This window comes from Pygocentrus nattereri, chromosome 11 (assembly GCF_015220715.1).
Source record: "Pygocentrus nattereri isolate fPygNat1 chromosome 11, fPygNat1.pri, whole genome shotgun sequence".
NCBI classification, from domain to species: domain Eukaryota; kingdom Metazoa; phylum Chordata; class Actinopteri; order Characiformes; family Serrasalmidae; genus Pygocentrus; species Pygocentrus nattereri.
Window position 1 is genome coordinate 19,426,235 of NC_051221.1, and position 288,358 is coordinate 19,714,592.

The 288,358-nt window shown below is 39.2% G+C and overlaps 11 protein-coding genes across 25 annotated transcripts in view; 6 read left to right on the forward strand and 5 right to left on the reverse strand.

Moving 5' to 3' along the window:
* The first annotated feature begins 48,984 nt into the window (after nucleotides 1-48,984).
* On the forward strand, nucleotides 48,985-55,930 carry smu1a (SMU1 DNA replication regulator and spliceosomal factor a). Its single transcript, XM_017722505.2, has 12 exons — nucleotides 48,985-49,124; nucleotides 50,607-50,817; nucleotides 51,074-51,226; nucleotides 52,184-52,294; nucleotides 52,518-52,646; nucleotides 53,247-53,366; nucleotides 53,530-53,646; nucleotides 53,776-53,903; nucleotides 54,353-54,479; nucleotides 54,837-55,004; nucleotides 55,215-55,367; nucleotides 55,529-55,930. Exons 1-12 carry the CDS (start codon nucleotides 49,099-49,101, stop codon nucleotides 55,625-55,627), a joined length of 1,542 nt encoding a protein of 513 aa, XP_017577994.1. The 5' UTR covers nucleotides 48,985-49,098; the 3' UTR covers nucleotides 55,628-55,930.
* Nucleotides 55,931-57,794: 1,864 nt separating this feature from the next.
* Nucleotides 57,795-78,641, reverse strand: elp1 (elongator acetyltransferase complex subunit 1). 2 transcript variants are annotated; one of them, XM_017722529.2, is made up of 37 exons: nucleotides 78,538-78,641; nucleotides 77,268-77,432; nucleotides 76,208-76,360; nucleotides 75,501-75,582; nucleotides 75,291-75,371; nucleotides 75,085-75,170; nucleotides 74,205-74,304; nucleotides 72,508-72,598; nucleotides 72,212-72,335; nucleotides 71,811-71,904; nucleotides 71,456-71,686; nucleotides 70,680-70,850; nucleotides 70,433-70,508; nucleotides 70,140-70,301; nucleotides 69,230-69,336; nucleotides 68,893-68,996; nucleotides 68,753-68,806; nucleotides 68,323-68,428; nucleotides 67,436-67,551; nucleotides 66,638-66,711; nucleotides 66,444-66,522; nucleotides 66,270-66,349; nucleotides 66,035-66,181; nucleotides 65,565-65,650; nucleotides 65,279-65,427; nucleotides 65,030-65,153; nucleotides 64,845-64,942; nucleotides 64,386-64,587; nucleotides 62,686-62,747; nucleotides 62,250-62,312; nucleotides 62,077-62,137; nucleotides 61,870-61,983; nucleotides 61,551-61,662; nucleotides 60,120-60,247; nucleotides 59,354-59,505; nucleotides 58,003-58,081; nucleotides 57,795-57,916 (listed from the first exon to the last, which is right to left on the reverse strand). In XM_017722529.2, exons 2-37 carry the CDS (start codon nucleotides 77,415-77,417, stop codon nucleotides 57,849-57,851), a joined length of 3,966 nt encoding a protein of 1,321 aa, XP_017578018.1. In that variant the 5' UTR covers nucleotides 77,418-77,432; nucleotides 78,538-78,641; the 3' UTR covers nucleotides 57,795-57,848. The 2 variants fall into 2 exon arrangements, with proteins under 2 accessions (XP_017578018.1, XP_017578017.1); XM_017722528.2 differs by lacking the exon at nucleotides 78,538-78,641 and adding an exon at nucleotides 77,664-77,785.
* Nucleotides 78,578-104,322, forward strand: tbc1d2 (TBC1 domain family, member 2). The gene is made up of 14 exons (XM_017722530.2): nucleotides 78,578-78,716; nucleotides 81,063-81,525; nucleotides 85,500-85,647; nucleotides 91,682-91,799; nucleotides 93,350-93,480; nucleotides 93,814-94,058; nucleotides 94,417-94,809; nucleotides 96,230-96,340; nucleotides 96,880-97,052; nucleotides 97,918-98,418; nucleotides 100,146-100,266; nucleotides 100,338-100,523; nucleotides 100,815-100,936; nucleotides 103,663-104,322. Exons 2-14 carry the CDS (start codon nucleotides 81,067-81,069, stop codon nucleotides 103,862-103,864), a joined length of 2,910 nt encoding a protein of 969 aa, XP_017578019.1. The 5' UTR covers nucleotides 78,578-78,716; nucleotides 81,063-81,066; the 3' UTR covers nucleotides 103,865-104,322.
* A 1,470-nt stretch (nucleotides 104,323-105,792) lies between these two features.
* On the reverse strand, nucleotides 105,793-135,810 carry slc44a1b (solute carrier family 44 member 1b). Of its 7 annotated transcripts, XR_005130948.1 has the most exons (18): nucleotides 134,201-134,931; nucleotides 133,333-133,422; nucleotides 132,126-132,268; nucleotides 126,409-126,545; nucleotides 122,770-122,863; nucleotides 122,509-122,678; nucleotides 121,163-121,252; nucleotides 120,705-120,871; nucleotides 120,176-120,362; nucleotides 118,425-118,599; nucleotides 117,917-118,073; nucleotides 116,641-116,724; nucleotides 116,182-116,319; nucleotides 115,676-115,912; nucleotides 112,658-112,762; nucleotides 107,966-110,494; nucleotides 107,633-107,762; nucleotides 105,793-106,368 (listed from the first exon to the last, which is right to left on the reverse strand). XR_005130948.1 is itself a non-coding variant. In XM_017722533.2 (16 exons), exons 1-16 carry the CDS (start codon nucleotides 134,288-134,290, stop codon nucleotides 106,357-106,359), a joined length of 2,076 nt encoding a protein of 691 aa, XP_017578022.1. In that variant the 5' UTR covers nucleotides 134,291-134,932; the 3' UTR covers nucleotides 105,796-106,356. The 7 variants fall into 7 exon arrangements, 5 of the variants coding, with proteins under 5 accessions (XP_017578022.1, XP_017578021.1, XP_037398560.1 ...); XR_001859039.2 differs by having other exon boundaries at nucleotides 105,793-107,762; XM_017722533.2 differs by lacking the exons at nucleotides 107,633-107,762; nucleotides 107,966-110,494 and having other exon boundaries at nucleotides 105,796-106,368; nucleotides 134,201-134,932.
* Nucleotides 135,811-141,978: 6,168 nt separating this feature from the next.
* abca1b (ATP-binding cassette, sub-family A (ABC1), member 1B) lies at nucleotides 141,979-185,118 on the forward strand. 2 transcript variants are annotated; one of them, XM_017722523.2, is made up of 47 exons: nucleotides 141,979-142,130; nucleotides 144,165-144,274; nucleotides 145,598-145,691; nucleotides 151,008-151,149; nucleotides 151,283-151,401; nucleotides 155,467-155,588; nucleotides 159,146-159,337; nucleotides 161,578-161,667; nucleotides 165,989-166,229; nucleotides 166,447-166,586; nucleotides 166,834-166,950; nucleotides 167,088-167,282; nucleotides 167,964-168,169; nucleotides 168,472-168,648; nucleotides 168,790-169,012; nucleotides 169,903-170,124; nucleotides 171,022-171,340; nucleotides 171,477-171,651; nucleotides 171,842-171,973; nucleotides 172,241-172,380; nucleotides 172,467-172,604; nucleotides 172,898-173,118; nucleotides 173,234-173,309; nucleotides 173,591-173,829; nucleotides 173,956-174,007; nucleotides 174,125-174,244; nucleotides 174,384-174,532; nucleotides 174,782-174,906; nucleotides 175,043-175,141; nucleotides 175,247-175,531; nucleotides 175,642-175,780; nucleotides 175,869-175,949; nucleotides 176,095-176,264; nucleotides 176,424-176,601; nucleotides 176,718-176,833; nucleotides 176,966-177,110; nucleotides 177,500-177,623; nucleotides 177,999-178,128; nucleotides 178,233-178,353; nucleotides 178,793-178,855; nucleotides 178,945-179,051; nucleotides 179,298-179,439; nucleotides 179,827-179,961; nucleotides 180,560-180,663; nucleotides 181,601-181,693; nucleotides 181,929-182,172; nucleotides 183,579-185,118. In XM_017722523.2, exons 2-47 carry the CDS (start codon nucleotides 144,209-144,211, stop codon nucleotides 183,729-183,731), a joined length of 6,861 nt encoding a protein of 2,286 aa, XP_017578012.1. In that variant the 5' UTR covers nucleotides 141,979-142,130; nucleotides 144,165-144,208; the 3' UTR covers nucleotides 183,732-185,118. The 2 variants fall into 2 exon arrangements, with proteins under 2 accessions (XP_017578012.1, XP_017578015.1); XM_017722526.2 differs by having other exon boundaries at nucleotides 173,627-173,829.
* A 560-nt stretch (nucleotides 185,119-185,678) lies between these two features.
* Nucleotides 185,679-195,629, reverse strand: nipsnap3a (nipsnap homolog 3A (C. elegans)). The gene is made up of 6 exons (XM_017722527.2): nucleotides 195,422-195,629; nucleotides 193,784-193,994; nucleotides 190,524-190,685; nucleotides 187,390-187,539; nucleotides 186,944-187,030; nucleotides 185,679-186,293 (listed from the first exon to the last, which is right to left on the reverse strand). The coding sequence occupies exons 1-6, from the start codon at nucleotides 195,497-195,499 to the stop codon at nucleotides 186,217-186,219; spliced, it is 765 nt and encodes a 254-aa protein (XP_017578016.1). The 5' UTR covers nucleotides 195,500-195,629; the 3' UTR covers nucleotides 185,679-186,216.
* Nucleotides 195,630-198,603: 2,974 nt separating this feature from the next.
* LOC108442465 (probable pancreatic secretory proteinase inhibitor) lies at nucleotides 198,604-200,435 on the forward strand. Its single transcript, XM_017722506.1, has 4 exons — nucleotides 198,604-198,802; nucleotides 199,063-199,094; nucleotides 200,011-200,123; nucleotides 200,256-200,435. The coding sequence occupies exons 1-4, from the start codon at nucleotides 198,754-198,756 to the stop codon at nucleotides 200,299-200,301; spliced, it is 240 nt and encodes a 79-aa protein (XP_017577995.1). The 5' UTR covers nucleotides 198,604-198,753; the 3' UTR covers nucleotides 200,302-200,435.
* Nucleotides 200,436-201,869: 1,434 nt separating this feature from the next.
* On the forward strand, nucleotides 201,870-205,780 carry thg1l (tRNA-histidine guanylyltransferase 1-like). Its single transcript, XM_017722504.1, has 6 exons — nucleotides 201,870-202,372; nucleotides 203,025-203,201; nucleotides 204,094-204,263; nucleotides 205,108-205,196; nucleotides 205,323-205,430; nucleotides 205,516-205,780. Exons 1-6 carry the CDS (start codon nucleotides 202,182-202,184, stop codon nucleotides 205,672-205,674), a joined length of 894 nt encoding a protein of 297 aa, XP_017577993.1. The 5' UTR covers nucleotides 201,870-202,181; the 3' UTR covers nucleotides 205,675-205,780.
* Nucleotides 205,781-266,016: 60,236 nt separating this feature from the next.
* Nucleotides 266,017-268,070, reverse strand: LOC108442462 (achaete-scute homolog 1b-like). The gene has a single exon (XM_017722503.2). It carries the CDS (start codon nucleotides 267,897-267,899, stop codon nucleotides 267,324-267,326), a length of 576 nt encoding a protein of 191 aa, XP_017577992.1. The 5' UTR covers nucleotides 267,900-268,070; the 3' UTR covers nucleotides 266,017-267,323.
* A 7,396-nt stretch (nucleotides 268,071-275,466) lies between these two features.
* On the forward strand, nucleotides 275,467-283,221 carry irf7 (interferon regulatory factor 7). Of its 4 annotated transcripts, none has more exons than XM_017722522.2 (9): nucleotides 275,467-275,573; nucleotides 276,859-277,012; nucleotides 277,278-277,446; nucleotides 277,573-277,643; nucleotides 279,436-279,487; nucleotides 279,664-279,813; nucleotides 281,114-281,512; nucleotides 282,180-282,295; nucleotides 282,389-283,221. In XM_017722522.2, the coding sequence occupies exons 1-9, from the start codon at nucleotides 275,557-275,559 to the stop codon at nucleotides 282,533-282,535; spliced, it is 1,275 nt and encodes a 424-aa protein (XP_017578011.1). In that variant the 5' UTR covers nucleotides 275,467-275,556; the 3' UTR covers nucleotides 282,536-283,221. The 4 variants fall into 4 exon arrangements, 3 of the variants coding, with proteins under 3 accessions (XP_017578011.1, XP_037398339.1, XP_017578010.1); XR_005130913.1 differs by having other exon boundaries at nucleotides 275,469-275,573; nucleotides 276,856-277,012; nucleotides 281,886-282,295; nucleotides 282,389-282,423; XM_037542442.1 differs by lacking the exon at nucleotides 282,389-283,221 and adding an exon at nucleotides 281,886-281,930 and having other exon boundaries at nucleotides 275,469-275,573; nucleotides 276,856-277,012; nucleotides 282,180-282,226.
* The window catches only part of phrf1 (PHD and ring finger domains 1), an 18,727-nt gene continuing 13,587 nt past the window's right edge, over nucleotides 283,219-288,358 (reverse strand). For all 4 annotated transcript variants that reach the window (XM_017722519.2, XM_017722516.2, XM_017722518.2 and 1 more), the window contains exons 14-18: nucleotides 288,263-288,358; nucleotides 287,181-287,263; nucleotides 286,243-286,386; nucleotides 285,351-285,479; nucleotides 283,219-285,165 (exon numbers count right to left, since the gene is read on the reverse strand). The exon at nucleotides 288,263-288,358 is cut by the window's right edge and continues 3,333 nt beyond it. In XM_017722519.2, the coding sequence (XP_017578008.2) occupies nucleotides 285,004-285,165; nucleotides 285,351-285,479; nucleotides 286,243-286,386; nucleotides 287,181-287,263; nucleotides 288,263-288,358 (614 nt within the window). In that variant the 3' untranslated portion in view covers nucleotides 283,219-285,003. The remainder of the gene's footprint in view (nucleotides 285,166-285,350; nucleotides 285,480-286,242; nucleotides 286,387-287,180; nucleotides 287,264-288,262) is intronic.

Below are 288,358 nucleotides of genomic sequence, written 5' to 3' on the forward strand. Positions count from 1 at the left end.
CCATGGCAACACCAGCTCATAAGCCCCCTTAGGCCACTAAAAGACATTTTTTTACACATTTTGAGTTATTACACAAAAACTGATTATTGAATCTTTCTGTTAAATGGCTTGAATCACCTTTTCGTACAAGACATTCTCCTGCACCCAGGATTAAACTGTTCAACTGGCCCATTGACTCACAGTAGAGGATATTGCCCATGAATTGGATACAGTGAATGCATTTTTTTGTTGCATAACCAGGCTAACATGATGAAAAACACTTGGCAATGTAGCGTTTTAAACTAGAAAAAAGAACTTCATGCAACAAAGCTGCATTTCTTAGCCATATATCAGGGCTGTGCTATTTTATAGGATCCATAGCATGGTAGCAAATTTATTGTTGTCATTCTCTGTCTATTTTTGAGTGGCTACATAGTCCAGGTCCATAGGTTAACATTGTTTTGGATTGAATTGTATGTTGTTTGTTTGTTGTTGTATTTTTTTTTTCTTCCCCAATTAACTCATTGCCAATGTCCTAGCCTGGTCTCCCCCACTGTACAATGCCACCAACATGGGAGAGTGAAACTAACACGTTCAAGTTATGCACCACATCTTTGGAAAATACAAATATAATAATAAATCTAGTAATAATTAAGAAAAAATGGAATGAATATTAATATCTATTATTGCAGAACTCAAGAAACAATCATAGTACAGTGAGTACAGTAAGTGCTAAAAAGAATTCAGGGCAGGTTAGCTTTGTATTTTTGTCATTATGTACTATCAATTTGGCTTTAATTAAACTGTAATTGACAGCTATCTAATAATTATTATCTGACAGCTCTTTTGCAACACAGCTATTTACGTTTTTTGACAAATTGCATAACCCTCTAAATTAATCTTGAACAATTTAAAAATGTTTTGTGGTAGTGCAAGTTGCACCATCACTGGACAACTCAACGTGCTAACCGCCCACCTGCTATGGTAGCTAATGGATGTGCACATTAGCTGGCATCAAACTGAATTGTTTAGGAAGAAATAAATGTGGCCCTCCTTCCAACCCAGAGAGCAGGATTATAGCACAGCAGTTCAGAAAGAAGAATAGATCAGTTAGGGTGAGTGTGATCTTTATTGTAGCGCTGTTGTCCAATCTGGCAGCAGGTGAGAGTAGAACATGCATAGGTAAATTAATAGTGACCAAATGTAACTTGCTCAACTGGAATGCAGTGCAGCATGTGATTAGCTTAGGTTGCAAGACATAGTTGCAATTTTTTGCATTTGAGCTGTGAGCCAAGGTTTAATTCTCTGGGCTCTCATTTTATCAATTATACTTAAACTGTGAAAAAATGTCAAGGACTAGGCAATTTTCCTAAAACAAGAAAGCTTAGATTTATGTTTTTAATTATAGTTTCGACACAAATGCTATTGCTTTACAATTCCCTCCTCAAAAAGGCCCTTCTGAGCTTCAAATATTCTTCTCCCATGTATATTTGATGAGTTTCATTGCAGCAACAGGATGGAGTAGTCAGACTGGACCATCATTTCCCAGCCCTCCTGCCTGTAGAGCTCCCTGAGATTACTTATTCAAATCACCAGAAATTTCTCATTTGAAGTTCCATTGTAATCTTATGAAATTATTGTGCGACAATGAATCTTTTTTCTTTTGTGTGTGGCTCTGGATGATTTGAGGAAGTGTCATGGTGGAACCATCAATGAGATTTATTTCATGCATTCCTCTGTGTTTGCCAGTGTGTGTGTGTGTGTGTGTGTGTGTGTGCGCGCATGTGTGTGTGTGCCACACACATAAAAGATCATCATTGTGAGGTGAAAGGTGTTTTCACAGACGAGAGGGGAAAAAAAAAACCTGTTTCCTCTCATCAGCATTAACTTGAGGTGACACACAATCCACAAATGGATGAAGGCACGAGCATGCAAGAAAATGGGATTTAAATTATGCAGAGACTTCTCAAGGTGCTGCGTTCTTTGGTATGCTAACATTCACTAGCAACTATCGCTAAGTCACAGTTATCATCAGCATGGTGGAATTTTGATATTAATTATTTCTCCTTCTGAGTTTAATGAGACAAGTAGAAAAATTCAGCTTAAAGCTCAATTTCTAAGCTTCACACCAGAGGCGTATTTGGGCAGGGCCTGGGGTGTCACTGGCCACCACCACACGCCCCCTCTACATGATGCAGACCAGCCCATTCCAAACTCTACACATTGTTATCTTCTTAATTTCTTACTTTTATTGCTTGAATGCTGCACTAAGATAACTGAGATGGCCAGCTAGTGATACAATGAAAACGAAAGCTTTTATCTTAAATTTGATGAAATCATGACAGTATGCTACAAAGTAATGCTAGTTAAGTAAGTTAAGGTCAGCACTTCTCACCAGTTTAGATATTTTCCTTAAGTAGTGTCTTCTCTGTGACATCAGAATTGCTACATCAGTGATGCAAAAATGTAAAGAACTGACTGTGTACAGTGCAGCCTGTTGAGTCAGCAAGTGCCAGATTCATAATGTTACACTTAATTTGTCAAGATTATCTCTTAAGGCTGATGCTAGCTGGTTATTCAATTTATTGTTCCACCTTTAATAATGCAGCAGTTACATGCGAGCACCTGCGCAGGCACTTGAATGTAACTGCTTTATCATTTGAGGTTGGCTGAGAAATGAGAATCAGAAGCTAACTTCAGCTTCATCTAATCTCTATCCACTGTATGAGATTCAAACAAACCGGGGGTGTACCACTTGAGGTGTGGAATGTTGGATTAACCCCTAAATTATACATTTGCTCAAAGTAACTGGCCCAAAATGCTACCAGCCTACTGGGAATTTTCCCCCACTCTCATGATTACCCACTTCACTCTTGGGTTCAAGTCCACTGAAGTGGTCTTTGTCATTCCTCAGTATAACTCATTCATATTGGAATGAGATATTCTTCAGGTTCATGGTGCAACACAAAACAGCATCACATTACACAGCACTACATAAATGCAGATACATGCAATGTAAATGTATCCTCAAATGTACAACAGTCCTAAGGTCCAGTTGTGTACCCTAGATACGTTCAACCCAAGGTAAAAAGTACATATTTGTATCTTTTCATAACCTAATGTCTTAAAACAGAACAATAAAATAAAAAGCCTGGAGACGAGATGGGGTGCGTGGATTTAATACAACGTAGAAAATATCATTTCAATGGATTTTGGTGCAATTATGTTCCCTGACTAAGGTACTGAGATGTACCCTTGAGGGGACCACCCCGGTGACATTGTTGTACATTCATTTCTGAGAGTGTAGGACAAGAAATACACATGACACTGATGAGACAGGACAACAAAAGATTGATATGTACAAATTAGCATCATATCTCCATTTTTTTATTTTCTACATAATTGGAGTTCAGCAGCTGCCTTTTGCATTGCGGGAAAATTACCTGATAATTGGAAAAATAGAAATGGCCAAAGAAAAGAAAATGATTTGGAATAAAGTCATGTTATGTTATGTTAGTTAGGAATGTTTTTGCCCTCTCCTTGGAGTTTGGTTTTTCTTTGGACATTTCTTTTCTATAAACTGAACAGAATGGGCACAGATTGGGGTAAACAGTTATTAGGCTCTCACCAGTGGATCACTGAATATTGCCCCCACTTCTTTTTCAGTGGCTGTATTCTATTTCTATTTCTTGTTTCCATTCTCTGCACATGTAGCTTCAATCTGCATATCTTTTAACTCTCCCAGAAGACAAAACCAGAATGTGCTCATGACAAATGGCAAAAAACGGACTCAGATGGAATAAAAGACTTCACTCACTGCAATCAGACCAAAGCCCAGTCCCAAATGGTGCACTCACAACTCTTCAGTCCACAACTCTGTGTGCATGCAAGGACCACAAGACTATAGAACACGTGTCACACTCCAGTCCTTGTGGGCCAAAACACTGCAGGCTTCACCATGCTGCCTCAATAAATCAGCTAATTAGCAAGGACTTCATTAACTGAATTTATAGCATTAGATGAGAGTAAATCTCCACAACACTTTGGCCTGAAAAGTCCTGAGTTTGACATGCATGCTGTAGAGTGTCCCATTTCTCATTTTGGCATGTAAAGGGGTGCTTACCAGCACCCTCTATTTTCCCTACAGCTTTAGGCATGGACTACTACAGCGCAGTCTACTGACCAAAATTCCTTCAAATGCAAGTGAGGTCCAATGACTATGATATATTGATGTGTGTACAAACTGCATTTGTTCACTGAATTATTTTGCCATTGAGCTTCATTACATTTGCAGTCTGAATTGAGCATTGAAGATAAGCAATTTAGTTCATTTAAAAAACCTGTCCAGAAAAAAGAAAAAGAAAAAAGTATGTTCCAAATGCACGTTTAGACCCTTGAGGTCTCTTAAGGTCTCTTGAGGTCTCTCTTAGCCAATACAGCCAGTAACTTTTTAAGACTTTTAGACAAATGAAAACTTTCAGACAAATTTCACCCAGCCGCTCCTCTGTGTCCCACAAGGCCCACCATTTAAATTTGTCCTGGACACACTGTAAGATACCAGACTTCAGGGCATTAGCAGAAGAGGATATTTTATCATGAATTTTATTATATTTGAAATAGATTAAGAATAAGTTGGTAGATTAAGAATTTTAGATTAAGATTTAGATTAAGAAAGTTGTTGTATATACAATTTTGTTTTGCAGAAAGAAAAAAATTCCGTCATATCCGTCTTTTTGTCTTTCATTGGCATAGAAACAACAAAATGCAGACTGCTGTTGATACAGAAAGTAAATAGAATGCAAATGTAATTTGTTGAGTAACTATGCAATTAATTATATAACGGCATAATTATATTTAAAACACATAGCAAACCAGCAATAACAACTCTAGAGTTCAGAGTGTTAACAACTATAAAGTGAAATATGATGACATCTGGCCAGAAGTGTTAGAAATACAAAGTAGGCCTGGGATCAGCCTAAAGTAGGAGTAGACCCACAAAGCGCTTTACTAAGCTCGGAAAAGACAGATACAGTCCGCCAAAACCTCTCCTCCTCCTGCACACCATCTTCGCCTCTGAGAGCACGGTTCATGTGTGTGCTCTCATCTGCCTCAGTTTCAGCATATGCTGGAGATGAACGCTGCTTGCATTCATGTTTCATACTGCACAGGGCCTCCCACATGCACGGCTCTTTATTTCTGTTCTCTTTTTGCATGGTAGCAATTTTGGTGATGCTAGCTACCCAGTCTGTTAGCAAAATGATGCATGTCTGTTTCCCAAAGGAGCCAAAGTGCACCTGTTTACCAAAAAAAATCCCACCACTCAGTCCCTCCTCTACAAATCCAGCCCAGACTGCAGCGTCTGCTCCACATTTGAAAACCTGCTCTGCTAGCATATACACCAAGTGTATGTATTCAAAAATAGCAGCTGAGAATGTTCAGTGAGCAGGTACAGTGTGCTGCTTACCCACCACTGAAAGCTGCCTTCCTTTCATTACAGCACATTAATTATTAGTGGGTGTGAACTGGACAGAATGCTCCAAACCCATTCTCTTTACTCAGAGCTCATGCGACTGCTGCTGCATTAACAATAGATTTTTCCTCCCTCATCGCTTAAGCCACATTGACTTTAATCCCTTCCAGTGTGTCTATCTTTAAGAGTTAGACTCTTAAAGGACTAGTTTGGTGCAAAATCTAATGTTCACAATGTTCCACTCACCCCAAATGTAGTCAGTTAGCTTAGATACTGTATGCTTGGTGTCCAAATTTTGCTTCTTTAGTTTAGCACCGGGGTTACTAATGCTGCTAACAGATACTAGAAGTCAACAGTCACCCAAATCTTTGCTGTATTAACATTCCCAAAACGTCTTTTAACCCAGTCAAACCACATCCAGGTCTTCAATAAGATTGCATAGACTTGTTAATCTGGTTTAGGACACAGTATGACTTACTGTGAACTGTAAAAATTAAGAAAACCTTTTTAAAAAGCTGAATCAAAACTTGACTGAGATGTGTCTTCTGAGGATGTAAGTGAATTATTTACTATTTTCATCGTATCTTCATCAGTATAACACTGATTTCACATTTGAGACCTATACATTGAGATAGATATTCTTTAGGAGCCTGTGCTTGTGATGTTAATGTGTGGTCAAAAAATGACAGCAAAATCTGACCCAATATTGTAGTCTTAGCAGAAATGCTGATTATGTCTTGGCTGATTGACTGTGGCAAGTAGAAAATTGTGTAAATTAGATTTTGTGTCCAATCATTCTTAAAAAGAATTTTGTCTTGCATACTGAATATGTGTATGTGTGGTGTGGTTTGTCTTCCATGCTGAGTGTATGTATGTGTGGCTTGCTTGATGCCAGTGGGAATAAAACCCACATGCTTTTCTCTGTCTATGAATTATGTGGAAGCTCTATGTCTCACATGCTCTGTGTGTGTGTGTGTGTGTGTGTGTGTGTGTGCGCACTGGTTTGTCTTGCATACTGAGTGAATGTCTTGCAGCGCTTATCCGAGCACTGCAGTCCCAGCTGAAACCACTTTCTGAAGAACAGCTCTCTCTCTCTCTCTCTCTCTCTCTCTCTCTCTCTCTCTCTCTCTCTCTCTCTGAATTCATGTTCTCATCCATCTCTCTTTTTTTCTCTAAAGAGAATTAAGCACAGAGTGCGGCTGTTCTGAATGGGCCTGTGGGTGTGCCCATTTGGGCCAAGTCGGGCTAAAGTGAATGCTTTCTTCCTAGGCCATTCTCCTTCCACATTATTGTCCTTTTCTTACAGATAGAGGCAGACTAATTACCATGTAAATTGTATGCTAATTTAACAAGTGCGATGCATTAATCATTCATTGTTAACTTTTCTCATTGGAGGGCTGCTTCGTTTAAAAAAGGAAAGGCCTTTTTATGACACTGCATTTAATGTGTCATTCCTTAACAGCTGAAGATGCTTCACAAAGACAGACAGAGCCCCGACTCCTAGCTGTGAGGCTACACTCACAGTGAAGGCTGCTATTTTAGTTTCAAAGAAAAGATCAGATGCATATCAGTTAAAAAGAATTAAAAAAAGATTGCCTGACTAAACATAGCCTAAGTGCGCAGACACGTCTGCTCTAAGGGAGTTGCTTTATTCTAAATATAATGCAAAAAATAGGACGTGCCATTCAGTGTGTTGTTTACAAACAACAGCAAAAACAAGACACAGGAATAACATCACACAACACTAAGATGTGTGGAAAAAAGATGTTTTTCAGGGGGGTGGTGATTGCCCAGCGGTCAGACAAATGCCACTGTCTTCTTAAGCAAGGCACTTGACCCTTTGATCTCTGCAGTTGGTCAGTATAAGTTGATCTTGACAAAGCTTTTCTTTATGCCCCTTGCTTATAATGCAGAGCAATGCTGATAATAAAAGTATACCATTGCTGGCATTGTAAAAAAACCCAGACAGTAGCTACCCTTTACAGTGGTAAGTGGTAACATGATGAATTCACCAATAAAATAACAAACATTTCTAAGAAGAAAGGATCATTGTGTTTTGTGTTTAAGGATGTTTTCTGCTAGAAACAATATAGTAGTTATCTCAATACAGAACTTTTTTTTTTTATCAAGCTGCATTCCTATAGACCTGTTTTGCTTATGGAAAAATGCCCCCCGCCACTCCAAATCCCACAGATGCAGAACATCAAACGCATCAGCAGTCTGAACCTTCTCTGGTGGCATTTGCGTTAAATAACCCATCTTACCCATTTTGACATGTTTCTTCAGAGGCAGAGAGCTGAGCGGAGAGGGCAGGAAGGAGGTGATGTGCTATGCTTATATATAGGTCTAACAGTAAATTATTCAGCCTCTACATCATTGTTGACATTTGTGTTAATGGCCACGCACACAGGTCCAGGAAAGAGAGAAAGAGTGAGATACAGAACGAGAGAGAGAGAGAGAGAGAGAGAGAGGAAGGGAGCTTTGTTACAACCGCATTTTCCTCTTGTAACCAAGACACCAAAACCATGTTTGGTGTCTAAAGTTTGCTTCTTTAGTTTTTCACTGGAGTTACACGGCTAAGCTTGCAAACATGATGCTTGCTTAAATCAAAGCATGTCAAGTTGTTTAAGGCCTAGTATGGTGCTATCCCTTCTAACTCATCAGCAAGCCTTACAGAAAAGTCACATATATTTCACGTGAAGTGTGCAAAAAGCATGTTTTTACAAGTGACCACAAGTTATCACATGATCACATACATGTTCACGTTATTTCACGTAACCAGATGACTGGAATTAGTAACACTTTATGCGTGGTCCTTTTTAAATGAATAACATGTTATAAAAGGGAATCACAGTCTAATTGTAATTGGGGGCAGTCATGGGCTGGAGGTTAGGGAACCAACCCTGTGACCAGAAGGTCGCTGGTTTGATCACCAGTCACATACTTTCAGCCCAGAATTGCCCTTGAGCAAGGCACCTAACCCCCAACAGCTCACTGGGCGCCGTGGATAGGGCTGCCCACTGCTCCGGGCAAGTGTGCTCAATGTCCTCTAGTGTGTGTGTACTCACTAGTGTGTATGGGGTGTGGGATGGGTTAAATGCAGAGGTGAAATTCCCTCTTTGTGGGACTAATAAGGGTCACTTATCTTAATAATACATATTCATAGCTTTTGAAATCAGCTCATTTCAGTGTCATTTTAACATCAAGCAATTTGATAGTATTTATTTATTTTCCCTATCACTTTTCAATATCACTTTTATTTTATATCACATTCTTAAAGCAGCTGTACACTGATATTTGAAGCTTGTAAGACATGGAACATATTTTTACATTGCAGTTTGCACATGTAAAGCCAAGCTGAATATTGTTGGAGGAGCCAGTTAGCTGGTGAGAACTGCAATATGATGCAAGAGTTATATGAGGTCAAGTATTCGTATATTCAAATAAACAAGCCCATCCCTACTTTGTGTTCAGTTTTAATGTTCTTTTTATGTGTGTAAATTTGTGCTAGTTTGATGTTCCATCCAGTGCTGTACTTTAAAAAAAAGTATAAAACAGATGCTTTTTAATGATATTTGGGGGAAAAGATTGGAAAATAACTGAAATGGGTAAAATTTTATTCTTTCACTGACAGACAAAAATTCCCTTGTTCTAACGTTACTATGATTCTTACTTGTAACCAGTGAGATAAAAGCCTAAGCTACTATCAAAAATTTTGCCAAAGTGTCTGCACACAGGCTTTACATTGGGGCCAATGTAACTGAGTTTTCATAAATGCATACTTGCATAGTGTATGTAAACAAAATATCAGTCATGTGTTCCTCAAATAGAATTGTAAGATTTGTTGAACTTCATTTATATAACAAGCAGATGTTCTTATCCAGAGAAACAAACAATTAAATCCTGCTGCAGGAGTAGGTCAACATAGTGTTAGGAGTCTTGCCCAAGGATCTCTTATCAGCATTGCATGGTGTGTTTGCACAGGCAGTGAAATGAAACCCAGTCTACCATATGGAGGGTAGCAGTATGACTTGCTACATAACACCAACCAACGATCCATCGATTATGTGCCAATGGATACAGCAATGTCCTATTGAACTTCATGGCACTTAACCGTATGAATTAGTAGTGATCTAAACCTGAAAAACATAGACATAAATAAAAGGAAATGTTACAAGTACCACATCTTACACTCAAATGAGTCTCTGTTCAGCTATCTGGTTCCCTCTCATCCCCTTCTCTCACCCCTGCTGCGTTTGGCCAGAGAGTAGTCTGAGTCATGAAGCAGCTCCAGGTCAGCATCAGAGATGAGAGGGTGATAAGTAGGCCTGCTGGTGTCCTTGCCTGCTTTTCGGAACTATTTGAGAATTGATTTGAACACATCGTCTGAGGACCTGAAAGCTTTATCCTCAGTGATGTTGCTCTCTTCTGATTGTATCCCATTTTCACCCAGCCAGTCCTTGTAAACTTCAAGTGCCCGTACTGAAGCTTTTTGCATATTTATGTTTGTTTGCTTCTGTTACATTAGGTTCTGAGTCATTAAGAATATTGTGATATTAGGTTTGTTGTTCTCTTACCCTTTTTATATTATTGTCTATTAGATTTGCCTCATCCTATTCCTCAAAGTCTGGAAACTGGGGGAAGTGATCTGTTTTGTCCCCGTATTTTGCAATTATATTCTCTCCATCTTGTAGGCAGTGCTGAACAGTTCTTGAAGTCTTAATAAGTAATATATTCTAGATTAGTGAGAGCATTGATTTATGTCTGTTATTGCATCCTTCACTACTCCTCAACAGCAGCACTTCTAGAGAATTTTACCAGGGGTGGCAAAGTTCTTCCAGCCAGTGACCTGGCAGAAATTCTGGGGTGGCATCTGTAGTCAGATTTCAGGCATGGCCTTTGCCACTCTGGCCACCCCTTTAGAACTGTACATGCTTCTCAATGCTGTGTACTTGGGGAGATTTAATCAACACCTTTTGGCCAATAGGGAAGGAAAGTGGTCAGATCGCCCCCTACTGTGTGCATTCAAAACCTCCCATATTTACTTAGGTCTGACACTATGGCAATGTTCTAAACATTCAACAGTAAATAAATGGCAGTAAAAGATAAAAATTTGATGTATTTCTCCAAAATGAACAACAACAAATGCTGTCCTCACTATCACACACCAGACTCACCCAATATCTGCTATTGTACTATATTCTTAGCAACTGTCCTTGTACAGTCCCAAAATGAGTTTATCCAAGTTCCAGCCTTAAGTGATTTTTAGTTCATTATTAATAATTCCTATGGTGAAGTGAATGGTCATTCAAATGCAACCAGCAGATGCTGTAGGTCTGCACTTTCCCTCCCCATCATAATCAAGAATTCAACAACGCTATAGTATAATTGCATTTTTAGGCTATAGGTTCAAAACAGGTTATGGTATATATTTGGGGTGCATAATACATCAGCACATAATATATGTTATTCACTAATAAAGAGAATATGTAATTGTTATTATGATCAATCAATTTTTGCAATTATTATGGATAACTATCAATGGATAACTTGGTTCCCTATTTTTGCCCAAACATGAACTGACGTCTGTAAAATCACTAGTGGTGGAAATTTCCAGTGAAATTACTGAGATGGTGCATGGTGGATAACACTACAGACCCACACATATAACATCAGAGGTTTAATTCCCTGTCCAGGCAGACATGCTATAATACTACATAACCATATTTAGATGCCATGTCATGTACAGCCATAATAAGATCAGTCTGGTCATTACTATTTTGAGCTTTTGCCTCATTCTACATGGGAGTTTACCTCTCAAAATGCAAAGCAGTGAAGATATTATATAGGCTGATAATAATGAGTGTATGTGCACTGTTTAACACCTGTGAAAAGCTTGACTTATTTTTGGAGCTAACATGACTGCCATTGTTGGTTAGAGAGATTAGAGAGGTCCACGATCATGGATGATTGTTTTTTCTGGTAACAGTGCATTAAAGTTTAGCTTATGCCTGGCATTGTGAAATGTCATTATAATGATGACATAATGATTTATCTTCCCAATATTTTGACCTAAGAAATTATTTTCCCAAAATACACATTTATGATCTCAAATTATTATACTTCCTCAAGCAGTAATACCACAAGCACACTAGACTTAGTAAGTCAAAATATTGGGTAAATAACTTATTTTGAGATGGACAGATAAACCTCTGACATAAAATGTAATAATTTGGGCATACTGCTACCAGAAAGGGGGAAAATTATTACAATTAAACCATAACTTTCCATACAGAGTTCCATATAAATAGGAAACAAGTGAAAAGGGGGTTTATATTGCAGGGGGTTATATTCTACCATATAGTTGCATAAACTTTCTTAGTAGATAACCCACTAAACTGGCCACCACCAGTGTAAATTTTCTTTAATTTATTCTGATCAGTGTCTGTTTTAGTAAATCTGTCCTTAAGTGTTTACTATAACTGTGATTTCTGATTGAGCTACTTCAGTTAATTGACAGTTAATCTTGACCTGTCTTACTGTCACTGCACGTCATACATGGATTACAGTGATTGCTGTCAATGGCCCACAAATTTCATATCAGTACATCCCCAGTAAATATAGCAGGCTTTCCTTCTGAGCAGCAGGGAGAGATACGCGAAGACGAGTGTGTGAATGACATGGTTAAAGCGTGAAAGGATTAGATTTCCTGAGGTGTCTTCAGCAGCATATACTGACATGTCCTCGGGACCTATCCGTTACTCTTAAGCCCCACATGCGTCTCTGGGTTCTGTATAGCTCTCCTCTTACACACACTGCAGTGACCGGGCTGTCAGTGGTGCACTCACTCCTGACACCTGATCCTCTGTAGACTCTCCCTGTGACACGACCCATAAACCTGAGCGGCAGAGACACACACACCCACCCACAGTCCGTCTGTACGTGATGGAGTGATCCTGCTGACGAGTGTGAGAGACTGTGGCTTTGTGTGTGACAGAAGGTTTCTGGATATCAGCACTGATCAAAGCCTCAAAGCCCAGCTGGAACAATATAAGACCCCAGAGAGAGAGATAGAGAGAGAAAGACAGAGAGAGATAGATAGATAGATAGATAGATAGATAGATAGATAGATAGATAGATAGATAGATAGATAGAGAGAGAGAGAGATAGATAGATAGATAGATAGATAGATAGATAGATAGATAGATAGATAGATAGATAGAAAGATAGATAGATAGATAGATAGATAGATAGATAGATAGATAGATAGATAGATAGAGAGAGAGAGAGAGAGAGAGAGAGAGAGAGAGAGAGGAGGGGAGAAACAGGAACAGAGAGGGGGGAAGTGAGATGGAGCAAAATAAAGAAGGGAAAAGTGGAAGAGAGAGAGAGAGTAAAAAAGAGAGAGAAAGATAAAGATAGAGATAAAGAAAGGCAGAGAGAGAATGAGGAAGAGTGAGGGAGAGAAAAAAGAGGGAGAGCTAGAGAGGGGAAGAGAAAGAGGGAGAGATAAAGACAGTGAGGGAGATAAAGAGCAAGAGAGAGGGAGAGAAAAAGAGTGATGGAAAAAGAAAGAGGATTATAGGATGGGAAGAAATAAGAAGAGAGAAAGTGGCAAAATGAGAGAGAAAGGAAGACAGTGGGGGGAAAAGAGAAAGATGGAGAGATAAAGAGGGAGAGGGAGAAAGGAAGAGAGAGATAGTGTGGAATAGAGAGCAAGAGAAAGGGGAAATTAGACAGCAGAGAGATAGAGCTAGTGAGAGGGAGAAGGAGAGTGACAGAGAGGGAGAGGGAGAAAGAGAGCAAGAAAGAAAAAAGAGGGAGACAAAGAGAGTGACAGATAGGGAAAGAGAGATAAGTAAGAAAGGCTTAAGAAGGAAGAGACAGAAACAGAGATGAGGGAGAGGAAGAAAGAAGAGAGAGAGAGAGAGAGAGAGAGAGAGAGAGAGAGAGAGAGAGAGAGAATTAAGGGTGGTACATGCTCTCTCTCACAGAAACACACACACACATGAATACAGAAATGTTAAGAGTGTGATGGCGCTTTGTTTTTCAACTTAAGCTTCAATAAACTACTGCATCCTCATTTAAATGTAATACAGTAATGTGGAACTGAAGTACAAAGTGTACAAGAAATTTCCCTTAGTGCAGGTGTCAACACAAATTCTAATAGAAACAAACATATAAAAGGTACACAATACAAAAAAATAATATGACATCCATGCAGAATTGAATTGACAGGTTTCGTTACAATGAACCATCTCACATCAAACCACTCCGAAGGACTTAGTTTACATTGCTATGATTGATTTATGCATTTTCATTTGCCATGATGCACTTCATGCATTACTTGGCCTAACATGTGCAGTGCATATTTTATGTAATATATTATGCATTTGCAGTATGTGTGTTACAGTGCATATGAGTAGCTGATTACACATAAAGGAAGTGAGAGGACACCTTATTTAGGAGGATTATAGCCTGGGATATACAGTGGAAATATTATGTATATTTGCAATGTGTGCACTAAAGTGCATATGTCGAACTGATAACAGCAGAGGGAATATAGGGAAAGGTCCTTATTAAGGATGATTATGGCCTCAGCCTGAGGAAAGGAGATGTAATCCAGACAGTTACAGCAGATCAGATGTACTTTAACCTATAACAAGTGTTTCTTGCACTGAAGCAGTGCGCAGTCTCTTCTCTTATATTTATAATCCACAAGCTCCCACATGAAGGCAGGACTTTTTGCAGTGGGAGTGAAGCAAACTCATTCGAACTGAAGTTCCAGCCTGGAGCCTCAGAACTCTGTATCCAAGGAGATTCATCATTAATTGATGTTAAATTATGCAAATCTGCTCTCTAATGGAATCTTCCACGTTCTACAACGTTCATCACAAAATATGTCCAACATTCACTATAATAACCTGACAGGTCAGAATTTCCATAATTCAGATTTATGAGGGTTTTATTTTTAGAGAGCAGGGCAGGATTATACATTTGAGACAATGGAGGTGCTCAGGACTGCACACATCCCCACATCATGCCTCTCTATAAAATTTGGTCTGTTCTTTATTTATTTATGGTAGCACAGTATGTACTCTTCTGCTTCAGTATCTGCTGTTTGTGTTAATATCATGGAATACCTGCTACAGACAAAAGCATGTAGCACAGTTTAACATGACTGACTGAAAACGATTAAAACATTGCAAATATCTACAAAACAGAAATAATTTCTCATAATTTTAAGAAAATATTGTTAGTGTATGATGAATAATACTTTTGTTTTAATGACAGTCATTTAGCCCACTGAACTTAGAAATATGATTTGATGGCTATATCATAAAGAACGTTATTATCCAGTGTAATCAGGGCTGCTCAGCAATGCAGCTTTTACTGCTACGGAACTAACACACAGGATGCTTTGCTAACACAGAGGATGCTTTTTTTAACACAACAGCAGTAGTGTCAATAAAGCATGATAAAGCTTAATCTTATTCTAACTACAGGTGTCCATCCATTTACTGCACACCAAAACGTTCTGAAACATTATTTTCCTGGAAAGCTGCAAGCCAGCTGCTACAGCACATATACTACCAAATGTACGTGACATTTAATACTAAAAAAAAATAATAGATCTTGAAGTCAGCGTGAATCACACTGAATCACTAAAACACAGTGCCATTTGTTTTAGAATTCCACCAGTTTTAAAATAAATAAATATTAAATAAAATAAAATGGCTATATTTGTGTTGTAGACATCGCAGCCCCTATTTCCTATCACCACCACTGTAAAGAAATCTAAGCCTGAAACAGACCATTTCATATCAAATCACTGTGTTGCAATGACAGAATCAGGCCAAAATTTAGGAAAATTGGTGGAATTGGTGGAATAAATAAGATTTATTGCTTTTGTCTTTAGTCCAATTTAGTTAAAAGAAACTAGTGAGGCTTTATGAAACTATAGCTGGAGAGAGTTATTAGACTAAGCATGCAGCCTTTAGCAATGTGAGCATGACCTGGTGATTCCCATCCATCACTAAAATAATGGTGAACAACTTAAGCAGTTATTGTAGTAATAATGTTTCATATTCATATTCTTTATTTCTAGGTATTCAAATTTTTATCATACACGTTCAATGCTACAATTGAGTTTGAGCGTCCATTTCTCCTTCAGGCCTGAACTGAGAGCTCTGTGTTGATTTCTGTCCCTTGGCTCTGTTGTCATCCACAAGGATCCACAATCGAGCTATAGAATTCTGTTGGGGTCTAAAGGGTTTTTAGCAGCATTGCAGGATAAGCGGGTGCGAAGGCAGCGCAGGAGCCCATGCAGGAATGACCATGACATGCCTGCAGTATGACCTGAGGCCTGCCATGCTGTCAGTCTAATGATGTCCACTGCATAGAATGTGTAGACCGGTTCCACCACAGAACCATGACTGTTTTTCTTTCGCATATATTCAAATAAACCGTATTATATCACATATTACTATATTACCTTTTCCTTTATATCACTCTGCATGCTGTAACTGCACAAATGTTCTGAATTAACCTTTTATATTATTCTTTAAAGAGTACTCATCCTTTAGAAGTAGAGAGTTTTTCCATTGTTTTGCTACATAATTCAAACGTAAATACTTAATTACATATTTCATTACACAGTAAGTTAAATAATGAATTACATTTCCATTAAATTTCCATTCTGCACCATCAGATTGAAGTCTACACTTGTCCTATTTTGATGTCAAGAAAGGACATGAAACAAGGCAAAACGCAGCAAAAAATGTAAATATAATTTTTTTTTTCTTTTTAAAAAACATGATGACACTCTTTAACCCCCTAAATACTCGCTCTTATTACATACTTAAGGGTTATTATTCAGTAGGTCATAAAAGTATGTAATAAAACTTTAAGTAAAAGTGTGGACAGGCCCTGGTTATGTAAAGGGTTAAACAAAGCTTGCAAACAGAAGTAATGGTTCCCTAAGAATGTTTGAAAGGATGGTTCTTAAAGGAACCAATTCTGTAAATGAGATGTGAGAGTGTGAAGAACCTTTTTCAGGTTTCAAGAACCTCCTCTTAATGTAAACGTTCTATTCCAAATAAAAGTTTTCTCTTGAACTATGTGTTAAGACCAAGAAACCTTTTAAAAATAAAAGAACCAGAATAAATTAGAAATTTTTAGTCTGTTTTTTCCACAAAAATAAACTGCTGTGTCATATAATAACTACTTGGCTTGTTTTAAAGAACTGAGTGACAAATTCATATCAAATTATATCATGACTTTGTCATCACCAGCAGTAACTGGGACTCCTAAAGTTTAAAGGGCAATTCCAACAATTCTTTCAAAATTTCTGCGTAATTCTGTTTTTGAAATGTAAACAAAGTGATTCAGAGTGGTTTGATGTGAAATGGTTCATTGTAGAGAAACTTAAACTTCTTTACAGTGGCGGTGATAGGAGCCAGGGGTCACTGTGTTTACAAAGCAGTTTTGATTTTTTTGATTTATTTATTTTTTGTATAGTCATTCTATTTACTTTACAAAATGATCAGTGAATCCACATGTCCTCAGAAATGTTATACATAATGCTGATCATGATAAAATGGTAAATCTGGAAAAAAAAAACCCGTTGGGGACAATTTTCCCTTACAACACCCTGCATGTACCTCTTCACCATGAATGATGTCATCTCAGGCACCAGGCAGTGTATTCACATCCATTTCATGTAGTACATTTCTATGGTGCAGTTTTAGAGGCTTGAAACACTTTGGAAATTTAGTTCCTATGTAAGGTTTTGTAGGGTAAATAGTAGCCAAACAGTACTTTAAAAAAAACAATTACATACTATTACTTTAACACTATTTTACCATTAGCAACATTATATATAACATCATAAATATAAAGACACAGGTAGGTTCAGAGGTCATTTTGGATAGTGAATAAACTGACTATATTTGAGTTGTAGACACTGGAACCCATGGTTCCTATTACCACCACTGTAAAGAAATCTATTATATCTGACTCTTAACAGTTTAATTATGCAGACATTTTGAAAAATCTGTAATTCTTCTTTACTAACAATATTTCAGCTCATTTTACCCATGATATCAAGATTGTTAGTGTTTCTTTCTATGTTTGACATTCTGTTACCCTATTGCTTTGTTAATGTCTCTGTTTTATCATTCTACATGTGACCTGGATGGCTATGGAGATTAATTCCAGTACACAGTCACCAATGGTGGGTAATTAAAACATGAATCTGCTTGAGGTTATTTGGTTTAGTCATAACCTTGCATATTAATGATTAAAGGTCAACAGGTATCAATATTGGCTACAGCTATTCTGAGTAACTCACTGGATTTTCATTAACTAGACTTTTTTTTTTTTTCGAAAGCCAATATTGTGTGAGAGAGTGAGTCAGTGGAGCCATCACCCTTAGAAGATTTTTCAGAGCTTTCATCTTCGCTGTGCTTCAGAGCCAGCTGAACAGAGATTCGCTTCAGATGTTTGATGGCTACATGGAAGTGCACTCACTAGCAGAGCTAGCACACTTCTGCAAAAGCTCGGCTCACATTAGAGGTGAAGTGTGTGTGCCAGTGCAAATTGCGCTAGATATCCTCAGAAATCTGGGCCTGCATTTATAAAGGAGGTTACAGTAAGAATGTGAACCTAGTGTCACACAGTCTATCACCACTATTACGACTACTTTTCTCAATTTTTTCATTATTTAAAAGCACCAGATGCTATTTCTATTTAGACAATTTCATTATTTTTGGGCTAATAGAAATGGTCTCACAATGGTCTTACAAAGCTGTGCTAAAGATGGTTGGATTGTCTGCTTCTTGCAATCCAAGTAATTCCAAACATACACTATATTTCCAAAAATATTCACTCACCCAACTAAATCATTGAATTCAGGTGTTCCATTCACTTCCATGACCACAGGTGTATAAATACAAGCACCAAGGCCTGCAGACTGCTTCTGCAAACATTTGTGAAAGAATGGGTCTCTCTCAGGAGCTCAGTGAATTCCAGCGTGGTGCTGTGATAGGATGTCACCTGTGCAAGTCAAGTCATGAGAATTCCTCGCTACTAAATATTCCACAGTCAACTGTCAGTGGTATTACAACAAAGTGGAATTGGGAACAACAGCAACTCAGCCACCAAGTGGTAGGCCAGTAAAATGACAGAGCAGGGTCAGCAGGTGCTGAGGTGCATAGTGCTCAGAGGTCGCCAACTTTCTGCAGAGTCAATCGCTACAGACCTCCAAACTTCATGTGGCCTTCAGATTAGCTCAAGAACAGCATAGAGAGATTCATGGAATGGGTTTCCATGGCTGAGCAGCTGCATCCAAGCCTGACATCACTAAGTGCAACACAAAATACATTGTTCTGAGAACAGCAGCAGCTTCTTTGTTTGATTTTCTTTGTTTCTTTTCTCTCTTTTTTGTCTGTTGTCAGCTACACATCCTTTCAGACTCACAGGGGGTTGAGATGTCATCTCACAGTGGAAGGATGGACTGAGATTTTTCAGCTATAAGGGAAGAGTTAAGTTTTCTTTACTGCTTATCAGATGGGGACATTTTGGGTCTTGCATGGTTATTAGCCCAATTTTCTTTGTATTTTTCAATAATTCTCCACTTATTTTCCTTTCCCTCCAAGTGAATTACCTTATCTCTACTCACAGGCAGAGCTCCTCAGAGATACCTCATGAAAAATGAATAACTTAGTGGTAGCTTAGACTTTAGTTAAAATAAATGAAGGGTGGTCTCCAATTTTTGCACAGTACTGTGGAATAAAATCCCCAATTAATTACATTAGATACATTAAAGTCAATATTTCTTTTTCCTTCTCCTGTAGGAAATGTTCCCAAACTGCAGACACAATATTTTATAATGACATTGATAATTTGCAGATTTAACCATCTCAAATTGCAAGGCATTGTCTTTCCACACATTTGGCATCATAATGTACACTTTTAAAAACAAAGGTGCCAAACAGTGTTCTTTGGAGTAATGTGATTGAAGAAAACATGTTTCCTAAATAATCTTTCAATTGATGCCTCTTAAAAACATTTGTAAATATATATATATATATATATATATATATATATATATATATATATATATATATATATATATATATATATATATATATATATATATATATATATATATATGTGTATAAGCATGTAGAACCCTTTTAAAGTAAGAACTTTAACATAATATAACAGATCTATTAAAAGTTTGTAGCCTAAAACTGTCCGTCCAGGCCGAGAACCATTCAGGACCCTTCATTACTATGTGTGTAGGCCTATTATATCCTTACATATTTCACTCTCCTTCACTGATCTTTGACTGAATAACAGATTTGCTGCATTTTTGCATTTTTCACAAAGCCTCATTCAGATAAGTGCATTAATAAAATTAGTCTGCCTCAGATGTTTGGATATTGGAATCTTTCCATTTCAGAGACGTTAAATTTTGATATGACAGCAGAGCTATACTGATGTCAGTTACAGGGACATAGATCTTAGAAGGAGAGACTAAAAGGCAGCTCATGTATATTTCAAAGCACACACTAGATGCAGCTGCAGTGATGTAAAACGTTGAAGTACTATGTTCTTAAACAGCCACTACACCACCATGAACGGTTCATGTGGCGGTGAGGGGGGGGGGTGTTTCCACTGTGAGAACTTATCACTCCAGCTGTAAAAGCCTTGTTTAGTGCCATGCTGACTGGTTTTCCTGGCCGAGCAAAAGGCAGCCACGGTTAATGATGTTGTATGTTTTGTCACGCTCCACCTAGGGAAAGTCGGTCATGTTCCGCTATGCAATAAAAGAGCATAGATTTGTTTGGCAAGCACAGCAATACATAAGCTTTTTAATCAAGCGCCTACATTATGACTTGGTTTTTGATTTGTTTGTACACTGCGTAAAAAACCTGCCACAAAGGGTTCTTTGAGGAATTCCACAGAAGAACCACTTTTGGTTCCCTAAAGAGCCATATTAAAAAAATATATATTTGTGAGTGTGAAGAACCTTGTCAAGATTTTAAAACAACTTTCACATAATGAAAAGCTTCTGCAGCAAGGGAGAACCCTTATATGGAGGTTCGTTCAATTTTCAAAAGGTTCTTCATACTGACACACTTCATTTATGAAACTAGCTCTCTCAACAAATATCTGTTGAAAAATTCTTTAAGGGAACCAAAAGGAGTTTGACTATGGCATCACGCAAAGAAAGTGTGTGCATTTCTAGGATAATGTAGGACTCGTACATTACAAGAAGGTTCTTTAACCTTTCAAAAGGTTCTTTATATTTGTACATCTCATTTACAAAACTGGTTCTTGAAAAAACTTTAAAGGGCTCTCAAACTAGTCATCAGAGACCTGCACATGGTCAAAATTTTTGCTCCAACACAACTCACAACACATAGGGATAGAGCAAAAATGTACACTATTGCTTTAAAGAGATCCAAAGAACCCTTTTTGGCACCTTTATTTCTAAGAATTTATGGCATGAAACTGCTTCCTTAATGACCTTTCCTTCTCTTGTTCTTTTACTACATTGTTTCCCTGGAACCGAGGAGAAAAACACACAACTTCTTTAAGAACTTTTTTTTTTATCCTTGCCAAAGTGGAATTTTCCAAACGAGGCCAGCCTCGCTAGCAGTAAGGTCTTTCAGTTTCTCAAGCAGATGACCGTTTTTCAAGTGCACAGCCTTGCTATTGATTTTCCCCAGGGTGCCAGAGATCATTTGAATTTCAGAGCCTTCTAAGTATACTGAGTGCTGCTCCCAGTGTGATAAATGTTTCTATCAATAGACGCAGCCCAGTGTCAGAAAGGAAAAACAATTCTGACCGAGTCTACCTCATACTGCTTATAGCAATGGTGCAGAACTGGACGTATCTCTGCCATCATCCTGTGAGGAGGAAAGAGAACATGTGATTAGCGACCTGCAGTGCTTCTCTGAAAGCTCCTTCTGTTTTTCACAGCAAGGCCTGGTGTAAGTCTCTACCAGCAACATAGCCTATAATTACTAATCCCTGTCTACCAGTGAAAGAAAAGTCTAAAACAAATCTGGTTCTGACACAGAAAGTGATGGTGGAGGAAAAGACCCTGTCTGTGTCTAACTGCTGTCAGATGCTCAGAGGCACCCACTCTGAATTGAGCCTCTATTGCTTTGAGTGTTAGAAACAGGTTGGGACAATAATCGGAGAGAGATTGGATGGCCTTTAATATCTGCAGTATTGTGTCCTGAAATTCCCCCGTGTCACTTAAATTCTGTTTGTCATCTTCTTGCAGCCCGGTGGGAAATAGACCGACTCGACAGAGCAAAGCAAAGAGCATTGTGACTGATTGTGCAGAGAGAGAGAGTCAAATACTCAGTGTTTCACATAATAGTTGTGTGAAAGTGCGATCCTGGAGATACAATGATTCTGTTTGAAGGTCTGTTGCAGACTGTTGCTTTCGTACATTCTAAATTGCTTTGTTTTTGGATTGCATTCACCTTTCTCCATCAAAGACAGCTGAGAGTGGGCTCCTTCAGTGAGTCCCAGGATGACAGACACAAATACATATAGACAAACAGAGAGACAGGTCGATAGATCACTTATACATACACACATACATACATACATACATACATACATATATATATATATATATATACATATATATATATATATATATATATATATATATATATATATATATATATAAACACACACACACACGTTTGTAGTAAGGCATGAGAATGAAGATAATTAAACCTTGACCACAGCTTAATAAGACATGGTCTTGTTCCCACACCTTACTAAGTTGCAACTTGACTGGGGGCAGTCGTGGGCTGGAGGTTAGGGACCGGAAGGTTCGATCCCCAGTGCTGACAGTTCACAGAGGTGACTGAGGTGTCCTTGAGCAAGACACCTATCCCCCAATTGCTCCCCGGGTGCCATGGATAGGGCTGCCCACCGCTCCAGGCAAGTGTGCTCACTGCCCCCTAGTGTGTGTGTGTATTCACTAGTGTGTATGTGGTGTTTCACTTCACGGATGGGTTAAATGCAGAGGTGGAATTTCCCCGTTTGTGGGATGTAAAAAGTATCATTTAACTTAAATTGTCATCAACAGCAAAAAGCTACTTTATACAAATAGTGACTAATGATACAAAAAATGTTTACAATACATGCTATACAGTTTAGGCTACTGTGTAAATGTAAATTCCTCAATCAACAAGCAGAACACTAAATATTCTTCATATTCCCTTCACAGAAAGCTTCTTGCCCCTAGCTGAAGCCTGTGTTTTTCTGGTGTCAGATGGTGTCTATTCTCAGAAATTAAAATGAATGTTTGCTTACATGAGGATGAAGGTCATGGAATCATGCCTTCGCCTTTTATAATCGCAGCAGTGAATTATTCTCACACTGTGATTTCCTGAACATACCAATTAAAGCATCTATGTGTTAGTTCAGCCAGTGGTTAGCCCAGCACGCCCCTGCCCAGAAAACTAAATTAATGAACTGTAAACCATGCATTTACCCTCCTGTGCTACATGCAGACAACATACTATGTAAGCACAAAGGAAAGAAAGCAAAAATTGAGAATCTTATAGAGGCAAATGTCATGAAACATCATATCTCTGAAATGGTAACTTTATAGGACAAGAAAAAAATTCTTAATTTTAATGTATACTAATACAACATTTTATTCTAGGAAATTTTGGTCCATAATGAAGTGTTCACACAATGTAAAGGTCAGCTGTTAAACAGTGCTAAATACAAAAAGAATTAAGGTATTGATTTGACAACAATAATATTTTACCCTGAGTCAGGCCTTCTTGTCCAACATCAGTCTCTGACCTCACAAATGAGCTTCTGGAAGAATGGTCAAAAATTCCCATAAACACACTCCTAAACCTTGTAGAAAGCCCTCCCAGAAGAGATGAAGCTGTTAAAGCTGCAAAGGGTGGGCCAACAGCATATTAAACCCTATGGATTAAGAATGGGATCTCACTCAATTTCATATGCATGTGAAGGCAGACGAGCCAATACTTTTGGAAATATAGTGTTCTATATTTCATATTCCAGTTCTATAATCTGACCAATTATATAAACTATTATAAAATACTGTATACAAACATACATGTGAAGGTCCAGTAAAATTATGAGCATGTCATTACATGATCACAATTATTGCAGAACTATTTCGAGTTGCTTCATTAAAGCCTGTATTTATCCAATTTCTACCACGGCACTAATGCTAATTTCTGTTAGTGCGGTTATGGGATATGCAGCATTTTGTTAGTGCTATGTCAACAACAGTGCTATGCTAACTTGGATATCTACCTGTACACATATAGATTCGGGTAAGACATGTTTTACTTTATATGTTATTGTTTTTACAGACACCTTCTGTAATTGATAATGTAGTCTAGTTAAAAAAAACGAGTGACTGTTTTGTTAGCTTGCCATAGCTGTTAGGCAGGGATGCACTGGCTATCGGGTGCACCTGGAGAATTCCCGATGGTCCCTGTGTCTGTGCCACTGAGAGAGTGGAAAAATAGTGAGAAATACATGGTCAATGTTGTCCTATCTAAAATGAATGTTGATCATCTCCATGCTGGGACAAATGGCATCTGCCAAGTAAATACTGGAGTGCTCATAGTGAGACACGTTATTATTATTACTATGTATTCAAATTCTTGCCTCTGCATTTATCTTTATAAAACACCATTTTTTTGTATATGCATACATAACATATTATGTATTTTATCATTGTTCCATATAATGTATGATATTTTTAATTTACATTTAATTATTTGCTCTTTGTCCAAAATAATTAGCTTGCCATTATTTGCCTTCTTGTCATTGATGTCTCTGGATTTAATGAATGTGTTGAGGCAAGCTGCATTTGCATTTTTTTATCTGTCCAACAATCTATCCAACAGTCATAACAGGTAGGGGTCAGAGAACCACCAACAGGCAGAAACAACACAGGAAAATCCATTTGGCCAAAAACCAGGAAACAAGTTGAGGGTTAAACAAAAATTTCCAAAAACACAAGAAATATGGCTTAGCACTCAATTAAAGGTAACGGAGACTTTGTGAGCAGTAAAGCTAAATAACAAAGTAAGGAAGTGCAAAAGTCCAACTAGCTGCAAGTGTGGGTAATAGAGCCAGGGAAGAGTAGGACCTGGGATGAGCTGATCCAGACTGGGCAGATCCAAATGGGGTCTCCCCAGAAAGAGAGATATTGTGACACTGGAGGTTGATAGCTGTAGTACTTTGTGCTCATCTGCAATGCATGACGTGATGTCATGTAACGATTAACAGAGCAATACATTTGCTTATTGAGCACCTAAAAATAAAATGTTTGCTTTTTTCTTTGTTTAAAACATGTTTTCAATACCTATCTACACAACCCACAGATCTAGAGGACCCCATCATCATTGCAGGAACTGCAATACCAATAATCTTATCTATTCCCCATGGTCGACACAATTTCAAACCATGGTGGCAGGTGGGCTCTGGAATTGCCAATCTGCAGTCCAGAAGGCAGACATCATTTCAGCCTTAGCATCCCTCCATTTGCTAAATTTCCTGGATTTGACGGAGACTTGGATCATCCCCCAGAAAACTGAGCAACTCCAGCAGCCCCATTCTCTGAGAGAGACTGGAAGGGGTGGTGGCACAGGTTTGCTTCTGTTAGAAAGTGACATTCCACTCCACTCTCATTTTGTCATCTTTCAATTTCCTTGAATTTGAACTGTACTAAAAAGCACTGTTACTAAACTTTATATCACCATCATTTATCACCCTCCTTGTCCTCTAGGCCAGTGTTTCTGAACCCTGGTCCTGGAGGCCCACTGTTTTGCATATTTGAGTGCTTTTCCTGCTTTAATACACCCACCTCAGCTTAGTAAGGAGTTGTTAATGAGCTGAAAAGTTGGATCAGATGTGTTCTAAGTAAAGAAAAAAAAATAAGGATGAGCAACACTGCTCTAGGCATCTTCATAGATGAGTTAGACATTCTTCTCGATCGATGTGGAACTCATTCTCCGAGGTGATTTCAAATGACAGTATTCCTGTCTCCCACCACTCTTAGCATCCTTTGACCTCATCCCCTTCATGTTCTTTCTTCACTTAGTGCAACCTGCACTCATTACTTCCTCCTCTCTTGCTTCAACTATCCAAACTACCCTTGACTCATTTACCTCTCACTCCTTGGATACAGTCACAGCTGCTTTCCTTTCTTCATTCTTCTGTGTCCTCTCTCCTCCAGGCCAGCAAGATCTTCCCCATTTGCCCCCCTGACTGACAGGTGTCCTGTACAGAAACCATAGAGAACTAAGAAAGGCTTAGAGAACATGGAAGAAATCAAAGCTTGACTCAAATCTTCACACCTATCAATCATTCCTTTTTAAGTTTTCACTTGAAGTAGCCTAACTACTGCTAAGTCATCTTCCTACAGAGGAAAACTGGAAGCATCAGCACTTGATCCATGCAAACTCTTTCCCATTTTCTCTTCTCTTCTCTCCTCAAGTCTCCTATTCTTTTACCACCCTCTTCTCTTACCTCAGAGGATTTTTTCAACTTCTTTGAGGAGAAGGTTCTTTTCCTCTGTCTCCATGTCTTCCTTCACTCATCACCCACTTGCTCTTTATTCCTTAACCTGTTTTTTCTTCTCTTTTAACAGATGATGTTTTTCAGCTGCTCATATCAAGCATTCCAACCACCTACTGGCTGGATACCATCCACAGTACTCCAGTAAATCTCTAGGGACCTGCTGCTCTTCATCACTTCCATCATAAACAGTTTCAGGTTATGATCCATTGGCTCTCAAGACTGAGAAAGTGGTTCCCATCCTAAAAAAGACCTTGACAGTTGATGTTAACAGCTACTGATCACTATCACTCCTATCTTTCTTCTCAAAACTTTGTGAACATGCAGCCTATAATCAATTGTCTTCCTTTCTCACTTAGAACCAGTTCCAGGACCATAACCAGTATGACTTCAAACCAGTGCACTCAACAGAAACTTTCTTCATGGCAGTGACTGAGAAGCTTCAGGCAGCAAGGTCACCCAATCTGTCATCGGTTCTGATTGTCCTTGACCTCTCTGCAGCCTTTGACATGGTCAATCACAAGATCCTCCTGTCTGTCCTCACCATCCTTGGAATTATTGGTTCTTCATGGAAGTAGTGTGGAGAGGGTCCACATCCTCTCCATGCAGGCTCCCCACAGGTGTCTCACAAGGCACAGTGCTGGGTTCTCTCCTCTTTTGCTCTACTCTCATTCTTTTGGTGATGTAATATCCTCTTACGGCTACACTTACCACTGCTATGCTGATGACACCCAAGTAATGCCTTTCTTCCCACCTTCTGATATTCAAATCTCCAGTCACATTTCATCATATCTGGTTGTTACCTCTTCACCACACCACCATGGTGTGATTGTGGATGGCCAGTTATTGTTCTCAGTTCATATTGCAAACCTAACCCAGTCATGCAGGTTTCTCATCTACAAAATGTGACTCTTTCTCTCTTGGCAGGCCACACAGGCACTTGTATAGTCTCTTGTAATCTCAAGACTTGACTACTGCAACTTGCTCCTGGCTGGTCTTCTTATGAGGGCCATTAAGCCCTTGCAACTGAAAGAGAATGCAGCAGCATGGCTTGTCTTCAATCTCCCCAAGTTCACTCATGTCACTACATTGCTGCGTTCCCTTCACTGGCCTCCTGTAATTGCCTCCATCCAATTTAAACCTTGATACTTGCCTACAAAGCCAAAATGGACCAATGATCAAAACTCAGTCTGTACCTTGAGCCCTTCAAGCTTCAAGTACAGCTTGGCTTGACCCACCATCTTTCAAGACACTTGGAAAAACAATCATCAAGACTTTTCCCTGTCCTGACCTACAGATTCCACTGGCTGTGCAGTAGAGCCCCTTGTGGTCTTCAAATGTAAACTGAAGACTGATCTCTTTGTGAAGCACTTAAGTGAGCTCTAATGTAGTTCTTCTTGAAAAGCATTGTACTGTACTTATGCTTTATTTAATACTGTATCTTTCTTTCTAGGTGTCAGCACTGGCTTTTTTTCTAGTAGTGTCTGAGCTCATGGGTAGTTTAGACTCATACTTGTACTAGCTAAAACAAGTAGACAACAAAGCACTTTTGAGCGGACAACAAAGTAGAGAACAAAGCATTTCTGAGTGGGCAACAAAGCACTTTTGTAAGTCACTCTGGATCAATGTGTCAAGAGCAGAGGATGAAGTATCCATGGTATAGGCATAGATGTGTCAAAAGTGACCACAAAGAAAGAAATATATTAGTAGCATGACCTCAGAAGGTTTAACTATTTTTCACAGCAGCCTACACCTGTTTTTTTCAGCAACACTGATGTAATACTTTGATGTAAATGTATATTGAAGCAAAACTGGAAGCAGATCTGTATTTCCATTTTTGTAGACGAGCAAGCAAGCTAACATTTATCATTTTATTTTATTGTGTTTACATACTATTTTATTGTGTGGTTGGTACACAATTTTGTAACAAAAGCTGCATTGTGCTGTCTGATTGAACTCGTGACTCTCTTTGTGGAATTTTTTTCACAACAGAAGGTTCTCATACCTTCCATTATCAGTTCTCATTGCTCACTAGCAGCTCAATGCTACATTACAATATTACACACATAGAGAGTCAACAGAGTCCTAGTTAATCTGATAACTGAGCAATGAGCAAAAGGTCATTTCATTTCAAATTATGAAAGTCCAGAGTTTATGTCCATTCCACCTACAGAATGGACACTAAGGGGACTGCAAAAAGAGGATACCACATGATGCAAACCAATGGGAAACCTCATGAACAGAGAGGCCAGGATACAGTTGGGGTAGAAGTTCATAAAAAGCCTAAAGTGTAGCTCAGTTTGCCAAGAAGTTCATAAAAAGTACAGCTCAGGTTACCACATCCACCCAAATAACACAGATTTGATTCCAGCTGCCACAGTAAATGCACCACTTAGTCACAGATCACGTACCAGGCTCTCCTCTTCATTCTATCAACCCCAAATGGTGTCTTCAAAGAGGAGATAAAAAGACATTTTATGTCTTTGAATGATTTTCAGTGCAAAGCTTCCGACATTTCCGCTGCTCTCTCAGCTGTCCTCTTATGTGTACAACCCCGCCACACATATATGCTTTTGCAAAAGTAGAATGTTACATCATGAACTCTTTCTCTACCTTTCTCTCTCTCTCTCTCTCTCTCTCTCTCAGATCCTGTTTCTTCCCACAGTGAGATGCTGAACGTTATTCCTCGTGAAGAAACAACAGGATTGCTGATACTGGGGCTAAAGTGGAATGGGATATTAGGTTGCACAGGCTGGATTGATGGTTGTAGACTAGGCCAAGGTGTGGTTGAGGGATACTGTGTCTGGAGCGTTGTTATACTATCTGTGTGGTGCTGAGCGCCCTACATTAACAGAACACAACAGAGTCAGTGAATAATTTATGCAGCCGTGGATACATTATGGATTAACTCATATCACACCATCGAGCTTAAAGATGGTAGGTTTATCCAATAAAAGAAGATTCTTTACTGCACATCCATTCCGCTCAGTAGCACATGAAAGGAAATCTCAGGACCTTTTTAACTACTGTTTTTTTTTTTGTTCTAAAAAAGAGTTCTTTCTGTCCTTTTGCCTCTTTTGAGAGTGCAGAAAGCCTGACTGATGAAAAAGGTAGATTGCATAGGATTTTGTCAGCTTCATAATGTATAATTCTTTCATGTAGATTAAGTTATGTAATAGTTAGACAATGTGTAATTATGCTAATTACTCAAATAATTGCTCAGAAACTGAGGAGCGACTTGCTGTAGGATTACAAAGCCAGTGGTTTGGAATTCTTTGCAGGATATCGGGCCATATATTGTATTAATGCAAACACATTTAACCACTGTCCTTGATTATTTGAAAGACCATAAATCTTTTATGACATGATTCATAGTTTGAGGCTATGAATATTCACTTATTCTTGTAGTTCAACAGTTTTAAGGCAAATGCAAAATACCCAAATTAATATCTCAAACAAGCAGTTAGTGATTTATTTGGAGAGAAATGGTCCTGTAGCCTTTTTTCAGTAGGAAAAACACATTGAATTTTTACACTGCAGCTGCGTGACCTTTTCAGGATGAATTTATACTGTTCCTTCAGTCATCACAGACAGCTAGACATGTTCCCCTGGCCATAAATGTCACTCGCAGTTCTCCAAACTTTCTGTATTTGTAAAATATGTGGAAACTTCAACACAATGACAGAGGTGGTGGAGGCAGCCTGACATTTCTGCCTTTTTCTGTTCAGCACCGATTCAGGAGAGAGAGAGAGAGAGAGAGAGAGAGAGAGAGAGAGAGAGAGAGAGAGAGAACAATGAGAAAATAGAGAGAATTAATGTAAATAGAAAGAGATGAAAAAATGTACAGCCAACAGCGTCCTGTGGTCAGTGTCTTGTGACCACTGATGAAGGACTAGAGGATGACCTGACGAACAAGTGCCATAGGTGTGTCTAATAAAGTGGAGAGTTGGTGGACACTGTTTACAAACTCCAGCAACACTGCTTTGTCTAATCTACTCGTCATTGTCACTGCAGTGCTGAGAATGATATCCACCACCCAAATAATATCTGCTCTGTGGGGGGTCTTGACCATTGAAGAACAGGGTGAAAGGGGACTAAGAAGTATGCAGAGAAGCAGATGGACTACAGTCTGTAACTGTAGAACTACAAAGTGCACCAATATGGTAACTGGAGCTAATAAAATAGGCAATGTAAAAATATGGATTTTAATGTTATGGCTGATCGGTGCATATATATGTTTGTGTGAGTGTTTGTGTGTGTGTGTGTGTGTGTGTGTGTGTGTGTGTGTGTGTGTGTGTGTGTGTGTGTGTGTGTGTGTGGAGAGAAAGTGAAAAGAGACTAAAAAGAAAGAAAGGACAAAAGAGAAAGAGGGGAAAAGAGACTGGGGAGAAAGAGAGGGAGGAAAAACAGAGGGGGAGTAGCGGTAGAGGAAACAGTGGACAAATATTTGAAGAGGTCTCTTGCCCATATGAGCGAGTTTGGTGGGTTTGCAGTAAGCTCAGCTGTGTCGGTCAGAGGTGCCCCTGCTGCTGACTTGTGCCACAACAGCTATGTGGAGATTTCATATGGCAGAAACTAATCCCAGTTCAGTCCACAGAACCAAGCACTATCAATCCCAAACAAAGCTGTGAGAAGGAATACTTTTATGCTGTTTTTCTCTATGATAGTATTATCTTACTCTGATTCCATTGTAAAGGTAACATTAATCCTTTTTTCCATTTTTACTTTTCACACAAACTGTGGCCAAACTGTAATATCAACACATAAGACAGATTCAGTTTAAAAACTAGCACCTTATAGTGGTTGTTATGACCGTCGGCCTGCAGGCTTGCAGGTGCAGGCACTGTATTCATCACCATATCCTAGTCCTATTACTGTAGATCAGCCAAGTTTGGTGTTGCCTCTTTAGTTTTGCACTGAAGCAGTGAGGCTTATGTGACTAGCAAGCTTCAAAATGACTTTTTTAGCTTTGTGACATTCATATATGTGTATGTGTGTGTGTGTATATATTATAATATATATATATATATATATATATATATATATATATATATATATATATATTATAAATATCACATATAACACTACTCAGTCAATAAGATCTGTGTATTATGCTGAGCACTGAGACTGGATTGAGTGATGCACACACGGGGATGAGACGAGACACAGCAGTCAGAGAAGAAAGTGAGTCAGAAGAAGGTTATTTCACATAACATGCTCTAAAAAGAGAGAGAGGAAAAAACAGAGGGGGAGTAGCGGTAGAGGAAACAGTGGACAAATATTTGAAGAGGTCTCTTGCCCATATGAGCGAGTTTGGTGGGTTTGCAGTAAACTCATATATATATATATATATATATATATATATATATATATATATATATATATATATATATATATATATATACACACACACACACACTATTCCTTCAAAGCGGGGGACTTTGATTAAAATTCAATAAGGTCCAGTTAGAGAAAATTTCCTCAAGCCAAGATCCAGAACATCATAATGTTTAACTTGCATCATAATTCAGTGCCATGTACTGTTTATGGGAGAAGCCTAGTAGGTTTATCAACATCTTATGTAGTTAACTGAATGTCAAATCAAATAAAGTGCAATTCAGTCATATTTCACCAACATTTCTTGTCAGTTTTCTCTTTTTAGAGCATGTTATGTGAAATAACCTTCCTCTGACTCACTTTCTTCTCTGACTGCTGTGTCTCGTCTCATCCCCGTGTGTGCATCACTCAATCCAGTCTCAGTGCTCAGCATAATACACAGATCTGATTGACTGAGTAGTGTTATATGTGATATTTACAATGCATGCGATTGGTCTTTGAGTTTACCGGCTGCTAAAGTTACCGTAAAGCTAGAAAAGCTATGCCAGATTAGAATAGGACCTCCCCGTCAACATTAAATAATTATCCACGGTTTATCGGTTATAGGTTCAGGTCTGCATAGGAAACCGTCTGGGTCCAGACTCCCAGACTCCTGGGTCCGCCTATTAGTGGCCTCTGCTTTAAAGAATACTAAACATGCTACCGGTCCTCTGTATGTAAAGCTATTGTAAGATTATAAAGGTGGCAATGCATGCTAGGGCTTACATATATAAACTGAATCTAGAACACTGATTTTGTTGAGCACTCAGAAGATCTTTTAAAGATATTCATGCTAACCTGAGATCAATGTCAGGTGCTGGTTAAGACATCCTAGATCAGTGGAAGTCCTAGATCAGTGCAAACAGTTAACCTCAACAAAGAGCCATTCCCAACAACATCGTATTGCATCAGCCCTGCACCTGGCTGCTGACTGGCCACAATGCTATGTGTACAGGATCATTAGGAGGAGGTCCTTCTCAACTGGGACTAACACAAGATGGATTTAGTTATTATATCCTCTCTGCTTTGGCCACGTGGAAGGCACAGGGAAATCAATATGCTCTCCAGAATGGAGGGGAGAATGCCTTCCTCTTACATGTACAATCACACCAGCACACCCTGGCTGAGTAAAAGCCATGTGAGAGGATTCCCTAGCTGCTGCCTCCACCAGTAATCATGCCCATCTGCTATCACTCCTTACATACCGCTCTTTTCTGCATGCATTCAAATTCCAAACAGCAGATCAAGGTTTTTAGGACACATGCTTATTTCGCTGTTTTCTCAGAGTCAATAACCAGTGATAGATACAGGGCTGCCGAGTAAACAAGACAGTGGAACAGAGCTAGACTGAATGTTTATGGTGAAGGAAACTTGAATGTACTCATACATGGTTTAATTAAGCAGCAGAATATATTCAAACTGCGTATCATCCCAGTTGTATTATTGGAATCAGGACAAAAACTCAAGTGTTCTACTGCAACTTTTCAAAAGCTATGCAAAGTAATGAGAAAAAGTGAAACAAAAAAGCCCCAAGCATTGTGTGAAATGTGTGTTTTTTAACATTTCTTCCCCCAAAGGTGGTTCCAGATCCAGTATAAGGGGGGCCTGGACACTTGCTATTTCTCTCTTATCTCAAAAACATGACTGCAAAATGCTAGAAGGCACCCCTAAGCAAAGCTGCAGAGAATGGGGTGAATGGAGCTCAATGGCTAAAAACAAAACAAAACAAAAAAACATGTTTTTATACATTTTTGTGGGAATTTGCTTTGATTAACATAATATGTTTCATTACGGTACAGAAGGATATGTTATGATAAAATACAAAATAATGCATTAAGATACATTTTGATTTAATATGTTGCAATGCAATATGATGTGATACAACGGTGTAATATGACATTACAATGCAATACAATACAATACAATGTTATACGGTACAATATGATGTTATATTGGTGAACCTGTACACCAAACTGAATAAAGCAATAAAGGACTTTCCGATCAACCCGCTATGTGCTACGCAGTGAAGTAGAAACTATATTAGACTTTCATTTCTAAATTCACTCTTCAAGAGAGAAGTGTTGTTTTTAAAGTTCTGATGTAAGCAACAACTGGCTGGTGCATTACCACCTCAGCCTCACTATGAACTTGGAGGAAATAAAACATCATGGGTTGCAAATCATCACAGACCGCTAAGCCCTACAAGAGAGAAGCCACAGTAAAAGCCACACTATCATGAATGCTGTTACCCACCACAGTCACAAAATGCTTACCCCTCTGCATCTAACCACCAATCTTAAAGCAGATTTTCCCATTGAGCAGTACACAGTATTAACAAGCTAAAGTCACAAATCCTCCTCTTACTGACAGGCCTCTGCTATTATTCTCATTCAACCTGCCTAGCTATCATTAAATTCCTCAAACAACCTACACCACTGGACACTTTTTTGTCACACTGCTTGTCTTTGTAGAGCTGTGCAGTGAATCTATGGTCTGTACTGTACTGCTGTTTATTATACACTCACCAACCACTGTATTAGAAACCTTACCTTGTCAGTGTTGAGAATGGCCCACTACCTATATAATATCTAAGTAACAGCAGTCCAGTGGTCATAAATTGACCAGTGAAAAATGAGATAGAGGATGAGTAATAAATTATACATGACAAGAGATGGGCTACAGTCTGTAATTGTACACCTATGAAGTGGACCTTTAAGTGGTCAGTGAGTGGAAGTACAAGATAGGAATAGTAAGTAAAAGGATTATATTCAATACACTTTATCCTGTCTGTATCATATATGCTGTAAATGTAGACTGTATGTATGTACATATTGTCTGGATGGAAAATATAATTTATTGTAATTTATTATCACTGTCATAAGAAAACCTTTTTACTCTCTAACACTGTTTACACATGACAGTTGCCCTTTACATTGCTTTTCATAATGAATAGAATACAAAAGGTCCAAAATTACTTAAAAGCAATGATAAAGAGGGGCTCCCAAATGAGACAACCATCTAAGCATTGGCCTTACTTTAATGAGATTGCAAACTCTGGCGATGACTGGCCTTGCTCTCTCTTGGTGGGTGAGATGGCCCTCTGCTTCCCCATCACTCTAGCCAGTGTGGGAGTCTGTAAGCTGATGTAACAAATTTGGCAATTAGTGTTCTCCTTCGAGCATGTGGAGCTGTCCAAGGATGGTACGACATTTCATGTGTCTTGGAGAAAGAATGTGCAAGCCTTTATGCTTCTTAGCATTGTGTGATGGGAATGGAAATTGGCCATGACTAAATAAAAACAACAAACAAATGATTACTATTACTACTACTACTACTACTACTACTACTACTACTACTACTACTACTACTACTACTACTACTACTAATAATAATAATAATAATAATAATAATAATAATAATAATAAGAAGAAGAAGAAGAAGAAGAAGAAGAAGAAGAAGAAAACTATTAGTAATGTATTATTAGCGTTTTTTAATTCATGGTTTCTGATATAAGCAGTTATATAATGACTACATACTACTGCCCTCTATCAACCACTTGCTGATGAGGGGATCTCCAGCAAGCAAGGATTCCTCTTTACTTGCACTGGCTACACAGTGCAAATAAAGCTTGAAACCCAGTCCCATTGCAGACTGCCCTGTGTCAGATACAGCATGAGCACCGAAACCAGCGCAGCACATGATTCAGCCTGACATTTCTGGTTTCAAACTGAACAAAAAAGGAGTGCACAAGGTAAATGAGGAAAAAAACATCATACACTGCGTATTTCACAAATGCCTAAGCGAGGAAGCAGACTGTGCCAAAATGACAGCAGTGCCTGGAAAGATAGCTTAGACACTAGTGTCAAACATTAGCTTGTGTCAGCAGTTTGGGGTTTCATGTAAATCCAATGAGGAAAGTGCCTGAAAGCTGCTGCCTGGGAAAAGATGCCCTCAGCACAGGGCATGCCAGCATTTCCACACTTACAGTACTAAGAGCGTCAGAATTGTTGTATCTACTGTAGACATGATGTGCTAAAGTCAGAACATGTCTCTCTCTCTCGCTCTCGCTTCCTCTCTGTCCCCCTCTCTACATCCATTAACACATTAGCTTACTAAAGTAGTTCAATTCTTGACTAAGCTCTTTATCTCTAGCTTGGTGTCTCCAGGCTTTTGTTACTTCTGAGACTTAATTGTACTGCAATAAAAAACACTGTGCTGTGTGCTGTCCTCAGAAGTGTCCATACATTTTTCCATCCACCTAAAGCTCCTCATTGATGTTCCATGCATTTTTGAGATTAGAGAGAACCTAGTTTACATAGGCTAATTTACCTCCCTTCAGTGAACAGCAGAACTAACCAATATCCACCGGCCAAGCTGGTCTTTGATGATGTAAATGGCTAATGCCACCAAAAGCATCTTGACTTACTAGCGTCGTTCTAAAGTATTACAAATAGAGATGGTGCAATACCACATTTTCCAATACCAATACCAATATTAATAGTTAAAGCATGAGAACTAGCTAATACTAATTTTATTCTTTAAAACTATTTTTAATAGAAGCATCTCAAATGATCCTCTAAAAGCAAAAGGTTAAAAACACTTAAACATTCTCTACAGGAGGACGTACATGGACAACATGAGTTGTAATTCTGGTATAATATGTGGCTATCAACTCTTTGTGTGGTAATGTTTATATGATTCCTATTGTTATCACTGTATTCTGGCCAGTTTACTGACAACCTGTTAAAAATGTTCATCTGTGGCCTAATCAAAAAAATTACTATGTTAAAGTAGCAAAATCTGATGACATTTTCTTACTTTTAGATTACTTGTTTTTTAGTTGTGTAATTAAATAAACACTCATTTTAAGATGATATTGTTAAAAGAAGGCAAACAAAAAATTGCTCTTCAAATTAAAATAGAAAACAATAAACAAATGGCAGAATGTCATCAAGTATCCTTTACTCCTCATAAAAAGGGTGCTCACACTAAAAATATATAACAATATTTCACACCAGACTTGTCTCTTTATGGCCCTCACTTTGTGCACAGGGGCATAGTCATGCTGGAACAGGAAACGATCTTCAATAAACTGCTGCCACAACCACAAGGTTGGCAGCATATAATTGTCTAAAATGTTTTTGTAAGATGTAGCATTAAAATTATCCTTCACTGGATCTAAGGGGCCCAAACTTTGAAAAACAGTCCCAGATCATTATCCCTCCTCCACCAAGGTTTACTGCAGGCAGTATGCATTCCAATATGTACAGTTTCCATTTCAAAATAATAGCACTTACAGTTGACTGGGACAGATCTAGCAGGGCAGAAATTTCATAAACTGATTTTTGTAAGAGGTAACATCCTATGACAATGTCACATTTAAAGTCACTGTGCCCTTCAGTATGACTAATTTCACTGCCAGTGTTTGTCTATGGAAACTGCATGGCTATGTGCTTGATTTTAAACACCTGTTAACAATGAGTGTAGCTGAACCATCTAAACTCAGTAATGAGTAAGGGTGTCCACGTACTTTTGGTGGCATAGTGTATTTTGAAAGCAGCACAGAGTAGACTAATACAAACATCTTGCTTACGTACTGATTGTGCACAAAAGTAGTAAGTAGTATGCAGTATGTGATCAACATGAATTTCTCCAGTACAGTAAAAATGCCTGGATGACGTATTGCTCTGGGAAAATATTCCAGTAACCAGCCAGAGCTATATGTGATATACTGCATCCCAAATGCAGTGCAGTCATTTCAGGAAGATGTAACAACCCAGTTTGCTCCAAAGAGTTTAACAGCTCCAGTTTCAGTCTTTTATGGATACATAAATTAAATGAAAGGAAATCATTTGTCCGACTGCTACTTTCTCTGCTGGTCTTGAACTGGATTTGCTTACTTTGTCAACTTAATAAAATTTACTTGCTGAATACATAATGTGGTTAACTTGGATGGTCTCAAGCAAAAATCCACACACTATCCACTTATCAAGGCTCACATATGGAGTCACGCCGCTTATATACCAAGTATGAATTTAGCGAAAATGAAATGACTCACAAACTGAGGAAAACAGATGTGTTTGGAAACAACACAGATTTATCACACAGACCTTTTCACACAGGCATTTTCAAACTTTAATTGTGGCTTTGGAGATCAATAGAAAACAAAATCCATTTGTTTTCTGGGTATCTTTCAGAAATCAGCAGGCCAGTGTCTTGACCAAAATATGAAACTCTGAGTATGTTCCCACATAGCTGGGCTGTCCCTGAGTCACTTTGAGATGACAAAAGATGAACTAATCCTTTTTGATGTTTGTTGTCAGTTGCTGAGACACATTGCCAACCACATAGACAACAGAGATTGGTGAAGTGAGTTCATGTAAGCGGTGCAAGTTGTCAAAAATCAAACTGGGGCTGAATAAAATGTGGAATTTTTGTCGTATGAAAAATTGTGTGCCAGAGTGATTTTAACATAATCCTGCTAGTACCTGACGGTTTTGGTAAATGATTATAATTAGTGACCACTAATTTCCTGTACACTCTAAAAATGATTCGAAATGATTAAAGCGTTCTTTGATGGACCCTTGAAGGATCTTCCTTTTTAAGAGTGTACAGGAAAGCAGTTGCATCATGAAACATGTCTTTGGATTGATTAAGAATGTGCTGTAGATTGGTTCTGTATAGAGCCTTTTTGATAAGAGTTCTATTGTTAATGATGTGAAGCTTGACATAACAGAAGAACCCCTTTTGGTGCTATATAGAACCATATACAGCTTATTCTCCATAAATATGAAGTACCCTTTCATGATACAAAGAACCCTTGACCCTACAAAGGGTTTTACTACAGAACCCTTGAAGAACCATCATGTTTAAGAGTGTAGGACACCTTTAGCTGCCATTAGGAAACCATCAATGTCACCTGGATTCAGTCCCAATTCACAAGTTAAACAATTGGAGTCCTTTTATCTGTGATATCAACACATCAGGAAAACACAAAATACCATTATTGGCTGTTGGACATCAACAAGAACCAGCAGAAACATTTTAATGTTCTTTTTTTCCCAGCAAAGTAATCAGTGTTACATGTATTTCATTACCACCCAAATCTGCATTGAACAATTTCACTCTATTTTTATTTTTTTTTTGTGCTACAAGAGGTTACAATTGTGTTGACCTGCACTCTAAATGTGTCACAGGATCGTATCAGGTTGGTTTTATTTTCTGCTGGTGTCAGCCCGATATCAGATCTGTTCCAACTCTCAAAACAAGACAAACAGGGCTCAAGCAGAGCTGAAGTAATGTGTTAAATATAAGCTGTTTAAGACCTCTTCTGGCTTGTTAAAGAACTCTCTTCTTGATTTCAGCTCCCACCTCATTGGAGTGGAATCTGAGAAGCTGGGACAGAGTGTAGCGTGGGCTACACCCCCTTCCAGAAGACTCAGAAACAAGTGCATATCGCCAATGTGGCATTTCAGTGTGATATTTATGGCCTTCAATATTTAAATGGTGTTTGAGGAAATTGCATACTGTGGAAATAAATTGATACTTTAATACGTTTCCCACGACCATGCAGCCCTTGCTGTGCTCTCATATCGGAACGCGCGGATGGTGGGCTGGTTGGTGGTCAGGGTGGAGGGTTTTGTTATGAGCAGTCTGATTTACTGCTGTGGGTGCTACTGGTCAGCAATATGCCTGCTGCATTAAAGGACCAGCGTATGAGACTGATGCAGCAATAAATGTTTTAACCTTGAAAGACCTTCACTGGCTCTGCAATAAAGCCTTTGCTGCGCCTCCGGCCGCCCCGCGCGCTCCCCCTAGTGGACACAGCAGCGAGGCGCAGCTGATTATAATCGGTAGCCGACTGGAGGAAGGAGAGGAGGAGAAGAGTGATCACAGCCTCAAATTGTAGGAGCAATTCCAATAAAACCAAGTATAAAAAAGGAGTCTATGGCTGACGCGTGTTCTGATGTCCAAAAAAGAAAAAAGAAATGTCTTCCCCTTGAATTGCGTTTAAAAATGTTATTTTACTTGTTGCAAAACATTCCAAACTCAATAATCCACTACAGACTCGTGTACACGGTCAGAAAACCGTGCGACTCCACCTCCTTCAGCCCGTGCTCCTTCTCTCATCCCGATCACACGTGTTCCCATGCTGCAACCTGCACTTACATGTTTAAAGTGACAGGCACCCATTTTAGCTTTGTTTTACAACATTAGAAACTGTTACCTTAAATTATAACCTTAACAAACATAACACAAATGTTTAAATTATTAATCTGGAAATGATCAATTATGCAAATTATAAACATCCAAGATTATTATTCAAACATAAACATTAATATTAAATCCAAAAATATAAAGTAGGAATCTGGCGCCTACATTACCGGCCCCTAATTGTTCTAATAATGTATTGACTTGGAACAATTACCACATTTCTATTAACTTTACTACACATAATATAAACCAGTATATGCATTTGGATGCATTCAGTGCTCTACCACATAACAATGATGCTGTTTACATACACATTAAACGTCCAATACTTTGTAAATCAGCTTTGCAAAGGATATTAAGTCCACTGTCTGTTCACTTCCAAAGGCGAGTGTAGAGAAAAGGTAAGAAAGAAGGAGAGAAATAAAGAAAAGAGCCAGAGGTTACTAGCACATGGCTCGTCGTAGGGGCTCAGTCTTTACCACTTGCCCATTCAGATTCTACAAGCAGACAAATCTTCGTAATGGGTCTCTCCAAGACATTAGTCTTTGTCTTTATCCGGACTCTTCGGACAAGACCCTTCTTGTCTGGAACTGCTTCAATGATCTTTCCCATAATCCATGAGTTTCTTGGAGCACAATCGTCCACAAGAAGAACAACATCTCCTTCTGCAAAGTTTCTTGATGCTGTGGCCCATCGCTGACGTTCCTGGAGTTGAGGTAGGTATTCTTTAATCCATCTCTTCCAAAACAAATTGGACATATATTGGACCTGTTTCCATCTGCGTCGTGAATAAAGATCATTCTGTTCAAACAATCCTGGAGGCAGTGAGGGGTTTGTTTTCAACAACAGGAGATGATTAGGTGTCAGAGCCTCCAAGTCGTTTGGGTCACTGGACGCCTTAGTGATTGGTCGGCTGTTGATGATCGACTCTGCCTCACACAAGACTGTATGAAGACATTCTTCATCCAGAATCTGTTCTCTCACAGTAGAATTCAGTACCTTTCTTACTGATCTGATCAATCTCTCCCATGCTCCACCATGATGTGAAGCAGTGGGAGGGTTGAATGTCCACTTAATTCCATGTTGTTGGAACAGATGCTGAAACGGTGAGGTGTTCCAATCTGCAATGGCTGCCTTTAGCTCACGATTGGCAGCAACGAAATTTGTCCCATTATCCGTGCGAATCTCCTTCACTTGTCCTCTCCGTGCTATGAAACGCCGGATTGTGTTTATGCATGAATCTGTGTCTAATGAAGAAGCCAGCTCGATATGCACTGCACGAACCGCTAGACACGTGAATATTACTCCATATCTCTTTAAGATGGTTCTTCCACGTCTCACCTCAAATGGGCCAAAATAGTCCACACCAACTCGGGTGAAGGGTGGATCATCTGGTAACACTCGATCCTGTGGAAGATCAGCCATTAGTTGTTTCCCAACCTTCCCATGCAAGCGACGACATGTCACACACCTCGCAATAACCTTTCTGATGGCTGCATTGGCGCTTGGGATCCAAAACTTCTGCCGCAATTCAGAGAGCATGTGATTGCGCCCTCCATGCCCAGTCTCTTCGTGTATCTGTTGGAGGACTAGATCAGCAACGTGGAAGTCTCTAGCCAAGATGATAGGCTGCTTAGCAATTTCTGGCATAGCTGCCCGACTCAGCCTCCCACCAACTCGCAACAGATCATCCTGTAATATGGGGTTCAGCTTGTACAAACGGCTACCACGCTTCACACTTTGTCCCTTGCACAGAGCTGAAATCTCTTCTGAAAATTTCCCTTTCTGACAAAACCTGATTATGTCAAGTTCTGCTTGATCCAAGTTTTTTACTGAAATCTGTGTAGGCTTAAAGCTTGCCTTGAAACTGTCAACCTGACTTTGAACCAACTGTCGACCACTGTCTATGCTGTCCTCCGCATTGGTTCCATACAGCTCTTTACGTTTTCGACAGAGACTCCAAAGTAAAACTTTAAGCTTCGTGAACCATGCCACCGTTCTTTTCAACTTCATCCACGATGAGAAGTAGTTTATCAGCCTCTCAAAAGGATCACGATTCTCTTCCACTTCTATCCTGTTTACTGTGACTCTTTTGATCTCTGGATCATCCAAAGTCATTTCTGCATGATTCAATCGAGTATTGGGCCAAAACTCTACTGGACCACAAAGAAAATCTGGCCCAGACACCCAAGTCATGTTCCTCATAAATTCATCCACTCTTTGCCCTCTTGAGGCACAATCAGCTGGATTTTTGTCTGTGCTGACATGTCTCCACTGATCCATATCAGAGCCTTTCAGGATAGCGGAAACTCTGTTTGCCACAAATGTACGGAAACGCGTGGTCTCATTCTGGAGGTACTTGAGCACCACTGTACTGTCTGTCCAAAAAATTGATTCTGCAAGGTTCAGTTGTAGCTCTCTTCTCAGGATACCATCCATCTTAACTGCTACTGTAGCCGCAGTCAATTCCAGACGGGGTATGGTAGGAGGCCTGAGAGGCGCCACTCTGGACTTGCCCATCATGAATGCACATTGTGTCTCGTTGCTTTCGTTACGCAAGAGAAGGTAACTGACCGATCCGTAGGCATCCTCGCTTGCATCTGCAAAATGATGTAATTGCGCAAATACACAATTTCCAAACTCCTTTGGTTTGAAGCATCTCGCTACTGAGAAATGTTCCAAAGCAGGAAGGCTCGTTAACCAACTGGACCATCGCTTCTTCATGTTCTCAGGCAAGTCGTCATCCCATCCAATCTTCAGTCTGCACAATTCCTGCAGGATAGCCTTCGCTGGCAAAACCACAGGTGCCAAAATGCCTAATGGATCATAAACTGACCCAATGACAGAAAGAAGGCCTCTTCTTGTGAATGGGCGATCTCTGATAGTGATTTTAAACTTGAATGTGTCTGACTCAACACACCAATTGAGACCAAGGGCCCTTTCCAATGGAAGTTTGTCATGATCTAAGTCCAAGGTTTTCATTTCAGCTGCCAGTTCAGACCTTGGGATAGAGTCGAGAACCTTCCGTCGGTTGCTCACCCACTTGTTGAGACGGAAGCCTCCATTGGCACAGATTTTTGTGAGATCCTGACACATTGATATAGCTGCCTCCTCAGTAGCAACAGACTTGAGACAGTCATCCACATAAAAATTCTGCAAGACTGTTTGAACAACTTCATCTCTGAATTGTCCACTTTGATCTTCAGCACACTTCCTCAAAGCGAAACTGGCACAACTGGGTGAGGACGTGGCCCCAAACAAATGCACAGTCATCTTGTGCTCGGTCAGTGCTTGACTGCAGTCACCACCTGTCCACCAGAGAAACCTGAGTAAGTCAGAGTCATCATCAGGCACCTTAACCTGGTGGAACATTGCTTCCACGTCTGCCATAATTGCGACGGGTTCTTGTCTGAACTGGATAACCACACCGGTCAAACTGCTGGTTAAGTCCGGACCCTGGAGAAGTTGATCATTCAGGGATGTGCCCTGATAGGATGCTGCACAGTCGAACACGACTCTTAATTTCTGCTTCACAGGGTGATATACAGCATGGTGTGGTATATACCACACCTTCCCTTCCTTGTGTGTCAGTTCGTCATTCGACAATTGCACTGCATATCCCTTCTTAATAAGGTCCTCCATGAAGTCTGTGTACTCTCGTCGGAAGCAGTCCTTCCTGAGCAGTTTACGTCTTAAGCTAAGTGCTCGCTGCTCTGCAATTGGGCGGTTATTTGGCATGTTGACCAATCTGTTCTTCAGAGGTAGACATATAGTGTAGTGGCCATCAGTCAGTTTTGCGGATTCCATAACCATATCCATGAACTGATGGTCCTCTCTTGACATCTCCACTTCATCATATTTTCCTCCCTCTGGAAAATCCACCTTGAACTGTTGAATCCACAGGTTCTCTAAACTGCTCACCGAGATGCGATTTACCATGGCCTCAGCTGGGTTCTTCTTATCTCCATGATAGCAGGTTTCTCTCAAAGGTCCATTCACAGTCCAACCTAGCTTGGTTCTCACAGCGTAAGGTCCATTACCAACACTGCTCACCACCTCCCATGGCTCCATAGCCTTTGGTACATTTGCTCCAATAAGCAATCCAATGTCAGACTCAATTTGAGGCAGATTAATTTTGTTAAGGTAAGGCCACCTTTCCAGATCTTTCTGTTTTGGTATGTTTTCTTTTCCTACAGGTATCACTCTTTGTGTGAAAACTTCTGGAAGATCAATGTACTCATCACCAGAAAAACTACTGACCTCCAAGCCTGCCACCACATAAGTACAGGCAGGTTTCTCTTCATTCATGGTTCTCAGTAGTATGTCGGTTTTCCTTCCACTGAGCTTCAATTTGTCCATTAATGCTTCTGTGCAGAATGTGGCAGAGCTTCCTGGGTCTAAGAAGGCGTATGTCTGCACCACCACGCTTCCCTTCTTGGCTTTGACCTGGACAGGCACTATTGCAAGTGTGCAGTCATCTTCACCGGCCCCAGTTGGCCCACAACTCTCAGACTCTGCAGAAACAAAGGCACTGAAAACTGTTTGACCTTCACTATTTTTAATCTTCTTTTCTGAATCAGCAATTGTGTCCCTTTTTTTAATATGCAGCAGTGTAGGATGAGTTAGAGAGCACACCTGACAGCTCACTTTTGCTTTACAAAATTTACTCATGTGCCCTTGCTTCAAGCAACTGAAGCACAGTCCTTTGCCTTTCAAGAATTCCAGCTTTTCGTTGTGCAGCTTCCCTTTAAGCTTACAACACGCATCTATGATGTGCTCACCACTGCAGAACAGACACGTCTGTGTGTTTAATTTGACAGAACTCGTTCCTTCTATTGGCTTTGTGTCTTTCTCCTGTTTGTCCAACTGTGTGGCACTTGTGATGAATGACTTCTTCATTATGACCCTTTTCTGATCCTTGTTGTTGTTTTGTTTAATTGTGGATGCTTTAACAGTTGTGATGTCCCTTAAGTCACCAAATACTGGATGAAGTGCAATTCTGGCTTGTTTATTAATGAACTCCACCAAATCCTTAAACTTGACTCTTCTGTCGCTTTGCTCTTGCATACCACACACAACACTTCTCCACCTTTCACGTAACTTGTATGGAAGCTTTGCTATGATGGCTTTCAAGTTTGCAACATTGTTAAGCTCCTCCATGTAACTCACTTCAGCCATGGTGTTAGAACAAGCTGTCAGAAAGAGTGAGAATGCATTTAAAGCTTCTGCATCCTCTGGCTTGATAGGTGTCCAGCTCAAGACCTTGTTCATGTAGGCAACTGCAATTTTGTAGTCATTTCCAAAATGGTCTTTGAGCAGCTGTTTGGCTCTGTGGTAGCCTGCATCTGGCTTCATATGAAGGCAACTCTTTATTAGCTCCTTAGGCTGTCCACTAGTGAACTGCTCTAGGAAATAGAGACGATCCTTAGGGCTTTCAGTGCGGGATTCTACTCCATGCTCAAAGGCACTGACAAATGTGTTGTAATCTAGAGGATCACCACTGAAGGTAGGGATGTCTAAAGGTGGCAACGTCATCATTTTCTGCTGCTTCACCATCAGCTCTGTTATATTGTTCTGTCTTGTCATGACATTGCATAGTGTTTCAACTGTGTGATCACCTGCTGCAAAATTCACTCTAGACTGTTGTGCATGAGTAGTTTGAAAAGGCACAAACTCCCCATGTCCATTTTCTGTATTAGTCCCTGGTGTTTGACTTACAGGCAGTGGGATGAATCCAGAATCAATAGTCATTGTGTGGGCAGGGCTCACCTGTGATGAGCGCTCATTTTCAAAAACTTCTAAAACTCTTAATTTAGCATCAGAGGCAGCAATAGCAGTTTGCAGATCTAGCTGTTCTCTTTTTGCTTTCAATTCAGCTTCCTGCCGCTCTAGATCTTGTTTTTGCTTGAGAGCTGTAGCTTGTGCTAGCAATTCGGCTCTCTCCATTTCAGCTTTGAGGCGTGCTGAGGAAGCAGTGGACACCTTGCTCCCCACAACTGACCCATGCCGTTTGCTCTTGTTGCTTAAAGCAGCAGACACCACGGATACGCTGTCAGAAGGCCGGATGTCTGCATCATAATGTCTAGCCTGTTCTGCGCGCTCCTCGGCTGCTTTAATCCACATCTCCACATGTTGCATAAACCCACAGATACGGCTTGCATTGGGTTCATACCAAAAACTTTGATCCTTCTCAAATTCTTCCTCGTGCATTAACTGTTTCAAGTTATCATTTATCTTACGCAATTCTCCATACAGGTCTTGATAATCCAAACGTAATTTCTGTTTAACTGTGTTCACGTTAGCATCATCTTCCATTAGCCGTTCGAGCTGATTAGCTTGGCTAGTTAGCTGGCCTAGCTTTGCCTTCCTAGATTGAGTTAGCCTGTGCAGTTTTTCCTCAACAGCCTTTTCTGTCATTTTCGGTTGCCTTTTTTCACAAGCTAGTTCTTCAACACCCTTGTCCATTATGGCAAATGTAAACAATCAGCCAAGCAAAATTTTCACTGCTTACCGTGATTCCAAGTGGGCAATTACCCTCAATCCACCTTATGCAGGATATTCCATGCTAACGTGATTCCTCCAGCCAGTCCAATCGTTTCCACAAGCCTCGTATCCTTTTCAATATTTTCTTTTTACACGGAGCAAGAGGTTTTCTGACTAAAATTGTAGGAGCAATTCCAATAAAACCAAGTATAAAAAAGGAGTCTATGGCTGACGCGTGTTCTGATGTCCAAAAAAGAAAAAAGAAATGTCTTCCCCTTGAATTGCGTTTAAAAATGTTATTTTACTTGTTGCAAAACATTCCAAACTCAATAATCCACTACAGACTCGTGTACACGGTCAGAAAACCGTGCGACTCCACCTCCTTCAGCCCGTGCTCCTTCTCTCATCCCGATCACACGTGTTCCCATGCTGCAACCTGCACTTACATGTTTAAAGTGACAGGCACCCATTTTAGCTTTGTTTTACAACATTAGAAACTGTTACCTTAAATTATAACCTTAACAAACATAACACAAATGTTTAAATTATTAATCTGGAAATGATCAATTATGCAAATTATAAACATCCAAGATTATTATTCAAACATAAACATTAATATTAAATCCAAAAATATAAAGTAGGAATCTGGCGCCTACAGAGGCTTTTACAGAGTTTACAGCTATTAGAACTGTGTTTGGAGGACAGTGAGGTGCTCCAGCTCCCCATTTCTAATAATGGACCCTCTCTCTTCATGTCTCTCTCTCTCTTCATGTCTCTCTGTCTCTTCATGTCTCTCTCTCTCTCTCTCGCTCTCTCCATGTCTCTCTCTCTCTTCATGTCTCTCACTCTTCATGTCTCTCACTCTTCATGTCTCTCTCGCTCTCTCTCTCTCTCCATGTCTCTCTCTCTCTTCATGTCTCTCTCTCGCTCTCTCGCTCTCTCTCTCGCTGGATTTCCTTGGTTTTTTGTTTATGTTATTGTGACATTTTCTTTTTCTCTTTATTTTGGTGAAATAATGTGAAGCAAGACATTAGAAGCCATAACGGAGTGGATAACTTGGCCAACGTGCTGCATAGTTATAGTAAACTTACTGGTTACTTTTGCCCTTTGTTATTCTATTGGTTTGTTTATTGGCCTAATAATTAGCCTGTCTGTCTGTCTGTCTGTCTGTCTGTCTGTCTGTCTGTTTATTATAAATGTGTGCTGCTTATGAGAAACCTCTTTCTGGAATATCAGATTTGGCAGATGGGTCATTCTACAGAAACCTCCACTTTTCTCTCTGTCCAAAGGTGTCACAGGTGTTACCAATCCTCTTTGGTGCTACATATAAGAAAGATAGCACCAGTTAATGTTTTGATAAAAAATGCATTTTACAAAATGGCTGCTACAGAGCATCAAACCACGTGTTATCATTCATGAAATATCCACTAAAGTGTTATTTAATTCATTTGTATTCTATTTTTGCACATTTACCTAAGAATAAAGTAGGTCACACCAGTGACATCAGCTAAAAGCTTCATATGAAATCATGAGCTGAACGAGAAAATCTCTGATAACTGAAAAGACACAGCGGACAGTGCGTTTAGATAGATCCTCAGAAAATAGAGACAGGGAAGTCGAGTGATGTCATCAGCGGGATTTTTATTTCAAAATGATAGATTTTTTGTTACACGGTAACACCAGAGACACGACTCCTGGAGACCACTTTCATTATATCATCATATATTTTATAACTTTTATTTGACATTTGTTTTCTTTATGTCATTTAAATCATATATGTCATAGTCATGTACAGATTATTGCAGTTAAAATTGCAGAAAAATGTGTTTTTTTCCTCAAAACATGGCCCCACCCTTTACATGTGACTGTAGGGACAAGCACTTCTGCGGTGCTTGGAAAGCTAGATAATTGTTTAAAAAGACAATATTGTTCAATTCAAGGCTAAAGAAGGTGTAATTGATAAAATAACAATAATAAAATGTAAAATATGCATTAATTGTAATCCTAACACCCAGAAGGATAAGCAGCTTAGAAGATACTTCTTCTTATTCTTACAATCTTATACTCAGTTTGATCTGCTTCATGAGCAAGGGTTTAAAGAGACACTGAAGCCTAAATCTAAAATCTAATATTATTTGTTCTGTTTCTTCTGTTTTGGATTATTATTATTTGTTCTACCTTATCAACTTCAGCTTTTAGCATGTTGTCCTCCTCATTTGCTGAGGCATTTCTGCCATTTGAGTGATACATTCTCTCCACTGGATAATCATGGATTGAAGACAGTTTCAGTTGAATTGCTGCAATACGATATTCAGCTCACAAGAGGCAAGACATTCTGTTCTCAGCAGCTTAAAAACTTAAAATAAAATAAAAATAAAAATAGCTTGCCCTCAAAAATCCACCCCAAAGCAGCTGTAGTTTTGTAGCTCCTACCTTCAGGATGCATCATCAGAAGGGGGTTTTCCTACTCTTTAAACCTGCTCCAGCAGCAGCCCTGAAGAAGGGTTCTTTGAGTGTTCATGGCTCTATATAGAACCATTTTCTTTGAGAATCAGGCCCATGTGCCCAATTCCCTACAGGATGCATAACTACTGCACTATGTTTGTGCTAAAGTCCAACTTTCATAACTCACAGTGCAGGCAGTGCGGAGACATCTGAGACTCTCACATTGTGTTTAAATGTTTCTGAAAAACGTTACGAACTCCCATCCGAGTCCTTTATGCGATAAAACGCAACGTACAGAAGCGTCTAAGCTTCTCCACTAACCCGAGAGCGCGAGGCCGTGGCGAACCTCCTCTTGATATGTGTAGGAGTAGCTGTAATGGTGGCAGTAAACACAAGGTGGCGCTGTGTAGCGGCTGCCGTCAGGCGAAGGAGGGCCGCAGAGGAACCGCGGAGTCCAGTTCGTCCTGTGTGTGAGTGCGTGTCGTGTCTCGCACTTCGAGCAGATATAAACCATGTCTCTGGAAATCGAGTCAGCAGAGTGAGTAGACAGCCGGCTCATCACACCGGTTACTCAGTCTGGGGTTTCTTTAGCTAAACCGGGGGTTGTAACGCGCTGTTTGCAGCGCTGCACACCTCGCTGGGTGCGGGGCCGAGCTAGGCTTCCTTTTCTACAGCTTCTTGCTCGAATTTTCCCGTTCCACCTTAAGTGGTGCAGCAGTTATACTAACGCCTCAGGCGATAGAATGTAACCGCAGCACAATTTAAGGTGGAACGGGAAAATTCGAGCAAGAAGTCGACTTCAGCTTCGTTCGCTGGGTGACGTTAGCTCGTTAGCTGAGTTAGCGTAGCTTCTTTCCTCTCTCTTCTAGATATGACTAAACAAGCAAGGGTCTCGGTGGTCTTTTAGACAAAACACTGTTGAGCCCTTTCCCTGAGATTTGACCCTCTCACGCTGTATTTTTACCTCTTTCACCGTTTGTTGCGGTCCAACGCTGATGGTCACTGTAGCTAGCAGTAGCTAGCATTAGTTAGCAAAGAAGCTAACCCCGGCTAACTGGAGTCGACGTGTAGTAAACACAGACAGTGGAAATTCAGCTTTGTTGTATTTTTAAAGTACAGTGACTGGACAGGGAGCACATCATCATCTCCAAGTTTAGTTTTTAACCTGTTGTAAACAGTCGCATGTTCTAGTTATTATTTTAAGTCTGAACTATTTTATGGAATAACTTTAGCGTTTTATTTTTCCCTCTGAGGTCCACGGGTGGCATTTGTGTGTCTTTATGTAAGAAGGACATCCATCATTTATTGTTGCATGACTATTTTCCAACCGTATCCCTTAGAATTAAAGAGGTTATTTGTTTTACGGTGCCTTTAAGACACGTTTATGTAAATGATCTCTGTTATGATTGGCTGCCCTGTGATGCGTCTCATTGAAAAAGCATCCATCCATCCATCCATCCATCCATCCACTTTTGTTAAAACACTTCGTATAACTTTTATACATGAACAAAGTGGGGAAAACTGCTGTAAGCTGAGTAGGTGTGTAGATGTCTTGGTTTTTATGCAACCGCAAAGAATTCAAACCAGGCTGTTTTTCATATATGAACTGTATGTACTGGGGAGTGAAAGTTGTGTTTTAACAATGTTTATGTACAACATCAAGTTCTTGTAAAGAAAAAAAAAAGAAATTTCGTTTTTTTACTAGAATAGATCCTGGCATTTGATTTGTTTTACAACTTGAGAGATTCGCAAGAACAATGTGTTAATCTGATGATGTTACATCTGAAACTGTGTTCATTAGGATTGGATGTAAGCAAAGCATAAAGAAACCCATATACTGTGACAGAATAGCTCTCGGTCCAGGAATCATCCCAACAAAATCTTAAGGATTTATTGATCTCTTCCATAAAACATTTACCTGCAGAATTGCACCTCCATCACAGGTTGTGGCTCGCTAACTGCCCAGGGTGCTCTAAATGAAATATCCTCACTTTTTTGTTTATGATTTCTGTTTTTGCAGCGTTATTCGTCTGATCATGCAGTACTTGAAGGAAAATAACTTGCATCGAACACTTGCAACGCTGCAGGAAGAGACCACTGTGTCCCTCAATACAGTGGACAGTATTGAGAGCTTTGTAGCAGATATAAACAGTGGTCACTGGGACACTGTGCTACAGGCTATCCAGTCCCTCAAGCTGCCAGATAAGACACTGATTGATCTGTATGAACAGGTGAGGCTCTTGCATTGGTCTGGTAGTGTGTACTATGATAGCAGTTCTGTTTATCTCCTTCTTTTTGTTTGAGTCTGTGTGAGATCTCATGCCAACTTCATGAACTTTATATTAGTTTCATAATAATAATCCTGCAGGTTAAGGTGCTCAGTTTGCTCATAATTTTTTTTTTATTTTCATATTCACAATGGATGGTTTCAGACATGATGACATGAGTAGATATTCTTGTAGACTAATTCCAGTGTTTGCCAAACAGGTTGTGCTGGAGCTGATAGAGTTGAGAGAGCTGGGGGCTGCCAGGTCTTTGTTGAGGCAGACAGACCCCATGATCATGCTGAAACAGACTCAGCCTGAGAGGTACATCCACCTGGAGAACCTGCTGGCCCGCTCCTACTTTGACCCTAGAGAGGTGGGTTGTGGTTCAGCGCAATATATCATTTGTTAATCTTTACTATTGGCATTTGCAGCACGGATATGGTAATGGACACAATATGCAAATAAGCACTGTGGGCTGTGAGCATCCTGACCAATCACTGATGTTTTTGATGTTGCTAATTAAGGCATTCATAAGATTAAAAAAGACTTAAAAATGCAGTACACTTTTCAGTCACAAGATTTCTTTGTCTTTATTTCACATGAGAATATGTAGAATTGCTCTCTATAAATATAATTTCTCTATAAATTATTGTGATTACCAATGTGTATTTCTTTTTTGATTGCCACTATTAAATTATAAGCCTGTCGTGGTAAAATTGTCTTATTAGCTGTCTTCCTTCTTAGCTGTCAATATTTAGTAGCTCCCACCAGATGATAGAAACAGCTAAAAAAATCATTACTGTCCCTCTAAACATGTCATGCTGGGAAGTTATAACCTGTGTTGTTTTCATAGGAACCATGTAGTGTCTCAGTAATAATTTTATTAGTGTACATTGAAAATGTTGAAAATGCACTAGATTTACATTCTGTTTGTAGCAATGTAATTTTGAGGTAACAGCTGTGGAAAATAACGGTGGTCAACTTAAATGATTGCTCACATAATACACATTTCACAATTCACAAACATACACAATTCACATACAATCAAGTGAATATATTGATTGCGACAAGTCTGTCGTATTATTGTTTAACTCTAGATGCTTGTGAGAGAAAATAAGAAGTGCTCTTGCACTGTAATGAACGCAGTATGATATGAACAGTCCCTGAACCAATTGGAACTTCAGCTAAGATGGATCCACTTGTCTGTGCCAAGCAGCAGAAAACTTTTATTACACTGTATTTTATTGTGCTTGTATTGATTAACTGTAATCAATACAAGCACATCGGTTATATGATTGCCTATATTTCTTGCTTGTGTATTTATTTTCAGGCATATCCTGATGGCAGCAGTAAGGAAAAACGGCGAGCAGCAATTGCCCAGGCACTGGCGGGGGAGGTCAGTGTCGTGCCACCCTCTCGTCTCATGGCCCTGCTTGCACAGGTGAGGAACATTGCATATTGCTTCTGCTGATTCATATAGAATAGCACTAATATGGATGACTGAAATCTGTCATTTGGGTCTGTATCTTAGGATACAAGCATTTTAAATAGCTTCAGTTTTTGGTTTTGTGTGGAAGTATGGTATTACTGTCTTATTCATTATTACTCTGTTATGAGTTGTGATGGAGATTAATGTCTAATGACCTGCCTGCTCCTTTGCTTAGTCTCTGAAGTGGCAGCAGCACCAGGGTCTCCTACCTCCTGGTATGACCATTGACTTGTTCAGAGGCAAAGCTGCAGTGAAGGATGTAGAGGAAGAGCGATTCCCCACTCAGCTGACTAGACACATCAAGGTACCATTCAGTTCCCAAAAACATGAAGACGGAAAGTAATAGTGAGAGTAATGCTGTCTCTTTCAGTTATTTTAACCCCTTAAATTGCATACTTACTATTAAACCTAAGACACTATTCAGTAACTACTTTTAATTTGGTATTTACTATGTGAAAGATGTAAGTTATGAAGCTACTAGAGTGAAAAATTGGAAGCATGGACCCAATTTCAGAATATTGCAGATTAAAATGGCATGCTAGTCTTTTAATGTTATTTGTCGTTCCGCTGTGATGTTTATGCGAATACAATATGTACGGGGACAATATTTTAAACATCTCACCTTTTGAGACCTTCAAGATACATCATCAGCCAAGGATTTTGCTATTCTTTAACCTAGAAAATGTTGCCCTTCTGACTACTGTGGTACTGTTGTACTAGGCATGTTTACAATACATGTAATAATGGTTACATTTTTGAATTTAATAAAATGGTTAAAGCTTTTGAAGAAACTAGGCCTGCTGGCTTTGTGTATGAAAGCCGAATGTTTTTGATTCAACCAAGTAAATTACTGTGTGACTAAAGAAGTATTTATATTTGCTTCTCTGTTTGTTTGTTTTTGCAGTTTGGTCAAAAGTCCCATGTGGAATGCTCCCGCTTCTCTCCTGATGGTCAGTATCTGGTTACAGGCTCTGTTGACGGCTTCATCGAGGTGTGGAACTTCACTACAGGCAAGATCAGAAAGGTACATACTTCTAATCCCAGCTCATGTACCAAGTACACTCGCTGCCCAGATCCTCCATCATGATTCTTTCTCAGTAATTTGGTATTGTTTGCCCAGTTAAGCTGCACAAGTAAGCTTGCATTAATGTATGTTTGTGTTGTTAAGTACAATGTCTCTTCTGCAGGATCTGAAGTACCAGGCACAAGATAACTTTATGATGATGGACGATGCAGTGCTGTGCATGTGTTTCAGCAGAGACACAGAGATGCTGTCCACAGGAGCTCAGGATGGCAAAATAAAGGTCACTGGCCTAGCAGTGTGACTATTATTCTGCATGTGTTAAAGTTATGCTAAAGAATAAAATATTTAAAGGACAGCGCCCACACGTATATGAACAGACATTTTGCTCCTTATGTATGTGTGTGTGTAGGTATGGAAGATCCAGAGCGGTCAGTGTCTGCGCCGATTTGAGCGTGCTCACAGTAAAGGTGTGACCTGTGTGAGTTTCTCTAAGGACGGCACTCAGCTCCTTTCAGCCTCATTCGACCAGACCATCAGGTATACTCAGGCATGCTGAGGTGCATATCACACACTTGAGACTGTAGGACTGACCCTAACAGCATTTTAAAGGGTTTTGAATATTTCAGAATGAGTACTTCGAAGTTCATTTTCAAAAAAGGAGTAATATCTAAAGCTTTTTTTATTTGTTTATATGACAAAACAGTAAGTTCTATACAGATCCAGTAAAAATGCACAATCCCACTCAATACTGTTGTAATCTGCATTTAAGAATTGATGTAGTTCCTATGTAGCAGCTCCTCCAGTGCACGAACATTGTGTGGGTGTATTATTTTGTGTTATGTTGGAAGTATACTTTTATTTCTATGTGACTTATTCAAGTTGTCAGTTTCTGTGATTTCCGTGCTCTTTTGCTGATGCTGAATGTGTTGACCTGTTACAAAATAAATAGGTTTCCTTTGTTTAGAGTGTTTCTGTTTGTGTTTCAGAGTTCATGGTTTGAAATCAGGCAAGTCTCTGAAGGAGTTCCGAGGTCACTCCTCTTTCGTTAATGAAGCCACTTTCACTCCTGATGGCCACCACATTATCAGTGCTTCCTCTGATGGGACGGTGAAGGTATAAAATCCCTCAGTTCCCCGATTCCTTCTGCTTGTGGCATTCAGAGCTGAATATTACAGTGCTACACAATCTTTTTTTTATTATTATTACACACACACACACACATATATGATGTGATATGGTTTTTATATATATATATATATATATATATATATATATATATATATATATATATATATATATATATAACCTGATGTTTTTGTTTTGTTTTTTTTTTTGTTGATAAAGCTGTCGCTGAACTTTTCAGTTGCTAATCTGTGAACTTACACTAGGAAATTGTGATTAATGATAGACCCTGTAGCTCGTACTTTAAATGTAATGTAGAGTATTTAAACATTTTTTGCATTTGTTCAGATTTGGAACGTGAAGACTACAGAGTGCACAAGCACATTTAAGTCTCTTGGTGCCTCGGCTGGTACAGACATCACCGTGAACAATGTGATCCTGCTTCCCAAGAACCCAGAGCATTTCGTAGTCTGCAACCGCTCCAACACAGTGGTCATTATGAACATGCAGGGCCAGGTAAGCAAATAACTGTTTTGCCAAAAACGAGTACATGAATAATGCTTAGTGGGATTATATGGATAGTACAGTTTGTAAAAATGTGCCGGTGCATAGAAAATTACTAACAAACTCTTGCAAGTGTTTGTCTGTTTATGCCCATATCTTAAGATTGTCTTTTATTTTTTGCTGAGTACAGTGTTTATTTCTCTAAATGCTTTCATAATGCAGATTGTGAGGAGTTTCAGCTCTGGTAAGCGAGAAGGAGGAGATTTTGTGTGCTGCACGCTGTCTCCCAGAGGAGAGTGGATCTACTGTGTGGGAGAGGACTTTGTACTCTACTGTTTCAGCACAGTCACAGGCAAACTGGAGAGAACCCTGACAGTAAGCCTACATTGACTCTCCTTATCTGGTGCTTAAAGAGCAGTCTGTTCCAGCCCTTAGACATGGAGTGTTGCCATGAGGAAAGTCAACAAATCTCTTTAAGTATTGGCTGTGTCAGAACCATATTTAAGCAGAGCATTGTTTTGTGTGTTTTCTCCCAGGTACATGAGAAGGATGTGATTGGTATTGCGCACCACCCTCATCAGAACCTGATTGCCACATACAGTGAAGATGGCCTACTCAAGCTCTGGAAACCTTAAGACATCAGCCATAACTTATATTTTCCTGAGACAGGCAGGAAATAGGTTAATGAGAAGTTTTGTAGTTTTTCTTTTTGTACATATTCCTTTTTTATTTGAGTATTAGATTGTGACTTTTTGGCCCTTCCTTTTGAGAATGAAAACATGATGTCAGTGTGGACATTTCCCCTAAAAAGTAACAGACTCTGTGGCTATGTACATTGTCATTCTGGTTGTGTAATAGCGAGACATTGTCAAATATTTCTCCAGTATTTTACATGAAACGTTTTCTTTAACCTTTGCAATTAAACATTTTGATCACGACTTTGGTTTGTTTATTTTAAAAACTTATATTTTAACTGTTAATTGTGTGATGGAGGACCAAACAGTTTTGAGAAAAAGTTTAAGGCCAAGAAGACATGCCTTTTTCAGGAGAATGCCCCATAATATGCTTCACTAGAATGTACATCACAGCAAGTGGAGTGCTTTAGAGCAGCAGGGTGTCTTGCAGCCCACTCAGCTCTGGAGTTGATAATGTAGAAAGAAGATGGAGAATCGACTCCGACCATTACTTCGTGGAACCTATTCAGCCAACCACTGGGACACCCAAAAGAGGCAGAACAGGTCCAAGGATATAATACTGAAAAGTGACTATTTACACCCAGGCATGGGCCTAGTTTTGCTAAGACTTGATTGCTGAAACTAAACGACAGCAAAGCAAGATAAGACTGGTCATTGGACAAAGTGTGAATTTTTCAACCATCCATAAAAATAGGACTTGCAGGAAAATGATTTTGTGCTGTATATAAGTGCATACAGCATGGCATGTTGTGGTATTTGAATTTAGAAGGTGTTTTTGTATGCACGGCATACATCTTCCCCATGCTCCTATGTCTAGTGGGGTTATGAAAGCTCATGAAGAGGCTGTGAAAGTGCCGCTTCTAAATGTGTAGTACTGCGTGTAAGTAGCATACCGTTTTGCTCACTGATCATTCATGTATGTACATATGCATGTGGTACTTCATGTATGCTTGTGTGTATTGGAAATATGGTCAACCATATTTCCATGATGTTTACTGGATGCAGGGACATCTGTAAGCCTTAAAGGAGAATTTTCTAGATAATTTTATATGTATGATGTAGTCTTTCAGAGTGGTTTAATGTGAAATGGTCCATTGTTTTTACAGTGGTAGTGATGAAGTTATGATGTCTAAAACACATCTATGGCCATTTTATTTTCCTACTCGTCTGGCTTTGTACGCAATGCTGACGCAGCTTAAATAGTGGTAAATCCTAAAATATGTTTTTGTCTTGATGCTCTGCTGAAAAAAAGAAACGGCACAGACCAACATGAATGTCTGTGCTGGTCTGGCTGGTCACCCAACATGGGCATGCTGGTCTTTCTAGCATTGTACCCATCCACCATGAAAAAATTTTCAGAAGAAAGACATTTTACACCAACAGCTTCTCCAAGATTACTGTAAAACATTTCACGTGTCACACAGCATACTGACACCCATTTCCTGTACAACTTTTTGTGCAGTACCTTTTAGAATATTAAACTCTAGACATCTTTAGACATTCCAACACCACTATGAACAAGAACATAACCAGGCACAGCATGAGCTTTCAGTTTGGAAACAGTGTTGCACTGGAGAAGGAGCACTTCCTCTGCCTGAGTCACCTGTTCCAGCCACTTGCTGTTGCTTCATACAAACCTGGCCTACCCACCATCATTAAGAACATCTGTAATGAATGGGATGCTAGAATCTACATGCTGAGGGTTATTGCTGTAGCTCCACCCTACTCCATCAGATCCCAGGACTGGCCCAAGTGCAGGAACCAAAAAACCAAAACCAAAAACATTGCATGACTTGAAAGAACATTTTCCACCTTGCTCCCAAAAATGTCTGGAAACTATATAGAAATTTCCCTAGAGAAGAGCCCGGTCTCTATTTACCACAAGTTTATAATGAATGAAGAACCGCTTTGTCCATAGAACCAGAAACCCTGCCACTGAAATACTACAGACCAAAAATGCCAGTTTCCTATGCCTTTATAATGTTTTATAAAGCACAAAGTATATCTTATTAAAAATATGGATATAATGCTCACTTTGCATATACTGGTATTGCATAATATGAACTGAAAGTTCCAAAGCTATTATAATTATTTAATATTTTAATGATACACTGTAAAATGTGTTTTATTCATTTGCAAACAACAACAACAACAACAACAATTACTTCAATATACAGAGCTTCCATTTGACAGATTGTCTCATCTTAGGTGGTATCAGGATTTCTGCATCTGAGTGGGAGAAACAGCCTATTAAAACAGTTCTCAAAATTGACTTGTTAGCATTTGTGTTGATAAGGTCTTAATTGCTAGCTTACCTTGCTGGTGCACTCTGGATGGTCTGGGCTGCTGAAAAGAAGCCATGATGCTGTTGGCAGTTGAGTTAGGGCCTGTGATCTGAAACAAGGAAAGATATGCAGAATTTTAAATTCGGTTTAGCATGTGAATCATTTCATTTTCCATCACAACCTAACAACCAACAAGACAAGCACTGGAGGCCATCATTGTATTATATTAGTTTATTACAGTGATCCTTTAAAAGCATTGCTTTTAGCAGGATTCAAAATACAAGAAAAACCTCATTTATCCATGTACTTGATATATATTAAAAATATGGACACCTTATAATTAGGCCTGTCACGATAACAAAATTTTCAGAACGATATATTGTCCCAGAAATTATTGCGATAAACGATAATAGTCTTTTTAAAGTGCCATTATAGAATGCGAGATATAGGGTGTGAGAGGGCAGCACTGCGTGACTTTCTGAAATCTAACGTAGTTGCGGTTTATTCTCATGTAAACAAATTTGCGCGGAAACCCAATGGCCAATTATCGACATCGGCAAAAATGATCGTGGTTAAAAAAAGTATCGTACGATAAGTCGATAATGTAATTATCGCGACAGGCCTACTTATAATTAAACGTTACTTAAATCTCACAAAAAAGCAGCCGAGTTAGAAACAGTAGACATCCGTTAACAGAACTAGTACACACAGTGATGTTCTCACACCTTAATGTTTTCGTCCCAAGAGTCAGGTCTGATAAAACTCCTTTCCTAAAACACTGTAGATCCAATATCATGGAAAACGAATTTTCCCTTTTTTTTAAAGATCGTTTGAAGAAATAAGTAAACAGGGTTAAAGTTTCAATATGTATCATTCACCACCCAGCCTATATGATCTATACATAGGGAAACTAAGCTGTAAATAACAGCCCCTTTTGAACTCACGAGAACAAACACATTTACATACGTCTTCCTACTCAGCCTACAGCAGTTTAGCTCCACCCATTCTTGCTGAAGTTCTAGGAAGGGTTTCAGCTGTGAGTGCTTTTTTGAATAAGGCACAATACAAAGGCAAATAAGAAAAATGTTTATCTTTGTTTCATCAGTCTTAAAGGCACAGTAACAGAAACAGCCTGTTTAATTCTAGAAGATGAAGAGAGGTTGGAAATGTTGATGGAAAAAAATGATTTTTTACCATTTTTGGCACATAAAACCAAATGGTGTTAGTAGAGCATAAAAAAAAAAAAATGTAGGATGTGGTCCCTTTAACAACTGAATTTTAATTAGAGACCTATATAGTGTTGTTCAGTGAAAGAAGTCCTATAAAACAGACTGCTGACAATAAAAGAAAAATCAATGCTGTATTTTTCAGCCTCTCTTACCAGTGTTTGGCCCTGTTGAAGGCCCTCGTTCCAGATCTCTGGGATGCCCTTCTCCATGAGCTGGAGCAGCTCACTGTAGTGTGCCTGCAGGTTGCTGGCCAGCATGTCAAACTGAAACAGGACCAGAGCCTTCAGCAGACTGTGGATCTCCTCTGTGGGGAGAAGAGCAGACACTGTAGTCACTGATGTTTCTCTGATAATACACCAATGACGCACTGCTTTGGTATGCACGCCACTGGATTACAAGAGGCGGTGTAACCCAACAGTATGTGGGAGTTTGGTAAGATTTAATTACTCTCTACTTTATGTTCAGGAATTTATTTCACACATCTTATATAAACAGTCTGTCTTTGGCAACTAAGCAGCCTGTGTTTGATTCACCTAATATTACAAGCAAACATAAAGGCTCTTTATTAAAGTACTTCAAAAACTCCTTAAAAAGAGCAGACCATAAAGAAGTGCTAAAACATAACCACATATGTGGTCCTGATATGTTTTTTTCTTTACCAGCCTAACAATCTGAGCTAATGAGTCAACCCAGCATTATTTATTCATTCAGCTGTTTAAAAGAGGAGCTGGAAAGCAGCTGAGCTGGACTACAATCACTATACAATTTAATGACTATACATTATATACATATAACACAATGACTATACGATTCATCCTAGGACATTTAAAACAAAGCTTTCTTCATTACTTGGACCAAACACGTTCCCAAGCCAAAAACACTGGAGAGACTCTGTATGTGCATGATTACTAATTTTACCCCTCATCTTGTCAACAACATGGATGATCTGAATGAGGGCATGGAGAAGGGCAATATCCTCAAAAGGGCTTCCCTCCTTTAAACTGTGCTTCTTTCCTTCTGCTTTCCTGCGGTTCTTAGAAGACCTCCTGTACAGAAAGAGTGTCAATGAGCCTCAGACTTTCACCATGAACCAACTGCAACACAAACAACCAACACAGCAATGTTATTTTCTAAAGTGGCGACTGTTTAGTCTTGCTCTTCATAAATGCCCTTTATGAAATGTTTTACAGGAAGGGTTGGTTAATGGAATGCATGCAAGAGCATCACACAATCAGGAAATGATATTCTGTTACAGTTACGAAGTAAACTAACAGGAACAGTGTAAAAATAGAGTTACTACTACACTGATAAACTTAGAAATAATCTAAGATCTACGGCATATTCCCAAAGAAATGTGACTCCAGCATTTACCCTGTTCTTCCATGTAGCCAGATTCTACAGCAGCAAAAAATCAGGATAAGAATGAGCCCTTTTATTCTCATTTATTGCAACATAATAGTTCACTGCCATCTGACTAGTAATGAATCAATCAATTGCTAAGGTACTTGCAGGTTTTAGCGCTGAAGTGAGTCAGCATAAGCTAAAACATTCAAAATGTGGGGGGGAAAAAAAAACTTTAATTTTAATGTAAATTATTATCTTCTCAATTTCTGAATTCTGAAAAAAAAAACTATGTGGGAGTTGAATGTCACAGTTACAAATAATAATCGACACTAACATTTTGCACCAAAGTACATACTGATTTCTGTAGACTGGTGCACATATTTCACTGCAATCGGTAATCAGTGACATCCAAGCATGATGCAATGAACATAAATTATGTGATGAGTTTTTGAACAGCCGCCATCTGTAGTTACTGTTGAGGGGTCTCAAAAGAAAATGTCCACCAGATTGATCTTGTGACTTGGCAAGGTAAGCAACATATTTTTAACAAATAATGCAAAATCCCAGGAGAGCAGTAGTTTTAAACATGACTTGCATTTGTGTAGTAGTGGAACTAAATCATTCTACAGTGATTTCTTGTTTCTTTGTGTTTTAGTCTCAGTGCACCACAATTTTGCTTTCCTTTTTCTCCCTGGGAGTTATGCCTTAATTTCTGAACTTGTCACTATTTTCACTGCTCATGACTATACATCTCTAGTATACATCTATTGTCTTTGTATCTGAAATATTTCTATTTATTGCTCACTCAGATGTGGCCATTTCACTAAATGGGAGATCAGTGGCTGATGATATGAGACACAATATCAGCTGCTTCTGCCTTTTTTCACCTTTTTTGAATGGATGTACACATCACAAATAAAATGCACAAAATTAAGCCATCTAAATTCAGCATGTGTAAAGACAATGTGTGAACAACATATATGCTATGTATGTGATGTTACTCACGTAGAGATGCGGGAGTTGCTTTGTGAGTATTTTGATCCAATACGGCTGCCGGTCAGGACACTGCTGGCCTCAGAGTACAACTCAGCATCTGCACAGTCAGGACCATCCTCATCTGCAGAGCATATGGATTGCCATGCAATGAGATGTAGGAACGCAATGAGAATGTAAAAGAGCTCTTAAACAAAACTATGATCTGTACAAATAAAAAAGTTAACCTCTTAATCTGCAGATTTATTCATCTACTAATCCTTAATTTTTGGAATTTATTCAGACCTGCAGTGAAACTAATATGCGATTTACGTTTACATTCGTAATTTACCAATGAGCTCCAGCCTAGCCTTTGCCTTCTGCTCTCGCACCACAGCCAGCCGGTTTTTGTGCCGTGTGAAGAGAGCCTTCTGAGACTCCAAGAAGGCCACCTGATTACTGTGAACTAAACCAGAGAGCAGGTGCAGTGTGAGAAAAAACAAGGATATGAAACAATATAATAAGCGAGTTAAAGTTACAAGTAAGACATTTGTAATACCTTCCAAAAGGGCAGGCTTCAGATGGGTTTCAGTGATATCCTGTCTGCTATAAAGGTAAATCTGAAATAGTGAAATGAGCAAAAGGTCATAAATCTAAGATAGACGACATCTATTCAGCAGCAGTAAGTCATAAAAATGAATAAATCAAAGGCAAATTCAGAAAATGACTAACTAGTCTGAGGGCTTCCTCCCATGCACATCCCTCTATCAGAGCAGAGATAGCCTCCTCACAGTCCTGAAATCACAGACACATTTTACAAAAACATGCACAAAACACCACAATTAAAATCACCATATTTAAAAATATATAAAATCAGTATTTGAGTGTTACAAAAACTCATTGGTTCCCAGTCCTGGTTCTGAAGTACCACTTCCCACACTTGATCTAACCAATCATATAGTTAAAAACACATTTCCTGAGTTGAAGTGGAAACACTAAAACGTGAAGGACCAGGGCTACTTCACAGTGAGGCTTTACAAGCCCTTTAACATAGTCCCTAATGTTACGTTATGCACTGATTAACAGCTTGTTAATTTCTGAACTGGGTACTTCACTGCCAGGGTTAACAGGGGAAATTGTAGAATGTAAAACAGCAGGCCTCCAGCACCTTAGCATATTGCTCCAACAGCAGAGCAGCCTCGGTATGTCGTCTCACTTCCAGAAGTTTCTCTGAAACATTAAATAAACACCACATGCTTTACTGAGATCAACAAAAGCACAATGGACCTCTGAAGTTGTGTTGTCATTTGGTAGCCAATGCCATGCCCATAACAGGAACTGTTATCACACCCGATCGTAAACTAAAATGCTCCAAAGCCAATAAGTTTTCAGTGGGTATATTATTCATCAAAACAATGTGCTCAAAAATGAGGTAATTCAGGAGCTAAAATAGGACTGCTACTACACACAATCTAACACTGCTGCACACTGTAGTGACATCAACCTCACCAAATTAATCCACACAAACTAAAGCTTTGTCAAATGTGGTAGGTAATTTGCTTTGGCAATAACAGCCTATGGTTCTAGTAGCTGGTTTACATACACTATATTGCCAAAAGTATTCACCCACCCATCCAAATAATTGAATTCAGGTGTTCCAGTCACTTCCTTGGCCACAGTTGTATAAAACCAAGCACCTAGGCATGAGGACTGCTTCTACAAACATTTGTGAAAGACTGGGTCGCTCTCAGGAGCTCAGTGAATTCCAGCATGGTACCGTGATAAAATGCCACCTGTGCAAGAGGTCAAGTAGTGAATTTTCCTACTAAATATTCCACAGTCCACTGTCAGTGGTATTATAACAAAGTGGAATCGACTGGGAACAACAGCAACTCAGCCACGAAGTGGTAGGCCGCTTAAAATAACTTTAACAATGAGATTTTGGACAATTTAATGCTCCCAACTTTCTCCCAACATTTTGGGGATGGCCCCTTCTTGTTCCAACATTACTGTGCACCAGTGCACAAAGCATGGTCCATAAAGACATGGAAGAGCGAGTTTGGTGTGGAAGAACTTGACTGGCCTGCACAGAGTCCTGACCTCCACCTGATGGAACACCTTTGAGATGAATTAGAGTGGGGACTACGAGCCAGCCCTTCTCGTCCAACATCAGCGTCTGACCTCACAAATGTGCTTCTGGAAGAATGATCAAAAATTCTCATAAACACACTCCTAACCCTTCAGGAAAGCCTTCCCATAAGAGTTGTTATAGCTGTAAAGAGTGGGTCGACATCATATTAAACCCTATGGATCAAGAACAGGATGTCACTCAAGTTCATATGCGTGTGAAGACAGATGAGCAAATACTTCTGGAAATATAGTGCATGTTCTACAAGGAGCAAACATGATCAACCATTTTTTTGCCAAACATTTTATTTTTCCTGTGTTTAGCAATAATCAACTGCTCACCACCTTATAATTCAGAGGCTCCAGTAACACCTGGGGAGGAAACGTACACAGGACAATGCCACAGATGCCTAATCCGGGTACGACTACAAAATGCCACACAACTTCGGAGGTCTCTGAGATCACCTGTGCATAAGGAAAATTAAGATTTTAAATGCAATTATAACACTGTATTCTATTAGCTGGTGAGGAGTTTGCAAATGAAATGAAGTCTGATTAGTCTGAACCAGTCACACAGTTTGTTAGGAAGACTGAAGACTACACACAGACAGAGTACACACTGAACCTTTAGTAGAATTTTTTCGTACTCATCTGAACTACTATTGGGAAAAAATAATTAATGTGTATTCCATCCGGTATATACTAACACATGCACTGCCCCCCCCCAGCCCTCCACTATACCTGCCAGATCTCGGGCAAGCTGCGCCAGCTGTTCAGGTGGCAGAGGGATATGGGTTGCCACAGCTAGGGCATGTCTCCAACTTGTGCAGCTAACAAAAGCCTGCAGGGCACAGGCCATCTCTCCACATCGCCATAGCAGCAGCCCTGCCTGCTCAGCCTGCTGCTGTTCCATAAGGTGCTCTGCATAGGCCACACTCAGCACCTAATGACATCGCATGGAGATGAGAGGTAACAGAAAACATCCCTGGATACAAAACCAACTGCTTGAAGTAACTGTAACTGTCCAAAAAAAACAAAACTGAAATCTACTTCTATAAAACATAAGATTCTTCTGAGCTACACAAATCTACACAAAGTGGCACAGGAGATTCCCTCTTATCTCAATGCGTGTAGGAGCAAGGAGCCAGCATACAACACACATTACACAATTGTCAAACAGGCCTCTAAAGGAGAAATAACCTTGTGCTGCGGACTGTCTGAGGGGTAGAGCTGCATAGCTTCGATGTACAGTCTCTGGTCCTTAACCAGGTTCAACGCCTCAGTGAAGTGCTCCTCACCTGTGAAAGAAATAAACATGCTTTGTCTATGTATGTTTGCTTTCTGTTTACATTCTTAACTCCAACTGAGGAGAGACTAAACCCTACCACACTTGCTGAGGTGATGCAAGGCTTTTTTATATCTCTTCAGGTGTTTGTCGATCGTGTAGCGCTGGTAATTAGGCTCCAGGGTTTTCAGCATGTTCAGGAAGGGAAGGTACTCTTTAGGGTCCTAAAGGGGAGCACAGAGGAGAAGGAAAGTAGTGTACAGGTCAGAGATTTCACTCTGATTAGTATCCCACAAGTATGAATGGGCACAGGTGCATTCACACAAATAGCGTTAAAATCTTCACAAACCTTCTGGGACTTTTCTGCTACCATAAGCACCAGGTCGAAATCGTAGGTTCCCAAAGAGTGTTCATACAGCTCATTTACATTAACCAGAAACAAAAGATACTTCAGGGCCTCCTCAGCACTTGCAGCATTCTTTGCAGTGGGTGGGTTCACTTAAATACAACACATCAAACAGAGGTTATGATAACACACATACATGAGCACACATGTACAGACAATATATTTCATGATGTGGTTTCTGCACATAAATAAATGGATTTAAGAGCTTGTTCATCAGTGCAATTCTTACCACGTAACTCGCGGACCTTTTGTAGTGCAACCTCCAGCTCTGGCGTGGTCTTCTTCACATGTGAGGTCAAAATGCACAAACAAAATCTGGAAGGGCAGAAGACAAGTGGACATGCAAATACTCCCTTGTAAACTTGTCAGGAAAATCCAATAAATATGAAAAATGCAAATGTAAAGTAAAATGTACAATCTATAAATGTAAGATTCAGGCATATTGCTTATTTAGAAACAGTCATATAGCTGCTCATGCAAATGACAGTGGATGTATCCTACATAGTCAGGTCAAAATACATTATATGCAACAGGGAAGAAAAACGAAAATCTTCTCTGAGTTTTTAGACTGCTTTGAGCCTTAACTTTATTATCCTTTAAGTTACACACATTTTTCTTAATTTTCCATTAAATTTGAACTTTCCTTTCAGAATTCAGGTTTTGAGCCATATTAGAATTACTCATGGTAATTTAACATACTTTTGTGGATCGAGCGTTTCCATAGATGACCGCAGTGCGTCACAGACAGTGTCCACTTTCTTCTTGCCCCCTCCTCCACTTCCTGAAGCTGATTGGCATGCAGCACTCATTGGACAAGGGTACATTGTCTTGGTGGTATCTTCCTCCCTGTCAGATAACAAGTCCCATTATGAAGACACATGCATTTTGTCAAATATACACCCTATATTTCCAGAAACTTCAAACACAAACTTACTTAAGCTCTGTAAGAAAAAGGTTGATGTAGTTGGTTGAATCTATCTGCTTCAGAAATGTCTCAACATTCCCTAAAAACACCTGTCCAGATGTAAAAAAGCATATAGCTCTATTAGTTACATCTCTGTACAAAGATCACAACAAGAGCAAATGACATCATGACTGGGCCACTCACACTGGGATTGTGGTCATAGATGAGGTTGAGGTTGATCCGCAGCTTCCTCATGCACTCAAAAGCATCTCTAAATTTCAGACTAGAAGATGATGAAGCACAGACGTTTTTAAACCCACTGACCAGAATTAAGAACTTTACAGAAAATGCAAGTTTAGCAAAATGCAAATCTTTACTCATAACTTTTTAGCACTCACTCATCAAGCCACTTCCTGAGTTGAGCCAGCACAAGTGCTCGATGATGGATGGTCTCTAGGTTACCACGTGGCATCTGGGAAATAAGACACAGAGAACATTATTAAAGCTCATCTGAAATCATCAATGATTCATAAAAGCCCACAGACACATCCCAACATTATTTCAAATTACAAAGTCAAAGAAGATGCAGTAGATGGCCAAAAGTATCCAGACACCCTTTCTTTTTAGTGAGCACAGCTCCTTTAAGCTGCCACAACAGAGCTTGTGTAGCATACAAATAAAAGCATGGCCAACAGAATAGGATGGTCTGACACAGGCACTCACAAGCCCAAGGTCACCACAGCCAATGGCATGAATTAGTAAAAGGGGTATAATGCCCTCAGAATTGCACTGTGGAGCAGCGGAACTGCGTTCTCTGGAGTGATGGAGCTACATTCAGTACCACTGGGATGGGATGAAGTGTTCCAGAACTAATGATCCAACGTCAGTACCTGACCTCGTTAATGCTCTTATGCCATACAATCCAAAACTCACAGCAATGTTCCAATATCTAGTGTGAATCCTTCCCAGAAGATACAGAAGAGTATTGCTGTTAGAGCAGCAATGGTGGGGTGTAGGTTGAGGCTAACTAATTATGTCCAGAAAAGCTTAATGACACTTAATCACAAAAATAAAGCTTAATCACATATGTAGAATTTTCATTTTCAAAAGGTAGTTCAGTATTGGCAAACAACCCCCCACCATGTCAGGTATGCATGTATCAGTGTATGTATGAGCATGAGTCATTCAGTGTTAACCTGTAGGATGAGTTTGGTGTCCTGCGGCACCACAGTAACAATGCGAGAGCCTCTCTCCACTTTGCGCACGCTCTCATCATTTTGAGTTGCTTCTGAACTTAGAGCAGCCTTCAGATCTGCACACACATGAACACAAATGGCACTAGATTCAGAAAAAGGCTCTGAGATCTTCCTATGTCAAATTTTTTCTGTCACTGAGATCTATGTCTTAGAAAATGATCCATAATCTACAAAAAGATTTTACAAATACATGCAAAATGTACAATAGCTGGAATTGTATTTTTACACAACTAATACAAAATGATGTCACAACTGCTTTGAAAACTATCAAAGAACATTTCAACAACATGACTAGAAAAACAAAATTATACATCAAATCACTGCAACTGACAAAATTGTGTCATGCCATAAAGTACAACACACAGGAAACTCAAGTCTTCTTGTGGTGCTCTTTGCCATTTCCTCATTGTGGTTCTATATACACTCCTGTGCAAAGAAAAAAAAGGCCAAGCCTGCAATAGCAAAACATTAGGCTTTTAATGGTCTTCACAACAAATCATTAGTCATTAAATTAGCAAGAACTAAACAAACAGATGAAGTAACTTAATATGTAATAGCCTTTCCCTTTGATTTCTTGAACTGTTAAAGTGGTGTGAGTAAACCTGCAGACAGCATTTAACAGAAAGAGTCAATATTGTTAGAATCAGCATTGATGGCTCCAAACTATTGGGAAAAAACCCAAACACTTCTTTTAGTGTTTAATGTGAGACTAAATATTCTCTATAGGGTTTAAATCTGGACCAAACATCAGTAAAAACACTATTTTTTGGGCTCGGCTGTTTTTTGCACATAAAAGAATATCTTCAGACCTTTCTCCATTCTCTCACCTCTGATGGACATAGTGGTCAGGTGGAGACAGCGGCAGGTGTGTGCATGTGTGGTGAGCAGGAGGAACTCGCCATACACCACAAAAGAGGAAATATTAGAAGCCACCTGCAGACAACACCACAGTGACACTACTTGACAAGAGATAAAGAAAGAGCTTGAAAGAAACAAAGACATTTAAATCAGTGTTATGGGCGTATGGTTTTCAGCATTTCCTTAGTGTTTTCCCTGTTCTAACATGACACTTTTTAACCCACAAAGAACATTAAAACATGCACAACCACACATACATAAATATATAAAATAAATAAATAAGAGACCAGGATTATAATAATAAAATATAAACCATAACCATAAACCATAAATAAAATCTATAAAATATAAACCATGACTTCCAGTGCTGCTATTATTGTTCACATCAATCATACATACCTCACAGTCACCAAAATAAAGGTGGTATCTCTCGGTGAGACCTATTAAATGCTCCTGTTGAAAGACAAAATAAACCTGAACATGTATACATCTATTCACTGCAAAAGAAAAAAAAAAAAAAAGCTGTTGACTGTTACTACCTGTCCATTGATGGTGCACAGTGCATTGTGTAGACAGGGCAGGGGGAAGTTAACATTGTAACCAGTAGGATCCTTCCATTCTTTTACTGTCACCTCTGTGGAGTCTAAACAAGATGATGGTACACACATTATTTATACTGGGGAAAATAGTAATAAAACAGCTTTTGTAGTAAGTGAAGTTTATTAAATATGACTTTGTTAAAGAACATTTCAGCTTCAATAAATCATAATGGGTTTTGTCATGATTAGACATCATGACTTTAACATGGTAACTACAACTGAATACAGCATTCATCTTCTTTTACTTCAACACATATACACAATGAAAAACACTCACCCCAGTGCACTCTCCTAATCTGACCATCCTCCAGCTGCAGGGCCAATGTGTCGCTCTTCAGGCTGTGGCATAGACTAATCACATGACCTTCCACCTGGACCTGTGAACTGATTACACCACAGACAAAATTTTTCCCCCAAAAAGGAATCAATGTTTCAAGGCCTGTTCTGTTTTACAGGCTGACTGTGGCACACCTGACTGAAGACCACAGGCATTCCACAGAAGTGTCTGTACCAAAGGTGCAATGTTTTTTTTCAGTACTACAACATGGTAAACAATTCAATACTCTTTAAATTCTTCAATTAGATTAGCTAACATTAGGGTCACGTTGTTGCTCCAGGCTCCAGCGCCCCCGCCCCCACCCCCGCCCCAGTGGTCTGGCAAGATGACATTTGATAATAGGATAATTTGTAGGGGACAATCCATTGAGTGAACAACATATTCAATACTGCCTTCATTTGCTTTCACATGTAAACAACTCCCACCAGGGAAAAATGGTCTAATCCAGTTGTGCCTCAAATTAAATCTAGCTAATTGCATTTGTTGCTTTTTTGATAAACACATGATGTGGTCAAAAACACCAGCTAATTGGGAGTATGCCACCAAATCACAAAAAAAAAAACATTTCTTGTAAAAAATCAGAACTTTCCCAGTTTCTAGGCCTTACCATAACATATCAGATAAAATTGCATCTCTCTTTGTCGACACTGCTGGTTATAGAAAGCTGGCAAAAAAGTTTCTTAGATAAGCGTCTTAGATAATGGCATCTGTTTCATTTTCTGTCACAGTACCGTTTTTGCCATCGAACATCATGTTGAAATTCTGGCATCGTGACAACCCTCTGTCACAGTAAAATAAGATGACACAAATGAGCACAGTGATTGAAAAGACAGAACTGCATTTTCTGTACCTAATCTCCAGCCTGTGTTCAGAGCCCTGAGTCTCTGCTGGTTTGAGGACGAGCAGGTGTGACTCGGTTAGGCCATCTCCACACAACACTGCCACAAACACATCTTCTTTCAGCCACAGCAGCAAGCGCACAGCCAGCACCCCCTCCTGGTCAACTACAACACTGCATGCAAGGCACATCAGTGTTAAACTACACACCCAGCCTTTTAAGAAAACAAATAACTGAAAGAAGGCCAGATATCAACAGAAATATCCAAAATGGATTTCAATATCAAGACATTCTCTTAATCTAACCTGTATGTCCTCTGTAAGACAGGTGGTTCAGATACAACTCTAAACCCAGATGCAACAGGCCCACTTGCTTCAGAACCTGCAATAAAAAAGTGAGAAATCTTATACCCATTCCAATAACAGTAGCGTAATAGATCCATGAGCACTGAAATTCACCATGGAATATGACCATGAAGAAAAAGAAAAGAATGAATAGAAAGATGACTTTTGTTTTTAGTGCCTTTATCTTGTAGTTTTCTAGTCAGCACACCTTGGCTGTAGATATGCAGACGGCAGTCAGCTGTTAATGCAGCAAGCTCATTGGTCCTTTGAGTCTGTGAGTGGAAGGTGACCAGATTGACGGCAGCAGGAAGTTGTAGCTCATAGGAACACATGGGCGGAGGCACCACACACTGACGAAACGTTGTCACTAAAACTTTATCTGTAAAATGCATGGGACAAGTAGACAGAAAAAAAATCATGGCCATGTGCTACAGGAGCTGTAGTGAAATCCTTAGTCTGACAATAATGTACATTTTTTTAAATTATGACAAATCATCGCAATAACCAGCATAAATGTGATCCAAATTCAGCAATGGAGTACCACGTTTGTTGCAGAGCCTTACTCTCTAGCTTGCATTTTTCCTAATGTTACAGTAATTCCCATGCAATTAGCAACTGTATCAGTGTTGTGTTATGTAACGGTCAGTAAGCTTTTAAAACATAAAAAGAAGAAAGGAGCTTGCTCATTTCTACTAGAGAGCGGATCGAACATATTCGTTTGTTTCATTTACATGTTCATCAGCACTCTTTGCTAGACTGAAAATCTGTGTTATGAACCTATGTGACTGTTTTCGGGTTTCAAATAATGCAGGATGTAGTTGCACAATGCCAACATAAGGAACCAATCAGTGAACTGCTACATAATTATATCTTCCCTCTGAACTGTTCTGTGACACTTAGCTAACCATGTGAATAAAATAAAATGATCAGAACCATTTGGCTCTAGTGTGAAAGAGATTACTAAGGAATCTTGCTGTATCTCACCTCCATCAATCACTGCCACATTGGCACTGTCCTGTGAATCATCTCCAGGGCTACGGTCTGTGCACCAGCCCCAGTCATAGGTGTAGCTGGCCCAGCCTTGACTCAGCAGGTGCAGACGTAGGGGCTTCTCTGGGTCCCAGCATACACACGCGGGGGCCTTCAAGGGGTCTCTTCCGAAATGCAGGCTCTGCTTTAGGTACCAGTGATAATTCCCTACTGTCCACAGCTGAACTAAAATTAGAGAGAGAGACCATAAGTATTCAGAAACAGCTGAAATATTATTGTGATTGTGGATAATTTGTAACAATATTGTGGAATGTAAATTAAAGAGAGTAAATTTCAATTAGACGCTAACTGTATGTGTTGGGGTTGCCATCGTCTCCTGGATTCATGTCTTCGAGCCAGACAGCTAGCACTGTGGAGTCACTGTTCCAAAGCAACTCTTTCACCTGAAACACAAGGCATACACTAACTCAGTCATCACTAACCATCCTCCTGCTGATTTACTTTCCTACATAGTTTAGCTCCAACTTGCAATGCTTATGCATCTGATCCAGCCAATCAAGGACTTCAAAAGCAATTACATAGCTGGAGCAGGTGAAAAAGACCAGGATTAGAACTAGACTCTGCAAGAAAGGAACACTGCAGTAACATTTGTAACATACAAAAATTATATATAAAGTCAGTTCAGTATATACTAATCACGCCCTGAGTCTTCTCTCCAGCTAAGAACACTACTGATGAATTGTGGCTTACTTTAGCCTGATCCTTGGCAAAGGGCAGAGTGAAGTCTCCATGAAGCAGGCCATTCTTTTCCATGAACACAACACTATGTTTGTTAGGGTGCCGCTGAGTTGAGGCTATCAGGCTGCCTGAGGGTCTAAAGCATGCACACATAGACTTTACAGTTTTATAGTAAAAGCACACAACAACAACTGGCTGGCTGATAAGTTAAAAAAATACTTTTTGACTTGAACATCACTGCAAAGGACACAGAATATTAACCTCTGAAATTCTGTAAAATCAGTGACACTAATTTCAGACTTTCTTACTTCCAACAGAGAGGTTGTTCAAGGCCATTGATAGCCTCACTGGTCGCCTGCAGGATGCATTCTCGGTTCCACACTCTGACTTTTCTGGCCCCTGAAACAAAACAAAAGAATTCAGGAAATAATTTTCCTCTTACCAATTTCATATACACGTGTGCACAATTATTAGGCAAGTGAGTATTTTGACCATATTATCATTTTTAGGCATATTTTCTAACTCCAAGCTGGATAAACTTGAATGTTTAATGGATTTAAGCATAGCAGGTGATGTGTATCTGTGTAATGAGGGAGGGTGTGGCCTAAGGAGGTCAACACCCTATATCAAGATGTGCATAATTATTAGACAGCTTTTTTCTTTAGGCAAAATGGGCCAAAAAAAGAGATTTAACTGACTCTGAAAAGTCAAAAATTACCAAAAGTCTCTCAGAGGGATGCAGAATTCTTGAAATTGCTAAGATATTGGGGCGTGATCACAGAACCATCAAACGTTTTGTTGCAAATAGTCAACAGGGTCGCAAGAAACGTGCTGAGAAAAAAAGACGCAAAATAACTTCCAAGGATTTGAGAAGAATCAAGTGTGAAGCTACCAGGAACCCATTATCTTCCAGTTCTGTCATATTCCAGAACTGCAACCTAGCTGGAGTATCAAGAAGTACAAGATATTCAGCGCTCAGAGACGTGGCCAAGGTAAGGAAGGCTGAAACCCGACCACCACTGAACAAGACACAAGCTGAAGTGTCTAGACTGGTCCAAGAAGAATCTGAAGACAGATTTTTCAAAGGTTTTATGGACTGATTAAATGAGAGTGACTCTTGACGGACCAGATGGATGGGCCCGTGGCTGGATCAGTAACGGGACAGAGCTCCACTTCGAGTCAGACGCCAGCAAGGTGGAGGTGGGGTACTGGAATGGGCTGGTATTATTAAAGATGAGCTGGTTGGACCTTTTCAGGTTGAAGATGGGCTCAAAATCAACTACCAAGCCTACTGCCAGTTTTTAGAAGACACTTTCTTTAAGCAGTGGTACAGGAAGAAGTCTGCATCTTTCAAAAAGAGCAGGACAATGCTCCATCACATGCATCCAAGTACTCCTCTGCATGGCTCGCTAGTAAAGGCATTAAAGATGAAAAACTTATGATGTGGCCCCCTTCCTCACCTGACCTGAACCCAATTGAGAACATGTGGGCAATTCTTAAACGGGAGATTTACAGTGTAGGAAAACAGTACACCTCCCTGAACAGGGTCTAGGAGGCTGTGGTTGCTGCTGCACAAAAAGTTGATCGTCAACAGATGAAGAAACTGACAGACTCCATGAATGGAAGGCTTACTGTTATTGAAAAGAAGGGTGCTGATTTTTTTTTTTTATTTCTCAGAAATGTTCATTGAAAAGCTTTGAGTTGTTTGTTTATAATTCTCACTTGAACAGATGAAAATAAAGTGAGATGGGATAATGTGTGTTTCTCATTTAGCTGCATAATAATTCTGCACCATTATAGTTGCCCAATAAATGTGCACATATAGATATTCTCCTAAGAAAAACAAAACTTCACTTTATTTTTCTTAAACATTCATGTTTGAGGTTTATTAACATTTTGGATTACCTGAGAGCACTGTAGTTGGTCATTAATAAAAATAATCCTCAAAAATAAGACTTGCCTAATAATTGTGCACACAGTGTACATGGAAACAAGATACACCTACCAGTCTGACTGCAGATGGCACTGACTGCAAACAGCTGCCCATCACCTCTCCATGTAATCCTCGGTCTGTGATCATCCCACAGCAAAGCAGGCTGCACATCCTTATATATGTGAAATATGTAATTGTAATGCATAAGCATATTAAACAAACCAATTGTACTTCATCATTAATCATCATCATTTTTTGAAAACAGAACCAAAGCATCAATGAGCATGAGCACATCATGAAAATGGACCAGTAGAAACGGCCTAAAAAATTTCTTTTTATATTCATGTACCTTAAAGTTAAGTTGTATTTTTCCTTATCCTATAAAGTTTCTATTTCATAGGCACACCATTTTTGGGAAATTTCTACAGTCAGGTAATGCGATGGAATCGAAGAATTTTTGATGGGTTCTAAGAATTTTTTTTTAAATAAAGAGAATTCTTTCACTGTGGCTGCATGACAATCAAAGTAAAGGAATAGGAGGAAAAGAGGAGACAGAGATTGACAAATGCCAGGTCTCAGCTTATAACAGTGTACCATAGCTCAAGAAAATGTTGAATGTAATGTACAGCCAGGAAAAAGTAAATAGGATAGAAGCCTAATAGCTGGTGGGATAGTAGCCCGAAGAAACGGAGTTTAGGAAAATTCCATTATGGGCCACAAAGTGAAACACCAAGAAACTGTATAAATAACACAAATCAAGACATAAAATCATTCGCAAAACTACAAGCCTTAAGATTAAAAGTTCCTCCTAAAAACAAAATTCCATTGTACTACAAGAAAACTGCAATGTTGGCTCAGTTTAGCAAATGTCTTCTTGTGAAAAGACCTGACTAAAGCTGCAGCTGTCTGATGTTGCATGCCAGAAGAGTGAGTGGAGTGAAGGATGACTTACTGCAGTCTTCCTCTGAGCAGCCTGTTTCCCCTCTGAGCCATGAAACTGAGTTTCCTTCTTCCCCCATCCAACTGTGATGAATTTACCTAACACACAAGATAACACAGATATATATATATATATATATATATATATATATATATATATATATATATATATATATATATATATATATATATATATATATAGCCTCCAGTGCAACACACCTTCCCCAAACTCATCCTGATGAATGGCCACCTCAGTTATGGGCTCAAAGTCTTTGGTCATCAAGATAATCGTCTCCTGGCCTGAAAAAGACACACAGCACTCTAAAAAGTGTCACTAAAGAAACACACACACCGAATCCACAGCACACATTACAGTGGATGAGGTGAACGGAACACGTATCATTATGAATCATGTTCACGGACACCAACCTGTACAGAATGTCACTAACTCCTGGTCTGGACTCCAACTCATTGCCGTCAGACCACTGTCCACAGTACCAACACACTCCAACTACCAAACAGGGAGATATCATAGTTCACACACAGTATTGCACAAAAGTCAGAGCAAACTCTTTATTTATTTAATTTCCAGTCAAAATGGCCATTTAATACAAGTTCTCAGGATATAATTCTGAAGAGATTACATACAAGACAACCCTCACACATAAAATTATATTATAATAATATTAAAAAATATATTAAAATAAGAAAGACAAGAAAATCAAGCTCCACTCTTGCTTGAGATCTGAAAAAAACCCATGGGTGTTTATGTTTATCCTTCCACTGAGAAGATGGCTATACATATATATAAAATAACACAAAGAAGCTGCTGGTGTTCTCAGAACAATCGACTGACAACCCCAGATCTGAGACATCGACATCACTGAAAGTGTTTGGAAATACTTGAACTGTGAGAAACAGAAAATGCAACCAAATAGCAAGCCTAAAAGAAAGGGCAAATACTGTAAATTCTGACATTTTTTAGATGTAGTTGCCTGTTAAATACATGTCTGCTTTATTTCCAGATGCTATACAAGAATAGCTTCTAATTAATGGCTGTTTTGACTGGAAAAGAAATAAATTGTGCTTATAAAGACTGAGAGAAGAACAGAAAGGTGAGATATCTAAATAAATACCTGATTAGTGCTGAGGTTGTACAGAATGACATCACCACGCGCTGTGGCCACACAGACTGATTCCTGTTCCGGCAGGTCCTGAATACCTACCAAAACACCTTCACCATCCTCTGGAAGATAGTCCTCAGCAGTCAGGGACACCTCATTCAACACCTACAGTCAAAATAAATAAATTATACTAATCATTTCTCTATGGTTACCTATTTCTAATTAATCAGGAACACCTAGTTTACCATATGAGCACAGAAAAAGTCATTTTTATCAATCACAGCAATAGTGTTTGTACTTGGACCTCTTCGGATTTAATCAGGGACACCTTCCTCATCATATACTCACATTAACAGTCGAAATACACTAATCATAGGACTGAATCATTTGGGGACTATATGTAAGGTTTTTATGACCAATACTGCAAGTGTTTCTACAAATGAATTTCCTAGTCTATTTTTTCTACTGACCTACAGGCAGTTCACAAGCTCTATAACATTAGGTTAAACTTATATTTTAAAACTTGTTAAGACAATATAGTTCATAATGTACTGTAAGATAAAAAATGCAGCTCATTTCAGTTGAATATTGCACAATGTCAAAATGTGATTTCAATACAATAAGACGAATCATTCAGCCCAAATTAATGACTGTGTCTCTTATCTCTATCAGCTTCTACTTAGTCAGGCGCCTCCTGACTTCACATCTTAAATATATTATCACTCCAAATACATTTCACACAGCAATTAATCACACAGCAGGCAAATGACAGACCTCTGCGACACTGCACTGCAGTATGGAGTTAAGTGTTGATTGTAATGTATTGTACTGCACTTATGTACTGTATTTACTGTATTGCACTGTTCTGTGTTTAACTCTGTTCCTTCTTCTCTGAGTATCAACAGTGACTTTTTGTTTCTAGCAGTATCTGAGCTCAGGACTGGCTCTCTCTAACCTATTGGTAGCTAACTAGCAAAGACACTTTCTCTAGATAGACAAAGCACTTCTTGTAAGTCGCTCTGGATAAGAGCGTCTGCTAGATGCTGTAAATGTAAATGCAGTACGGACTTACCTGCCCTGTCCGAGGGTCGTACTCAGTGATGGAGAACTGAGAGGCGATCAGGAGAGAGCCGGTGTCCGTCCTGACAGAGAGACACTGCGGGCAGCCTGGACTCTGCAGCTCAAGAGAGCGCAGACACTTCAGCAGCTTCAGGTTCCTCATGTTGGTCTCCGTTCACTGTAAACAGCAGAGCAGGCACAGAAATATGTTTAACTGTCTAATCCAGTTAAACGTGAGTCTGTCTGTGGACTGAACTCGCTAAGTTAACGCTACTTAACCTAGCTAGCTTAGCTAGCAGAAAATCACATATCATAGAGGAAATTACCACAATGACAAGTAAAACTATGGGTAAGTGAAACTGTATGAACACACAGAATACTAGGAAATCTAACTATCAACACGAAATACCTTTTGGTATCCTTGTACGATTAAAGGAAACCCATATGAGGTTTAAAAACACAAGCACGCTGTCAGCCCTGAACCGTAAGGTAGGGAGAGATGCAGCGCGCGGGTTAAGATCGCCCCCTGTCGCTGCGGAGGAGCAAAGAGCGCCTCTTCTGCTCTTCTCTGCGGGGCTGTTCGATTCCAGAGATTCTGGAGTCGACTCCGATCGCGATTCCGAGTGCTGATAATCGACAGAGTCGCTTTCACACAGCGCATTTCTCGATTCCAAAAGTCAAGATATTAGCCCATGTCTCACATAAACAATTATGAGGTAATTAAACAGAAAGGGGTTTACTTCTGAACTCAAGTCGGAGTCTAAAGCTTTGGAGTCAACTCGGGCTTCCCAAAAGCCTCGAATCGGAGAATCGATTCTTTTTGGGATCCCAGCCCTACTTCTCGGTAAATTAGAAAGTCATGATGATGTGCTCAATTCAAACAAGTAATACCATTTATAGGACCACATGGTCTCCAGAGGACGAGTCGGTATGATTGTCTTTACACGCCGCACGACTGGTACTCAGAAACTGTAGTGCTCACAGTATCTGCACTGCCCAAAGACCAAACGACAATAGCCAGAAAATCCCGTATTAAATTATAACTAGACATAGGTTATCAGATGAATGGCTGGCTCCTTGTTTGTGGCCGTTGGCTGCGTTCAACCTTAGAACCAGTCCTATGATCCAAACAGCTGTAAGTCAGGAAGAACAGTTTATGAGGGAAAAAGCAAGACGGTGAGCAATACCCTTCACTGACTGACACACACACACACGCAAGCAAGCAAGCAAGCAAGCAAGCATACACACCCTCAGCTGCCCCACATTACATGACACACACTCACTCGCTCGCTCAGTGCTGTAAGAGAAAGAAAACTCCGGGCAGATTTCTCTCTCTCGAGTCTAACACAGTAAAAATGCAGGGACTGGCTAAAATCCTGTTTCTCGGCTACTGAAAGCTTCTCCTCTGACTTCGTCGAGGGAGCGGGTCCTGTTGGAGCTCTGAGTGTTAGGAGGGGAACAGGTTGGTGACTTTTCGATAGCCTGCATTACAGCTGCTGTAGAGAACGTGTTATTCAGCCCACAGCGTCTGTCTGAACACATCCAGAGTGTCTGTAGCTGTAAACTGCCAGTGTCGGCTAATCAGTTGGCTGTATTGCTGCCGCACCATGGTGCCTCCTTCTTCACGACGCTTGTTTGGATCCTATCGCCTGGGCTTCCTCTCTTTTTCTCCGCTTTCACACAGACTGACGCTCTTAATAATAATAATAGTGGTAGTAATAACGATAAACTGTTTGTCAGATTGAATCACCCTCAGTTGTGAGGTGTCTGACTTATAATGGTGCAAAAGGTGTGTCAACAGCTGAAGAGAGTGTCTGCAGTACTTCTGACTGTTTTCTTTCAGTATGGAACAATATAAAGGGAGGGAATCCCAACCCTCTGAAGATTAAAAAAAGGAAATAAAAAAATAAAACAGATGGGTTTATGGAAAAACACTAAAAGAGGCATTTCTGGCCTAAAACTAATATTTAATGTGTTGTCGTGTTGTGTATTAGTATTATTACGTGTTGTGTATTAGTATTATTACATGTTGTGTATTATTATTATTATTATTAATACTATATAATAGCAGAGCATTGCATCTCTGTTTAACAGAATTCACAATTTTGTATTCTTCTGTTTTCGTTTATCGTGTTCTGTCACTACAATACCCAGCATGCAATACGCAACTACGTCATACAGCTATTGAGAACCCATAAACAATGTTGACTTCTAGCGTAGCCATTGATGCAGAAGCTGATGAATACAGCTGTGACATTCAACTTCCAAGTAATAATGGTAGCTGTACAAGTAATAATGGTAGCTGTCTGGCTTCCTTCTGCATTAGCATTCTGCATTAGTGGTGCCACCTTTAAAAAGTACAAAAAACCTGAATGCTGTGATATTTATTCAGTGTTTCACATACTGCACTGCACTAAATCCTGTTAAACAGGGCTTTTGATGCTCTCTTTATAACTGAACATGCAGTTGATCAATGTTTTTTAGTTACTGATATCCACAATATGCTCAGAAAAATATCATGACAATGTGATATAATTTATAAACATATGAACATAGCATAGACATGATGTAATGCGAAGTAGTTCATCACAATAATTAAATATTGCCATTCTGCCCATCCCACATTAGCCTGCGCAAGAGCACAACATTTTACCCCCATATAGCTTATCTAAAATGCTCAAATAGTAACCAAACTATTGAAATTCAGTTGATTATCAATAGCATCAGGCTTAGGACCAGGGTTAAGGATACGTTGAGTTGAGGTGGATGGATGGATGGAAATTTATCAGACACACAACACTGTACAGTAACTGTAATAAGGGTGTAGACATATAACAAGAATAAATATACCAGATCCTATCTACAAGCATATATACAAATAGAAAAAATACAGCAATCAGTGATCATATCCATAACCTGAGATGAGAGATGCAGTGCAATAATGACTGTACAAGAATTTACAGGTAACTGCATATGACCACACTGAATGAATAAATAAATTTGTGCGTATATTGTGCCAATTAAAGTGTCTAGTGTCCAGATGTGCAAGATGCGCAATGAGGTAAGCAGAAAGTGCCCTATGTGCAGCACGCTGTCTATATGTGCAGATGGATAAAGAAACACAAGATAAGCATGAGATTCAGATTCAGTCCTCTCTCTCCACCCTTCTCTGCTGGCCCCCCTGGGAAGACTTGAAGAGCCTAATGGATCCGGAGACAAAGGATCTAATGAGTCTGTCGGTCGAGCAGCTCTATGACAGCAACCTGCCACTAAACATGCTCCTCCTGTCCACGATGATGGTGTGCAGTGGGTGGCCATCATCCTCCATAATGGAGAGCAGTTTGTGTAATGTCCTTGTCTCAGCCACCTTGACCACAGAGTCCAGTTCCGCACCGAACACTGACCTCACTCACCTGACCAGCTTGTCCAGTAGCATCTCGTCTCTCCTTTTTAGAGGGAGTGTTAGGTTTAGGGATTAGGGCTACGCTAAGTTGAATTTGAAACATATTTAATTGACTGTAAGTTTAAGTCAAGAGGAACATCTCCAATGTTTTTACAGTGGGCTAAAATAAAGCATTACTTTATGGGGATATTTCACAAAGCGGGATTTCTCAGTAAGCTGCATAGTATACGGAGTTAAATAATGTATGAGTTCATTTCGTTTGTCCTCATCTATAGGAGGTGAAAGTGTGTGTTTTGTTTAAAACAGCACATTATTGCATGAGGTAAATATAGATCCGTGACCTCTGAACCACTGGTGCTGTTTTGCTGAGCATTTATTTCTCTCTGCTTCCTCTTTTTTTTTCAGCTGGATGGAAGGAGAAGGAGGGTGTAAAGGAAATCCCAGTGCACTTGCGTCTGGGTCACTTCCCCCTCCGAGAGAAAAACACCAGTCTGAAAGCGGAGATTGCTGCAGTTTAGTAGAGCGCCTGGAAGAGACACATACAGACATTATGGGTCTGTCCACTGGTGACCAGGGAAAGGAAGCTCCACAGCCGGACAGTGCTGCTGTTGGCCTCAGAGCCGCTGAGCACATCTCCAGCACTAAGCTGTGCGGCTATCTCCACAAGCAGGGCGGCCCGCTCAAAGCCTGGAAGTACCGATGGTTCACCTATGAGGAAAAGAAGTGCCAGCTGTTCTACTATCGCACAGCCCAGGACTTGAATCCACTGGGCAAGGTGGAGTTGTGCAATGCCACATTCAGTTACCCACTGCAAGGAGAGGAGGGCACCTTTCACATTCAGACACCAGAACGCATATTCATACTTAAGGTAGGGTTTTAAAAATTAAATGCTTTCATGGCAATTGATTTAATCCTTTATAGACGATTATAAAAGCTTATTTCAACAAATGTCACCTGTCATAAAGGCCTCTTTTATCCATTTGTCTTGCTTGCAAGAGTTGTGATAACCAACATTTGTTGGAATAAGCTATTACAAATGTTTTCATAGGGTTGTGTCAGTTGTAAACAAGCACATAAGTCTTGTGTGGCCTTATGAATACTGGACTTCTGTAAAGTGTTATCAAAATTACTTGTAACAGAACCTCAAATCTCTGAAATGGTGAAAAGGCGTAATATACGTTAATGTACAAGATCTTATTCTATGTAATTTTGGACAATTTCCATTTAACCATTTGTGACGAAATTTTCACACAATGTAAAGGGCAGCTGGTGTGTTTAAATTATATGCAAAAAGATAAAACAACTACAAAAAATAAGGTGGGTTTTGATATGACTACATGCAATGGGAAATTACAGATTACGCCTATTACTTCCACAATCATGCCTTACTGGCCCGGCATGTCAACAATTCACTTTGTGTAAATATGTATACATATCATGATGTATTCCTTCACACATGCACACTGTCAAACAGACACACACAGAGTAATTTTGTATGTTTTAAGAAGTATATTTAGGGCCCTTTAGGCAGTTGCCGTTGGTTTGTTTATGTTTATGCTATGTGTTATGACATGCTATGTGGCCAGCCCCAAAGGCTGCTAACATTTCATTGTGAAGCTTCAATAGATGAGGAATTGCAAAATTTTACAGTTATACTAATGAACATTTCTCAGTTCCAAGCTAATATTAAAAAATCTTCATATATGTCTCTGCACAAACATGCAGCTTGACAAGCATGACCCATGCATTTCAAAACAAGCTCATTATATCAAAACACTTGTGCTAGTTTTCTTCCAATAACTACAGACCTAAGGAACACCAACAGCTGGGGCAATATAGTAGTATTGCACTCTACTAACTGTCCATTTCAACTGAATGTCTTTCTTCTTTACACATAGTATACACAAATGAAAGCTGATTGAAAGAAAAACTCCCATTCTTAATGTAGTAAATCAAATATAGTTCACAACTGCATGTAAAAAGATGTGGGTCAAAGGTACAGTAAATGCTTGTTTACTCTAACTGGTCTGTGTCATTTGGCCACCTGTTCTCATGAACATGCCTGTTGATTTGCTTGAAATTTCTTAATATTGATGACAAACCTTCCACCTCCATGAGGAAGAGAATTCTTCTGTGGCCTTGAGGAATGTTGAATAAGGAGAGAGAAATCTGTTTTACCTAAATGTGTAGAATGCTACTGTTTCTTCTGTGTTCATGTTTGGCTTCAGCTGCTCCCTTTTTCCTCAAACACAAGCCTTACAATAATGGAATCAGTTACTCTGTACTGTGCGGCCCAATTTGGGGGTTGTGTAACAGCAATTAGATTGAATTACTGCACCCACAATGAATTGATCACAACTCTGCCATGGAACATCGGTTTTGACCCTTTTCCCTTTTCTTTTTGCCAGAATGAAGCCAATTCTATCCATATAAATCAATTTGCAGATGTTTGAGTTGCCTGCAACTCCAGAACTCTGAAAGAAATAATTGTATAGATGCTTACAAAACCAATATAACTGAAAATATTCACTATGGCCTGTATTTTGTTCAAAACCATCAGTGTATTGGGTAGACAGCTGACATTGACACACCTCTCAAAGGAGCCTGACCTGATGCTTTACCAGTATACAAGCTATTGTTGAGACACATTGAAAAGACTTTTGAAAACGAGATAACTATGTTCATAATGGTGTTTTTTTTCTTGCTTCACATTGAGCATCTTTCTCCTTCTCCCTGAGGGAGGTAACCCATGGGTCTTACAGAAGAAACACAACAAAAACAGTTCCATATTAGCAGTGGTGCTGAAAGCTTAGGTTACAGAATGCTTTATGTGTTGCAGTTTTGCCTCGTAGTTGAACATCTGAGATTAGGCTTTTATCTCGTCTCCCAGACCACTTTATCTCAATTTAACATTTGTGCTTTGAAATTTCACAAGGCAGCTTTCTATAATATAAAATAAACAAACAGTGTAACATCAATAGATAAAATTAAATACAATAAAAATCCTTCTTAGTCATGATGGCAGTACTGACCTACCTTTGAGCTCCCATACAGTGTTGCTATCTGTTAGACAAGGAAAGACTGAATTTGCATATCCACTTAATGTTAGTTCAGCTGCAGAAGGCCATAATATTCATATCTAGTTGACGTGTGAATATTAAGTGGTTGAACATTAACTCCTCCATTGGAACAGGCTCAAGGGGATTTCTAGCATTTCTAATGTGACAGTGTCTTGAAGCTGAAAGAAAGAATGGTTGTGATCTGGAATGCATTACAGATCCAAAAGTGGCGGATATTTCTGTAGATTTCTCAGCTGTATGTATGTCGCTCACCGACGAATGCAGAGAGCTAGATGGCTAAGGTTAGATGATGTGGCAAAAAATGTAATATCATAATACTTCAAGACATTTTCATGATACAGAATGCTTCCAATGTTGTGGCAACAGGTATAACACAGGTAAAATCCCTTTGTCATCCATCTGCATGGGTAAAACTCAAGAGCTTTTAGCTCAAATGAGAAAAATCACCAAAGATCACAGTTTCACAGCTGCAAACTTTAGTTGCATCTTGTGGTTTCCCCATTTCAGAATTAACAGTGAGACACCACCTCCATGACCAAAAGCTTTTTGGAGTTCCCTTCCTGAGACCAAGACACAAATCTCAGCGTTTGAACTATTTCAGGCAATATTGGAATTACAACTGGAATTGTGTGTGTCAGATGAGACAAAAACTGAGCTTTCTGGCCATACACACCATCATCATTTAATTATGAATTCCATTTAATATCAGAACATTTTAGTTGAAAATCTGGTTGCCTCTTGAAACTGGGTCATGCTTGGGTCTTCCAACAAGACAGCGATCCAAAGCACACTCCAAAATAAATCAAAGACATGTTCACAACAACACAATATCAATTTCTGCAATTGCCCTCTCAGTCTCTAGACTGTGGTCTCAACTGAAGAGGGCAGTTCACAAGAGAAAACCCAAGAATCTCAGTGAATTCGAAACGTTCTGCATGGAAGAGTTGTTAAAGATCCCTTCACAAGTGCTGTTCAACCTTGTTAACACAACAGAAGTTGTGCTGTCACTATGGGTTATTAATATTTTTGGAATTTGAAAATTTGTGTTGCAAAAAGAAATCTTTTTCTCATTTTGGTTCCAGAAATCTTTTTAACCATAAAACCATGATGTTTACCCATTTGTATAAGCCCAAAATGTGCAGTCATATCTGCGTATCGCTGCTGTCAAAACAAAAACTTATCTTTAAAATATACCATTACAGGGCAAGGAAAAATGTTCTTAACTTGTAATGGAAGTAAAGGGAGATTTTTTTTTTCCAAGTGATTTTGCACCATTTCTGTTGGCTCATTCATCGTGAAATGGCAAAACATAAAGGGCAACTGTGTTTTTTCAAAATTATGTCAGCAAATGGAAAAAGACAAAAATGGAGATACGAGATTTTGTCCTGACAGCAGTGATATATAAAAATGTGTCATACATTTTGCACATATCATTATTTGTTTTTTTCCCCCATGTTAATTTCAGAAAAAAAACAAAAAAGAACAAAACAGTAATTGTCACTAAAGTGTGCAGAATTGTGTTCTCTGTTATTTTTTCTTAGAAAATCAACAAAACATTTTCCTCAGGGTTCACCAAACTTTTGCTGATTACTTTATTTTATATATAAATAGGCTATATGTCATCGCTGTCAGATCTAAATCTTGTAGCACAATTATTTTGTTTTATGTCTTTTGAAAACTCTTTTATTTAAATTGGATAAAACATTTCATTATTATTGGATCAACTTACATGGACATACCAATGTGTGTATATATTTTGCAGGCTGCAAATCGAGATGCTAAAATGTACTGGCTGCAGCAGCTGCAGTTGAGACGATGGCAACACAGAGATCAGCTGAGTGCAGACTCCTCCCTGCCCACCTCAGAGAACCTCATGCAGAATGGTCAGCAGCTCTTAGACACCTGCCCTGGTAAGACTAAATAGAAGGAAAGCATGAAATCATAAGATCAGCAATTACAACATCACACATAAAGATGCAGTGGCTCGGTTAACACCTTGCGACAGGCAAGTCTTGCCCTTGGATAACGCGGGGATTTTTTCAAGGATGTGAGACTTTTGCTGGTCAGTCTGCTGTATGATAAAGTAATATGTTAATAGAAAGTGAAAGCCTAATATGATCATTCTTTTGTAATAGGATCAACAGGTTAGTCATGTTTTACGCCTGCTGCTTGCTGAACTGTTGTGTAGATAGAAATGAAAGCACAGGGTAAAATTTCATTAAAAGTCACTTTCATATTCTAAAGTTGCTCATTGGACCATGGAAAATACCTCAATGAGTGCTGGGATACAATGCTGTGGGGGGAAAAATTTCATACTTGAATGTTTCAGATCATCAGACTGCTTTTAATATTAAACAAAGGTAACCCAAGTAAATACAAAATGCTGTTTTATAAATGATTGTTTTATTTATTGAATGAAAAATGCTGTTCAGCCCTACCTGGTCCTATGTGAAAAAGTTCCCCCTGCTCAATAAACCGGTTAACCAAATTCAGTCGACTGTTTCAAAGTTCAAGTTTCAATTTCAAGTTCAATTTCACTACAAACACCCAGGCATGAAGCAGCAAAACAAAACAAGCAAGTCTACTTTGAACGGCTAAAAACAAAAAATTAAAGTTTTGAAGTGGCCGAGTCAAAGTCCTGACTTGAGTCCCCTTTAGATGCTGTGTCTTGACCTTAAACAGGCAGGTCATGCTCAGAAACCTTCCAATGTAGCCAAATTAAAACAATTCTGCAAAGCAGAGTGGGCCGAAATTCCTCCATAGTTATCACAAAGGTTTGATTCTGGTTGTTACTGCCAAGGGTGGCACAACCCGTTATTAGGTTTAGGGGACAATAAGGGAATGATCATTAAAAAACATTTTGTGTTTGCTCATTAATACCTATCAGAAGACACATTGGATGAACAGGTGTCTGCAAACTTTTGGTTTAGTTTAGGCTTAATGTGTATTTATCCCTCAAGGGTGTGTAATCTAGTAATTTGTCTAATTATAGCATTGTTGAAGAATTCAAACATTGATTGCTAAATAACATATCAATTCAACAACTGCTGTTATTCTCCATGAAATGTTACAACTGCATGAAATGATCTGTGCACATGTAAGATAACACCTCAGTGAAGAAGCCAGACATCATATGCTTTTGTAATTCTAAGCTTTTAACAACTAAAAAGTCTGAAATGTTGTTCATAAGGGGATGTTTATTCAGCACCACTCCTTTAAAGTAAATGATGCAGTTCTAGTGTTACGTTGTCCCAACTTCACTGTCCTGTGTTGGGCACTCTCTATTATATTGATAGTTGTGTCTCAGTGTATCGATACTATTTTTAAAGTTAAAATATTGCAATATTATATGGTACCGATTTTTTTTCTCCCACTCTATTTACTTATATACTATTCACTCATGGTTACTCATACACATTACATCACTCATTTTCAAAGTATTGTAATCACCCCAAACTTGGCCAAACCGGAAGGCACTGTTTACTTTTAAACTGCACTAGTTAGTTATATGCTGGCCAAATATTGACTGACTGGGAGCTGTTTAAAGAGGAGATGTGTCTGCTGGTATTATTGTGGAGGCCTATGGAAAAGTGTACCCAGAGACACTGGGAAAACCCCTGTCAGTTCATCTGAATTGCATGATTGTTGGCCAAGATCGCTGACCAGTCCTCACATGTGACCCAGGGGCTTTTACTGTAAAAAAATGTTTAACCACTTTCTGTTTTTTAACGGTTTCATTGACTTGTCTTTACCATACTTCAACTGAGACCATCAGTCAGGCTTGTTTTGGGGAAAGTTTATCTGCAGTCTCTATCAGGGTGGCAGGAGGATGTGGTTTCCTTAGGAATTTTAGCCTTCTTGGAAAAGACTTTAATGTTGTTAATTATCCACAGAGTTCTAGTAAATGCACGCCAAGTAAATTCTAATCTTGAGCAAATGGTTCATGTCGGACTTTATTGATATCTCTTTCAACATGATTTTTTCCTCCACAAGAACTACACATATGCCAAAACTGTAAGTATAAACCTGACTATGTTACAGCGCATATACAATCACATGTACATACATCAGAGACCCAGTCAAAATGGCCATAAAGTGTAGGTTAGTCATGACCATGTACAACCCCCCCACCTCCATAAAATCCATATGTAGAAAATGAGCCACTAAAACGGCCATCACAAAAACAAACACATGTATCCACCTATTCAGCCTCAACAATTCCCACCGGTTTCTTATGAGGAGCGCTTCAGACCAGACTGCCTTTGGAATGAGCTGGCACCTAGAGAGTACCCACTTAGAACAGAGGTCACATATATCAGACTAGCATAAGTTTGGGATGTTAAGTAGGCTTTAAGCAGCATGAGAAACAGCCTCTTGTGACCAAGAAAAGTACAAACAGTGATCTTGGATCAGCAATTTTTCTCTGACATTTTTTGAACAGAAGTGCATTACCTCTCTTTTTCTGTTGTTTGTCAGTGAACAGAAATGAAAAGCACACTTGCTTTTTGGCAGGCAGTTCAAGTTGCTATGCATGTGTTTTTAGGTGTTTCTCCTAGCAATGCCGCCCTGTCTTTGACTCGGCCCAGACAAGTTTAGAACCACTGTTGTTCATGTAGGCATTTTGATATCCTTTATTTACGAGTGTGACCATTTTACTTTCATATGACCATGTCAAAGTTTGATTGAGCTTGCAGAACAGTTTCTGATTCTCTGTGATTTGCACTTTGTTAACTTGTCTGTAATTAATTATTATAGTATAAGAAGTATGTTTGTGTGGACCATTTTACTGAAAAACAAAAACAAGAACAAAATCTTCTATTGTGACTGGTCCTACACTACTGTTCAAAGATTGAGTCACTTGCCATATTAATAACCTTTATAATTGAATATTTAATAATAATGTGTACAGTTTAGATTTGAATAGAAGAAACTAACCACCAAAGGAGCCTATAGATGTTATTCAGCAAATTATGAGGAACAAGAAATTATTAAATGCTAAATGCCAGTTTCCTACTTATTATTTGAAATGAACAAATATGACTGGCATATTAGATTTATTATACATTGATTTTTATATTTCATTGAAAACTTTGATTCCAAATGTTCAAACTGCAACTTGTTAATGTATTTTTTGGATAGTTCTAAGGAATGAAAGGGAATGCAAGAGCAGAGGTTTCTGACCCAGAAAAGCCTCATCATTGGAGCTTCTTGGTGAAATCTGTGTTTGATTTTAAAGGCCCGATGGGAGTGATAGCATTTGGCATCCGTGGGTGTGGGCGGGTGCTGTGTAGAGTCAGAGCCAGAGTGCTGCTGCACTGCTTTGATGCCGTTCTGCACTGCTTGCAAATTGCGTCCATTTCCTGTATGTTGCCATCGAGCATGACGGATAGATGATACCTAACGATGAATCATGTCCCTTAGGGACATGTTCTCCAGTAGTTCATGATTAGTGGATCTAACTAGGAACTGTAGATTTGCCACTTCCAGTCTAGCCTTGCCCATGTGCAAGCCCACATTGGCTGACTAATAAGAATGGCTTTAACTGTTACATTATGTAAAGGCACTGGGTTTACTGTAAATTATAACAGGAAGCACAACTGAAGGTTAAATTACCTTTCATTATCCATAATACCTCATACCCTGGATTTAAGTGCACAGCTGCAGGAAAAGAGGGGCACATGGCATTGACTATTACAGGAAGTGAAGCAACAAACACTGAGCTGCTCAAGCAGGTGGCCAGACAAAGGAGCTGTGCAAATGATAACAGCTCAAATAATGCATTTCATAACTGACCTATTACAGTTGCAGGCTGAATGAAAGGTTCATTGTGGATTTATTTTGGGCTTACACTGTTATATTAACTGATTCTACACTACAACTCAAAAGTTCGGTATCCTTTGGCCCATTAATAATTGATATTTTGTTCCATAATAACTTATCCAGTGTAGATGATAACACTATCAGCTAGACACCAGAAGATATTTTATTCAGTGTTTTAAGTTTTTGGCAACAGTAAGAACTTTAAAATGTTAAAAATAGATTTTATTTATGTGCACTTATTCCTTCACAAGTCATCAGCCCCAGTTTTCCAAATGTGAGGCATTCTGGATGTTAATTTTATTTCACTTTAAATGTTATCCATGTCTCAGTCATTATAGAGTCGTATAGCTGTGTTCATCCTTCTGGACACATTGTGTCTTACTAACCTATGAATAATAGTATCATTTTATACATGTACAGTATACTGTAAAAGCCAGAGCAAACCACCCTTCAATTAATAAATATGTAATCAAATACAAGTTTTTTTTTTTTTCAGGAGATATTTCTGAGGAAATTAGATATTAGATAATCCACTTGCATAAGATGGAGGACATTCTGAAAGGATGTTTAGCTGTAAAAAAGCTGGAAAAGACAAAAAAGAGAAGAAGAAAATTTGCAGATCACACAAAAAATCTACTGGTATTCTGATATCCAGACCTCAGCATCACTAAATATGTTTGAGATCATGAGAAGCAGAAAATATAATTAACTGTTAAGATTAAACTTTGGAGGTTATAAAAATACTCTTACAGATTTCCCTGGAAATTAAATAAATAAGTGTGTAACTGTAACTGCAAATACTTTGGTTTTATATTAGTAAAGTAATGGATTTTGTATAGTAGTGTACATATTTATATATGTATAAATTAACCCTTTGCCTATATGTATGCTTACTTGGCTACATGTACAACATTATGTGTAGTGCTGTACATATTTTATGTGCATATTAACATTTTGCTTGTATGTATGCTTATTTGGCTATATGTACCATATGTATATTAGTCTACACTGTTAATTTACTTGGAAATCAGTTGTTTACATTCAAGTAAAGTAAAAATCCGTTTCCAGGTATTTTAAACTACCTTTTGAGTTTGAGCTTTTGAGACTGTTGCCTCAGTCAGAGCAGCACAGCAAAGACTCACAGCTGAGATGTTTCAGACTTGTTGGGACATGACTTCGCCTCACCCTGTGTTACACAGGCACACATCAGAACAGCATTTGGTGTCACTTGATCCATTAAGCTGAGAGGAGTTCTTCATTCTTATGGATTCTCTAAGCACTTCAGCCAGTGCTGTAGCTTTCAGTGTCATGCATTTCCTTCTTATACCCTCTTCAGTTTATTAAGCTTGTCCTACTGTATGTTGTGATCATGTAAAGTAGTTGCTGAAGTTTGCTTTGCACCAGGTGCATTTGACCTGAAGTGAAACTGAAAGCCCACATTAAGGACAGTGAACTTAGCTGTAGATCATGTTCAGTGAAATCATGCTTCAAAAAGTAGAAAGCCTAGCAAAAACAGCTTGAGTAGGAGTAAAACACAGCACAGTATCAGACTTTGACTCACTCCTAAAATATATTATTTGGGAACTACATGGACTACCGTGCAAACTGTCTGCGTTTTCTGAAGAGATGTAATAAAAGCTTGGTCCTGTCAGCAGGACCTGGTCAATTAAGGGACTAAACACAAAAACAGGATTACTCTGTAAGTGTGAATGGCTGAACTGTAACTGAGTGGAAGGTGGATTGCTTTCCATGTTACTTCAGTAAAAGTGAAAGTATTATCGTTGAAAATAAGTAGTCAGTAATAAATTCTTGACTACCCTCCTCTGACTGTGTGTTTCTTCATAACTTTACACTCCTGTTGTTCAAAGTGCTGTAATGACTGCGTACTGCATGTGTTTTATTGTTTGCATAGTAATGATTGAAAAAGTCTGATAGCCGTACAAAGCCACCAATAGAGCTTTCCTGTTGTGGTGATGTACTCCTTATTGTTTCACACTTATGTGGGAGGCTCACCCCTTATATGGTTTCATATTGTTTCTTCCTGACAATGCTGAGTTCAGACCATAATCAGGGCATGCAGCCAGATCACAGTTTGATATGTTTTTGAATGTGTTTTTGTTTTAGCAAACTTCCTGCCCACAGTGATGATTCCCCCAGGTCTGGTTGGGGAGGAAGCTGCTAATCTACCGGTGCAAACCAACCCCCTCAATGTCTCCATCAAACACCCGCTCATCGAGATACAGTGAGTGCATCACTTCTACTGCAGTCTCAGCACTTGTGGTTGAAATTGGGGGGGGTGCTTTCTGACTAATAATATGTATTCCACACTCATGTTTCATGCAGTAAAGTGTAAAATAACGTACATACTGAGACATGCATATGAGCAAAACTGTCACATTTTACATTGAATTGTTAGGCTCAATTTTCTTTCTCCCTGTGATGAAATGCAGTGAATACCCTAATTTCATTCTAACTAAAAAAAAAAAGTGAAGACTTCAGCGTTTATATTGCTAACGCAATAATGTCCCACAGTTTCCCTATAATTTAACTTTTAAGGAAGTTGTGCTAAGTATCTAGCCACAAGCATGTGGCCGTTCTTTAAGATAATTTATTCTTTTTGAGTGAAGTGATATTGTTACAGATTTGAAGTCATTGTAAAAATGCTGAGAAAAGCTATTTAACATTTCAATTCAGTTCAGTTCAAATCAACTTTATTGTCATTATACAATACAGGGTAGTACAGTATAACGAAACACTATCAGGCTACTTTTCCAGTGCAGTAATAAAAGATGCATAGTAAACAGTGCAAAGACAAAAGACAAGAAAAGACAGACAAAACGTGCAGTCAGTAGGTACAGGTGTCGAACATAGACAAGATGTTTATAGGCAAGTGTTATAGGTGTATTGGACATATAGACAGTTAGTGCATAATCAGATATTCAAATGTATCAGGTATATAGACAGAAATGTGCACGGTGAATTGCAGTACAGTACAGTAAATGCAGAAGTACTATTGGTAAAAAGAAGAAATGTAAACAGTGATCTGTATATAAAGTGTACAGTGCAGGTAGAGAGTAGCAGCATAATGTTCAGGTAACATCTTAAATAAACAGTAACAGTATAAATATACTACAAATAAGGCTAGCCAGAGATGAAGTGCACAGCGTACAGTCCTCTGAGCTGGTGGAGCTCAGTGTGTAGTGTGCTGGGTGATCAGGCTGATCAGTAACAGACTATAGTGTTGTTCTTAAGCTCAGGTCTATGCTGCCGGTGTGACCAGTTTGACCGCTCGGGGGTTAGAAACTGTTCTTGAACCTGGTGGTTCTGGCTCGGATGTTCCGGTACCTCCTTCCGGATGGCAGAGGATGGAACAAGGGGTGGCGGGGATGTGTGGGGTCCGAGGATATGTTGGTGGCTTTCCTCTCACATCGGTTGTCATATATGTCCTCTATGGGTGGGAGGACAGCTACGGTGATGTGTTGAGCAGTTTTGACCATACTCTGCAGGGCCTTGCGTTCAGCAGCAGGTCAAGATGCTCTCCACTGTGGCTCTGTAGTAGAAGTTGCAGAGGAGCCTGTTGTGGCAGATTGACTTTTTTTTTTAACCTTCTGAGGAAGTGAAGGTGTTGTTGAGTTTTCCTGATGATTCCAGTGCAGCATTACAGGATTGTTCATGTTAATATGTGTAAATGATACTTATTATGCTTTTCACTATCTCTGTTCAGAAGTAAAGATGCCATATAATTGTGTGTGTGTGTGTGTGTGTGTGTGTGTGTGCGTGTGTGTGTTACAGAAACTCAGTACAAAGCTTGCTTCTTCGTCGGACGTCTCAAGATTTACGTCGGAGTGTATTTTGGTTGGACTCTTTTACCACTGATACCTCCAAAACAAACACCCCCAATATTCCCTCATCCAACATACCCAGTAAGACCTATTGGCCTATATCACAAACTACACTTCCCAGTAAACTGAAACAATTTAACCCATCAAACTGTTGGCTTCTTTTTTAGTTATTTATCTTTAATTTTATGTTATCGATCTTAACATTATCCAGTTACTACGATAAAGTACTTTGTGACTACTATAAAATTAATATGCAAGTTGTGTAGCAATTGACGTGTCTCCACGTATGAGTCCATGAGAGTTTAAGGAGTTAGTCATTGCTTAAAACCACTCTATCTGCAGTACAGTTTATCTGTTGCACATATTGCTCTGTGACTTCTTGGATGTATTTAACTGCACTCTACTTTACTGCAGCCATTGCAGTCTCTCCAGCCCCAATGTCACCCCAGAGCCCAGTTCAGTCTGCAGAGCCAGAAAGTGAGAGAGCACATGAAGGCCTGCAGTACCCTGGTTGCTCGCTGTCTCTGCCCAATGGGAAAAAGAAGAAATGCAACTCAGCCACCATGCCTGTAGACCGCAAAGAAGCAAGCATCCTTGAACGTGCTTCCCGCCTCCAGCAGGAAAAACTGACTCTGGCTGAGGAGGTCAAAGCCCAGAAGGTGGAGATCATAGATGTTTTTCAAGACCTTAGCATTCTGTGATACTTTTGTTGTTCCCAGGCCTTTTCTTGGAATTCCACTGCCATGCAAACAGTAAAATAAAGTAGACTTACTGTGCACCCAAAGTCAGACACACTATTTTAATTTATTGCTTTTCATATCATCACCACCATATCCAGTAACCTTTATACGCACTGCATTTTATGTCAGTATTGATCAACCCCACAATAAAGTGAATAAAGTATTTTTTTTCTTTTTAAATGACAACAATAAGCTGGATAGGGTTTTATTTCTTCAGGTGGGGCGGATGCTTTGCTCAGTTCTCTGTTATGACACCATTCTCTGTATGTGTTGCTAGGAGTTGGTATGGCTGCTGCACAAAGCCCTGGAGGCGGCTCAGCTGGAGAAGCGTGCATGCGCTCAGTTTCTGGCAGCAGAGGGTGAGCAAGAGCGTCTGGAGATGCTGCGGCATGGTGAGCGCTGCGCCGCTGACCTGCGGGACCAGCTGGAGCAGCTAAGGCGCGAGAATGATAGTCTACAGAGGAGCCTGATCGAGCGGGATGCACACGTGGCTGAGCTGCAGGACAGTGTAAAGCTCCTCATGGAGAAGAACCAGGCCAAGCAGGAGGTCATCCTCAAACTCTCTGAACAAGTGGCAGCATGCATAGCTGACCCGCGGCGCAATATTTCCACTGAGTGCATCAGCACCCAAACCTTCAGACAACTCACACAGGAGCTGGACAGCCTCAAGGTGCACTGAGGCTCTACATTAAACACAATCATTTATAAAGTTAAAAGTGTCATCATGCAATAAATGATTTATAGTACTATGCAGTAGTTTTAGGTCACCTGAGAGATTTTTATCTAGGCAGTAAATGTTTGTTTTTGCTTGTAAAGGCAATATATACCATTAGAATAAATACCCATAAGTAACAAAACAAGTAAATTTTTTTCAAAAAGGTTAACGTTTTGTATCATATGTAGCATTATTTTGTGAAGTGTAAAGTTGGACTAATATACAGTATGTTTGCTTCCTCTTCTCTGTGCATCCCATACATTGCATGGATTTTTTAAGTTCCATCACTGGCACACCAGATTTCCATTACTTGGTAGCAGCATTAACCTTGTAGCTCCATTCCAAAACTAAAAAAGCTAACTTGAAACATCAAACATGTCTTCGACTGCAATTTAGGATGAAGTAAAATTTAAGAACTTGGATTTTTCATTAAGACATTCCTTTGATTAAGTATTTATTAGCTGATGCATATATTGGATGGTAACTGTAAATACTGGACTTCCTTGAGAAGGGCTTAGGTAATGGTTACACTAACGCAATGACAAATTACAATATATTGTATCTATATGTATTTATATTTATTTAAATATTTTGCTTTTCTGCCTATAATTAACATTTACTTCTGAGATTAGGAGCTTTAAATATATTCCTTTCAGTTGGCCTCAGACGCATTGCATCTGCTCACTATAGGTTGCCTGCTCCAGCTAATTAACTTCTTCAGAGTTTATTGATTGTCTGCTTCATATTTAGAGTTATGTAATGGCTGTATGTTAGATACAGGTTGGAACTGATTTCTGTGGGAAAGTAGATCCCTAAGAGTAATTCAGATTACATGATATTCCCGTTTTATTTAGCTTGTTTCCTGACAGTAGCATGTGCTTTTGGCTAAACTAAACATAGTCTCTACATTTGATTTTCAATCAGTTGCCTTTTTAAATAACATGACTCAAATAAGTCAAATGTGCTACATCTAAATTAAGAGGCAACTGGCTATGTAGCACAATGAGTTATGCATAATTATGCTCTGACTTTTTTGGTATATAGTTCTGGCAGCAGCATGCAAATACAGTTAGAATGCACTTACCTGGCTCATGTTACATTAAACACAGGTCAGCCAAAATGAAAACGATATGTGCCACCAATGGTGGCACATTTAGAGCATGACCCAACTTATTTTTGAACACAGCATGTTTGTCTTGCCAAACAGAGCAAATGGAGTAATGGTCCCTTTGTTAGTATTGTGAGGTACCAGTCTGGAAACAGTTCTAACACATACAGTGTTACTTTGTCTGGGAGGGCCTTAACTTTCTCAGTGAGTAGGCCATTGTCCTGTTTACTTTTATTGGCAACATGATTTGTTTCTGGTGTGTTTCAGGATGACATAGAAGCCTATAAGACCCAGAACAAGTTCCTAAACTCTGAGATCTATCAGCTGACCAGACTGTGGCAGAACAGCTCAGAACAGGAGAAAAGTCTTATGGTGAAGGTAAGAGCCCTTTATATCACTTGGAAGGCCTGTCACAGTTATTACATAATCTCCTGAAAGCACTTATTTGAGCTGATTGCAGTTATTTTCCACAATTGTTAGCCTTCACAATTCATGTCGCAACAAACAGAATGTGAATGTGGTGGGTTGGATCAAGACAGATACATGTAAATAAAAGAAAGCAGAAAACTTACTTAAAACACATCATGAGTCTTATGAAAGCAACGACAGTTCTAACTTCTGACTTGTGCTTCAACACTTCTGGAGGACAGTGGTGAGTCATATTTGCGTATTTGACCTCAAGCTGTTCCTGTCGTCATTTTGGAGCTAAGTAGATGCCAGTTTTGCCGGTTTGGCTATTTCAGGCTTGTTCTGTAATTTTTTAGAGCCTAATGAAATTAGGTGACCACTTAAAAGCCACTGTGACGATGCAACACAAACACACACTCAATTTAATGGTGTGTGTGTGTGTGTGTGTGTGTGTGTGTGTGTGTGTGTGTGTGTGTGTGTGTGTGTGTGTGCGCGTGTGCATGCACTAGTGTGCTTATCTGGAGGCCAGCAACTGTCAGATGGAGAGTCGGTACCTGGGGGTCCTAAGAAAACTTCAGGAGAACAAAGAGCTGACTGCAGCGCAGAGAGACACTGTGAGGACACTGATAGAGGATGCACTGCAGGAAAACCTGAAAGATGTTATCAAATTCAACAGTGTCAGGTGAAAAAACAGACTTCTCTGGATAAAACAGTATAAAGATACTAGAAAGCTTGACATAATCTAACCAAGTTTGTTTTGCTTTAAATTGTTTAAATCTCTAAGTAGTCCAAGTAATCCTATTTTTAAACAGGGGTGTCAACTCTAGTCTTGGAGGGTCAAATCACTGCTGTTCAGCTAATTATCAAAGTCTTTGCTGAATTTGGTGTGGAAAGCACTATTTGAGCTGGATTAGTTTTATTTCTAGGGATTCTGTTATGTCATTTGTAATGGCTTTAACTTAAGGGATAAGGTTCCTTTGGAATTTCACCCAGTTACCATAGATAACCTCAATTAAAAGCTCATAGCCCAGATGTTCATATTAGTGTTACATGTCAGGTACCGTGACTAGGTGTGACATAATTAGTCCTGTTTAATTACATTTAATGCAGTGCAGTGTATGAAATGCTGAATGAAATACACTTTACTTTTGACAGTATTTTTAAAGATTTTAAAAGTTTCTTTTTTTATTGTGATAGATTGTTGTCAAAAATCTTCAAGTATCATGATGTTATTTTAGACATGTCGCTCATCCCATACATGTGTATTGCAGGTTTTATTATTAGATTATAGAATTATCACTTGTCAGAAAAACTACAGACTTTGCGAGTTCTTACTGAAATCAAATCACAGATCTCATTGGTAGTCATTTAAATTACAGCACCTGTCCAGTTTAAATTAATCCAGCATGAATAGGGAAAAGGGGTAAGTTCTAATCACTGCAGGACTGTCGCGCTAAAGCATCATGTTCTAAAATAAATGCTGAAATTTACTACTCAGAGGTACCTGTGAGATGGGCAATTCACTCATGATACTAACATTTCTTTAGGGAGTATGATGAGTATGGCTTTAAGCTCGTCCCTGACTATGAGGTGGAGGAGATGAAGCTGCTGTCTAAAATCCAGGCTCTGGAGATACGCTCCAACAACCTGCTCAGCCAGGATGTGGGGGACAGGTCGGTGCTGGCCCGCTGGACGCAGTACCTAGGCGGACGCTCCCCAGATGATCTCTCCTCGTCTCCGGAGCTGAAGGTCCTCCTGCGGTGGGGCATCCCACGTGAGTACCGACGGCGAGTGTGGCGCTGGATGGTGCGGACCGTGACCCGCTCACTCCAGGAGCGACACCCAAACCTCTTCCAGCAGCTGTGCGAGAAGAGCCGCAACACGCCACACCCAGCGTCCAGACAGATCCAGCTGGACCTGCACCGCACACTGACCACCAACCAGCACTTCTGCTCCCCCTCCAGCCCGGCCTTGGAGCAGCTCCATCGGGTCCTGCTCGCTTTCGCCTGGCAGAACCCCACCGTTGGCTACTGCCAGGGACTCAACAGGTATATGGTTTCATCCAACATATAGTCCTAAAAGAGTTTATATAAATCCCTTCCAGTCCAGTATTAGCCCTGCGTTGCATAGTTTGTTTTCCACATATAACTGATCTTGCAAATCAACTAGTTTAAAGCCTTTTAGTTATTCTTGTCATTTTTCTGTATTTGATTCACATTATATAATTATTTATGTGTATATACCTCATGAATTATATAGTTATGAAATGAATTACATTTGATTTACATTCTAAATTGGCAGGTTCAAGTCTGCATTTCCAATTATTTTCAGTTTTGTTCAATGTCAAACGAATATGCACCCTTTAAAGAAATAATTCAAATGTAGGAAGAGGTGATTCCGTGCCTTCCTGAGTTGAACTGTGTGTGTTGGAGCAGGAAACAATAAAACATTTGCAGAATTTTGGATCTTTAGGATCAGGGATGACAAATGACTAGATATAATCCACCAAAGCTGTTCCCATAGCCAACAGTTAAGAAGTCAACTGAAAAGTCAGTTCAGTCAAGGCGAACCCTTGTGGTCCCAAAAGTAAAATCACAAGTCCCACCACAGTTTGCAACCACACCTGATAATAATTATGAAGTCATTACACACACACAGTTATGCATGATAGCTTATAATTGATTCAAACAACAGCACAGGCTAAATGATGTACTCATAGAGGCGAAAATAGTGTTAGTTTACTGGCTAGTAGTTGTTCCCAGGGCTTGCATTTGCTGTTGGCTAAATTCCTAAGAGGGCAGCAGCATTCCCCATGTGACCTCACGCAATACAATCATATGTAAGAATATTTAAAGAATTTGCCAGGTTTTTTTTATTTTTTTCCCTCCTGCTTAGAAACTCAAAGCATATTATTTGACTTCTGGTGGAAAAAAAAGTTAACACATCCTGTACAGGGAAAAAACTCTTTGTACATTTTCTGCAAGTTTTGTGCATAATTTTGATTTATTTCCTGAGTTTAACAAATTGGAATAAATTAAACATATAAAATGTGTGATAGCTTTTGCACAGGCCACATTTTATGTTTTATTTTTGCCCCAATATGTTAATTTCAGCAAATAAGCAGTAATTGTGCATAAAAATCTACAGAAGTGAAAATCTAAGAAGTTCTCTGAAGAGATTAACTTATTTTCACTTAGAAAATTAACAAAACTTGACCAGGGGTGGCAAAACCTTTTTATGCAACTATGTGAGCATGACAGGTAGAGTAGTCATCTTCACTGTTTGTTGTGTTTTTGCCATACTGATGTTTTCAACAACCTTGTACTTTTTTTTTTTTTTTACAGTTTTTCATAACTCAGTATTCTTATTCAATTAAGGATGGAAGGTTTAGGTGATCAAGCAAGTGGTAGAAGGTTTAAATGCAGACTTCACTCTTCTGCTAGTATAATGATGTTTTGACTTCTCTAGAGCTGCAAAGGAAAGTTTCTGAGACACCTTTAATTACTGCAGTGTTTCAGCACTAGCAAAACCCTGAGAACCGTCAGTGTAGTGTACTGGCTGTGTAGTGTAAAGTAGTATTGCTCTATTGCGCTTTGACCAGTATATCACATCTCAGTTTAGCAGAGCATATCAAAGGAAATCCTGACATCTAGTGGTCACTCTGAACAATAATATGACCTAAATTTTATGGTCCTGGCATAAAACCTATGCTGAAGAAATCTTAAACTGGAATTGCATACAGCATGTAAATGTATGTGTGACATGATGTCTCCAGGCTGGCTGCTCTCGCCTTGCTGGTGCTACAGAATGAGGAAGACGCTTTCTGGTGCCTGGTGGCCATAGTACAGTTTCTCATGCCTCAGGACTACTACACCAAAACTTTACTGGGCTCTCAGGTACCAGTGTGTTTTACTTTTCTAAATCAATCATGAAAAGATGCATTTTGATCACACCTCTCTCCCTGCAGGCTGATCAGCGTGTGTTTAAGGAGTTTATGGCAGAGAAGTTGCCACGGCTGGTTGCCCATCTGGAGGAGCACAATGTGGATGTGTCCCTCATCACCTTTAACTGGTTCATGGTGGTGTTTGTGGAGAGTCTGCCCAGTGACATTCTTCTTAAAGTCTGGGACGCCTTCATCTTCGAAGGCACCAAGGTACAACACTGTGCTACCACACTGTTCACTCCCAATATTTACTTACGGTTTAAATTCATCGCCTTGTTACGTTACAATATTAACTGGAGGTCCTACATTAAAGTTAAATGTTCAAAGTTTCCATCTGAGATAGAGAATGTTTTCTTATCTTAAACCTAACTAATTATAATTTTTCCATGCACAAAATACACATGCAAACTCTATTCAGTACAATGAGATGTTTACCTGCAGATTGACCTCAGACAACTCCCGGATACTATGTACTAACACTATGCATTCATTAATTCACAGGTGATATTCCGTTATGCACTTGCTCTTTTCAAATACAAGGAGGACGACATCTTAAAGATCCATGACAGTGTGGAAATCTACCAGTACCTCCGTTTCTTCACCAAAACCGTCACCGACAGCAGGTGAGCAGACATTGATAGTGACTAAGATAGTGAAAGAACAGCCAAAACTTTAAAAGGATAATAGTTGTCCAGTTGAAAACAACCCTGGCAGGCTGATCCATCAATATCTGGAACACACACAGAAACGGTTAATGTTACCTAGGTCATAACACAGTATTCATGGATGTCAGAATTTGATACATCACGAGGCAACACAGTATCTCAGCTGGATATCCTCATCTGTACCAACCTTAAGAAATAGAAATTGGCCTTTCATACGTACCACCACCTTTGATAGATAGTAGAGAATTCATCCACATTGATTGATGCAGTAGTAGTTTAGTGTTTCCTGTTCTAACACACCCAATCCAGCTAAGTAGTTAATTAACAAGCTTTTTACCCAGCTGAGTTGTTACACTATGTGCTAAAATTAAGTGAACACCTGACCATCACACCTAAATGAGCTTGTTGGGAATCTGATTTTAAAACCTTGGTGATTAATATAACTGCCTTCACTCCTCTGTAGAGGCTTTTCACAAGATGTTGGAGTGTGTCTGTGGGAATTTGCACCCATTCAGTCAGAAGAGCATTTGTGTTGGATGATGGCCAAAAAAGCCATTATCATTACCTTTCACAGGCACCAAGGTACCCAAACCCTGAAATATAGCCCTAGACCATTATTGCACCTCCACCTAACTTCACTGTTGGCACTATGCATTTCAGTAGGTAGCATTCACCAACCCCAGATTTGTCCATCAGACTGCCAGACTTTACTGCCACTAAAGTGTGATTTATCACTCCAGAGAACGTTTCCACTGCTCCAGAGTTCAGTGGCGGTGTGTTTTACACCACTCCAGTGGTCTTACGCTTGTTCATACCTTCTTGGCCATAGAGACCCACAAAGCACCTGATGGACAGTTCTTGTGCTGTTACTGTTGCTTCCACAGTGCAGTTTGGAACTCTGTAGTGAGTGATGCTACATGCTTCATCACTCAGCAGCTTCTGTGAGTTTGTGTGGCTGAACTTTTGTTGCTCCTGGATACTCCTATTTCACAATAATGGCACTTAGACGGCAAGGCAGAAATTTCATGAAGTGATTGCCACATTTAAAGTTACTGAATTCTTAGTATTTTACAGAGATTACATGGCTTAGTGATTGATTTTGTTCAACTGTCAGCAGTGTGCATGGCTGAAACATCTGAACACACTAATTAAGCTGGGTGTCCACATATTTTTGGTGTAGTGCATGTATCTTTAGCCTCATATCAACCAAGAGGAACCATGAAAAAACGCACCTGCTGACCTCTCCAATATGGGTCGCTCTGAGCCTCACTGCTTCCTTCCTCTCCGCCACTTTGTTTCAGCACAGTCTCAGAGCTGTAGACAGTGTTGCTATTTTTACTCCAAAGACAGACTCCAGCATGTATAATTCACTAAGCTCACACATAGCACAGGGCCCAACACGCATGCCAGTTATAGGAGTTATGGCCAAGCATGCAGTGAGCAGAGAAAGACATAAAGTGTATTTGGGTCACATCACTGCGCTGCTCCTTTGTCTCAAACTCTGAAATGAATGGTGCTTTTAGGGCTGTGAAATGCCTGATCAAAGCGTGACATTCCTTCAAGTAGCTGACATGCAGAGTGAGTCACAGCTGTCTGTCAGCAGCAGTGCATTTGTTTAACATGCAGATAATCTAACTATCTCTGTTGCTGCCTAGAAAGCATTATCTGCTTGTTTGCAATTAGTAAGAAAACACTAGATTACTTACCTCAAATGTAGTCAATCAGCCAAGACGTTAGGCGTCCAAAATTTGCATTTTTAACATACATTTGAATACAAATGTAGGCAAATGTAGTGTTAGGAGTCTTGCCCAGGGTCTCTAACTGTTTTAGTATGGTATGCTTGTAAAGCAGTTGTAGCAGTCATTTTGAAGCCTGAATTTTGTCCATCTCTATGTATAAAAGTTTGTCATATAGTGTCTGAGCCCACATTTTTGGAAGACTTAGCATGGATTGAGGTAGTAGGTGGGTGGTATATGAGTTTTGCCATAACTGTTATACATTCCAGAATGCCACAAATAAGCACGGATAATACCAAAGAGAACAAAACAAGCCAACATTAGAGTGCTTCAGTTCTCTCTTGTTGCACTGCCAGGGCCTTGTGCTCAAAACTGCAATGACTGTAATATGTTACAATTCCATTAGAGTCTGACGGTCAGATGCACAAGTGTATGGGATACACGCATAAGACGGATGATTTCAGGAATTCGAGAAAGCTGAAGTTGGCTTTTTATTCAAATTTTCTGTTCTACTTCTAGTGCTGCAGCAGTTACATTTAGGCCCCTGTATAGGTGCTAATAACTGCTGCTCCATTTAAGGTGGAACAGAAAATTTGAAGAGAAAGCGGATGAATAATAGCTAATTTTAGCCTAATAGAAATTCAGATGGAAATGACTATTTTGCACAATAAAATATTTTAGATTTACTTTGGGTTTTAAAAATGTTTGTTATTATAAAGTGAAGGGGCATTCCAGAATAATAAGGCCGTACTGCCCACTACATGAATGAGGCAAGTGTGTAATAAATTAGGTATGTAGTTTGAATTATGCTAGATGGAGGGTTATAAGCTTTCATTACTTGTAGACTACATTTGGAATAAAATTGTGTATTTTTTTAACTATTCCATTTAAAAGAATCTGAATTCTGTTTGACAGTATTTCTAATTCTTTTTTGCTGAACGTTCACAGGAAGTTGACCAGCATAGCCTTTGAGGATTTGAACCCATTCCCGATGAAGCTTTTGCGTAACCGGCGGACTTTGCACCTCCAGCGCCTGCAAGCTGAGCTCAGAGAGCTGGAGAAACTGCAGAAAGAGTATGCCTCAGAGAGCACCCAGCGCAAGGACAAGGACCTAGACTTAATCGCCAGTGAGGATGATGATGATGTATAAAAAGTTACACTTATGCATGAGAGGGCTCAGGGCAGAGATGAAGATGCACGCACTCACACACCCACAGCCAACAACACATGTCATAATGAGGAAACCGAAAGTGGGTTTTATCAGTAGAGGGCATTAGACTCTATGATGTGCAATATTTGGCACAGTAAATGAGCTGGTACAGTCAACAAATGTACTTAATCTGCTTCCTCATCCAAAAAACAAACAAACAAAAATCCTCCCTGACTTTAATCGTCCCTCTGGAATCATAAAACGTATTTATGTTCAAGGCTCTGAAGCTTTCCCTCATTAAGATTGCAATACCAAAGATTCTCCTGTTTTAAACACACATCATAATAGGACACACACTGAATGTCATAAATAAAAAAAAAAAAAGCTTTTATACTTCAGCACTTATAGTAATTTTATACTAAAGCATTTATGTTTGTAATAAACATTTTGTAATAAAACTGTTCATTTTTGTGTACTTTATATATTTACAGAAACACCAAATGTGAACTTTATCTTGGATTTTTCTCTGGAGCGCTTTTGCTATTTATCCACACATATCCATAGTTGGAAGCAATAAAGATCCATTATATTCATTCAATGAAAAGTGGAGGTATGGAGCTAACCTGGATTTAGGTTACACTGATATGAATCTGGTTATTTTAATAAAAAACAAATTACTTTGAGATTTGTAATAAGCATTTTATATGTTATAATGAAACTATAAGAAGTAATAAGTATGCTTTTTTCTCTTTGAACTGGGGATGCAATGATACCACATTTTCCCTTCTGATACCAACACCTGACTCTTGAATATCTGCCAATACTGATATGTAGCTACTTGAAAGGTACCTCTCCTGATCCTGATATTTATACCATTCCACTTTTTAAGTATTTTATTTAGGTAAAAGCAGCTTTTTGCATCACAAATAACACAAACATATAAAGCTTTAATCAATGGTATTTACTGCTTGGATAAATTATCAAGGAAAGCTTACTTTTTTCATATTTTTGAAATAAATGTTTTAAATAAAAGTAGTATATAAACAATATTACAGTTACAAAATGTACTGTTCACCTCTCAGTGTGTATATGGAAACTAAGCTCCAAAAACAGCCCGTTTGGTTTTCAATTTCTTGTGGAGTCATGAAATACAAGGCATTTACATATATATTATACAGAATATGGCCTAGGCAGCCACCTATACAACCTCTATTAGCTCGTGGGTAGGGCTAATAAGTAATAATGCTAAGTGTTCACTGGAGTGGTACGTGTTAAGCCTGCTGTCACTGGACTCTGGAGCACTGCAAACGTGTTCTCTGGAGTGATGAATCTAGCATCACTTCTGGCAGTCTGATGGACAAATCTGGGTTTGGCGGACGCCAGGACAACACTACCTACCAGAATGCGTTGTGCCAACAGTAAAGTTTGGTGGAGGAGGGATAACAGTCTGGGGCTGTTTTTCAGGGTCTGAGTTAGGCCCCTTAATTCCACTAAAGAGTGATGTCAGTGCTACAGCATACAAAGATATTTCAGACAATTATGTGCTTCTAACTTTCCTGTTCCAGCATGACTGAGCCCCTGTGCAGAAAGCGATGTCCATAAAGACATGATCCAACAAGGAACTCCAAAGGCCTACGCATAGCCCGTACCTCAACACCACTGAATGTTGACTGCAAGCCTGGCTTTCATGTCTAACATTGGTGCCTGACCTCACAAATACTATTTTAACTCAATAGCCACAAATTACCAATAGACACACAGTGAATGAGATGTCCAACAAGCTCATATAGTTGAAATAGGCACCTGTCCACATACTTTTGGCCATACAATGTATTTTCCACCCTTGCATAAGTCCAATATGTAGGTTACACTTAAGTTCCAGTACAGTAAGAATTTGAGCACAAGGTTTAAAATTTTCAATTTTATTACTTTAAAAAACAAGATACATATGAAATCATAAATATAAAAAACAGAACAAAACAAAAACTTAGTTCATTGTTACAAACAACTTTACTGCAGGTAAAAGCTAAGAGCTAGTGTTACACCAGACGAGTAAACTGATGTATTGCCTATTCATAACAGTATCTTTAGACAGAAATGGCCTATTCCCCAGAAGTGATGAGAATAGAAGCACAGTTTCCAGTAATGAAGAGGAGATCGACTCACATCTCGGGAAAAAGAAATAAAAATAAAAAACAGTGGCTTGTCGCTGAATAAAGCTATTGTTCTAGAAGTTAAAGTCAGTGTTTAAGTCACATGGATTCTAATGGCGAACAATTCACGTCCTACAAAAATGGCTCTTTTGTTTTAAAGAGTTAGAAAAAGCCCGGACTGGGAGCATGCAGGTCATATGTCTGTGTTTATGTGTATGTGTATGTGTGTGTGCGTGTGTGGTGACTATGGGCTGCTAGTTCGGCTCCTGCTCTAAGCAGAGCTTTTCTACGTCTCTCTAATGGACAGTGACAGGCCAGGCCCTGCCACACAGCAGCTGCTCAGCTGCCAGGCTGATTGACAGAGAAAGAGGAGAGAGAGAGAGGGAGGAAAAAAGGAAAACAAGGTTCATACCGAATACCAAAACAAAAACAAACTGGTTTTCAGCCAGTTAGCACAATACTGCTTTGTGCACTTTGTCTGAATTTCCCATTGTGCACGCATTTGGCAAAAAAAAAAAAAAGAGAAGGGGTGTTCTGGAGTGGAGAGCCGGTCACTGCCATTACTCAGCACTGCCTAAGCTGCTCTTTTACACTGATCCAGGACCAGCGTTTCTGACCCAGATCCTCCACAACTGGAGCAGAATCAGTAATCAAGACACTAAATTCTGCATAAGGAAACTACTAACAGCATTTGTCTCACCCAAAAAGTTCTTTCCGAAAGACTGCTTTTGTATTTAGTTTACTGCATTTCTCAAACATTTAAGGACCAATTACTCAACTGAGGGAGTCCTTCATCTAACACTTCCAATGGCTACTATAAGACCATTTTAAATATATATATATTTTTTATTACAGTATCTTTCTTTTATCTCCGTGTTGAAATCAATACCATCTTAGTGCAATTCTTAACATGCTTTGAGCATAAGACTAGTGTGGCGAATGTTAAATATTTTTTTTCCTCAATTTCATGCTCTTATAGCTACAACTGTGTATATTTCTGGACTATGCCCAAGTTTTATAGTTTTATTTATCTTCAAGCTAACCCAAAAAGTCACGCTTTCCAGCCTCTTAACGTGAGACGACAAGAAACAAACAGATAAACACGAGACACTTTCAGGTCCCTTGTCAAAGAATGACAATCTTCAACATTGTTATAATCTGTCAAACATGTATCGTAACATGTTCACATATACTGTACATAAAAAACTGCATACCTCACAACATCATATTCACCTCATTTCGTTCCAACTAATTTTTTTAAAGAACACAAAAAATTCCATGCAAAAGCTGTTTTGTCAGAAATTTTGGCCAACACTGCCCAAGCTTGCTTGAGAAAAATGAGCTAGTAGTGAATTAGTCAGTTTGACTGTGTAGCTGAAATGAATGGTGAAACTAGTGAAAAGATTTGGGCCTCTAATGAGGCAAATGGACAAATTGTCTGTTTATTGTATGTTTGAAGGATTTCGTTCCAAACCGCAGCGCAGACCACTTTCAAGAAATAAAATAAAGTGTCTTCCATTATACGTCAGCTGTTCTTTTCAGAAACTCATTATATCCAAAATGATTACAAACGGATATACAGGACTTTTAAATGAAACTCATTTATATTCAATACCTTTATGATATAAGGAATGTCCTTCTATCCAGTAATCTTGCACACTTGCTTGTTTTTCCTCTTCAGATCTGTAGGTACATGGCTAACTATTGGCCAACTTTCCCGCCACATTCTCTTTTGTGGAACGCTCCTTTAAAGAAAGTATAAATGTGTCAAAATAAACATCATATTCTCCTGTAAATAAGCATAAACGTCTTTCTTGTAGCTGCTCCTGTCCTATCTAGGCATTACAACACTGTCATGAATGTGTTTTGAAACGTTAGGACTGGTTTAAGGCTCAGAAGCTCTGTTGAAGTTGAATGTCATGGGGGAAAGTACTGCACTGTAACTAACCAATTTAATCCAGTAGGGGGTGCTGCCCACTGGATGGGTTAAGGCAAGATGCGACGTTTTGTGTGCCTCTCCTCTCCCCATCACTCAGGATCAAAGGGATGCCTCACAAACAAACAAACAAAAAAAAACCTTCTCTTGAGAAATGTAGTGCAAGTAGGAAGACTCGAGTTTGCTGCAGGTGTAAAATTGGACGCTCACACACCACACAGTGACTTAAAAGCTGCTGAACTCTCCACAGGATGCAGTGTGAGAAAGTGAAATTTTAACTGAGCAGTAACACGCTCAGTACTATTTGGCTAGTACTATTTGGACGTGCCAAGAAAAAAGGGCTGCACATGCAGAAATATTTGATCAAAAATGTTAGCCAAGCGGTCTCCCCCTACAGTCTGAAGGAGGAACTACAGAAATAGCCCTAGCTAAAAGAAAATACACTGCATTTGAGGAGAGGCCAGGGCCTGATGTCCTTATAAGCACTGTTGTTTTAAGCATTTTTGTAAAGAAAAATCGAAAACAATCATGCTTCGACACAATCAAGAAATCAGATCCTGCGCTAGTATTCATGAGGAGCAGGAGTGCTAATCTGGTTTTATAACTTAGGTCACTATAAACATGCAGGGAACAGGGCTGTAAATTAGCACTCCAACTCCACTTCTAAATTCTGGATGAATACATGCCCAGAACTTTATGTGATGCTTTATGCGATGCCTAAAGGCCTGCAAGTTTTTCCAGCTCAACTGAATAAAAAACATAAGAATTACTTTCTCTGAAAAGGGTGACATGCACCAAACGTCTTAGTATGAATGTTGAGCAATTGTGAATAGGGCTGCACAATATCAGGGCTAGGTCAACAACTAATTTGGAAAAATCAATAAATTTGTATAAAATGATCAGTAAATATCACCAATTTCATGATTTGTCAGAATAGATTAGATTTTTGCCAGAAGAGGCGACCAAGCTTTAAGGCCTTTTCACAACAAGCCTAATTTGTGACAATACATATAGATAAATTAATCCAAAACAAATAAACAAATAAATGCACATCCGGTTTTGAAAACTATCATTAAAAACATCTTTTATATCAGAGCTCAAGTTTGATTGCTGCTTACTGTTTGACCCTTTTAAACTCCATCACAAACACACATATAGCGCTTCAATGTGGGTTAATGTGGATTTTTATTTTAGCAGAATGGGCTGTTACCCAGTGTCCGTGTCACACTGATCTGCACTGATCAAAAGAAAAAGTGTTATTTTGTTACTATTACTACTGAATAGAGTTTTTGTTTAATAAAAAAAAAAAAAACATCCTGACCAATCACAGATGTTCTTTGGGTGTCTGAATAAAGGCATTCACATGACCCAACAAACAGAAATAAATTGGGAATAATATGCTGTTCAGTTCATAAATATGTTAAATCAAGGGTTCACAAATTTCAGTATTTTAGAAGGTATATCGCAATTGCATGGTGCATTGTCAGTATCATGCTACTATTGCCCTAATACTCCCTCTAACACAATTTTCCTTGCTAGACTCATAATTAGTTCCATTTGAAGATTGTTTATCTGTGTACATTTTTGAATACTTTTTGTTTCACTGTAATATCAGATTCTGTAATGTGACTTTCACCCAATACTGTTCAGCCCTAGTTCAGAATTTGCTTTTAATATTCTAGTAAACATCAACACATCTGCTCAGAGACACATACTTTTACCAGTATTAAACTGTGCACAAACTAGACTTGAAAGAACCAGCAGGCCCGGTCACACTTCTAACAGAACATCATTCACTGGCCAGAAACAATCAAAGAACAGCCTTCCTTTAGATGCTTTAAATCATTACCTTCTTCAATTGAAAAAAAAGAGAATAGCACAATCCTCTTCAATGTGTAGGAACAACAAAGCTGGAAAATCAGACTCCGTTTCACTTAAAATGAAGATCCAAAATCACCAACTTGGGTCAGGAATCAACCAAGTCTTAACACTGAGGCACTGAAGCCCAGACCTCAGCCTCTAATCTCCACCTCAAACACAGGTTAACTTCCACAGTTCCATAGTAGACTGAGAGTAATAAAACATCAACAGGAGCAAAAAATGTGCAGATGCTTCAGTGTTAGGACATAAAAAACTCAATCAAGTTCTTCATTGCTGCATGACACAAAGGTTTCTAATAAACGTCAAGAAACCCATTTAAGAAAAAGAACAAAAAGTTTGTTATGAAAATCTTACATAATAAAAACAGTGATTCTAGACATTATTAATACTGCGTTTCACTAGATGGCAATTGTTTTTTTTAGTCTTATAAAAAGGACATCACTACGAAAAATGCATCAGCCTTTTAAAATATGCAGCGCTTCAATATAAAGTGCTTCATTACATTGTTATTTCTTTTTTTACAGTTTCTTATTAAAATACTGTATTCCCTGGAGTGAAACCATAGTAAACATGTTACACATTGGTAAAAATAAACATTTTGGAATGTCTTTAAAAAGTCCCATGGGCTGCTTTTGGTCAAGCTGAACTTGTTCCAGGAGCCTAAGAAGAAAGAAGTGATTTCAATTTTATTACAACCCTGTCATTCAAACACTGGGAAAAAATAGCCAGAAAAAAATGGGGAGACAAAAAGTTACTTATGAATGACAAAGTAATGGAAATGTGTTAAAGCTAGAGATGGCACCATCGCGATACATGACGATATCACTATCAGCAGAAAACGCTGGATCAGATGTCGGACAAAAAACCCATTCAATCCTGTGACAAATCTGGGCTGTTTTGTTGTTAGCTGTGTATTTCTTCCCGTAAGGTAGGTTCTTGAGCATTTTGAGCATAATACTTTTGATCGCTAACTTATGTGAAATAGGTCAACTGAAAATAGCTTATCTTTAAGGTGAATTACATCATTTTTTCAAAATTAAAAAAAAAAAAAAGGTAGGAACCAGGCGTCTGAACAACTTAAAGCTGAACTCTACACTTTTTTTTAAATGTCTGTATAATTAAGTCATTAGGATGTAAACAATGCCATTCGGAGTAGTCTGATGTTAAATGTTCTGTTCTAGAGAAACTTGCAGAGACGAGATTACTCACAGTGGTGGTGACAGAAACCAGACATCTGAAGCCTTTAACGTCACTGAAAGCTCCTTCACAGAAAGTTATTCCGTAAAATGGTTACAAATACACTGTCTGATGTCTGAGACACTGCTGTACAACAGTTTTGAGAAAAGGTTTTGGATTAAACATATTTTTTAAGGACCCAAAAAGCATAGTGGTTGTTGAATAGTGTTGTAGAATGGTGTTGTAAGGCAAGTAAGTACCCAAAGAAACTAACCCTAACCCTAACCTTTTTCTTTCAGATTTACCACTATATTATCATTATCAACATTGCATATAAAAACTTTGAAGACACATATAGGCTCATTGGTCATTTTGGATAGTATGCTTTTTTTTGGATATTCATGCTTTGTGGACATCATGAGCCCTTGTTCTACTCACCACCACTGTGAAGAAAATTTTACTCAACCTATCTGAATAAATTTGCCTACAGTGCAGTGATTGGATTATGCAGAAATGTTTAAAATTGCAATTCTCCTTTATAGCTTATTAGTTTTTAAAGAAAAATTGATTGTATTGAAAGATTGTACTGAAGGTTTTGATATTGGGAAAAAGGTAGTACTGTGCCATCTCTAGTTACAAGTGATAAAATGTGACCAAGAAAATAAACAAACTGGACAACAACAACAATAATGACATGCTGGGACAGACAGTAGCAAAGTGCAGACAGGCTGTCTTAAGACCAAAAGGCAGCCAGCTAAAAGCTCACTAACATTTACAGCAAACCAGGAGAAAAGATTCAATCTGTCAGCAATTTGTCCAGCTGAGCATTATTTATACTTTGTCAGAAGTGCTATCTATCTTCACACACAAGACTAGTGCTGCTTTTCACAGCATGGAATGGAAATCTGGCACTTTCACTGGATCCAGAAATTCAAGTGGGAAACATAACAAAACCAAAAGAAATCCCCAAAAGTATTTGTAACAATACTTATTTCAATAGTAACCAGTGCAGAACCAAGTAGTAGTGCAGTTAATGATAGCACCCGTGGGTCTAGAGCGTGACTCAAAGCCATCATGGCAGGGAATGTGTATGCTGCCTAAGCTTTTAAAACCTCTTTCCCTTCCCTCCTCCTGTTCATTCCGTCCGCATTTCCAGCCTGGCAGTTCCATCCCCTGCATGGCCAAGTTCATCCTGTTCTCCAAGAGCAACATGGTGATGATAAGGCCTCAGAAAAAAAGATATTTACACAGCTGCGCTTTGGGTTCAAGACAGCCAGGAGTAAAAAAAAAAAAAAAAAGTCAGGCAAGAACAACAACAGCAAAAATGAAAAAGAATCCAGCATGTAGAAAAACAGACTCTGTTAGTGCATCGTGAAGGAGGAATGGATGAAAGGATAGATGGAGGGTGACTGTTAGTCAGCATGCAGTGGTGATGGGCGTGTGCTGAAGCAGTGTGAGCAGCAGGAAGAGCGTGGAGGTGGGCAGGCACACACAGAGGAAGATGATCATGTCCTGACTGAAGCACACGACGAGCGCATGCTCAGACACCACCCAGTCCAGCAGCACACACAGCAGTAGGTAGTAGAGCAGAAACTCCTGCAGAGCCTCCCACTCCAGCCCTGCCGCACCCCCCACAGGGCCACTCACCATGGCCTTCATCTCCGTCAGCTCCGCCTCCTCGCGGGCACGGGACCGCTTGCTCCGCCCCCGTTCTGCCGGGGCCACTGACTTCCTGCTGTTCTCAACAAACTCCTGAGGGAGGGAAGGAGACAGATTCAGTACAACTAGATTAATTTAAGTAGCATTACAGATATTTTTTTTTAATAAACAGCAAATTTATGTCTTTGATAATTAAATTATTTGCTCAGATCATCAGTATATATATATATCTAAAAAATATATTTTTCTTCACAGATTTTTATTTGGACCAATACAAGTGCTCCAAAACAGCTTGGAATGAAATCTCTTTTCGTTATCTTGCATTAAAAGTAAACAAGGTTTTTAAGCCTGTCATGTACATTTGCCGTTTTGGAGATACACAGGGTTCATATGAACTGAAGGAATACAGTGTTTCCGCTATCATTAAACAGGCAAACGTATGTGCCACCTGGTCTGGATGAAATACAGACATTAGGATGTAACAGGCAGGCTAACATTTCCTTCCTAGCGTTTAGTTTTATGTGATGTGCACTCATCAGCTTCTGATGAGATCAGATACTTTGCATGAGGAAGGTGTTCATGATTAAAAAATGATTCAAAGCCATACAGAAAATGGGACTCTTAACAACCGTGCAGGACCAAGTAGGCAAAAGTGCCTCTAACAGTGCTTAAAGCTTTCACCTTTGAGAGACAGGAGAAAATTAAGCTCCATTCTCACTTCAGACAACTCAGTACTATGGCTCTGAAAGGATGTGTTGCTGTTAAGAAGCTGCTTTATTGAAAAGGAAATAGACAAAAAGGAAGAATATTTGAGAATCAAAAAAGCTGCTGGTGCATTTTTGAACAATGGACTGTCCAGCCCAGATTCCAGACCTCAACATCATTGAATGTGTAGAAATTTCTTTGAAAAAATAAAAGTTTTTTTGTGTAGGTTTCTGTTAAATATATGCTACAAAATCTGTACCTTTGACTGGAAATAAAATGAGGGCAGTCTCTAACTTTTGCATAGTACTACATTTATCTCCAAAATGTTCTTTACTTTCAATGTAAGTTAATGGAAAAAGTTTTCAGTCTAAGCAACTTTGGAGCATTTCTATAGGCACAATCATCATGGAATGTTCACAGAATGTAAAGGACAGCTGCTGAGCTCAAATTATCCAGAAAAGTAAAAATCGCAAAAAATGGAGATGCATCTTTTTCATTGGACAGCGACGATATAATCATTCATTTTTTATTCACTGTGATTTAAAAAATAAATATGCATGTTGATACTAGTCCAGCCCTGCCTACAATTGACAATACCATGTATGCACAACAACTCCGGTAACTTGGATGGTAAAAATAAATCTATCACCCGCCCTGGAAAAAAATAAAGGAACTCAAAAGAAAAATAAGGTGTTTCTTTTGATGTTTCCACATCCCACAAAGACACATGGAGTTGGTAACTTCAGCAGGGGCTCTTGAACACAAGGATGTAGCCAAATGCATTCTATGGCATCCATAGTCACCAGATCTAAACAGCACAGAATCTTCACAGTAAGGTCTTGTGTGCAGATATTTTCACTGCATTCATCTCCTAATTGTTGTAATGAAACATCTTTTGATGGTACACCAGAGCAGATCAAAGGTCATTTAACCTGGGGCATTTCAATCAGAATCAATCAGGTCTTTCAGCATCACATACCCTCATCCAGGCAACCTAGCTAAGCTTGATCAAGTCTCAGCTTGTGACCTCGTTCATCTCTCAAAGGGCTGGGGGCTTTCCTTCTTTTCTTGAAGAACGGTCCAATGCGCACACACAGTTCTGGCCTTGCATGACAGCATTCCAAGAAGGACTGAAGCTGTTCTGAAGGCAAAGGATGGTACTATTCCCTGGCTGTGCCTTCTTTCCTGTAATTTATGAACTAGATTCTAACTATCATACAAGTTCAGTTGAATTCAGCAATTTACATCTTGTACATATTCAACATTCTATTTACGAATATTCAAAAGGTTGTAATCATTTGCTTATTCACAACCACTCGGAAATGCAGTCATGTGCTTCCATCACGCTTCCAAATTAAAAATTCTCTTTTCAACAGCCCTTACTACTGACTACACAGAGCATTACACAGTTTAACTCTGTTTATTCAAGGTTGAGCATTGCATAAAAGTACACCTTTATACACGCCTAAATACCTAACAAAAGAAAACTCTTTCAAGAACAGAAGTTTGATGTTACCCTCAGAAGGTATCTAGGACACCATCTGAATCTTAAAATATCTGTTCTGTATCCAAGACAGCAGAGACTTTGGAATTTGCCAGATACAAAAACCTGCTACCGTGAGTGCTGAATACTTCAGCTAAACACGTACCTTCTTATCTGTGAGACAGACATTTAAAGTTTTCTCATTTAAAAAACCAAAACATTCAAGGAGGTATTAGACTGAAGTTAATCGAAGAACAGCCACTGAATTCTAGTTCAATCATTTAATTTCAGTGCAGATGTTTCATGTAATTTGTTAGGAGGACCAATCCAGATAAAAAATGTAACCATTGCTGCAGCTATTGTAAAAATGCATACTTGCATCCTACAGTGGTGTGACAATAGTCTGTAGAGTGAGATTGTAGAGTGAGATAAAACACTTAATCATAATCATTTTGCACTAAATAAAATAGAATCACTGCTTTTAACAATTTGTTTGATACTAGAATTGAAAGTTGTAATGTTAACTGAAATTATTAACCTATAGCTCAGTGGATAAGCTACCAGTCAGGCGTAGTTGACACCACAGGGATTCCCAATGGTTGTTTGGTGTATTTTCATGGTGCATGCTGGGTACTGAGCTGGGTGCATTGATGAACAGAAGAATAATAAAAAACCCTTGAATTCTTTCAAAGCTGAGACATGCAATGTTGCGCTAGATAATATTGCATAACACAACAAATAACATCTTTAACTTTTCACTGGAATGCTTCTTTAAATTACAGAAATTGTAATTCAATCAAACCTGAACAGTGACTTACCATTAGGGCCTTGTCCATGTAGAACTCCTTGCCAGGTGTACCGTCATTATATTTGGTGTCGATGGCAAAGCAAAGGAAGAGAACATCAACCACGATCTCGAAGATGGACAGGAAGCAGTGGGCCACCAGAAAGGCGAACAGACACACGATAATGAGCGGCAGCACCCATTCCGTGTAGTCCCTCTGATAGTTCAGCGCCAGCACCCCCGCAAACGCTGTGCATGTCACAATCAGGACCTACACACAAACAAATTTACTAATTTCCAGTAATATTATAATTCCCTTAATGCTTCTCTTAACAATGCAGTGGCCTATGCATGCTTCTTATCATGTATATTTTTTTTCCATTTTACTGTGAGGTTAGAAATGATGACCATGATGTACCAACCATATAAAAACTGGCTAAATTTGATGGAAGTCAAACTTTTATAGTTTTTATAGTTTTATAATCTTATATTTAGATACAAATTGAGTGAAGACACAAACTGAGCTCCTAGTCTTCTCACCTTGCCCAAAAAGAGCACAAAGTCTCCCACGGTGTTGATGGCTGCCACCCTTAGAGCATTTTCCACAAGAATCACAAAGGCATCCCGCGCCGATGTACAGAAACTGGTGCTGTTGATCGCTGTTGCTGCATATGCATTCTGGACAGGAGGTGAACAGACACAGCAGTGTTTTAAAGAAAGGCCTTGTTGAAAGTCAACATAATGTCAGCCATACATATTCATAGATCTATTAATACGATAGCAATGCATTTATAATTTTCTATTGCAAAAACAGTGGCTGTACACTTCTAGGAAGCGTATTAAAACACAAATTATTTTTCAAGATTTTACACTTCCTACAAGATTTGGAGCATTTTCTATATCTGTCCAGTCACTGCTTGTACTACTGGTAACGGTTTGAAAAACATATTCCACAATAAATTAACCCAACCCACTGTATGGAAAAATTTCCCATGGTACCTGGTTCAGATAATTGAGGCACTTCTCCAAACACCACAGGCAGCAAATACAAGCCTTCAGCAAACAGCGCGCACACGCGTTCTCCTGTTGGAGATGAGCAGAGACTGAGTAACAATAACAAAACACACACTCACACACTTCCTTACAGCACTTCACGTAAGGTACTGTGCAAAAGTCAGAAATCACCTCTCACTTGTTTAATGTCCAGTCAAACCATCCATCAAGTACAAGTTATTATATAAAAAGAAATATATAAAAGATATAATATATAAATTAATCTATAGGCTACTTGCATAAGGAAAGAAGAAGTAAAAGACAAACAAATAAATAAATGTGAGTTGCCAAAACTGGAGTTAAAAAAATGACTAAAAAGTAAAAAAAAAACAAAAGAAAAAACCCCTATGCTATGGGTCTGAAAGGATGTGTAGCTGTAAAGCTGTTACTGAGAAAAGGAAATTTGCACATCAAATAAAGAAGCTGCTGGTGTTATCAGAGCAATGTACTGGTAAGCCCCATAGCCTCAACATCAAAAAAGCAAAATACAGAAAAATGATATTATTTTTCAGCTGTTGAGGCTTCTGTGCAATTTTCACTAAAATAGGTTTTCTGCCTTTTCTTGATGCTGAAAAATCAAAGACTTGCACTAAATGGCATTTTGACTGAAAATTCAATAAACGTCTTCAACTTTTGCACAGTAATGTACGTCACATTCAGCCATGCTGACGTACTTCATTTGTGTCACAATTGGATCCAGAATGAAAAGATAATTTCTTAAATTCGTGATACTAAAAGATGACAAGAACAGGACACTAAATATTCAAAAATCTGCAGACACCCGCTCTATCAACATTTAATCTGAAATCAATGGTATTAATAGCAGGTTTATATTCCACAGCTGAACAACTCGGTGCCAGGTTGGCATTGGACATGGTGACCTTGAGTTCATGTGGCTGCCCAGAGCATGCCATTTTATGGACAATGATTTTCTATGAAGATTATACAATGCAATGCAACTGTACACCAGTTTCAGGCAATAAGTGCACCTTTAAGCCGCTGAAATCACTAATTAGAATAGGGGTCTTATTAGGGGTCCATATGTATTTTTCTACTATTTATGTCACTACATGTTACAAGTTGGGCCATCTAGGGGCCCAAAGTACCAGTTTCAGAACCACTAGTTTAGACTAAAAGAGATCCAATATTAAGTGTTCATAGACCTACCAGATCTGAATGACCAGAATTTTTTTGTCTAGAGAGCTGAGCATTTTGTGCTGACCTTTCCTTTGAGCTGGTTGTAGATGTACATGAGTATGAGACGTGGGATCTTGACCAGGGTGATGATGAAAGAGCCCTTGGCCACAGTGCCCAGGTGATAACGCATCAAACGCAACACAGATGACAGGATGGGAGTCAGAGGGAGTTTGTTCTTGTCCCTACAAACAGTCAGAGGAGTTATTTTCAACCATGCATCAAATGATGGCATCAATCTAAGAGCTGGAGAAGGAAATTAACATAAAGAATAATGTGCCAAGACAAAACTGCACAACAGCCTATCAGACATACTTTACTCAGCTGGCTGTTTCTGAGGGTTGGTTTAAATATTAAAGGACCACGACTAGCACAGAGTTTCAGAACAGAAACCCATTTTAGTGGGTGTGGCCTTATAGAGTTGTTTTCATTTGAAAGTGTTTTTTTTAGGTTAATTTTGAAAAATGGTCTCTCCACTGATTGCTAGTTGAGGATGTGTGTGTTACAGAGTTAAAGTGGCACTGCACTGTTGCTACCGAGACCTGGTGAAGTAGTATGTGACCACAGCTCCAGCTACAGTCATCTGCTGACATGCCAAGATGAATTCGCTGATCCAGATGAGACCCACAGCATGGTACCAGGTCAGATACTGCAGCGGACCACTCAGCCTGAACTCCGTCAGTCCCGTCTCCTCGTTCTTCTCAGGAATCCCTGCAACCACAGACAGAGAGATAAGAGCTGAAGTTTGAGAAAACCATCTACACTCCCACTGACGTTTCGACTGCACTTCCCAAAATATTGAATCGATAACAAAAGGGAATTCCGACTAGATCTCGTCTCTTTTGAGGTGAGATGCGGGTTTATTAGATATTGTGAAATATACTGTAACACTGTCAGATTGCTGCTCCTACACTGTAAAAATGAGACAATGTTCAACTTAAAAAAAGTAAACTAGTTGACTTAAAATTTTGAGTTCACACAAAACTGAATGTAGCCACGGCTGTTCAACAATTGTATTATTACGCATAAGCACACTTTCAGCATGGCAGGTAATGTAGTAATGCTTGTGCTTTGGCTAGGCAAACTTTGCTCTTAGCACGTTTGGGTATTTTTGCTATAGTTTCCATACACATATGCCTTTTAGTAGCATATAAACTGGTACCTGTCAAAAAAAAAACTTAGATCTTTCAGCCTACTGTTTTTGCAGCTGATTATTTTTTATGGGCAAGAGATCAACATTAACTATTTCTCCAGCATGCCAGGCAAGCAGACTGAAAGATTACTGTCCTGAACAGAGATCTGAGTAAGTAACCTGAACAGAGATTGTCTCGAACAAATTTTTGCTTTTATTTTTTAAATATAAATAAGTAAACTTACACACATCACTTCAGGACAAGACATTTATTCTTAAGCTACTATTATAGTTACTATTACTACTATGGCTGCTACATTTACTCTTATTGGATACAAAACTGGAGCTGTGTCTGGGGTGAGCAATATGACGAGTCCAATTTGATAGCCATCCATTGGTGATACTCAATAACATCACCAACTTGCTCAAGCCTAGTGAGATGTGCTGAATAATGCTTTGGAAATATTAATACATAAATATCAAAATTCCTCTCATGATAATGACATTTCACACAGTCAGGCAAAAAAGGGCCACCACCATGCCAAGGATTTGTGAAGGTTAACAAATGTCATCTCCCTCCAGGCGCTTTTTAAATTCAGCTTTTTAAAATCAACTGATATGAACATTTCGATACTAATATCAATATAACATTGTAATAGCCAATAAACTTAATAAGCTAATAAATAAACTTAATAAACTTATTAAAACAAAAAAAATAGTTGATACAAATACTGTAGCACTGTAGGATTTTTGTTTATAATCTCTTATTTTTCATCATTTCCCTTCATAGAAAAAAATGTGTTTACATTAGGTTTGGATACATTTTACATGTGTTTGTCGTTTTCAGTAAGACGGTATTTTGTGTTCAAATTTCCAAATCAGTCTGTTTTGCTGTGTTTTAGTGAAACAGCAGACTCCCATTACATACAAAAAAGGGCAATAAGTAAAAGCAGTGTGTAGATGATATTTTAATAGCTGTTAACACACCATGTTAACACTGTAATAATACAGTGGGTTGTCATTATTGGCTAACCGGTTCATTGGTGGTGTTGAAGTAGTCACTGCCCAACATCAAATATTTTCATCCCAAAAATTTTCATTTCTTTCCAATGGTCCTTCCTGACAAAGAAGGCCAAGAGCAGGCCAAGACCTCACCAGTGGTTCCGAGGAAGAGGAGCACCAAGATCCAGTAGACCCAGAAGAGGAACAGGGCAAGGAAGGTGCAGAAAGGCTGCAGTACAAGCAGAGGCAGGTGGATAAACACCTTCCCAGCCACGTGGAACAGAGCGATAGTCAGAGCCACCCGCTTCCTCATAAACAACATCAGCAGTAGCAGAATCACCTGAGAGAGACGGAGAGAGAGAGAGAGAGAGAGAGAGAGAGAGAAAGAGAAAGCGAGAGAGCGCAAGAGAGAGAGAGAGAGAGAGAGAGAGAGAGAGAGAGAGAGAGAGAGAGAGAGAGAGAGAATACAGAAATAAACAGAGGGGGAAGATAAAAAAGAAAAAATTAGAAAGAGACCTACAGTTTCCTCCAAGAACTTAAAGAATGTATGAGTGTTTGAGTGCTCCACTTTAAGACTGCATGGATATTGTGATATTGTGTTCAGGATCAGAAACGAGTTCATATTCCATATTCATTATTTATACATCCTCTCAGCTTCAATCTCTCAGTCTCTGTGACTCACCGTGAACACAGTTGCTGAGATGGCATAGACCAGGAGGGCTTGCATGTGGTCTTTGGAAGCCTCTGTTTCCCCATTCGTTTCTTTTACTTCCTTTAAATCTTTAGCCACAGTCTCGTTCATCGTCAGTCTGTGGTCTATATATAACCACCACAGAACACTGGTGCCTCCTACAAACACACAACACGCACCTTCAGATTTTCACACATTCACTGGAATTATCAAGCTACGTCTAAAATCAGCCCCATACATGCGAAAAGAACTGCTAACTGATTTTAACAGAAAGATATTTAGAAGGAGGCTACAGCACATGATTCTAACAGTTTAGCCAAGGTAATTCAAATTCACTGCAGGCACTCGACACAAATACAGACTGTTCCAAATGGACGTTTTCCAGCCCGAAGGAGACCCACTCAGAGCTTGAGACCAGAAGAGAGAATGGGCAGAAAGAAGAGACTTGCCTAGAGAGCCCAGCACCACGATAAATGTGAGAATCCACACCAGGACAGCAGAGATGTAGCGTATGATCACCATCAGAATCATGGACAGCACTGCAGTGTACACACAGTCCACACATGCACGTTAGAGAAAGACTGAGAGACTTGAGTTGCAACAGACCTTTAACTCATATTAGTAATGAAAAGCCTTCTTCTTTAAATCACTGCTAGAGTCCTGTAACTCCCTGTTTATGTTATTACTTTTATATTTTATTATCAACATGTTGTATGTAAGCCTTCACAGAGCACAGACAAAGCTAAAATAGAAGTAATATCTCAAATCTAAAGAAAATTACTGCTGATCTACTGCTGTTAAAGGTAACCAGTACAAGTTTCCAAATCTGAGGGCACAGAATCGGAGCCAATCACCACATTTTAATAGGTACCAGGTATATTAAGTCATTGTTCATTTCTATTTTTATCCCATTTCACTTTTGATTATTTGATAAACTGGCCAAACTAAATGCACAGTAATTGACTGCATTTAGCCAAAGAGTAACGGTACATTCAAAGCAGAGAAAAAGAAATAGGCTACTTCACATGTGTTAGTGCAATTTGAATATGAAAGTATTTTATTCAAGATACTATAAAGTACTCTAAAAAACAACACAGATTAAAGAGGGTTACATTTTACTTTATGTAAAGGGGAACTCCACTGAATTTTCAAAATTCCAGCATAATAAAATGGTTCATATGTAATCAAACTCATTCAGAGTGATTCGATATACAATGCTCCATTCTAGAGAACTCAAAGCTTTAAGGTGAAATGGTTACAAATATGCTGTCTGATGCCTGAGACATTATTTCACGATAGTTTTGAGATAAAGTTTTGGCATAAAATCTGTTTTCTTTTATCCGTTCATGGTGGACAGGAATGCGCAAGGAGTTGTGCAGTTAAATGACTATATTTGTGTTGTAGACATCAGTTAAGTTTCTCAACCCTAGCCAATTCACCAATCAAAACCGAACGACTTTGTTTACATTTCAACAGTTAAATTTCGAAAAACTGGAATCCTCCTTTTCCAAATTTAAATTTGACAGGTTTTACTTTTTGAAGCGTAAGTATCTGTGTTATCTATGAAAATATTAATATCATATCAGACTATATTTGCAGATAACTCAAAATGTAGAGACTCTGAGTCAGAGAAAAATCTAAACTAGAAGTTCCCTAGAAAAACATCTTTATTCATATCATTGAGTCACGTTACTGGGCCGGCCTGAACTCCACTTGCACTAGTATTAATATTCTAGTCTCATCCTGGTGTGACAGGGCCATGTTTCAGCAGCAGAAAGACAGTGAATGCAGTTACCTAACGCTAACAGACAGAGCCCAACAATGATCTCTTTACTGGCCACCACCCCAGCGATCAGTCTGTGGAGCACTGTGTTATCACTGACAAAGGTCACCACCGCCTCAGCAAACTTAGAATAGCAGGAGATGTCCACAGGCGTGCAACGGTTAAACACCGGCAGAGCTTTACTGCAGAAAGAGAGGGCAGGACAGCGCAGAGTAAGCAGAAGAGGAGACTGAGGCAGGTTTGTCTTTAAGAGAAGCGAAATGAGAGTTTTACCTCTGTGGAACTGGAAGTTTGGGACACTTATCAAAGCGCTCTGGAAGGCTCGGGTACTTATGGCCAGCTAGCTCATAGGAACAGAGCTCAGAGCCTGAAATACAAAAAGAGAGAGCAGAGAGTGATACAAAGGCAGGTGTGGTAAAACCAAGAGCAAATGGACGAATCAACCTAGGTATCTGTACAGAATAAAACTGATAAGATCCTGCAGCCTCATTTATAAACAGTAACCGAATATCAGCTTTAATTCGATCGTAAGATTCTCAACAGTTTTGTAAGAATGATTTATAAAAACACAATCACACACTATAATGTCCGTAGCACACTGAGACTGCCATTAGGAAGCTTTCATATTTTCAGGTTCAACATATTTAACAATAGGAACCAGACACCCAAAGCATTTATACCTCTAAAAACTACCTCTCAGAAAGCTATTACACAACCTCAGTACTTTTCATGAGGCCCCTGATTTTGCAAAAACCATAAATCTTCGCTATAATTTTTGCTGCATATAATCTACAATGCATAGGCTACAATCTAAATTATAATTAACATTAATGTTAATTATGTATGCAGCAATTATTACAGAATCTGGATATGAATGATTGTACAGCACAGAAGTTTTCTAATTTAGAAGTAATAGTTCAGTCATCGTATAGTCACCATTACCGTTGTCAAAAACATCATCATAAAGGTTGCATGATTAATCTAATTATATCATTTTCATGATGTGAGTTGTCAAAACAAACAGATCGTTAAGAGCAGTCACAGAAGTCCTGTGCACATCTCTATCCTGAACTATCAGTCCATAAAAATACTAATATGATGATAACTCTGACTCTCAGGAACGTGTGTAAAATGAATTACTGTTTTGTAAAATTAAGCTGTAAAAACTACTGTCACAACAAACATGCATCATCATAAGGACCTTTTTAAGGAATTAAATACTTGTTTAAAATAGCAGGCACTTGTAGTGAAAATAAAAATCCTATTTATTTGTAGAGAAAGTTCTTGAGGGAATCCTGACTATTTTAAACTGAAGAAGCTTATGAAACTCACTCACATATCATAGGCTACAGATTCTCAGCAGCTTTTTATGCTTCATAAGAGCAGCGCTTCATAGCAGTGACAGTGTGTGTCCTTATTCAGCCTTACTGTCCACAAAAAAAGTGCTTGCAGTTCTGGTGTAGATAGCGATTAGTTTTTCATAATCTTTGTTTTTTTTACAATAGTCAAAGATGCATTTGTAGGTTTTGCATATTTGCTATTTGTTTAGGAGAGTTTAATTAGATTTCTGTTTGCACAACAAACAAAAAGACAGTAATTGTGGCACATCCATTAAGAGGCACTCTATTTTGCTCATAATTTATTGCTTCTCATAACATCGTCACGATATCCAACAGCTTTACTGAACATTTTTGTCCAAATCACACAGACCTGGCAGCTACTAGCTTGCATTCATCATTAACCACATTAACATGTCTAGTCAAACATTTGCATTAAAGACTTCTCACAGTTATCTACTAATGCTCATTGCACAGCAATGCCTTTAGGAATCTCAAAGTCAAAGGATGCAAATCATTTCTTCTGCTAACGGTTGTGTTGACAGTTGTAGCCTGCCTTAAAGATATATGACCTTTAAATGCTTGTGTTAAAAGTCAAGCTAAAGTGCCCACTGACTCAAATCATCACAGATCAACAGTGATACGATAAACTATTTATAAAGAAACAAAGAAACACGTCAATCATGCCTGTCTCGGAGCCAGAGGGCAAGTGTCAGAGCCTACAGATTGCAGAGTGGACTCACAGGGCTGAACCACTGGACTGTAAACAACAAACTTGCTGCAGGAGAGAGGGTCAATAGAGTCTTTGTTCAGTCAGTACACTCCTGTGTGTGTGTGCTTTAGGTGCTGAGACTGTGCGTGTGTGCGTAAGTGCCAGTGAATGGAGATACAGTGTGAAGGAAGACAATATGCTACGGGTCACCACTGCACTCATAAGAAAAGTCTTTGTTTCAACAGAGGACGAAGCTGCAGTTTACGATTCAATGCCGTGACGTGATGGTGGCATCTGTGATGATGACCTGCATCAACGTCCTTGACCAGCAGTTAAATGTAGGCTGCTATCCAAGGAACACCACATTCATTGCTGGAGCACTCTAAATGAGCCCCCTTTGGGTCTAGACCTTTCACCATTGAACCTTCTTTTAAAAACAAATGTAAAGGGACACTTCTGCCAAAATAAAAGATGTAACCATTTATCTATTGCTACTACATTTGTTGTGAACTTACTTACTTGCCTACAATGGTGCCACAATAGCTTCTAGAATTAGATTTTTCTGGTTTAAAACAAGGATAACCCCCTTCTGATCATGTACCTTAACAGTGGGAAGAAGATTTGAAAAACTACAAGCGCTCTAGAGTGGAACCTTGAGGCCATTTTCTTCCTGCTAGGCAACTGACACAGAAGGAAGCCAGACAGCTAGCCAATGGTACAGATAGCACCCCAATGGTTGTATGATGTAGCTGCGTAATGCACATTGTATTGAGAACACAGATGGATGAAATCACAAATTGATTATTGGTTAAATTAATAACTTTCCAATGTTAGGCTTATTTCTTTTTCTATATTCACTGATGTGTATTAATTATCTAAACTAAATCTTCAGTTACACTGTTGTGTTATTGTTTTGCCATGCGCTGTGGACCATAGGATGACCAGAGGAGGATGGGTTGCCCTTCTGAGTCTTGGTTACTCTTAAGGTTCCTTTGTTATTATTATTACTATTACTTTCTAGGCCTGTATGCACTACAGCACTATATGCACTATATATATATGTTAGCACTATATGCACTATATGCACCCTAAACAACAAATAAGAATTATTTGTATTGTCTGCATGTTCAAACATATTAGATGGTAATGGCAAAAAAAGCTTAAAAAATGGCCAAGACCACACACTCATACGCATAAAATTACAACATATTGTTTACTTGTATATATTCTAAAGATATTTTTGTAACAATTTATTGCTTATTGCCCTAGAACATAGCTTCACATCTCATTTTCTCAGATGGCCAAAGACTGTTGCACAGTATTGTAGATATTTTATTTCACATTTCAAAGTACAATAAAACCTGTGATGTCAACCTTCATTTAAGTCAGTGTCTATGGCTGACAATGCACAGTTATCACCACATAAGCCTCACCTTAGTACCTCACAGAGATTCAATGCATCATAGTGCTTTTTGCTTTAAGGCTGACTGTTTATGCACAAATCACCTTTACTGCAGGCGACTGGATGTGCTTTCATTTTGAATGACCGCAGCATTTACTTATGCCTTATACTTATACTTATTTACCTGATGCAGCAGCTTCCATCATACCTAAAACCACTAATACACATTCACAATCACGTTCGTTATAGTGCTCTATAAACCTGTGTTTGTAACTGATGAAATTACTACTACTTATACCTGCTCTTAGTTTCATTGTAAATAACAACCCATTTTGGTCTCAGCTGATTTACTGAGAGGACTGACTCTTGATGCTGCCTCTGGAGTGCTTGGTTTGTGTTGCTATCCAGTGAATCATGAGGCTTCCTCTGAGAAGTATGATGGGTCTAACTGAGTGACTCACCGTTAATCATGGCGAAGCGCCGTAGGTCCCCATACGACTTCATCTCCTCAGTGGGACACTGTGACACACAGAGGGCCATCGACTTAATCTTCCTCTGAACAATGTCTATGTTGCAGGGATCCAGGAAGAACACATATCTGTAAACAAAAAGTCAAATGAAATAAAATATATTTTAACCCCTTAAGCACAAAGAGAGAGTTTTCCAGACATTTAGCCTTGGACTAGAATTTCCCATAGTGATTCACCACTGATACCATAATCTATTAGAAGTCGAGGCATAATCCAGACCTGAGAAACTGGCCTTAGGGGTCTGTATTTGGACACTTCAATTATTCATGCTCAACTACACTACATACATACAGGTTTTATAGAAGTTGCTGAATAATTTACATTAGTATTACAATTAATAACTGTGTAATAATTATTTACCAACACCAAAGAGCCACGGGTTATCCGTTATCCAAACTGATAAACAAAATCTTTAAAGAAAGAAGCTATTCAAACTGACAAGAACCGATTCATCTCAGCTGAATAGATCAGGCACCAAAATAGAGCGTAGAATGCAGTCCTCAGCATTGTGTGATAAAAATCGTCACCAGGCAGCACATATTTTCATCCCAGGAGTGCTGGCTCACCCCAGTTTTTTTGGCAGAGAGGTGAAGCAATGGCTTGTTTCTACACTTGGTTTGTTACTAGCCAAGCTCTCCATCGTGACCGTGGCCTTGCCTTGGTCTTTTATAAGCTGTGGAGTGGGCACTGCGCCCACACGGAGCCGTGAGGCCCATTGTCCTGTATACTCAGCACAAAAGCAGCCTGTCAGACGCTGAAGACACATGCGACTGCCGAGAAGGAGAAAACGAGACCAAGAAAGGGAGCTCGAAAGCTAAAACAGGACTGTCAACACTGTTGTGCCGAATAGGTTTGATGCGTGGCTGAGATGAGATGAAGTACTCTACCCACAGCCCCTTTGTGTTCTCTCAGGCTTGTCTGAATGCATGTCAGACTAGACTTCTACTGACCTGCAGTCCAAATAATCCACAAGCAAACAACTGAAACATCTTACCTACTGTGAAAGACAGTTGTTGACCTACTCATGCTCCGCCCACGACATCATCTTTCATAGCAACAGTTGTCAGACTGAACAACGTTTAAAGAACACTGGCAAAAATTCCATTTAACCTAATGACAAAGTGTAGCACACTTTGTTTAGAGTCACTACATATCATAAAATTTCCACTTTAAAATGCTATGCTACTGAGCTGGACTATGTTGTGGTATGTAATTTAAACCAGGTACAGTTGATGTTAGCTTGACTACACAACAAAACCATTTGAACTGTTCTAAGCTTGACCTTTAACACACATACAAAATGACTACCATGAAAATTAGTGATAAGCACTGATATTGGAATATCACCAGATATTTGATTTGAAAAATGCCACTGGACCGACTTTAGATTTTATAAACATTTCAAAGTCATATTTGATGATGTATTTATTCCAGTCCGGAAGAGCAGATGATGCTGAGCTACTGTGCGACGTCTGCTTCTTATTCACTGTACTGTGGTTTACTTTGTAAACCTACAGAAATAAATGCTATATTTCTCTGTAATACCTATTCAGGTAGACAAACCATATTTCTATATTTTATACATGTTTATGTAATTGCACTGTTATCTGCATCAGCAGATATGTGTGTGAAAAAATACTGGATATTGGCATCGGCCCACAATTTCCATATCAGTGCATCCCAAATAAAAATAACAGCACACTGTAAATACAGATATTTTGACAAAAACTGCTTTTTATTATTTCAAATGTGATTTTCATTGTGGACAGCTTACAGCGTTAATCAATGTAACCTTCAGGAGGCTATAATTATCACTGCATTTTCCTGTGCTATCAAAATAGAATAAAATAATAAGATATTAAATTATATAACTAGTTATGTAGTAAATTACTTTTACCTTCAATTTGCATTCTGCATTGACAGGTTTGAATCCGCACTTCCAACTTTTGTCTGTTTGTCTCAATGTAGAACAATGACGAAAAAGTGTAAAAGTGTTTTTTTAGCAAAACAAAACTATACACACAATGACGAGTTTTCATTATATTCAATTCATGATAAATGGTCTCTTCTTCTACATGTATAAAATTGGTATCAACTGAAAGCTCTGCACTGTCAATAGAGCTTCTCTGCTTGTGCCAGTGAGCGATGAGTGAGAAGTAAGTAAAATGGCATCATTTTTTGGTCATGGCTGCTGATAACTGCAACTTCTATTAAAGAACTGTTAGAGCTAGAGACAAACAGGTACATTGAAATAGAGGAATTGTAAATATTTTACATATAAAACTATATTTTTTTTAAATAAATTTTTGTTTTATATGTGTAGCCTTATATCAGGATTCATCATACATTCCTTGTTTGTGAGAAAATATGTTCATAATTCATTGGTCTGATTCTAAAAGTTTTTCATCACATAAGAAAACAGCAACACTATTTGGCGGTCAGGGTATCACATGGCCAGTGTCATGGACAGCATTAAAACTGAATGAATGAAGTTATGTTAATCTGTGCCAACTGAATTAACTTCAACCATCTATAAGCCTTAGCTATTAAATTTTAATCCTATAACCACCAATTACTCCTGCGGTGTTTATTTTACTCAACAATAGCTTCCCACTTACTGCCCTCAATAGCAACACTACCAACCTTCCTCAGGCAAGCGCTGCTGTGTGGGAGAGCAGACAGCAGTGCTGTTTGCCATGACCATGAAACAGAAATCAGTTGACCATCACAGAGTTGCTTCATACAATAAAATCAGTAATACCCTAAGCAATGAGAGAGATAGAGAGAGAGAGAGAGAGAGAGAGAGAGAGAGAAAGATTGAGTGAATTGACAGCTGTGCAGACCCTAATTGAATCCCGTGGCAGCTGTCGGCTCAGTGGAGTCCTACATCAGGTATTTGCATTCGCCCCAGTGAGCTGTCATTCACTGGGCCCTTCCCTCAGCAGTGGGCCTGCTACCTGCTGGCCCTCTCTCACCTCGTTATCTGCACTATCAGAAACCAGCAGCACTAACACTACTCCTGAAGCACCAGAAACAGGAGCCCAGCACACTGTCCACTACTGCTGCTGCCTGAGGCAAGGGTCCTAGATTACCACTGTCAGTAAGATACACTATAGACTAGAAACCATTTCTATGACTGAATATTCCTATAACAGATCAGTTCTATATTCTACTTATATCTATAATTATTACTGACTGCAACTAAAGATTATTTATATACTAGGTTAATCTAATGACTATTATTATTATTTGATAATCACTGACAAATCTAATGACCGTTATTGTTACTCACTGCACCTGGTTATTTATATAATTGATTAATCTATTATTAATAACTATTACTGACTCCATCCATTTTCAAGGCCGCATCTCCTTCAGGGTCGCGCGGGGGGGGGGGGGGGGGGGGGGGGGGGGTTGGGGTGCTGGAGCCTATCGCAGCAGTCCTCAGGCGGAAGGCAGGATACACCCTGGACAGGTCGCCAGTCCATCGCAGGGCACTATTAGATTATATTACTATTAGATTATTATATCAGATACTATTAATGACTCATTGTTGACAAATTATGTACTATTATTGTTACTGACAGCACTACTTATTAACTATTACTATTATTAACAGCAACTAATGATTATTTATATAGTCAATTAATCAATCTATCGACTCATATTACTGGTTAATTATTGACTAATCTCTTGACTTATTTATGACTGCAACTAACAATTATTTCTATAATCGATTAACTTGTTGATCACTGTTAAAAACTATTGACAAACTACTGACTAATCTATTGATTACTATTATTATTGACTGCAACTAACAATTATTCTCATACTCAACTAATCAAACTATTACTCATGTGTTTTCTCATGTTGCTCCTTTCACAGCACCACTATAATTTAAAGTCCTGCCTGTGGAGCAAGAGATTTCTTCTCGTTTTGGTACAACAAAATCAAAGAAGCCACAGCACCTCCTGTGCTTCCCGCAGCAGACTGTAATCAGAACAACTGCATATATCACAGGAACATTATAACTCCTTGTAGAGCGTTTTAGATGCATTTGTTTTTATAAACAAAGCAAACAAATAATCATTGTAGTGGCACTAGGGACCATGTAGGGAGCATTCTACAGGCTGAATTCTGCACACTAATCCTTGGCAGTCACATATGAAAATACAGAATTTCATGGCAAAAAGTTTGCTGCCCGCTTGTAGTCCATTCAAAAGTAGCTGTTAATTCTGGTCAAATTCAATGAGCATTTCTAATACACTGGGCTCTAAATATGTGCTGAAGAGAGTGCTAAAATGCTAATCGCTTTGCTCTGCACTGTGTACTGTCAGGCAGCTCGCGCTGAAATTAATTGGCTAATTCACAGTTGTCTCTAGGTGTATTTTTCTATCTTAATGATAGTAGCTTCTCGGTATCACAACAGCCAGTGGTTCCAGACTGTCCCAGAACTAGGCTAAAGTTAATCTAGGCCATCTTTATCAAATCAGCTCAAGGTAGCAATATCCGCAGTTTCACTTTATTTTAATCAAGCAGGTCTTTGGTCAGGTATCAAATATTTCTAACAATGCCTAATGATGGAGTGAGTCAGAAAGACCCAGAGGACTGAAAGGTCTCCAGCGCAGCACTGGATGAGTTAAAGCTGGAAAATGCTCCATAATATAAAAGATGACATTCATAAACCTGAATGCCAAGTTTGATTTAACCAATGTGATTTCGCTTGTATGAGTCAGCAAAGAACTTTGGGGAGTGAAGAATGAAATTCATTAAGGAAAACCTGGATCTCTACATTGCTGACTACTGCTGATAAGAAAGATCTTGTGTGGGGCTACAGGGAACAAACCAGACAGATAGTGCTTCTAATACGGTGTGGCTCCTTTCTATTACTACAAGAGGAAAAAAATTTTTTAAAAAAACACTTTTTTTTTTTTTAAATACACAAATAAAAAAAAGTTGAAATGAGCACATATAAATCCTTTACTGTTCTATGAATGATGCACAAAAAAAACATTTAACAAGAAAGTTAACATAAAGGCTATTTTCTAATTACCAAATCAATTCTACAAATAAGACACTGAAGCAATGCAATTCAAACAAAAACAAAAAAATCTGTTTCCTATCTACCAAGGCTGCCTCAGCAAAAACGAATACTTCCGCCTAGATATTCTTCAAGCTGTTAAATAAACTCATCACCAGTGAAAACACCTCTAATGAATCACTCAGCTTCTGCCAAGTCACATCTCTAAACTCCTGGCGAAGTGGTGAGCACATTTAAGCCCAAACACACTGACAGTGGAGAAAGTCATTTGACAGCGATGCAAATGAAAGGGCCAGAAAAACCTCTCACTCCCCCACCGGCTGGCAGGCATTAAGGAGCATGCGGAGTGTGACAGTGGCCTCCTTCAGGGTCTTTCTGAATTATTAAAGCCTCTGTGTGGTTCTGTCAGGTCTCTGACATCTAAAGGTGAAGCCACAGCTGCCTGACATGTGCATTGATGTGATAATCGAAGAGCACAGAGCTGTTCCCCTGTGCTGCCCGTGCCCTTGCTGGTGCACAGAGAGGATGCTTGAGGAAGCAGAATATGTGGACAGAAGAAAAAAGAAAAGAAAAGAAAAGAAAAGAAAGAGAAAGAGTGCTGACTCACTTCCTGTCCGTATGGTCCAGGCCGCTCAGCTTGACCCCTTCGATGGCCTCATTGCGCTGACCACAAGTGTTCCCGTAGCTGTCATATCCAAACACCAGCCTTGATGCGCCTCCCGTCACTATGGTGTACCCACAGATAGCACCCTATGACAAGCAAACTCACAGTCAGCATTCATCAAGGACAAGTACGAATCAGTGAAAGAATCAAAATCAAGCTGGCCGACATAAAACAAATCTTATTGTTTGTAGACGTGCACAACCAACAAACAGGGCCTCTCTCAATATTCACCCACAGTATTCTCTGGGTATCATAATTGTTTTTTTAAAAATACAGAGCAATTTTGATATAGACATAGTCTTTGTCTTCTAACCTATTACATGACACAGCAGTATTGTGAAAGCGCTTAATTTTTATGCATTTATGCATTAAACCATTGCTGTCACAAAGTAAGGCTACTGGAGATAAGCATCCAGTGAGCAGTGGAATATATTTAAACCAAATGAGATGCTCTTTCTATGATTTATGAGGTGGTAAACAGGCTGGGGTAAATGCCTCTCCAGGTCACATATAAAAAAAGATCCTTTCAAACAACTTGCACAGCAGTAACCATTCTGCAGAGAGAGATGATGCTCTAAAGTGATTAATAAATAATGACTACATACTTACACACAAATTCGGGGTAACAATATATCACTCATGATGATATAATGGTACAAAGATCTAACATGGTCTTTTCTTGATTGCAACTCTACAGTTCCTACATGCGGATTAACATGTTCATTTCAAACAATTCGTAATGTTGCATATACAGTAGCCCCATAAAGTATTTGGACACGTTAACCATTTAGCACTCCCTCTTACTGATCGTAGAGTCTTTGTTAGGAGAAAGCCTGGAGAGGAAATCCAGCAAGACTGTACTAAGAGTACTGTAAAGCACAGAGAAGGAAACGTCAATGTCTTGGGCTGCTTTTTTTTTTTTTTACAGGGGTGTCAATAAGCTTATGTTAACTGATGGAATCATGTGTGCAAAAATTTAATACATTTTAAGTATGGTGCAAATGTCCAAATACTTTCTGGGACACCTGTGTAGTTGACATTACATGCTAAAATGCTGTTATCATAAACACAATACAAACTTGTGACTAGAGTGACAGCTGTCAATACTGGCCAGACCAGAGACACTCAAGCCACTGCATGTTCAGCTTACCATTCCCACGCAGAAGAGCGTGAAGAGCAGAAACCATGGCAAATCCGTACAGCTTCGGTCCTCCAGGGGTTTCCATTCTCGTTTTGCCCTCTAAAAGGCAGAAATGCAATGTCATCCGAGTCAGGTGTCCTCACATTACTTACTGGCTTACACAAAAGCAGCCTACTGCTTACTTCAACGTCTGTCCAAGTGACAGTTAGCCTGAACTGGCATAATGAATTCACACTAACTCAAAACAATAAGAGGCGTCGTTAGCTGTCTACAGTCAGACAGTGTGCATTCATGAAACACGGCATGTTTTGATGCGGTTTAGTTGGACATGCACCTTCTTTGTAGTGAAGCTAACATGAACTGAACACGTATGCCTTATCCGTATGGAGGAGGGATCCCAGCGCAAATCCCCGCAGCCTCAACATGCTTAGCCCGGCTTTATGGACAGCTAGCTGGGTGCACATTTCGCGCAGCAGTGCGCCTCGAAAACAAAATACACAGCAACCCCGAGATACAACCAAGCCTAAGGAGACCATAACCCACGAGGCTGAAGTTGTGTTTCTATTCGCCAGCTTCTTTTTCGAATATTCCCGTTCCACCTTAAATGGTGCAGCGGTTACATTCTGGCGCTTCAGACGTTATAATAACTGCTGCACCATTTAAGGTGGAACAGGAAAATTCGAAAAAGAAGCTGGCGAATAAGAAGCTGACTTAAGCTTCGTAGGAAACCGTGAGCTTCAAACGGTATGCATCGACATGCGAAGACGGATGGAGGGAGGTGGGGTATAAACAACAGGATTACACGTTTTACAGAAACACATCCGTAAATAGTAAAGACCTCGGCCGCGAACGCGGAGGATAAAGCGACAAAAGCAACCTTTTTGTTTGCAGAGCTCGTCAGGCGGGCCGTCGCGGGTGGTGGAGGAGGACGCGGGTCTCTTACCTCCGCGCTGCCGCAGCATCCCATTGCAGGCGAGAGGTTTAGATCCGCAAAGAACTAACGGCTACACCAGGGGAGAAAAACAATAACGTTAACGCCAACTTGCAGGGAGTTGACGGTGTTTGTTGTTGTTGTTTGGTTTTTCTTCCACCCTGCATGAACACTACGACGACAGATCCATCAGACCACGGGCGCTAACGGACTCCCCCGTGATCGCGACATGCTAACTAACGGCTCTCCTCGCTCCGGGGGGAAGAGGGATTACTACTTTAGGGTTTTATGGCGCTGCACTTCCTGGAGGATCCTGGAGAAGCAGGTGTAGCCGGAAAAGGAACAGGCGGGCCTCATCGTCCACTCACACGGCGAGCTGGAATGGTGGGACGTTGGCGGAGGCCGCCAAGTTTGAAATACCGTTAAGGTTCGCGGCCGAACCTGGGCTAGCTGCTAAACTCGGTACACTGACATTTCCTTGTTTGAAACTGATACTGGCCGTGTCTGTTTCAGTTAAACAGTACACATTGGTTTGGTATCAGTTCGTTTTTTTTTTCAGAGTTCGGTTCGCTAGCTCTTTTTCAGTTGTAGTTTCAGAAGAGAGCCACTTCAATGCAGTCATCGCGGAGTGGGCGTGGCGAAAAACTACATCGCCCATGATACATTGCTCATTCACTGAAGCTTGCGCTGTTTTTTATCCTATTACTCTGCGATTAACCTGCAGTTGAGGCAACTAAAAGGATTCAAGAGCCTTTTAATTAGTGCCAATTTTTTCATGGTATTAAAAAACGAAACTAAAAAAACGCCCAAAACGAAAAAGCTAAAATACAGTACGTTAGAAATAAAAAATGCACTCGGTTTAGCAGCAGAATCCGTACATGAATCCACCTTCTTCATCATCATCATCATCATCACTAGCTAGCTCAATCCCTCCCCATCCGGAGGTTCGCACGGTACCTTATGAGGCGCGCACTGACTTCTTTTGTTATTGTCTAAGAAAAGCAAAAAACTAAAGGCAGCCTACATATTAATAAATAAGTAATAACTGATGACAGTCTGTTTTTACCAAGCAGCTTGTCCGTACTCCTGCCTTACATCTAGTTCAACATTCAGTATTGTCAGCTTGTCCACCTGCCTTACATCTAGTTGCATCTTACATCTGGTTAAGGAGCCTCCATGGCTGAAGACTTCTAACACATGGACTGAAAGAAGACTAGCTGACAGTAGCTAATAAACTACTCGAATCTCTCCCCACAACCACAACAGCTCCAGCTCTTCATCTTCAGCAGCAGCTGTGGTGGTTCCACTGCTCCGATGTTCTGTTTTTAACCTCTCACCAATTTTTCTTTGTACCACTGGTTTGCAACTTATCTGTATTTCCGTGAATCATCAAAGTAGTTAATCCACCTTTCTCCACCTTGTCCTCGGCTGAAAGGAGCTTGATGTTGACCTTCTCTTCTCGCTCATCTTCTGCACTGTGCAGCATTACGTGGGGACTACAGCAACAGCATGGAGCTGCCAAGCTGCGATACAGAAGGGAGTCATTGTTCTATTGTTCGCTGTTGTACCAGGGAGAGAGAGAGCATCAGTCAGAAAGGGGGAGCGAGAGAGAGAGAGAGAGACAGAGAGAGACAGACAGGGGCAGAGACTATGTGTGTGGGAGAGAGATTGAGGGGGGGTTGTTTATAGGCGCATGAATAGATCCCACCTAATTTACTCTACTGTAAACAGCTGTAAGAAAACAAGTCTGGCGTCAGATGGGAAGTGTCAGTTACCTCTTTGTCCACTAGAGGGCAGTCATGGGCAACAGATGAACCAGTTCTTGCGATGGTGTTATAAATCTGAATCCAGTAGACTCTAGCAATCTTCAATTTATCAGCTTCACTTACCAAATAGGTGCACGTTGTAGTTCTACAATTACAGACTGTAGTCCATCTGTTTCTATGCTTATTTTGTTACCCTGTTCTTCAATGGTCAGGGCCACCTCAGAGCAGGTATTGTTTGTGTAGCAGCACTGTAGTGACACTGACATGGTGGTGGTGTGTTAGTGTGTTTTGTGCAAGTTGATCAGACACAGCAGTGCTGCTGGAGTTTTTGAATACCTCAGTGTAACTGCTGGACTGAGAACAGTCCACTGACCTGTGGGCAGCGTCCTGTGACCACTGATAAAGGACTACATTTACATTTATGTAAAAATAAAGTTGTGCAACAAAAGATGACGTACTGTCTTTGACAAGGTGAACCAACAAGGTAGGGGTGTCAAATAGAGTGGACAGTAAGTAAGAGCAGCATTGCTGTGTCTGATGCACTTACACCAGCACACAGTACACAGTTACATATCACTTATTCTTAGTAGATCATTTTTTCTCCTTAATTCGCTCTGAATCAAATCAAATTTATTTGTATAGCGCTTTTTACAACGGTTGTTGTCACAAAGCAGCTTCACAGAATTCCAGAAAAGACAAAGTTTTAACAAGAATGTAAAAAATCCTCAGGTGGGCAAGCCAGAGGTGACGGTGGCAAGGAAAAACTCCCTCAGAGCTGAGGAAGAAACCTTGGGAGGAACCAGGCTCACTGGGGGGGACCCGTCTTCCTCTGGTCAAACTACCAACAATGATTATTCTACTATATTAATAGCAGTAGTATTAGTAGTAGTAACAGCTCGGAGTATATGAAAACATCAGGGTAGGGTGGGCCAATGTAGGTGGCGGTAGCTGGGGCGTGGGCAGCTGGTCTGAAGTGGGTAGCAGGAGGGCTCGACAGTCAGTCGTCCTTCAGTGAAATGTTTTTCAGACTGGATTAATGAGAAAAGTATTATTATAGAGAAGTTTAGCAAGTCAAGATTGGTCACAGAGGTGATGGGAAAAACCTGACATCTCATTTAATAAAGATTATATACCTCATTAAAAATATTAAAAATTTGCAACAATTAGAAGAAATTTAGGGAAATTCTGAAAATTTGGTGAATTTCTCCTTCAAAATTCCTGTCCTGTCTGTAAACACTGTATGCAAGCAGACAAACACTTCTAATGCCACCATAGTGTAGCTGCCCTCTGAGTTCTGTTGTCATTTTCCACCTCATGATTTAACGTGCTACTGTTAGGGGTTAGTGTTAGTTTCCCCTTTTTGCTGATCTGAGACCAGCATCCCAGCCTTTTATATAATAATATTGGGTTTGTGTAGGGAGGCCTGTCTCCACACCTGCATGAAATGACAACCTCCACTGTATAATCTAAGGTCAGAGATTAATTTATTGGCTCGCTGCCCATTTCTTGATTTTTGTGTTTTTAACTCTGCAGGTTTATTTCCAGCACATTTCTACTCAGCCTTTTTTCTAAGCAGCTTAAGAAAACCAGGTGAAAGTTTGAAATGTTTTTGAAACTGTGTGCCCAGTGAGAAAAGGTTTAAAGAAATTGCTGACCAGGCATTAAACACGAGACTGCATTTCCTCATAAACACAGACACAAACCAAGGCTAAATATATATTACACCACATGCTTCTGTAGTTTAAGGATGCACTCTCTGTAGAGGAGCTGTTTACCTTATTCTTAAGCACAATAACATCCCTCCTTAGATCTCATGACCTGAACTTTTACCCCTAATCTAGTGACTCACTGTGCTCACATAACACTTTTTAAAGTCTGCAGTCTTTCTGTTTAACTATGTAAGATCAAGTCTTGCATTCCTCTATAGACTGTGCATCTGTCAAGGCCTGAGAGCATTAAAGGCCAGATCCTCCAGAGAAGAGAGTTTGATTACCTCCAGAATATATTTATTACACCTAAGAATAATAGTTCTTTGGCTTTTATGTCTCTGTGAGGTCTTGTGCACACAAAGGACACTATGTTGATTGAACATAACCAGTGACACTGTTCAGTTTTGTTTCTGGACTAAGTTAAAAGTTTTTATTTGTAATGACGAATCAGAAACTGCTCATTTAGAATCTAATTTACATATCATTTGTATTACTGTTTTGATCAAGTCGAACTTTGAATCCCCAGATTTTTCAAAACTTCTGCAAAATTAAGTGAATGATATGTAAACAATGTAATTTGATGTGAAAATGCTCCATTCAAGAGGAGCTTACCAAGTCAGAACTGTTCACAGCGGTTCAAATAGGAACCAGAAATCTGAAGGTTTTATTGCCTCTAAAGGCTGCCTCATTCATAATGCAATGGGTGCTGAAGTGGGAAGTGCTGTCACCTCACAGCAAGAAGGGCCTGGGTTCCCGGCCGGAACATGCAGTCAGGCCAATTGGACACACTAAGTTGCCCCTAGTTGTGAATGTATATGTCGGTCTCTCTGCCCTGCGATGGACTGGTAACCTGCCCAGGGTGTTTCCTGCCTTCCAACCAATGACCGCTGGGATGGGCTGATAGCAAATATAATGTCTGTATTTGTACTGTAGACATTACAACCCCTTGTTACTATCATCACTACTGTAAAGAAAATCTGACTCAGTATGTTTTGCTACAATTGACCATTTCACATCAAAACAATCAGAATTATATAATGAATTATGCAGAAATTCAGATTTAAATTATGTTAAATTGACTATTCAGCTCCCGAGTGGTGCAACCATCTAAGCGTTGGCCCTATCATCAGGAGATCGAGAGTTCGATCCCTTGTGATGTTACAGCCATCCGTAGCCGGGAGTACAAGAGAGCACAATTGGCTTCACTCTCTCTGGGTGGGTAGGATGGCCCCCCTTCTCCCCCCATCACTCAACACAATGCTTGTCAGTGCAGGCGTCTGTTAGCTGACGTAACAGATCTGGCTGTTGGTGCTTTCCTCCAAGTGCATTCAGCTTTCCTGTGACGTTGCGTGAGCGGCAGTTCAAAAAAGAAGCGGTGGTTGGTCTCGGAGAAAGCCTGTGCAAGCCTTCACCCTCCTAGCATTGGTAGTATTGCATGATTGAGTGAGTCCTAAGTAGCGGGTGGAATTGGAAACAACTAAATTGGGGAGAAAATCAGGTAAAAATGTAAAAAAAAGAAAGAAATTGACTATTGCTTCTGTTTTAGTCTATTTTAGTAATGCTGGGTTGTTTTATGCAGTTAATAACTGGGAAGGGGGCCTCAGCGGCAAAGGTTTGAGTACATCTATGGCAAAATATAAAACATGTCATTGAGTATGTCTTCATTGTAAGTGCATGAATTTCCCAAGTAAAGCTTGCTCTGAAAATGTGCTAAAAGCTGTCTTTTTCTAAACATGGCTCTGTGAAAGAGCTTCCTGGATGCTGTGGGTACAGTATACTGTTCCTCAGGACACGCTCAGCTCAGGCATACAGAATGGCCCACTTTCTCTGGATACATGACACAACATGTTTATTCCTACACAGATTTCAAGAGCCTTACCAATATTGCAATCTTTTTAAAAAAGTAAAACTCAGGTCCATGCTGCATTACATACAGCTTATTTTATAGGGTAACCATCAGTTCCATGTCCATCAAAGCATAAAATAAAACAAATATCTTAAGAGCACTCTTATTAGAGGCAATGATTAACTTGTGTTATTGAACTAAAACATTACATCATACCCCCACACCAACATGATTAAGCCCTTACTCTCTAGGTTTATTATTCAGCTTATATTAAAGAATATTATGTATGTTTATTTACTATAGCTGCTATGAATTATTCAGCAATAACTATGAAGCTAATATGAAGATTATGTAGTTATGGGGGATGGGTAGAAGTCTGGACATATTCATGGAATCTTGGAGTTAAAAAGATTCAAATTTTATATCATGTAATGTCTGTTAGCAACAGACCAGTTTAGCAACAGGTCTTTTTCAGCACAATTGCATAGTTAGAAATCCAAAATTAGTCTTCAACACAGAATGCTCTCCTCAACACAAGCAGTGAAAGATCCAACCAAAGCCAAGATAGCCAAGAAAAAGCACTAGAGTATGAAATGAAAGGATCAATAATATTGAACGTCCACCTCAGCCATAACAAAGGCTACATAAGTAACAGCACATAATGAAATACTGACATTTCAACCATGCTGAAAAGCTACATCCTGTTTAGAGTGGCCAGGCTACTGCCTGGGTATTACGATCACAGATTTAGCCACAGCAAACACAACATTGCTAAATCTCTCCCGGTGGAGTTTACTGGAATCAACACCACGGCAGCTTGAACATCCAGAGTCCACTTCATGTTAAGCTGTTCTCTGTATCCCGCTATTTCCTCATTCTGTGGTCTTTCTCATCATTAATAATGTGAGATTATGTGTCATGCCTTCCTCCCCAGATGGAAGAGACTCGTCAACATCTGGACAGGAGCAAAAGCAGTGCACTGGGCTGTGACATCATCACATAACCTCTTCCCTACATCAGCAGGCACAGGTTACCTGAGGTCAGCTGCAGGCTGTGTGGCTGTACTAGATGTCATTAAAACTCTCATTATAGCACCTATGCCATCTATGCAATACAGATTTATGGCATGGTGACATATTGCATGCTGATATAATACAGGCTGAAGCAGACCTGTGTTGTCATCCAGCCTGACAAGTTTGGTGTGGCTTTTAGGGATCTATGATTTACACTGAAATTCTAGTCTTATCCTTTAGGAGTCCTAGTACATCAAGACACCCAGTAAAATAAAGTATAAGAGCTAAAGACCTGTTGAATTCAGCTGTGAGTACATTTGACACCCAAAGATGAGGGGTTGTTTTTTTTTGTCTGGTCAAAGACTATTTCACACCACTTTCACAGTTCTCATGTTACACAATAGTTCTCATTGAATGCTTCCAAGAGAATAGCAAGAGAGAAAAACATGGAATGTGACATGCTCCAAAACCGTGTTTGTTCAGTCATGGCTAACGATTGTGCTGTGGCTCTGCCCAATGATATTGCTCTTGTGTTCAAATGAAAACAAATATGCTTAATATCAACAGGCAATGAAAAAATAACCACTGTTTGGGACACAGAGTGAAAGCAGGTCAGCGTAGATGACCTTTGGCCGTTCTAACATTATCTTGTCACTTGGCTTGGCGCTTGGGCTTCACGACTGCACTTCCCATCAGCATAAAGCAACAAAACATCCTGATTCTATCATACTCCTGTCCAAAATTGAAGTGCAGCGTGTTTTACCATCTTCCACTGAAATTTACAGTGTTCATCTTCTAAATGTCTGGGTGGATAACAGTTAGACATAAAGCATGAATGTTGACTATTCCTTTGTTGTTTAGGCTCCGCCACAAGGCCTTTGTGATATCATCCATCATCATTCTCATCAATCATCATCATAATCATTATCCTGGGATCTTCGTGGGACTTTGATCATCAACACTAGTTCTGAGGAATTCAATGAAGCACCAGCGCTCATGGAAAAATGGGCCACCAAGGGGGTGGGGGTAGGGGGCTAGCTGAGGGTACTGATTGGAAAGACCTCCACAAAGACCACTCAAATTCAGAAAGAAACCCTGTACAGTAAAACATAGTTTCAGAAATTAAAACTGTAATGATCAGAGTTAGTCTACTAATTCAGGCTGTCATCAGAAGAAAAAAACACAAAGCTAAAGCATTTTGTTGTTCACTGGGGTTATTCCATCCCCAGATGTTGGCCCGTTTTAGTACCCCAGGAGCTCATGGAGGAGGTGTTTTGGCGCTGCATGTGTTAGCCTTGTAAAAAGCCTAAGCGCACACCTACCGCCTCGTGTCCGACAGTAACCCCGGCTCCGTTAGCGGATGCGCGCAGCTCTCCTATAAAGCCTTCAGGGAACCGAGCAGATGCTCTTTTTCAATGAGAGACGCTCACGTTCTCTAACTGGTCCGGGTCTAAGTGACTGAGGGGGGGAGTTTAAACCGAGTTTACACGGAATACGGCGAATGCTCAAGACCAATTTATCAGGTGTATCCGTGGAAAACAGGTAACAGCGCGTGCGCCCCCACTTCTTTTTCTTTCTCGTACGGTGTCGCGAGTCACTGCCTGTCTGAAGCGGCTGTAACTTATTTTCTCCAGAGAAGTCGAGCTGTTGGAGACTGAGCTAAAGAGCCCTGTGAGAGTTTACACTGAAATGTGTCAGTACGCTGTAAAACGAGAAGTGTAGCTTTTCATCGCCTCGTTCGCTTTGTTTCGAGAAAAACGGGCCAGTTTTATGGAGTTAGCTGGCGTGTAGCGTTGCTGTCAGAGAAAGCTTCTGAGAGAAAACACACGAGCTTCTTTTCGACTAGCAGCTCATCTGCCATTCACTTTTAGTAGAAGATTTTGGAAAAACGAGCTTTTACTAGCTACCTCAGTCAGGTCTTAGCACTCAAGATTGATCCACTGTGCTATACAGTTTTAAAATGTAACCTGGAGCTACCAGTATCTTATAAGTTAATAGCCTATATAGGCTACTGAAAACGCCAGTGAGAGGTATTCACAGTAGGTTGAGAAGCATGTGGGTAGGTTTGGTCTGTGTTGACTTTTGTATACACTTAAAAAAGATGGTTCTTCAGTAAAGGGGATGGTTCTGTTTGGGTCTATGAGTTCTATATAGAACCATTTCATGCTTCTTTGCATGGTGAGATGGTTCTGACTGGTGAAGAATGTGCAGACGGTTCCTCTGTTGTTATAGTGTCAAGCTTGTAACCCATAGATGAAACCTTGTTGCTACATAGAACAACTTTCAAAACGGTTCTGTATACAAACATTCTCCATCATTTCACCATTAGAAGAACCATTTAAGCGTGAAATTGTTTTACATTGAACTCATGGGTCTGAATAGAACCGCTGCCTAAATGGAGCTCTGTTTAAGTGTTTACATGTATGTGGTACAGATTACAGAAATGTGGGGAGGTTCTGGAAATTAGAGGCATGTTGCCTGTCACTGTTATGAAGAGAGAGGCATATCAGAGATCAGTGCGAGATACACCGATATCTGGTCGCGCTGTACTGGAGCCTGGTTCTGTTTTCTTCATTCAGCTTCTTCAGAGCATAACAGAGGTACATCGTTCTGACAGTGAGACAGTAAAGTAAAACCAGGAAAAGTCTTTCGTTAACGATGAAAGATTGTGAAATAATGGAAGAGACATTGCTGAAAGCTCTGAGGTAGTCGGAGCTCACTAACACTACGATTGATTGCAAATGAAGAACATAGTTGCCACAGTAAATTTACAGAATACTACTAATCTGGCTGTCATCAATATTTATTATGATTCATTTAAGTTGGAAAATGTTGGAAAATGTTTAGTTTTCACAAGATGGATTTAGTATTAGATATTAGAGAACATCTAGTAACATGGCAGAAATATAAGACCATGATACTTAAAGCCACTTTCTCGATACACAAAATGTCATCATTTTGCCCACCCCTAATGTTAGGTCATATGGAGCATGCATGTTGTTATGCCCTGAAATAAAAAGCTATTCTTTATTCCAATTTTCAACTAAATACTTTTTCATTTAATTAGCTTATGTATGATATAATTTATTAGTCTTGGTCCTTCAGTTTCATTCTGATAAACATAATTGTTGCCAGAAATCTTGGGAAGGCATGGATTTCATGCACTCATTTGAGCAATGATGGATTTAGCTAAAGATCACACACACTCTCAGCCCAGATGAATGGTTCCATTAGCATAGAACAGTAGCACAGATTTGCTTACAGACTCCCGGTGAAGCACTTTGATCAAAAACAGCCATTGCTGAAGCAGCTACCTGGAGCTGTGAAATTCCTTTCAGAATTATTCCCTAACAACAGTGAAGTCCTTTGTTAACAGGAATTCTGGGAAGGCATGGGTGGGTGTACCTATAATGGGATGGGGCAGGACAGGACAGGACAGGACAGGAGGACAGGGAAAACGTGAGCAGGTTTTCAGATATGCTGTAGCACTTTGTCCTGGACTTTTGAGCTGCTCTGTTGGTTGCACTTGGATGTCTTCTTTTACTCAGCCTGCTCTCTCACCGTGTCTCATTGCAGTCCAGACAGCTGCAGAGAGCAGCGTGAGGAGGACCTGAGTGAAGATGTCTATCTCCACTCAGCTGGGCCTGCTACTGTGGAAGAATTTCACCTACAGAAGACGACAAACGGTAACTATACTGGCATTATTTCTCTTTTTCCCACGTTATTCACTCACTAGACTGCAGGGTACAGAACAAACGGATCATAAACTAGACACTCAGACAAACTTGACATTTGTTCATTGTAGAGGATCTCTTTATACTAGTATAGACCACTCTTATGACTGCATTTGTATTGTGGTCTCTAGTGTCATTGTCGATTCAATTCATCTACTGTGAAAAGTTGTTTTGCCAGCTTGACAGGGGGCACTAAAAGTCCCTCACATTTTATAATACAAGCAGAATCTTGCTGACTCAGGAGTTATCAGTCATTATTTGTAAGGAGTTCAGCCAGCATGGGTCACTCATCAGCAGGGCTCCAGGAATGGCCACTGCAGGATATATAAGGGCAGGTGTCCATGACAATGCTCTGTCCTCCAGTAATCTGCAGGGTTAGCCAGAGGGTATTTCAGTTCAAGAAGAATCAGATTCTGACACATAGCATTTTTTCTTTTACAAGTTTGTTGCCATTACTTTAGACGTTAGACACATTATCTTTTAGACACTTAGCGCATCTTGCCTAGGTGTGTACTTATTATTTATGGTTGATTCCAATTTCTTTACAGAACGATTTTTTAGGCAAATATTGAAACACTTTTTCAGCTCAGACTCTCTGGGCTAAAGACCACATAAAACACACTAGCACATTTGCAGTCCTTTTAACCAAGTCACAATATAAACAACATTATTATCGCTTTAATGGGCTAATCGGGCATCTTAAATTTGTGAGAGAAAATTTAGTTGCCTGTTTTATAATATGAATCAATTGAAGAGCCACATTAAATGTAAGAGGCTATGAAAAACACTGAGTTTATATAATTATGCCACAAATTTTTGATAGAAGTGTAGAAGCTGTATTCACATACCACATGAGTGCATTTACACTACATTACACTATGAATGTGTGGAGCAAAAACACAGCTGATTCTGATCTGGTCGATGGCCAGCACTGAACATAAACAGACCTTTCTAGACATCTCTGCTCAGCCGTTACTCTGCATATGCATTCTCTATATCTGGAAATGGAGTATTGATGTATGACTGATGAGCTTGCCATGTATTAATAATGAGTAGTATTAAAAAAAGCTGGCCAATCAGAAAATGGCAGTGGACCAGCATTAGAGTGCTGCAGACGCTTTGTCTGTGGCAGTGAAGAGGTGTGCCTCTTTAAGATCTATTAGCATGATTCAAGCACTCATCTTTAAGGGGGGGTGGCTGGGGGTCTTCACTTAAACGGAAATGCTGACTTTTTTCCTCCTCTCTTTTCTCTCCTCACTTGTTTGCATTGCACAGTTCCAGCTGCTGATTGAGATAGTCTGGCCTCTTTTCATCTTCTTCATCCTGATTGCTGTGAGATTGAACTACCCCCCATATGAACAGCATGAATGTAAGTGAACACTTTGCTACAGACGTACAGTCAGATATTAGGTATAAATGAAAATATTAGACATTGTTCTTCAAACTTTTGGCTAGTATGTTAGATTATTTATCCAGAGTGGGTATCCATTTTCTGTTTTCTCCCTGAATTCCTGAGGTGACAACGGAAAACAAAATGGCTCCCATATGTTGCGGGCAAAAAAAAAAAAAAAACCTCTGTAAACACATTGACAAGCTGTCTAATTACTGCTTTGTCCTGCGGAACCGTTCTGCAGTTAAAAAGATGGCAAATTACATAATAGTGAAAGATAAGGAGAAAAATGCACATTTGACAGGAATTCTTTGGCCACCGCTGCTTTTATGGTGTGCACTTATTGAGCATATTATCATCACATTATCAGAGATAACAAGGTGTATTTTACATAGTAGCACTTTCTCTCGATCAGAGATGAGGATAGGGCTGGTGTTATCAAGGACAAGATGTACCCACTGGAATATGTTAGTGCACATTGGGTAAAATGACAGTTGCTCTGCCATATCATATTGCCTACTCCAGGTGTAATTGCAGGTGACAGAGGAGGAAGATATATAAGAGGGTAAACTGTAATATTGACATTGCAATGTGTATGGCTGTTAATTCTGAAGATTGTTAGGATACATAATACATTCTACTCTATATGCACTAAAAAGTTCAGATTCACTGCTGGCCTCTCCTTAAAAAGGAATAAATGTCAGAAATAATGGCTTAGCTTTTTAATATTAGAGCCAGTAAATTTAAGAGGTGTTAACAGCAGTTGTAATATCAGCGAAGATCGTTTTATTGGAGCTTGCATTTTTATGGGACCTTATTGAACTTCTAACCTTCATGTCAAAGTTCTTTATATGAATGTTGTTCAGGACTACTGAGACACAATTGGCACGTTATTTATGGAACAGGCGTAATGACTTATGAAATAGCACATACTCAATGACCTGAACTGTGGAATTTGCATTATTACTGACTTTTGGGTATAAATAAATCTAATAGTGGATGTTCTTGTAGCAGTTATAGAAGATTATGCTGAATAGCTGTCAGCTGCTTTGTCGTGCCCCTGTCAGTGCCATTCACTTCATTTTTAAGCCCCAGAACACACAATGAAACACCTGCAGTACAATGTTTTTAATTTTCTGCAATAGTATATTTTACAAAAATGTTATTTGTAAAATGTTTGACTTAAAGCAGATGCAACAATGTGGCTATTTCTGTCATTTAATCTGTTGTTTTCAATTAACCACATGATGTCTTAACGCTGTTACTTTATAAAATATATTTATGTGATATGTAAGGGGGCCAATCTAATAAAGCCTCAAACTTGCATGTTTTATTTGTTAACACTGAGAAACCCAGTAAATAATAAGAGCACACTGATCTGATCTGTGCTCTGAATGAGCTCACACACTTAGAAAAATTCAGCACATCCAACAATAAAGTAAGCCTTGTGCATCATTTATACAGTGATAGAGAGCATAATAATACGCGGAAAACTCAGGTTCTGCATGCTTATACTTTTTACTGTGGCCAGTGTGGACATGCATATGCCATAACTAAGTTTAAGGGGGCATCGCCATGTCATTTCTTGAAATGACCATATATGTATAGCCTGGACTGAAACATCATATCCCACACTCAGCACTCAAAAACAAAAACAACAGTGTATGCCCATTTATTAGCAGGTTTTATTATCTAATAGTGAGTGATTATACTAGGATCGAGATTGCTGAGGGAGCTCAAGGTTTAATGAATTAAAGAAGGTTGTGTTTTATGATGACTTGCAAAAACATCACAGGTTAAAATCACTAATCTCATCTATAATTACAAAGATGTTAGCATCTTCACAAGCAAATCTAATCCTGCACTGAAATAGTTTCACTCAGGCCCCTTGTAGCCATCACCTCATAACTAGACAGCAAACTATCAAACTAACAAAATCTATATGTGCCTTGAAATAATGATTCCACTGAGATCAGTTTCAGTTCTTTGATGTCTTGTTGTGTCAGACACGCCAGAGTAAAAGATGTCATATTGAAGGAGGAAGCATTTTATGTGTTGTATTTCAGTTCTCCATAAGGCCCGGGTCTGGGTGATGAGAGCAGAATAGTTTTCCTGTGAATCATGTAGCATGTGAGTCCTAGCATGTTGCAACTGCTCTGAGGAACGATTCGTTAGACAAGTTTCCCTTTGCAGGGCGACCCATTACATAGCAAAAATCAATTTGAGAACTATAATAAACAAACAATCTAAACTGTCCACAATTCAGATTAAAAATATTAACGTTTAAGTTAATGTTTATTGTAAAGAGGTTAGTTGACGAGGTATATTTGGTTGTTTAAATTGATTGAATGCATACATTGCATTCATGGCTAATCGGATTTCTCTCTACCTCTTCAGGTATTATCTTATCTCATGCTGTGCTTAGTGCTGGGCCAGTTGGCAGTCTTAAGGTTGACTGATAGCAGACCTACTTTTTTGACTTGTCACACAAATGAGTGTTATTCTGGGGGGGTCAGTCTTAGGCCAAAGGTCCAGCATTGTGCTTAGGCAATCACTCTCCCTTCGATAAGGTCACTCTATAGAGCTGGCTTCCTCTGCAAGAAGATTCAAAGATGCTGATGTTTGCTAGCTTCTGTCCTGGCTCATAGATAATATGATCACAGGGTGCACGGATACTATCTGAACCAAGTGTACTAGCTTAGAAACAACAAAAATCTCTTTTTACATCATGTCTGGAGCTTACACTGTAGAGTTAAACCTAGGCCTGTCACGATAACAAAATTTTCAGAACGATATATTGTCCCAGAAATTATTGCGATAAACGATAATATTGTCATTTTAAAGTGCCATTATAGAATTTTTTCTTGCTTCTGGGCTCCTCAAAGGAGCTTTAAGACAATGTGCCACAATAATAATATAGTAGCATAATAATACAATTACACCATTTTAACGTGAAATGAACTTTTTTATTATTAAGAACAGACATTTGGCTTCCAATATGAAAATATTTTAATATCCCAAATAAATAAAACAAATAAAATACAACCACACTTGGGCTCTGTGGATTCTGAGAAAATTGCACAAAATATTAAACAGACCTTTATAACAAAATAAACTCTTTAACAAAAAGTGCAAAAGAATGGCATTGCAACATTAAGTAACAACATAAATATTAAAGTAACATTTACAATAAATCAACTTTTTTAAACTCTGAACATAACACAAAGGTACTTGGAGTCTCTCTTATCTGATCATATATGTATATGCTATAAATCACAGTGATACGAATCACAAATTCACAAAAAGTTTATAAATGTTTGCTTTTCGACCGGATTTAACGGCAGCATCTCTTTGGCTATATAGCGAGTTACACTATCTGTGGGTGTGCGCCATTTTGCGCTATCGCGTTTGTATTTACACTGCCGAGCAAAGGCATCCGTAATAGCCACCTGACGGGAAGACCCCTCTCCAGCTCGGGAAGACCCCTCTCCAGCTGAAGTTTTTGTTTTCAGCTCGGAAAACTGGGCTGGATGGTTGTGCTTTAAATGCGACCTCAGGTTAGTTGTATTTCCAGCTTTCGTTGACACCGTTTTGAAACAAAGTCGACATACCGGCTCGTTCACAGTGATGGGTTCTCCACGCTCATTTGGCTTAAAGCCAAAATACTCCCACACCGGAGCTGTGGAATGTGGCTTTGTCCATCTGGACTGGACGACTCTAAACGTTCTTGCTGGGGCTGTTTAGTTTTAAGAAAGTCCTATTAGCCCCGAATACGTTCGCGAGCTAACACATCTCCACCTGTGTGTGGAGGCACTGTTATTGACGCATGCGCTCTCCGTGTACTGCACTCATTTCCTAACCGGTAGATGTCGCTCTCCAAATTAGTGTTGGGAGGGGGGAGGGGGGGGGGGGGGAGGGGGGGAGGGGGGGGGGGGGGGGGGGGTTGCGAGAGGGCAGCACTGCGTGACTTTCTGAAATCTAACGTAGTTGCGGTTTATTCTCATGTAAACAAATTTGCGCGGAAACCCAATGGCCAATTATCGACATCGGCAAAAATGATCGCGGTTAAAAAAATTATCGTACGATAAGTCGATAATGTAATTATCGCGACAGGCCTAGTTAAACCTGATGAAATGAAATCATGATCCATCTGAATTCCCTCTCCTGTAGCTGAACCTATTTACATGTGTAAGTTAAGAGTTAGAAGTTGAAGTACTTTCATTTTGCTATACTATTACATAGTAGTGGGTGGTATGGCCAAAAATTTATTTCAAGGTATAAGTAAGACTAGCATATTCATCACTGTATAGTGTATTAACATGTATTTTTTCCCCAAGTAAAACCAGTGTCAAATTATGCTGGGATGCCCTTTCACTTTTAAAAATAACTATTTCTTATTGTAGTAGATCTAAAATATATAAATTGAGAAACATTGTGAAAACAGAACTGAATAATATGTAGAAAGATGTAAAAATTACTTTCCTCCCTAAGATGATAAAGAGAAGTGCATGTAAATGTGTCTCTGAGCTTGGCGAAAATTATGCTAAATATTGTTTTATGTTGAAATTTCTCAAATAATTTGTCAAACCAGAATAACTTACCACAGACTGCAAATCATTGTAGTGGAGTTATCTGAATTTATTTGTGGCATACAGATTATAATGGTAATGAAAAAATGCATAACGTACAAAGAATTTCAACTGATGTACCAGATGAACTGGTGAATTGCCCACTACTACTATTACATATTTAATTATATAGTATTTTCTGCAATTAGTTACATTCATATTTGATTTACATTCTGTATCAATAGATCCAAGTCTGAGGTTATGACTTTTTGCAGTTGTTTTCAAGAACAAGAAATAACAGAAATATGGTAAAATGTAAAAGAAAGTTTTTCATTCCATAAAGCAAAAGTGTGCAGACAACATTTTTAACCAAATACCTCCCCTTCTACTTATGAACACACATAGATTGAAAGTGTGGAATCTGCACTTTCAACAGAATTTCTCTGCTTGTGTCAATAACCTATTAGAAAAAAACTATTCACGTTGACTTACACTATGCTTTTGTTGTTGCTGCAATTTCCACGGCTTAATAATCAAGTGAAAGTTGTTAAAAATGTTTGTTTAAAGACTTTCTCCCCCCTTCATTTGAATCACCTGATAAAACTACTTTTCTTTCCATGTTCCTGCTCTCGTTTCTTGCTCTAGTATTGTGGGAAATCTCTTTTCTTCAGTGAAGCAGTTAATTATGTCAAGCCCCTCTCTTTCTTTGTCCCTCTGCCCGTCTCAGGTCACTTTCCCAACAAAGCCATGCCCTCAGCGGGCACTCTGCCATGGATCCAGGGCATTGTCTGCAACGCCAACAACCCCTGCTTCCGCCACCCCACCCCTGGAGAATCCCCCGGAGTCGTCGGCAACTTCAATGATTCTATGTAAGTTTGAAAACACAAGTCAGCACCTGGCAGCAGCCCAACAGAAGATTACAATAATGTTGTATTCTTGTATTCTTATTCTTGAAAATAAAAGACACATGCTTGCAATAATGTGCTGCTTTTACTTTTTCAGAATCTCACGACTTTTTTCTGATGCAAAGAAAATCTTACTGTACAGTCAGAATGATAAAAGTCTGGATGGGTTTAAAGAGCTAATCCATGCAGTGAAAGCTCTGCAAAACAACACTTCAGGTAAGCAGACAGTGGGTGTAACTTTCAAAAGCTTGGCAAAGCTCTCCATTGTGCTGCATATTGAGGTATTAACCTCCACTGCTTAGTACTGGCAATCTATTTCATTTGAATCCTGGATAAATGCCTAACGTTTAACGTGTGAATCCTTGTGGAGCTGTAATGAGCTGAAACTTTCCTTTTGTTTGTAGTGAAATTTTCCACTAGGAAAGGATGTGGGTGAGTGGCTCTGTGTTCAGATATTTCAGGCGAGCTGTGGCAAGTCAGTTGTGTGGGTGAGGACAGGAGGGAGATATGCATATATGTGCACACACCCATTCCATTCAGTCCTCACGCGACACCTTGCTTCCCCTTACTGCTTACTGAACAGTCTGAAACCGCTCTTCCCAGTAACACTTATAGCTGCTCTCACACAGCGAGTGGTCTATAATTGTGTTACACTGTCTAATGGAGGCTGAGTGATGGGATTCAATACAGTGATTCAACTTGCTATTTTTATAGCATGTGTAGTTGAGGATCGATATAGTTACATTTCAGTGGACATTGATGCTTTTCGGTTCTCGGTGAATGGCAGAAAGGTGTTGGCTAATGTCTTTTATTAGTGTAAGTTAAGATGGCATAGATTTCACTGAGTTATCAATGACTGTGGAGGACATACAGCACTGTGTTAAAGTCAGAGACCACCCTTCATTTATTGAACTCCCAGTCAAAATGGCCATTAGTTAAGTTGTTTGTTTTTTAGCATCAGGAAGAAACAGAAAGTCTACAATTAATAGAAAACTACACAGAAACTAAATTTCAGCATTTAGTGTCTACGCTGGGCCTTGATTACACATTCTATCCTTTTTTGACTTGCTTGTTTCTTAAAGACTTTGTTCTAAGAACACCAGCAACTTTTGAACTTCTTCTTTTATCCGATGGTGAGTGTGTCAGTGGTCAACCAGGTCTTGCATAGTTGTTAAATTCCCATTTTCTCTTTTCTTTCCCATTTTCTTCTTATCTTTCAAGAACCTCTTTTTAATCCCTCTGACTTTGTCATTATTTGTGCAAGTGAATTCTTTTACTTCTGATCTCTTCAGAAATGTTCTCTACAAGACTAATAACCTAAATACAACTTAAATACATACTTAAATGGCAGAGTTGACTGGAAATAAATGAAAGTTGGTGTCTGGCTAAGTGTTCAATTACTGACGCTTGTATTGGGTGCAGTTCATAATTATGCCTATGCTTATGTACCAGAGTTACAGCTTCCAACTACTGCTAAAGCACTGATCTCCCTCGGATACTACCCATATGATCTCAACAGTTAATCTGCGTTATCTTGTCTTATTTTTATGGCCTTACATTTCAGCCCTGCTCCAAGTCACGTTGGGGGTTTCAAAAATGTGCACGTGTTGACATTAGTAAAGCTGCTGCTTTACTGAATTTGGAATGAGAATAGGCAAAGTAGAGGCAATGTGATATCAAAAATGCATAGGAAAAAATCCTACACCCCCCACCCCCTACCCCCCCAATCAAACCACAGCTTCAAAAGTGTGTCTCCGCCTCTTTACATAACAAAATGTAAGCTTTGAACTGGCTATCCAGGTATTGTGGAGTCTCTCCATGTTTCCTCATGCTGCGATTACATTCTTTTTTTGTCTATATTGTTTTCTCATGCATACAAACAGATGGCAGGGCACTTGAAAGCAGTGTGGGTCACCAAGTTTGTCATTATTGGCTTTAGCTGCTCAGCCAGTTCCGTTTAAACTCATTCACACCAGGATCACAGCTGTGAAGACTGTGGAATCTTTTCCGATTTATGAACAATGTACTGCTCACTCTATTCTTACAAAGGTTTTAGATTTTTATGAATATTCTTGAACTGGATTAGTGTTATTATTGTGTGACATATACGTCACTATATTGTTTCAGTTTCTTTAAGATTAAAACAAAGTTAAGCTTCTACAAGGATGTTGGTATCATGCATAATTCAGTATCTGTTGTCTTGAGTGATATATGTAGCTACATGTCTCACTATTGATTTCTCTTATCTTTTGAGACTGTAAACTTGAGTCCGCATTTGCGTTGAGCACTGCAGTTCTGCCCTACCTGAAGTGCAATGGCCAATTATTAATAGTCTACTGACATGCTGGTATAAGCACTTATTATTTAGACATGCCAGAAGCTCAGTAATTCTTCTCTGCTGTTCTTTATACTTCTCAATTTTGAGTTATTGAGGCCATATTTTTTAAATAGTTGCCCCTATTCTGGGTCTACATGTTAACTTTTTAGGATTTTAGGATTTAGGATTTTAACTGAATTAATGTAATGATATCTACTCCATTTCATTTTGGGCCATTTTTGTTGATTCATTTGTTATGACTTCTTCACACAACAGAGTAGCTGGCATTTCACCCATGGTCTTTCACATGGACTCTTCACCAGCATTACACCTTATTCTGGTTCTTTCTTGAGGGGAGATTCAGTGGGGAAAGGCTTTAACAATTCAGGAATCTATCGTCTCCTAGAGCCTTTGCCCCCCTCCCTAAGAATGGAAAGTGGATACACTTCCAGCCTTTGTTCCCTCAAGGGGGCAGACAGGGGAATGGGGGCATTCAAGACAGCGAGGCTACACTGAGTAGAGTTTTTTGCAGGCTTTTGTAGGGGAAGTTGTGAATGCGCACACTTTACAAAATTCCATGAAAGCCCAGGTGTGATTTCTGGAGTCCTAAGTACTTTACACAACAAATGAATTTTAGCTTTCAGAAGCTGTAGAGAGGAATTTTCAAATTTTCTCTGTAATTCAATCATTAAGGTGTGAACAAAGTCATCCAGAATAGTTTCATGTGAAATATTAAATAGTTACTAATATGAATTCTAGATAAACTTACCACATATCTGAAGCATTTGAGGGTGCAGGGCATTGTTAGACATAATAGTACCCAAAGAGGAGGTGTTTTTTTCCAGATTTATTTTAGCTTTCTCAACATTACCTATAAAACTAAGTGGACATGTGTAGGTTTACAGATGATTTTGGATAATAAATAAAATGCCTATATTTGCATTGGAGACATTGTGACTTCTCGTTAACTACCACTGTAAAGAAATCTGAGCTGATGATTTTCTCTATTCTCTGAATGACTTCCTTTATATTTTGAGCAGTTGGGAAAATTTCTCTTTAAGGCCTTTGCACATAATATACAGCTTTTGTGTGATTATTAATTATTTTTTGGATGTTTAAAACATTATATTTACTACTAATCAATATTGTCTTTGGTGCTGGCAAGATGAGAAATAATATAACAGATTGGTCGTGACCCACCAATCACATTTTTAGACAGATATCAAAAGCATTACTTTGCCCTCTGCTTGGTCAAGTGTGGGGACAGAGGTGTGGGGATAAATATGGCAGTGAAATTCTCTGCCTTTTCACGTTTTACCACAAAGTGTTCATGTGGTCTTTAAATGTTACATAGTTATTGAACTTTGAGAACCATTGGTATTATCATAATATTACCAAATACATTGTTTCAAGCTTACAAATGACAAAACATTGCTTTTACCAAATGTGAAGAGATCTACTAAAAGTCATTAACTTTATTTAACAGTAATTCTTGACTGATAACCATAATAAAACATTTTAAATGCTCAAAGAAACTTGGACATTTCCAGACAGTTCTTGAATGCCTGTCCCCACCAGAATGCATGGCTGATACAGTGAACCTGTGTCTCATCCCACGTCTATGGCATACCTCAGGGACCTGCCTGCTCAGGCATGCACTTGAACTTTAAAAGATAAATGAAATCTAATCCAGAAAGCAGGAGTGCACACAATGGTCCAACACCAGAATGAGTATCTGAGCATTCAGCAAGTGAGCACATGTACAATAACAAAGGATTAGGGACATGGTAAGTATGTACATGAAAGGAAAATTGTCGAAAACGGGATAGCATTTTTCTGAATAAATCTCAAAATAAGTAGGTGGATCTGTTGAAAAATAATATTTGGTCAAGTTACAGGAAATATAAAGCTATTATAAGGCTTTATTTCAAGGCACATGTTAAAATTGTATTTGTACTCTTCAGGTTTCAGGCTTAAAGATTTCCTGAATGACAACGAGACCCTGTCCACATTCCTCATACAAAATGCCTCCTTCTCTGAGAATACTGTCCACAACGTTCTGCAGGCAAATGTGAACCTGGAAAAGGTGAGTAGTGAAATAACAGGTCATTACATCTTGATCCAGTTCCTTATTCTCAGTGTGTGCCATTAAAGTACAAAAAATTCTTTGACTGGTATAGCTAATAATAATAATAATAATAATATTTTTTTATTTAAAAGCGCCTTTCAAGAAACCCAAGGACACTGTACAATAAATAATAAAAGAAAAAAAAGAAGGGAGATAAAAAAGTAAGAACATGTACAAACATACATAGACACATACAAAACCATAACACAAACACATAGAATCAACCATATGCTAGTTTAAAAAGATGAGTTTTGAGTCGGGATTTAAAAATATCAGCAGATGAACAAGCTCGCAGAATGCTCTATTACCAATGGTGCTTAGCTTAAAATGTGGGACCTCAAGCAAGTGGAGGCTAGAGGACCGAAGAGTACGCACTGGAGTGTAGGGTTGAAGCAGACTTCTTAGGTAACATGGGGCAAGGTCATGCAGGGATTTAAATACCAACACAGGTCATTTGTACTGTATACGGTACTTCACTGGGAGCCAGTGGAGACGACTAAGGACTGGAGTAATATGCTCCCAAGATCGTGTATGGGTCAGCACCCTAGCAGCAGAGTTCGGCACATAGTGCAGCCTGCTCAAAGCCCGAGCAGGGAGGCCAGACAGCAGAGCATTGCAGTAGTCAAGCCTAGAAGTTATAAATGCATGGACTATGGTCTCAGCAGCAGTGAAAGAGAAAAAAGGGCGAATCCTAGAAATGTTTTTAAGATGGTAAAAGGCTGTCCTACATGTCTTGTTAATGTGTGATTCAAACAATAATGTAGAATCAAAAATTACTCCAAGATTTCTCACTTGCGTAGAGGTAGAGACAACAAAACCAGGGATACAGACATTTGTGTCATTAAGCCGCCTGACTGTTGCAGGAGAAGCAATTATGATGGCTTCAGATTTTTTATTATTCAGGCTCAGGAAGTTCTCCACCAGCCAAGCCCTCACGTCAGTTAAGCAATTCAGCAAGGCACTAGGTGGCAAGCTGTGAAAAGGCTTTGTACAAATGTATTTCTGGATTTCATCGGCAAAACAGTGAAACTGCAGCCCATGATGTCTAATGATGTTACCAAGAGGAAGGATGTGCAAAATAAAAAGCAGGGGCCCAAGAACAGAGCCCTGGGGCATGTGTCAGATCGAAAACTTCCCATTGAAACAAACTGCTGCCTACCAGAAAGATATGATTGGAACCAAGCTAATGCAGTACCAGTTATGCCAAATATATTTTTGAGACGAGTTAGTATGCTGCAGTAAGGTCCAATAGGACAAGCAGACTCAGCAGTCCTTGGTCGGCTGACGTCAGCAAATCATTGACAACCCTAACAAGAGCAGTTTCTGTGCTGTGATTCCTCCTAAATCCTGATTGAAAGACCTCAAACAGATCACATGATACAATATGTTGTGTTAACTGAGCAGCTACTGTACGCTCCAACACTTTAGCAAGGAATGGGAGATTAGAGATGGGCCTATAATTTGCGAGATTCTCAGGATCTAAGCCAGGCTTCTTGAGAACTGGAGTAATAGCTGCCAGTTTCAGAGAAGCTGGGCTCATTCCTGAGCTAACTGAAGCATTGATAACCCTGGTAATAAAAGGACAGATAAATGGCGAACAGGCTTTCACCTGCTGCGTTGGCAAGGGGTCTAATTGACATGTAGTCGCCCTTGAGGAATTAATAATCTGTGAAACATACTGTTGGTTTACAGTATTGAACGTAGAAAAATAACTGCTGCTGAACTGAGAAAACAGTTGTGGAATGTTTGAGGTAGCTGCCAAAGGCTGAAACTGAGAGTAAATTGTGTGTATTTTATGATTGAAAAAGTTCATGAACCGAGAGCAGAGTTCAGCCGAGGGAACCATGGGGAAACTTTTCACAGGGCTCAATAACTTAATGACCGTTGAAAAGAGAGCTCTGGGGTTACCGTGGGCACCATGAATAACATTAGAATAATATAGTGTTTTAGCTTCCTGTAGTTTTTTCTTATAAAACAAAACATGATCACTGTAAGCAAGGGCATGCACAGTCAGGCCAGTTCTGTTAGCAAGACTTTCAAGCTGACGACCAACAGCTTTCAGCTTGCGTAGCTCAGCAGTACACCAGGGAGCAGGCTGAGAAAATGTAACCAAGCGTGATCTTAGAGGTGCCAGATGATTTAAAATATGTGACAGTGTTTCCTCATAATGGGTCACTAGCAGATCAGGATCTAAACAATCAGGTACCGACCGGACTATGACTGAGCATCTCCATAACAGCAAGAGGACTGATATTTTTAAGGCTCCGGGATGTAAACTGGCGTAATTGACGCTGCCCTCGCTGTTGACATGATAGCGAAAAATCAAAGAACACCGCTTTATGGTCAGATACACATAGATCAATGCCTTTCACATTAAAATGGGTTTTTCCCAGAGAGCAAACAATGTCCAAAGTGTGGCCCTTGTTATGAGTAGGAAAATCAACATGCTGAGATATACCAAAGCTCTGTAAAACATTAAGAAATTCTTTAGCAAAGAGACAGTTACCAAAATTGGCATGAATATTAAAGTCACCAAGCAGCAACAGATCAGAATAAACAGGAATAAGAGTGGAAATTAGCTCAGAAAATTCAGCCATAAAAACAGATGAAGTTTTTGGGGGACGATAGATAAGCAAAATCAATACAGGTTTGCCAGTAGAGACCAACAGTGCCAAACACTCAAACGAGGTCATATTTGGGATTGAAACTGTTTTAACTTTAAGGCCAGATTGCCATGATGCCCAGAGTGAGGGAATATTGTTGGGGTGCTGATAATAGTTAAAAGTCTGACCAAGACCATGATGACAATATTTAGGACGTTGCAAAATACCAAGGTGACGATGCATCAATAAAGGAGCAGGAGTTTTGCACTGTGTGTTTCGGGGCGTAAGAAGTTCACCAAAAGAGTACCTTGTTCTCCTCGCCGTCATGATAAGGCCACAATAGAAGTTGCAGCCGTAACAGTCCAGTAAATGCCAGAGAATAATCCCGAAAATAATCCACAAGCACGAGCAACACAGGTACTCTCACAGTAGGTGTTAAGCACAGTCACAGACACTCCACGCTGAGCAGAGAACTCAGAGCCACAGAAAGAGAAATCCACAAGGCTCATATTAGATCCAGTACAAAGTTCGATACAATGTGTTGGGTTTTGCAGCAATTGTTCACACAGCAAAGTAGAAAAAACGAATACATAAAACCACAAAAAAATAAGATTGAACACAAATAATGTATCTGTCCCATCAAGTGTGATGTAGTTTCTGTGGTCCATATGGTATTTAGGACATTACTGCTTACTGTTAGTAATATCATGTATCATTAAAATATCTAGAAATATTTTGAGGTTAGAATTTTGCTAGACCCCTCACTACTATGGTAAGATGAGATGTAGCAACATAGTTATCACATAGACAGCTTATGTACCCTGTTTGTCCTTTCAGTCCATCAGAATCAGATATGCAGATTATGACCCTTGGCTTTTTTCCCTCCTGTTTCTTTGGCCTGACATGTCTCAGGTGCTAACAAAAGGCTTTGGGGTACATCTGAAGGACATGTGCAACACCTCCAGTTTGGAGGACTTTGTAAATATCACAGACAGGAAGGTGGCCAAGCTGACCCAGGATATCATCTGCAGCTCCTCACAAAACTGGCTGAACCAGGCCGAAAGCCTCTTCATGGCCAACCTAGACTTCTTCAAGCCTATAAGGGTAAGAGAGGAAAATCATAAACAAATTGTACATAAAACAGTTTTCTGGTTCTGACAAAGCCCTTCTGAAGTGGCCATATATACTATACATATTTTAAGGTTACAATCTTACTATTATGTTTTAGTCTGTTTTAGTAGCTTTTAATAGTTACAAGAAAAAAATGTGAAAAATTTGTGTCACATTGAAAGACAATAGGCCACGTTCTGTAATAGAATTAGTGCTTCTTGGTGTTTACCATGTTTTTAAACTATTTATTTGAAAGACTATTTAATCAGATTATTACGCACACCATTACCTCAACAACACTTTTGACATGGTGTTCTGTATAGTGTTACACTGTTCTAAATGTATTCAGTAATACATTCCTTTACAATACATAAAAAGTAATATATTCAGAATACATTTAGAATGCATTTGCAATACATCTTGGAAAGGAGGATGCGAATTTTTTTTAACTTAGTAAACACTTGCTGTTACTGGTTGGCAGTTTTATTCATGCAATTATTCTGGCAGTGCCTTTCATGAAAAATTCCTTATTTTTTAAAAATCAGAACTTTTTTATCTGTCTCCACCTGCTTCAGTCAACTACTGCTCCCACAGTTCCCCAAGCAGAGGTCCAGTACAACACTGTTGCTAAACTCATCACTTGCAAACATGTCCACTACTGAGAAGATTATTAGTTTTATCATTCCTTGAAAATAACTCAGTAGTACTGAGATTAATAACAGATAACCACATCGATTCATCCATCTACACAGGCTTTAGCAACACTCTGTAACTGAACTGGTAAGATTAGTAACTGAACTATTCAACTATCTAACAAGCATGTTTGCTGTATGTTGTGATTCTACAGTAGTTCATAAACCAGCATTGACGGTGTTTCTTTTGGAATATTGTATTTTTTTACTATTTAAGTGCGTATTCTAAAAGTATTTTCCCAAAATGTAAAAAGTAACTGTATTTTGAATACTGCATTTACAAAAAAACTTGGACTGAATACAGGTGATTATAATAATATTTGTATCCTAAATATGTATTCCCAGTACTTGTATTGTGTTATGTCCCATCCCTGGTGTTACAGTGGCTATGAAGTTCAAATTGTTTGCTTGTCAAGAGATATTTTTGAGGACATCAGATATAAGTGGCATGGCAGGAAAGCATTTGTTGGATTTCTTTCCAATTGTGTGTGTGTTTATTTGTACGTGGAAGAGCATTAAAACAATGACCACTCTGCTGTCACTTTAGGGCTATTGAATATAGCAGAGTGAAGAGGTCATCACCTTGTCTTATCCAGGAACTTTATACTCCCACCTCTCTGACCACTGTTGTTTTTATTCTCTGAGACATACACCAGGTGACTGACTCACTGATTTGAATTTTGCAGAGAAGTAAACAAACTAGGTTGAAAAGAAAGAGAGAGAGAGACTAAAAGAAAGAGAGGGGGAGATGGAAGGCCTGTCTTGGCTTGTTCGTGCACACTCCTATGTTAACATGTAGCCTGGAGAGACGCTTGGGAATTACAGCACGTCACGGAAGCTTTAGCTGTCTTTGTCTTTGTCTTGTGCTGGCTTATCAGAAACCCACGAACATCACGTGTCATACGTTGTGCTCATCAGCAAAATCTGGCAATGTATCAGTGCAGGGGTTTTGGAATAATGGTTCACTCCCAGGAAAAGCAGATACAATTAATAGAGAGTGACATACAGTTGGCCTACAGATAGTTGAATCACTGGCATGTGTTTCATGTTTTACAGTATGTTGTGTGATACAACATTTATGTTTTTATTTTTATTGTTTCTCCATTCAATGAATGAATGCAGTCATTTAGCTATTAATCTAAGATCTGACTTCACAGCCTTGTAAGTTAGATAGTGTACTCAAATAAAATCATAACGATCAGGACACAATGACATTTTATGTAGCAGTGAAGAACCAAAAAAATGAAACCTACAGAAAGACACAGATGGCATTTTGTAAAAACCAGTGAAATTCTGCCGTAAGCTGCAGGCAAATAAAAGCTGTTTCTGAACGTGATGGTGTTGACCTGGGATGCTACATTACTTGTAGCCAGATCTTGATTTAGGCAAGAGACTGTGACCAATATGAGTTGAGTCATGCAGAATGGTGCAGTGGAGTCCTGTTGCTACTGTTGTCAAAGTAAATAGTCTCTATAGCTTTTAGACTGTTACCAGTGATGCACTGTACAATTAAACTCATAAAGTTAAACTCTTTCCTTGCAGTCAGATGTAAGATCAGGAAGCAGCGATGCCCGTCAGGTCGCCAAGGCCACAGAAAACCTTCTGGAAAGCCTGGGTTCTCTGGCTGTGGAGGTAAGCATAACATGATCTAATACTATTCTTGAGCTACTGTTAAATTAGAAATTATTGGAAATCACAGTGAGGACACTGCTACAAGTTGAGACACTCAAAAACATGCAGTATGCGCAATATCTGTGCTATTGGTTTGGAAACTGCACCTTAAAAACATTCAGACCCTGTGCAAGCAGCACCTTTGAGTATGTGTCTGTTCAAATTGTGGACCTAAGACTAAAAACACATTTACGCTGATGACTAAGAGCTGTTTAGATATAAAGAGCCTAATGATCTTAATGTTGAAGAATCCAACTGTGTGAATGTGTGTGAAGGTGTATATGTCTCTGCCACACCCACTGTTGGGATCTGGAGAACAGTCTTGACTTGACAAAGGTTCACTTTCCTCAATATGACATAAAACAATAAGCTGTTTTGGTCTCAAGACAAGACAGTGTCCAATGTATGGGCTAAAACTTCAGTGTAGGCTTTTCCTGCCTTTGCTAGTGGCCCCGCCAAGATTTTTCCATAGAAGCTTCCAGAATGCACTCTTTTTATTCTCATCTCCCACCCTTTGATGTTGCAGTCGGCTGTACCTCTATGCACCTATAAAAAGCCCCAGCCTGACATTGTTTAAACCTTCAGATCTGCCTAACTAACATCTGCATGCCTACAGTTTTGTAGCTCAATTTTACCCCTAAATTTCCACTTGCAACAAATTTTTTCAATCAAAAGTAAAGTTACTGGTCAAAAAATGAATCAGTCTTTAGCTGGATCTGTATCTGAGGCCTTCTGTTAGTTGTTGTGTATACGTAGCAGTAGAGGAGCTGCTTGTTTAATAGTGGCAAATGTGCAAGTGTGAAGTATAATTTCAGTGCCTTTATAACCAGAACTTCAAGGCACTTACTTTGCAGTTTAGGTCAGCTTTCCAACCCCATATTTATCCACATTTTGCATTTTCTTGTCTTCTTGTCTGTGCAGTTTTTGTCATAGATAATGGCAAGATTTGGGATTTTGAGTGCTTATTCGTAGGTAAATCTTGTTATGTGTGCAGTACCCTTTTTGTATAATGTGCACACCCTTACAACCAAAGATTATCCTAATTTTTGACATTTTTTTTGGATTTTATAAGCCATGCCCTGCATTGGGTCTTGGCAACCTTTTTTACTCAATCTTTTTATTGATCAGTTAGAGGATTGTTGGTTATCGACCATAAAAAAGAGAACTCTTGAAAGGGCGAGTTACTCCAGTGACGACGACAACTGCTGGGCTGCTGGAAACAGGAGTAAAAGTGTCGCATTTTGCCTGGATGAGGCTGTAACTCATGCTGTGGATTTTGTGTGAAGGGGGGTGGGTGGTGGTAGAGGGAAAAGTTGTTTCAACTCTCAGCTGGACATATTACGACCAGGCACAGCTGAACAAGCACAAAAAGGGACACTGAGTGAGCCAATAAGGTTGTTCTCTGAAACAGGGTTACAAATGGTCAGCTATTGCAAAGCATACTTGCCTCAGACATTTGATTCACACAGTTTAGTTGTAGGTCTGTAATCTCTATACTTGGACAAAAGCTTCTCTGTCTTCTTCCCATCCTGGAGCAGTAGGGAAATCCTCAAACCACAAAATACAAGCGTTTCCTTCTGGGTCAAGCTGGATCCAAGGGACTTACCCATGAACTCTAGTAACCTTTTTACTGTGGCATTGTGCTGCCTGGCTTGGTCCAGATATTTACTAGAACTCTCTATTGGAGACCTTGTATTGGAAGAATTTAGAACAATCCTGGGAGCTTGACCTTTCTGCTGAAGGAACACTTCAACAAAATCTTCTCACACTCATACTAAATTTAACTGATCAACCCAAACATGCTTGGACATGTCTGAAGTTTGCTTCTTTAGTTTTGCACTGGAGCTGTGAATAGGGTTGCCAGGTGGTTTTGGACAGTCCTATATTTCAAGGTTCAATTGGTACCAGAATCAACTGGACATATCAGTGTCGAGTTGAGTCTGGTTCTTGATGCAGTCCATTTGTGGAAGTAGGTAAAGAGCCATTCAAGCCCTGCAGATTGAGACATATGCAAAGTTAGGCTATGTTATAGTATTAAAAATATAATAAATAAATATAATAAAAATAATATTTGACCTCCAATATTATAGAAAATATGGTGAAAAATGATAAAAACAACCAAATAAATCAAAGAAAATTTAAAAGCAAACAAAACCAAACTGTTTCAGAGCACATGATGTAAAGTTGTGGTCTACTTGTTAGCTACATTAGCTTCCATTTAAAACTGAAGAAGCAAACATGAGAAACTAAACATGCTTTCGCTGATGTCTAATTTTAAGATAAGGAGACATTTGTGTACATTAGATTTTTCACCAAATTACCCCTCTAAGTCCAGCACTTGCTCTGTGCACTTGACAGATAACCACCTAAGGACACATTTCACTTTATTTTATTTCACACGATTTTCTCTACATCTGTATGTGTTTGTGTTTAGTGTTATCTGTGTTGTCCTGGATCAGTGCAACAGCTGTCCAAAACGCCCTCCCTCTCCACTCTCTCTCTCTGCTTGCATGCCCTCTTCTGTTGGTGCACTTTTAGACAAAATTGGAAGCATGTGACAATTTGGCTTTCTGATGTGGCTGAGTGAGTCAGATGAGAGCTAACAATTTTCCTCAAGCACATCAGCAGTGCTGAAGCTGCCTGTGTCATGTCCCACACCTCTGTGCTCAGCTTTAAATGGAATGAGCGACAATAACTTTTCACTCCTGTCCTGTTTGTCCCTGCTTACGACTCATGTTCTTGTTGACTCAGGACTTTGCAGGGAAAACACAGGAACAGGGACCGAAGGACTGTTCGCAGCTAGGTCAAAGTGTGTCTACTTCTCTTTCCTCTCACTCAGTCATTTGCAACTTTTTTCAGTCTTTCTTTTTCAGTCATAATTCTTTTGATTGTCTTCTGTTTCATATAAGAGCACATCCTGCTTATGTTTGGAAAAATGTCATATAGAAGAACAAGCTTGTCAAGGTGATGTGTTTGCTTGACTGGAGAGTGTTCAGTTTGGCAGGCTCTTAGGGCTGTCACTCCCTCTTTCAAATCATGGTGAATAGAACATAAAACATTAGTCAGACAATAGCATGAGAACAGTGGAGACCTGGACAAATACATTGCTCATTGGGCTGGTGTACACAGGATTAATAATCCATCTCATCTGGCCACCTGCGTAAAAAAGGACTTTCATTTTGATGTAGAAACTCTACAGATACTACAGGTCAAAAGTTTAACTTTCTAGCATTGTAAAATAAACATAGAATAGCCAGTTATATACAACCCCAATTCCAATTAAGTTGGGACATTGTGTAAAACATAAATAAAAACAGAATACGATGATTTGCAAATCCTTTTCAACCTATATTCAGTTGAATACACTACAAAGACAAGATATTTAATGTTTAAATGGATAAACTTTATTGTTTTTTGCAAATATTCAGTCATTTTGAATTTGATGGCTGCAACACGTTCCAAAGAAGTTGGGACAGGGGCATGTTTACCACTGTGTTACATCACCTTTCCTTTTAACAACACTCAATAAGCGTTTGGGAACTGAGGACACTAATTGCTGAAGCTTTGTAGGTGGAATTCTTTCCCATTCTTGCTTGATGTACAACTTCAGTTGCTCAACAGTCCGGGGTCTCCGTTGTCGTATTTTGCACTTCATAATGCGCCACACATTTTCAATGGGAGACGGGTCTGGACTGCAGGTAGGCCAGTCTAGTACCCGCACTCTTTTACTACGAAGCCACGCTGTTGTAACACGTGCAGAATGTGGCTTGGCATTGTCTTGCTGAAATAAGCAGGGATGTCCCTGAAAAAGACGTTACTTGGATGGCAGCAAATGTTGCTCCAAAACCTGTATGTACCTTTCAGCATTAATGGTGCCTTCACAGATGTGCAAGTTACCCATGCCATGGGCACTAACACACCCCCACACCATCAGAGATGCTGGCTTTTGAACTTGCAGATTTCGCCAGATTCTCTGAAACTTTTGCTGATATTATGGACTGTAGATGATGAATTCCTTGCAATTGCACATTGAGAAACATTGTTTTTAAACTGGTGGACTATTTGCTCACACAGTTGTTCACAAAGTGGTGAACCTCGCCCTGTCCTTGCTTATGAATGACTGAGCCTTTCAGGGATGCTCCCTTTATACCCAATCATGACACTCACCTGTTTCCAATTAACCTGTTCATTAATTTCTCTGTGCTACAGAGTTACAGAGCCTCAGTGATTTTGGTCTAATATGTTTCTTTTCAGGCCTCTAACCCCTGTAATGTTCTTACAGCTGGCCAGTATGCGGAGCTGGAGTGACCTGCGAAATGAGATCCTCTTCCTCACCCAGAATGCTACTGGTTCACCCAGTCAGATGTACCAAGCTGTATCCCGAATAGTGTGTGGACACCCCGAAGGTGGCGGGCTCAAAATCAAGTCACTTAACTGGTATGAGGACAGCAACTACAAAGCCCTGTTTGGAAACTATAACAGCAGTGATGAGGAGCCGGTTTCAGTGTATGACAACACAACCAGTAAGTAATCTTACTTTGGTATCTGTTTAGTAATCATTCTAAATTATGTATCAACATCTTTTCCAATTTTAAGTCTATTTAAAAGAATTTTTAGCTGGAAGGCATGCTAAAAGGGGCCATGCTGTTCAAAGGCTCTGAATATGTTAAGATTATGAATATTTTATACTTTGTTTTCTGAGACTCTGTCAGAAATACCTGTTCCATTATGTGATTGCAGCTCCTTACTGTAACAACCTAATGAAGACCATAGAGACTAGCCCCATCTCTCGCATGATCTGGAGGGCTCTGAAGCCACTGCTCATGGGAAAGATCTTGTACACCCCTCATACACCTGCCACACAGAAGATTATCCATGAAGTAAGTAGCCTCAGCTTACCAAGCACCCAGCCTGCTGTTAATGCTTGGCAGAAAATTGTGGTTTTATTTATTGAATTATTTATTGCGGTTATTATTAATAACAGTTTAGTTTTTTATGTTAGTAAACTGAAAACATCTATGTCCTATCATGGGAAGTTACTTTTGATCATTGTAATTATTAATATTAGGAGAAGTTGAACGAAGTGATTTTACTTCTTTAGCAAGTGAAACAGTTCTCTTCTTCTAGGTCAACAGGACATTTCAGGAGTTGGGTGTCCTCAGAGATCTGGGCGGAATGTGGGAGGAGACCAGGCCCAAAGCCTGGAACTTCATGGAGAACAGCAAGGAGATGAACCTAGTCCGGGTACATTCTGCATTTTGTTCATCACTGCCCCCCTGTGGCAGGCACAGTCTCAGTGCATTTCTAGAGCTGAATGTACAGACACAATTGCTGGTGCTTAGTCTATGTAATGAGCTTTAACCTTGCTTTTTTGTACACAGACATTACTGCAGAACAATGCCACAGCCACTTTCTTCAGCACCCAGCTCACTGGAACTCAGTGGAGTGTCCAGGATGTTATCAGTTTCCTGTCCAAACAGTCGGAGGACACACGCCCACATGGGACAGCATTCACATGGAGAGATGTCTTCAATGAGACTGACCAGGCCATTATGAGCATATCCCGCTTCATGGAGGTCAGTTTTTGTTCCTTTTCTTCACTTTTCCTGCTTAACCTACCATCATAAACCCTTCCACACCACAACAAGCTGTCTTTGTGTCTGTCAATTTTAAAAGCACAAAGGATGTTGTTTATTTGATCTAAATATACTTCCAGTTTTACTACATTTTCCTAACTAGTTTGTTGTAAGTGGTTGACCTTTGAATAAACAAATTACATGAACTTATGACATAGATGAAAAGAAGAAGTGAAAGCAAAGTAGCAAGCAGAAATCTGTTATGTAGACCAATCAGGAAGACTAACATCATTCCATTTGGAGACTAATGGTTTAAATCTGTGAAACCAAACTACATGGAGATCATTTTTAATGATTGTGTTGACTCTCATTACAAAGTAATTAAGTCACTGAGTGAGAACCACTACAAAAAAAGATAGATAATGAATGAGCATCATAGTGAGAACCCCTAACTAAATAAATATCTTGAATATGTTTGATAGAGTGTAAATATGTTGGTTTTTTTTTCAAAAATAAGCTGAAGGAGTGTCTGGCATCAGTATAGAATATTAACATTGGCATACGTATAAACCCTTTCAATCTGTGTGGCTATTTCTAAGCCTCAAATGAATATTGTTTAGTAAATATATTGTAAAAATAGCAGCTAGTAAACATTAAACCACTGTGTGTTTGTTCTTACAGTGTGTAAATCTAGATAAACTGGAGCCTGTGAGTACGGAGGAGAAGTTAGTCAACGAGTCTCTGGGTCTCCTGGACAACAGGAAGTTTTGGGCTGGAATTGTGTTCCCCGACATCGACTCAAACAGCTCAGAGCTCCCACCCCATGTAAACTACAAGATCCGCATGGACATAGATAATGTGGAGCGCACCAACAAAATCAAGGATGCGTAAGTAAATTCTTGCCTGTTTATTTTATCCTTTAAAAGTCAAGCTATATTATTATCATTTTGTATTAATGAAGTACTGTAATATTATAGTAATTTCAAATCCTTGTCATTCATGTCCTCTTCTACTTATGAATATAAATATGATGTCAATTGAAAGGCTAGAATTCACATTTTTAACACTTCTTTTGATGATCTGTGAGTGAGATATTAGTAATATCGAATTACACTATTCTGTTATTGTTGATCATAAAAACATGTAGCATTAATTTAATATTTATTGTAATTTCTTTCCACTACTTCAGGTACTGGGACCCTGGCCCCAGAGCTGACCCATTTGAGGACCTGCGATATATCTGGGGTGGATTCTCTTACCTGCAGGATGTTATAGAGCAAAGTATTATCAGAGCAGTAACAGGGACCAAAGAGAAGACCGGAGTCTACATCCAGCAGATGCCTTACCCATGCTATGTTGATGATATGTAAGTTTCTCTTAGTTTCCTGTTTTGCTAGATAGTCTTTGATCTTTGGCTTTGTCTTTGTTTGCTTGTATTGTAGAAGTGACTAAAATATTTGTAGATTGAATCTTTAAGGCATCAATTTTGTCTCCTTTTTGTCTGTAGTTTCTTGCGTGTGATGAGTCGTTCCATGCCGCTGTTCATGACCCTCGCCTGGATGTACTCTGTGGCCATCATTATTAAGAGTGTGGTGTATGAGAAAGAGGCCCGCCTCAAGGAAACCATGAGGATTATGGGATTGGACAACGGGATCCTGTGGTTCAGCTGGTTCATCAGCAGCCTAATTCCTCTGCTCATGAGTGCTGGACTACTAGTGCTTCTGCTCAAGGTAGCATTACTACATGGATTTCACCACTCATCACTTTCTTCCATGTAATGAGACCAATATAGCGTCCATGATTAACATGAAGATACGCCTGAAAATTTAGTTCATACGATCCTCCTAAATTATCAACAACTTGGCTAGTTTGCATTGTAGTCTGTGTAGTTACTGAATAATAAGCTCCAGTGTGTCATAAGCCTGGGATTTTAAAGGGGTTAAAGAAAAAGCAAAAGCCAATGTGTCACTATGCTATCTTGCTGTTTCTTGAACTCTTAAATTCATAACCCCTATGCTTATTGCTTATTCTTATTGCTTAGGACTGTTATTCAATAGTTAAATAGAAATCAATGCAGATGGGTGAAATTATTCTTAAGTTATAGGAAAGAAATACAACCGTGGGTCTGCCAGCAGCTCCTGGCCATTTAAGGAGTTAATCAGCTTCTGAGTCATATCCTGTCCTGCTCTTTTGCTGACTTTTTTTCTAGTGTACGTTAAATGCAGTTGTGGTTTGTGCTAAATGCAGCTTAATTGCACTGAATACAAGAGTAATTGCACAGAAGACCTTTCCCAGTCCCAATGACATACTACAGAAGTTCAAATCCTATTACTTGTTTGGGATTTCATAGAGTTGCTTATAGAAAAATAGGTCAGTGGTAAATACTTGAGTAATATAAGCCTTAAAAATGTTTGTAATTATAATTGTGTGATAATGGATAATTAGCTCTTTTTAAAAAAATACAGTAGTATTATGTGTTGTATATTATTACTCTGCAGTTGTAGACAGACAAACAGATGAGACACATTCAAGTTAATCATCCTAGAATGACTTGCCCCATTTTCTAGATGATAAATAGATCATTCTTGAACTTATTAATCATGTCTGTGTTTTTCTGCAGATGGGAAACCTGCTCCCCTACAGTGAGCCCGGTGTGGTCTTCCTCTTCCTGAGCTCCTTTGCTGTGGTCACCATCATGCAGTGTTTCCTCATCAGCACAGCATTTGCTAGGGCCAACCTAGCCGCTGCCTGTGGAGGAATCATCTACTTCACCCTCTACTTGCCCTACGTGCTGTGCGTGGCCTGGCAGGATTACATTGGCCTTCCCACCAAAGTCATTGCTGTAAGTTTACAATCACTACTGCATGAGCCAGCAATACTCCTGTAGTAAAGTGCAATTGTGTATGTGACCTCATAACATGTCCAGCACTGACTGTGCTGGTTTATCTAAGATTGCACAAGCATACTGCCCCAAACTGCTATGTTTATCTATAATAGGTGTCACTGATGTACCTGTGCAATGAATGAAAGAGGTTGCCTAGTCTAATTCTAAAGTAAAGAGACATTTTTGTATTGCAACGTAAAAACTATGTGTTTACCAATTCTACATTATCAGCTTCCTATCATGTAACAGGTAATGAAAGGGGTTGGAGCCTTATTATTTTTATGTAAATAGCTCTTCTAAAGCTAATTGCCCTGCTCTATTTTTTAAACATTAACATTTAAGCACATCAGCATAATGCAGTGCCATTTTCTTTCAGAGGAAGAGATTGGACCATGTTAAAATATCTGACAATAATAGAGATTTAACTGTACAACGTATCATAATGTTTTGTATCAATGTATCATGATTAGAATGGTATCTTGTTGCTGGAGCATTAGTTTGGTACACTGTGAAGTATGTCTTCCGTTTCATATATTATACTTTTATCATTTTGAAAGCTCTAATCATTTGCAAATGGACATATTAATATATCAATGTAAAGCACACTTTCAGCCACACCTTATTTTGCTGTATTAAAAGATATATCAAATGGAGCCTCCACTATATCGTATTGAATCAAATTATGATTTTTTTGTGTCATTATATCCATAAATATTAACTAAAAATAATATTATGTAAAATAGGAAGGATAGAAAATAATTATAAAAAGGGCTAATAAGGATGACTGTGTGAACATGTAACATTGTGTAACACTCAGTCCTGTAGCTCCAGCACTCACTCTGTCTTTGTCTGCAGAGCCTGCTGTCTCCAGTGGCGTTTGGTTTTGGCTGTGAATACTTTGCTCTGTTTGAGGAGCAGGGAGTGGGCATCCAGTGGAGCAACCTCTTCTCCAGCCCAATGGAGGAAGATGACTACAGCCTCACCACCTCCATTATCTTAATGTACTTTGATGCATTTCTCTATGGTGTCATGACATGGTATATAGAGGCTGTGTTTCCTGGTCAGTATGGCATCCCCAGACCATGGTATTTCCCATTTACCAAGTCTTACTGGTTTGGAGAAGGAGACCAAAAATTGAAACCCACTATACAGGGGAAGAAAGCAAATGCAGAAGGTAAGAGCAGTAGACCTGCTTGTGTGTTTTATGGCATGTGGTGTTGCAGGACTGTAAACGTAATAGGAATAAAATAATGTAGCTTTACATTTAGTGTTTCTCCCAAAAGTATTCATGACTTTATGTTCATGTATAGCTGTGTGCACTGAGGAAGAGCCTACTCACCTGGACATGGGAGTGTACATTGAGAACTTGGTGAAGGTCTATCGCCACGGCAAGAAGTTGGCTGTGGATGGCCTGACGCTGGGCTTCTATGAAGGACAGATTACCTCCTTCCTGGGTCATAACGGAGCAGGGAAAACCACCACCATGCAAGTATCTGACAAATAAGTGTTAAACAACAGCAACTGTAGCATTTTAGACAAAAAACCCATTTAGTTACCTAGTTAGCCATTTCTGACCATTTATGCAATTTGCATGGTCTTAAATGATAGGGCATACCAAACGTTAACCAAGAACTGATGTAAAAGCCTGACAGAAGATGTTCGTTCAATGTTTCAGGTCTATTCTGACTGGTCTGTTTCCACCAACCTCTGGCACGGCATACATCATGGGCAAAGACATCCGATCAGAGCTGAGTGCCATCCGGCAAAGTTTGGGTGTGTGCCCTCAGCACAATGTCCTCTTCAGCATGTAAGAGCTCTTCATGTTTCAGATTTTTCTTTTGCATTAGCAGCTCTAGATCATATGCGAAGGTTGCATTTTAACAAATCAAGTGCTCATCGAAGTGCTTTCTTTCATTGCTGTCCAGTGCATTCCTAGAAAAATAAAGGTTGAAGACCTCCTCAATTACTGTAATTGACCTCACTTTAGAACCTGTTCTTCAACTTAAAGTTTGGTGTCAGTGTGTTTCTGTTTAGACTGAATCACTGGTCTCATAGATGTGTGCTGTCTGTACAGGTTGACAGTAGAGGAGCATGTTTGGTTCTATGCACGCCTCAAAGGCCTGCCTGAAGATGCAGTGAGAGCCGAGATAGATCAGATCCTGTATGACACTGGACTGCCACACAAACGCAAGTCCAGGACAAGTGAGCTCTCTGGTGAGTGGAATGGATCATACAATGGATAAAACTGACAGGTTTGGTGTCAGGCTAAATGTTAAGTGATAATGATTGTTTTCTTAAAGGTGGCATGCAAAGGAAGCTTTCAGTGGCCCTTGCTTTTGTTGGAGGGTCAAAAGTTGTCATTCTGGATGAACCAACCGCTGGTGTGGACCCTTATGCACGTAGGGGCATCTGGGACCTCCTGCTGAAGTATCGTGCAGGTATAAGCTTCAACTCTAATGCTATCATTCTTGACTTATCATTCAGTTATTGCTATAAAAGTTTTCAGTAACTACTATACAGCTAATATGTAAGCTATGGCGTTATGAGAGTGAGAAACTGAAATGTGGACCAACAACTCCACAAACTATAAAACTATAGATTTGACACTGATTCCCAGTGGGCTCGTCTATATTAAATTGATGTAGTAACAAATAGTAACAAGTAGTAACAAATCTATGAATTAGCCAGTCAAGACAAATTACTCAGTGCAGTGCTGTATGTCTTCCTGCAGGCCGCACTATCATTCTCTCCACTCATCATATGGATGAAGCAGACATCTTGGGTGACCGTATTGCCATCATCTCCCATGGAAAACTGTGCTGTGTGGGTTCCTCTCTCTTCCTGAAGACCCATCTGGGAACTGGATACTACCTCACTTTAGTAAAGAAAGAACCAGAAGCTTCTCTCAGCTCCTGCAGAAACTCCAGCAGCACTGTCTCTTATGTCAAGAAGGTGAGATGTGCCTACTGATATTGGAAACCTGGTTTGTTTTTACATATTATACTTTGTTCTTGAAGGACATTTGTGAAGATTTAAATTGTAACATTGAGTGACATGTCTCTCTCAGGATGATGAAGCCTCAGAGAGCAGCTCAGATGCTGGTTTAGGTAGCGATCATGAGAGTGATGCTGCCACAGCTATTGGTAAGCTTTCAATCTGTTTTTCTGCTTTTTTCAGTTTTCGATATTAAAAAATCACAAAAACATAGGAATTTTTTCTATTTCACAAAATTCAAATCATAGCAAAACATCTGTTCCACACATTAATAAAAATGTGGCTTCAAAAGTTTAAAATCAGCATTTTGAACAATGAGCTAAGAAAGAGAATAAATGAGACTAACATCTAACATTTGCACTCTACATTTAATTCTGTTATTAATCTCACTACTAACCCATTGTGTACCTGGTTCTGAATGTACCTGCAGGCTCTTCATGGACTGACTCACCTATTGTTCCTGCAGACATCTCTCTCATCTCAGGTCTGATCATTAAGCACGTCCCCAACGCACGCATGGTGGAGGATTTGGGACATGAGATTACTTATATCCTGCCCTATGAATCTGCCAAAGATGGTGCCTTCGTTGAGCTCTTCCATGACTTGGATGATCACCTTGCTGATCTGAGCATCTCTAGCTATGGTGTTTCTGACACCACCCTTGAAGAGGTACAACACTGGTTTAAATGTGTCATTGTCAACTTTAGTACCATCAAATTTGTAGCAGAATTTAAGTTTGCCAAGGTAATTGTCCTTTCTCTTTACATGACTGTCTTGTTTATGTTGTTTTTTCAGATTTTCCTGAAAGTGGCAGAGGACAGCGGAGTTGATACTGAAATGATGTCAGGTAGGCCTCTCATCTGTAAATTCACCACAATAATTGAAGAGCAAAGAAATATGCAATGAGGAACCCACAGTGGAAGGGAGAATAGTGTGCCAAATGCATGTGTTTCTATCTGAAAAGATGGTACCGTTCCCATACGCCGACGCAGACGGCATGCTTTCGGAGCGGACCACCAGAGCTGCCTTAAACCATTGACTGAGGATGACAGATTTGATGGCAATGAATCAGAAGCTGACCCCGGTAAGGTTTTATCAATAAATTAGTTCACTATTAGATCAATGCAAGAAATATTCAAGTTAGCAAACATGTTTTCCAGCTAATTGTTTTTGGTTGTGTTTAACAGATTTTTTCACAATTCTTCTACATTTTTGTTCCCTAGATTCCAGGGAGACTGATTATTTGAGTGGTTCAGATGGTAAAGGCTCATACCAAATCCAGAGCTGGAGCCTAAAGAGACAGCAGTTTGTGGCTTTGCTGTGGAAGAGATTTCTATATGCTCGTCGTTCCAGGAAAGGCTTCTTTGCACAGGTGTGAAATCAATAAAGTGTTCTCTCAGCAAAGAGGAGTTTTAACATGCTACTGAACTCAGGCATGATTCTTGGGCAAAATTATGCTGAACAATTTGCACATTTTTTTCAGTTTTAACATATGTTTTAACATATTTATACAGGGCCTTACAAACTGAACTGCAATCTGAATGCATGTACAATCAATTAACAGCTTATTATGTTTTATAAGCATACTCAGTGACAGACTTATTTTTGTTCTGTTTTGCAGATTGTTCTGCCTGCTGTGTTTGTGTGCATTGCTCTGGTCTTCAGTCTTATTGTTCCCCCATTTGGAAAATACCCCAGTCTTGCCCTGCACCCTTGGATGTATGAGGATCAAGTCATTTTTATCAGGTACCCATTTTCCAACTTTGTATACATCTAATCCAATTGTAATACTTGAACATCTTGAAAAGGTGATTAATTAGCAAACACTTTTATGCATTATAATTTGCAGGCTATGTCATTTTTTCCTCACTTTTTCTGATAGTGATGATGCTCCTGAGGATGCCAGCACACAAAATTTACTTGCCGCTCTATTGGAAGGCCCTGGGTTTGGAACACGCTGTATGGAAGGGGAACCAATACCGTGAGTAAATCATGATGTCAAGTAAAAGCAAAGTAATGAAACCTAGTAATCCACACTTACCCAGGAATAGTATGCAAACTTTGCCTTCTGACACCATGCTTGCAGAGGTGCTAATTGCACTATGGGCGATGAGGACTGGTCTGTACCGGAGGTTCCAGAGAGTGTGCTAGAGGTGTTCAGGATGCAAAACTGGACTATGGAGAATCCCTCCCCAGCTTGTGAGTGCAGCTGTGATGGCAAGAAGAAGATGCTCCCAGAATGCCCTGTCAGTGCTGGAGGACTGCCACCTCCAGTGATGAAGATCAGTGAGAGAGACACCCTTCAAAACCTAACTGGAAGAAATATCTCAGACTATCTTGTGAAGACTTATGCTCAGATCATTGGCAAAAGGTAATATTTAATTTGAACTGAATAAAAACAATTGACTCCATAAGTGTCTATTCTCTTATTATTTCTATACAAAGCATTAATGTAGCTGCACTATGTTTTCTTTTCCACAGTTTGAAGAACAAGGTCTGGGTCAATGAGTTCAGATATGGAGGTTTCTCATTGGGTGCTAGAAGCACTCAGTTACTTCCACCTGCTGAGGAGATAGATGATGCCATTTCTCGAGTGAGGGAAATATTTAACTTGGAAAAAGTAAGTTTATATTTATTACCTCACACAATTATTATTATTCTCTCAACAATTAGTAACATTGAAATACAATTTTCCCTTGTCTCTACAGAACTCGGGGACAGCCGCTGATCGCTTCTTAAAGAGTCTCTCTGCTTTCATTAATGGCCTGGACACCAAAAACAATGTGAAGGTGGGCTGATGCTGCATTAAAGCATGTCGACTATTTTATTGATTTATTGTGTCCTATGCTAAAGTAGAATAATTAGTGAATAATTAAGTTAATTAAATAATTAAAGTTAATAAAGTTAATCATTCATGTTAACTTTTTTTTTCAGATCTGGTTCAATAACAAAGGTTGGCATAGTATTGGAGCTTTCCTCAACGTGATGAACAATGGTATTCTACGTGCCAATCTGCCTCCAGAGAAGGACCCAAGTAAATATGGCATAACAGCCTTCAATCATCCTCTAAACCTGACCAAAGAGCAGCTCTCCCAAGTAGCACTGTAAGTGCAATACTACACTGATTGCTTTAAAATACTGTCTAATACAATTGCTCTAATCAGATGTTTACATTTGTTTAATTTAATCATTAAAAACTGGAACACTATGTTTTATTTATCTTTAATGATTTTCTCCTATATTTAAAACTTTAATTCTTTCAGGGTGACAACCTCAGTGGATGTGCTGGTGTCCATCTGTGTGATCTTCGCCATGTCCTTCATCCCTGCCAGCTTTGTAGTCTTCCTCATTCAAGAACGTGTGAACAAAGCCAAACATATGCAGTTCATCAGTGGTGTACAGCCATACTTGTACTGGCTGGCCAGTTTCATCTGGGATATGGTATATGTTTGACTTTTTAGCTCACAATTTTAAAAAAATTCTGTCATGTAATTTACGTGTCCATGTTTGACCTTTTTGAACATGTACTGAATACACGTGTCCCTTCTGTGTTACAGTGCAACTATGTTGTACCAGCAACCCTGGTCATCATCATCTTTGTGTGCTTCCAACAAAAAGCCTATGTCTCCTCTACCAACTTGCCTGTACTGGCCCTGTTGTTGCTTCTGTATGGGTAAGTGGGTCCAACTCAAGCTCTCCTCCAGTGACTACCTATTGTTTTGTACTAAGCAGCACAGTTGAAATAAACAGGCATGTAATGATAATCTCTTTTTCGCTCCCTCTCTGTCTGTTCCTCTCTCTTTAGATGGTCCATCACACCTCTGATGTATCCAGCCTCATTCTTATTTAAAATACCCAGTACGGCTTATGTCGTCCTCACTAGCGTCAACATCCTTATTGGCATCAATGGCAGTGTGTCAACTTTTGTATTGGAGTTGTTTGGCAACAATGTAAGTTTTTTCATCACTGTCTTAACATTGTTACTTCAGTGAAGTCTGAAAGACAAAGTAGTTTTACCTCCATGTTTTATTTTTTCCAGTATGTTAAATTCAGCAAATAAACTGTAATTATGCATTAAAATGTGCAGAAGCAAGTTGTCTATAGAGAATGTGTTAACTTCTTTATGCTGAAATATTATCAAAGCATGTCATTTGACCACATTTGATATGTCATTTGTGTGATGATGTTGGGTTAAACATGTTCTGGAAGTTACGTGATTCAATTAAGGAAGTTACAAACATACTGTCACATCTGAGTCGACAGATTATATCTAGTAATCTTAATCAAGAAATGACCTAATGCATGTCTTACTCACCTTTTCTCTGTCCCCCCTCTTCAGGAGATTGGTGGCATCAATGACATTCTGAAGAATGTGCTCCTGATCTTCCCTCACTTCTGTCTGGGGCGAGGTCTGATTGATATGGTGAAGAACCAGGCCATGGCTGATGCTCTGGAGCGCTTTGGTACGAATAACTTTTAAATTTCAGAGGATCTGAATTTCCAAGGATGTGTACTCTCCTTTCATACTACGTAATTTTACTTATCCCAGTATCCTTAGGATTAATCAGAAAAAACTTTGAGAGTTAAGAAAAAATAATGTAAGGCAGCTTTCTGATACACTAAAAAAGGGAATATGTTGAATTTAGGTGTAAATGATGTTCACATTAATAAAATATCCACAGAACAGAATTTTGTCTCTCAGTTTACTTCTGGCAATAATTGTGATGCTGTAGTATATTTTATTCATGTGGATATGATGTACACATTTGAATAAACTCTTAACTGAGGATGTGCATGTTTTGCTTTTGCTATATTTATCTCTTTTGATTGATTAACAGGTGAGAACCGTTTCCGTTCTCCTCTGGCATGGGACATGGTGGGTAAAAACCTCTTTGCCATGGCAGTGGAGGGAGTGGTCTTCTTCATCATCACTGTCTTTATCCAGTACCGCTTCTTCTTCAAACCTACGTAAGCAACTTCATCCACAAAAACTCAAATAGTAGCATCTTGGTAAGAAAAAGTTGCTTGTTAGAGGATTCTTTGATTGACTGTGGATGCTGTTGGCTGTGCAGACCTCTGAGTGCTAAGCTGAGTCCAGTTGGAGAGGAGGATGAAGATGTTGCCCGGGAGAGGCAGAGGATTGTTAGTGGAGCAGGACAAGGAGACATCCTGGAACTCCGAGAGCTTACCAAAGTCTGAACAATTTTTTAGATTTCTCTCTGTTGCCCTTAGAAGATGTCACTTTGTCAATGCAATAATTTGTTATGCTGTAGCATTATGTCTGCGCTTCTGACCATTCCAATGTTTTTATGTCCAAAATAACAAAAAGTACAATTTTTAAAATATACCAGATATTAAGATTTTTTCTGCAAAAAAAAAAAATCTGTACACACAATCGCGAGTTCTTATCACATCTAATTTATAACAAAACATCACTTCTCTTACTTTTTAGTGTGGTTTTCATCAAAAGTTTAGAATTTTGACAGAATTTATTCTGCTTCGTACAGTGAACTATGAGTGAGAAATAAATTCAAATTACAGCATGCTTTTATTATTTCCGGATATAATTGACTTTAATGGGTAACTTTACTGCTTGCTTGACGGGAGCTCTAATCATAGTGTTGTGCCACAGGTGTATAAGAGGAAACAGAAGCCTGCTGTGGATCGACTTTGTGTGGGCATTCCTCCAGGCGAGGTGAGACATTACTCACATACACTGCTCACTTCAAACATGTCTTGACATAACAGACTAGAGGTTTGACCTTTGTCTCTTCCTTACCCCAGTGCTTTGGTCTACTCGGTGTGAATGGAGCAGGAAAGACAAGCACATTTAAGATGCTGACAGGAGATTCTGTAGTCACCAGTGGAGAAGCCTTTTTAGCTAGGAAAAGGTAGGGCAACATAAGCAGAACCCTTCAACAGGTTAAATACATTTACATGAAAGGTGTGAACATGAAACAATTTTTGGTTGATACATTATAGGTCAATAAATTGTCATATGAAGACCTAATTTTATATATATACAAGTTAACAATGTGTTTTCCCTGTAAAATTATAAAGTTTTCTTGTAACTGTAATGAAATCAAACTCTTATCAAACTAATCACAAATCATTCTTTTTGGATCTGTTGTTCTTAGTATACTCAGGGAAATAGACCAGGTGCATCAGAACATGGGCTACTGCCCTCAGTTTGATGCCATCAATGACCTGCTGACAGGCAGAGAGCATCTGGAGTTTTACGCCATCCTGCGTGGAGTCCCTGAGAGGGAAGTGTGCGAGGTGAGTACAATTTCTTCAGGACATATAGTGTCATTGATGCAAAGCACCACTCTTACATAACACTATATGGTCATCTCCACTGTCTAGCTGAAATATTGTTACTCTGATTGAGTGAATGATTCCCATATCAGTAATCATACTGCAATCATAGCAACTTCAAAAGAGTATTTGCCTTTATGTAGGCCTTTTACTTTGTACACACACAATATGTAACCACAAACATACTAACATTAGTTATTAATAAAAGAGTGCATGAGTTAAAAGACAGGTCCATGAGAGAATTTGCATCTAAAAACAACATGAAAAGAAAACAAATACGGCTATTGAAACATTGTGATTTAGTTAAAAAAGGTTGTGCTGCATGGATTTAATATGTGTGTCTGGCAGGTGGCTGAGTGGGGCATCCGCAAACTGGGCCTGGTAAAGTATGCCGACAAAGCCGCTGGAAGCTACAGTGGAGGCAACATGCGCAAACTTTCCACCGCTATGGCGCTCATAGGAGGCCCACCAGTGGTGTTTCTGGTATGCATAAACACACATTTCCTCATTGCTTACACAATCAGCTCATGCTATTTTCTCACTCTGGGAGATCATGTGCTCTGTGCAGCACTCAACAGCAAAAACACAGTGGGCCTGTTTCCTGTGACTGTTGTTTTATTTGTTCTCCCAACAGGGGTTGCATTGCTGTTGTATAAGAGAAGTTAAATTAAAACATTCAGCTAACCACAGCCTTGATTCTCTGACAGAAGTAGGCTGAATGCATTGTACAGTTGCACATTTGTTTCTAGTTCTTTTAATACATGGACTAGTCTGGAAACTAGTTTTCAGAGTGCATTAAGTACATTTAATCCACAAGCCTAACCTAAACCTCACTCACGCTAAACCTAACTTAAATCTCAATATAATACCTAGTTACATAATGCGGAGTTTCACCGAATAGTTTGCTAACAGTTTAAGCTTTTGCACATATGATACAGTGGCACAAAAATCTAAATAAATTGTAACCAGGACTTTTGTGTACGCCATGGTGTATTTGCCAAAAATCCTGGCAAAAACACACCTGTGACTTTACAGTTAAATCTGTTGACTGACCTGTGGATGGTTATGCTGTTTGTCACAGGATGAACCCACTACTGGTATGGATCCCAAGGCCCGCCGTGCACTGTGGAACTGCATCCACAGTGTCATCAAAGAGGGTCGCTCTATCGTGCTCACCTCACACAGGTATGATCTACTGCACTCATTCAGTCTAAGCTGTATTCATTATATGCCATAACTCTTATGGCTTTTCTTATTATGTGCTATGCCATTATATGTTATGTTGACCATTTTGAGGAGGATGCCCCCCCATGAAAAAAAAATATGAATGTACTTATCAAATATATTTTTGCAATGTATGAAAATGGCCAAAACATTTATTTGTTAAATATATATTTTAAAATGCATTTATTTATTAAACACTCATACAGTCTAAGCTGTATTCATTATGTGCATAACTCTTATTGCTTTTCTTATTATATGCTATCTGATGTTGACCCCCCCATTTATATTTTCACATTCATTTTAAAATAAACGTATTTTAAAATGTATTTGGTTAATACGACAATATATTCTAAAATGTGTTTTTGTGTTATGTATTTTGGCATAGATTGCAATGCATTTGAAATGTATTTTAAATATATAAAAAATTTTTTTTCCTTGTAAGCCTTTTGAATCTTCTCAGAAATCTGTAAAGCCACTTTGCAAAATGATAGTATTATAAAGCACCATACAAATCAATTTGGATTAATTTGATGAAATAATAAATAAAATAATGCTGACTGAGGAAAGGTTAAGACCACCACTGGCTCTTTGTTTAGCTCTCAATGAAGCCTTTTTTGCCTGCTAAGTCATTTTCAACATAAAGATTATGTGAAATACATCTGAAATATCCCTGCTATGACTCTTAGGCAGTTTACCAGCCAAAACATGTAGCTGATATGACAAAAAAATCCTGTTTTGGAAATGGGTTACATACAATATATTCATTGTTGAAGGTCATGCCCACATGGTTATATTACATTTTACCACTAGAGAGCAGAAAATTCCCCATGTCTTTCATGTGAATCTCTGTATTTTGCTCTCTGGCTTGTGTGCTAATCGTTGCTCTGTTGTTCCACAGCATGGAGGAGTGTGAGGCCCTGTGCACCAGGATGGCCATCATGGTAAACGGCAGATTCCGCTGTCTTGGCAGCGTCCAGCACCTGAAAAACAGGTAAGATAACTTTACAGCTCTCAAACTACACTGGCATCACATTCAGTTTTGCATTGTATCAAGCAAGTTCATATCATGGCAAGGATTTTTAGTGCTTTTCTCAGGGTTTGTAAGGATTATAGAGTTGTAGAGAACATAATCATTTTCTGTACTTTTTTGTTCTTTGTTGTTTGATCTAACTTTTTTCTGTTTCTGATATTTCACTCTTTCTTGATATATGTTCCTCATTGTGCAGGTTTGGTGATGGGTACACCATCATCCTGAGGGTAGCAGGCCTCAACCCAGACCTGCAGCCTGTGATTAAGTTCATCGAGAGCGAACTGCCTGGCAGCACACTGAAGGAGAAGCACAGGAACATGCTGCAGTATCAGCTCCCCTCATCCCTCTGCTCCCTTGCTCATATCTTCAGCATCCTTGCCAAGCACAAAGACATCCTCAGAATAGAGGACTACTCTGTTTCCCAAACTACACTGGACCAGGTGAGAACAATTAACATTAACCTAATTTAGTACAATGGCTAAAGATGTGACATGCAGTATTTGTATATTTTAGCACTGCGTTCATTTACAAAATGTATTTATATGGCCCATATCCTATGCTTTTTCTGATATTAAAGGTTTTATGTAGCAAAAATAGTCAATTCATTTTTACATGACCATTTTTCCAACTTCTCTTCATCCCTTTGAACTGAACAGACTGATATATGTAAGTGGTCTCTGTTCTGATTGTTAGCCTTGTATTGTATCTCATAGAAGAAGCAGTATTTGGCAGGGTTTTTTTTTTTTCAAAATGGCCTGGAAACATTTGAAACTTCAACAGTGTTTACATACTACACTAACACTTTTACTTAAAAATATCAGGATGATGTGGAGGCAGTCTAGTACAGTCTGGAATTTAGACTCACATTTGCTAATATAGTTTGGTTTGATCTTACCTGAACTTGACAGGTACAGTGGTGGACGAAGTACACAAACCATGTACTTGAGTTAAAGTAGAGATACCCAAGGTAAAATATTACTCCAGTAAAAGTAGAAGTCCTCCCTTTAGACCTTCACTTGAGTAAAAGTACACAAGTATTTGCCTTCAAATGTACTCAAGTATCAAAAGTAAAAGTACTAAAAGATAAACTTAATTCAACTTAGTTACAGGTTTAAGTTTAATAAAAACTTGCTTTAAGGTTCCTTTACTGTATTGCATCTGTAGGTCTCTGTTCATAAACATAAACTAGCCAAAACTAATTTACTATAAAATGAAAGTGGTTTTATAAATTCAGAAAAAAGACACATCAGTCACGACTGCATATGTGGACATATTTCTATATTGTGGTCTATTTACACAAAGTTAGGTTAGTTCATCATTTGTGTTGAACAGACTCTCCCAAAATTTTACACTGCTGCGCTGATGTTGAACCGTGTGCTTGCACTGCATCATATGCACCCTGATTGGTGTTCTTGCTTCGTGCTTCTTTTGTTTTGACACGTTACGTTTTTATACACACATAAGCCAAAAGGGATGACAGATTTCACGTAATGTAGTGGAGTGAAAAGTAAGATATTAGACTGTGAAATGTAGTGGAATTAAAGTAAAAAGTCACCCAAAATGGAAAAACTTCAGTAAAGTTCAGATAAACTACTTAAGTACAGTAACAAATTACATTTACTTCATTAGTGTCCACCACTGGACAGGTATGATTTAGGCAAGTGTGATGAAGTTCAGTATGAGCTATATTTGCATACTGTAAATCAGTGGTCTGGCTGTTACACTTTCAAAACTAATGCTTTGTACTGTCACCCATACAGACCATCATTTCTGTGTTGTCTCTGGAACACATTTGACAAAAATCATCACTCTGAATATGTGCTGACTGATTTTTCCTGTCTTCTAGGTGTTTGTTAACTTTGCCAAGGACCAAAGTGACGATCACTCTGACCACTCGATACGGCGTAAAGAGCATAAAGAGGCAGTGGTGGACATTCCTCTGTTCAGCTCGCCAGTTCCTTTATCGAGAAAGGAGAAACCCAAGGAGAGCTTTGTTTGAACAAAAGACTTTTTTACACTAGGAGTAAAACGAGCCAGTGAAATTGATTTATTTCACATTGCCGTTCTTGGTTTTCTGTGGCAGTCTGCTAATTAATTTGCTTGGTCAGCTGTATCAGGGCTGCAAGAATATGCTGGTGCAGACACAGTCGCTGAGAAACTCAATGCAAGTCAATGCAAGAAAAAAAAAAAAAGAGTCCACTCGGGATTTACTGTGGAGTCCAGATCACCATTCTAATCCCAGATGAGAGTGTGAAAGTAAAACTTGAATAACTGCCATAATTTTGTTCTCGTACAGACTGTTCAGAGAATGTGAGTCTTTGTACAGTTTTTGTATTCGTAGTTGACAAATCTATGTTCTGTAATTTTGCATTGGTATCTGCGATTGACGGGAAAATTCAGGGTCAGTTTCTTTTTGTTTGTATTAGAAATTACATGATGAAGAATCACAATCTTTTTTTCTTGACCCGCCAAGGGCTAAAACTGCAGTAGAAATGCTGTTAAATTGATTATGTGCCTTTATTTATGAACAAACATATGAAAAGTCCAGTGGGGGCATTATTTCGTACAATATTTTTGCAAGCAGTGCCTGACTTTTAATAATGCAATCTGAGAGAAGCAGGAGAAGTGTTCACTGTTGAGTTAGAAACATACTGTACAGAGAAAATGCTGATTTTTTGAAGAGATTTATTTAAGAGGAATTGCCTCCCAGTCACGAAATGTAACACATACCTCAGCAGATACAGGAACATTTTGAAGGACGTTTGAGTAGTCGATTGGAAGAAGAATCTTCTTACATAAGATACTGACTTGAAAGTGTGTCCTTGGGGACGGGCGGTTGGGGGGGTTTGTAAACCAATAATCCCATAGGCCTTACGACCTCAAGTAAACCTTCAAAGCCAAGCTAATCTTTTGTAGTACATGGTTCAGTACAGAGATGGTGAGTCCACAGAGTCAGGAGCCTAAACTGTCTGGTGTACCTTAAAAAACGTCAGTGTTATGAATCAGTGTACTGTGCTTGTTCAGCAAAGCACAGCCACGTCTTTCTAGACTACATAACGCCGTGATCCATCAGTATTCTGGAACAGAGCTTTTCACTGGTCTCAGAGAAAGGCTGGCCATGGTGTCTGTCCTTTCAGTCCTAGCACTTTATTGGCTGTGTTAATTGGTAATGTATTAATTGAAAATCTGTTTATCCGTTTGCACTGGTTTTTCCACAGAACGAAATCATTCTACATTTATTTTTTATTGTACTGCTTCGTTTTCCAACATGAAAATTCTGGCCTTACTGATGTTTCTTATTTAATACCTGTTTACATTTCAGATGAAAGGCTGTGGAACATCTGTTACTCACCTCAATACTTACACAATAAAACATGACAAACGTACAACACAAATTGTATGTTTTTCATTATGTTGTCACCTAAATAATTTGTTTGTCCTCATTTTGCATATTTTTATCAGTACCTTCATACAGAATCAAATGAACGCTCTTTAAAGTCGACCCGAAATCTAAATGATATTGCAATTTTAAAAAATGGTATTTACTTGTTAATTTGCATCCATGTCATAAGCATGACTCACTGAAAAGCACTGTGCACCAGTGGACAATACTATAAACTAGTAACATCATGTTTCAGCTCACTCTCCTACCAACCCCACCTATCATAGGAGAAAATGCTCAGCTAGCTCAGAGACTTTTCCTAATACTGCATTTTACTCTCATACTCATACATTAAGGTGCAGAAGGAAAATGTTATGTGTGATGATCTTCAATACATGTTTCTGTAGTACAATTCCAAATTTTGCAATGTAGCAGGCCTGGGGAGAGAGCCCACTCCCATTCTCTGTTACGGCCTGACCCTACATTCTTTACATTCTTTACTCTCACATCTGACAACATGACAGATTAAAAAAAAAAAAAAAAAAAAAAAAATCAATCAATTACTTTTTTATATAATTACAATTTAATTTTTAAATCCATACATGATCAATACAGATTTAAACCTGGCAAGTGCATTAGACCATGCTTACATGAAAGAAATGGCTACAGCTATTCGTAAACATGCCTGCTGAAGTAAGGCTTGAGGTAAGTGTTGAAGGAGTAACTCAAATACCAATATAACTGCCCAAGTGCAATTAGTGAGATAGAACAGGTGCATAGCTGGTTAAAGGTAGGACAGTGGCAATACTCAGGATTCTTAATGCTATTAAATGCCACAAAGCTGCAAAGAACATATTGGTAAAAAAATGTCACATACTGGTGGTACAAGATATCAGACGCCAATACATCCTTCACTACTAAAGATACGCTTCACTCAGACATAAGCAAACTAGTCATTGAAGTAAGCCCTGGTCTTAGTCCAGGCCACACCTCAGAGTAAGCTGTCCAGCATACACATTCATTTTAAAATGAAAGAGCTTTTTGTTGATCAGCACACGTCTGGAGTAAGTTTGTCCAATGTTCTACATGCAATTCTACCCATTTACTTCAGGGGTGAGAATGAGCAAGGAAACATGAGCTTGTTTTTCTGAGAATCCAGGTATGCAACACTCTGCCGCACTGTAGAGACAACACAAGAACACAGTTACGAGAACAATTTATAACATCTTATTCATAATCTTCATCTATGCAGTCATATGCAAAAGTTTGGCCATTTTGTTGATTTTCTGAAAGTAAGTTTACTTCCTCTACAGAGAACACACTTCTGCACATTTTAATAACCAACTAATATGCTTTGATAATTTCTGAAATTATCATATTGAAGAAAAAAAAGAAAAAACACAAATTGTAAAAAATATTCTATTTTTTCTGATATGTTGAACTTGACAAATAAATAGAAACTGTGCACTCAAGTTTGCAGAAAATGCCACATTTAAGTTTGTTCCCTGTTCCCCCTTCAATCCTGTTCAGTCTTTTTCATACGACTGCATAGCATTTCATTTTAGTTAGAAATTTTTAAAACACTTTACAGAGGAAGATAATCGAAACACTGAAAGACAAAACAGCACTTTAAAATAACAGAAAAGGAAAGGTTTCTCTTTAAAATCCACTTTTATGCTTTTTGATAATTGGTGGTAACAAAAAAAATTGTCAGCTAATGGCAATATGTAATGGGATGGAACACAAACCCTTGTCTACCACATGAAGGGCAGCAGTGTTTTCCAATATGGTAGAACAGTAAGTGAGATGATGATGAAGAAAGGTTTTACCTGCAGCCACTACCCTGCCGTCAGTATGAGCTCTGTGTCTTATAGATGCACGATGGTCTGCACTCTCATACCACCACAGAACATGCACTGCAGCACACAAAAGATACATTTTTGTTCGTATTTACTGTACATTCTTGTGCAGATAATAAACAGAATAAAGTAAATAAAAATAGTCCCACTCCAAAAAAAATGGCATTTGCAAATGTATCACTATTTTACCATTAAAACCATTACACACAAAAATTCACATGTAGCTTCAGTGGTAGTTTCAAATAGTAATAAAATGGCTATATTTGCCCTGACATTGCAATACTGTCTCCATTTCATGCCAAATCACTCTGGATGACATTGTTATCATCCCAACAGTTGAATTATGCTGAACATTCAATAGTATATCATAATACACAGCAATATACTGCAGTCTCGCAACCCTATGTGACACCTACCTCTATTGAGTTGTCCAAACTCAGAGTGGAAGACACCCACTGGGTGGGCATATCCTGGTGCTGCATGGGTGTTGACTGCAGCGTGGAAAGACTCGGCCCAAACAGCTGGACCCCCTGGCTTCATCTGGAATGTCACCAGCTCATACACACCTGGGGAAATCCACAGTGCTTTAGTACAGTTTCAGTAGTTCAGAATTCAGATTCTGAATAGGTCAGCTGAGTTTTTGGTAAACAAGTATTTCCCTCATGTTTCCTCCCTCTCAGTCAGAGACAGCGATAACCTGCTGGATCTGATAGTCTGACGCTTATTTCTGTCAATATGACACAGCGTGAAACTCTCTATGCAGCACACTATAATGCCCAGTTCGAACACTGCTGACCCCATTCCAGTGTGGGGTCACAGTACACACAAACACCACCAGCACAGACAAGCAGACTGTTTACGAGACTAACCCTAATCCCACCCATTCATACTCTACATGAAAAGCTCTGATACACTGACCAGACACCCAAACATTGTCTCTCATTTTATCCTCTCTCCCTCCATATCTCTCTCTTTCTCAGACGCACACACATTTACATACTCCACAATATTTCCTTCAACAAAGCGTTTCAATGTTATACATACTCACACCCATGCTGTGGTGCAGACTCAGTTTGGGTTAGATCACAAATACAATTCAAACTTGGCTATACAACACATAAAAATGTATAATACCAACGTGTCAACATTACCCAGCACTATCATTATTGTGTTACATTTTTGTGATAAAAAGCTATTTCTGAGCATATCATCAGCATCACTGGTACTTAATACATTGCAAGAACCCACACTTCAGTTTTTCACTCTATCAAGTAAATAACTTGCCTACTAGTTTCACGTTAATAATCTAATAACAATCACTGCTGTCAGAAAACCTTCTATCTCCATTTCTGTTGTTTTTCGGCTTGTGAGGTCATTTAAAAAATGCCCTTTACCCTTTACATTGTGTGTAAATTTCATGATGAATGGACCAAAAGAAATTGCCCAAAATGATTTGGAAAAAAGTAAACAATAAAAGTAAAGAATGTTCTTTCCTTCTCCTGTAAAGTTATCATTTTGAAGATTTGCCAGATTGCCAGTGTTTGTGGCTAAGTTTTAATATACAAATTGTATGGACTGGAGAATGAATGTTTAAACACTGTCACTTCAAAAGAAATAATATGTAAAACTATCAAAAAGTAAGGAAAATTTGCTATTCCATGATATGGGCTCTTTAAGTTAAATTAGAAAAATTCATAAATTAATAATAAGCCTGTGGTCTAAGGGGAGTGAAAGAATATTGCTTATCTTACAAAAACTGAGCATAATTAGTGGTGTTTAATTGGATTTAGGGCAGTGCAGAATGTAAAACCTTTTTTTAAAATCTGCATTTATAATTTTTGACAGTATTTTTTTAAACAAGCCACTACTGGTTCTTGTTTTCTCTGTTCAAACTTATTGAATGTCAGAAAAACTAATCATCATGATACATAATGATACTGGCATAATGGACTGCTACCAAATCAGCAACTTGTTAATATACAGTTTATGTAGTTACTGTACACAATTTCTTCATGTTGTTTACAGGCTCTCTATAAATGGAGAAAGTATGGCCCTGAATGGTAGAGATACCACTTTTTCTTTGCCGATACTGAGACGTGTACTGATACTCAGACTGACGTTACCACCTGAAGCTATCTGCCAATATCAATCCATATTTCTTCACTGGAAAATACTTTAAATTTCAAAAGGCTCTAAAGTGCTTCAAAATAAAAAATATATATATTTTGTTAGTTGGAGTGTTTAAATTAAAATGAGCACTTAAAAGTATGCTGTCGTGCTCAAACTACTCAATCACCACAGGAAGAAATGCACAGCTAACAACATCACACCACACAGTGTGAATGTGTGCCGTTTCATCGCTGACAAAAAGACAAGTATCTCCAAAATGGTAACTTACAGGAGAGAAAGCAAGCAAAACTTTCCCTATGTTTACAAACATTAACGTAACAAATCATTTCAGAGAATTTCTATTTCATTAATTAAAAAATGTGCAACAAGTCCAGTCTTGAAATTTCCTCACTACTAAATATTCCACAGTGAACTGTCAGAGGTATTATAACAAAGTGGAAGCGACTGGGAATGACAGCAATTCAACCACGAAGTGATAGGCCAATAAAATGAGAGAGCAGGGTCAGCGGATGCTGAGGCGCGTAGTGTACAGAGGTTGCCAACTTTCTGCAGAGTCAATCACTACAGACCTCCAAACTTCATGTGGCCTTCAGATTAGCTCAAGAACAGCCTAGAGAGCTATATGGAATGGGTTTACATGGCCGAGCAGCTGCACCCAAGCCTTATATCACCAAGCGTAATGCAAAGTGTCAAATGCAGTGGTGTAAAGCGCCGCCAATGGACTCTAGAGCGGTGGAGACGTGTTCTCTGGAGTGACGAGTCATGCTTCTCCATCTGGTAATCTCATGGATGAGTCTGGGTTTGGTGGTTGCCAGGAGAATGGTACTTGTCTGACTGCATTGTGCCAACTGTAAAGTTTGGTGGAGGGGGGATTATGGAGTTGGGCTCGACCCCCTAGTTCCAGTGAAAGGAACTTTTAATGCTTCAGCAGACCAAGAGATTATGAACAATCTCATGCTCCCAACTTTGTGGAAACAGTTTGGGGACGGACCCCTTCCTGTTCCAACATGACTGTGCACCAGTGCACAAAGCAGCGCACATAAGACATGGATGAGCAAGTCCTGATCTCAACCCGATAGAACACCTTTGGGGTGAATTAGAGTGGAGACTGCGAGCCAGGCCTTCTCGCATTTCCAGCATCAAAGCATCAAAAAGAGGGTCAAAAGTCAAATGATCAAAAATTCCCATAAGCACACTCCTAAACCTTGTGAAAGTCTTCCCTGAAGAGCTGAAGCTGTTATAGCTGCAAAGGGTAGGCCAACATCATATTAAAGCCTAAATCCAAAAAGGATCCAGTATTGGCTGCATTTCTCAGGACTAAGTCTGTCTTTAAAGGTCAGGTGTTCGGAACTCAGAAGGAAATAAAAGAATATGATGATGTAATTTAGCACAGTAATAGTAACATATCATCATATCTCACCTCCCTCTTTAGGTGGTTTTTGGAGTGTGCTCCATGGCACCAGGTATGTGACCTCATTGTCCTGAGAGCTCAGCATAGGCATGGCTTTAGAGATGTACTGCTCCATCCAGCTGGGGTCCTGAGCCAGAGCTGCTCGCACTGCTGCCCGCTGATCGTAACTGTCTAAAAATGCAAGATGAATACTTTAGAAAGATTCTCTTTACATTAAAATTAGAATTATTATTGGAACTTGCCATAATGAAATAATTGAAAATATTAATGTCACACGCATTGTAATGCAATGCACTGAAGCAGAATTAGCAATATCAAAGCATTATATACTTACATGCTCATTATAAGACATACACTATACAGTGCTGCTTCCATGTTCATGAACCTTCCAGTCATTATGTAAATTTCTACATAAATATCATATGACAAGGTCTTCATTTCATTCAGAAAAATGAATAAAGAGAACCTAGAAACACAAATAATGCAAAATTATACAGTTTTTCAAAAATTAAAAAAAAAAAAGTGAAATCAATAATAAATGTCTTTGTTGGCAAAAGTATGTGAACCTCTGCACTCAGTAATTGGTGTGACCCCTATGAGCAGCACTGACTTCAACCAAACAGCTCCTGTAACGCCTCTGGAGGACTCCTTTCTTTCAGAATTGTTTTAGCAAAAGCAAAAGCAAAATTTATTTATATAGCACTTTTCACAACAGATGTCACAAAGCAGCTTTAAATAACAATCAGTATTACAGAAAGAAAAGAAAAGAAAATCCGGGTCCAAGCCCCCATGAGCAAGCCAGCAGCGACAGCAGCAAAGAAAAACTCCCTAAAGAGGAAGAAACCTTGAGAGGAACCAAGACTCAGAAGGGGAACTCATCCTCCTACGGTCAACACCAGATAGCAAACATTATTAGTATGAAGTATTATAGTAAAGTGGGAAAAGAAAAGATCTGAAGGTGAGGACTGCACAGCGTTGTAAAGCAAGAAGCTCAGTGGTTGTCAAGCCGGTCCAGAAGACTGGTGAGAAGACTAATCACCAAAGGCTTGACTATACAAGTAAGTTTTTAGTCTAGACTTAAAAACTGAGGCTGTGCCTGAGACCCGAACATTAACAGGAAGATTATTCCAGAGTTGGGGGGCTTTGTATGAGAAAGCTCTCCCAGCTGATGTAGCTTTATTAATTCTAGGTACCAGTAGTAAGCCAGCGCCTTGTGATCTAAGTAGGCGCGATGGTTCATAGTGGGAGAGAAGTTCACTCAGGTACTGAGGTGCGTGTCTGTTTAGAGCTCTATTGGTCAGTGATAGAATTTCATAATCAATGCAAAATTTAACTGGTAACCAGTGCAGGGCTGATAAAACTGGGCTAATATGGTCAAACTTTCTGGTTCTTGTGAGGACTCTGGCTGCAGCGTTCTGCACTAGCTGAAGCTTGTGAAGGCTTTTGCTGGGACATCCAGACAGCAGGGCAATACAGTAATCTAGTCTTGACGTAATAAATGCATGAACTGACTTTTCTGCGTCCTGTAGAGATAATGCATTTATTAATTTAGCAATATTGCGAAGATGCAGGAAGGCTGTTCTACTAATATTAGTTATATCTGCGTCGAAGGACAGATCAGCGTCTATCACAACACCAAGATTTTTTTTCTTTTTTTAGCTCTTATGTTAGTGGGCATTCTTGCATGAAAGGTCCTGCCAGAACATTTCTATTGGATTGAGGTCTGGACTTTAACAGCCATTCAAAATATAATATTTCTTATGCTCCAGACATTCTTTGCAGACTAACTGGTGCTTTTAGGGCTGCTTTCTTTGTGCAGGACACACCTTTTGTTGAGGTACAGTTCAATGACAGATGCCATAACATTCTCCTGTAGAGCTTCTTAATACAATCCAGAATTTATAGAGCAATGGATGTCTCCATGCTTTTATTGATAGATACTATCCTCGCTCAGCGTTTGCCTGAGTGTGGACTGATGAACACTGACATTAGCCTGTGTAGGAGAGGCCTGCAGATCCTAAGATGTTATCCTGGAGTTCTTGTTGATTTCCCAGTATATTATATGCCTTACAGTTGGAGTGATTTTATGTTGACCACTCCTGGGAAAGTAAACAATGGTGGTGAACTTCCTGCATCTCTACACTATCTGAGCAAGTCTACACTTTTTAGAAATTGTTTTGGAACCTCTTTTAGCCTAGCAAATGTTTTTTCTAAGGGTCCTCAGTAATGTCATTTGACTGAGACATGACATGTGTTAACAAATGTGTGTGGTAAAAAACAGTCTTTAATGGTGAAGCCTCAGGTTAATATTTTAAATAGGGCAGGCTCAGACACACACACACACACACACACACACACACAACCCTGTTAGCCAATTCTTTGAATCTCCAGACACAATTATCACCTGTACCAAACTGATCGTTATAGAGGTTCACATACTTCTGACAGCCAAAAGCCCTTGTCTTATTTGTTTTACTGCGTTGTGTTAATCTATTACGACTTAAATGAAGATCTAATTTATTTTAGGTCAACCTTACGCAGACATTCAAATAATGATGAAGGGTTTACAAAGTATCAAGCAGCACTGTGCATCCAAAAGTTTGTGTTCAATTCTGCAATAAAGAAACACTGAATATTACACTGAACATTATTAGGGAGTCCTCCCTCCTTACACTGCATTAACAGTTTCTACTCTACTAAATTGCATGTTGGAACATTGCCGTTAGGATCTGATTGCATTCAGCCACAAAAGCATTAGAGCATTACTGAGGTCAGGTACTGATGTTGGATGATTATTTCAGGATCCCAAACATTATTACAACGTGCAAAAGGGGGTGGATGGAGCACCATCAACCCATGGAATCCAGTTCCATTGCTCCACACCCCAATGCTGGGGCTTTATACTCCTCTAGCTGACACTTGGCACTGGGTATGGTGACCTTAAACTCATGTGCTTCTACTCCAGAGGGTCCCTTTCTATTGACAAAGCTTTTCTTTAAAGATTATACAAGCTGTATATTCACAACTGAGGACCTGTTTCACCAATCTCTCCACCTTAAAGAGGCAGGATTCACAAATTAGAATGGGGTCTCTGGATTAGATCACTAATTAGAATGGGGTCCTACAGAGTAGGTTATAAGCCCAGCACAAAGTTTTACCGTTTCTAATTTACAAAAACACTGGTTCTGGTGGAGTGCTCTGGGAAATTTTACTCTCGAGCCTTCATTTAAAATTCCACAAATTCTACGAGCTACACACAAAACTCTCACCATACTTCCAGATGTGGAAAACCTGACTGAGACCTCCATACTCCACACTCCAGTACCCCAGCAGCTCAGAGTGTGCAGTGCGCAGGTCGATCTTCTCACTGGTCAGTTTGAGGAACGCAGAGTTCAGGTGGGGATGGATGCAGTAGGTGCGGAACTCATAGAACATTCCACTCTGCTGCTGCGGCCCAGTCGAGACGAAGGCCTTGGGTTGCTGGAGAGAAAATAGAAGAACATCACTGACACCAAGGGGTGAGCACTGGAGTTACACAGCTTATGTCTACTGCCAATGTTTGACTTGCAGGGATATTCCCTCATGAAGAAATTTCAAGACCTTTGTTCCAGTAATTTGAGTTATTTTTGAGTTCTTGTTATCTGTGAAGATGACTAACTGTACTACAGCAAGAGACAACATGGACTGTGATAATAACTGTGAAAATATTAACAAACAAACCAATCGCTGTTGTGGGACGAAAACCTCTTTTTTATGTTTTTCAGTTGAAAGAAATGACCCAAAATGATCTGGAAAAGTCTGGTTCCATTGACTTACATTAAACGTATTTTTTTCCCTTCTCCTGTAAAGTTATTTTGGAGATATGAGGTTTTCTTCTGACAAAGGCGATATGTAAAATATAAAATATGTCATAAATGTTGCACTGACACATTTTTTTTTCTGATATGCAAATGGTCCAGGTGTGCACAAATTTTTGCATACAACTCTTTGATTTCTGAATATTTATACTTCTGCAAAAACTTTTCTGGAGCTTCCCTGCTTCTTCCAATGTGGGAAAAAAGTGCTTCTTCAATTACATTACAATCTTTATTTACTTTCCAGACCTGCAGAAGCATATGGCCTTGTATCAATAAAATAAATACTTCAATTACATTAATATAATTAGCTATTAAGTGACTGACTGAAAAACACATATGATCATTTATGAACTGACTAACAAAGAAAAAACAACTTGGGTGAAGAATAACAGGACACGTTTAGTTCACTTTGTCCTTGGTGTCCTGAGTAAAGTACACTTGGACTGGGCACCACATATCAAAGCCCTGAATGTGCGGGCTCGTGTTAATTATAAACCACAGCAGCTCTCTGTCTCTCTGGACACCGTGAAACCAGAGAGGCCTTCTGGCATTGCTCCACAGCAATACAAAGATCAAACTGATGTAGCCTTGTGATTAGTGCAGAAACATTTATCAAAACGCTACTATTTCAAATCATTATATATGTAAATATGTCAAAGACTTCAGGAACTTCAGGAATGCTTTCAGGAAATTCAGGAATGCTTTCAGGAAATTCTATCGTAAGCTCAGGGAATGATTTGATAAACGCAGTGCTGTAGTTAACTAGATGATGCACTCCAGTGTGGTGTGCTGTTGTTGTTGTTACGGCCAAAGCCTCCTATTAGTTTAACAATGGGGGCGAACTGCACCCCACTCTCCCTCACCAACGCGTCTGTTTGGGCTTTTAGCCATGAAAAGTTTCGCCGTGGTGCAATAAAAGGCGGAAGAGCGCCCACAGGAACGCAGCCAGGCAGGAGTCTGTCTGCGATCTGCCTGTTGCTTTCATCCTGAAGTGACTTCCAGCCAAAGCTCGCTCAGGTCTAAATAACCTCCCTCTTCATCAGAACTGACCTTTTGAGCGCTCCTCGCACAGACGATGCTGTGGGTGTGGAGCGTGGCTCTCCGGAGCGCCTGTCGGATCTGAAACATGACTGCTTTAGTCCACTCCGTCAGTCCAGCAGCTGGTCTGAAGGCTACGTGCTCTCAGCCAGGTTTGACATGCAGCTCTTTTCCTCACAGCGCGATGCCCTACGGAAGCCGAGAAGGAGCTCGCGCGCTCTGGCTGCGTCCAACACCTCACACACTGACACACTAAATAATGTTCAGTCCTACAGCGCAGAGCGAATAGTACACTAGTATGTGATATTGGACGCAGCCCCTGTCATTCAAACACAGCATTACAGGAACGTCAGCTAGATAGCTAGCTAGCTAGCTAGCTAGATAGATAGATAGATAGATAGATAGAACCCCAATTCCAATGAAGTTGGGACGTTGTGTAAAGCATAAATAGAAACAGAATACAGTGATTTGCAAATCCTTTTCAATCTATATTCAGTTGAATACACTACAAAGACAAGATATTTAATGTTCAAACAGATAAACTTTATTGTTTTTTGCAAATATTCACTCATTTTGAATGTGATGCCTGTAACACGTTCCAAAGAAGTTGGGACAGGGGCATGTTTACCACTGTGTTACATCACCTTTCCTTTTAACAACACTCAATAAGCGTTTGGGAACTGAGGACACTAATTGTTGAAGCTTTGTAGGTGGAATTCTTTCCCATTCTTGCTTGATGTACAACTTCAGTTGCTCAACAGTCCGGGGTCTCCGTTGTTGTATTTTGCGCTTCATAATGCGCCACACATTTTCAATGTCCCTGAAAAGACGTTGCTTGGATTGCAGCATATGTTGCTCCAAAACCTGTATGTACTTTTCAGCATCAATGGTGCCTTTACAGATGTGCAAGTTACCCATGCCATGGGCACTAATACACCCCCATACCATCAGAGATGCTGGCTTTTGAACTTGCAGAGATTTCTCCAGATTCTCTGAAACATTTGATGATATTATGGACTGTAGATGATGAAACCCCTAAATTCCTTGCAATTGCACATTGAGAAACCTCAAATCTCCAAAATAACTTTACAGGAGAAGGGAAAAAAATACTTTTAATGTAAGTCAATGGAACCAGACTTTTTCCAGGTCATTTTTGGTCATTTCTTTCAACTGAAAAACATAAAAAAGAGGAGTTTTCTTCAGGCAACAGCGATTTGTTTGTTTGTTAATATTTTACACTCTGCGAATAAGTGGAAATTGTACGTCCCTGAAAAAGACGTTGCTTGGATGGCAGCATATGTTGCTCCAAAACCTGTATGTACCTTTCAGCATTAATGGTGCCTTCACAGATGTGCAAGTTACCCATGCCATGGGCATTAACACACCCCCATACCATCAGAGATGCTGGCTTTTGAACTTTGCGCTGATAACAATCCGGACAGTCCTTTTCCTCTTTGGCCCGGAGGACACTACGTCCATGATTTCCAAAAACAATGTGGACTCGTCAGACCACAGGACACTTTTCCACTTTGCGTCAGTCAATCTCAGATGAGCTCAGGCCCAGAGAAGCCGGCGGCGTTTCTGGGTGTTGTTGATATCTGGCTTTCGCTTTGCATGGCAGAGTTTTAACTTGCACTTGTAGATGGAGCGACGAACTGTGTTCACTGACAGTGGTTTTCTGAAGTGTTCCTGAGCCCATGTGGTAATATCCATTACAGAATGATGTCGGTTTTTAATGCAGTGCCGCCTGAGGGATCGAAGGTCACGGGCATTCAATGTTGGTTTTCTGCCTTGCCGCTTTCTTGCAGAGATTTGTAACACGTGTAGAATGTGGCTTGGCATTGTCTTGCTGAAATAAGCAGGGATGTCCCTGAAAAGACGTTGCTTGGATGGCAGCATATGTTGCTCCAAAACCTGTATGTACTTTTCAGCATTAATGGTGCCTTCACAGATGTGCAAGTTACCCATGCCATGGGCACTAACACACCCCCACACCATCAGAGATGCTGGCTTTTGAACTTGCAGAGATTTCTCCAGATTCTCTGAAACTTTTGATGATATTATGGACTGTAGATGATGAAATGCCTAAATTCCTTGCAATTGCACGTTGAGAAATGTTGTTCTTAAACTGTTGGACTATTTGCTCACGCAGTTGTTCACAGAGTGGTGAACCTCGCCCCATCCTTGCTTGTGAACGACTGAGCCTTTCAGGGATGCTCCCTTTATACCAAAGCATGACACTCACCAATTTTTCATCTTACCCTGTTCACCTGTGGAATGTTCCAAATAGGTGTTTTTTGAGCATTCCTCAACTTTCCCAGTCTTTTGTTGCCCCTGTCCCAACTTCTTTGAAATGTGTTGCAGGCATCAAATTCAAAATGAGTGAATTTTTGCAAAAAACAATAAAGTTTATCCGTTTGAACATTAAATATCTTGTCTTTGTAGTGTATTCAACTGAATATAGGTTGAAAAGGATTTGCAAATCGTCGTATTCTGTTTTTTTTATGTTTTACACAATGTCCCAAATTCAATGGAATTGGGTTTGTATATGAGTTACATATTTATATATGGCCTTAAGCCCATGTTCATCATACAAATAAGGACAAATGGTTAATTCTGTCTCATATAATAGTAGTGCTGTACAAATTGGCCAATGCGTTTTGTTTTATGGTTATTTATTGCTTTGAACTGAAAATTCTACGCTAACCTAATGGGACAAAATTAAAAATACAAATTGTATCTCACAGCTAAAAAGAGCTGCATACACATATCTACATATTTAAGTATTGTATTCTTAAGTATTATATTATAGTTCCAATGTATGCACACCTGTATGCACTTTCATTAATAAATGGAGATTATTTTCCACCATATATCTTACATACAGAGCCCATATATCATCATTTATCATGTCTTATACAACAAACAGTCAATAAACAGTGGCAGGAATGCAGAGATCAGTTGCCTAAGCCCACACTATTTTTAGGGTTATTATGTAGCCCACCGTATTTTGGGTTGATGTCAGCAATTTTTGGGGCAGACGGAATGTTTATCCCTTAATAAAGAGAGGGACAATAGGGAGGCTCTGTGGTAACTGTTGCTGGCAAGGGGTGCCAGGTAGGTGGGGTGGACTGGTGTCAAAACATCAGCACCTCTCTCACTTCACATGCAAACAATTTGCTGCAAGAGGTCAAACTCACAACACCAGCTTCACACACTGCCTCATATTGGGAGCATATTGCAAGAGAAACTGCAGAGACACACCAAGACCACAGAAGCAGTGGAAGAACTTCATCGTCAGAGCTTAAGATATTTAAATCTCCTGCTTTCACGTTTTTGGCAACATGACAGGGACAGTGATACTGATGTGCCTGCTCCTCATCTTTTCTGTGGGTAAGTCTGTACTGGATCCAGATGAATGCTAGGCTAGTATCAATCACCCTAAACCAAATGCTGGTGTTCTTTAGGATATGAAGGAGAAAGTGGTTGTGCATACTCAAATGAATTTGAGACACAAATGTAAGCATAAATCTGTCTGCATGCCTATGTAGTAGATTGGTAGGTTGGTATTGATTAGGATATGGGTTCTCAGGGCAATAGTTTTGATGAATACATGTTTCTGTAAACATTTTTTAAACTTTTTTTTCCTTCAGATGCAGAAGACAAGTCAAGGCTGTATCGGAGAGTAAGAGATGTCTGCTAATATTACAAACACTGCTCTGAATCCAATACTGATTCTCTACTACTATTCTGTGACCTATACTGATACTGTACTACAATGTAGCTACAATGTAACCAATTCTGATACTTTAGGCTGCTAGTAATATATAACTAATCCTGATAGTACTACTCTGTATACAATATTGAAACAGTAACTACTCTATAACCAATATTACTACTGTTCTATTACTTTGTAATAGCATTTAGTAATATTATTTACAAAGTAGTACTTTAACCAATATCAGTAACCAATATTATGACTATTATATGTATACCATTCTATATATTAATGCTATTCTTTGTAACCAATACTGATACTACCTACTAATATGCAATCAATATTACTACTATACTATTAACCTGTACCCAATACCATCACTACAGTCTTACTCCATGACCAATACCAATAGTATACTACTACTCTGTAATCAATATTACTGCTATACTTTTTACTCTGTAAGCAGTACTGATACTACTTTTGAAACAGGAATGAGATTATACTACTACTGCAACCAATATTACTACAGTACTACACCGTAATCAATATAACTGCTGTACTATTACTCTGTAACCCATACTGATACTATACTACTGCTCTATGATCAGTTACAACTATATGATTGCTGTCTACCCATTACTACTACTATATTAATACTTTGTAATCAATGCTGATACTATAGCATTACTTTGTAATCAATACTGATTGTATACTACTACTTATGAGACTATATATTACTACTCGGCAATGAATACTACTACACTGCTACTCTGTATGTAAAATTACTACTCTACTACTGCTTTGTACCCAGTGTCCTAAAGCAACAAACAGATGTCATTATGTCCCATTGTGATCTATAAAGGGCTGTGTTTGAATTCAACAGCCTGCATGTGGGGACATGAGTCTGACTCAGGCGTGCCCCCTCAATTATTCTCCAGTCTGTGGGAACGATGGCATCACTTACCCCAACGAATGTGCCCTGTGTGTACACAGGCTGTAAGTATAGTCATACATGTCAATATAAGAGCACATTCTAAATAAAATGAGGTTCGCTGTATTAGGAAATGTCTTAGGAAATGTCAAAATAATGCTGAAGCATGTCTCTACTGACCAACGGTCTGCCCACAGGCAAACCAACAATGACATCCTGATTGTGAAAGAAGGGAGATGCTGAGGAGGGTGAGAACTCCTCTTTCACAAGATCATCACTTCTGCCTTTGTTGTTTGTGCTTGTTAGGGTGCATTTTTCTACTCATATTTATACAGCGCTTAGAGCATGTTATCGTTTTCTTATACTCATGTAGATGTGAGCACTACTGCTTAAGTTTGAACTTTGCTATTAAAGATTAATTTCATGTATTATAAAACGTGTGTGGCCTAATCATTTCTCCTACAAGCTAAAACACAACGCTATTTATATTTACCATCAGTTTGTCCATTGGAAACAGTGAGAGTTCAACATTTTCCACACCAATTCAGAATATATTACTAAAAAGACTGATGTGTTTTGTATAAACAGACATAAAATTCAACTAATTTTGTGCAAACCTATGATTTACTAATAGCTAATATGCATGTAGAATAAACTGATGTCACAAATGTTCATTGTAGAGAACACACATACTCAGACTTATTTACAGTGTTGATGATGGGAACCAGGACTTGCAATGTCTACAAAAGTATTTTATTTTCTATCCAAGACCACCAGAAACTACAAGTCTTCTGAGTATTTGAATGTGAAGTTGATAATGAGAAAATAGTGACAAATAAAAAAAAAACATTACTTTTTGGGACACATTTGCTTGGAACATCCTATTTTCTGGCTCTCCACCATTAATCCATTAAAATATATATAAATAAACATTTTAGAACAAAAGCTTATCTCAAAGCTAGTGTTAAACAATATCTCAGGCATCAAGCATGTAAGAATTTTCACTGAGTGAGCTGTTGGGGAGCTTTTATATGCACTAAACATCCCGCTGCAGCACTCTCTTAATGGCTTCCTGTAGCTGTAGCTTAAACTGATGCTTGCCTACAAGGCCAAACATGGATCTGCCCTCTCTCTCTCTCTAATGGCAGTAATCAAAACTAGACATGTCTCTAGAGGCCTCCAAGTTTCAAGTACAGCTCAGTTTGATCCAAAATCCTTCAGGATGCTTGGAAGACATGCATCAAGACTCTTCTCTGTCCTGGCACCCAGGTGATGAACCATCACTGGTTTTTGTTTGCGGCGGTGTCTGAGCGCAAGGGTCATTTGGATTGAACGTATTTGTATTTGAATCGACAACAAAGCACGTTTGTAAGTCTGGAAAAGAACGTCTGCTAATTCTAAACGCCCATATAGACGTCTGGTTCCCATCACCATTGCTATGAAGAAATCTGGCTCTAGAACGGAGCATTTAACATCAAAGCACTCTGCGTGACTTTGTTTACATCTTAACTGTTTAATTATGCAGAAAATTTGGAAAATCAGTGGAGTTCACCTTTAACAGCAGTTAAAAAAAACGAAACCCAGAGGCAGCTTGTGTCCTGAAGCAGTGCTGCCTGCACAGTTTAGTGATTCCCTTATATCAAAAGCAGAATTTAATATTTATTCATTAATTCTTTCATTGATCTAATCAATTATTTAAAAGTGGTTTTCAGAGTTGAATTTACTACCGTGTTAAATGAGAGAGAGAGCAACAGGAGCGGGTATGTAAGGAATGCAGAGCGGAACTATTGTTTTACAGCCGTGTTTTGCACGATACACTTTGACGGACAGATACGATGACAAGACTCCCACGTGTGTTTTGGTCAGAGCTGGGCAGATTTCACGGCAACTTAAACCTTAAAGGAGACATGTGATGTAATGACATGTGTTGTAATGCGAGTTCATTGGATGTCTCCAGACGAGTCCAGCGAGTAAAGACTGTGAGGAGGCGCGTCTTACAGACAGCAGGCCGGCTGGCGTTAGGTTAGCTCTGCTAACTGTCCTTATCTGCAGGCCAGCCTGTCCCAGGTCCTCCAGACCGAACAGTGAGGGCTCGTGGAGTTTCTCCTCTGTGTGCTAACTCTATGCTGAGACCGGTGTCCGCATTGTTTGGAAGTCTATCGAAGAGCAAGCGCCACTGCTCTCTGCCCAGCGCGACTGGCGTTAGCGGCATGGCTAAAAGCAAGTATGAGTACGTGCGGGATTTCGAGACGGATGACACGTGTTTGCGAAACTGCTATATTGTCGTGCGGCTGGATGGGCGAAATTTCCACAAGTAAGACCATTTGTTAAAGATGAGCCACCTCAGCGTGTCCTGTGAACTGTTAAGTGCTCCGGAACGGCCTTGCCTTTCTTACCGTAGCTGTGCTGTACGTAAGAGGCTAAAGTTGGCCAAGTATTCGTCAGTTTTCCTTAGAATCTTCCCGTTCCACCTTAACTGGGGCAACTGTTACTTTGAATGTACCATTATTGAATGCAACTGCTGCATCATTTAAGGTGGAAGGGAAAGTCTGAATAAGAAGCTGACTTCAGCTTCGCCTGTGCTTTGCTACTACTTGGCTGTACCTGAACTGCAGTAGTGATGCTTCTGCGTAACCTGAAATAAATAGATTTAATTTGTAGTTTTCAAAGCTGTGACTGGGGGGGTTCACGCATGAACGCGTTGTCAGTGATGGTCAATAAGCTTTTCCTGAGTTTTTGGTCCGTCTGACAGTAATCACACTCTTGTCACACTCTTGACGTGGGCGTGGCAGCAGCACTTCACAAGCACTTTGCTTCGAGGATAAAAAATAAAATATTTTCTAAAAATAAGTTCCATCAGACCACAACATCTGCAGGACAATATTTGATGAGGTATGTGATAAGAGTATCTGTAGCAGCTTTACAGAATTTGATGCAATATGTTTTTTTTGTTTGTCGTTGTTGAGGTTTGCTGAGCTGCACAACCTTTCCAAGCCCAATGATGATAGGGCTTTAGGTTTGATGTCGCGCAGTGCCCGCTCTGTCATGGAGGAACTGGAGGACATTGCTATAGCATATGGCCAGAGTGATGAGTTCAGCTTCGTCTTCAAAAGATCCACCAACTGGTTCAGAAGAAGAGCAAGGTAACTTGAACCCAAATCACTTTAGCTAAAGCTGTCCGGTATTCAACCTAAAAAAAGTCACAGATTGGGAATAGAGCCGTTACGTTAAAGTCAACTTGAAGTCAAACCTGACCTTGTTAGTTATTGTTCCTGGTCATATTAAGCACAGTTCATTATGTCATTCAAATATTTCCCTATAATCTCCCATTAAAACTGTAATTGCTTTTGACAGCCTCTAAAAAATCAGATTTTTATTACGTCACCATGCACCAGCAGGTGGGGAAAAAATAATATTAACCAATATTGCTGTGTTGCAACTTCTACACCCACTTCTCCTGCATAGTCGCGTGAAAATGTTCTCCTAGCTCCCTGATACCATTGGAAATAGTTATTAAGTTTAAATGACACTTTTAAATCCCACAAACGGGTAACGCGTAACCCATTCATGAAGTGAAACACCACATACACACTAGTGAGCGCACACACACCAGAGGGCATTGAGCACACGGTGCCCAGGGAGCAATTGGGGGTTAGGTGTCTTGCTCAAGGACACCTCAGTCATGGACTGTCGGCGCTGGGGATTGAACTGGCAATCTTCCAGTCACAGGGCCAGTTCCCTAACCTCCACGACTGCCCCAATTTTTATTTATTTATTTTTAATTAATTAATTAATTAATTAATTTAAAAAATTTTTTTTTAATTATGTGAGCAGTCAAGGTTTCTGTAGATTCTTTGAACCAGTAGACGTGCCACTTTTTGGTCATTTAAGCTGCTAACTGCGTTGTATAATTAGAAGAGATGGACATGTTTTCTATTCCTGAAGTGTGTGTTTTGCATTCCATTTGTGTTCAGTGTTTTGAGGCAATCGGAGAGAAAACTGAGACTATTCTTCTCTCTCTCTCTTTGTCCCCAGCAAGTTAATGACCCATGTGGCATCTCAGTTCTCCTCCAGCTACGTGTTTTATTGGAAGGAGTATTTTGGAGAACAGCCGCTGCTTTACCCTCCTGGATTTGATGGCAGGGTGGTCTTATATCCTAGTAACCGCAACCTCAGAGACTATTTAAGCTGGAGACAAGCAGACTGTAAATGAAGTTTTTGTTTTTTCCTGTATGAGTGTGTGTGTGTGTAAAGGCATGCTTATATGTGTGATGTATTTTGGCATTTTTGCGCCATGCACTGTGGTACAGTACGGTAGGGTACAAATCTGTGATCACACATAATTTATTGTCACTTGGTTTCCACTGCCAAGTGAATTGTAAAATACCTGATTACCTGTGCTAAAATCGGTTACTGTTTTTGCTTGATTAGCAAGCATGCTGAACTGAAATGTATGAGTGGAGTTAGTCATGGGTGCAAATCAAAGCAGCCAGACAGCATTGATTTTCATAATTGATTAATTGGTGTATTAAAGTTTTGGTTAATGTGTTAATCAGGAAAAGACAAAGTGTGGCTAGTAATCTGTCAGTAACTAAATATTTCATGTCATACACAATATTTCTTTCAAGAAGTTAAAAGTACAAGGATTAATCCTCATTTTGCACAGTGTTCTTTCAAACAATCAGCACCTACCCCATCATACTTTTATTAAGATCACCAATGCCAAAAGAATTGTTCTGCATTGCCCTCAAAATGCTATTTTAGTCAGTGAAAAAGGTCCAGAAAAAATAAAGGAACAACACATGAACAAATCCTACATGGCAGTCTGAGTACTGTTATGGAGGTCATTTGAATTTAGAACTTCACATGGCTATCTAATTATTTCTTCTCTTCACTTTTCTCTGACAAGCAGTCATAGTAATATTTAAAAATTAGTAAAGCTTTCGTCACATTGAATGCACCATTTTTAGTTTGGGTGTTCCTTACACTTGTTTGTAGTGAGTCTAATTATTCAATATTGAAGTATAGCTTCTATCTGTACATCTACAGGTCACATCAACAACCTGTACAACACAGCTTTTTGGACGCTGGTGCAGAAGGGTGGACTCTCTAAAACACAGGCAGAGGAGAGGCTAAATGTAAGATTGCATGATCATTATGAGTTACATTGATTTTTGCAGCATTGTTTTTGCATCCTATTTACTTTCATCAGTTGCCACCCTTATATTATTATATTTCATATTTCTGTCCATATATTCTTTCAGGGCACTTTGTCTGCAGACAAGAATGAGATTTTGTTTTCTGATTTTAATATCAATTACAACAATGAATCTCCACTACACAGAAAAGGCACTACTTTAATCTGGGAAAAGGTAAGCAGTGGTGCAAAACTTCATTACGATGAATGAATTAAATCTCATTCATTCAGTAATTGTTATGTACATGTATGTCCTACAGGTTGATGAAACGTCAACAAAAAAGATCACGGTGCCCAAGGAGGGCGAGAAAGAGATCACTTTTACACGGAGCAGACGAAAAGTTACAGCTCATTATTCCGACATAATTGGAGATTGTTTCTGGAACGAGCATCCAGACATTCTAGAAGAGGACAGTTAAAGGAAAGACTGTAGCTGGACCACACACCCCATTTTTGGTGGACCATTTAGATTTTCAGCAAAGAAGTTTGGACCTTTTTTTGTAAATAAAGGCTTTTACATACATATGTTTTATGTTTGGTGGTTTTATTTTTGCTGGTCTGAGTTGATGACAAAGTGCATGTAGTGTTCCTACATTAAGGTCATATTATTGTCAACAGTCCCCTGCAAAACATAGATTAAAGATTCAGGAGTGTATTGTTATTTTCACAGAGAAACAGACAGTTTCACTGTACAATGAAATTCTTACACCTCGTCCTTATCTACAACTATACATACACAGTATAAATACAAAGTACTAAGGAAGAACAAAAAATTTTGAATTACCTCAATTATTACGTCATTTAAGATTCTGTGTTTACTATTTTATGGCATTAGGTGCATATTGAACTAATTATCAGATGAAAAGGTGAAACTTATCAACCTAGACTGTTGTAGCTCAAGCCTGTAACCACAAGGTGGCAGTTTTCTCTACATCACTGTCCATGGACCATGGAATGAAAGGCTAGGTTCACAGTACGAGTCTTGTTGGGATTTTTGTCTTGAGAAAGAAAATTTTGTAAATCCTTACGCCCCCAAACAATGTAAATACTTTTGGTACATTTATAGTAATGCTCTCGAATGCCATGTTTCATTTATTTCACATGCAGTGGTATTATGGTTATACAGAACTTCATTTATGATGTTTGTCAGGCACGATGTTTAGTGGTGCTAAGTTGTTACCTTCCTTATTAAGACAGGATGAAGTATGAATAGAGATTCTCAGTGTAAGGCTGACCAGTGAAAGAACAGATATGAGATCTGGCCTCCAAATCATGGAAGGACATCATACTCTCATAATCTACACAAACTTCAGGGGAGCCTGCTCAAGAAAAGCCACTCGGAGGGAAATTTCAGAGCCTCTCATTATTTCAGGCACAAAGATCAGTATCCATTCTCAAGGCTGACTTTAGTCTCTCCCATCCTATTAATGGACTCTCTGACCACTCCACGCTCCAATGCCACATATAAACCGCAATACAGTCAGCTCCATTATTATTGCCTACCATGGCAAAGTTGGTTAAAAGAGGTTGAGAAAAGATGTCATTTTGGATAATCAGCTCAGTATCACACTGAAAAAATCAAATAATTAAACATTAAATTTACTCTCAGAAAAAAAATCATTTTTTATCTAACAAAACTGTCACAGCTGTTGGCACCCTTGCATGTAGTACCTCATGAGCTTTTCTTTGCGAACACAACAGCAGCGTGTTCTCCTATAATGCTTGATAAGTTTGTAGAAAACAGAAAAAGCAACCTCAAACCACTCCTCAATACAGAATCCTCCAGGGTCTTGGATCGTCTCTTTTTTTCTTCAGTTTTTTTTCTCCAAAACCACTTTGCATTTTGGTGGCCTCAAAATCTTCTGAAAATACAAAAAAATTATCCTCATTGTCCTCACTGTTCATGAGGATAAGATAAACATGCACACTCTACAAGGCAGGTTTGCTACAGCTCCAGTTGTTTTAAACTTCTTAATGGTTGCTCTAACAGTAAATGTAGGCATTACCTTCATTGTAGCTAGGAGTTTATGTTTTTTGGCACACGTGAATGTCAGCATGTTTATCTCATTTTATTTGTGTGCTTTCTAATCTTCCCCACATTGATGAATAAGGGAATTTGGCCACAGTGTTGTCCCATATCTATACCCCAGTGAAACAGGATATTGCAGTGGACAGTGAGAAGGTTTCAGCTGGGGGAAGAGCTTTTTCTTATAAAGCCCCCAAACTCTGGAATGATCTTCCAGAAACTGTTCGGGACTCAGACACAGTCTCAATCTTTAAGACTAGGCTGAAAACACACTTGTTCAGTTTAGCTTTTGGTAGGTAATGTTCCCCCCTAGATAAAGGCAGCAGATCCAGGGGTCCATGGACACAGGGAATTATAATAAACTGAGACGCTGGTGCTGTCGTCCCGCTGCTCGCACGCGGTCACTCAAGTTTGTGGACGGTGGAGCGGAGGGATGCCGAACTGTTTCAGAGTGTGTCCTTCCGGTTCTCTCCTTTTAGTTAAGCTGTCATAGTCAGATCTGCCGGAGTCGTTAGCCACACTCTGTAAATGTTTACATTCCCTGTTTATATACAAACGGATAGAACAAAACTAATCCCATTTACCTGCTTTTTTTCCGAGTATACAACTGCCCACATGTCCGGCTGGACACTGAAGGACGACTGACTGCCGAGCCCCCCTGCTACCCACATCAGACCAGCTGCCCACGCCTACCACCAACCACCTTGGATGAGCTGCCCACCCTACCCTGATGTTCTCATAGACTCCTAGATATTCCTAATATCAATATTACTGCTGTTAATATTAGTAGTATAATCACTTGTAGGTAGTTTGACCAGAGGAGGATGGGTCCCCCCTGGTGAGCCTGGTTCCTCCCAAGGTTTCTTCCTCAGTTCTGAGGGAGTTTTCCTTGCCACTGTTGCCCCTGGCTTGCCCACTGGGGGGTTTCTGTACATTCTGTACATTCTTTCAGTCCTGTGGAAACTTTGTCTTTTCTGAAATCCTGTAAAGCTGCTTTGTGACAACATCCGTTGTAAAAAGCGCTATACAAATAAATTTGATTTGATTTGATTTGACTTTAAAAAAAAAAAAGTCAAATATAAATAAGAATTTCTAGTGATGTCAGTAATTGTGACACATGGCTTTGTTCAAAAATTACTTCAATAGAAGGTTCGATTTTTCTTATATTTAAGTGGGAGATTGCAATAGTTACTACAAACACTTTGGGCCTTATTCTTCACAGTTGCATACAGTAAAATATACTTGTAAAATGAACATATACTAATTTCACCGACAGTGAAATCAGTTTCATCGTATGCATCTGTAAGATCAAGCTTATGTCTAGTAAGAGTGTGTGTAAATTTGAGTGTAAACATGAATGCCTGTTTAACATGCCTGATTTGCAGTTCTCTAACCAAAACTATAATCAGTCTCATATATAATACCACTAGTGGGAATAAAAACTAGAAAATAACAGTAATACTAATAATTTGCACACATGGAATTCTAGTACAAAACTGGATGGGCTTATTCTACATGCACCTTGGTATAAACAAATGTTGTTTCATGTTCCATTTAAAGGCACATTTCAATATGGTGGTGTTTTTTGCACTATTAACACTGCCCAAAAATAAAAAATATAATAACAATAATAATAATTGCAGAAACATCTCATTAACTGGAGTAATACAGCTTTTAAATGTTCTTTCAAGAAAATAAACTACACAATCACATCATTCCACAGCTTTAATAAAACGCTAAGATGTTTTGTTTATTTCACATTTTTTTCCCTTTCATTTTATTCTTTTGTTATTTTATCACTATACCGTTTGGTCAGGGGGGTCAATTTTTCATGACCTTTTTTACCATGGGTGCAAATAATTACGGATCTCATTGTGCATTGCTGGTACAATGACTTTCTAAGATGACATTTTCTTCTAAGAAAGACCAGCCATACTCAACATTGCAAGGTCATACTGGTCAGCATATTGATTGCAAAAAAATTCTCCATCTCCTCACTGAGTGAATTCTGCAGCTCACTTCAGAGTCGTAGCTCACTTTAGAGTCTCCACACTCAGACGAGTGCAAAAGCTCAAATGAGTCTGATTCCTGCTGTGTGGAGGGCTGCAGAGGGATGAATATATCTACAAACCAGCAGGAGAGAGGAGAAAACCCTCAGAAGGCAGACGCCTGGCCTGCCATGTGTACTGCTTGACTATTAAGCAACAGAAGCAATCTGTCCTGTAGGAAGTGGTGATGGTCCTCAGTGCGTGAAAACTGCTTCAGCTTAGTGTCTTTCCTTATTATCTCAGTGATTTCCTACTACAGCTCTTTTTAATGAACTTTTCAGCTTTCTGCCTCTTCTCCGTAACCTCAAGCAGCTCAATCTGGCTTCTGTCAGTGCAGCACACCAAAACATCTGTATTTCTCTCACAGGACAGTTCACAGTCTTTTCAATGAACTTCTGTATTTTGATCAATTGAACAACAAAACTTGTATTATAATGAATAGAAAATAGAGACCGCAAGTCACTGTTGAGTTAAGACTCACTTTCTTGAGCTCTACAGAGTGTTTGATCCCCTCAGTCCTCTTAAATCGGCCCTGGATCATCTGCCGAACTTCTGCTTTGTCTTTGGCAGCTCAGTCTAAAACAAAAGCATGAATCATCACAACACTGCACTCATAAATATTTCCTGCCTGGTCTGGGTGTATGGTTCTTGGAAGAGCCTTTACATTATGTGCAGGTTCTGTAACCTTAAAAAGCTTCTTCACTCATGTGCATTTCACTTACAAACATGGGTCTTTAAAGAATTATCCAGTGCAAGGTTCTTCAGATCATCTTGGTAAAAAAAAAATCATATTGGCTTAATTTAGGTACTTCGATGTCACCAAGCACCATGCAATTAAGCTGATTCTTAATTATGACTGTTTTATTACATTGTATTTTTACTTTTTATTACATTATGCACATTATAGAAGGCCCTTAGGGAATAACAATAAAATAGAAGAAAAATGTAAGATATGAATCCTTTAGTGTGTTTGATATTTTAATCTGAAGCCTTTCAATGCCACCTCTACAATTCTTTTTCCACTAGATGGTAGTATTGCCAACTCAGTGATTAAGCATAAGGCAAAGTCAGTTTTTAATGCTTTTTTTTTTTTTTTACATTTTCTCTGACACAATAAAAGTGATTTACAACCCATGATAAATAGGCCCATGAATAACAAAGCCCTGTTGGGATTCTGCTTTGGGGGTTTCATTGAAATGAAGAAACACAAGGAGTCTATACTAAAAAAAAAAAAAAATTCTACTTAAGGCTTTAGGCTAAATTTCACTGTATGTCCAAAAGTGTACAGACAGCCCTTTTTCTTAGTAAATTCTGCTACTTTAAGGTTCACCTATTATTAATACAGGAGTTCAAATGCACACATACAGTTCATGCACTGACCAATTGAATGGGACACTCTGCTGCAGCCTAAGGTCCCCATGCCCAATGCCAAGTATCAGCAGACACCAAGGGGAGCTGTGTTGTCTGGAGTGGAGAAGCTCCATCCAGTATCTTTGGGATGAGCTGGAGTGGAGTTTGTGATCCAGAACTGGTCATTGAACATCAGTATCTGTCCTCACTGATGCTTCTGTAGCAATCAAATCCTCACAGCAGTGAGGCGACATCCAGTGTAAAGCCATCTCAGAAGAGTCGAGGCTGTTACTGCAGCAAAGACAGAAAACATCTCTATAAATACCTTAATTGTTTCAGAGGATATGTTGGATGAGCAGGTGTCTATAAACATTTGGACATTAAACAGCATATTAATATTTTCACACTAGAATATTTACCAAGTTCATCTACTTAAAGGGGAACAAAGTAATTCAGAGTGGTTTGTTATGAAATAGTTCACTGTAGAGAATGTAACAGTAAGATATCTTTACTGTGGTTTTAATAGGAAGCAGAAGTTGCTAGTATAACCATTTGGTTTAGCAACCAAAATGATCAGTTAACTTAGACAAGTCTCTAGTTTTTATTTGTAATGTTAATAAGGGTAAAATAGTAGTAAACCTGTGGAAAAAAGAGTTCTCTCATTTAGAGATTTCAAATGCCGTGGATGTTCCTCTCTGCCATGAACAGATTTAAAAAAAAATATTTTAGGCCAAAATGTTGTCTTAGAACTGCGCTAAAACAATGTGTCAGGCATCATGTGGCATATTCATAACCATTTAATGTAATAACATTCTGTGAAAGAGCTTTAAAACAACTTAAACTGTTCTGACATCTGACTTCTATCACCACCATCTAAATAATTCTGACTCTACAAGTTTCTCTAGAATGAAATATTTCGCAACAAACTTCTTAAAAACTCCTAAAAACTCTTAATGACTTTATTTACATTTTAACAACTGAATAATGATAAAAAATGGCAGATTTCCTTTTAATTTTGTGCAGCAGAAGAAAGGACTGTGTGAGTTATGTGGAATTTATTATGATTTATCTGTGTTACGCAAAATTTATGAGATTAAGTACAGTTAAATATCATGTACAGCATGTCACCCTTTTCCTTTCAAAATCTTGCTATTCACACCACAGACAAACTCACTCTGCTACTGCAGTGTAGCTATTATTCTCATGAATGATTTCTGCAATATTTTTAAGCTGCTCTACAGACTGTGGAACATCATAACCTAGTTGCTGGCTCCCTCAGCTCAAATCTGCTGCTGATTCAGAAATTTTCCCGTCCAAATCTCTATTCAAGTCCACCCCCAAAACGCAAGATGAATGTTCTCTTTTGGTTAAGAAATCCATTCTCTTGCCACCCGCTCTCCCTTAGGTGAAGAGGATGAATATGTAGACTCCTCTCCAAGGTGAGAGCAGGGAGACGAGGGACCAGGCTGGCTATATTCGGCAGAGACCCTGTTTGTTTTTGCCTATGGCCATTGGAAGAATCACATTAATTTGGCCTCACAAACATATAAACACTTTCTTTGCAAGAACAGAACTCCTGAAACTGAAGGTAAAAACTAAGAGAATTGAACAAAGTGAGTTTGTGTAGTTGGGGGGGGGGGTGTCTAGAATGTACGTATGTGCTGATATATAATGTCTGAATGGCATTAGGTTAAAATGACCACTGTGATCAAATGATGTTGAAGTTTACTTGCTAAAACATGCTAAAGAGAGTTTGACAGTCACCCTGTAAAGCCTGAAATAATTGTTTAAAAGTCAGAGGTGTCAGGTCAGATTTCGTAGGACCACTTTATGCTGCTTTAATTATTATCATCACACACCCAGGATCAAAAAGAAGGTCTGGATTGATGTTTAAGTTTCAAATGCAAAATCAACATTATACTGATGAACATATGATGACAACAGTAGATTACATCCTGACGCTTACATCCTCAGAAGACACCTCCTTCACCATGTTTTGACTGAGTTCCCGTTGAATATTCTTTCAATACACTCACAATCATCAGTCATTTGCTCAGGTCTGGGGTCTAAAGCACAAGCAATGGTACAAAATGTTTTTTTCTGCATGTGATGTGCATTTACAGTTTTCCACCAGAGAAGTCTCCAAAACTGAAATAGTGTAGCTTTAATGACCAATAGAACATGATGCATGAATTCAGTTTCTTGTATCTTCTTTCATGTATCTTCTCAGAGCTTAGCTGTAACAGTTTTTGTGAACCACTTATGTTTTCTTTGCTGCTCTGATATTAAAAACAAATAAAATAATTAAATAATCTGTGATGATGCTCGATGGTCCAGTAGGCTGCTTAAATGCAGTATTATATCACATATAAAGGAATAAAGAAATAAAAGTAGAGTTTACCTATTAAGGGATGTTTTAAGCAAAAACTATGTTGTCAGGTTAAAGTGAGGAAGCATTGCATTCATTAGATTTCTTAAGATTTTTATCTTTTAGCTATTGTCATTTTTTCTTACGTGTCATTCATCCTCTTCAGACATCATATTATCACTGTCTCCTTTTTTCAATTTATATGTTTCAACATCATTTGAGCACATCTTTACGATGTGTGAAAATGTCATGATGTCATTTATATTAACTTGCATTAAAACTCTAGAATGTTTTTGTCTTCTCCTGTAAAGCTGACATTTTGGGCAGCAACAACATCTATACTTAAATCTTCCAGTACCACAATTCACAATCAGGTATTGACAAGCCAATAAGTTCTTTAAAGCCAAATATATCTCACTTTTTTGAAAATTAAAAGCTGTAGTATGCAAAAGCTGTTAAAGTTTTCAAATGTACCATTCCCCAATCCATACAGTCCATATGTGGAAACTGAGGTACAAAAATGGCCCGTTTTGAATTCAGTGTTTTTGTGATGTCATGAATGCTGACACATTTACATCCTCCTTTCCCGTCTACAGCAGATTATCCCACATGTTTGCACTGAAGTTATAAGTAGTGTTTCGTCTTGAACTGCTTTTTCAATGGGATACAGGACAGGGCAGCAAATCAAAACAGATGTCAATAATATATGTCCGTCTTAAGCAGCCTGTTTAATCTTAAGTTAATAAGAGAGATTGGTCATGTGAAAAATAATAATGACTGGTTTTGGTACATAAAACCACACAAATTTCATAAAGGGACCTCACAGAAAAGAAAACATGGAAGTGTAGGGTACTGGCCCTTTAAGTGCTCACTTCCCAAAGGCATTTGGACAGTAAGAGCTAAAGACTTTTAAAACTGTCTACAAGCTAGCCAACCAAAATAGTGAGAAAGAATATTTTATTAATGTTCCTCCATACAGAAACAAACAATGAGGCAATCACATGCCTGAACTCAATTCAGTCTAGTGAAAAGCACTGAAAAACTGAACAGTGACCTAATTTTCATACCTAGGTGTGTGAAACACTCTATAATGGAGGTGACAGCATGTCCTGCTATGAGCTGACAACACTCTATCATTGGGAATTTAGGCCTTTTCCTGTAGCTGTGCTTTCTGACAGTGGTTGCTATGGGGACTTATGCAGGTATTCATTAGTGACAAAGCTAGCATAGTGTAGTGCCTTGATAGAGATTTCTTCCTCCAGCTTTGACCTGTCTTACACCCCACTGAGGTGGAAGCAGGGCACTGGGGAAATTAGCCTGCCCACCCTACCCCTCACCCTGAAAACAATGAAGTTGTAAAATATCACAAGGCTATAAAGACACACGCCCAACAATAGGGCAGCACCAGACACAAAGGTGTCTGTAAATGTTTTGGGTCAGTGCAGCAGCATGCTGAACTCCTGACCTCTTGGTTGACCGTAGAGGCCACCACATTAAGACAAAGCCGTAATTATCTTCAAGTTACTAACGCATTGTGAACACAATATAGGCACACACAGCAATGTGTGTGAGAGGGGCAGAGGTAGTCAAAGCATAAAAATTCCTTACTCAAGCAAAAGTGCGAGTACTCATTAAGTAATTACTCTAATTAATCAAGATGAAGTAAAAAAGTAAGAACTCTTAAAGGTTGATTTCAAAGATTTTTCAAATTCTTTATATAAGTAAAAGGTTAAGATATAAACAAAGCCAAATTATGTGTTCTAGAGAAGCTTGCAGAGTCAGAATTGTTTGCAGTGATGGTGATAGGAACTAGACGCCTGAAATATTTAATGCCTCTAAAGGCCCCCTCATAGAAAGTTTCCACATAAAATGATTATAAATATGTACTGGTTATGAACCTTCTAAATTAATTGGTTATGAACCTCTGCCTGGTGCCAGAGACAATGTTTTACAGTTACTTCAATAGTGTTTTAAAATATATTATGGTGGGGCATACATGCAGGGTGATATGAAACATGAGCAACCTCTGAACAACAATGTAATTCAGAGGATCCAGTGATGCTGGGGGGAGATTTCCAGGACAAAATGCATCAGGTTTGGAACATTTTTGTTTACTGCAGGATATGATAGCATCTCTTACGGAAAATGTAATTCATTTTTCAAATAGAGACACCTGCTTTAATATGAAGATCCTAATATAGGCAATGATGCACAACCTCAGAGGTCTGTGGCTACAAGTTGTCTAATCACTTTTTATACAGTGGTTCCTTAATCACTCACGTTCATTACTCCCTACAGGAAAGTTCACGAATCGCTCCCATGTACAGATCTTATATATATATATATATATATATATATATATATATATATATATATATATATACATATACACACACAGTGCCCTTCAGACATATTGACACTTTGTTTGCACCCCTATAAAGTCCGGTCAGAGTGAAATTTAACTGAAGTATATTCCCATTCATATTTCATGTTTTACAGAAAACCTCAGTAATTATGAACACTTAAAGGGTTACCCATGACTTCCTGTTTCACTAAGGAATATATATGAGATGAAACTCCTTCCCTCACTCATCCATAGTTATGAGGCAGACCAATGAAATGCCCATTTACGTTATCATAATTAATAAGTTTAATAATAAGTTTAAAACAAATAGAGATGTTAAGAATCTGCCGGGAAGAGGACATTTATCTATACTGATCCAATGCATGGTGAGGAAGATGGTTTGAGTGGACAAAGAATCTCCAAGGATCACAGATGGGGAACTGCAGACATTAGTTAGGTCTTGGGGTCACAATGCCTCCCAAACTACAATCAAACACCACCTATATGACCACAAGTTGTTTGCAGGGTTGTCAGAAGTTAGCCTCTGCTTTCAAGGACCAACAAACTCAACCTCCTGCAGTTTGCCACACGTTGCAGGAATTTTCAGTGAGACTGTGATCTATGGTCTGATAATACCAAAATAGAGGTTTTTGGCAGTGACCACAAAGATGTAGAAAAGTATCCCATCTCCACTGTGAAGTGGTGGATCTGTGATGTCATGGGGCTGTTTTTTTCTTAGAAAGGTCCTTGACAGTTTATTCAGATTCATCAAATCACAGACGCCATCAAGTACCAGCAGAAATAAAATCACAACTTGGCTGCCTCAGCTAGGAGGCTTAAACTCAGCCATACTTTGGATCTATCTGCAGGACAATCATTTCAAAGCATGCCTCAAAATCAACACAAAATGGTTTACTGACCACAGAATTAAGGTTTTGCCATGGCCACCCTAGTCCCTTGACCTAGACCCCACAGAAAAATTGTGGGACGAGCTGAAGAGGAGAGTCCGTGGTGTGGACCTTGGAATCCAAAACTTCTGGAGAGACTCTGTAGGGAAGAGTGGTCACAGATCCTTTGCCCTGTGTTCTCCAATCTCATTAAGCCTTATAGGAGAAAACTCTTATAGCTGTTATAGGTTGCAAAGGGAGGCTGCACAAAGTATTAAATGAAGGGGAGCTAATAATCGTGGCACACACAGATTTGCGAAAAAATATTCCTGATAAGATTTAGTTTCTTTTTTAGCAATTGTTATTCTTTTAAAAAAATCGATTTTTGTTAAGACTTTGAATGAAAGATTAAAAGGATCAGCAACAATTTATTTTTTAATATTTATGGATGGCACTGTATACCATACAGTCTGTGTGCATTTGTAGCTGTGAAAAATTCTAACAGGCATAAAAACAGAAAGTATATTCACAGTTTGCAGAATAAGTGCAACAAAAACACTATGAATAGCAACAGAAGAGAGACTTAAGTGTCCTTAAACTTATATATAGATATCATAAATATCTAATACATGTGCAATAAAAAATATACAGTAGTATCACATAGAAAGTGATACATTGAAATAACCAGTGCATGTTCTAGCAGTCATTTCATGGGAGAGAGGTAATGTGTGTGTGTGTGTGTGTGTGTGTGTGTGTGTGTGTGTGTGTGTGTGTGTGTGTGTGTGTGTGTGTGTGTGTGTGTGTGTGTGTGTGTGTGTGTGTGTGTGTTTTAGGAGAACATTACTGGTCAGATGCTTATGTCAGTGTGAGTTGTTGTGGTGCCTGGAGGGAAGGCCACTGGGTGTGGGGTGTTCAGAGTGAGAGAAGCTCCCAAACCATTTCTCTAGCTAACTTCATGCCATAGAGAGGAGTTCCCTAATTACTTCTCTACTTTATGTTTTACAGAGGAGTTACCTAATAACTTCTTTGCCTTATACTTTACTGATAAATTCTCTAATCACTTATTTATATTTCTTAGTACAGACACACTGTATATATCCAGTGATTACTCACCTACAAACTCATCATTTCCATTAAAAACTACACTCATCTGCCACTTTATTAGGTACAGTGAAGGTGCTAGTAAAAGGTTGGACCCCCTTTTGCCTTCAGAACTGCCTTAATTCTTCGTGGCATACTTTCATCAAGGTGTTGGAAACATTCCTCAGAGATTTTGGTTGGTTATTTGAGTTACTGTTGCCTTTCTATCATCTCGATCCAGTCTGCCCATTCTCCTCTGACCTCTCACATCAACAAGGCATTTTCACTGCCACTCCCTGGATATTTCCTCTTTTTCTAACCATTCTCTGTGAACCGTAGAGATGGCTGCGTGTGAAAATCCCAGTAGATCAGCAGTTTCTGAAATACTCAGACCAGCCCGTCTGGCACCAACAATCATGCCACATTCAAAGTCACTTAAATCACCTTTCTTCCCCCATTCTGATGCTCGGTCTGCACTTCAGCAAGTTGTCTTGAACACCTCTACACGCCTAAATGCATTGTGTTGCGGCCATGTGTGGCTGAATAGCTATTTGTGTTAACAAGCAATTGAACACCTACCTAATAAAGTGTCTGGTGTGTGTATATTTAGGTGTTTTATACTTAATTTCTGGAAGGTGTCTGATGTAAAAATTGCTTTATGATTTCCAAAATATACACAATATGCAGTAAAAAAAATCTGTTAAGGAAATTTAGGGAGAAGTAAGAAAATTACAGATCCTTGAAAATGAAGTACAGTAATGAAGTCATTGTTCTGTGTTACTTCCCACATCTGGATAGTGTGAATGACAGTGGAAGAGTAAGACGGGCTGAAGTGGGGTCCTTCTGCTTGAGCATCTGCTGTAGCATCACATGCTGTCCCAAACATCAAACAGTCTGAGGCCAGACACTGAGCAGAAGAAGAGCTTTATCAGGAGGATTCTGCTTTTCCAGACAAAACAAATGCTTCTTCAGCTTCTCTAAACCACAGGGCCAAGGGGGTTGCACTGGGGGCTTTACACTGAGGAGCTGGGCTCATCCTCTTCATTTGCAGGACACAGAGAGTTGGTGAAAAGGAGGAAAATCTACATGCTGGGGGCTTAGTACTGCAGCCCCTCAATAGGCAGTTTAGTCATCACAACAGGATTTGGGATTTGCCACAGATCCCATTGCACCCAATGTAATGCAATGCTCTCTAATGAAATGCTCTCTCTCTCACTCTCTCTCTCTCTCTCTCTCTCTCTCTCTCTCTCACTCTCTCTCTCTCTCTCTCTCACTCTCTCTCTTTCTTTCTCTTTCTTCTGTTTTCTATCTGCTTTTACTTGTCCTCCTGCACTTTTCTCTTTCTCTTTTCACTTTCATTTCTTTCTATTCTTTTTCTTCTTTCTCACTCACTCTATGAGGATCTGTTGTTCTCTCTCTTTCCTTCTCTATTTTCTCTCTCACTTTTTTCTCATTCTCACTCTCTTCTTTCTCTTTCTTTGCATTCACTTTCTCTCTCATTGCTCTCACTTTTCTTTCTTTCTTTCTTTCTTTCTTTCTTTCTTTCTTTCTTTCTTTCTTTCTTTCTTTTTTCTCTCTCCTCTCTTTCATTCTCTTTTTTTCTATCTCTCTTTCTCTACTTCTCTCATTTTATGATCATTCTTATACGAAATCATTATGCAAAAAGCCAGCATAAAACAGCAAACTGTCTTATATCAACAGCGACACAATCGGACCCTTTTGTTTGCTCACTGGTGCATTGATCTGTGCATCTAAAGTCCATGCTCAAAGAGTCTGCAGGGCTGGTAGACCACCACTCCACTCCCTCTCCTCCCCGGCCGCGCTGCCAGGACCGGCCCGCTTTCTCATGCTAATCGCACACTTTGTCCTGGGGTGGATTATCCTGCCGTGGCTTTTGTTGGAGCCCCAGAGCGGAGCCCCGCGAGGGCAACCTCAGCCACGGCCTCAGACACAAAGCCCCCCGCACGCATGCAGCCCCACTCCGAGCACGTCCCTCCACACACAAATTAGCCCGGCACAATTCCATCTCACAGTGGAGAGGCCCCCCATCATTAAAAATGACTGCACATGCTCCTCAGCTACCAGCACTCAACTGAAACACAGCCAGGCTCGAGTCTAGTGGCTGCTCAACATATAAGGATGCTCATAGCTATTCTAGAAATAAGCACAAGGCCAGATTTATATGGGAATGCGGCTAGATTTAACTTGTTGGTAACACTAATGAGTTGGACTTAGTAGGGTCCCTTAGATACTTTACCGTTTAAAAGTTTTAATTTCTCTTTTTTAACAAAATAAAGCAATCTTGTTGCAGGTACTTGTATGAAATTATTCTTAGACAATTCCCTAGTTATTGAAAAAAAAACCTGATGGACATTGCGGATACAATTACCCAGAATGTCTGATCTTAGAATCATAAAGCAGAGAAACAACTATAAATATGTACTTACAATATTATTGTTTAAGAACTTTTTCCTCACAATAAACTATCTAAAGTTATCTTCTGGTATCTGGCTCAGTCTACACAATATATATATAAGTTATTACTAAATAAAATTACAGCAGTTATTAATATGACAAGTGATTCCAAACTTTTAAAGAGTAGTTTATACTAAATGTCATTGTTATGGAAAGATTACTTTTTATTGATTTATATCACCAGCACGCACTCCTAAGCACTCCCGACTATTGACTACAGCCATGAGTCTGGTTCCATTCATCTCTCTTGAAACAAACTTCTTGGTTCTGATCCAGCTACTACTCTGTGCTCTACTCTTTGTTTGGTGTCAGGGCAGATTTGATCCTTTCCTTGCTCCACCCCTGGCAGCTCAGGAGGAGTGCAGGCTCTCACAGGTTCTTTAATTAGAGCTGTAGTCAGCCCCAGGGACTGTGCCGCACGCTCTGACTCCACACTGGAGATGTGACCCCGTTTGAACGAGCCACAGAAGAGAATGGAGTGCAGGATCCTGTGCCATGGCCTTGTAGTGTTGCAGTAGAGCATACTGTCGTCACTATTTGGCTGGGTAGCACTGTTTGGCAGGGGATGCAGTCTACACAGAGTATTAGCTGGTTTTATGCACTGGGGTAAACTGGGGATTTCTTCATATTCTTCTGTGGCAGCAATGCACATGGACCAAATAAATCAACCAATAAAGACACTACTGAAAGCATAAATGAACCAAAAGTCCCGCCCACTTTAAAAAAAGCCAAATAAGCAGTAGCACACGAAATAAATAAACCAGGATAATACATATAAGTGGCAGATATGGAACAAAATGCAAAGGGCTCCAAATGTATGATTATTTAGTGTTTTAGGCGACAATACACATTAGACAAATGTAAATACTCCTTTATAAGCTAACACTAGTGTCTGAGGCTTGATTTTTTAGGCTGAAGGTCGATTTGACCTTAATCTGTGCAAAATGTACCTTTCAGACAAATTCATTGCAATGCTAAAGTTGACAAAAGAATCTTACTCCTCCTACTCTTTATTGGCTAGTGACATAGAGGCTTTTCTTTTTCCTCCAGCTAATTGGCCACCCAGGCTTTCACTTGATTAGGAGTTTTTTCTGTACGCGTGCATGTCCTCCCTGTCTGGAGTTACCCTGCGGCATGCCAGCTTTAACACCACGCCATCCTAACGTTGCCATGGAGAGCTGCCAAAGACTGAGGCCAAAAAAAAAAAAAAACAGGCCATTGATGTGATTTCTGTTTGTAGGTATGTGTGTTCAATTATTTTAACAGATACGCACGTATACATGCATGCAACAAACATGAATGCATGTACTAGGAAGATGGTATTACTGAATTGTTCAAAAGACCTATCTAACAAAACATGAAGACATATCATCCTAGTCAAAACAAAGACTTGTATATTTAAAAGGAGTAGCTTTGCAGTAGAACAAAAAAAACATAATTAACGAAATATAAAAAATAATTATAATGAAATCTAAAAAGTTTTTCAAGTAATTTTGGAGTCTTTCTGAACCGCAAAGGTACAAATACCTTATATCTCTTAGTTATTTATTCACAATATACAATAGGACTAATAACAGGTATGTTGCCAAAGCCTTTAAACAGAATGTTAGGATTAGCCTTGCTGCCATTACCATTACCTAAGCACCACAGTTCAATTTTGGCTATTTTTTTACAGAATCGTACTCTTCTCTGATTTTTTTTTTTTTTTTGCTTATTAAGTTCATTTAAAGTGGCAACAGTGTGCAAAAGACCTGTGAGACCTCCAGCCCAAGCTCTGGTGTCTCCCTTGGAGCTGTTGGGTGATAGATGAGCTAGACCTGATCTCATTATTTCATTAGTTATTTAGAAGCAGCGACGGAATTCGGTCACCTCCACACCCCCTTCCCCTTTGGGGGAAGATTTGCGGGTTGGGATCATTTCTTTAAGGCCAGAGAAAGGAGGTGTGGGGGTAGGCAAGATAGAGAAAATGATTTGATTGTGTGCTGCTTCCATATGGTGCCACAAGCGTTCGGTTTTGCTGGGTGTCGTCAATGGCGGGCTCAGGCCGATTGCCATTTGAATGGTATGGAACCAATGCCCCCCCAACACAACACAACAAACTTTGTCCCAGAGCCAGACCCCACCAACCCAGACCCCAAACCTAACCCCAAAACCCCCCCCACACCACCACTCTGCGCCCCCCCGCCCCCCACCATCCCACCCAAAAAAAACAAACATAGGGAATCTGGTTAGAGAATAATAGCGAGAGCGGACTATAAGGGGCAGAGGGGGTTAAAGGGGGGGTTAAAAATGGTGGGGTGTCAAGTGAAGCACAGAAAACTCAGTAAAACAAAACTGGGGGCTCTGAGGCACACAAAAGCACAGCCATGTCCTTTCTGTTTGGTGCGACTGGTGGTGAGAGATAAGGGAATTCCTCAGTACACTGAAAGAAAAGGCGATTCAGTGTTTTGGGGTTTCCACCTCAAGCCACTGGCATTATGCATATGTGTTTAAGAGATTGGGCTGATAATGCAACACTTTGTCTGACAAGTTTTGCTGTGTTTGAGTGTCAGTCGCTCTTTTGCTGCTTCCATTGTGTAGCAAGGTATTATCCTGCCCAGCTGATCCAATGCAAATGTACTAAAGAGATACAGGACTAGCTCACTTCTTTATTTCCTAGAGGAATACCCGCCATAAAAACACAAGAAACAATTTTTTTACTTGGTCTAAACAACATGTTAATATAATCTAATTTGACCAGTTAAAAGAAATTGAATTGCCATTTTATTGCAGTCTAAACATTAGCTCATGTTTTTACCTCCCCTACTTTTTTTGTTTTTACTTCCTCAGTCAATGGTGAAATATGTAAAACAACTCTATTCTGATAACATATGAGATCTCAATTAGCATTCACTTACCAGACACCTGTCATAAACCTAGCCATGTCCTAATATGCTTATTATACTTTATATGAGGATCTAAACTGGTAAAGTGCCAGTAGGCAAATCATAAACTCTGAAGCTTTAGTCAATTTTTAATGTATTAGCGCACCTAAATTCTATCCCACCTGAACCCCTTCAGCAAGGGTTTATATTTTGGGAGTTTGCCAACTGCAGTGGATGCAGCGAGTGTTCGTTTGGAGAGTAATATCCACATAAATCACCAGCAGCTCACTGCGAGGATATTTTAGGGCGAACAGATTAATCATAGTCCATGTTTTGTAAGGCTATGTGGTTTCTGAACATTCCTCAGTGAGGTGAACTCAAGGTAGCGTGGGAGGGCGAGAGCTGGGAGAAAGTGAGAGTCGCTCTCAGTATCAATAGAGTGATGTGTGTGAAAGCAGGATAGCTTTAAAGGACAGCGTAAAATAATCGCGTGGATAGGAGAGAACATTCTAGAACAGTTAAAATAGAGAACAATCCAGAACAGTGAAAATGGAGAACATTCTAGAACAGTGAAAATGGAGAACATTCTAGAACAGTGAAAATGGAGAACAATCCAGAACAGTGAAAATGGAGTTCATCCCAGAACAGTGAAAATGGAGAACAATCTAGAACAGTGAAACTGGAGTACATTCCAGAACAGTGAAAATGGAGAACAATCTAGAACAGTGAAACTGGAGTACATTCTAGAACAGTGAAAATGGAGAACATTCTAGAACAGTGAAAATGGAGAACAATCCAGAACAGTGAAACTGGAGTACATTCCAGAACAGTGAAAATGGAGAACATTCTAGAACAGTGAAAGTGGAGAACAATCCAGAACAGTGAAAATGGAGTTCATCCCAGAACAGTGAAAATGGAGAACAATCTAGAACAGTGAAACTGGAGTACATTCTAGAACAGTGAAAATGGAGAACATTCTAGAACAGTGAAAATGGAGAACAATCCAGAACAGTGAAACTGGAGTACATTCCAGAACAGTGAAAATGGAGAACATTCTAGAACAGTGGAAATGGAGGAGAACGCTGTAGAGGTTCATAAAATCTGTATACACTGTTAGAAATAAAGGTACCATGAATGTACATGATTCGTTCATCAAGGTACAAACAATGTAAATGTTCCCTCAAAGGTACAACAGTAGTTTTAAGGTCCAACTGTATACTTTAAATAAGATTTTCCTAGTGGAAAAGTAGATATTTGTATCTTTTTATTAACTAATGTTTGAAAACAGAACAATAAAATAAAACGCCTGGAGGCGAGATGGGGTGTGGAGTCAGTACAGCTTAGAAAATATAATTTCAGTAGATTATGGTTCCCTGAATAAAGGTACTGAGATGTACCCCTGAGGGTACCACCACAGTGACAAAAAGGGAACTGCCCCAGTGACAGTGTCATACCTTTTTTTCTGAGAGTATAGTGTTTGTTTGTTTAGTGGTCTAGACTAAACTCCAATTGACCCCTTAAAAGCCACAAAACATTTCAATCAATTAAAACTACATAGGTTCCTTATCAGCTTGTTATTAATTACATGATACACATTTTTTGTCTATCATGCACAGTGTTATGAGTGTTATGAGGGAACTTATAAGAAATATTAATGCAATATTGTGATTAATTTACATTTACATTTATGGCATTTGGCTGACGCTCTTATCCAGAGCGACTTACAATTTGATTGTTTTACACAGCTAGGCGAAGGCGGTGTTAGGAGTCTTGCCCAAGGATAGTGGTATAGTGTAGGGTGTTTACCCGGGCGGGGCACTGAACCCCAGTCTACAGCGTAGAAGGCAGAGGTGTTATCCACTACACTAACCAACCACTTAATTATTAATTAATACCACCTGTGTTAGAGAAATAAAATATGTTTTTATGTAATGTTTAACATGTCAGCTGTTCTTTTAAAATCTTGAAAAAATCTGAAGGAATCTCTACTATTTGTAGTATTTACTGAATAATAAACCAAAATAACTGCATAATAAGCCTAGAGGTAAGGAACAAATTAAGAATTTTGCCATAGTAAATTACTTCCAAATGTCTTGATGGCCTTAAAAAAGTAATGAAATTTCCTGCAAAGAGAGTAGCTTTGGAAACATGAATATTCATCATTGAATTTCCAATTTATTAGCATATTCCTATGAAGTACAAATTATTATACTGCAAAAAGTACTTTCACTACTATAATATAAACTACTGTAATATAAAATGTAACGCTATACTTGTTCTTTTTCAAGGCATGTAAATATACTATGCATATACTGTTTTTTAAACACTGCTGTCATTAATTTACAGAGATAGTATGGAAATTCACCAAAAAAGACACTTTCACACTTACATTTATTTTAATGGTTGTCACTGTTATTATAATGGTGAAATACTGTATGTCAGAATCACTAGTTGAACTAGGTAAAAATTAAAGGATAAGGCAGAAATGAAATGACTGTAATTTTACAGATTTTCACCATCATTGAGAAAACACAATTTACTGTTAATTAACAGGCTTTGTCTGGCACTTCTGCTGTCACATAATTTACCTTTTCTCAGAATTTTTATATTTTCTTTTTAACGGTGTAGTTAATAAAGATCATGTAAGCAAAACTGCTATCTACTCACAGCCACATAAAGAGCAAACACCTGAAGAATAATGTTCTAAAGCAGAACTTTTTGTTTCTATAATTAAAAAAATAAGTCATTTAATATGAGGTAACATGACATTTAAAATCTGAAACTCAAGATTTTAAAAACACAAGCCATATTTTATCATCACTGACCAATTAACTTGCTCAGTTGATATAAAGACATTATTTTTAGCATCACTTCATGGCTGGAACACATGGTGTGTTGTAACAAGCTTCAGAGTAAAGAGTTTGATTTATGAAGAATGGGACGTTTATCACTACAGCCTTAAATGAGGCCATGACTTTGTTTTGCTGCGAGCAAATTCCTCTGCCCCATAAAACGAGCCTCTTTGATATTCTTCTGAGGACAGTAGTGAAACAGATTTGCAATGTAGATGCATCAAACGCCTCATTGAGTGTCTTTCTTTTTTTAATCATGCCATGACACTTCCTAAACTACAGAGGAATCAAGTACATTAATTCAGTACATAAGACGCACATTTGTATTGCTTGGAGTCCAGGCTTTAATGATCCAGCTGAAGAAAAAAGTTACTTGTATTAGCTTCACAAACAAGTTTGAACCACACGCAAGCTTCTCTTAACATATTTAACCCCTTAAATGGCCAGTGGTCTCAATGTTTTTTTTACACACTTCTACAACCGAAGACTAACTCAGCCAGTTTACATTGAAGTCCCTGTATTTAGTAAAATAAAGCAAACATTAACCTAGCAAAAAGGGTTCTATGTAGTACTAAATCATTCGAAAAGGTTTCTATGACTTGTAACAAGATGTGTGACAATAGCAGAATCCTATTTATAAAATATGGTTGCTATTTAGAACAGCTTTAAAAGAGTCTTTAAATAAACAACAGGTTCCCCATCATGGAGAATTTACCTGACAATAATAATATATCTAATGATAAAAATGAATAAGAATAAGAATAAGAATAAGAATACAATGAAATTAAACAAGTATTTACTCACAGTTTCTTACTATACTTCCAGTCCAAATACATATCCACTTCATGTATTATCTTTTGATTTCATACTTGATATTAACAAAAAAAAGCATGTATCCATAAGTGAAATGCTGCTGTCAGAAGGAAACCTTCTATCTGCATTTTTGTTATTTTTTTAATGTAATTTGAAAACGCCTGTTGCCCTTAACATTTTGTGTAAATTCCATGAAGAATGGACCAAAAGAAACAGCCCAAAATGACTTCTCCTGTAAAGCTACCATTTTGGAGATATAAGTTTTTCTTCTGACAACAGCAATAAGTAGAGCCCTGAGTCACTTTGATTCCATGTTTGGTGTTGTTGTCTTATTAAAATGTCCTGTGTTCTGTGTAACTGTTCTTCCTGCTGCTTTCGGGTTGTCCTGCAACTCTTTTCGAGAGTCTGCTGGCTTAACTCTTACCCTCCTTATCATTAGTTTAAGAGAATGTTATGAAATCTTGCATGGCACACCCCAACTCCATGAACTCATTTCCATATTGTAGCATGTTCAATAAATTATTTTTCTGTGTTAGTATGGGATGCATTTGTATTTAGCATTTATCCACTGGGTTATTTTGATATGCTGCTATGGACTATTATTGTAAAGGTGGGACTAGTTTTTGTCAGGGTGATATGCGTGTAGATCAGGAAGAACTGGAGTCAGTCTGGCACTGACAGGAGTTAGAGGCAGATGTGAGTTGAGGTAGTGAATGTTGTGTTAGAGAATAGTTTGCTTATGTTCAGCATAGCTGAACAACAGCTGGATAATAAGGCACCACAACTCGGTGTCTCTTTTAATAGCAGTGAATGCTGCAATATTATCAAACTTAATTGTACAGACAGGGATGTTGAAAGTCTCTGCTATGGCACTGTAGAGAGTTGTCTAATAATGTTGCCTCTGAGATCTTTAGTATGCTCCTTTACCTTCTCCATGATTGCTAACTGTTGCATGAAATCTTCCTTAACTATGGGCAATATCTTTTGTAATGACACCAGGTGCAACTTACACAAGAACTTCTTCTAGCATTTTTGAGGCATCTAGAACTTGATATAAATATACTGTCTGATTTTTTTTACATATTTATGCTATGAATACATATCTTTTTGTTCATATGTATTAGTACAAAGTCAAAAGACATTATGTCTGGAAATTTAAAGTAAGTTATTAAATGACAAAATAAATCTACAATAAAGCTAAATATGAATAATACACACAACATGTTCACTATTCCTGAGCAAAGCTCTAAGAGAAATGGTTGAAGCTTAACATGGTGCTACCTACAGAGTTTGGCCTTAGGATTAGGATCTACACAAAAACAGACACAGATGCACAATCTGCTTTACCAACTGGTGAAAACACAGGGCACAGAGTGTTTTTTACAGTCCAAATCAATATATTTGAGTTTGTTACCCCTTACCCAGTCTGCAGGGAGGCTCCCAGATGAGCTTATCTTCCTGAATGATCAAGTGTGTCCTTTGTAAATTGAACATATGGAATGACAACAAATAAACATTTGAATTATACAAGCAAAACACCAAGATGTCATAGCGGTCAGATCAAAACTTCAGAACGCAAATGTCTTTATTTGTTCATACAATTTGAAAATGCCAAGAGAAATGGATGGTCAAGAGAAATGGATGGTCAAGAGAAATGGTCCACAATTACTTGGAGTTAAATCTTGTTACAGTAACATGTTTTTTCTGCTCTGCTTTAGAAGTTTTACACTCAACAAAATCTTTATAAAATTCCCCCACATTTTTTCTAACGCTAAAACTGGGCCTAATCCTAACCCTAAAATTAACCTTAACCCAAATCATTTTTGAGCATCTGTTATAATAGCTTAGTTGTTGTGGTACAAAACTAAAGAAGCAAACTTTGGGTAGCAAATGTGTTGGTCAATCCCTGGTAAAGGATAGAATTGTGCTGCTTTTTTGGTGAACCAATTAGGACACATTATGCACAGACTCTCTGACAGCTCTGAGCTCTGACTGCTGTTGCTGAAGGAACTTGTTAATATAGAGTCTGAAACAATGGAGTAGACCAGCTGTTGGCATTTGACATCCCACAGAGCCACAATATGGCTAGTGAAGGATCAACGAGAACAAACCTCTGGGAGACCTAGAGGCCAAGACTAGATGGACAGCATCCAGACCAGAGCTCCTCGCTCATGGTCCATGGTAGACACTGCACAACCTAAAAACTCCTGAGGTTGTAATTAATAAAACAAAATGATGTTCCACTCAAGGAACTGTATATAATATTTTATCACGTCAGATGTGTTCCCAGACTTATGACATACTAAGGCTTATTAATTAGTACCTACATGGACTATTGAGCAAATTAGCCGGTTTATTCAGTAAAACTGAAGGCTCTGGCCATTTTAGGGGTTAAAACTAATGCAATTGATAACAGAAGCAATAATCTTTTCATTTGCTTTACTTTACCCCATAAAATCTCATTATGACATATGAAGGCTCATTATTCAGTAATTACAGGGACTTCAGTTCAAACTGGGTGAGCTATTCTTAGGTTATCAAAGTGTGTAATGAACCTCTTGGCCTGTTGAGAGGCCCTGGTCTTTTAAGGGGTTAAAATTTTGGGATATTATATTAAAATGCAGAATGATGTCAAAAATATTTGCCTTTTTTTGGCATTCGTTAGCCACACAAACCAGATGAGCCCAGCTCTAGGTCCCAGAAAAGAAAGCAGCTTGTTTAAATCTGCTACTAGAGAAGTTACACTGCATGTACATTCATACTGGTAAATTTACTCTAGCAATTTGAGTCTGTAGAATCTGAGTTCATTGTACACTACTGTGCTTTCTACCACTGTATAAAAGATGCACAAGGCTTCCCCTGTTGTTTTTGAGTGAGATGTTAGTTAGACTGCAGTTCAGATCAGGAAGTGCTTATTATCAGAATGGAATAATTCAAGTCCTTGAATTGAACAGCAGCATATAAATATTGCTGTATTATTAACCGATAAAAGCAGATCAAAGAGCAGAAATAGCCACATTTTTGTGTTGGTCTTCAACTAAACAGAGCTTGATATAGCCTAGAGGGTAACATTACTGCCTTTCATGAGGTAAATTGGGAGTTTGATCCTCTGTCTGGGTAAACACACCAAACTATTCCAATAAGAGCCATCCTAACTCTACATTTACCTGCATCTATAACCTGATGCAGTGGTATGGTTTTATTGGATAACATTGTGAGATGTGTAGAAGCTAAATGTTACATCTAATTAAAATGAATGCAAATAGTGATCAATGTGATCCATGTGAAACTGATCCATGTGAACCATTGCTTTTTGAGTAGGCTGAACACTTCATGTTTTAGAGTGGTGCTGGTTTGTCCCATTTTATAATTATAATACTAGTCCCAGTCATCAGCACTCTTTAAATGACTTAAACATATGAGAGTATCACAAGCCCCTTTGGGACAAAAAGGGCAGAACTTGAATTATGTTTTAACATCAGTGGTGCACCGTCCTACTCCTGAAGTCTTTGTTTCTTTTGCCCCTGAACTTGTTTTACCTGCTAGATAGTCAGTAAAATTCTCTGTCTATATTCTCACACTCTGCTCCATCTGTAGGCAACAGATGTGGGAGACAGAGAGAGGGAAAGAAAGCTTTGCATTGCCTTTACCTCTGCTGACGCAGTTGTATTTAGCACTGAAATCATGACATTGGGTCCCTAAAGACTCACTTTATGTGGTAGGCCTTCACCAACGGTCGTGCCAGCATTTTCTCTCAGGCTTAAAGCAGGGTCAGTACAAATGGGAAGAAATGGGTCATTTGTTTTCTATTTTAAGCCGCCACTGTCAGAGAGATGCATTGGTAAACTGGAGGCTCTTGACTGGAAAAAAAACAGAGGAAAAATGCAACAAGGACGGATTCGGAGAGCTCAGTGCAGCGAGCAGAACGGAGTGATAGTGTCAGTGTTATCATCACGCCTCACTCACGCTGGCCCTCAGTGCCCTGCCCTGGACCCCCTTTATCAGAGAGAAAGGGGACATATGAGACAGATGGCCCTCTTTTTCTTTCTCCTATGTTGTGCTTCTCAGACATAGGCACATGCTCTCTCCTGCATATACACATATGTTCTCCTTACACACCCATCCACCCACCACTGCACGCTCACATTCCTTCTCTCCTCCATGCATGACCTTCACTTTGATTCATTTTGATGTTGTTTCAAAACTGATTAGTTTACTATTTTTTCTATCATAAATAATGGTTTGATTCATTCTAAAACTTGGTCAATAAGTAATATTGAGTAGTATTGACTTGGTCAATAAGTAAAAGTTCCTAAATATCTTGGATGTATGATTGGCTTAGAGCCTTTCTGTTAAACTTTTAAAAAGGTTCTTCACGCTTGCACTCATGTATAAGCATGGTTTTTTAAAGAGCCAAGTACTCAAAGGTTTTTAGGGAACCAAAAGTGGTTCTTCTGTGGCTTCACTTCAAGGAAATCCTTTTTGGCACCTTTATTATTAACTCTGTGGGATAAATACTTAAATATTTATTTAAGGAAATATGTTTATTTGAGGAAATATATTCTATTTCTACATGTAAGTATTATTTTGGATGATTTCTTGTTACCAAACCGGAATGATTGTGCTTTTACTCATTATTTGAATTATTATTTTTTTAAACCTTTAACAAGCGATGTTTTTTTTTTTCAGTTTTATGACACACTCCTATAAGCTAAAAAGCTCCATTAGTTAGTAATGAAATACCTGTAGTTACTGACTAATAATTCTTTTCTGACTAATAAGCCTTTCCACTGAGTAGTTTTCTTTCCCTCATGCTATGTGAAGCGACCTTGGGTTTGTGAAAGGTGCTATATAAATGTAACTTATTGCCAAACAGCATCGCACACCACCAAACAAAGAAAACTTAATTTATCTTTTAACTTATTTACTTTAGTTTTTTTGTTCTTTATACACTTTAGATACTTTCACTCAAGTATATTTTTCTCCATAGTTCTACTTTTAATTGAGAATGATATGTGTTTAAGTTGTGGTTTCTTTGTACTTTGTTTCTTTGTACCTTGTCTTTGTATCTTTTGATGAATTGATTTATTCACATTTGCTAATCTGTGATGTTCCTGGTCCGACCTGACTGGCTATAAGAAGTGAACAGGTGTTAACATAGCTCAAGTGTTCCAAGCTGCCTTTTGGGATTTCAGATCTACTTCAAATTATATTCAAATCATACTTGCAATACGACCAGTGACATGCAGTTCTGCTTCCTTCTAAACTTCCAGCATGCCAGTCCAGACTGTCCTCCACAAAGACTCTGGGAGGTTTAGTATTTATAGAGTTTGGAGTGAGCAGAATTGTGATATAGGCATCCATAAAGACCCAATGGGAGGTGTGCCCCCTGATGTTCCTGCACCATCTGCTCTGTCCACAGCCATCCCAGCCACAGCACAAATATCCAACGAAACATGCTAATGCTGTATGTGCTTAAAAAATATGCTAAAACTGTGCAGTCAGAATTTTAGCACATGTTCACAAAATGTTGTATTGAATGAGCTGAAGTGCACAAACATAAGGTGGTAAATGTGCATAAGTATCATTAGCATTAGCATTAGCCATGCCCTATTTCACATATGACTTAGCATATCTGATCACACACCCAAAAACGCTGAAATTCTATGAGTATGTATGAACATCAGTAATACAGTAGTTTTAGATTGAAGGTTTTCTTCAGATTTCAGCATGCAAACTTATTGTTTGCCTCTGTAACTTCAGCTTGCCATTGTCTTCTGTTATGCTGGTGTCTTTCACATGAGCTTGGCCTTCAAGGGTCAGGGAAGCATTTGTTGGCTGCCCACCATCCGTGCAGTCTGTGTCACGTAATTGACATTTAATAGAGGCGAACTTTAGAGTGGTCCTCCTCGCGGGCAGATCAGGGCGGGGGGCCTCTCTGTTGTTCTGCTGCCAAGCCCATCTGTCTGTGCCTCCAACCTCAGCAGCGGCACCTAGGGCAGCGCTCTGGGGGCGGGCCGGCCGGCAGACCGCCCCTGATGACTGCGTGACCTCCCACGGCTCTCACAATGCTGTCATGGCTGTGGTTGAAGGAGCGCTTGTTGACTCTCACAATGTGCCTCTCCTGTGACATGTTGCAAAGCAAATTGCTCTGTGCATTTTGGATGTGTGCTGTGGGCATGATGTAAGCATCTTTGAACATGGACCATGGAAGGTTTTTCTCAGATTCCTGTGATGGACTGTCACTATTTGCCAAGAGTGGACTGACTGGTTAAATTCAAATAAGCTCTGATTTGATACTTTTATCAATAAATAAAGCTGACTAAATGGTTCTGGGCCTGGACATACATTCTAGGAAAAACTTGGAACGAGTGTAGAACCTACATAATGAGGAAGGTTCTTCACATTAACTTATCCCATTTGAATTCAGTTTCTGATCCTGTATTTTGTAACTGGTAACCTGTTGATGAATCTTGCTAGTGTCATACTTACTAGTGAGTGCAAAATCCAGGGCTAAAAGCTGGGTACAAGGTCTGGATTCCAAGACCTTTGTTCTATAGGACACCAAAAGTAGATCTGATGTGGCCAAAGGTAGATCTGCTATGTTCTCTAAAAGAGCCCTTTACTTAAAGTGCAGGTAGAGCCGGTAGGCCTTATGGTAACCAGCTATTCAAATGAACAGGGAGGATAATAATCCATACCCTCATTATTGTCACATTGTGTCAAAGTTTCATATGAAATCAAACAAAAATGGTGAAAAACGATGTGGAATAAAATCTTATATTAACTTCTATTTACATTTTTCCTTCTCTTGTAATATTTCTTTTTTGGAGACACAACCTTTTGTTCTGACCACAACAGTATACTGAATGTTTAGAATGGATGTGGATTTTTATTATTTATTTATTTATTTTGCAATCATAGGCTAGTTGGTGCACAGCTCATGATCTTTGTCATGGTGAAGAGGACCTGGTAGAGCTAACAAGTCCAGAAGCTTTTGAAGGCCTAACTTTCAAAGGACTTTTCATATGTGGGTCAATGTCTTATTTAAATGAACTTGGACTCCACTGGAGTCACACTAGGGGCATGGTGAGAGACAGATGTCCTACAGGGACTTTTTTTTGCCTGTGAAAGATCTCTGTTTAAAGGAATGCCTATGTTAGTCCTCCACACAAGCAAGTGTCAAAGTCTGGATTTGGAGAGGAAGCAGAGCGCCTTATGACAAATGTGTAAAAACAAAGGGTAAAGAAGTTGCAGTTGTGCGATTGACAACAGTCGTACAAGACTATTAAAGGGATAAAAGTGAACTATCTGATATATTATGGTTACAGAAACAAGACATCTTATTTTTAGGAGATTAGACAGATTTTTCAGACCTAATATTAACGCATTTAAACTATGCCTAAAGTTTAGTAAAAGAAGTGTAAAATAAATTATGAGCTCAGCTTATCTTTATGGCTGAGCGAGATTCACCCCTAATTAGTTTGCCGACATTCTCCCAACCAGATTGCAGAAGTGCTGTAAAGATAACACAAGTGACTATGCTGTAGTGAAGCAATGATTGCATGTTTTATCTGTCCATCAAGCATAGTTCCATTTAGGTCTGTGATACTTTATATGCTTCTCCCACCATCATCAAGCTAAAATTGTAATAATTGCTTCAAGTGCAATAGATTATTCTATTATACAATAGATTATTTACAATTCCTTGGAATGTGCATCATAAAGATTGCAGGTTTTTCCTTCCTTCAGTTATATGGTTGATGCTCAGCAGGCTGCCGGAACCTTTTGTAGTGCAGTTATTTCACTGGGATGGATTGATTAACTGATTTATCAATGAGTGTCTTTTTAATTAAATCTGTCAATTACTCAAATATCCACACCTCAAAACCTCAAAAACGTTCCCTGTATTTTTCTTTCATTTTACCATAAATATACTGACAAGCTCAAAAAAGCTCTCATGATGCCAGAGGACAGGCAGCATTTAAAGTGAACCAGGTATTCAGATAAAATGATAAAAAAATTTAAATAAATAGCAATGACAGATGACAGATACTGCCCTGGGGATTTTTACATAAGGTCATCTATCTCTGGGAAAAATCCTTTACTCTGCAAGAACTATTTACCCCCAAGATATTCATTTTAACAGACAGACACCTATTAAACAGACCCGCTCTTTCTTACCAGTAACAGCCAGGCTTCTTGACACCACAGCACATCACAGCACTCTGCTGTTATATGTAAAGCACTTTGAACTCTCTACCGTATAACAAGGATACACAAACTCACAGACACACACACACACACACACACACACACACATACACATAGACACACACACACACACACACACACACACAGACACACACACACATAGACAAAAAAACTAGATTCCACACCCTTTTGGCTGTTTGTCAAATAATGGCCAGAGGGATGAATGTTATGAGTGTTATCAGTGGTGCACGAACATAACCTTAAACCTCTCTCTCTTTCTGTGCCCTTTCAGGAGATTTTTCTCATGAATGCTTTCCATGAACCTTCAAGGCTTACTCTGCACTGTGGCGTGTCAGTCTCAGAAACCAGGCCCAGACCTTTCCCCACAGCCTTTCAAAAACACTGTGTACAGATTATAGATTTTCCCGTTTCCCATTCCCATGGACCTATTAAAATGAAAACTGATGACAGCACAAATTGTTGTTTTGTGCATTGCTCTTCATGAAAACTCCAGACTTTGTGGAGGGTCACCTCATAGCAATTGATGGTTTGCAAAATTATGACTGACACACCTCATAGCCAATTTTAATAATCTCTAAATGCTACTTCCTCTGTCAAGTGAAAGCAAAGCTTTTACAAAGCTCCTCAGAACAGAGTTGCAGTGAGAATGTTGGTGGCAGTAAAATAAGCAAAATGAATGGTATAACAGATTGAGTGGCTAAGTGATGCAATTAGGCCACTGACTGAAACTTTCATGTCATGTTAATAACATGTCTATGTAAATCTGTTCATGAACAGTGTCAGTATTTGTATTGATCCTGGGCTTCACTGGGTTTAGCCTCAGACTGCAAACTCTGCTAAGTTCATTTTCTAAGGTCTGTTACTCTTGAATGTGCCACCATGACAATTGAAAAATAGACAATAGAGATGCTTATCATCTATACCATCACACATGATCTAAATGAAGACACCAGCTCATCCAGCATATCTTCTGAAATCATATATATATATTAGGGTGTTTGATCCCCCTTTGTAACAGTAGCAATCTCTGTTTTTCTGGGAAGGCTTTACACTAGCTGTTGGAACATTTCTGTGAGGATTTGATTGCACCCAACCACAAAAGCATTAGTGATATCAGGCACTGATGCTGGATAATTAGCTCTGAATCACAAAGTCTACTCCAGAACTTCCTAGAGATACTGGATGGAGCTCCATCACTCCAGAGATTACAGTTCCACGGTTCCACAGCCCAGTCCTTTGGAGTTTTATACCCCTGTAATCAACAGTTGGCACTGGTGACAGTTACCTTTGTGTTTGGCTACTCCAGGACCTCCAATTCTATTGACAATGGTTTTCTATTGAGAGTGCACAGGGTGTTTATGTACAACTGCACACCTGTTTCAGCAGTGGATACACCTTAAAATAGAAGGGCTGTCTGGAAACCTTTGGACATGCACTGTTTATGACTGATATCACTAACAAGTGGTACTTTACCACTAATCATCATGTTTAGTCAAGGTTTACATTTAATCTCTTATCCATGTGCTCTGACCAACTTCTAAACATCTGACTATGAAAGGTCTGTTAAGCTCAGGAAGCAAGCTGCCAGATTATGTACATATACAATTTCTAATTGCATAATTTAATTAATACTCGCGTGCTTTTGTACTGAAATAATTGTTATCTTTCATCCTCAATTATAGTGTTTCAGTACCTCATGTCTCTTCCTCTACTTTTTTGTTTTCACAAGAAATGGGAAAAAAATGAGCACATGGAAGCTCCAGTGTGACTGCAGACTGCACTTCCCTCTGGAAGCTCTTGGCCCTTCAGTGCAAGGATGTGTGTGATGCATGTGATGAGCCCTCGTCAAGGCCTTGGGACCTGTCACATCAAATATAGTACACAGGTAGAACTGCACACAGTCAAAAACGACATTTGGAGTATGCTCGCAGTAGTAACACAAAAGAAAAATTTGTTGTATGATCTGAATTTAATTCAACATAAAGTGATAATTTATTTAATTCAAAGCAAGTAAGGAATGATGATGTAAAGTGTGTATCATCCTTCCCTTTAGCACTTACCACACACAGCTATATATACAATTCATCATCTCAGATCAACTCCGTAACCACTAAATTAGCTTGAGCAGCATTAATGTTGTTAGTATCTTAATTAAATGAAGAGACCGGTCTCTCCTGACATCACTCCATCTCTGACAAGATTCTACAGACAAATGTGTGATACAGAAAAGATGCTGGAGGGAATCTGATCTAACACTTGCTCATTTGAACTCTGCTCCAGCACAGGATTTGGCACATCTCAGTGGTATTAAATTCTAATGAGTGTCATCACTGATAGGCCCCAGAGCAGTTCTTCCACTTTTCAATAAATAAATCAAATCTACACTATTTAGCTGAGACTTTAACAACACCTGCAGCACATTCACCCATAACCGTATCATCACAGCTGTAAGGAAAAATATGTCCGGCATGATAAGTTTACAGGACAAGGAAAACAATGTACACATTCAAATTACAATGAAAAAAGCCAAAAAAAGGTATTATGATATAGCAATGATGGAACTTGATGTATCAGTTGTAAATTATGCTGCCTGTGTACTTCTGGGTATATGGCTTTGCTGCAGGCTTCTGCAAATGTGAAACGGCTTTCACCCAAATCACCATCTGTTAACCTTGGAAAAAGTTTGGCAGAAAACCTAATTTCACCAAAACAAGTCAGTGTCCCCCCTTACCCCAAATAAATCGAAACATGCTTGTTTCTTTAGATTTGTACTAGAACTATACTGTAGTATATACTGTACTAGAACTGTTATCCTTAATTTACAGTGAAAGTACTGCGATACTATATTCCTTAATATAGCATTTCAAATAAAGATTGCATTTACAATGGTGCGTTCAGAAAAAGCATCTTGTTAAAGGGGTTATCGTGAGACTTTACAGTAATTATTTGTTATATTGGGGAAAGTGACTGTCAATTTGTTCAGTCCTGAGCTAATTCTCTTTGAATATTGTAGCACTGGAGAAGATTTTATTAGTGTCTGCCAATGAGTTTTGTTTATTTTATAATGTGCTCAGCTTTAAAAGGCTGTAAATAGCAAAAATTCAATGATATGTAAGATTTGTTAATAGTTAAATTTACAGTACATAGCTGAAAAGACTACTGCCAGTATTTACTATACTTTTATCAGCTAATCATTAGCTACACTGACCTACTGTATTACATAATTACAGTATTAGTCTGTAAACCAGTATTAAGGTCATGTTACAGAACAATTACTGTAAATGCATTGGAACTGTGCTGTCAGTTTGTTTACTGTAAGATGCACACATTTTTTACACTATATGAGTCTGTAATTAGCTTTTTGAAAACATATGCCATCTTAGTCTTGCTTCTGGAATTGTATGAGATTATATTTTCTTTAAAAATGGATAGTTTTAAAAAATGTATTTCTAATTTCATAAGTTAATTAATATTAATGTCCTTTTATACTGCTTTCTTTCGGCCTCCAGTGTTTTCAAGATGGCCACTCTATTTATGAACTATTCTTTGAAACTACTAAAACTTTACATGAGTTGTGATTTCATGAGATGACAATGACAACCTTATCCAAGTCTGGCCAAGTTCACCACTGCTAATACACTGCTCATGCAACAGCTCGGAGATGAGAATTTCTCTTTCTGCCTTGTTTTGCTCTCTCTTTGACATTCAGCGTAACTGTGTGTGTAACTCTGCCAGACACTGGGGGCTGTGTGTCTCCAGCTGTCAGGACTGATCAGGCATCCACACAAACAGAGCCGGAGTGTACCTGGATCCCCTCGCCCCACAGGTACCTGTCAGTCAGCGCATATTACATCTTTCACAGTCTTTCACGCAGCAGGGCCGCTACTGTAGAGCACATAACTCTTCTCTTATCAAACACAGATCGCCGTAATTGGATGCCGTCACACAAGGGAACAAGAGATGTCAAATAATGTGTAATGCATGCCTGCGAGAGTCGTTCAAGCAGTCATATTCAAAGCAACATCAGCCTGACACAGACAAGATCATCTTGAGACAACAAAATAAACATGGCGACCTGTTTATGTTTGGCACTTATTTCTTTTCTTCTTCTCTTTCTTTAACGCTTTGCTTCTCGATTCTTTGAACCTCTCACCTTTTACTTTTACAAACATCTAGAATCCAGTACACATTATGTATCCAGGTTATTTGGTCCACCCATCTTGCACGTGCATGCAAAGGCCAGTTTATAAGACATACCTATAAGTGTGCTTTATAGGTGTACAGTTGCTGACTGTAGCCCCACTGATGCTGTATGATTTATCATCCCCCCTCTACCCTGCACATCAATGGAGAAGGACCACCACTGCTGACCAGGTATTTGGTGGTAGACCATTCTCAGCATAGGAGTGATGGTAGTGTGTTGTGTTGGTGTGTATAATGTATCAGGAGTTTTTACACTCTGGAGATCAGAGGGGCCTAAAGTGCAATGTTTGTGGTGAGCTAAGGGTCAAAACCTTTTTCAAACAACAATTTAGAAGTTATGTATAGTATAAATATGCATTTGTTCTCTCATCTGGTGAGATGTAAATGCCTTGGTGAATGTAGCTGCCTTGCGGGCCAAATCCAACATTCTCAAGGGTCAGATTTGGCCTATGGGTCACACTTTTTTTCCTTTTTTCTTTTTTGCTTCTTTCACTGTCTTCCGCAAAAAAACAAGGCAGGTTCTGGCAAGAAAAGCTCATTGATGAAACATTTATTAAAAATATGAGCTAACTAATAAATCAATCATTGAAAATGTTTTGTCTGCGTGAAGAACAACACATCTTAGCAGATTGATTTGTGCACTAATTCGGCAGGTAAGAAAAAAAAATCATCCCACTCGTCTAAAGGATCAAAGTATAAAAGAGTTGCTTCTCACTCCTTCAAAACATGAGTAAACTTCTCAGACAGAACGCTGAGAGACAGACACAGGGGGAGGGGAGCAAAGACAGAGAGGAAAAAGCAGAGAGGACAGACATGGTGAAGGACTGATGGAGAAAGTGAGGGAGAACAGAGTGAGAGAGAAGAAGCAGAAGTGATGTGGCTGTTCTCCTGGCTCTTGTCGCCCTGATTTGGGCAGATATTGGAGCAGTAGTGCAGGTAGCAGGGCTAGCCAGCAGCTCCATCTAACGCTTGACAAAGCTGTCAGAATGCATCACGCAGGAGGCTCTTCCACAGCCACGCAGAGGAGAGAACGCCTGTCTGCCCGAAAGGAGGGATGACGATGAAGGACAGACGGATGGCAGGAGGGACAGAGGGGTACAAGAGCCACAGAGAATGTGATTAAGGGTTTAGGTTTTTAAGTGCACTGAACTGTTCTTTTTATTAGTCACGCTTATATAGAGCCTTGGGCGCTCACACTCCTACATGCACACAGATACACACACACACATTTATTTTCATACAGTGTCAGGACGCCGGGTCTCTTATATGTAGTATATATTTTATTCTATGTGTAGACCTACAAGTATTAAATATATTGTCACTGTATCGCCATTATTGTTGTTTTTATGCTTTTGTAAAAATGGACATTTTTCAGTTTTTGATATAATTTGAAAATGCCTGTTGTTCTTTACACTGTGTGTAAATTTCATGATGAACGGACCAAAAGAAATTGAAATGACTGGGAAAAATGTAACTTTAAAAGTAAAGTAGGTTTTTTCCTTCTTCTGTAAAGTTACCATTTTGGAGAAGTTTTTCTTCAGACAAAAGCAATATATATGTTATGTAACCTTGATGTTTTTTTTCACAATATACATTGGGAGTGGGCTATATATACACAGGAAACAGCAATGATTCTAACAAAGGTTTTATTCATAGTATCACTTTTATTACAGCCATTAAATACAAGTCATTCATTTCTCAGGGTCATGAAAAAAGCAGAAAACATCAAAAATTACAAAAAACAACTAAACATAACAACTAAACATAATATCAATATTTAGTGTGCCCACTCTGCCTTTATTACAGCTTTCATTGTTTTTAGCAGACTTGCTTTCAGTTTTGTTTTTTTTTTAATAGAGATATTTTTTCACACTTCCAAAGTTCAGTCTTAGAAGCTGGATGCGTTTCGTGCTTCTAATGACACAAGATATCTCAAATGTATTCATGTGGGGTGGTCAGTGTACTGTTCTGAGAACATCAGCAGCTTCTTTGTTTGATTATCAATTTTCTCACTAACACCTACACATCCTTTCAGACTCACAGTGTTGACTTGTCATCTCACAGTGGAAGAAAGAAAAGAAACACCTGTGGATTTTTCATATCTGTAGCAAGAGTGGAGCATGATGTGTTTAACCTGTCAATTTAATAACAAAAAAATTAGCAATTTCAAGTTTTATAAAGCACATTTAAAATCAACAAATGCTGTATGAAGAGCTGCACAGAAGCTTAAGCTTAAGCCTAAGAGTTTTATCCTTTCAGTATAAAAAGATTATTTGAGCTTTTGTAAAGAGGCATCTTATTGTTTGGCTTTGTAGACTGTCATTGTTTTTCTCTGGTTTTCAGGATATTTTTGTCCAAAATGTATGAAAACAAACATATGCCTGAACACACACACACACACACACACACACACACACACACACACAGCCTTATCACTCCAAACCCGTTCATCCAAAGGAAAAGAAGAGCATTTTCTAATCTCTCTCCACAATGATTTGTAACAATATTGTCTCATTAATAATTTATCACTGTACAGTAGTATGTAGGGCACTGATAATGTGCAGCATTAATTGATGGAGTAATGAGGTGCTCTCTGGGGCAGGAGTCTCCCCTGCAGCTACACACTCTAGAGAGGAATGTAAGGGAGTTAGTAGCTCTACTGAAGGCACGCAGGCAGGAGAAGCTCCACTGCACTCCACAACAGCTCCACTTTCAGGAGACAAGAGCAAACCTGCCTGCCACATCCACACTGCCCTGCCAGCCTGCTCACAGGATAACAAATACAGCCTCATCATGGTTGTGAATGTGCTCCAGTACGTTGTGTGCGAGGGTGTGCCCTGAATTTACTTGATACAAAGGTGTTTATCATTGTTATTTCAGAAATGTTCAGCAGATGTTATGTATACCTTGAGATATGACACTGTATACTACTCAACTGGACCCTCAGGGCCTTCTAGGGACAGCCTACTCGGATAAATAAGTAATAAACATACAATGCAAGTCAGTCATTTTTAGTTCATTTTTGTTTAATGTAATCATCATGCTTGTTATATTTTGGATATGTCACTGACAGAATATAAGCTGTTGAGTCAATTGTTAAAAATGAAAAACTCTGTTGGCTGCTCTTTTCCAGAGCTCTTTATAATGTCACTGTAAAATACCAAGTAAAATAAGTGTCGTTGTCTGTCCTGAGTTTCAAATGAAGCATGTCTTTTATTATAATAATAATAATAATAATAATAATAATAATAATAATAATAATAATAATAATAAGAAGAAGAAGAAGAAGAAGAAGAAGGTAAGTTTATATTGCGCCTTTCACAAACCCAAGGACGCTTTACATAAAAAATTTTTTTTAAAAGATTATAAGCTTAGAAATTCATATTTGATCAAGACTGGCCAAAAACAATGCATTAGCTCTAGTGTAGAGCTAACATATTATTACAAACTCCGTATTGGCGCTAGAAGATATAAACATAGTCATAAAAGTAAGGAGATATTTATGGCCTGAACTGAAGACCTAGCTCTGATAATCATGGTTTACCATTGAAACTATTCACGTACATGTGTATATGTTAAGGTATACAGTTTACACACACATAAATGTACACTATTTACTCTGTTGTGTATATGACACACTGGAAAACTGGAAATCTGTGATTTTACAGAACTTTAATCTTAATTTAACCCTTTAAAATCCCAAGCTAAGGCTTATTATTTAGTAACTATACAGACCACAATACAAACTAGTTTAAACCAGAAGTGATTTTCAATGAACTTGACATTTTAAAGCCAGTTTACTCACTTCTAGACATTAAAATGATACGCCCTTTTACGGTGTAAAATGTATTATTTTTTCTCTTATTTATGAGTTTTTGTTATAGTGATGTTTCCAACAGCAGAGTGCTTTCCTACATGTTTTCAGTTACTTTCTGTTTTTCCTCAGCCAAAGGCTGTGTTTATGTAGTAAACAAAGTGGATCTGCAGCAGTTAAACCACTTAATGGATGAGGAGAAGAAATACATCAGCTTTCTTACTAATGTCTGCAAATATGAATAAGCCAGTGCAGTGATGCATTTCACTGTTTATATGGACTACAAAGTTTACCACAATAATTGGTATTAATTTCCCTGCTAGAAATGACTTGAAATTCTATAACATCTCTGTTATTAAGTCTGAGTAGATTGGAGAGATTCACTGTGTAATGTATCACTGAGTGTATGAAGGAAGGTCTCTGATTGAGCTAAGCATTTTCCCTTAATGACAGGCAGGGGTGGTTGGAGGAGGAGATTAAGCATGACATTACGGGTTAATGTTATTTCCCCACTTGCTGATGCATAGTGACACAATAAAACTGATGGATGATTCCAGAAAGAAATGTTGTCTTTTAAATGACATGATATGATAATTATGCTTAATATGATCAGGGCTAGGGACTGCACCATGCACTGAACAAGGCTGTACGGCACTGAAACATTTGTCCTGGTTTTCTGTATTATTTCTCCCCTTAAAAGATCCAACTTAAATGATCTATTTTAAGTAGTGTGTGTGCTTTTCTAAACTAAATCCAGGGCCAGAAACCTGCAAGGTAAAAAAAGAAAAAGTTTTGATTTCAGCTTGACTTTAACCATCAGGCGGTATCAAGAGTGGATGAGTGGATGTTTATGACTACAATTTTAAAAAATAAATGTGAATATATGGCATTGTGATGCATCACTGACTGTGAACGAGTGGTCGTGCTCACCATTCTATTCACTTTTCAATGTTAGTCTCAGACTAAAACCAAAATTGACAAACTCTATAGTACATTAAAACATGCAATAGCTGGTTATCGTGACCAAAAAGCATAAGCAGGCTAAGCCCACAATATGTTGCTTGTATCATATTAGGTCTCTATTCTCTCTCACTTGTTGAAAACAACATTGAATGAATGAGGTCATTGTCTCTTTGTCGCAACAAGGCAATGCCCTACTAAACGTCCCCCTAAACAAACCGAAAAGAATCCAAATTCAGGCTCTATACAGTGCGCAAGCTCAACCATCTTGAAAAACCTCTCCCTTGGAGCAAATCGCTGATGTATTTATCCTATTTGGGCACCGAAAAAAAGCAAAAACTTTTACCCATTTACTGGAGCGGGAAAAAAAGGAATTAAAACCTTTGGTGTAAAGACCCTATTAGTAGCAGGGCTCATCATTTGCATAATAGTAGCCTTATCCTTGAGCTTATAAGAGAAGGACGCTGTCTCGAGTCGCGGAGAGAAAAGGCCCTTTGGAACAGAAGAGGCCTAATAAGCAGCACTGCACCTCTAGAAGCATGAGGAGAAAAATATGCAAACTAGGCTCCTTCAGGGCTTCTAACAGGCTGCCGTTGCCTGTCTGCATGAGGACAGAGGCATGACGGGCAGGAGAAAGACAAATCCAGCTACACAAAGCGCTCGGCAGCTGAAAGCAGGATCGAGATGCATGAGATTGTTAAGCATTGACAGTGCATGCCTAAGACCCCTGCGTGTGCAGAGTTTAGCACTGCCTCATGTTAATATCAGCAACATGCAATTAGAACTTAACTTCTAATTAATAGCGAAGAATTATTGAGGAAGTTTGAGATGTGGGCAGGGGAGTGACCCTTAGAAGCCATTATTGCCAGTGATATCAAAAGAATTACTTTACATAGCTCACTGAAACAAGCAGAGAAATGGTGTCTAAAGTTCAGATTTTAAACTTTGTTTTAATGCCACATTTGTATTTGTGAGTAGGTGTTACTGTCTGTACAGTTGTAGTTTACTGACAAACATCTGTTACAGTTTGGCCATGTTTTTGTTTCTTAATATAGAAATCAACGGGAAAAATATGGTTAAATGTTTCAATCATAATGTAAATATAACTAGTTACATAACTATATAATAACTGTGTAATAACTGATTAAAAACTCTTCCAAGGAAAAAATTAAATACAACCACACAAAAAGGAATGCATACATTACTGCACATCATGTACAGTTTTCCTTACAGTAATAAGCACTGTCTCAAAGTCACTTTGCATGCTTCCAATCAACACTTGCAAATGACTGCGTGATTTAACTGAAGCAGTGTGTTCCAACTGTAAAGCACTTCAATAGTCAAACAAGATTGTTCCCCTTTTCACAAGTAACAACAGCACAACCCACGGGGCAGATAAGATATGCAAACTAGGCTCATTATGTTTTGGGAACCAAGACAGCTTCTTGTCTCAGTTGTGCCTACAGGAAAGGTAGTTATAGTGACAAGAAAGCCCCCTTAGAAATATTATCACACTTCTGTACTTATTAGGATTTTTTTACATATTAGGAATAATAAGTACAGCATATATATTTATTTATATATATATTCATGCATACATACATACAGTGCTCAAAATGAGTCTTGGGACACTCATTTATCTAACACATCCTGTTAATTTAGTCATTTATTCAGTACAGATTATGACTATTCTAACGACTAGGAATAATAAAACTCAAAATCACTCAAAATCATCTCAGTAATTAACTGAAAACTTAAGCAAGGCAAGTAAATACACTGAAACATTAGTGTTTTTGAGTGTCACAGGCATTAGTACTGCTGGACTATTTAAGGTAGGATGGGAAATTTAGCTAGTTGGCTTCCAAGACATCGGCATACCATTAGCTAATTTTTTTGCTTGCTTGAAGAAAAAGGACCATAATACATTGAAACAACATTAAATTAAAATAATACAATGGTTATCATCATTTTTAACTAAGAAAATGTTTTTTGTTTTTCCTCATAACGCTCAGTTTGGAGTGTGCCTCTGAAAAACCTTGAAGGGTCATGTAGCTCTAACACTTTGCCCTCCCCCTCTATTTCAACAAAAATCAGGACATCCTTACCCTAGATGTGAATGTGCAATATGGAGGGCTTAGTGGTAGGTGGACAGGGCAAGAGATGAAATAGGATTGGGCCGTAGTGTCTTTTTTCTTTATGTAGGTGAGTCTTTAGTGTTTTATTTAGGCCAGTATTTTGTTCTGCTCTTCTTCTAGAAGACAGTTTTCTAGGCATAGAGTGCATGGGCCTCACAACTGATGCTCCACCAGTCTTGTTGGATGTTCTTTTTTGAATGGCAGAGGGATTTTAAGAACATTTTTATACTTGACTTTGGAATTTTCAGTGTATCTGTAATCCTTCTCAAAGACATTTTATTACCAGGAAAAAAAAATATTTCCACGTCAAATTAAAATTCAAGTTTTCTAAAGCAATGAAATTTTGCATCAGCTGGAGATCTTCTTTGAACATGTGTAATTAATGTAGTGTAGTAAACAGCACTTAAACCTTTCATCTTTGAGACAGAGGAGAAAATCAAGGTCCACTCTTACTACAGATCTGAAAACATCCACAGGTGTTTCTGTCCATCCTTCCTTTGTGAGAAGACAACTCAGCATTATGAGTCTGAAAGATTGTGTAACTGTCAAGATGCTCTTACTGAGAATAGCAGACAGAAAAAAGAAAAACATTTGCATATCAAACAAAGGAATTGCTGGTGTTCTTGGAAGCATTAAATAAATAAAAAAGCTAAATGCTGGCATTTCATCTGTATCAAGAATGTATGATATCATGGTGTAAAAAACAAAATACAAATCATATTGTGATGTTTGTGTAATGTTACACACACAGTTTGTACCTGTACTCACTGGGTGCAGTACGGATGCCACCACAGTGTCAGAGTGAAGTAATGTGAGTCAGTGCAGGAGAAATATGGCAGTGCCACCCACTGCTCAGCTCAATGAGAGTGAGCTTTTGTCCCACAATTCCCCTCACTTCATTACTGTCACACCGAGCAGATGGTGCCTTTCACACACACACACACACACACACACACACACACACACACACACACACACACACACACACACACACACACACACACACTAGTAAAGCACATATACTCATTCAAACAGGCTCTGCTTTAGAGTAATTTCTCTCTTCCACCAAACCACCATCACACGGTGTGTGTGTGTCTTTATGGGGATTTCCACTTTAATTGTGCTCTACTGTAGATAAATACAGCTAAGAACTAACATAGACAAACCCTTAGCTCACCCTTACGACACCACCCACTCCCCACCCTCTCAACACACACACACACACACAGCCGTTAGTGGATTCTGGACCACAACCCTCTCTCAGCTCAGTTAAGCCATTAGGGTGATTTGCTGTAAAGCATCCAAAAAAATGAGATGGAGATCATGAAAAGTTAAATAAACTAAACTCCAGGTAATTGAATGAATTATGGAGTAAACAGAAGGTGTTTTACCTTCTCATTTGTAATTTCTTCTGCTGTTTGTCATTTTGAGCATGCCTCTGTAGATAAACACGCCTCTCCGTGTGCACCAAGGAGCCGTCGTGGCTGCAGATGCAGGTGAGGTCAATTATGCATCAGTGCAGCATGTGCACCAAGACTGAGTCAATATTGATACATATACAGATAAGAGGATTGACCAGTTCTCCCAAATTCATTAGAAATTAACCAAATAGATAGATAAAAACCTTCAATCTAAAGGGCAGAAATTAAGCTCTGTATGTGTAGTAAATGCAGTGTTTAAAGGACAGAGGCATTACAGCTTGAAGTAGTTGGCAAGTCTGTAGTTTGTATAGCAATAACGCTGAAAAACAACGGCACAGTCCAGTACGATTTCCATGCTGGTCTAACCTGGTCTATGCTGGTTTATGCTGGTCTTGTGCTGATCTGGTGCTGACTTAGCTGGTCACCCAGCATGGTCACTCTGGTTGACCAGCATACCAGCATTCAAAACACAACATATGCTAGCTTTGCTGGTGACCAGCTATGCTGGTATATGCTGTTTTTTCTAGTAGGGAAGTATGCTAGCTAGCAAAAGAGCTGTTCCAGCAGCAGTTTTAGACAAATGTAAGGAATGTTTCAAGGAATATTTCAGATAGATTAGCTGATATCTTCAGCTAAATTAACTATTCTTCTAGCTAACATGTACATGCTAGTCATTTTGTTTTGCCTCTCTCCTTTAAACATTACATTTACTGTATGTATCACTTCATTCTGTCCTTCGGACAGAAGAGTGTTCCATAGGGATAGGCTCATTATTTTAAGCTATATTGAAACTGCTTTGTTTGTGCTTTTTCCTAAGCTGAAATCTCAAGATTCTTAAGTCTCAAATCAAACTTGAGTCGAGAGTCAGCAAAAATGCTATGCGAATATCTCGAGTCACTGACCCCCATCTCTCCAAGCATGTTTGATGGAACATTTAATTTCTACACTGAGTTAGTTTCATTATAAGGAAGACCTTGATAAAGCTTGAATCAGTCACACGTTGTCTTAAATGTAAGCATAGCTTTGGATCAACCAAACTCCTTATTTCCTTATATATTGTTCACATAGACATAAAATAATGGCTTCTTCATACACGGCATATCTAACAATCAGACAAGGTACAACTTTCATGTTAAAGACTTTTAGCTGTACAGGAGAGTGGGGCATGACCTCACATGGGGAAACATGTAACAGGAACATTTTATTTAGTTTGATGGGTTCAAGCAGAACATGCTGGTCATTTTCTTGTTTTCTCAAAGCAAACTCATCTCAGAATTTTTACAGCAATCAGACTCATGTTTCCTGAGATTTTTTCCTGACACTTTTTTCATTGTTCATGCTTTTTGATTACCGAACTTTGCATATAACTTGCAGAATTGGCACAAGTATTCTTTTATTCACTCTCTTAGTGGCTGTAAAATTTCACTGTTTCAAAGCCAGCATGCCAGGCTAAAGTACAGCCTCCACATGGCGGGGTTAGATTTAACATGGTGCTATAACTAGGCCTCTTAAACCAAACCATGAAAACAGTCCATATACCCCATATAAATCCAATCAGTTAGATTTTCATCCACAGATTTATCCACAAATATGCAACAGATGTAACGTAAATAAACCATATTTTATGATTATTGTGTTGTTATTTGTTATTCCACTTTGTAGTCAAAAGTTCATGTGTTGCATTGACACAGCCTCATTTTGCAAATTATACGAATAGTTGTATTTATCTTGGTTAGAAAGCTCATACAACACACAACATATACCTGTATTCAAGTAATTGTGTTTGCATCAATTTGCCACACTTTTTAGTGACTGTTATGACCATCCCCCTCAGTCTGTTACAATTAACCCCATCCGTGGGGCAAGTTGGAACATTTGCACTCAGTTTGCTTTCTGCTTGCCTGCTTTTAATAGGTAGGCACTATAAATACAGTTTGCATTTAATTGTAGCACAGATGTGCAGGTTGTTTGCAAAGAAATATTCTTCTTGATTAAATACTTCTGAAACTCTGTATTTGGCTGTACAGCGCACTTCCCTATACTGTAGTCTGAAATTTCAAGCAACCACCTGTGTGAAGTGAACTGATGACCGGCCTATAGCCTAGATTGTATTTTTTCCCACCCATGTTCTGACAACCCCAGCCTCCTTCACTGGAATTAGCTTATCATCCTTGTGAGTCTAAATTCCTGGCCAATGGTAGCACAGTACTTATTCCATGCTGTCTTTTTTATATTTTACTTGGCTTCATTTAGGGAAGAGCACACAAAAAGGGATGGGAAATTATAAAAAAAAAATACAAAAATGTCATTGGCTGATTTTGTGTATCGATTTTGGCTAAAAATCACTCAATCACTCAAGTGGTGATGGTGAAATAAATTCAGCACTAATGCAGGCTAGTACTTCATGCTCACAAATAGGGTGGGAATCTTTAGGCACCTCACAATTCGATTTGATTATGATTCAGAGGGCTGTGATGCGATTATAAAATGATTATTGATGCATCTTGATGCACTTTTTTTTTCTATACAGGATTTCTATTTTCTCATTGTGTGAGGACTTTTTTTTTTAGTTTTTAGTTTTTTTTCTAGTTTTAAAGTATTTGTAATGATCCATAATACATTTACTTCCAATACCTTTTATTAATAAATCAAATGGAAGTGATCTAGAAGTCTCACTGCTCGTTTAAGATGCTGCTGCCACTAATCTGCGATAAAATGCGCTGTTAGTGTGACATAAGATCCAGTGGTAATGGATGTCCACGCAGCACACGTTACAGCCGTCCTGCCCGTTTAATTCAGTGATTTTATAACTTCGGTTTTGGTCTCATTGTAGAGAGTGGAGAATTTAAGGTGGAGAACTTAAGGTGGTAAGTCCAACAAGAATTTGAAGAAGCTGGAGAACAAGAAATGACTTCAGCCTCGTAAAACAGCCGAACGATGAGAGACATTTTACAATAAGCTGCTCTACTTCTGAGGAAAAGTTTTCTGATGGAGACGGGAGGACAGCGGCTGAAGCTTAAAGCAGAGCAAAGTAAGTCCGTGCTTTCGTTCATATTTTTTAGCCTTTAGGGCATTAACACATACCGGGCACATACTGGACATTAAATGTTGTGGCTCCCAAGATGGTTTGGTTTTGTTAAAAGGACAAAATGGCTCCTCTTAACATTTGTGTTGTAACTCCTGACCTAACCTGGCTTTTAATGCAGAGGGTGCCAGTTGGATTTCTCACTTATCCAGCTGTGTTGCTGTTATGTGCTGCCACAGACTGTCCGGGCGCCGCACTTACCCACTTCCAAGTCCCGCCCGTTGCGTTCTGTCAACATTACGATATAAAATAAATGTTTAGAAAATCAATTTTTGACATTTATGAATTGATTCAGAATCGTTCACATCCACATCGCGATGCATCTAAGAATCAAGCTTTTCCTTGATTCTTAAATTCTTCTTTCCTCCTCGTGAGAATGAACCATTAGCCAGTTCTGGAGCTGCAGGAGATGAGATTTGTATGAATATGGAAGGTAAAAATATGGTGCTTTTTCTTTTCAGAGCATTCCGCCAGTCCTGCTGTTGCCATGCAGCTGTTCACCTGCACCACCCACTGATAAAAGACCAAGAAACCTGCAGATGTGAACAAACAAACACAGAAGTCTACACTTCACAAGAAAGCACCTGCTATTGGTTAGGCCAAGTGAAATCAGCAAACATGTAGGCGGCCATATGCTATCTACATTATCTAACTGAAAATCAGAGCAAGAGATAATGGAAGGGGCTCTCCACATGTGGCCCTGAGGTGAGTAATCCAGTAAAGAGTAAACATTTCTTAGCCTTTCCTCATGATCCTTACCCTAATTTTAGCTCTGCTTTTGCTCCTTATGAGAAACGTGTACAACTGGTAGTGAATTTCCATGTTTTGAGCTTAATCAGAATCAACTGCTGGCTCAGAAGATCTGATGGTGTATCAGTGTAAACAAGATAATCTAGTGATCAGAGGACTCCTAATATGTTCAAACATGTTTGATTTTTATGACTCTCACAGAGCAGCAAAGAAGGCACAGCTCTGACTCTTTCTGAAAACGTTTTATTTAATTATCACACTAACATCGTTGTGATGTTTCAGCCAGCACAGCCTTCATCAGATGCAAGATATTTACCACTGAAAACATATACAAGTGTTGTACTGTGAGATGGTAAGTCATGTCATTGGATATAAGTATGCGTGTGATACTCATCTTTGCCTGACAATCTGATGTCAGTGTCAGAAAAACTCAGTTTTAAATCAGCTTTTAAAAATATTTCTGGAAGTTTTGTAGTGCAAGTCCAGCTTTTTAGTGCTTCTTATATCAGACTATTATATCTATTATGCTGAGACCCAACAGTGATATACAAAAGTTTTCACAGCCCTGGTCAAATTGTAGGTTTTACTGATTTTTTAAGTAAAAATAAGTGAACACATCCTCTATAGGGAACAGACTTTGCCACATATTACTGCACAATTAATTTTTATATGCTAAATTTAACATATTGGGAAAAAAATATATTTTACATTTTCCAATATGTTTAAAAAAATACAAAATTGTGCACAAAATTTAGCAGAAAGTGTCATATTTAAGCTTGATAACTGTAGACGATATGTTAATATATTCTTACTTACAAAATGAACAAAATATGCAATTTTAGGAGTGGTGTTTAAAACTTTACATATGATTACACAACTTCTGAGTTGTACCAGTTTCATGACTTGTAGGACAACGTAAGACCCTGGTAAATGTACCCTCAAAGGTGCAACAATGACTTTAATGTCTAATGTAAGGTCCCTATGGTGCAATGAAGTATGGTGCAGTTTTTTCCCTGACTAAATGTGCTGAGGGTTTCTTCACTACTTGCAAGACAGCATAGGGCCCCAGTTTTCTTCACTACTTGTGAGACAATATAGCACCCCATTTTTTCTTGACTGTTTGAGCTTTAATTTGTGTTCCTTTACAATTTTTCTCCCTAGTAATGAAATTACTTGTGACCAAACCACCAGTTGTGCAAATTCCAAAGAAGCCATCTCAGGGAAATGGACATCTAAGAAGGAGAGAGACCTGATTGATCACTAACTACATTTCACTAAAGTGACAGTTATTGGTAGGACAAACTATCACAGTACAGAACATTCCATTCTCCTGTAGGATACTGTCAGTTTTCAGGAGTACAATATGCAGATACCTGTTTCAGTTCTCACGCACTGCTCCTATTTTAACCCCATCTGAGACCTGTCACAGTGACATCTGGTCAAGGACCTCCTGGGAGAAAAGAGGACAAATCTAACATTCTTGTAGCTGCAATGAGATTACTTATCTCTATTGTGCTGTGTGATGCAGTTGGACCACCACACACAGACTAACACAAGCACACATACACACACACACACACACACATACACACACACTCACACACACACATTAAAGCCCACAGATACAACAAGAACAGATGGAGGAGATCATGTGAACATTTCATGTGAGTACTTCCTTTGTTCTTCACACTAGATAACTATATACATGTTTTTCAGTTTTCAGTTTTTTGGCATAGTTTGAAAATGCCTGTTGCCCTTTACAGTGTGCATAATTATTATGATGAATAGACCCAAAGAAATGACCCAGAATTACTTCTGGGTCAGAAGGCAGAAGATGTCTGCTTCCTCTGACGTACATTAAAAATTAAAAAGTTTTTTTTTCTTTCTCCTGTAAAGTGACCATTTTGGAGATCCGAGGTTTTGTTCCAACAGCAGTAAAACATAATATTTATAATAATAAACTTTAATTATCTGTTTACTTTTGTGTTGTTTTCTTCATCTCTTTCTTTCTTCTTGAGGTTTTACACCTGATGTAGAGTTGTATACATGTTGAAGATATTGCAAGTAAATGAATGAATGAATAGGATTCTGTAGTGCGCATACACAACAGCATAAAACAGTGAAAGTTGGCAGTTACACGTAACGAAAATGACTCAGTTATTAGGAGTTGAGGTCTGACAGTTTGACATGCAATAACAAGCATATGGTTTCTTTACTCTTGATAATATGTCTTTAGAGCATCATACATGCCAAAATAATGTGTGAATATTAGCCATTAATTATAAGAAATACTGGAAGATCTGCTGCCTTTCATTTTTTATTGACATTACCTGAGGTTGAAGCTGGTGTCATCTCAGCACCTCACACACACGCTCACCCCCTCATTTTACAGGCCTGGACTCTGCCCAGCAGCAATGTAGCAATGGGGGGATTGGGAGGGGGGGTGAAAATGGAGGGAAAAATGGAGGTTTTAGCTTTTATTAGCCATAAACACCCAGGAGTGGAGACATAAGCGGTGCTGTAAAAGTGCATGGCACCTGCTTTAGTGTTGACTTAAAATCCCCCTCAGCAATATCTAATCATACACCACCAGCAAACACCTCCTGTAGGTTTTTGACTCACTAAGTGCCATGTTCAACACACAGATTATTATCCGCAAGGGTGGTAGACAGCCTGGTTAATATTTAGTCAGGGGAGGCACTGGGCTCGTGCCTAAAGATATGGAGAGGGCCAAACACTGTCTTATCTAGGATGGAGATTAATAATAGATAGCTAGTAGACCAATGCAGACTAAACAACCACAGGTCTAACATGACCCCAACACCTCTGGACTCATTTACCTGTGTTTTGCCACCATATGCACGGATGGGGGAGTAGCAAAGTAGCGTGCTACTTTTTGTAGATAGCTACAAATATTAGTAGCTAGTAGCTGTAGCCGCTACAGTTTTATGAAATGTGGCTAGTAGCTGTAGCACCTACACATTTTTGTGTAGCTATAGTGATAATATTTGCTATAATTTCACTACAGACTTCAGACAATCCCAGCAAAATGAACTACAGAGCGCGGTCATTGACTGGGCTGGTGACTACTGTGCAAACCTCACTGAGCTGCGGACAGCTGGAGCAAAGTATGTCTCAGTACGTGCTGATGTTGTAGCATAGGCTAGAAATATAAACACAAACTCAATGTCATGTCTGTACACACACCAATCAGGCATAACATTATGACTAGCACCTTGTTTCCACGCTCATTGTCCATTTTATCAGCTCCACTTACTGTATAAGTGCACTTTGTAGTTCTACAAATACAGACTGTAGTCCATCTGTTTCTCTGCATACATTGTTAGCCCCCTCTTACCCTGTTCTTCAGTGGTCAGGATCCCCATGGACCCTCACAGAGTAGGTTTTATTTGGGTGGTGATGGTGTGTTAGTGTGTTTTGTGCTGGTATGAGTGGATCAGACACAGCAGTGCTGCTGTGCCCAGCAGTGACACTGAGGTGTTTAACAACTTCAGCAGCACCGCTGTGTCTGATCCACTCATACCAGCACAACACCCCACCACCACGTCAGTGTTACTACAGTGCTGAGAATGATCCACCCCCAAATAGTACCTGCTCTTTGAAGGTCCATGGGGGTCTTGACCACTGAAGAACAGGGTAAAAATAACAAAGTATCAGAGAAACAGATGGACTACAGTCTGTAACTAGAACTTCAAAGTGCACCTATAGAGTAAGTAGAGCTTATAAAATGGACAATGAGCATAGAAGCAAGGAGGTGCTCATAATGTTATGATCTTATCTTGTGTGTATCTTGTTGAAATGTTTAAATTGGAGCAGTTTTATTTCAGCGGTTGACAACACTTATTCTCTGGTTTGTATTCAGTTGTTTTTGTTGATTTTTGTTAGTAAAAACCTGGAATGATTGATTTTGCATTTAGTCTTAATTTTTGTTGCATATCACGCCTTTGGGTGTGTAAGTTTGATTGTTGGTTACACTTTTGTGATCTTTTTGTATATTTGCAGCTTTTCAATTGTATGTGTGTTTCTGGCTCATGATTAAATGCAGTGTCTTGTTTACACTGTCAGTTGGAGCTGTTTGATGTGTCAGGGGGAAAATCACAAACATTCTGACAATCGCACTTTGAAAGTAGCTAAAAAGTAGCCATGATTTTTTTCTGGAAAAGATTTCTAGTTTTAGTCTAATTTCTAGTTAGCTACAAATTTTGGGAAAGTTGCTACAAAGTAGCTAAATCCTAATTTTACTGTAGTTATCCCAACCCATGGACCATATGTACCTGTTTACCATGAGCCATGTGCAATCTATTTAAGCCCTCCAAAGGTGCCCTGTGTCTGTCTGGTTATTTTCATAGTATTTATGTGAATAGGTTACAGAAAAGTCCTGTATTTTTACATAAAAACGTTTCTGTTTGTACAGTTAAAGATAATACAAGAAAGTTTTAGCAAATCTTATGGTTGCTGTTGTTTGAAAACTCCAGTCACCCTTGTGTTACCATTGTTTTCGAATTGCATTATAAATGGACCAATTAAAATAGTCTGAAATTACTCTGAGGGTGGATCCTGTTCCATAAACATCTATAACAAGTTAACTTCTATAATATGTTCTTTCCATTTCCTGTAAAATTACCATTTTAGAGACTTGCGGTTGGCATAAAACTTTAGGTATGTAATATATTGTTGCTGTAACTACAAAAAATCCAGAATAGTCTTAAGATGTTCTATCATATATGTTAATAGGCAAATTTCTCTATTTAAAAAACTCTGTCACTCTTGAGAAACTTACTGTTTTACTCTGAAACTCCAAATGTGCCACAGTGGTGGATGATGAAAACCAGAAGAGTGTATTGCCTCCAAAACCTCCAAATGTTATTTCATGAATTGGTTCCGAATCTGCTGCCTGATGCCTGAGACATTGTTTTATGAGTTTTGAGAAGAGGCTTTGGCCTAAAAAGTATTTTTTATGGCAAAGAAGTACATTCAAGCCACTGTAAGGCAAAATAGTATCCAAATAAAACATATCGGAAGTCACATGTAGGTTCACTAGTCATTTTGGATAGTAAATAAAATGACTATATCTGTGTTGTCACTGCTGGTTTCTATCACCACCAATGTAAAGAAATCTGAGTCATTTTTATTCAATGCACCATTTCATTACATACTTTGAATGACATTATTTACATTTTAACAATTGAATACTGCATTTTTTTTTAAATCTTTGACCATTTTTATTGGTCCACTGATCGTGAAATGTTCACACAATGTAAAAGGCAGTGTGTTTGTGCTTGTAGAATCATCATTATTAGAATAAATGCAAATAAACAATAAACACTAAAAGAAACAAGAATTGTTTCTTGTTTTCAAAACAGCAACTAATATCTTAAAAGTTACTTTAAGAAAAGGTTTGGTTGTAGACTTCTGTAGACGTCTATTTGTGCATTTGTCCTATCAGCAGCACACCTGATTTAATTTAATGAAGTATGTTGTATTAATGTTTTTATTTTAATAATATTGAGCAAATAAGTGCCTGCTGACCAGATAAACAGCTTTTTGTTTTGAATTTTCCTCACGTTCCCAAAACTTTTGCACACTACTCTATATAAAGGTTTTGAAATGACAATACCGATGTTAAGAATAACACACAGTCCAGCTAATATATACATGAAAGAGAGAATTGCTTGTTGTTTCCAGTTATGTAGTTAGCCAAAAATCACAGGTTCTTTCTTATCCCATGGCATAAAGCTCTTATGCTTTAGGGCTCTTTTTCCAGGTTTTTAAAAGCCACGTTAATTTAAGTAGCAGTAATGGCCATAATGCAGCCTAGCGATGACAGCAAATTGACGGAATGGGGGAAAAGAACTCTCACTGTCAGATTTAATGAACACTGCACACACAGCAATAATTACGCAGCCTGACCTTTTTCACTTCAGTCTGTAAGAAAGCTTCCCCACCCGGCACCTTAAAATGAGGCACCAATCAATCAGTGGCTCTCTGGCCGGCTTCATCCTGCTGTCCCTCTCAAAGACGGAGTGGCAGCTCTCAGCCTCGTGCTTTTGTGAGATAAGACTGATTGGCCCTTTTGACTGGCTACCTCTAGCAGCAGCTTTACGCAGCAGGCCGGTTAAAGGTTTGCAATTTTCAAATCCACGTCCTTGAAAAACTTTGGAACACCTGCTTTTTAAATGACGCTTGTCTCCAGTTTTGAAGCACTTTTTAGGGCGGCGTTTGGAGCTGGGTTTGGGGTGGGATAGGGTAGGCAAGGGGAGCATTTGCAGAAGGAGGGGGAGAGTAGGGAAGTTTGAAGAGGACGCTTTGGCTAGCAGCCATTGTTGGAACAAAAAGGCCACTCTCTTTACATGCATAGCCAGACACAGAAGACTGTTCTGGCTTTCCAGTAAATCCAGACTGAAAAAAAAACATTAAAAAAAGACAGCTAGAGAAAAACAAACCATCTTTGCATCTGCACACTACAACATTTCAGGTTGTTTTGCTCCTCCTCTTCTTAGTATGAAATATTTATCCTATTCCTTGCATGGCATCACGTTAAAGAGTGCAAACGGCTCGAATTTGATTGTGTTTGCATTCAATATCGTCCGTGAGGTGGTGGGCAAACGGAAGCTATCCCTCTGTAAACATGAGAGCGAATAAATAAGTGAGAAATTGTGCACAGGAGCAACAGAAAGACAGGTGCAAAGAGAGAGAGAGAGAGAGAGAGAGAGAGAGAGACTGACCAGCCAGAGTAAGTCTAAAGGAGGCCCCCCAGGTGAGGTGGCTTTGGTCCATAGTGAGTTGGTACATTTTGTCTGGACTGTGCTGAATGGCAACACCTTTTGTGGGATAAGACTAATGGGATGCCAAAAGGAACAAGTTGAAGCTCTGTTGGTCCCTTTTTGCATCCTTGGTTGTGCAAGAGGAAACTAACAACACTAAAGAATGAAAGTCACATACAAGATTTTAGAGCACCAAAGGTTTTTGATGACAACTTTGACATTTAAGGCACTACCAAGTGCTTCTCTAAAACAGATACATAGTTAAGATACAAGAGCTAAGAATAAGCTGAAAGAGGTGAATAGCATTCTAATCTGTTCACTCACAGAGTGAGTAAGGCTCAGGTAGGAAGGATTCAATGAGCTTTAGGACCTGTTTACATCTGTCATCAGCATGTGGTCATGTTCAGATTTTGCATGAAAAACCACGTGCAAACACCCCCAAGACGCACTGTGCATCGGATTATGATCGGATCACTCAAACCACATTTGGAAGTGGTCAAAGACAGATCTTGACTGTGTTTAATTAAAGTGTGAACATATCACGTTTTCATTATGCAAGAACCCTCCTAAACCAGGAGGGTTCTTGCACTCTTGGCCAATAAAAGTGTCCAAGATATGCTTGTTGACTCATAACAGGGAAAAAGTAAACAAAAGTAAAAGCAATGTCATATGGTCACAGTGGGGACACACTTTAGTGAAATGTTCAAATGGAATCCAACCGAAGTTTATCTACATATGATCCGGAGATCAAACATATGTCAATTCAATGTCTCAACGGGCTCAAAGACACACCTAAAAGAAATATCCTTTAGGAAGAAAGATACAGTGTATATTCTACCAACCTGATGTGAAAAAAATCACAGATGGTGTCTCTCCACACAATCAAGCTGTGCTAAATCAAACATTCAAACAGTGAAATGAACCAAAAAATGTTTGTGGCATCTCTTTTGTGATTAAAAAAAATCAGTAACCATAATCGTAAGCCTTTGATGCTGCATCATATTGATTATTTTCTATGTATAATTCACAAAACTTGAATGCAAAACTTTTAATCAAAGACACAATTGTGTAGGCAGAAGATTTTATTATGATTTGAATTTAATGAAAAGCTTTTGACCTGCACAGTCTTGTTTTGTTAAATGAAAGAAACAACATTCATTTTTGCCGTATTTTGGTCATTGTTTGACAACAATAACAGAAAAAATCAGATATGGCAACTCATAATATTCAATGTTGAATGTAAATCTGATGTAAATGCAACTCATTATGTAACTAATGGTTTAATTAATTGTGAAATTATACTTTAAAAGTGGTCTTTAGGGAACCAAAAGTGCAATAATAATAATAATAATAATAATAATAAAAATAATAACAGTAACTCTACACTTGTGTAGAGAGAAATAGAGAAGGTTTTTTTATTTCCCATATTTGAAAAAGAGTGTGAATAACCATTTAAAAGTTTAAAACCTAGAACCTTCACATAATGGAAAGGTTCTAGCTCACAACAACTTACATTAATGGTTATCTACAGAAATATTGATTGTAAGGTTCTTTAGGTTATTAAACGTGGTTCTTCTATCAAGTAAATCAAAGCCTCTGAATCCCACCAATCCAATTTGGTTCTAATATAAATAAACGAAGCACTGTCTTTCTTTCTTCGTTTCTTTCTTTTTTACTTTTTTACTTTAACAGGAAATGGACAGTCTTATGGATGGACACTCTTATATTTTTAAGGTGGTACAACCACCTCCCTCCGCTTTCTTTCTTTCATAATCTGTGTAAAGTGCACACAACTGTGGTTTCCAATAAAGCAGACCACTCCATCACTGTGGAACGGCAGCATATTCTCAGAAAGGTCTGAGGGGGCGTTAACCTCTCTCGGTCAGAAAGCCTGCTCTTCCAGCCCCGCTCGGGTCTAGTAAATACCACTCTCAACCTCTCTCACTCTCTTTCTCTTTTTCTGCCTTTTATTTCACTCCCCCTCTGCCTTCGCTCGGTGTGTTAAGTATTGTGTGTGTCTCTGGGTAGTGTGTCACTCAGCATCATTAAATGCAGGCCTCAGCCTTTGGCCAGATCAAAATAATTAACTGGAGAGGTCACAAGCTAATGAAATGAAAAGAGCCCCCAAAATGGTGCGCACTAATCCGCCCTATAGCCGTACCTTATTGAAGCGGGCAAGCACGGTGGAGAGGAGTCCAGAAAAGAGCAGTGTGCTGAATTATCAATAAGAATGATGGGAAAACTGAGCCGCGTGTAGGGCCTGTAGCATCGTTCCTTCACAGTTTAAGGCCTGTACAGTGCAGTACAGTTGATTATATGCTTGTATTATCTCATCTCATCTCATCTATTTAACACTACTGTGTGTTTAAGGTTAGTGAAGTTGAACTGCAGTGATATGAACTGTTGATCTCTATGGCTGATTAGGAAAAAAACTGTGTAATGTTCTTAAATGGGGTTGTTTGAAGGTGAAATATGATGCATGTCCAAACCTGTTGGATTTAGCAACAGAGGAGCGCTTCTCAAATTATTACCACAAGCAATTTATATTTTGACGTTTGAAGAAATGATAAGTAAATAGAAATCAAAGTTCTTTACTTTTTATATGCCATTCATTAACATATTATTATAAAGTGCATTAAAAAAATATTTTACACTTTATCTTACAGGTTTTAAAAGAACTTTCAAAATAATTTTATATTCTTGAAGGGACATCTGTTGTAAACATGCCTACTCACCTCTGACAGTGGTCCCACAGTAGTGAGATTTGAGAGTGAGATTTTCTAATTTAAACACCAGGAAAACCTCTTCTCAAGATGGGAGAAACTTTTGATACTTCATGAATGTTTTAAATGTTTATCTTTAGTTTCTTCTGGCTAATGTGAGTGCAGAAAGAAGCTGGATAGCTAGCATTACTGCTAGGGAGCAGAATATCACACTTATATGTATTTACCTCTACAGGAATAGTACATCAGTGGATTTCTTTATTGAAGTGAAGGAATTCCAAATGGTTGTGTGCCATATTTGCATAATGCATGATGGTTGTTGTAGTATAAGAACATTAATGAATGAAAACATAAAAAAGGAAAAATGTGGATGCTATCAAACTGATGCATGGACTTCATTGGTTTCATTTGACTGCAGTGCAGACCCTTAACTTTGACCATTTTGTGACACAAGTTAGTTGGGCAGTTTCCAATGTTTTTATAATTCTGAGATCTGACAGCCAAACAACGACTGACCTGATAGTCAGCTTCATTAGTTGCTAGTTGTCTAGTGAAGAGATATACTAAGATCAGTCAAATGAAATTCTTTAAATGGGCAAATATCAAAACTATCTGTTATCTCCATTTCAGCCTTTCCCTGATGAATAACATACAATGGTATTCTTAACTTTTTGTACTAAAAATCTGTGCCACATACTAAAATCCACCATGTTATTTCTGCTATAATTCAGCCATTAGCTGTTTTTTTAATGCATGAAATACTGTTTTAATGTGTAAACCATGAGAGCACTAACCGTGTGCTTCAATTTGCACTTAAGATCTAAGTTTCACTATGGCACATGTTTTTGACCACAAAATCACTCTTTACTTTGTGATAAAGCTCTGATTTAGAGAGTACAATAAAACCTGTCAGGGTTTCAGCTCCACTGCAGAAGTCATTAGGCCGATATAAGCTCACTATCAGAGGAGCCTCACGGTGTCCAAATTAATGAAGCTCAATTAGCAGTTCTGTTGGTTCAGAATTGCCCTGAAAATCAAGAGCGCCTCTGACAAAAGGAACTGGAGATAGAATGCTGAAAAAAAGAGCGGAGTGAGACTGGAAAGTGAGAGAAGGAGAGCGAGAGGGGGGAGAGAAAAGGGAGGGAGAGTTGGACAAGGAGAGATTAAAATTGTTTGAATTGAGTCCGCGCTCAGCCTATTCATTTGGTATTCTGCTCAAATCAGGGCTTTTGTTTGGGCCAAAGTAAAGTGGTGTCAATCATCTCAACCTGGTTTTGTATGACTGAAGAATTTATTATGAATTTGCAACCACACATAATGACGCCCCCACCAGCCCCTCAAAACAGCATCCACAATCTCCATCGTATGTCAAACTAGCAGAATAGGGAGAGAGAGAGAGAGAGAGAGAGAGAGGCAGAGAGAAAGTGAAAAAGAGAAACAGACAGATAGAAGGAGAGGAGAGTGAAGTTTGCCACCACCAAGCCGCTCTCTCTCTCTCTGGAACCACATCAAAGTGACAGGAACGTCCAATCAGATTTGTCTTACAGGCATTACATGATGAATATGGTGCAGTCGCGGCACAAAAGCGCCTTTGTGGAGGCCTGGAGCGGAGGCCATTCATGGCCGCAAACAGCCAGCCAGAGTGGAAGTAAATGGCCAAAAGGCCCTCACCAAAAAAAAAAGCAGCCAAACTTGTGCAGCACAATGGCCCATGCAAATGACAGCAACCCTCCAGCCCACATGGTCCAGAGAGAGAGAGAGAGAGAGAGAGAGAGAGAGAGAGAGAGAGAGAGAGAGAGAGAGAAAGAGAGGGAGAGATTCCCCTCCCCTGTTAGGTCGTCTGAAGTTTAGAGCTCCATTCAGTTTGGCTGAGAGGTGTCAGTTGAAAGTATTAGACTGAGCACATTCAAGCCCCTTTCTTATTTCAGACTAAAAAAAAAGAAAGATTTTTTTCCTTCTTTAAAGATAGAAGTCCACTGACTTTTTTGTCAGCGTGTGCAGCCAACCTGAAGCTTTGCAGAAAGGAGAATGGCTTTCTCGTTAAGTCGACCGTTCAAATACACTGCTGAGGCCTCCTGACATTAGCCTGCTTGAAGAGAAAAGGTGGAATAAAACCTGATGGCCTTCATTTGCAGCAAAAAAAGCCACTGTTCACCATGTTCCCTGGAAGAAGCAGATATCCAAACAATGTGGAAATGCCTCGTGAAAATCCTCGCTGAGTCAGAGTGAATGGCTGACATGCTGACATTTTGTGATTTTTGCACAACCAGTGCAATGTTGCAGTGTCCATTCTGCTGGTGGAATTGAAATGGACTTGGATATGTAATGTAATAAAATAAACTATTATTAAACTATATTATAATTGACTAAGACTCTGTTGGCTTTCTGTCTGTGCTGTTTCTTTGTGTTGCGCCGCTAGTGAGCAATGAGGGGGCGTCTCGTTAAGGGAATATGTTCAATGACTTTATTAAGGGAAGATAATTGAACTATATTCCATCACAAGTACATTTTTGACTAACATTAACTCCATACACATTGTGCTGACTCTTTTGCTCCTACATTTTTTTTTCTTTAACATGTCAGATTCCTGAGAAAAAATTCATCCCCTTAGATGGCCAAGGCCCACCAGTGGGCTAAAAGTTTTATTACACACCTATGATCTAAGAATAGTATCACCAGTTTGCATTAAAGTCCCAGTAGTTACTGAATAAGGAGACATAGTATGTAATAAGCGTGGGATTTTAGGAGTTAAAGTACACAGTTGGACCTTCAGACCTATTACAGCACATGCCTGATTCTCGATTCCTCATTTTCTCTCACAATAACTGTTCTCCAGTCTATAAGCTTTATGTGATCTACTACATAAGCTGCCTCTAATCACAGCCAATATGATACTTGTTCTAACATACACTATTTTGCCAAAAGTATCCGCTTGTCTGGCTTCACACACATATGAACTTGAGTGTCATCCCATTCTTAATCCATAACTTTGAAGCTATAACAACTTCAACTCTTCTGGTAAGGCTTTCCACAAGGTTTAGGAGTATGCTTATGGGAATTTTTTGACCATTCTTCCAGAAGCTCATTTGTGAAGTCAGACAATGATGTTGGACAAGAAGGCCTGACTCACAATTTCCACTCTAATTCTATTGGGTTGAGGTCAGGACTCTGAGCAGGCCAGTCAAGTTCTTCCACACCAAACTCGCTCATCCATGTCTTTATGGACCTTGCTTTGTGCACTGGTGCGCAGTCATGTTGGAACAGCAAGGGGCTGTCCCCAAACTGTTCCCACAAATTTGGGAGCTGAAATTGTCCAAAATCTCTTGGTCTGCTGAAGCATTAAGAGTTCCTTTCACTGCAAACCCCACACATAATCCCCCCTCCACCAAACTTTACACTTAGCACAATGCAGTCAGACAAGTACCGTTCTCCTGGCAACAGCCAAACCCAGACTTGTCCATCAGATTGCCAGATGGAGAAGCGTAATTTGTCATGCCACAGAACATGTCTCCACTGCCCTAGAGTCCAGTAATGGCGCTTTACACCACTGCATTCAGTGCTTTGTATTGCATCTGGTGATCTGAAATCTGAAGGCCACATGAATTTTTAGGTCTGTAGCGACTGACTCTGCAGAAAGTTGGTGACCTCTGTGCACCTCAGCGTCCGCTGACCCTGCTCTGTCATTTTATGTGGCCTACCACTTGGTGGCTGAATTGCTGTCGTTCCCAATTACTTCCACTTTGTTATAATACCACTGACAGTTGACTGTGGAATATTTAGTTGTGAGGAAATTTCACAACTGGACTTGTTGCTCAGGTTTCATCCTATCACGGTACCACGCTGGAATTCACTGAGCTCCTGAGAGCGACCCATTCTTTCACAAATGTTTGTAGAAGCAGTCTGCAGGCTTAGGGGCTTGGGTTTATACAGCTGTGACCATGGAAGTGATTGGAACACCTGAATTCAATAACTGGAGGGGTGAGTGAATACTTTTGGCAATATAGCGTACCTCCTCTCCTCTTCTATGTAGTAATTATTTTCCAGTCATACCTAAAAATTTTGAACTCCCGAATTAGAACAGGGGTTAGTCGTGGGCTGGAGGTAACTGAACCTGTTCGATCCCCTGAGCAGACAGTAAGCGACTGAGGTGCCCTGAAGGTTCTGGAGAGATTCTGTGTGGAGGATCACTTGTTATTTGTTCCCCAGTCTTCAACTCTCTATCTCCTTACTGTGCTTAAGCGTTATATGAGAAAACTCAGAGCTGTTATCTTTGCAAAGGGAGGCTGCTCAATGATTAAACAAAGGGGTGCCAATAATTGTGGCACACACAGACTTGAGAAAAATTCGTTTTGTGATAAGATTTTTTTTTTCTTTCAATCATGTTATTTTAAATAAAAGTTCGCTGTTATAACTTTTACATTCGTGGAGGGCTACACTGATCAAAAAGAAGCCCCTTTATTTCTCTTATTGAATAATAAAGTGCATTTTTCTATCGGGCTTCTGAACATATAGTAGGTTGTATGAGGGATGAATGACCGCTGACATAAATCATTTGCTCTTTTTCCTTCATGCGCAGAGTTGAGGGGACAGGCGCGAGCCGCTGGCCAATAGGAGCGCAGAGCAGCTGCGGCACGTGGCCTGCACCTGCCTCCGCGCGGAGGGCCACTAACGCTGACCCGTGGAGGAAGATCAGCTCTCCAACACACGCTCTCAGGGACACGGCCTCGCTGTATGTTCAGAGATTCTTCACAGGCTCGCATAAACATGGAAAACTGGTGCGCTTACCCTTCACTGCGCCAGTAAACAGATAAATACATGCATTACAGTGTAAACAGTGCCCACGTTATCCTGCGGCTCTATAACTGCTCTAGATTGTTGCGAGCGAGCGGCATTCACTGAGCGTCTAAATGGGCCTAACCCTCTTCTAAAGGGTCATTATGTGAGGTCCCTGCTCTTTTATTACACTCATTTCAAATGCAAACGCCTGCAGGTGAAATCCAAGTCGTGATTTCATTTCTGCTCGGCTGGAGTTGCCACCAGTGTTTGTTTGCAACGGGGAGTGCTATAATGTGCATAATGAGGCACAAAAGCCGCGGCGTGTGGGGCTTTACATGTGCAGGGAGAGGGCAGCCTGACTGGTTTGTGGGAACGCTGATAAAAACGCAGCTGGAGGACGCATGCAGGGCACAGCCACGACTTTATCTGAACTGATCTGTGCTGGGCAAAGAAGGGATGTGACCCAGTTTGTCCCCCTGACTCGACCGAGCCTTTATTTAAACGGCCTCGGTGCCCTCAAAATGAAGGGCAAAATAATCCATCTAGTGTCTAGGGGCTAGGACACAAAATGAATCATGCCTGTCCCCTTATTTGCCCTGTTATCCTGCCCTGATACATATGCAAAACGGCCTCCTATATTATCTTTCCCATTGTGTTAAATATGTAAATGCAAAAGAGCAGCCGAAAGCTGGCTTATCTGACTGATTCATACTCACACAGCTGCAGAAGCGAGCGTGCAAAGAGACAGAGGCGGAATGTATGTATAAATAGAGTGGATTTATTTATATAAAAAAAGGAAAAGAAAAACTTTTTTACACAAAATATATCTGTTAAGGTCGCGTATATGTACATTTTCGTAGTCTACGGAACACTGAGAACAAGTGCATACACTGTGAAATGTCTCCATACATGCGCTCCCGCTCATCCGCGAGGAGCCAAGCGTGTCTAAATCAGTACATGACCTACTGAGCGAAATGGTCAGTGTTAAGAGCAACAACATGATATCCTCCGACTAGTAACGCTAACAGATCGTCATTGTCACAGAAGAGGCAGTGGGCATTTTTTTTTCTCGGTATACAAAAATAAATCTTCATTTTAAAAAACTAAAACAAATACAGCTTATAATAATGCAGAGTTTCCATTTAAGGGGCGCTGACGTCAGCAGTTTTTTAAAAACACCCCCAGCTTTCCGTCGCTGCTCGTTAAAAACAGTTACAAAGAGATGCCACGTTATCAACACAGCTAAAGTCCATAATTGCACTTATCAGCTCAAATCTTTCTGCCCAGGCTTCTCCGGAGTCCCTTTTACCCTTGAAACGTTGAAGTTGCGACGGTTTAGTTTAAAATCCCCGTTTCTCTCGCAGAAGAGGGCGAGAGACTCGTGAAGCTGCTGAACAGGGCGCCTCTACAGAAGGCTTTGTTCAGAATCACTCCCACTAGAGAAATAGTGCACTGTAAGTGCGCGTCAGCGGCTTTGTAGTGGTGTCCCAGTTCTTAAAAGTTGTAGGCTGCACTACAGTGTTCACGGCGTTAGCCCCATGTAAAGGAGTGTTACTAGAAAAGGCGAGTCACCTCACAAGTGGTCAGAAATTCAGTAACGTTATACAAGCACACATAGCTTTCATTCTTTAAGCCAATTTCGAAGAAATTCACTTCATGTTAACATTGGAAATTTGGCAAGAGCTGAGATATTTAAGCTGAGCTGACATTGTGCTTTGTTCAACTTTTTAGACACATAAATGATCCGTTTTGGTCAGTTTATGATACTTTTCCAGCTAGCGAGCTAGTTTGTTTTGCTCGCTAGCCCAGTCTGTCGATGCCGGTTGCTAGGTTACCGGCACAGAGCGTCATGGAAGGCTGCGTCCCAAATCGTCGTCTTGTTTCCCTGACCGTTCACTATATAGTGAACTCCACAGACTCGTTTAAACGGGGCGTAGTGAGGGATCGAGTGGTAACTTTTCCGAACACAGCTCCAGTAGGCTAACAGGACGCGTCCTCCTCTGCCGCACGGGCGACCGGAAAGCACGGCTCTCCCTCTCCTGTCCCTCTCCTTCGGCTCGGCTGAGGGAGCCGCTCAGTATCTGTCGAACCAGGTGGTGAAGTCCAGCAGCTCCTGCTCCTCGGAGCTCAGCTGCTCGTAGCTGCCGTCGTCCGAGGAATAGGACGAGTGCGGAGACTCGGGCTCAGCGGAGTAGCTGTGGGACAGGCTCGGGGACGGCACGCCGCAGCGGAAGGCGGCCGAGATGGCGTCGTGCTCGTCCAGCAGCTGCTGCAGCGCGCGGATGTACTCCACGGCCGAGCGCAGCGTCTCCACCTTGCTCATCTTCTTGTTGGCCGCGCCGTTGGGCACGTGCTGCCGCAGGGTCTGGAAGCCCATGTTTACCTGCTTCACCCGGTTCCTCTCGCGCTCGTTGCGCCGCGCCACGGCCACGGGCTGCTGCTGAGGGAGGCTGTAGCCCAGACCGCTGAACGTCAGTCTCCGCTTGCAGCGCAGCAGCTCCGGCGAGCTCGAGCGTGGCGGCCTCTTGACGGCTCTGCTCGCGCTGGAGGGAGGGGCCACGGAAACGGCGGCGGTGGCGACGGGGGCGCGCTCGTGCATGAACGTGCACGTTGCTGTAACGGCGGCGGGGGCGATGGTCTCCATCTCCATCACGGGGTGCAGTGAGGCTCGGGTCGCGGCACCAGATTCGTGCTCAGACCAGCGGCGCGAAAAAACACACCAGTGATGACAAACACAGCAGCACAGCAGTGGCGCCCCACCGCGCTCGTGTCTTTCGCGTGCGTGTCCGTTCGAGTCCAAATCTTTGCTTTGCCCCCCTAAACCCAGTGCGCGCGGTCTGATACAAACTTTGGCAGCACAGGGCTTTTTCAACACGCGCGCGCCACCCCACCCCTTTAAAGAGACGCACGCTCCTCCGTGAGACCCCGCCCCCGCTGCGCGCGATTCTTTTACACACCCACCACCACCGCCACCCCGCCTCAGTGAGCCAGGCGCGTGGCTTCGCCGCCTCAATAAACAATCCGGGCGCTTTCAGCGCGCTAGCACGCGCTCCGCTCATTTACATACCAATACCGCGCAGCTCGAAAGGCCATTGGCCGATTCAAACAGCGTGGAAAGGGGGAAAAGAGAGAAAGGGGGACAGAAAACAGAGCCACAGAGAGAGAGAGACAAAGAGAGAGACAGAGAGAGAGAAGAGAGAGAGGAGACAGAGAGAGAGAGGAGAGAGACACAAAGATAGAGAGAGAGAGTAGAGAGAAGAGAGAGACAGAGAGAGAGAGAGACAGAGAAGAGAGAGACAGGGAGAGGAAACAGAGAGAGAGAGAAGAGACAGAGAGAGAGAGAGAGAGAGAGAGAGAGAGAGGGACGGGGAGCAGTAATAAAACAAGTGAATAGTTTTGTGCTTTCGGATGCTGCTGGAGTTGAACAGTGCAGTGTTTCAGTCAGAGGGGCTTTAACACTGAACAGACCCCCGCAGCAGCCTCAGTGTAGGCTTTAGAAAGCGTAGGGCCAAGTGTGTGTCCACTGCCTACAGCCTACAGCACTGAAACACATTTGGGGTCCCTGAGCCACTTCGGCCGCCCACAGCTGTAGACAGCAGAAAGAGGATCTGCTGTAAACTGTATGTAAAACCGGCGCTTTGAAGGCACCTGACTGAAAGGTGGTAGCAGTGGCGCACGAATAAAATGTGCTACGTCACCACACGTGTCGATTTAACATATCTCGCTCGTGTGTGACCACTTGCCACACTGTGATCACAATCACTCACTTTGAAGTGTTTTTAAGGTGAAGTCACAGAGGCGAACACAAACAAACGTTTCGGTGTTTTGTTGATCGTCTAAGTGAAAACAGTATTTAACACGTCGTCTACAGAGAACACGCTTCTGAACGACTTTATGCACAATCATTTCAAGAACTGAGCGCATTGGGGAAACAAAATCATTTTATGTAGTTAACCTGTTAAACTCAGCACGTGCGCTGAAACACGACGTGCACATTTATCCCGAGCTAAGATGCCAACAGATTAGCGGCTGCAGCATTTGGCCAAATCACAGTTCGCGCTCAGCAGGACAGCCTTACAGAAATGCGTACCGTTTAAAGCGGAGCTGAGCGCTGCTGGTTGTTTTAAACCTAAGACGCGGTAAGGAGGTCTGTCTTACAGTCCGTGTCGATGTAAAGAAAAGCTGGAACTAAACACTCGAATCTCTCTGCTCTGATAACTGACGGCAGACGGAGGACTGAATGAGATAAACGCTTTCTCTGAGTCGAGCGGCTGAAATAATAAAAGTAGTGAAGACAGCAGCGTCTAAAGCTGTTTAATGAGTGATTTCACTTATTCCCTCTCACTTTTCCTTCTCGTCACCAGCTCTGAGACTCTGAGTACATAGATGAGTGGGAACATCTAGTGGCCGCTGCTTGCACTCACAGTTGCACGCTGCTAAATGAACAAAAGTATCCAGATACTCCTAATGAGCATACTTATTAGTATACTCCTAATTTGCCCAACGCAAAGCATCAGCTAGAGGGTTATAAAGCCCTCCAGCTTTGGACTGTGGAGCAGTGAAACTGTTCTCTGAAGTAATGGACCTCCATCCATTGCTCACCCATACTAAGTGTTCAGCCCATGTCACCCCCATTCTCTTCCAGCTACACTGGCTATTATTACCTTTAGGATGAGCTGGAGTGGAGATTGTGATCCAGAACTGACCATGTAACATCAGTACCTGACCTCACTAATGCTCTTGTGGCTGAACATCAAGTGTAAAGTCTTCACAAAACAAACAAACAAACAAACAAACAAACAAAACAAATAGAGACTGTTACTGTAGTAAAGGGGTCATAAGCTCCTTGTTGATTTCAGAAGAGCACTGGAGGAGCAGGTAACTACAAATCTTTGGACACAGTGTGTATGTAATGAAATGAAAAGAAGTGTAATAAACAATAACAACAAAAAATGTAACACATGTACAACAACACAGGGGTGAAATGGAGTGTAGTAAAAAAAAATCAGCTGTTAATAAGACTGCTAACACTGGTTTTAGGTATGCAGCATACATTTGTCCATTTTCATAGATAATAATGTGTTGTACAGGTACAAGGTACAAGGAGAGAAACAGCAGTCGGAGAAGAAAGTGAGCCAGAGAGAAATATTTCACATGGCACACTCTAAAAACAGAAATATGACTGACTTGTACTTTATTTGATTTGACATTTAGTTGTTGACTACATAAGATGTTGATAAACCTACTAGGCTACTTCGGTATATATATGGCACTGAATCGTAATGGAAGTTAGACATTGTGATGCTCTGGATCTTTTCTTGAGGATATTTTCTTTAACTGGACCTTATACATCCCTGGTATATAACATTGTAGCTCCAGTTCCAAACTAATGAAGCAAACACCAAACATGCCTTGTTTGTTCTATTACTTTTTGGGTACAGAGAAAATTGTGTAAGTTATATTTTTTACTGATCTATTACTTTATGAACTAAAGAGGTTTAAGAAAAGAAGCATGCACTTGTCAAATCACTGATTGTAGCCGTCCAGCAGAGGGAGACAGCAGCTAAATATTCTGGCTTTACTTTGTCAAGGAACCTGCTTTACCTGCTCTGTTCTTTTATGTGTTCAGTCTTTTTACTCCTTCTTCTCCTACACACTCAAACCACTGACATTTTTACATTTGACTCGAGCCACTAAACCTTTTCACCAAAGAAAAAAATGATGAAAGTCATAGCAGCCATATTATGTATGGATGATTTTTAGGGGCTTTCATCATGGTGCTTTCCCATGAATAAATCACATGCCATCTACACGTTTCGTCACCTTTCATTGTCTTTGAATCAGCAGAGCTCTTTTCAAAAGAATGCTGATCTGTGGATTTTAATCTGACATGGGAATCAGTAGCCTCTACTGTAAATATAGGCACTTTACCACCAATGGATCCTATGTTTCATAAGAAACTGATCAAAAGAACCAGCCAGACTAACAAAAAAAGGCTTAATTTTTTTCTTAGCTGTGACAAACAATACAAACTATTTTGTACAAAGACGTATGATCAAAAATAGGTAGGTTGAAAACTTTCTCAGAATTCACACCAGCACATTCAAATGATCCCCAACCAGTTGAGTTCAAATAACCTCCCACCAGAACATTCAACTGATCCTACATTAGTACATTCAACTTAACCAACATCAGCACCTTCAACTGATCCCACACCAGCAAATTCAACTTAACCAACATCAGCACATTCACCTTAACCCACACCAGCATGTTCAGCTTGGCCCACTTCAGCACAGTCAACTGAATCTACACCGTGCATTCAAAGTCATAATACTCTTAGTTGAACAGCAGGTTCAATGTCATCTTTCGCCTTTTTATTTTTCACCAATATCAGCACATTCAATATTATGTAATTCACTCCCATTAGTGAATCATCATTCATCACACTCCTAGCTCTATTCATTCCTTAGAAAGTTGTGCAGTGGCCTTATTACATTAATAGAAAATGTAGATAATTGTTTACATTTCATTCATTTTTTAAAACATTTTCATTATTGACTTATGAATCCATTATTTTTAATGGAATCAAATCACCCCCATCAGGCAGTGATGATGTCATAACACTTTGTTGTTAATACTTTTTATTCACAATTGCTCTCAAAAATCCTACACTTACACATTTAAATAAAAGCCAAGGCAAGTTGCTTGAGCCTGACTCTATTTGTCAAATGAGCCCCTAGACTTTGGTACTTCGCTATCTGCTAAGAGTTTTGTCTGAGAGAGAAAAGGGATGTGAGAGCAGTGTTTACGGTGATGACAGTGGGGGCCGCCAGCGAAGCTGAATCAGGTCATTCCTCTGCACATTGAGAAGAGCCGCATTAAAGCAGGCCAACACTTCCAAAGAGCCGTAAGAGGGAAGTACACCATTAAGAGTAAGATTCATTTCCTTTTTCCACAGATAAACATGGAAGACACACGCACACAGCTGTGCTGCACTGACTGTGGAATATTCTCCTAGTGGAACATCTGAAGTCATGTGGCACTACTTTCACACGCATCTGCTTCTATTCCCATGTGGTATGGTACAATGAAGTTAAGTGGTACTGAATTTGATTCAACTGTGTTCAAGAATAAATCATATCAACACAATTACTGCCCAAAGTAAGTAGACGGAAAGATAAAATTGTTTAGATGTATTATATTTTATTAATATGGAGATCGAGTAAATTCAGTGGATCAGTTTATACTGTATGTAGAAAAGGATGACTGAAAGGCTTAGACTGCGGGGTAATCTGTTATTCCCCTGGAGGGTATGTAGACAGACACATCTAGAGAACAAGACAAGCACCTGCTGCTGAGACAATGTGTCATAAAAACCATTGTGTAGCACACACACGCTATTTAGAGCATTTCACACCAAATGAGCAACCACTGGGCACAGCTCCAGCCACATTAATTCTTAGTATTGCACAACTGTTGCAACTATATCAACTATAATTGTCGGTTACTGTTTGACCCCTTCACTTGACAGGAGACGTTTGCAAGTCTATGCCTCAATTCCTCACTCCTATAACTTAAGTAATCAGACATTTGGCAACGTTGTCCATGCACAGTACTGTGCCAAAGCACAGCCAATACATTCAAGCTATTTATTTGTAGGAGATACGTTTAAGAGTATTAGATTTAAGAAAATATATTCAAATAAGGAAGAGAAAATAAGCAACAATAACTGGAGTTTCAAAAATAATTATAAAAGGTAAAATAGAAAGAACAATTATAAAAAGATAAAATAGAAACGGAAAATAGGACTCCTATTAAAATAATAAAAACAACATAGGACTAATAACTATGCAAAGCTTAGTAGACCATCAAAATGCCACCCACAGATGAGCAGCACTTAAAGCCCTAATGTTTGAGAAAATCAAGCTCCACTCTTAATTCAAAATTCCCAGGTGTTTCTGTCCGTCCGTCCACTGTGAGAAGACAATGCGTTGGTCTGAAAGGCTGTGTAGCTAGACATACACAAAAGGGTAAAAAATTTCAGTCAAAGGAACATCAAACAAAGGTGTTCTCAGAACAATAAATTGGCCATCCCTGAGTCCAGACCTCAACATCACAGAATGTTTGAGATTACTTGGATCTTGAGAAGCAGAAAATGCAACCAATGTCTAAGTCTGAACTGCAGGTATTTAAAAATATCCCTGTCGATTTTTTTGAAAAACTGAAGGCTCCCGAAAAGACTGAAAACTGTAATAAAGGCAAAAGGAAACACACGTGGCATAAAAATGGTATTATATTATATTATAAGCTGCACTTATTTTATTTATTTTATTTTATTTATTGTATTGTATCTTATTGTTATTGTATTGCATTGAATGGCACAGAGTTCTGCGTTCAACTCTGTTTCTTTTTCTCTGTGTGTCTGCAGTGACATCTTGTTTCTAGCAGTATCTGAGCTCAGGACTGTCTTTTTCTCTAAGCTGTTGGTAACTAGCAAAGATACTTTCTCTAGATTGACAAAGCACTTCTTGTAAGTCGCTCTGGATAAGAGCATCTGCTAAATGCTGTAAATGTAAATGTAAATGTAAATATTTAGTTGTTGAGGTTTCTGTTTAATTTGCTGTTCTATATATGTTTTCTTTCTAATGCTGAAAAACTTGGATTTAATGAACATTTTGACTGTAAATAGATGAAGTGTCTGAATTATTGCATCGTAATGTTTATTATTCAGTTTTGCGCAGAAGTCAGAGACTTCGAGGTCAAGACAGTTTAGTGTTTTATTCACCTCCCACTAGCTATATACTGTAACTGTGACGTGGCTGCCTTCTTTGTAATGCAGATTGACATGCCTGTCTGATCTGGAATGTACTGGAGCTGCCCAGGACAATTAGAAAGATAAGGAAGTGCTGAAGGCTGTGTACTACAGGCTGTAGCTCTGTAGGTCTGAAGTTGTTTATATGGGGTTTCAGATGATGAAATTCCCTTTGAAAAAAGTACACAGTAGACATTTAGGCTCAGATCACTGGAGTTTTTACCTGTTGTGTGCCTCTGGTGTGCAGAGATTGTGTGCTGTGTACTGGATTGAGGTCAAGTGCTAAACCTGTTGTACTTGAAACAGGACAAGTTAACAGCAACACGATAAAATTACCCAGATGCCGGACAGTTTTAGGTCAATTCTGGCTTTGTTGGTTGACTGCCGGGTGGCATGCAAACCAGAATAGAAGCAGATCCTGGACAGCTTCATCCCATTTTGCCTGTTGTCTACATTTGTGGGACAATTCTAGCATGAATGCTGCGGACAAACAATGTACTTGGGCCAGACTGGGGCCAGATTTGGGCCATATCCTTTAGTTCTTCTCACTTTGCTGTGTGTGGGCCAGAGCCGTGCCAAGGACCCAGCCATATACTGGGCCAGAAAAAACCAAGGATGTGGCCCACAAGTGTGCCAGACAAATTTTACTAATTGGGTACAGAACAGGGAATATTGGACACATAATCCTGGGCTACCGATATGCTGTTTTCAGTTTTCTATTGTATATTCTAAGCCTGATACTTCACTGCACAGTATATTTGCATTGTACTATAAGATTATACTATAAGATTAGTTTTGCTTGAAAAGTCAGCAGTTTTTACATAGTCAGAAGGTGTATTGTGAACCTGTCAAAATGATGCCCCTCTTATCTCTGGGGATGCATTATGACTGGAATGATTAACTTATTCTGCAGACTTCTGGTTCACAGATTACAGCATATAAAGCAAGTGTTTCTAAATTCAACAGGGGGGATTTTAATGGGGGAGTAAAATTTTGGCAGTTTTATTTTGACACCTGCTGAAATCATGCTGAATTTCTGAAAGACATCTCCTTTATTTTGCTAGCCTGTCCTGGGCTGTAGATTGTGTCCTGAAATGCATTTTATTCGAGGTTCTAGGTATATCATTTTATTTCATTATTCATTATTGTTATTATAAATGTACTTAGACAACCCTGAAAAATATCATTTAGTGATGCTTTAGCCTAATATAGGCTATATATGTATATATAAAGGAAGATAAAGGAGGATAAAGGAGGATAAAGCGTTATTTACACACAGAAATGACCTAAGAAACCCGGAGTGCCGTTCGGTACATCCACGTGTTTACGTGAAGCGCCTGCACAACGCCGGAAGTTCGTTGCGTCACTGGGCAAGTCTCTTTGCTGCGCTGAAGGCCACGCCCCCACGCCACGCCCTCCGGGTATAAATGCCGCGGCTGGGGGCGATTTCTGAGAGACGTCCTGTGTTTTGGTGATCCACCCGGACGATAGCAGCATGGCAGGAGTCAGCAGGTAGGCTAACAGCGCGGTCTGTCTGTCTTACTGTAGCTCCGGCTCCACTTATTCGCTCTGTCTTTGTGCTGTGAGATGGGTTGGAGCAAAAATCTGTACCGGTCGGGGGTCCCTGAGGACCACTACTCTAACACTTGGTTAAGCATCCTATTGCCTTTAAGGGGAATCCCTCCATTTTTCCCAAGCCCTCTGCGCAGTTCAGTCGTGGAGATAACAGAGTCATTCGGAGCGGTTTGTTTTGAAATGCTTCATTGTAGAGAAACTTGCTGACTTGGCTTTTTTTACGGTGGCAGTGAATAGAACCAGGAGTTGCATTGTCTACAGTGTAAACAATGACGCGTTGATTTTACTATCCAAAACAATCAGTGAATCTCCTGAGTATTTCAGTGTTACAGGGATGATGGAAAAACGGAGGCACATCTGGAAAAAACTTCCGGGACTATGTTACCTCATACGTTTAAAGCCAAAAGATTGTCACAAAACCGACACGAGCAGTGTATACTCAACCTAATCTTTCTGTGAGGGAGCTTTTACAGGCAGTATACTCTTCAGACATCTGGTTCCTATTAGAACTGCTGTGAACATTTCTGACTCATCAAGTTTCACTACCACAGAGCGTTTCACACCAAACCAGTCTGGATGACGTTGTTTACATCTCAACGATAGACATATACAGAAATTTTGAAAAGACAGTGAAGTTCAGGTTATTTAAAAAGGTTATTTAAAGGTTAATTAAAGCATTAAGATGTAATCAAAGTCATCCTGAGTGGTTTGATGTGGAAAGCTTTATTGCAGAGGGACAGAGTCAAAGTTGTTCACAGCAGACAGGAACCAGACATCTGCTTACCTAACAGAGTTATTAACAAAGTAGTTCCAAAGGCATAGCATGACGCCTGATTCACTGTTTTATAAAGTTTTGTGATGAAGTTTTAAACGTTTAAATGTTTTAAATACACTGGTGGCAGTAGTGGTTCATGCAGGATGTTGTAGGGCAAAATAGTACCCAAAGCAACATTTTTTACCACTATATTGTTATAATCTGCTTTACATATAAACACTCAGAAAACATGTGTAGGTTCACTGGCCATTTTGGTTAGTAAATAAAATGCCTTTGTATGTTTTGGACACATTGCAACTGCTGGTTATTGTCACCACTGCTGATCACTCTAAATGACCGTTTATATTTCAATGATTGAACTATGCAGAAATGTGGAAAAATCAGTAGAATTTCCCCTTTAAACTCATGAATGTGTTGAGTTTGACCCAATGTCCTGTGCTTCAGCAGCATGGCAAAACCTCAGTTTGGTCCGTGGCTGATAGAGCAGGTGCAGGGGGGTCAGTACGAGGGACTTTACATGACTGGCACGGACACCTTCCGCATCCCCTGGAAGCACAATTCAAGAAAAGATTGTGGCAACGAAGACAACAAAATATTCAGAGTAAGTTGTTGCTTTTTCGTATGCACCCTTACATAAAGAAAAATAGTGAAACTAAAAGAAACTATAAGATTTCTATAGTGACAAATAAAATGTTTCTAATGAGCTCTCTCTGTTTTGCCTGAACATATTCCTGCAGTACTGTTTAATAGTAATTTATAATACCTGGGTGTTATCCTGTAATAAACTATAGCAGTTGCCCCTGTGAAGGATTCTGTAGGAATCCTGCCAGAATTGCTGTAATCAAAGCCCCTCTTCACTGCTCTAGGAGTGGGCTGTGGTGAGTGGCAAAATATGCGAGTATCCCAATGACAAGGCCAAGTGGAAGACCAACTTCCGGTGCGCTCTCCACAGCCTCAAGCAGTTTGAGATGGTGCATGATAACTCCAAAGACTCTGAGGACCCCCACAAAATCTACCGTGTCATCCGTCATGACAGTAAGTTGCCACCGTCTAATCTGGATAGACATGTGAGCTTGTAACTAGATGGAAACATGAACCTCTAACCTTTGCCATTTAGCAAGTTGAGATAGGCTGAAAAGACCTGTTAATCTTCCTCTGCAGACCTCCAGGAGAGCCAGAATATTCACATTCAAGACACGTACAACACAGCAGACATGCCTGTAATAATGGAGGTAAATTTCCAAAATACTGTCCAGTTGTGAATAAATACAATTCAGTGCTGCCCATGAAACTCAAGGCTTATTATCCAGTTATTAATCTTAATCCTAACTGCTACCTTAGTCATCTTAGTCAGACCAAATATGTCCTTCTTCCAAAGCCACAAATTAAAACTACACTGTAAAAAATGGGAAGTGTGCTCAACTTAAAATGAACTGATTACATGGCTTTTCCTGCGGTGACTCAACTTGAGGACACCGGAGTTGGGTGAACTCTGACTGAGGACACCTGAGGACACCTGAGTTCCCCCAGCTCTTAGTTGAGTCATAAATTCTCCCAGCTACTGTTTCTAGGTGTGCATCTCAGTTAGAAAAACAAAACTGAGTTTTCCCACTAGCCTGCACTCCTTCTATTACATTTACATTTACAGCATTTGGCAGACGCTCTTATCCAGAGCGACTTACAAGAAGTGCTTTGTCTGTCTAGAGAAACTATCTTTGCTAGTTACCAACAGGTCAGAGAGGAAGCCAGTCCTGAGCTCCGATACTGCTAGAAACAAGTCACTGTAGATACCCAGAGAAAAAGGAACAGAGTTAAACACAGAACTCTGTGCCATTCAATACAATAAAATACAATACACTACAATACACAATGCAATAAAATAAAATACTGCACAGTATATTACAATACACAGTGAAATACAATAATATATAAGTGCAGCTTATAATTCAATGCACATTTAAGTGCTGTGGAAAGAGATGAGTCTTCAGTCTGCGTTTGAAGACAGCAAGAGTTTCTGCTGTACGGACAGCCAGTGGGAGTTCATTCCACCGCTTGGGTGCCAGTACAGAGAACATTCCCAACGCTTGTCTTGCACGCGCCTTGAAGGATGGCGGGTCAAGCCGAGCTGTACTCAAAGCTCGAAGGGCTCGTGGTACAGTTTGAGATTATTACTATTACACAGTCCTAAATGGCATATTTGTCTCTTGGGCTTCCAAATATGAACAGCTATGAACAGCTGGGATTCAAACTCACAACCTCCTGATGTGGGGATGAATTATTAGACAGTTGCACCACATGAGACGATGCCATGCTTTAAGTTAAAACAACAATTTTCTCCAGTATATTAAACATTTGTAAACACAAAATCGGACTTGGTTCATGTGTTCCTGAATGGTGCTGTGCACTAAGCCGTCATCCCGACTGGAGGTTGTGGGTTTCAACCCCAGCAATGCCATAACCGTCTGTAAGTACATACCCAAAAGGAAAAATGTCTAGGAGGATTTCCTGATGGAAAGAGTCCTGGCTAGTGAGGAAGTTGAGTATGTTCATTTTTTTACCTAACTGAGATGGAGAACTAATAAATAAGAGAATCTTTGACTCAACTAAGATGTTTGAATTGTGCAAACTCTCGTGGCCACAAGTTGAGTCAACTCAAGAAAAGCCATTAAATGAGTTACTACATCATTTTGAGTTGAGCTGACTTCTCGTTTTTGTTGTTATTTTTATTGTACAGTGTCCATGGGTGTCTTAAAAGGCACTTATTAAAGAAATGTATTATTATTATTATTATTATTATTAATAGTGCAGTCAGCACAGATTTGTTTAGAATCATGCACTGACTGATTCACACACAGGTACTCCGAATATTATGGTGCATGCAATGTACTTTGTACTATTATAGTACAATAAATCAAAATAAATTTGACATACATAGGAATGATGTGGAGCCTACTGTGAGCTTTGTTTATAACTGATGGACCAAAGTGCAAGGCCATAAACTCTTATTACTTTGTTTTTATACAGCATGAAGATTTGCTAACCCACATGGACACTCTGCATCTCAATCCACATTCTGGTATTTCCTCACTAATACCTCCTTTTCGTTTAGTCATTATAACAGCATTATAAACACACTCATAGTAGTTATTATAATAGAACAAGAAGGCAGTAACATCGATTTGTCAACTATCTGCTATCTGCTAACATAACTTGCCTTTCTTTCACTGTGCTTTTTCCAATTATTTTTTTTAGAAATCCAGCCGTGGCCAGCCTATCCACAGCCTACTGCAGACGCAGGCAACTACTTTGCAAACCCTTTGACGGGAGTTATTCTCCAGCCTGGCATGCACAATAACATACCAGCTTCTGTTCCTTTTCTAGCACAACAACACTACACTACAGGTATGACCAAACGTATGAGGAGCTTCACTGCGCTGGTCTGTGAAATATCCATAACATGTGTTTATTTATATTGGTTTAGTGTGAGGGTAAACAATAGAATAAACCTGTGTATTTCCAGTCAAAACAGGAGTTAAGTACAAGTTATTCATTTTTTTAGTGTCAGGAAAAAACAGCATATACTTAACATAAAATTACAAAAGCCTGAAGTGTTATATTTAAGTATATCAAATTTGAATAGGTAATTAATCCATTATTTTGTGTACCCACTTTAACTCTTCCATGCTTCCTACTTTAAATCAACAAGCTTAGCTGTCTTCTAAATTTCTTTCTCAAGTGCATCTAAAATGACAACAGGAAATATTTCTGAGGAGATTATAAGATATTCCACTTGCAAAAGGAAGGTAAAATCAAATGAGAATAAAAAAACTGAAGTTCAAAAATGATGAAAAGATTTAAAATAAACTGAACTTCTAACAACAAGACCTAGTAGACCACCACCACTGTCCCCATCAGATAAACAGTACTTAAGGCTGTCATCTTTGAGAGAAAGAACATCAAGCTCCACTCTTGCTACAGATTTGAAATAAAAAACAGACTTTTAACCTTCTACTGTGAGGAGACAAGTGTGAGGCTGAAAGGGTGTGTAGCTGTCAAGAAGCCCTTACTGAGTAAAGTAAACTGACAAAAAAGAAGAATGTAAAATGACCAGGGTACCCAGACAGTAGTTAACCCCTTAAAATTCAGGCTGATTATTCAGCTGTTTTCAAGACTTAAGTAATTACTATGTAGCTACTATGAAATTCTGAAACTGCATTTATAGTAAGGAATGGAACTGTGAGCCCACATACACATAATGCTGCGTTTACATGTTTGCATTGTGAAAACCATAATTCCACACCTCACACGACAGACAATGGCGGCATGAAGCTACACAATCTTTGGCACGTTGACAGCGAAAATGGATGATTATCAGACGAAAACTTTAGCAGTGTGAAAAGTCAGGAGGACACCCTGTATTATTTTTTTGTTTGTTTTTATTATACGGGGTTTGTGTTGAATTCAACAAGACTTTTGGCATCCGTGGCTCCCACAATGAACATTCGGTTTATTCCACTGCTGCAGTCAATGGCAAAAGTAGAGAAAATTCAACTCGACATACGGATGGAAAACAATGGAACATTTGGTTTGCTGTTTGCCATTTATTGCAAACATTTGACTGCAGCCTTAGGGGTTAAGAGATTGAATTACTCACACACATAGTAAGTGATCTAATCATGTGTCTGTGTATGTGTCCTCTCAGTGCCCCACAATCCATTTGAGAACCTGCCGTCTCCCTACGAGCTGGAGATTTCCATTCACTACAGGAAAGCTGAGATGCTAAACGTGCGGCGCTTAGCTCCACTTGTTCAGCTTCACTACCACTGCCATCTGTCTGAGCTGAGGGGTGAGTCCATCCCTTTCCCCAGCACTGAAAGCCTCATCGACCACAAGCAGGTCCAGTACACTAAGCGCATTCTGGACAGCATCCAGAGAGGCCTGCTGTTGGAGGTGACCTCAATGGGCATCTATGGCTTTCGACAGGACAAGTGCAACGTGTTTGTCAGCACCAGTGATCCTGCTGAGATTCAGAACCCAGAGCCCAAAAAACTGCTCCAGAACTGCAGGGAACTACTGTTCAGCTTTGATAAATACATGAAAGGTATGAGAACAGAGAAGAAAATCTGTACATCTTACTGAATCTGTCTGTAAACATGCCTCAGCGGTTGGGCATTGTGTTGTGTTTTGTATGACTCAAACACCATGAGATTGTACTGGACTGTATTTTATATTATATATATATATATATATATATATATATATATATATATATATATATATATATATATATATATATATATATATAAATATAGTCAGACTGTAACTGACTGAGCATATTTTGAAATTCTGACAGTTTCTTACAAAGGTTTTTGAGCATATTTTGAAATTCTGACAGTGTCTTACAAAGGTTAGTTCCAAGTCTAACTTACCACACCTACCCCTAATGATCACCTGTTCTTGAACTCTTTGATTAGGTGGATCAGGTGTGTTAGATTAGGGCTGGAATTAATCTCTGTGGGGTGAGTAGATCACCAGGAGCACAGCCTGGCCATCCCTGCCACAGAAGAACCACTTTTGGATCCCTAAAGAACCTCTTAGTAAATTTCAACCCAGTTACAACCAAGACATGAAAAGCATTTTAGAGAAACCAAAAGTGGTTCTTCTATGGCATCGTTCAAAAGGACACGCTCAGTGTCATTTGTTGGCAAATAATGTCATATCTCTTTGTTGTCACCGTCATCTTCTCTGAAGATTTGCCTGCCTTTCAGATCTCAGGGATTTCAGGGAGAACTGCCGTGGATCTCCCGAGTACACAATCTATTTGTGCTTTGGGGAGAAATTCCCAGATGGAAAACCACTAGAGAAAAAACTCATAGTTGTAAAGGTAAACCAATGTGTCTTTTATGCACTTACAAACACATCACCTTTTTCCTGCCTGTCCAGGACTGGAGATCTATTTTCTTCTTTTTGTTGGTAGGTTGTGCCTTTGATCTGCCGTGAGCTTCACAAGAGAGCACAGATGGATGGAGCATCATCTCTGCAGAATGACAACATCAGCCTGCAGATCTCCAACAGCTTGTTTGACCTCATAGACTCCACATTCTTGCCACCCGCAGCTGACTGAGGATTGCACAGTGCTCCCTGTGCCAACTGATAAACACCACTTTAACAAAGTTACGTTCCTCACTCCTTATCTCTCACTGTTACATACTGATATACCAGATCAGACAATAATCATGCGTACCAAATGTAACTCATATGATAGTGCAACTATAAAATGGAATGGCCAGATGGAAGGTAGTCTCAGCCTTATGATCAACTTTCACTAGTTTTGACATTACCAAGAATTCTCAGTAGAACACCCTGACTTACTTAGAACTTGGAAAAACCCTCATAACTCTAGCAGTCAGCAGATCGCAAACCTGTTTTTTTTCCCCAGAGGGACCAGTCTGTTGACAGTTGATAAGAAAATTTCTAAAGCCTAAAAAAGGAACAAAGGCTTAATTTAGCTTCTTGCAGTTTTAATATTGGTCAAGTTGCATAATTGGATTTTTTTTTTCATTTTTAATCAGAACCCAAGTCTTTTCACTCACTTTCACTAATGAGGGTCTAACCTCATTTGGGTATTTTATCTTCTAATGAAGAATTCCCCTTACTCTGCCCAAAGGGCTACTCTTGTAATACCTTCTTGTCTGTTACTTTAATATATAATATTTTATTTACTTATTTGTGGATTTTACAAGCTTGTGCCTTTGCTTGTTCCTGTGTATGACTGATCATGTACACGTAAATAAAATAAAACAAAGATGGCTTCTGTTTTCTCTTTTATTAAATAAATTTCTAAAGAAAATATTTACAAACAGCAGAATGGATTCTCCAGTTCACAATGAGAATCATGTACAAGTGAATAAGGACAGCGAATACCATATTAGGTGGATATCAACAAGCTGCCTCAGGCTACTATGAGAAAATTCTGTTTTAGTCTCTCTTGTAATAAGCCTATTATACTGAAGTGGAAGTGGTTTTGCATTTCTCAAGTATTACCATGACAGGTGCGGCCTAAAATTAGTCACTTTGTCACGTTAGAAACAAAAAAAATCACCAAATATGATAATGATAATGCATCCTTTGATCATTTTCACAATGTTGTATTTGTCCTTGATGGAGAAACAGATTACTGATGCAAAAAGGAAAGAAAAGAATTAAATTAACATCAAAAGCAATTTGCTGAAAGATGTTTCTTTAGAATGGCATAATCTGTCACAACTGTGGCCCTCACTGTAGCAGTGCAACATCACTCTGAACAGACTGTGAATCTTTGTATTCCTTCTTACTCTGTCCGGTGTGTCCATAGAAATTAAACACAAACCATCATTGGCAAATTACACAGCTGTGTCATATTCAGCAGAAACTCATTAACGAACACATTCAGAAGGTATAATTTTATAATTAGTTAATCAGACATATTTGCAGACTCCAGTTAAATGTGTGTCATGTGGCTTACGAATGAGAACAAAACCAAAAATGTTAGCTATCAGTTTAACTAAAAGGTACATTACAGTTGTGTCAAGGTACAATAGTCAGTTCCTCAAATTAAACTACACCATGTATATAAAGCTAAATTGTTTGTACATTGCTCTTTTTACTCTGAAAAACTGTAAAAAACACACAGAGGCTAGAGATGGTGCCAGGAGTCTAAAACATCCCTTTACAAAAGCCAGGATTTTCAGTTTAAATGAAAACTCTCCAGTGTTTATTCATACCCAGAGAAATCTACGTCTTAACTAATGCTTCTTTGTAGACTTTCCACAACGGCATGCATACTGTTACCAACAGGCCAGTACACTCTAGGCTTGTACAGCTATCCTGAAACTCAGTCAGAAATTAGCTGCAAGTCAAGGAGAATTCTTGTCATCAAAGACGAAACCTGGGATTTCATTGTTCTCAATGAAACCTATAGCACACTCCAGTATAGGTTGCTCTCAAAGGAACTTACATTTCACCAAACATATATAACTACACCATCAATGTCCAAATCCTTTTTATCAAACAACCATTTTTCCTGAACAGGGCTGCTTTTCAAAGGCATACAATCTCAAGGCTTTAATTACAGCAGTGCAACATTGGGAAACATAATACATGGATAAAAATGAGGCCTCTGTTGTCTAATAATTACAGAACTTTCCTGGACAACCAAGTCGATCAAATTTCTTGATAAAATAAAACAGCTTTTGTCAACTTTTCTGATACAACTCACTAAAATGATAAAATTTCTGACTTTAAATGTGCTGTCATTAACAATGGTATAGAAGTGTGTTGAGCATTTCCATCAACCATCTGGATGTTTGTCCCCACCACCGTAAAACGACTTTTCCCTCCCACCCTAGACAGTAATTATTTTCATAAGTAACTATATAGAGGCAAAAACCTATACAGAAACAAATAAAGAAAACAATTAACTAAACAACTGATTATGCAACTGTTGAGCCCTTAAGAGTTCCCAGGAGTCATGTGATTTCAGGGAAGCTGAATTTATAAAATGTATGCACCGAGCAGACTGACTGAAGTGTTGTCCATAAAAGGGTGTCATCATCACCCAGGTGTTTCCGAGTCTTTCAGGTCTTCTACACTCTGACTCTGCCCAGAGCTTCCACTTTTATGGTGCTTCCTGGCATGTTTGTACTTATCCACATAGGCTTTCACCAAGTTGGCTACTTTGACTGGGTTAATTTCACCACTCTTACTGTGGCACACCTAGTATGCAAATGGAAAAGCATGAAACAGGAGAAAAAAAAAATACAGGAAATGAGAGTGGCACAAAGATATAATCAGCAGACGCAAGAGAAAACCTAAGGGTAGGGTTTCATGTTACATTCAATAAGAGAGGGCCTACTGTCTTTACAAAACAAAACTGAAATGCTCAGAACATTCAAACTCACCTTCTGAACAGCCTTTCGCAAGATCTCCTTATACTCCTCCTTTGTTATGTCCCTTTTCTGATAAAAAGGCTTGATGGCCAGTTTCACCTCTTCTATGGCTCGCTCCTGCATATGAAGCTTCTTCATGTACTGCAAGTGGTAAAAGCGATTATTCAAGAAGTTACAAATTTTATCAGCACTTTAGACTTTAACGGTACGTTATTTGTGATAAATGCAGCCAATTTTCATCTATTCCCCTGATCATACTTAATTTACCATTTTTTTTTCCCGATTTACTCTCCAGCTTAATCATACTCAGTTCCATCCACTAGTTACGTCTCTCCAAATGACACATTACCACCAGCACTAGGAGGGCAAAGGCTAGCACAGGCTTCCTCTGAGTCTTGTAATGTACCGCCGCATCTTTTTGCTGATTAGCATCGCGCCGAGTGATTGGGGGGCCATCCTACCCACTCAGAGAAAGAGAGGTCAATTGTGCTCCCTTGACAGCTGTTTTATGGATGCCTGTATATTAATCTATTTCTAATCATCACTAAACTCTTAAATTTGACAGTAACCTATTAGTAACTCCAACCAAAATCCTAACCAAGACTACAAAATCACCTTTTCTAAACTTCACTTTAAATTTGTTCAACCCAAAAAAGGGGGTAATAGAAGCTGGACGAAACAATGTGTGTGTGTGTGTGTGTGTGTGTGTGTGTGTGTGTGTGTATATATATATATATATATATATATATATATATATATATATATATATGTAAAATTGCACCTCACTTCACCTTCATGATGAGCAAGACTCCTGTTTCCTATCTCTGACCATAACCTTATTAATAGATGCTGCAAGAAATTTTTAGGTCATCTTAAAACAGCAACTTGCAGTCTGCATACACACCTTGTCTTTCTGTTGGGGGTCCTGCAAGAGCTCTTCCTTGTGGGATTTTGATCCTCTTTGGCCAGAGTTTGACCGTCCCCCCTGTGCCGGAGGGTTGAGGCTTGTTACTGTTGGTTTGGCTCCCACCTGGACTGTGGCTGACTCCTTGAAAACAACACAACACAGGTAAGAATCAACATCAGTTGTGTTTGCTCAGCCCAACTATTTAAAATTGTGTGAAATTCTTGTCAAGGCAGTAAAGTAAAATAGCTCCAGCTGCTTCTCTTAACAAAACTGCAGTCTATTTTCAACACTGCTGTTACGTTACTTGAACAAGTTGTGTTTGTGTGTTTTTTGGCAGGTTTTTCTCCACTGTTGCCTTTACCTTCAATGTGTACCCCATTCAGAAACTTCCAATGCAACACAATATTATCTCCACAATAAGCTAGGCATGCACAAATAATCTCAGGTCATGATCTCAATTAATGCATTTCAATGAACGGTGTAGCAGCTGCATCGTGTCCTACACTTAATAACAACTCACACAATGTTACCACACAATCCTGAATACAATTTGAAAGAATCAAGTTTAATCTAAATTTACATACATAAGGACACATTTTTTGTGTGTTGTCTTGGCACAGGCTGCATAAGCTCTAAATAAAAACAAGGTCTAAATAAGTAATTTCCTAAAAGGTATTCATTTCTCCTGAATGTGTACAATTTCCCAGAGGTAGGTTCACTTTCATTTCCTTTGAAAGCCTTGCTCGACTGCTTCTAGTTTCAGTCACATGGCCCCTACTGGTCTTGGCAGAACTGCACTAAAACATTCTACAAAAACAGGATATGATGCCACCCTGTGGTTGTCACATACATATGCACTGTTTCCAGTCTTGAGGAGTTGTTAGCTTTCTTTTGTGGAGTTGAGATAACAGGGATGCAGGTGAACAGTTCTGTACCTGACTAGAGTCATATGTAAAAGAGGTGGAGGCAGCTTTGCGAGACCCTTCCTGTTTTAGTTTCAGTTTGAAGAGAGCAAGCTCTGAAAGTAAAATAAGAGAAAAGATAAACACCATTATTCAAACATGAGCCAATATACTCATGTTTCCAAGGTACATTTAGGGTAGGTAGCAGTAGCTTAGTTAGTAAAGCTAAGTATGCACATCTGTGAAAAAAGGTCTGTTGAATGTTACATTATCTTGCAATTTTCTCATATCAAATCAAACAAACATTCAAGCATTTTTCTGTGATACAAATAATGTATGTTTTAAAGCAAAACATAGACTTTCTACCAGAAAATATTTTTTTTTCTGCATTAGTTTCACTACAAGATTTGGTTCAAGTTTGCGTCCTACTTGAAATAAGCTCTCCATCTGAACACTGCCCACAAAGCGAAAGACTTTTCCTCCATTTCTCCCCATTAAGTTCTAGTACTGCACTACATATTAGCAATGCACAGAAATGTCAGCCACCAAAGAGAGAGCCAAATTTTATGAACGCATTATACATGTAAGTGATGCATAGAAATTTCAGCCACTGAAAACAGTCAAAATATGCAAAAACAGGTCTACAATGAAGTGTCAAAATCTTACTTTAAAAACTATTTTAATGCCAATGAAGAGGGGAAAAAAGTTATTAAAACCACTGCACATATTGTAGCATACATACTGTAACATATGTATGCTACAATGCGTGTGTATGTTTACCATATAAAGCATTTTTCTTTATCATCATCATCTTTTTCAGTTTTCAGCCTAGTGTGTCCTAAATTTTAGTTTCGGCAAAGAATTTTCATTTTGGCGCATCACTACTAAATGTCTAAAAGAGCCCTGAAAACAATGCAAAGGTTGGGAATTCCTGTTCTGGAAAACACAGCAGATTAACGTTTAGTGTTTTTTTTCTCTCTAACACATTCAAATTAAACTCTTTATCTAGTAGTATATTATAGGTATATTACAACACAGAAAACACTAAAAGGTGCAGTCATATAGCCCTACAGGATTGCTTTTATACTCAAGAAAAGGGATGAGGATTCACTTACTGCTCATTTTTTCTGGTTGAGGGCCCTCTGGCTCTTGTATATTCCAGGTAACTCGTTTTCCCTGTGATTTGGCCTTGGTGCCTGCCACGACTAAGG

What these genes read in the sequence shown, in the direction of transcription:
- LOC108442462 (XM_017722503.2), bottom strand. Translation starts at nt 267,899, where the DNA reads ATGGAGATGGAGACCATCGCCCCCGCCGCCGTTACAGCAACGTGCACG.
- tbc1d2 (XM_017722530.2), top strand. Translation starts at nt 81,067, where the DNA reads ATGGAAGGAGAAGGAGGGTGTAAAGGAAATCCCAGTGCACTTGCGTCT. An exon ending in GCTCTTAGACACCTGCCCTG is followed by an intron (nt 85,648 to 91,681) that starts GTAAGACTAAAT and finishes TTTTTGTTTTAG; the next exon opens with CAAACTTCCTGCCCACAGTG. An exon ending in AGGAGCTGGACAGCCTCAAG is followed by an intron (nt 94,810 to 96,229) that starts GTGCACTGAGGC and finishes GGTGTGTTTCAG; the next exon opens with GATGACATAGAAGCCTATAA.
- LOC108442465 (XM_017722506.1), top strand. Translation starts at nt 198,754, where the DNA reads ATGACAGGGACAGTGATACTGATGTGCCTGCTCCTCATCTTTTCTGTG. An exon ending in AGTCAAGGCTGTATCGGAGA is followed by an intron (nt 199,095 to 200,010) that starts GTAAGAGATGTC and finishes TGAATTCAACAG; the next exon opens with CCTGCATGTGGGGACATGAG. An exon ending in GCCCTGTGTGTACACAGGCT is followed by an intron (nt 200,124 to 200,255) that starts GTAAGTATAGTC and finishes GTCTGCCCACAG; the next exon opens with GCAAACCAACAATGACATCC.
- nipsnap3a (XM_017722527.2), bottom strand. Translation starts at nt 195,499, where the DNA reads ATGTTTCAGATCCGACAGGCGCTCCGGAGAGCCACGCTCCACACCCAC. An exon ending in TTTCCACATCTGGAAGTATG is followed by an intron (nt 190,686 to 193,783) that starts GTGAGAGTTTTG and finishes TTGCATTTTTAG; the next exon opens with ACAGTTACGATCAGCGGGCA. An exon ending in AAAACCACCTAAAGAGGGAG is followed by an intron (nt 187,540 to 190,523) that starts GTGAGATATGAT and finishes GGATTTCCCCAG; the next exon opens with GTGTGTATGAGCTGGTGACA.
- elp1 (XM_017722529.2), bottom strand. Translation starts at nt 77,417, where the DNA reads ATGAGGAACCTGAAGCTGCTGAAGTGTCTGCGCTCTCTTGAGCTGCAG. An exon ending in TTTATTTTGGTGACTGTGAG is followed by an intron (nt 68,429 to 68,752) that starts GTATGTATGATT and finishes TGTTGTCTGCAG; the next exon opens with GTGGCTTCTAATATTTCCTC. An exon ending in CTCAGGAAGTGGCTTGATGA is followed by an intron (nt 66,523 to 66,637) that starts GTGAGTGCTAAA and finishes ATCATCTTCTAG; the next exon opens with TCTGAAATTTAGAGATGCTT.
- abca1b (XM_017722523.2), top strand. Translation starts at nt 144,209, where the DNA reads ATGTCTATCTCCACTCAGCTGGGCCTGCTACTGTGGAAGAATTTCACC. An exon ending in GGAAAGGCTTCTTTGCACAG is followed by an intron (nt 174,533 to 174,781) that starts GTGTGAAATCAA and finishes TCTGTTTTGCAG; the next exon opens with ATTGTTCTGCCTGCTGTGTT. An exon ending in GTCCAGCACCTGAAAAACAG is followed by an intron (nt 181,694 to 181,928) that starts GTAAGATAACTT and finishes CTCATTGTGCAG; the next exon opens with GTTTGGTGATGGGTACACCA.
- slc44a1b (XM_017722535.2), bottom strand. Translation starts at nt 135,721, where the DNA reads ATGAGCGAGAAGAGAAGGTCAACATCAAGCTCCTTTCAGCCGAGGACA. An exon ending in TTGTGCTCTTTTTGGGCAAG is followed by an intron (nt 115,913 to 116,181) that starts GTGAGAAGACTA and finishes GTTTGTGTGTAG; the next exon opens with GTCCTGATTGTGACATGCAC. An exon ending in ACATGGACAAGGCCCTAATG is followed by an intron (nt 112,763 to 115,675) that starts GTAAGTCACTGT and finishes TCCCTCCCTCAG; the next exon opens with GAGTTTGTTGAGAACAGCAG.
- irf7 (XM_017722521.2), top strand. An exon ending in ACATGCCTGTAATAATGGAG is followed by an intron (nt 277,644 to 279,435) that starts GTAAATTTCCAA and finishes GTTTTTATACAG; the next exon opens with CATGAAGATTTGCTAACCCA. An exon ending in CTTTGATAAATACATGAAAG is followed by an intron (nt 281,513 to 282,179) that starts GTATGAGAACAG and finishes CCTGCCTTTCAG; the next exon opens with ATCTCAGGGATTTCAGGGAG.
- thg1l (XM_017722504.1), top strand. Translation starts at nt 202,182, where the DNA reads ATGCTGAGACCGGTGTCCGCATTGTTTGGAAGTCTATCGAAGAGCAAG. An exon ending in AGGCAGAGGAGAGGCTAAAT is followed by an intron (nt 205,197 to 205,322) that starts GTAAGATTGCAT and finishes ATATTCTTTCAG; the next exon opens with GGCACTTTGTCTGCAGACAA. An exon ending in CTACTTTAATCTGGGAAAAG is followed by an intron (nt 205,431 to 205,515) that starts GTAAGCAGTGGT and finishes TATGTCCTACAG; the next exon opens with GTTGATGAAACGTCAACAAA.
- smu1a (XM_017722505.2), top strand. Translation starts at nt 49,099, where the DNA reads ATGTCTCTGGAAATCGAGTCAGCAGA. An exon ending in CTGGAAATCGAGTCAGCAGA is followed by an intron (nt 49,125 to 50,606) that starts GTGAGTAGACAG and finishes CTGTTTTTGCAG; the next exon opens with CGTTATTCGTCTGATCATGC. An exon ending in CCTCTGATGGGACGGTGAAG is followed by an intron (nt 54,480 to 54,836) that starts GTATAAAATCCC and finishes GCATTTGTTCAG; the next exon opens with ATTTGGAACGTGAAGACTAC.